General features: G+C 43.1%; 1 protein-coding gene across 5 annotated transcripts; it reads left to right on the top strand.

Annotated features, from left to right (window-relative positions):
* The first annotated feature begins 92,535 nt into the window (after positions 1-92,535).
* SYT6 (synaptotagmin 6) lies at positions 92,536-230,418 on the top strand. Of its 5 annotated transcripts, none has more exons than XM_083617481.1 (8): positions 92,536-93,166; positions 152,965-153,301; positions 159,426-159,984; positions 206,466-206,586; positions 213,655-213,826; positions 214,368-214,518; positions 220,240-220,344; positions 226,960-229,102. In XM_083617481.1, exons 1-8 carry the CDS (start codon positions 93,022-93,024, stop codon positions 227,029-227,031), a joined length of 1,662 nt encoding a protein of 553 aa, XP_083473607.1. In that variant the 5' UTR covers positions 92,536-93,021; the 3' UTR covers positions 227,032-229,102. The 5 variants fall into 5 exon arrangements, with proteins under 5 accessions (XP_083473607.1, XP_083473609.1, XP_083473611.1 ...); XM_083617485.1 differs by lacking the exon at positions 92,536-93,166 and adding an exon at positions 112,495-112,726 and having other exon boundaries at positions 153,048-153,301; XM_083617484.1 differs by lacking the exon at positions 92,536-93,166 and adding an exon at positions 112,495-112,726.
* The last annotated feature ends 11,134 nt before the right edge of the window (positions 230,419-241,552 follow it).

Below are 241,552 nucleotides of genomic sequence, written 5' to 3'. Positions count from 1 at the left end.
GGGATTGAGAACACACTTTTGTATCTGGTTTGAAATGAATAGTGGAGCTTCACTTGCATGCGATATGGATTTACCTGTGCTGCATAATTACAATATAACTTAACTGTGTTATGGTTCCAAATGGTCCCAAGATACTCTTGTCACTTAATTTGACTCTTGCGCTCTGATTTTAAATGTTCCTGTAAAATAATAATAATAATTCAAATCTCTCCTGTTGGTTGTATATGTTCTGAAAGTTTAAGTTAATCCAAAGAAGAAAAAAGGCAGTTTGCTTTGAAACAGGAAGGACGACAAGTATGCAGCGTGCTGACTGTGGACTTCTCAATTACCTCAGCAGGTCCCCTGCCATGTAATTACTAGTAATTAGTGTTAGTTTAACCAGCTAAGTATGTTCAGGTCTTACTTAACTGTGCCCTGGAATTAAGTGTCCTACCATATACTATTAAGGCTGAATTACTATCCAAAAAAGGGTGTTTCCCCGCGCTAGCTTTTAAAAGTAGAAATGCTGTTAAATGTAGATAGCCTTTTTTTTCATGTGAAAAGATTCCCATTAATACTACTTGATGTGGCATTGACTGTCGGCATACTGAGCACTGGATAGATAAGTGGAATGTTTTATAAACATTTCTGCAAGCCACTGCAACCAACCAATATTTTTTAATGAATCACCCCAATTTGCCGTTCTGTTGTATAACTTAGTTTCCTTCGCCAGTCCTATTGAAGTGTAGGTAATGGCAACAGTATGTTGAAGTTGAGTATGTAATGTACTGGTTGTAGGCTTTTTCTTTTTTCCTTTTTCCCCTCCTTTTCCTAGGAAAAAGCAATAAGACTGCTTTGTCTGTTGCCTCTTTAGCATGGCAGGAATCCTTTTCCTTTGGGTAGTGGTTTTATAGGAGAGTTTGTATGTGTATCACCCAAGTCTAGCTTTTAAAAAAATAATAAAGTGTGCAGTTAATAGTGTGGCATTTTATTTTAAAAATTGGGGAAAAGTTAACATATTTTTTTAAAAAGTAGGTGTTTGAGTAAATAACGGAGGTACTTTTTTAAAAACTTTATATGCCACAATTTAAATAGACATATTTCAGACTAATGCATAAGACTTGTGATGTCAGATATGGCCATCACTTTTCCTTTCCAAAGTTGCACGTGCAGTAACTCCATCCATTGTAGCTTTTGTGGTTTTTGCCTATTTGTCCCTCTCTCTTCTTTTAAAACGTGTCTGAATCAAAATAGCTTTGATAAAACGCTGTTTTGGTTCTTAACTTAGTAACTGATTTACAATTTAAAAATGCAGTTTGCCCCTTTCTATTTGAGTACCTTTAAAGCTGAGGAGCTGGTGCTTTCTTTTGACATGATTTGTGACTTTGTACAAAGAAATGCAAACATAGACCTCTCATTCCCCTTAGTGTGAACATAAATTTCAAAATGGAAGGTGATGCATGTTTGTAAAAGGCCTGCAGATGTGGGCATTTCTTCAGTTCAAAATACCATTAAAGATGTATATAACAGGTCTATAAAGATTTGTGCAATTGAAAGCCTGTTTTAATTTTATATGTAAACCTGCAAATCAAAGGGTTCCATTCCCAATATTATTTCTGGTAATTAAAACTGGTACTTTTTGCACATAGTTAACTTTACTGATTCTTCAAAAAAGTGCTGTTTCTGTGGTAATGTATTCTCTGAATAATATTTAATTTTTTAAAAACAAGTTAACGTTTCTAATTGTTCAGTTCCTGTGTTTTTTGGCTGGTGTGTAATAAAGGCATTTTTCCCCTTTACATGATTATTTAATACATTTAGCAGCCTGTAAATATTTCTTGTTAAATGCTCTGGAATGTGGTGTAGCAGTTGTACTTAGAACAGTTTTAAAAAGAATTGTTTTGAAAACCACTTGTTTTGGTTATTTCTATTAAATTAGAAAAGGAAGAATCTTTCAAATGGAGTATTCTTTTGTAAACTGAAAAGCCTTCCTGAAAATATGGACTATTGTTTTAGAGGGTCAGTTACAACGCAATTATTGGTATGGAACAGTAAACAAAAATGGGAGTATCTTCAACATTCCTTCAGAAATAATGCTTCCAGTTAAACTATATTCAGAAGACATCTGAGCCTTTTGATGGATGTAAAATGAAGTATCTTGAAAGTGCTGTATAAGAGTAAAATCTTTAAAGTAGACAATTCCCCTTTGTGCTTTGATTGCAAATGGGACTGAAGAGAGCTCTTCTATTTATGAACACATGTTGTGTTCCTCTGCACAAGTGCCCTCCGCCTACATTTCACTCGCTGTTTTGCAACTGAGTATAAATATGTGGGCCTTGTGTTACAACACAGACTAAAAGCGTGTCATGCACAATTCAGATTATGTACAGTCATTGGCAAAGTCTTGAGAGTATAAGAATGGAAAGCAGTTAGAGAAACTAATCTATGTTGTCTCATAATGAAATGCCAAGAACTTGATATGAAAGGTTGTCTGGTTTCTTCCCATAATGCCTCACGGCATCAATAGTACTATTTCCTGCTGTGGAGGAGGGGATCTTCAGATGGCTTGTCTCTCTCGCTCCAGAAGGCACCATCATGCAATTTAGTGACATCCTAAATTGAAGTTCACCCTTAATTTCTTCCTGCCTAGTTCCCAGAGCAGATCTTGGGTGTCCTTCTCTCATTCAGAGCCACCTTGGGCATTGGCCCTCTGTATTTCCTTCCTCTACCCTCTGGGGCAATGCAGGGAGAGATGAATGTCACTGTTGCTTTTGCTTCTGTTGTGAAGGTTGAATGAACAGTCAGCTACCTCAGCAATGCCTGATTTACAGGAATTGAAGTCAGCGCTCTATTTTTGCCACTTGTGAAAGAGTGAGCAGTCCCATTCTGCCAATTGAGTCTTCCATGGAGGCAAGGGGAGCCCAGACTGCCTCAGCGTTCGGGGTTTCTGCTTGGTGCAGGCAGACCTGTTGAAAGTGGTAGGTGAGCTGCCGAGGGTCAGTAAGGCCCATCAGGTTCCAGACCACCCAGAGGGATCTGCTGGGAATCCAGGATGCAGGGAGTAAAGTGCACCCACAGCAGTATGACTTCCTTCCCAGAGCCTACTAAATATGAAGGGTCCTCTCATCCCTAATATGAGCCACCTTTCTGCAATGCCAGTACTTCAACGTGGTTGAGAAACTCAGCTCTGTCTGGTTGCTAAGAGGGGCTTAGCTCCCTGGATTGATCTAGCAAGGGAGAAGTCCTTGGAAGTTAACTCTGTCAGATCATCCTCTCTACACCCTGAAACAGATGAGATGTGAAAAACGAAAAGAGTCCGAGGGCTACTACTGTGGAGAAGTTACACGCCCTCTTCAGCAACTGATAAGGGCAGTGAGCCTTAGGGTAGAGACAAATGACTTTGAAAACTTTTTTAAAAAATTAAACTTTAGCTCTGTGGAACTAATTGAATTAGAATTATCTGATGAATCCATGAGGAGTTAGAATGGTTTCCTTCTAGATGGTAGCCATATAGCCATATGAGCTTGTTCTTTCTCAAGTCTCATGAGCCTTAGCCATAACCATCAAAACATTATGATTGCCTCTGTTTTTTAAATCAAGGTTTCATTCAGTTCATTGACCTAATAAACACCTGGAACCTGCATTCCAGTTCTCTATAATTTCTATGTTGGCTAAGGCTTTTCCATGACGGTAGATAAAAACTTCAATGCTGTTTTCTTTTTCCTGCCTGAATCTTTAGTTCAATAATAAGGAAAGGGTATACAGTAGTATCTTGGTTCTCAAACAGCTTAGTTGACGAACAAATTGGCTCCCGAACGCTGAAAACCCGGAAGTAAGTGTTCCGGTTTTTGAATGTTTTTCGGAAGCTCAACGTCTGACGTTGCTTCTGCTTGAGCGCAGGAAGCTCCTGCAGCCAATTGGAAGCCGTGCCTTGGTTTTCGAATGGTTTTGGGAGTTGAACGGACTTCCAGAACGGATTAAGTTCGAGAACCAAGGTTCCACTGTAGTTAAAATAAAAGGTAAATTTGCTTCTTTCTTTGACAGGAAATCCTTTGAGAAGCCTTGGAATATGTATTTAATAGAATCAAGGACAAGAAGATGCTTCTTTATTCCTCAATCTGTTCCCTCTATGCCTTCTATTAGTCCCCTCCTGACCCTGAAAAAGAAAAAGAAAGAAGCTTAAATGTGGGGATTACTGCACAAATTCTGTTGAGACCGCGATATCTTGCTGTGGCATGGAAGTTTCAGCTAGCAGTAGACGCTTCTGCCATAGTTAACTGGCTGATTTCAAAGCTTTCAGGAAAGTTGTCTAACCCCACCGATTACCATTAGGTACATGCTTTATCCTTGGATCTTGGGACACTGAGCAGGTTGTGGATCCGAAACTTAGCCGGAAAACATTATTGGGTATTGACTTCATTTTCTTTGACTTAAAGTAAGCAAACACATGGAAAACCTCAAGACAATAGTGAAGACACTCCAGCACGGCAAATTCCTAGATTCTATGGATTTCATGGAAGTGTATGGTCGTTGTTTCCTGACTCCAGGAGCTTCACAGAGAACTCAGATGGGCTTCTAAAGGCAATAACCATTAACACAAGCTTTTCATTTCTAGTGTTCATTTGTCCTGAGAGTTTCTGCCAAAGTGGGTTGCTTATCTTGTTGATTCACCTGCATTTGCGGGTGATTTGCAATCACCATTGCAACAGTTTTGCTTTCAACACTGGCTCAAAAGTATCCAGGGGTCCCTGTAATGTAGTGTCTGTGGGTTTTTAAGTAGTAAAATAATTTTCAGGTTCACGTTGATTGTGGGAGAGTAGATCTTGTACAATTGGTACAATCACAATCATCATGTGCAGCTAAGGGAGTGGTTTGACTTTACCTCCAGAAGCACACTCCATTGTCTCTTGAGACATACACCTGCCAGGAACAACGGACCGTGGGACTGTTTTTACTCCCCCCCACTATGCTTTTGTTCTTATTTCTACTCTAGTCTATTTTGATGGGTGCCTTGCTGTTCTTGAGTAGTATTCTGTTAGCTATGGCACTTGTGAACTGAGTGTTGGCTACTGTCTTAACTCAGGGTGCCACCCCATCCATCCCTTTGCATAATCTTCCCTAGTGGAGTGAGTGGCAGGGACAACCCATCCAAGGCTTCATCCCTTGCAGAAAATGACTTCCTGTGGTAAGTCAAGCATTCACTTTGTGTGTGCGTGCTTTGACTATTAAGCTAGTTTATTCAAAATAAATGGATGCACATTTTATCTGCTGTAAAAGCAACACAACGCTGGCCATTGAATACAGTTTGCGGTTGCCTATTACCCATACAGAGTTATACAAACTCGCCTCTTGCAGCTGACCGCCATGCTGAACTGCTTGCTGCTGAAGGTGGCTCTGGGCCAGCTGGGCAGTGCCGTGAGTTGCTCAAGTAGCAAGCACAAGGCATTCTTCTCTTTGCAATTGAAGGGCAAGGCTTAGTCTTGCCAGTCCATCTGCTCCTGCTGCTTCCAACCCATCTGCTCCATCACATAATGCCCTGTTCAGCCTGGCTACCTTTGTGGCCAGGCTTGTGAGCTTTCACCATTCTGTTGTGTTGTCTCAATTTGGTCCCCTGGGAAAGGCCAGGCACCTCTTGTCTTGCTGCTTTACTAGGTACTTTTGGTAGGGAAAATTCTGAATTTTCAGCTTTTGAGTTTACATGTACAGATCTTTTTCCTCCTTTTATTACACATACATGTACAGATCTCTCCCTTCCTTTTGGCTGCTAGTGTAGTGTAAAATATTACAGGCAATGACAGAACTGGACACACCAGTATGCAAGAGACTTCTCCAGGCAGGTGCTAGCATTATCAGGGCTGTGTATATTCTCTGCCTCTTGCCATGGCGGAAAGAGGGCCTGGATGAACTTTTCTGACTTTCACCTTTACCCATTCCCATCCAGGTGTAGATACGATGGATGATAAATCTCCATGTAGAGAGGCCGTAATGCCTCCTAATAATGCCAGTTGATTGGGGATGAGCTGGTCCTATTATGTCCTGTTAGGCTAACCAAAGAGGTCTGGTTGCCCACGGCACACTGGTTGCAGCAATAGACTGGAATAGCCATTCCACGAATACCTGACTAAACAGGAAGGTTTAAACCTGGCAATGAAATGTCAGTTGACTTCCAAGCACATTCCATCATTGAGGTACCAACCCTGAGAGTTTGAGAGCTGTCTTCGCAAACTTTCAGCTACATAGTGGAGGATTTCTGGAAGAAGCACCACTAGAACATAGAAGGGAAATTTTGAAATCTTTTATTGGTTCTTGTTGGATTTTTGTTCTTAAAGTAATCTTCCTTTATATTTGGCAAAAATGAAGTCTTGTGACACCTTAAAGACCAGTTTAATGTGGCATGAACTAGAGTCATGGACTAGAGTGAGTTTCATCAGATGCATGAGGTAAAAGATTAGTATATTTGGGTTGCACCAGAGTGGTAGCATCTATTTTTGTGGACTTGTAGTTTAAAAGATACTGTTTGTTTTGCAGGAATGTGGCTCTCCTGAAACAACTGCTTCTTGGCAGCCTTGAGAATTTTGTATAGTTTTTTTCATTCTCATTTTTATTGTGTGCATTTTGTTGATTAGTTTTTCAACTCTGAAGTGGAAGCTTGGCTCAGAATATTTAGAAACTATTTCAAGTATTATCTGGGAACTAAATTCTCAGATTAAGCTCTCAGATTAAGACTGGGAGGTGTGTGTATTTGTGTGTACACGGATGTTTGTGTGATGGTTGGAGTACAACATATGTAGACAGCTAAGATTAACTGTTTTTGAGCAAAACCAACGAAGCCTTGTGGCACCTTTAAATCTAATATGTTTATTATGGCATAAGTTTTCATGGAGATACCCTTTAGGATGAAACAACATACAGAGATGCATTTTCTTCCTGGTGCCAGCAGAGAGCACTCCAGGCATTCTGGACTTTGTTAAATCCAGAACTTCCTGAGAAAGAAAATTCCTCTCTGAAAGCATAGACTCATTATTCCTGGATCAATTGTTTCTACTGGAGCATGAATTTCTGTACAGGGTTTGTTGGTTTTTAAATAAAATATTTGATAGCCCACCTGTCAGTTTTGAAACTCCTGTTTTGTTTTAAAAACAAGCTCACAAATAAAGCAATAAAAATATATTAATAAAAGTGGCAGGCAGACAAAAGAAGCAAATAGTATGAACTAAAAGAGCTCACAGCCATGCCTAATCATATAAATCTCTACCATGTATCCCCTTAGCTGCCTTTTTTCGTAAACCAAAAAGGCCCAAATGTTATAATATTTCCTCATAGGGGAGATGCTCCAACCCCTTTGAATTGCTACTTAACAAACGATCATAACTCTTTCGGGGATTACAACAATAAATTCATGTGCAGGAAGAGATGTGATAATAATGACTCTGCCTGCCAGAGGATTGTGAACCTCTTATCCACCCCAGCCCCCTACAGGCCCACTCCATGCTTGTGAGAACCACTTGCCTGAACACACTACAGCACTTAACTGCTTCTTCAGTCCTCGGAAAGAGTCCTCTGAGAAGAGACATATTAATCGTTGCCTTCATCTCTACTGGGCCTTAGTTGTGTGGCTCACTCTGCTTATTTCTCCCTTCTCTTCAAACCTATAAAAGAGCAAAATGCTAGAACCTCTTTGCAGTGGAAGGTTATGGCGTTGCACAAATGTGTATACACCCATGTGCAAAGGTAAAAAGGACCCCTGGACGGTTAAGTCCAGCCAAAGGTGACTATGGGGTTGAGGCTCTCATCTCACTTTCAGACCGAGGGAACTGGCGTTTGTCCGCAGACAGTTTTCCGGGTCATGTGGCCAGCATGACTGAACCGCTCCTGGTGCAACGGGACACCGCGACGGAAACCAGAGCGCACGGAAACACTGTTTACCTTCCCACTGCAGCAGTACCTATTTATCTACTTGCACTGGCGTGCTTTTGAACTGCTAGATTGGCAGGAGCTGGGAAGGAGCAATGGGACCTCACCCCATTGTGGGGATTTGAACTGCTGAGCTTCTGATCGGCAAGCCCAAGAGTCTCAGTGGTTTAGACCACAGCGCCACCCATGTGTGTACACCCAATGCTTGCGGATTTGGTGGGGAGCAGAAAATCTCAGTAATCAAGAAAGCGGAACAAAATCCCCCCCCTTCCAAAAATATAAATGACACACGTAATTATTGCAATGTGTCTTCAATCTATTGTCAAGATTATAAAGATGATGGTATGGGAGGATGTTTGTAACATAGGTGGACTGCTTTTGGAAGTAATTCCTGCTGAGCATGCTGGCAAACTATCAAAGCAGGTCTGTGAAAGATCTGCGAAAAGAAGCCACTGGGAATCAAATACCTTGCTCATTTGCATGTTCCTAAAAATTCCATATTGATGATCCCTCCTGACATGATGAGAGAGATGCTTAAAGCTGAATATTGCCATGTACCCAGCACTTTCCCACAACATTCCAAAGCTTTATACCCTTTGAGAAAAGTGAATGTTGGGTCCTTGACATTTTAATGACAAGTCTCGTGATTTCTGGCTTCTCTAGGGGCTTTTATGTACCATCAGGGAAATTTGAGTCACTACTCTCATTTTAACTTGAGTGCAATACACTGCAAGTCTCTTTAAAAGATACAACAGTGCTAAATCTCGTCTCTATGGAATTGGATAGAAGGGGAGAGGAACAGGCTTGCATATGAGCTGTGGCTTTCACAGAATCACAGACTTGTAGAGTTGCAAGGGGCACAAGGGTCATCTAGTCCACCCCTCTGCAATGCAAGAATCTTTAACTCAACATGGGGCTCAAACTCATAACCTTGAGATTAAGAGTCTCGTGCTCTACTGAAGTGAGCTGTCACTTGTTTCTTAATAGTGTAGATACTGAAAAGAACGAGTGACCTGCAAAGAAGTGAACCTGAAATAATAAGCAATGGCTACAAAACCTCAATGCATTGCGTTCTCTGGTAGCCTGTTTTCCCGCTCCCCAGTATTGTTCCAGTTGGGTGACACTGATTGGGGGTGCCCAGTTCTTTTTTACTTGATAGGCAAGGTGACCACGTGTCCTACATTGCAGAGGACAGGGTTGTTTTTGAAGGCCTGCCAGATCCAAGTCTGGTTTAAAGGTAGAAGTAGGAAGAGCAGGATTCTTGAAGTTAGCACCTGGACAGCAGGATGAGCAGGCACCCAGGCACCTGACCAAGGTCTTCCTCACAAGGACAGGGTCCCATCAGGGGAAATGGTGGGGTATATATTAATAGTAATAGTAATAGTTGCAAGATGCATTTTTATTTAAATTGTAATAATTTAGAAAATTGCATCTATACATATATACTTGCAATCAAGCAGCTTATCCAAATTAGTGTCCTCTCCTGTCCTCTTTTTCAGTGACGTGTAAATGCCCATCCCTAGACTATGCCTGTGGTAGGTTGTGAGTACTGTGTGGAACTAAAACAGACATACTATGACAGGGGTGGAGAACCTGTGTCTGCAGCTAGCTGGGGAAGATGGAAGCAGGGGTCCAACGACATTGGCTGCCCCCGCACTACATACCTTTGCAGGCAACATGTGTTGAAACTGTTTGGGGCTGGGTACACACAATGCATTTGAAGCACACTCCCCACCCCTGATTGTAGGAGCTGTAGTTTGTTAAGAGTGCTGGGAATTGCAGTTATGTGAAGGGTAAACTACAGTTCGCATGATTTTTGGGTCGGGAGTGGGGTGCGTGCTTTAAATTAGGGTTGCCATATTTCAAAAAAGCCCCCCAAAAACCCCACCCCACAATTTCTTGTCTAAGATCCAGGACAAAGTGCCACCTTTTGGAAATTCCTCCTGGACATCAATTCCGCCTTTGAAATCCCGGGAATGTTTGGGGAAATCCGGATGTATGGCAGCCCTGTTTAAATGTGGGCTTTGTCCATAGCCATGGGGTCAAGTATATCCCTACAAAGGAGTCTTGCATGACAACCTGAACTTGGTTGGAAGTTCCCACTGCTCTGGTTCCCATGACTACTCCCTTGCAATTGCCCCCCAACTGCTTTGCAGTGAGGAAGCAGGCAGCTGAGATTTCATTTCACATGTTCGCATGCAATGCATAATTAACTCCAAACTGTTAAACTGCAAGACTTCAACTGTGAGAGTTTGTAGTATACTGAAGACACGCTGCATACTAATATCTTCACTTAATGATCTCTCTTTAGCAGCTCTCTGCTTCTAATTTGACAAGCTGCTTGTGTGGCAGGGCAAGCAACATAACTTGGTTTCTTTTCGGCCTCAGGGTGCGTTCGGTCATGGATATCCTTCTGAGGGACCAGAGACAAAAGTGCAGGAGGCAATAGAGGTGGTTTTGGTACAGTACGCTACATTCCAGGCACACAAAAACCAGGGGCTCCTTCGCCCCCACTTCCACTTCTTCATTTGGGCAAGCAAGAGGCATTATCACAGGTCAAGGCTTTCGGCCAAGCAAAAAACACCTGAGGGGGCAGAGCAGGTCCAGGGAGGGATGAGACTTGAGGGGGAAAGTCCTGAGGGCCAGATAAAGAAGACTGAAGGACTGCAGAGTTGGCCCCCAGCATTGAAGTAGAGTCTCTCATGGTCACCTCAGTCACACACATTCTTCAGATGAAAATAGGGACATATTCTATATCAGTCTCCTTCCGTCCCTGCTGCCACTGCTGTGCCACCACCTCAGAGGCTGGGACCCAGGGACCCAGATGCAGTGGTGCAATGAAGCAAGCTGGAGCCAAATGAGCTTCTCTTCAGCGCCCATGACCCCTCAGTGCTCTTTGAAGCCATGGGTGGACAGGCCACTCCCCCTTCGCTCTCCCACTCTCCACTTTCTTTTTGGGAGACAGACTGACCAAGGAGTGGGGGAACAGTGGAAAACTTTTTTTAGGGGCATTCAAGTGACCTGGAGCTTGCATATGTAAAACAGGAAGTGACGCCATTTTGAGTGGGGGAAGGGAGCGAGGGGATATAGATCTAAGAAATGTGTTAAAGGGACACATACTGAATTTCCAGAAACACGTTGAAACGCTGTACTGAACAACAACAACAACAACAACAACAATTTATATCCCACCGATCTGGCTGGGTTTCCCCAGCCACTCTGGGTGACTTACAGCATATATAAAAACACAACAAACATTAAAAAAAACAAAATATCCCATACAAGCAAACCAATAAATCAGTAGAAACCAATAATAGCAACAAACAGGAAGAGAAGGCCCCTTGGCAATTCAGGACACTGTTTGAAAAAGTGAGAAGCTGTTTTCCTGACGATCCCGGCATTTGCAGGGTAGTTGGAGCATATACAACAAAGCCCCTAAAGTGCACAAAAAAAACAACACCTGGCCTGCAAATTAGCCTCTCTAAAGCAGAACATCTAGTAACCCAGTTTCTGCCCTGCAACACAGTCTGAGTCCTCCCTAGAGTCTTCCTCTGGGAGAGGAAGGCAACTTCCTAAAATCTACAACAAAAGGGAAAAAACCCTTTCTTAATCTGGAGTGTTATTTCCTCTAAGCGCTAGAGAGAGATTTGGGCCTGGATCAATGCAGGCCTGAGAGGTTTGTCAACGCTACATTGATTCTCCTTTCACAGTGAGTTGCTCAGCTCAAAGATTTTTTTTGTGGAGGTTTTTTTCCTTGCCAGTCCTGCTTTATTATCCATGAAATGGTTTTCTTTTCATACATTATTGAAAAGTCTCAGTATAACAAAGCACTGGGTTTTAAAGGATCAGAAATGTGTGTGTTTGCCTGTTTTTGATACACTCAGAGAAGGATGATCTCCTTTAACTGAGTTGGAATGGCGGACTCTTGGGAAACAGGCAGAGGCTATAACAGGCGGTTTAACAGTTCGGGTGATCAAAGTATTTCACTCTGGTTCAATGAAGCACTGAAGAAAATTATGTGCATTCTCTGAAAATTGATTGCCATTCACTTATTTTATTTTACTAGATTTCCCCCCTGCCCTTCAATATGCACATATCAGGGAAGCTCACTAAAGTTAAATATAGAATGGAAATCCAATAAAAAACCATTTGGTCACTGTTCATAGCTGCTAAAATCACAAAACGTGTTTAGGAGATGGAGGAACTTCACTATAATTTTTCTGTCTTCTGCTGTAACTTTTGGATACTATTTTCTGATTCCCAGTCTTTCTACCTTCCCTTTCCTCAATTCAGTTTCTACCATGCCATCTGCCACCCTAGTCCTTGTAAATAAAAACATCAAGAAAAGTTACAAATCTAAATGATTTAATCACTTTAAATTCTTAAAATGATTCACGTTACCCTCTTTTACATGGAGTGCATATGATCAAGCCTCCCTCTGCCTGTAGTGACTTCCTCCTTATTCACCCACTAAAAATAGTGATGGTTGGATTTCCCTGTCCTGCTTGTCCCTGTCTGTTGAGTGCACCATTGTCACTCATCAGAGAAAAGCTTTGCCATCAGAGAGAGCAAGAGAGCATGCAAAAGGTGAAGAAGGGCAAAGTGTCTGCTGTAAGGGAGATCTCTAGCAACTAATGTCTATACTACCTACTAGGGACAGCAGGCTTCCATGTTTACCTATGTAAGTACCAGTACAGAAATGAGGAGAACTTGACTTACATCATGGATGGGGACACTGTGCCTATCATCCCTGATCATTGGCCATGCTGCTTGGGGCTGCTGGAAGAACATCTGGAGAACCACAGGCCCTCCTCCCCCACAGGACTTAAGTCTCAAGATGGTGAGTCTCAAGAAATTCATAAAACCATGTTAAAACTTAAAAATCAGAATAAAAAATAAAATGCAGCTGATAAACCAAGTAGGGTTCAAAATTAACATAATTTACTGGAATTAAGCACCAATACAAGCCTCGGCGCATAAGTGCACTTTTAATAAGCATGAAAATGTCACCAATGTTGGTGCCAGTGGTGAGGTGGTTCCATAATAAGGATGCCACAACAGAAAATGTTCTCCTGGTTGCCATTTTACATAAAGCAATGTTAAATTTAGAGTACAGAATGCTAAAGCAGAGATGAGTGTTTCCCTAAAATTCCCAGCTCTAGCAGGGCTATTTTATGACAGCAGTAGTCTTCCAGGTACAACTTTCCACAGGGTTGGCTCAGCAGCTGGCAAAGGCTTGGATACAATCAATCAATCAAGTCTTAGAGGAGGAGGAGAAACTCCCCCAAGGGAATCTGGGACCAAATGCCATTTGTAGACAATGTGGAAGAAAAGCTCACTGAAAGTGGGATTGCCCAAGCAAAAGGAAGATGCATCAGGAAAACTAGAAGCTTCTGAAGCAGAAGAACCCACCCATAAGAAGGGTCCAAGTGAAAAGCTCTCCAGGTATCTGCTATTATATGGATGGAAACACTGGTGACTGGGAGACCTCAGTGGCATTTGACTTGGCTTCTGAAACAAGCCTCACCCACTTTGAGCATTCAGCTTTGAAGGGAAAGACAATGGCTGTAGCTAGGGTTAAATGGGAGACCAGCAACTGGAGCAACTGAGCTCTCCGTGAATTCTAGAAGCAGCTGCTGCACATTGTGTCGGTTCCAGATTTGTTAAAAGCAACAGACCCCCTCTCTGGGGCAGCAGCTGGCAGCCCTCTTTCCCCATCTGTAATAACTCCACTTTCACGAGTGTCTATTAGGTAATTACAGCAGACGGCAAATAAGCAACCAGTGACAACCTATGAGATAATTACAGCTATAGGAAGGCAATTGAATGACTGCTATGGAATGTCAATTTGCAGCTGAATAACTTCACAATACAAGGAAAGCAGTTAGGGAGTCCTTGCATTTACTAACGTTGGAGTGCCTGGTGCTTGTTGGAAAGAATGTGGTTGGATGTGTTTCCGTAGAATCAAGTGGGATAAAAAGCCATTCAAGCTAATTTGCCCCTGATTTTAAGAATACTTGAATTGCAAGTGTTTCACATGTATCAGCCAAAAATCTCAGAAACTAGAAGACCAGCCTTAGTTAGACCTTAGTATTCTGCAACATACAGAAATGACCACACTGGTGTATGGTGAGCTTGGGATAGTTGGGTTATCCCAAGCAGAAAGATTACAAGCCCTGAACAGATGAGTTAACATACACCAGGGGGAAGAGTGAAGGAAAAACTGAGACTGCAATCCTATATCCATTCACGCAGTAGTTAGTAGGTAAAGGGACCCCTGACCATTAGGTCCAGTTGTGACCGACTCTGGGGTTGTGGCGCTCATCTCGCTTTAGTGGCCGAGGGAGCCGGCGTACAGCTTCCGGGTCATGTGGCCAGCATGACTAAGCTGCTTCTGGCAAACCAGAGCAGCACACGGAAACGCCGTTTACCTTCCCCCCGGAGCGGTACCTATTTATCTACTTGCACTTTGACGTGCTTTCGAAGTTAGTAGACCCATTGAAAATAGGACCTAGTTCTGAGCAGACAGACACATGTGTTGTCAGTCGGTCTTTAATTCTGGAAATTGGCTGCCACCACTAGCCCTATTCATGTGTTACCCTAAGGGTAGAGCAAGGATGCAAGAATCCTTAACACAGTTCAAAAGGACATACTAGCCAGGCAAAAGCACAGTATGAATCCTAGGGCCAGACATAGAGGCTTGGAGGGCCACTGGTTTCCCCTTCTTGGTGAGCAGTGTGGAGAGGGGAGGCATAAAAGTGGTTTGTGAAGCCTATCTCAGTTAACATCATTTTGCCAGTGTTTTATTTTGCTGGAGCACCTGGGTTCATCCAGTCTAGCATCCATTTCGCTTCAGCAGGCTAGACAAATAAAATGAATCAAGTGGTACTCAGGCCTAATTAAAGATGCTTCTTTGCAAAATAAACTGCTGGAGGCATCACTCCCATAAACACAGGATTTTCACTTGTGGCCATGTCGGTAATTAGCAGCTTGACATACACAGAGTGCCAACATTATTTTAAAAGAGTGCTTTCCACTTCACAAAAAAAAAGGATCTAATTTCTCAGCTTTATTGCCTTATTCAAAAGAAACATAATAATTCCAGGGTAGCTGATACTAATGGATGCTAGAATCTGGTGATTTTCCCTGATGGAGGGCTTAATGTCTAGAGTCTGTAACACTTGACAAGGAGCACCCATCCCTGTATTTGTGTTTTATTGTCTTCTTTGTGCCAAATTTAAACCCGGCGGCCATTAAAAATCCATTTTAATATGTTGACTGAGCTGTAGTTTCTTCCAATATTCTCTCTTGAACAACTGTTTATTATCCCACTGCTGCATTGAGGGGCTTTCAAATGCTTGTTGGAAAAAGACAAACAGGGGCCTTAAGCCAGAAGTCGGCACGCTTTCCTAAAAAGTGAGTTTGAATGGATTCAGCAGGAACATTCCTTGAACTGTCCAAACTCAAAGTAGCAACGGGACAGTAAGCAATGTCCAGAAAGCACCGACATGAACTGCAGACCAGTTTGCATATTTATATGGTTTTAAATAGGCTCTGGGTTTAAATGTGGTACAAAGAAGCCAGATTCCAGCAAGGGCTTATCCACACTTACATTTTGCCCCACTCTTTCCAGGCAGAGGTCCATGCTCTAAAGCTCTGTGTCCAAGCATCATCCTCCTGGCTCTGGAGCTTTCCCTATGAAAACCTGCTTTTTAAAGCTGAATTGGAGCAAATGGCAATTCAGGTTTTCTGCAGATTGCTGTTTTCTCCAATTCAGTTTTAAGGAGCAGGTTTTCACAAGGAAAGCTCTGAAGTGGGGGGTGCTCAAACACAGAGTTTTAAAGTGCGGACTGCACCTGGAAAGTACGGAGGAAAGATAAGTGTGGATAATCCCTCTATTACAGGAATATGCACTCTTTTTTAAGCATTAGAGAAACCAGACTTTTCAGCACTCTCTTTTGAAAAATGCCTGAATCTAACATTGCTTTGTGTTTGCTACTTAGTGATGTTTGTGAATGAGGTCTGACATATACAGCTATCTACACTATGAAAATACCCTATTTTGGAGGATCACTTCTGTGATGGCACAAAATGTTTCCCATGTGATAAGCCTCATCTTAAGAGAACATCTGCTTCAAAAGCTGCCTCACCTACACAGGCATATGCTTGCACATATGCCCCGCAGAATGTGTTAGGACTGTTAAACCCAACAGCTGTGGTGCACCACACCAAAAACTTTATCTCTCTGGGCTAGTATTATTTCAATATTAGAGTCAGTTGTAGTGCAGATAGACAAGTTGACTTCATTGCTCCCCCAAAGTGGCATACTATAAACCTTTGTTGCTTTGTTCACAAGGTCAGGGTTTGGGATTTCAGCCCCTATTCTCTCGTGGTCTTGACTTGTCTAGAGAAAAGCTGCAAGAAAATGATGAAAAGCAGCAAAGAGAAGGTACTATATTCAACTATATTAAATCTGAGTTTGCATACCAATCAGCTTCATTACCAATGTAAATATTTCAATAGTCCTGACATGTCCTGAACATATCCAATACATTTGAATAAGGCTTCAGTCAGGAATAACCGCACTTTGATAATGGCTCAACAAGCAAACACTTCTATTAAATTGGTTTTAGTTTAACATACTTAGGAGTTTGGGTTTGAAGGCAGGATTTTAAAGTCTTCTGAGGTCCATCAATGAGGTTTCCTCATAGGTGATGAGCTGTTCATACACACAGAACTTATTGGCTGACTTTGCACATAATGCTTAGCCAGGGGCCTGCAACCCAGTACCCATGAAGGCTTCTAGTGGTGCCCCATGGCACGTTCTCCAGGCACTGAGCTTATTATCAAGTAAGTCTCTAGTCCTCCTAGAAAGGAAGCAATGACACAAAATGTGCAGGTACCTTCTAAGCAGCTTCTGTGAAATGAGAGTGGTGTGTCTAGTATATTTTCCTGGTTCTGAGGAATGTTCCCTGTTATTAGACAGCAGCAGCAACAATGTCAGTGTTGTGTGATCTCCATAACCATGACATACAGGACATAGCTGACTTCTCATGATAAATTTAAGGTTGTAAAGGATGGTTGTTTCTCTCATTTTGTGTTACGTCATGCGTAGAAAGCAAAGGACAAACGGAAGAAGACAAAGGACAAGGGATGAGCCTATTGTCAGTTACAGCATATTTTTAGGTCTACACCACATCACCATTTGTCCATGTGGTCGATTGCATTCATACCATGTGTTCTGATCAGCTACTGTAGCTTCCACATACTCTGGTTTGTGCTGGGAGCACTGTGCCTGCTGCTCTGCCTCCCAAAGTGAACAGGCCAGGTAGGACAAGCCCAGGGAGTTTGTGATGCTGAGCAACTTCTGCTACAATCAGCTTATCAGTGCTATTTCTTTACATCACCCCACATCCTTGCACTTTTCCCCTTTGGTTGTTACACCGTTCCCTGCTGAGTGCAAGTTAGTTGCTTTGAGATTTCAGAAGCTGTGGGTTGCTATGGCTCATGGTTGCTCATTCCGGTTTCAAAGCCAATGCGAGACATATTGTTTTTCAACCCAAATGAAATGCAGTTTGAGAGATCAATACTCTGCTCGGTTTGGCAGATGCACTCCTTCTGTCACATTCTGCATTGTTTCCAAACATTCAGTAATTAAATCAGTCACCCTGTGGCTCTTCTGGCACCTACACAGCCAGCAGCCCTGGGCGTGCATTCCACCCTATCCATATTTTCTGCCATGACCACCATCCCAGTATCCTCAAGCCTGATTATCTCCTCCCCAGAGAGAAGGGGAATGCAGTTAGAGACAGATGGTGGATATATAAAGAAAGGTGGTACCAAATGAAATACACAGAGCTGAGACAAAACAGCAACTTTTTTTTTGTTTCAATGCTTTGTTTTTAGTTGAAAGCTCACTGATTCCCCCGCTCAACTTCCCAGTAATCTTTCAACTCCTCCTGCTCAACATTTTGTCTATCTGCTTTGTCTTAGTGTTTGTCAAACCTGTGCCAAAGATCTGCTGCCCCTATGAATGGTTTTTAAGGCTCTAGGAAGAGATATGTTGTTCAAAAAAAAGGTTCTCTCCATGCATGTTTTGACATAGAAATCAAAACTCAAGAAAATTTGGCTAGAAAGAAGCAGCAGTCCTCACATTTTCTTCAAGACAGCCTTTCCAGATTTAAGGGGGGGGGATCTGTTACAATTTCTCAAGAAAGGTATTAAATGCTGGGATTTCATAGTATTGCATACTCATGCCATAACCTCCAACATTTCTCCAATGAAAAAAAGGGACATCCCATTCCATAAGGATAATTTTACTATTTATACCCCACACATCTTACTGGGTCGCCCCAGCCACTCTGGACAGCTTCCAACATATATGAAAACAAACGGCCTCAGTCCAGTATACCTGAAGGAGCATCTCCACCCCCATCGTTCTGCCCGGACACTGAGGTCCAGCGCCGAGGGCCTTCTGGCGGTTCCTTCACTGCGAGAAGCCAAGTTAAAGGGAACCAGGCAGAGGGCCTTCTTGGTAGTGGTGCCCACCCTGTGGAATGTCATCCTACCAGATGTCAAAGAGAAGAACAACTACCAGACTTTTAGAAGACATCAGAAGGCAGCCCTCTTTAGGGAAGCTTTTAATGTTTAACAGACTACTGTATTTTAATACTTTGTTGGAAGCCACCCAGAGTGGCTGGGGAGACCCAGCCAGATGGGCAGGGTATAAAGAATAATAAATAAATTATTATTATTATTATTATTATTATTATTATTATTATTATTAAACATTAAACATAATAAAACCTTCCCAATATAGGATTGACTTCAGATGGCTTGGGGCTCGGAAAAATCCATGCCCTCCAACATTTCTCCAGTGAAAATAGGGAAAGTGGGACATTCCAGGATCAAATCAGAAACCAGGACGGCTTCTCTAAATCAGGGATGTCCCTAGAAAATAGGGACTCATGGAGGATCTATCATGCCAGATGTGGAGCAATAAGAGAAAAACAAAGGGGGGGGGGAGAAGAGGAAAATAAAGGGAAAGCTGATAAAAAGCAAATGTAGCCCAGTTGGTACATGAGGAAGAACTCCTTGGTTTATGTGCTGAAAAAATGTTCCCCACTGTTCAATCCCTCCAAGGCAACTTGCAACAATTTTAAAAAGATGATACAGAATTCTTGGTGCCACTGCTAAAAAGGCCTTGTCATAGCCAGCTGAGCATCTGAAGGAAGGAAGAGGTAAGTAAGCCTAGGCCAGGGAGATCATGTCATCGGCTTTTGCTGTACTGTTTTGATGATCTGCAAATGCATGGGAATCACAAAGGTATTTCCAGAAGAAAGCTAATGCATTGCCTGATTCATAACTTAAGCTATAGTCCTAAATATTTTACCTCAAAATACTGGCGCAGTATGTCTTAAAGTAATTTTGGGAAACTGTTAAGCCTGAAGCTGAATGATGACCTTTTTACAGACATCAAGGCAAAAAGAGAAATATTGAACTGTACCAGAAGAATCAGTTTCCGTCTTGGGGTCTTTTTGAGTCTTACCTTTTTGTTCTTCAGTGAAACAGATGGCTTGTCCTGTGATACTTTGGTCTATGGTACGCTGATAACAGCTGCTGAGTTATGTTTCTTCTTCAAAGATTTCTTCCCCCCTGCAGCTATATTTTATTTATTGGAAAACCAACCAAAGTGTTTATGAGTTGGGAGGAATGAAGACATTGCTTCAAGATGACTGATCTCCACTCTCCTGCACAATGCTCTGGAGGTAATTCGAAGGGGAGGCATGCGCAGGAGGCAATGGGTGAGGAAATGTGCAGCAAGCCATAAGGGGTGCTTTTTCAAGCAGTCATTATTTCGGGGTGGGATTCATTCACATACCAGGAAATTTAGGTTTGCACAATTAAAGTCGATTTTCAGCTTTTGTACAAACCTGCCCCCCCCCACCAAACAGAAAAGAGACAGGAAAACGCTTTGGAAAGTTTATCATCTAACATCCTCACCAACAAATCAGAATGAATACTTGATAAATAGCTGGTGTTGTCTGATCTCCCCACAGACAAAGAGGTTGTCTGGAAGCAACCACAGTTTCCTGATGAGAAAAGGGGGAAAGGCAGGTTAAAAACAGTGTTGCTGGGCTGCTTTTTCTTCGGCACCTGCTCATTGCCTTCCTATCCTGAGCACAGTTTGCGGTGCATCCCCAACAAGTCCAGTGATTTTTGCAGTTATGAAGAAGATTAAGAGTCACTTACTGTAGCATAATAGCAAACAAACGCACAATCTTCCCTTCTTTCCAAGGCAAACTTCACATATTGATTGATATTGTTTGGCTTTTTAAAAGTCTGTCTGTTATTTTCTTTTGAAGAGAAGTGTTTTCATTTGCGGGGAAACTGTGTTGTAACCTGGTCTGAGCACACAGGGCTGACTAGAATATATATAGAGAGATATATAGATATATACAGTGGTACCTTGGGTTAAGTACTTAATTCGTTCCGGAGGTCTGTTCTTAACCTGAAACTGTTCTTAACCTGAAGCACCACTTTAGCTAATGGGGCCTCCCGCTGCTGCCGCTGCGCCGCCGGAGCCCGATTTCTGTTCTTATCCTGAAGCAAAGTTCTTAACCTGAAGCACTATTTCTGGGTTAGCGGAGTATGTAACCTGAGGTACCACTGTATATATATAGATATAGTGTGTGTGTGTGTGTGTGTAACATACCAGTGAGATGATGGGCTCAAATGCCCCCATGTTTTTGACAAGGTTTGTCTTACTTGTTGAAGCCACAGACTGAAAAGGAAAAACACAATAATCTCAATGATCTTGCGCAGGATAGGAGTGGTCATTGATAAATCCAAAGAGTCTTCAGTCCTAATACTATTTATTAGAATCAGAATGCAACAAAATGTACTACATAAATGCTATATTTACACAAAATGGTGCTTTATTCCAATTGGATGGCAATGAAATGACTATGTTAATAACAGTGTTCTGGTCTATTCGTAGCAGCCTCTGTGAGGCAGGCAGGCAGAATCCCAATCCTCAGATAGAGCAGAAGTGCCCTACTTATGTTCTGTCCCTTGTAACCTTGGGTGTTTATTGACATGCTAGAGTAGTCCAGGCATCAATAAACCTCTATTCTCTGCTTTCTTTTATGGGAAGGATCAATCGTCCTTTTCATTCATTTGAAACTTCTCCAGACCCGTCTGCATAAAAAAACAGAATTCTGAATCTATTGAAATTTGGGTGCGAGTTTTTATATGCGTTGCTCATGCTGTAAGACTACATTAAAACAAAACTTATGTCCACATGGACAGTAGTCTAGATATTATAGTGCTGCCTACTCCTTAGCAAGCAGAGCTATAAAGGGCTGATGTGCATTGAAATCACCAGCTTTCCCATTCTGCCTCACTGTCACATCTATTAATAGTAGTGGGCTAAATGGTCAATTAGATGGATTTGTTCTTGCCATCCCTTAGGTTTCTTTGTCCTTATTTGCTCCCTTTTCTGCACTTGATTGTCTTTAAACTGGCGGAAGAAGCAGCTTTTTGCAACTTATTGAATCTGTACAGTTTTGGAAACTTTGCTTTCCAATGTCCATAGGATCTGCCTGATGAAATTAGCTCAGCAACTGTACAGGAAGCTGCTGGGATTTAGAGAAGCAATACAGAATATATATATATTTTCAATAATGAAAGTTATGGAATGTAAAGCCCAAGCAGAGCACAGTAATGAGTTTCCACCACCAGGGATTTTCTCCTGATAAATATGTGCACAAAGTAAAGGGGGGAAATCTCATTTTTTCCTTTAGTGAAAGTGACACACACAAAAAACATGGCTTGAGAGAGGAGGGTACTGTCTGTACTGACCTAGGCAGTTGTTTTGGGTCACTTTATGTGAAAAAGCAAATAATAAATGCAACAATCGTTCCAATACATGCCTCCCATTGCCCATTTAGGCTTTTGTGTGGTGTCTGCATGCACTCCATGGGGAATAATAGAATTATACAATTGGAAGGTACCACAAGGGTCATCTACTCCAACCCCCTGCAATGCAGGAGTCTTTTGCCCAAAGTGGGGCTGGAACCCATAACCCTGAGGTTAAGAGTCTCATGCTCTACCAACCGAGCTATCCCAGGTCAGGGAGAGCAGCAGGCCAGGGCTCCATTGTGTTATATATGACAACCCATCCAACTTGCTGGATGATGACATTTTTCATTTTATAGCAGCCATGTAGATTCTGAAAGAAGAAAAATGGATTGCACTGCATGCAGTGTATCAATGTATGTAGATCTATGCAAGTGAGTTCATATTGTTGCAAGTCGGAATGGAAGGATCTGTCATTTTTCCAGTCTTAAACTCAATTCTCCCCATTCTGCAGCAATTTGATTTTTTTTACAAAATCGTAAAAAATTTTTACAAAATTCTCCAGCATTTCTCCTAAAAAACACATGTTTTGTGTGCAGTTGTGGCTGGGGAAGCGGGGGGCAGAGATTCCATACCTGTGTTTGGAGCACTTGCTTTTTAGGTTAGAGAAAGTCAGATCCAGAACACCTGTGATGATTCATTCTTAGTAAGAGCCATTTCCTTTAAGACCTATTGATGCTAATTTCCTGCAATGACTGATAGACAACACTGCATCAGCAGAAGAGGCCTTAAACCCTCAAGAATGAAAACTTTGGCAAACCACACTAACAAAATGTTAACTGCAAAAGGGAAACTGGTTTAACAGTGACCAGGGGATTAGACTCACTGAGGTTTAGGATGAAGGTTTTCTTGAGCTGTCAGGTATGTTCTGAAGGTGCAGATCAGTGAAGCTGGTGCAGGAGTTGGCTGAACTGCTCATTAGGTGGAGTTGGTGGGGCTGCGAACAATGCTCATGGCCAATTTGGAAGGTCATTTCCATCCTCTAGGAATGAAAGTTTCTTTCTCTTTCTTTCTTTCTTTCTTTCTTTCTTTCTTTCTTTCTTTCTGCCTGCTTGTTTCCATACTCTCCGCAATGTGGTGGGGAATGCAGAGAAACTTCTACGAGTCCCCTTCTACTTTTTATTGTGATCACTCTAATTTGTGCCACACAAGGCTGCAGCAGAGCCAAATGCTTACCTGCAGTTGCTTGATGTCCCGAGGAGCTGAGCACTGATTAGTGTTGGAAATAATATCCGGCAGTTTGGTTTTTGCTGATCATTGAAGCATTTGCTTGTTGCAAATATTAATTGCACAGCCATCATTTCCTGTGTCTCAGCAATTCTTTGCAAGAGTTAGACACCCGGAGGCCTCTCAGCAGCAGGATGCGATTTCAATTTGAACAGGCTGAATAATTGTGGCGAGTATTTCAGAATAAGTGAATTAAACGCTGGCAAGAAAAGTGGCAAATGGGTTTTGCTTTGTTCAGACAGATGGTGGATGTGGATGACCATTTACCAAGTGGTCCATCTTGATAAAGGCTGCTTATAATTGCTGGGTAAGGCAGTCAACAGCATTATCATGGCAGGTGGTCTGGAGAACTTCACTCCTCCGCACCTGGTCAGAAATTTGGGGAAGCCTAAGTGTGGTGCAAAACTCCATTTCCCCCCGGTTTTTAATAAACTTTAGATCTTTATTTTCAAAAACTTGGAAGCCTATGCTACCTTGGGAGAGCCCAGGAAGGTAAGTGGAAACCTGGTAAACAACAAATTTCTTACCTAGTGACTGTGAGTACCTCAAATGGGGGAAGGGAAGGTACAAGAGAGGGGTGCATGCTGTTGTGGTCAGGCCTCTCTCTCTCTCTCTCTCTCTCTTTCTCTGTGTGTGTGTGTAAAATCTGGAAGCTCTTGTTAATGTAGTCACGATTCATTATACTGAGATAACAGCCCTGCAGCATTTTGTGCCCATTTTGCATTTCTACTCCCAAAAGAACCACTGAAGCATCTGATAAGACCTGTGAGATAAAGAACCTGAGGAACTTGACTGGGTAAACATGTTTCAAGAGCTTGCTGGCCACAACTGTTGCTGTAGCTTTGGGAAGATAGTGTGGCCCTTCATCCTTGTTCAGAGAGCCAAGTACATCTTTTGGCAAATGGCTGCTGCTGTAGGGTGAATTATGTCCCCAGATAAATCTCTGTTCCTATGTAGGTTAGTGATGGATGAGACCAAATTGCTTTGGTCTGATATTATTTTCCCTCTGCCCGTCACCGTTTGATGGATGGCACTGCAACTCTCTTTTCCTTAACAGTATCTATGCCTTGCAAAGCAATTGACTCCAGGAGAGTTCGTGTTTGGGGGATGTCACACGGGGATCACAGATATTAATGTGACTCTTGCTAGCTTCTGTTCCATTCAGCCCTTTATGAAACTTTGGCTAGATGGTACATCTCTTGGTCCTGACAAATGATCTGATTAAGGGAACTTCCACTGGTTTTATTTAAAAGAGAAGCATTTCAGCCAACAATTGGCTCCAGATACTGCCAGACCCCTCTTCATTTAGTTCAGGAAGTTGGTGTCCTCCTACAGAAGGGGCCCCAAAGCCACATTCCCTTCTGGGCGATCTTTCAGGACCACATGACTGTGGTGGGCGGGGGCAGAGGCAAAACTGTATGAAGCAAGAAATCTAATTTTTACCTATGTACATTTGGCTACTTTCCATACACCCACACTCTATCCACCATCCAGACATGGAATAATCGTTATCGGACACATTCCAGCCTTGCAAAAACACTCATGGAGGGTGCGAATGCCAGCGAGGCGTGTCGTCTGGGGAAAGAGGGTGTGACTGGGAGGGGGCATTGCCTAGGGAGAATCCCAAGGCCCAGACAGAGAAGGCTAGAGGGTTACAACTGGCCTCTGGGCCTGAGGTTCTCCACCCTGTCTTAAGACAAACCACTACGAGTAAAGCTATGACTGAAGCTTGTTTATTTGGAAAAAAGTGCCTTCTTCTTCCCACCCTCCAACATTCCTCATGAAAAATAGGGACATTCCATTCTAAAACATATAGAATGTCCCTGTTTTCATGCAGTAGTGTTTCAGTACAACATACAGTCCAATTGTATGCAGTGCATATAAACTTACTCAGTAGTAAGTCTGAACTCCTTACCTCTGAGTAACTACATATTGCATCCTTATTTCAGCAAGTATTCTTAAGATTGCAGCCCCAGCCTTCCTCTAAAGCCACATATCACACATTTAGGGGTTATCCACAGTTTCCTTCTCCCCCATGATTTCAAGGCATGATCCATGCTTTCAAGCAAATGGCAATTCATGGAAAACTTGAATTGCCATTTGTTGTACTTCAGCTTTAAAGAGTGGGATTTTATAGGGAAACCTCCAGGGGGCAGGGCGTCGGAGTAAGTGTGAACAAGCCCTTAAACAAGTTAATGGTCATTTTATCTCTCTTTGTTAGCAATATCAAGCTTCCTGTGCAAAACTACGATACCCAGAATACCCTGGAAAGAGAAGATGGTTATTTAATGATTTGATTTTGTACGGATGTGCCCTGTTTGGCTACTGAATTAGAAAGATACTGGAGATGCATATCCATACATGAGCATGGTATGGACAAGCTAAGATACAAAAGTAATAATTTTAAAATTACATGGAGCCGGCTTTTGAGTTGTTAATTCTTTGAGACTTGGGGGCTCTGGAGTGAGTATCTGGTTGATAGAATAGAATACAGACTGTATTGGTGACAACACACACCAGATGGTGCTATTTGCTTCAGTTTGCAATTTGTGTGGGCATGTATATATAATATATACATATTTAATGTGGTGACAATTACTAGAATTTCTAGACTGATTTAGTCCCTGGAACCACCATGGGCAGCGTGAAACCCCTCTGTGCTGCTGGCCTTATAAAATACCTTGACCAAGACCAGGACGATCAAGAGCCCGTACAGCCAGCAAGTTCAGGAGGCAGAGCCCAAAGAAAATGCTCTGTTCATTGAAGCTGAGCACAGCTGTTGCCTACAAGTTGCCTCCCACCCCTGAAACCAACAACATACATAGGCTATAAGTGATTTCAAGCCAGTACAGATCAACCTCACACACCAAGGATGGGGAACCAGTGGCCATGTGGGTGTCATTGGAATAGAACAGCTCTCACCATCCCTGACTATTGGCCATGCTGACGGGCACTGATGGGAACTGGAGGGCCACACAGGTTGCTCACTGTTGTAATACACAACCCATGACAGTATGTCACAAACACAAAGCAAGAACTAAAAGTGCATAACTCACTTTTCTCATTGCGTTGTCTCTAATTGATACATACTTTCAAGGGACAAAGGAAATTGCCTAATTCTGATGTAAGTCATCATGGTGCCTTTCAGACATTGTTGGACAACAACTTCCATCAGCCACCAGCTAAAGAATGAAAGGAGTTTTAGTCCAATATTGTTCCAAGCATTTAGAAAGAGCAGTGTTTCTAGAGGAACTGAGGGCAAAGCACTGAGGAGAGATAAAAGCAGCTGAAGGGGTGTAATCTTCAGCAGGGAAATGGTGCCAGGGGAAAGGGTTAAGCATCTATCTTCCTGCGTCAATTTCCTTCTTCAAACTGAGTGTATTAAGAATGAAACAGCAAGTCACAGAGCTACAGAGTTCTGCCACAAGGGTGGCCCAAACCAGGTACTATGGGAAATTTCTTCCCAGAAGAGGTAGAAACTGAGGCAGATTCTAAGCATTCTGACTAGATGACCTAACTCTACTATTCTAGGATCGTGGAATGATGATTTTTCCAGTGATTATTTCTGCAAAGTGAAACAGGAAATAGCTCTAGCTATTTGGGATTGCCTTTGCAGGTTTCATACAATGGTTGCTGTCATCCCCTATACACATCTGCTGGTATATCTGGGAATAAGAAAAGCTGAAATCAAGGTTGTAAGTGTCTGACATGTCAGCATGCTAGTCACCCACAAAAACACTTCAGAAAACCAATGTCTGAAGGCAACATCCCTAGTCCTCTGGTTCTAAGCCTCGAAATGCAATATTCTTAGAGTTAACATTGTGTCTGTGCTTCATTCCCAATCCACCCTGTTATATACCCCATTCATGACTTCTTACTGTTGAACTATTGGATCATGGAGGTGGCCTGACCATCTGGTTTGCGGCTTCCTACCTCTTTCCATTCCTGCACAGCAACTAGGCTTCTTATTGAGGTATTTTGAGGGGGCAGGTGTATCCTAACTCACTGCATCTGCTATTGAGGATTTAAGAATGATATCCACAATAAACAGATGCAATGATTTAGGGCATATGGCTAGGTGTGAGTGCAATTGCCTTTTCCGTTTAATCCTGTCAGTCTCATTAAACACTCTCTGTATAGTAGCAGGAAAGAGCTCTTGCAAAGTGTTTCTTGGGCATTGCTGAAATCCTGGATTAAGGATAGTACATGAATAATGGATTTGGATGATATGTGTGCCTGCTCATTGCTAGCACATTAGCAGATGCTTGGCATTTACTTGTGTATTGCTTCGCTCACCCCTTCTGAAATGAATATTTTACAAAAACTTTTGATCATTTGTTAAATGTGCTGGTTGCAGCTTTGCTTATACAGATTTCTAGCTGGATTCCAGTGGGAGAAGCTGCTTGATTCCTTGGCTGTTCTAACCTAATAGCCAGCTACAGGTCATCACCTCTTCTGCCCTGCTCAGCCACCTTTCAGTAAATGCACTGGCCTTGTATACAAAGTATGATTGGTTACTTGTTCCAAGAATGACAGTGGACATGACTGCATGGGGATTTTGCAGGTAGAATTGTCAGCGTTTTCCTAACAGAGGTGCTTTGCATTTAACAGGTACATGAACGGCAGAAACTCAATAGGTGTGGTTTTTCCTGCTAGAAAGATTGATTTTCTGTCTGCTGTACAAGTGTTAAAGGCAGTGCACACCTGCTACTTCTACTTCCTATCTCCCTCACCTCTCTCTAAAAAAATAATTTTAAAAAAATTGCTGGCAAACCTAGCAAGCGAGTAATTAGAATTGGTGGCTATGTCCATTTCCCCCTGAATTTTCTGTGTTAGTTTTTACCATGAGGGTAAAAAGGTAAAGGGACCCCTGACCATTAGGTCCAGTCGTGGCCGACCTTGGGGTTGCGGCGCTCATCTCGCTTTATTGGCCAAGGGAGCCGGCGTACAGCTTCCGGGTCATGTGGCCAGCATGACTAAGCTGCTTCTGGCGAACCAGAGCAGTGCACGGAAATACCGTTTACCTTCCCGCCGGAGCGGTACCTATTTATCTACTTGCACTTTGACGTGCAAGCTTTCAAACTGCTAGGTTGGCAGGAGCAGGGACTGAGCAACGGGAGCTCACCCCGTCGTGGGGATTCGAACCGCCGACCTTCTGATCGGCAAGTCCTAGGCTCTGTGGTTTAACCCACAGCACCCACCATGAGGGTAGCTAGGGCTTAATTTGAGAAACTGCACACAAAGTAAAACTAAGGAAACTGCACAAAAATACAGCCATGAATAAAACAACTCATGTTTTAAAGCAAACTTCATGTTGGAAATAGGCATAAGCAGTTGTGACAAAGAGGCTGCCAAGTGGCAAGCTAGCAAAGTTTCCGAGCATGTTTCCCAGTACGTTTCCAAGCAGAATTCAAAGTGTTGGTGCTGACCTTTAAAGCCCTAAATGGCCTCGGCCCAGTATACCTGAAGGAGCGTCTCCACCCCCATCATTCGGCCCAGACACTGAGGTCCAGCGCTGAGGGCCTTCTGGCAGTTTCCTCACTGTGAGAAGTAAAATTACAGGAAACCAGGCTGAGCGCCTTCTCAGTAGTGGCACCCACCCTGTGGAATGCCCTCCCATCAGATGCCAAGGAAATAAACAACTATCTGACTTTTAGAGGACATCTGAAGGCAGCCCTGTATAGGGAAGCTTTTCAATGTTTAATGTTATGTTTTTATATATGTTGAAAGCTGCCCAAAGTGGCTCGGGCAAGCCAGTCAGATGGGCGAGATATGAACTAATAATAATAATAATAATAATAATAATAATAATAATAATAGAAAAGGGGTCTGTACCTTTAAGCACTACAATCAATGATCATTTCTGGTTGATGTATCCCATCAACACCTTTGTCATGCTTAACAACTTCCATCCCTATAATACCCTGAAATGCAACCTTTGCCTGCATTTTTACACCATTAAGCTGTCTCTCACCCAGGGGAATATTCCCAGCATTTAGTAACATTTAGCATTCAGTAATTTCTAACATTCACTAATTCTTAGAATTATGTATGCTTTTGCACCCCCCAACTCTGGTACCCCAAATCGTTAACAATAGTGCTAGGAATGCTAGTGATTGTTTGTGAGTGTCTCAACTCATTTAAATGGTGAATAATATTCCTGCTCATCATTTTGATGCAGTGTTACCACTGAGCAGTACGGAAGTGATCAAATTATGTGTGTTTATTATTTTATCTTCGCCTTTAGTTATGAGTTTAATAAAGGTTTCTGTTGTTGCTGAAGCAGATCTTACCCTTTTCCTGAATCATGGGCCCATATTCTAGCTAAATTGAAGCATGTATCAACAACAAGGCAAGAGGGGAAGTGTTTGAGGAGGACTGGGCTGAACCTACGAGAACAGCAGGACCAGACCCTTGTCAAGAATTATCAGTAGGCGAGACAGCCTTGTGGACTTCAAGCCAAAAGGGCAGCACCAGAACTGCATGTATCTGCTTTTAAGTGGGACCAGGCTGTGATGGATGACCTTGCAGAGCTGGTGGGTGCATAGTGGCTTCATTTTTTAAGACCTCCTCTTTCTTTCTCTAACATTTATACTTAAGAATTTTAGGACACTTTTCAAAATATAAAAATTATAGGTTTCATTCTTTGTGCTACATTCACAGTAGTACTTGTAGTATGGCAGCCTGGTGCTGCATCGAATGTAGTGGATTAAAGGCATCTTGCTACAGGACATTTTTCTTCTTCTGCTTGTTCTAAGAAGAAATCAAGGTTGATGTGAAATAGAGAGGGGTATATTGGAAGGGGCAGTGTGTGGCTTCAAATAAAAATCAATAAATGATGGAGTGTTGCTTCAGCGGGAGGTGTTGCTTTTGTGCTCTTTAATAAAAGGCCTAACTGTGCAAACCTATGTTTGTCTTCTCAGAAGTAAGTCCCATTGAGTTCTGGGTGGCTTACTCATAGGTAGGTGGATTACAGCCTAGATAAGCACTCAAACACTGAAGTGGTACGGTGGAGGAGAGCATACACAGACCTGAATTAGTGTAAATATTAAAAAACCACACTAAAAGTAGAAAACGAAAACTTAACAAAATCTGCAATAGTGAGCATGTGTACATTGGGGGAGGGGAGAGAGAGAGAGATAGGAATTCTAGTAACGTCACAGACACCATCCAATGACACTTTCACCACCCTATTTCACTCAGCACTTGCTATAACAAAAGGCATCCTCATAGAAAAATAGACACATTTTTTCCTGCACTGGAAAATAGTGTGTGTGCAGCATCACTGCAGCAAAAGCATTTATTCAAGGAAAGTGCCACCACTTCACATTTGCTGCAGAAAAAGCCATAATGGTGGTGGTTTCTGGAAACCATACGGTTCATCGGAAGTCTTGCAGTTTTCTTATTGAGAAGATCATCAAAGGGGAACCAACTTTCCTGACACACAGCTTGCCCACTGCTACTGAAGTGCTGCAAGCATGCTCTCTCTTCACATCAGCGATGCCCAACAGGCCCTGGCCAAGCCTCTGCTTGAGCAGAGCGTGTGCCCCAGAATCCTCTACAACATGCAGTAATTCCATGGCAGAAAAAGCCTTGCTCCCAGATCACCTTCCTTGCCTCTGAGCCCCACCATTCCTGCCAGGTCTTGGCTTCTTTCATCACACTCTTGGGGTTGCACTTGGTGAAATTCAGTATCAAAAAAGGTACACACTCCTTTCTTTGCTTAATTTTTGTCCCTTGGTTCAAACCAAACACTTCAAATAATCCCAGTTAGCAAGCAGCCCATGTCCATTAGTCTCTGAGAGGTGTATTTAAAGGCTGGCTGGCTAATGTGGTGAAATTCATTCTGTTAAAATATGAAACAGTGGCTATGAGTGAGAATTGTTTTTTTCTAATCTCTTCCGCTTTGTTTGAACAGCCGAGGCAGCGGCTCCTGGAAATTGAGCTCTTTGAGCTGCTGGAACTTTGATTAATGGAAAGCAATTTTCGGATATCTTTGCTAAACAGCCTAAACACCATACATGTGGGATATTCATGGAGGGCTTGAATGCAAAAGAATTTGCCACCTGGTCCCTCTTGGTCCAATATCTATGACATCCCCTTAGTTATGGGTTTCAGTGTTTAATTGTAGACCTCCTGCTCCCAAGGTTTTCTATTTTGTGAAGCAGTGTAGTTGCTCAGCTAGGCTAAGGTCAAGTCTTTTATGTGGGTGTGAAAAACCAGGTAAATCTTATGTGTTGAATGAATTGTGCATTATGCAGGCAACTGGAGTATTAATATTACTATTACTTCAAGCAGGAGAGGGCTTGAAGTTGGGTTAGCATCTGGTTAGAGGTCCCATTCACAATACAGTCATATCTTGGTTCTCGAACGCCTTGGTACTCATATGTTTTGGCTGCCGAAGGCTGAAAACCCAGAAGTCAGTGTTCCAGTTTTCAAACGTTTTTTGGAAGCCGAACATCTGACACGGCTTCTGATTGAGTGCAGGAAGCTCCTGCAGCCAATCAGAAGCCACACCTTGATTTTCGAACGGTTCCGGGAGGCAAACGGACTCCTGGAGTGGATTAAGTTCGACAACCAAGGTACAACTGTACCATGATAACAGTTATGGCTTCCCCCAAAGAATCCTGGGAACCACAGTATTTTAAGGGTGCTGGGAACTAGCTCTGTGAGGGGTCTCCTAACAACTCCTAGTATATATGTATGGTTTGAATTTGCTAACAAATCCACTATAGTAAGATGTATTGTTGTTCTACTTAAATTATAGCAATCATGTCTAAATTTACTTCTATTCAAATTAGCATATGCAATCCTTATGCAAATCAGCGTCATATTTCTCTCTCTCTCTCTTTTAAGAAAACACTTGTGAAGCAAAGTGTTCATTTCTTAGACCTAGTTTGTCACAGCTAGGTTGCCAGGTCCAATTGCCTGGTCAGTTCCTCCCACATCCCCAAAGAGAAATCCATGCTTCATTCCATGAGGAAAATAGAACTGTCAGGCTACAAACTGTACCTCTTCTGAAGACCCGGTGAGCCCTGGAGCACTAATTGAAATCAGAAAGGTTGAGCATCTATCATTCATGAGATATCCCTCCAGATAATCCCAGGGCTGCCGAGGACTTGATGCTTAGAGGAAGCAGATTGCATATACCTGTGGTGTGCAGGAGATTTCTTCTCCAGAGCGCCTTTGTGTTTTTTACTAGGACTAACACTAAATGTCACTCAAGGCCCCGTACTCACTTCAGTTAAGCAGCATGGGAGGGAAGCAAGGCAAATGGCTGTTCCACGTGGGGCCCCCGTGAACCGGATGGATTAACATCTAAGTTGGTAAGAAACCTGGCTTCATGGAACAAGACACATATCTATAATTTCCAGATTTCTAGCTATAACTTTTAATGGTTTCATCTAAGGGGGACACAAAGTTCTCTCACCTGCTGTGGTGGGCAGGTCTCCAAGTGACCTGCCATAATAGCAACTCAATACCAGGCCTACCATTAGGCAGGCTGAGACAGCTTACCTCAGGCAGGCATAGGTAGTCCTGTCTTGGCAATCCACAGGTGGAGAACCTACGGCCCTCCAGAAGCTGTTGGACTATAATTCGTAGCATCACAGTTTATTTGCCATCAATGGGAGTTGGAATCCAACATCATCTAGAGAGCCTCTATTTCTCTAGCCTTGCTAAAGAGTAATGCCGTAAGTCTTTACTGAACCTTGAATATCATGGCTCAAAAAGCTCAAATTATTGCCACATATTGTGAGAAACAGCTATAGTTAATAGATGGCTTCAACTTCCAGAATAAACCATGGGAATTGTGGGATACGGTTTGGGATTCATATTATGATAACTGCTGGGGCAACTCTTTCACTCCGGCTAAACCATTTGCTTCTTTGCTTGAAATCTAACCGCTCCGAAAAGTCTTTTTCCTGCAGCAGCCAACTCTTGTTTCAGGAAACAATGGATAAATTTTGCTGCAGAAGGATTTGTGTTCATGAAATAGTGCTTCAGTTTATGCTAAAAGGTTATTTACTCATAGTACACAACTCAAGCAACTTTGCTAGAGGGCTGCTTGTGATTTAAATGTCATGACTAAAGCAATACCCTGACTCACAGATACTATGAGCGGGAAGCAACGTTTGCTAGATGTGTTCTTTTTGAAGTGTTTATTAAAAGTAACTGAGAGAACTCAGGAAAGGGAGTCTACTCCTCTCCTGTTGTTGCGGTGGGATTATGGTTGCCAGGTTGCAACCCAGAGGATCTGCACTGTAAAATTCCCCAATGAGGCAAAAGTCAAGGCATCTATAGCTGCTCCCACCCTTCATTCCCCACGTCCGTCTGCTGTCTGCCATCTCCCACCTGACGTCCAGCACATCTAGAGTTCTGCTCATTACAGTAAACAGGAGAGGGCAGGTAACAAGTACCTGGGGAGGTGGGAAAAGCCATGAATGTCTCATCTTCTGCCACACTGAAGAATTTAAATAATGTGTTGCTCTGGGTTGTAACTAGGGAAGTCTTGCCCAGTTTGGAAGGCTGGATCACAGTGAGACACTTGTATGCTCCATTCAGATAGTTAGCAACAGATATTCACAAATATTTGGAAATCTGGTGAATATTCAAGTGTCACAATTCAGTTGTTGTTGTTTGTTTTAATGAAAATGTTCCAGGCAAAATTTGAACTTGCATTTTGAATGGGAAGATTTTATTCTCAAAATTCAAGTGCTTTAGAATTATTCGTGACTTTTAGTTATTCTGATCTGAGAAGGTCTCAACTGTGCATCTCATTCATCTCATAAGAATGGTAATGTGTCCTTGACAGGTTGACCAGGGGAGGAGCTGTAGCTCAGAGACAGAGTGTCTGCTTTGGTTGCTTGGTGGTGGGTCTAACTTCCCTGGTTCAACTCCCGACACCTCCAGCTGAAAATGAGATAGCAGGTGATGTGACAGACCTCTGACTGAGAAGCCTGATAGGACCGACCCTATTATTAGGCAAAGTGAGGTGTTTGCCTCAGATAGCTGGTTGGGAGGGTCATGAACAGGCAGCAAACTGTTAATTCTTTTATTTATTGTTGTTGTATTTTTGTTGCCGGGCATGGGAGAAGTGCTTGTGGGATTTTATATTATTTCTTTTCATTTCAGTTTTTATAAATGGGTCTACATTCAAAGAATTATGTGAGTGTAGTGTACAAAAACAGGATATGAAACATAATCACAAAAATGTTAAGAACATGTGTCAACAAGAATTACTCTAAAAGCTGCGGAAATAAAATGGACTAATTTGGCAAGGCTTTAGGAAAAACAGAAGTTTTCAACGAAGGCCAAAGACGTAACAATATTGGGACTTGCTGCACTTCTAGGGGAAGGAATTCCATAGAACTAGTGTCATGATGGGATTCTCCAGGTGCTAAAACATGACTGGTGTCGGGTCGGTTCTATGCACTTTTACTGGCAGCAATGCAGCATCTGCAGGTCTGTCTCAGACAGCAAAAGGAGACAATACCAGACTGGGTGGAGGAATAGTCTTATCTGGTGTAAGGCAACTTTATATGTTGCATTGCACGTTTTCTTTCAAATGCAGCCAGAAATGAAATACATTGCATATTATCAATCAAATGTAATTGGATAAAACATCTCTACATTTGAGCTATCAAATACTATCTTATGTTAACTAAAGTGCTTCAAAATGATTCTTCTGGTAGTCCTTTGTTCTTTTGAAGTTTATCGTTCTTCAGCAAAAACAATAACTACGATACCATTTGCCTATTGCCACTGGTTTTTCTCTGCAATGCACAGCCAACCTCAGGTTGCAGTAGTGAGCAGTGGCGTAGCGTGGGGGGTGCAGGGGGTGCCGGCCGCACCAGGCGCAACATCTGGGGGTTAGGGTTAGGGGGCGCAAATCCACGGGTTAGGGGGTGCAAATCCACAGGTTAGGGGGCGCAAATTACTTGCCTTGCCCCGGGTGCTGACAACCCATGCTACGCCACTGGTAGTGAGGTTTAACATTACCTAACAGGGAGTGATGTGCATTCTGGAACCTGCCCCGGAATCCTGGGCAATGTGCAGAGGGCAAGTGGCAGCAGCTCAGCGGTAGAGTGCATGTTTTGCATACAAAATTTCCCATGTTCAATCCTTGGTTTTGTTGTTGTTTAGTCGTTTAGTCGTGTCCGACTCTTCGTGACCCCATGGACCAGAGCACGCCAGGCACTCCTGTCTTCCACTGCCTCCCGCAGTTTGGACAAACTCATGCTGGTAGCTTCGAGAACACTGTCCAACCATCTTGTCCTCTGTCGTCCCCTTCTTCTTGTGCCCTCCATCTTTCCCAACATCAGGGAGTCTTCTCTTCTCATGAGGTGGCCAAAGTATTGGAGTCTCAGCTTCACGATCTGTCCTTCCAGTGAGCACTCAGGGCTGATTTCCTTAAGAATGGATACGTTTGATCTTCTTGCAGTCCATGGGACTCTCAAGAGTCTCCTCCAGCACCACAGTTCAAAAGCATCAATTCTTCGGCAATCAGCCTTCTTTACGGTCCAGCTCTCACTTCCATACATCACTACCGGGAAAACCATGGCTTTAACTATACGGACCTTTGTTGGCAAGGTGATGTCTCTGCTTTTTAAGACGCTGTCTAGGTTTGCCATCGCCTTTCTCCCAAGGAGAAGGCGTCTTTTAATTTCGTGACTGCTGTCACCATCTGCAGTGATCATGGAGCCCAAGAAAGTAAAATCTCTCACTGCCTCAATTTCCTCCCCTTCTATTTGCCAGGAGGTGGTGGGCCCAGGGGCCATGATCTTAGTTTTTTTGATGTTGAGCTTCAGACCATATTTTGCGCTCTTCTCTTTCACCCTTATTAAAAGGTTCTTTAATTCCTCCTCACTTTCTACCATCAAGGTTGTGTCATCTGCATATCTGAGGTTGTTGATATTTCTTCCGGTGATCTTAATTCCAGCTAGGGATTCATCCAGCCCAGCCTTTGCATGATGAATTCTGCATATAAGTTAAATAAGCAGGGAGACAATATACAGCCTTGTCGTACTCCTTTCCCAATTTTGAATCTCCAGGTAGATCAGAGAAAGATCAATGTGAGTGGTACTAAGCTAGATGGACCAATGCTTAGATTTGGTCTAGAGCAGCTTCCTATCTGCAGGGGGTCTGTGTGGCAGACATACAAGTTATTTGTCAGCCATTGGTGTGGAAAGTGTTCCTTGACGGTAGAGAGTTTGAAAGGCCCTGTTTATAGGCAATAGTATATCAGCAATCCCTTCTGTCAAGTACTAAACACTATTGCTTGTCAGCTAACAAATGCTGCAATATATCTAGATCATTAAGGCCAGCACCATTTGCAACTAGTTGCACCGTGTACATATCTGAAATTTCACACACAACTTTTGTTTTAGGCCCATTATGTAATCTTCCCAACCCACCCTTGAGTGTTGTCTTGTCTCTAGTTCCATTATAAATGCGGAGGTGGTAGAATTAAATAAATGAGAGGTGACGGCAATCAAAAGGAGTAGGAACATGGAGGATTTTATAGCCATTAAATAATATTTTATTACTATGTTCTCCTAAGAAGATAGCCTTCTGAGAACACTGAATAAAAATGAGAATGCTGAAAACAGAATAATTGAATGAGCGGATGCAAAATATCAAAGACAAATGCTTATGAGAAAAAGCCTTGATTAACAAATCGGTTGCACAGCATACCTCTCTGGGAAGTATAAATTTTCCTCTTGGCTGTAAAGGTTTGATTGTATGCTAGGGAGGACATGAAGACAGAATGTGTTTTTGCAATAAAAGTCTGAGGGTTGAAAATTGTCTGAAGAAGAACTTCCATCCAGGACTTGTAAATACAAAGAAGCACTGGCTGTGTACACATTAACCTGTTTATAGCACAAAAATGTAGTTTTTCCTCAATCCAGATTTGTTCATGTTCAGCCTCAACATGCTACTTTCAATCTAGATTAATTCTAGCTCCTGCCATCAGAAGGGTAGATGTGGTTTGCTGATACACGTTTGAAAGTCCAGCTCATGATTAGGCTGTTCATGTCATTTGGCCCTATTGAAATTCTTCTTCTTCTTTTAGTTTTGGCCCAGTCCTCCATTCTTTCAAGGCCACCTTGAATCCTGATTCTGTCTTCTGCGGCATTGGCTACCCCTCCCAGGTTGGTGTCATTGGCAAATTGGATGAGCACCCCCTTTATTCAAGTCATTTATAAAGTTGTTGTACAACGGGCCCAGGACAGAACCCACGACAGCACCCCACTTGTCATTTCCCCCCAAGATGACAAGGAACCATTAGTGAGCACTCTTTGGGTTTGAAAGAGCCTCAACTAGGCGGTTGGTTGGCTGTTATAATTTATGTAATGTTGTTAGCCTGATTTTTTCTTTATACCATTTCCCTCTAAGTCACACATTTCTCCACCTGTGAGGTCTGCAGCTACCCACACTTTCACAACATGGCAGCAGAAAATGTATACTAGACTAAAATGTCATTTATATGAGGTCTAGAGATCTAGAGTATTTCTTCAAAGTCATCAATACCATATCCAAAATGGACTCCACTAGAAAGAAACTTGGACAATCTGCTCTCTCGGGATAACAGGAAGAAAGAAACCAAATGCACACACAGATATTTTGTATCCTTATTGACTTTCAAATGTACTTAAAAGTATCTGCTGAGCCTACCCTCCCACTATCAATACTCAACAAAATGTGTGAAGTCCTTATTTCTTCCTAGTTTAATGAATCCTCAATACTGGTGGGAGGCAGCTTTTATAATGCCACAGTTCTTTTTAGCACTATCCCAGCACTCCTGATAAAAATATATTGCTTCTTTTTACTACTTGAGCCTTAGGATTAGTTTGCAAAGAATGTTTGAAGAGTGGGAGAGAAAGAGGTAATTGTGTAGTTTTTGCATAGTAAAGATTGTGTATTACTTTAACTCTGGACTGCAAAGGTGGGCCTGGAGAAGGAAGATCTGTATTTAAGGCAGCGATATGGGCCACTTGCACTAATGGAATAAGCTCCCTTGAGCTGTCAACTCATCTACTCTGTTTTCCCCTTACCCTCTTTTGATATAGCTACAAGGAGGAGATTGGAACCATCTGCTTCTTAGTTCAAGCTAACCACAGTTTGCTGTTATGTCTGAGCCAGGCCATACTGGTTAGTTTAAACCAGGAATCATCAAATATTTTGGACCTTTGACTGCATTTTCAAACAAGAGAAACTATAAAGAGCACCATGCATAGGCTGCAACAACACACTTGCAACACACTCTCCCTCACGAGAAACTAGGCTTGAAAGAAGTGCTTTAACTTTTTTTCAAACCTGATATTGAGGGGGGAGGGTGATCTTCCTGGATAGTGTGGAGGCAAGAATTAACCTTCTAATTTAGTCAACAGAAGGCTCTTCAAAGCTAACTTCAGCAGATGGAAGGAACCCTGCAAGCACCTATACCTGCCATCATCAAGTTGGTGACCATGGTTTAAACAAGCCATTATCATCCTGTGGTTTCCAATCCTTCTTTCAAGAAATCACAATGTTGCAACTAACCACAGTTCTCAGTTTGGCTATAATGACAAACTGTAGTTAGCTTAAACCAGGAAGTGGATGTTTTCCATCTCTTTCCGTTTGACCACACTAGAGGAAAAGGAGAGATGAACCCAAGACTCAAGGAAACTTGTTCCCAGAAAGCTAAACAATTGCTTATTGTTCTGTCTGAACAAGGCTACTGAGTTGTGCTTTGAATTTTTGTTTGGGCTAAAGAACAGAAACTGTGGTTTGGTGGACTGTAAGTAGAAGCAAGGAGAAGTTAAATCTGATTTATGCTTTGCTTGAAGGGAGCTGCTGCTGCTGACAGAGCTTGATAATTTTTGCTATCACTTTGTCCTATCCTGTTTTTATTCTCCTTGCTTTGTGTAATGATCTCTTGCTTCAAAAGAAGCTGGAAATAATTTGGAGAAGATGAATATTTAATGATCCAAGCTAACTTTGTGGGGAAATATTGCCAGCTTTGTATTATATGATCATTTATTGATTTTCTAGTGCTAGCAATGTACATGGCGCGTCAGTGCAAGGGGCCAGGACCCTGCCGGAGGTCCTTACAATTCATATGGGTAAATCGGGGTAAACATTCCCAGCTTTGTATTGCCTTGTCATTTCTTCTCCCCGCCTCCACCCCCTGATTTCTTTTAACTTTCCAGCACTCATTAAAAGTCATAGCTTTTTACTTTGGAATATATTTCCCCCATGTCAATGCAGCTTTATCTTCACTTGTGCTACTCAAGCATGTTGCGATGCCACATATATCAAGGAGCAGCAAACACCTTTGTTATTTATGGTTGGCTTTAATTTTCATTTGCTTTTTCCTCTTATACTTTGGCATAATTATGTATCATTTTTATGAGGCAGTATAAAATGTATAAGCCTCTCCGGACAGTTTTATTGCCCAGTCTCTTAAATCAAAGTGCTTGGCTATGATCCCTTATGGGAACTATGTAAGTAAGAAATTAAGCCAAAGTGACCCAGAAGGGCATTGTAAATTATAATGCCTAATGTAAGGCCACTTTAACATGTCACAGAGCTGTCCCAGATTCATCTTACCTAGTTAGGTTCTGAGCAGCTCTGGGCTAATGATGTCGCCCTGTCCTTCAGGTGCCCCATTTTCAGCCAGGACTGCCACATGTACATCTCAGATTAGTGCTCTCCAACTAATGATGTCTCCTAATCAATCCTTTCTAATGCTGCTTCATTGAGTCCTAATTTAGACTTCTGCCATCTTGTTGCTTGCATGTGGCACACAAGTGTCAGGATGAGAACACAGTGGCCCTGAAAACTCATCCAGGCAGTAATCTAAGAAAATTTGGCAGCTCACATATCCTTCAAACGCTGAATGGGGCCCCCTCCATGTCTTTGATATATGCCTCTAAATGAAGGAATAAGAGCCTCTTAAATGAAGACAAACTGTCTCCCAATTGAAGATCTAATTAGTTCACTGGAACAGGAAGAGTGTGTATAATTTAGTAAGCTACAGCATCTGTCATCTGGTTCTTGCAGAATCCTCTCCTTGGGCCATATTGCCCTTAATAACCCACTGTAGGAGTCCAAGTACTTGCTGCTTGAGCTCCACTTATTTTGGGAAGCAACCTTGCCACTGTTTACACAGGTTACCAGCGCAGGAATGCCAAAGCACATAATAGCACTCCTTGGGAAAACCTGATTCCATCATAAATGGTACAGTCAGCTGATGAGTCCATCATTAAGCCAATGCCTGTAGCCCCATGGTCCATGCATGGTCCCTCAGGGTCTGAGGTCCACCTGGAGCCAAGACAACCTTAGCTAGAAAGCGGATTCTTGTTTTGAACGTTGATATTTTTTCTCCCAAGTTTCATGAGAAATATCAAACACTTTCTGGATCATGATTTCAAAAGTTTTTAAAGCTTCATTAGTAATCTCCAATAAGTAATAGCTTGCATATAACTTGGCTTCAATACATTGATATTAACAACTTCTTATAATATATTATGCTACAATTTTTTGTACACAGCCTTGTGTTTTCAATTTGCAAGTGAGTAAGAACTGCTGCGTCAAGCCAGTGGTCCATCTAGTCCACAATCCTTTCCTTACAGTCGCCAAACAGATGTCTATGGGAAGCCTGCAATGAGGACATGAGCACAACAAGACTCTCCCCCCTTGTGACTTCCAGCAATAACAGAGGTAGAATTTAGCCGTCATGGCTAGTATTTATTGGTAGCCTCCATTAATTTGTCTAATGCTCTTTTAAAACTGTTTGAAAACCAAAGTGGTGGCCATCATTACATCCTGAGGAAGTGAATGCGGTACTTTAATGATGCACTGTGTGAGGAAGCTTTTTCTTTTGTCTGTGATGAATTGTCCATTCATTGATGGTTCCCCCATTGCCTTTTTTCTAAACTGAAAGCCCCCTAATGCTAAAACCCCACAAAACAAATAACTAAGTAGATGTGTGCGTCTGTGTGTCATTTCATTTTCCCTTCTTTTTCCTTTCCTATTGTGGAATTGTTCTTATACTGAATTTTACCTGGGTCCCAGGAGGAGAGCAGTGGCTGAGGAATGAACACCAGACAGACGAGAAGAGGTTTTGACATTGTGAGTGGACTACAATGAAATGCTAATACAATTGTTCCATTATCATAAGCATTTCTGCTTGCTGGACGGAACCATCTCCCTTGTCTTCCCCATGAGCTGTTTTGGGGGTTCTCCTAACCCTCCAGAGTGGAACTGGGGGAAGGCATGGGGGGGTGAAGAGAGGAAGAATCTTTATTGTGCCAGAGAGATTCCTTGTGCTGTCTTCTGCTAGTGCACTGGGTTATGCAATTTCCAGCCTCATGCAATTCTCCCCCTTGTCTCCCACATTTCTCTTAGCTGTTCCACCACAAAAGTTCTATATTAAACTAGTGTGGTGTAGTGGTTAGAGTGTTGGACAAGGACCTGAGAGTTCAAATCCCCACTCCACCATGAAGCTCACTGTGTGTCGTTGGGCCAGTCACTCAATCTTGGCCTAACCAACCTCACAGGGTTGTTGTGAGGATAAAATGGGGAGGGCGGGGAGGAGAACTATGTATGGCACCTTGAGCTCCTTGAAGGAAAGATGGGATATAAAGGTAATAAATATAAAATAAATCAAATAAAACTACTGTAAGTCACTGGACAAGGAATCTTCTAGACCAGGCACCCCCAAACTCGGCCCTCCAGATGTTTTGGGACTACAATTCCCATCATCCCTGACTACTGGTCCTGTTAGCTAGGGATGATGGGAGTTGTAGTCCCAAAACATCTGGAGGGCTGAGTTTGGGGGTGCCTGCTCTAGACCAAAAAGTCAGTTATAAATAAAAACAACAACAAAGTTATATAATTTTAAACAAATAAATGGGAGTAGTTGTTATAATCAATCATTTGTTGGGTTTCTATACTAGATAAGGCCTTACAAAACCATTCAGACTTTTAAAACAAACCCATCAATACAATCACCCCTTCCTCCTACAGAGCTGGTAAACCCTCTGATAGCTTCACAAGGTTAGATCCTTATGGTGCTCACTTAATGGAAATTCTGTCTGTGCCTGTGAAATAGTCATTTGTGCCAAGCCTGTTTGACCACTAGATGCTGCTTGTGTTCTCCTTGCAATCTATTGCCTTTTTCTTTTGTTACCTACTACACACTGCCTACAATACAATCTCTGACTTTGTTAAAATAAAAATTGCCATTGTGATCTTTACTTGAGGCTGTCCACCACAAAAAACCTGTGCGTTTAGCTTAAGGCTACAGACAAATCTAGAGAAATGCTGGATTTTATTTTTTCAAAAATGGGGAACTGGCCATAGTGTTTTTCTTCGTCTCAGCATCCTTAGATGCAGTCTGAAATCTGCATAGAACTAAGAAGAGTCTAACTCATGATGAATCTGTTTCCTCTTCCTGCACTCCATTTTAGGATTGAGACCAATGCAGTCTTACTATCTTATAACACCAAGCCAATTTACTTTTCCTCACTTAACATCCCGCCTGATGAAGAGCTCTGCAAAACTCAAAAGCTTGCTCACTATGTCGGTGACATTTTTGTTAGTGTAATAAAAATAAATGATTTGCAAGTTTTTGCAGTTATATTGCATATTGATATTATTTTATATTTTATATTATACATACTGCTTGCTGCAAAAAGGAAGCTCATGTTAACTGTACATATCCAAAGGAGGTGAAGATCCCTGTGAAGGAACTTGCTTTCATTAAAGGTCAGAGAGAGAATGACCACATCAGACTGGCTTGCCAGATGTGCCTGAGCATAACAGACAAGTCAAAAAGCCAAAGTGTCAAGAAGACGAGAGATGACTTGCTGAATATAAGCAGAGAAGTAAGCAGGATGCTTCAACACTATCAAACGAAATAATTTTCTCTGCTGAAGAAAATGAAGAACCAATAGCTGTTGCCCAAGATGGAAACAATAGAAGTTATGAATTGACATTAGGAAAACCAAGCACACTTTCCACTTCTAATAAAAAGATAGAGTACAACACATTAGAAGTACAAAATAGTTGACCTGCATGCCATCACTGCCATCACCACTGCTGTCTTTATGGATGGTGGCTGGATCACTGAAGAACACAAGACTTGTAGTTGATCATAATAAAGTCAAGATGGCCCAAGAAAGTTATGAAATCCCTGGATCAGGAATTTGATTATCTTTGTCAGAAGGGTGAGGTTGACTGCATCTTCTTTGACGGCCATGAAGATACGACTAAAGCTATGCTGAAAGCAGACAATTCAAATCAGCAGTTCCCCAGCATCATCACAGAACAGCATTATTATGTGTGCAGGGAGCCAGGTGGAATATATCTCTACCACTTCACTCCAGAGAAAGGCTCAAAGAGAGAAAAACCAGCTGAAGTTATTGCTAATAATCCTGTAGATTTCATGAAGAAGAAGGACATTGAAAATATCCTGCAAGTCACTGGAAGCGAATCTACAAATGTTAACACTGGCTGGGAGGGTGGCGCCATGCATTGGGGTAGAGATTAAGCTTGGTTGCAAGCTGGTCTGGTTGGTTTGTGCCCTCCACATCAATGAATTACCCCTGTAACACTTGATCGCAGCACTCAATGGGAAGACACAAGTGGACAGGTAACATTTGTTGGGAAACTGTGTATGTGCAGCTACTCACACAGAGTCAATTAAGGTTTGGCAGACAGCCAGAAGGTCATGTGAAGGAGTAAGTCTGCCTGGTGATAACAGAGGCATGGAGACAGCTCCCTGACTGGTCAAGCTCTCTCAAGGGAGTGATAATTAATGGCCTACTAACTGGTTGTTCAGAGGTTCAGAGTTCAGAGTTCAGTGTGTCAGTGTAGGTGTTGTGAGTCGTGTCAGAGAGAGCTAGCATAAGATCCGTGTTCTGTTCTTGTAAATAGTCCACTGTATATAATAAACACCTAACTACAAGTTCCTGGTTCCTGCTTCGTCTATCCTGTCTGCAGCCAAGTTGCCAATTGCTTCTGTGGATTCTGCGTTTACTCTGCTAGGTCTGGCTAAGGTCCTGCAACTAGTCAGAAAGTTGCGAAACACCAAACAGGTTTTGCCAATAACATTGACAAGATGCTAGACTCTGCTACAGAACTCGAAACTGATCCTTCATTCACCAGACTCTCAGCTGGAGAGCCTGTTACTTCACTGACAGTGTCATAAATGATCTTCCTAATGATCAAGCTCAGGGGTCAGCAACCCTTTTCAGCTGTGGGCCGGTCCACTGTCCCTCAGACCATGTGGTGGGCAGGACTATATTTTGGAGGGGAAAAAAGAACGAATTCCTGTGCCCCACAAATAACCCAGAGATGCATTTTAAATAAAAGGACACATTCTACTCATGTAAAAACACGCTGATTCCCGGACTGTCCGCAGGCCAGATTGAGAAGGCGATTGGGCCACATCCAGCCCATGGGCCTTAGGTTGCCTACCCCTGATCAAGCTTATAGGTATCTGATCACACAGGCCACAAGGTCAGGAAAACTTCCCACACTTCTGGCCCTTCTTGAAATTGGTCCAGTGAGCCATTCAAGGTGGTGAACAACAAAAAGCAGGTTTTGTCGCATATGGGTTTCAAAACATGACCTTAAATATAAATCCCTCAGCAGCTTAAGACTGATAGTGGAATACATTTTTATGTGTACTATACCTGAAGGAGCATCTCCACCTCCATCATTCAGCCTGGACACTGAGGCCCAGCTCCGAGGGCCTTCTGGAGGTTCCCTCACTTCGAGAAGTGAGGTTACAGGAAACCAGGCAGAAGGCCTTCTCAGTAGGGGCTCCCACTCTGTGGAACGTCCTCCCATCAGATGTCAAGGAAATAAACAACTATCTGACTTTTAGAAGGCGTCTGAAGGCAGCCCTGTTTAGGGAAGTTTTTAATGTCTGATGTTTTATCGTGTTTTTAATATTCTGTTGTGAGCCGCCCAGAGTGGCTGGGGAAATCCAGCCAGATGGGCGGGGTATAAATAATAAATTATTATTATTATTATTATTATTATTATTATTATTATTATATTACTACTCCTGCTGGTTCAACATCAAAGTACAGTGGCACCTCTGGTTAAGAACTTAATTCGTTCTGGAGGTCCGTTCTTAACCTGAAACTGTTCTTAACCTGAGGTACCACTTTAGCTAATGGGGCCACCGTGTTCTCATCCTGAAGTAAAGTTCTTAACCCGAGGTACTACTTCCAGGTTAGTGGAGTCTGTAACCTGAAGCGTTTGTAACCTGAGGAACCACTGTAAAACACTTTTGGGTGGAAGGCCCATGCCACATCTTGTTCCTGCTGCAGTGAGTTAGCCTGTAAAAGAAGGCTGTAGTGGGTGCTATTTTACCAAATCAGCATAGTAAACATTCAGCAAAATGATAACTCGGACACTCTTGTGCTCAGATGATGGTGAGGAGGAGAGAGCTGGTGTCCAAAAGACTATTGACTTGAGGGGTGGAGATTATGGCACACTGGGATATCTTTCTATATGTCCGAGGAAGACACCTCCCACCAGCCCCAGTGCTTTGTCCCTGTTGGAGCTACTAGACTGATCTGATGGGGTGTATAAGCCTCATTTGAGGCTTATTACTACATACTTACTACAGCAGAAGTAAAGAAATTCACATGAGAAACAGCTACATAAGAGGCCAAGAAGCAAGATGGCAGCTGATGTCAAAGCAAGATTTGATGGAACCTGTTGTTTAAATATCTTATCAACTGAAGCCATTACTTTCTAATATTGTTTTACGATTACAGTACAATTTTGTATGCTTAGCATATGTTTTATGCAGAGAAACTGTTTTTTTAAAATAAATTCTGAAATCCCAATTCTCTGAAATCACCCTGAAATATCAATTCTAATGAAGGAAAGTATATGGACATTTTAAGTAAAATGGGTATACAAATATTTAAATGCATTTACATGCTGATATTTCTGATCTTTATTTGTATTTGCCAATTAAAGTAAAAATGATACAAACAGGCTGATGAGTGATCCTATGCCAAAGCGACTGAAAACAGACTGATTTGTCTTTCCCTTCATGCCAAATAACAAAACCAAAACTTCCAGAGGTCCTAATTGTGACTCTCCCTACATTATGTTTGGTTTACCCTCAAAAGTGATGGGTTTAAAACTTGCCAAGTTTGTGCAAGCCTGAAATACTCGTGTGCTTCCTTACAAGATTTCTCTGTCTTTCTTTAAGCTGCTCATACAACGTGCTATTGCTGCACTTCCGGACATAACTGTTGTATATGCATATATGTGCTGGGATTTCTACGCCTGACATTCACACTTTGCAGTGCCCCCCAGTTGCTGAGTGAGCTGCTGTTGCAATGTGTGGCCTTCTATCACTCTGACACACAGGCCGCTGGAGGTAGCCTTCTACATTAATCGGGCATCCTTCCTGCCGCGCTGGGCAGCTGCTTTGCCTTCGAGTGTTTTGCAGTTCCACTGAAATCAGCAATTAAGACTTCAGAGCCCAGATGGGGCCTTTCCAGCTTCGCCATTGTAATTAATGTTGGCACTTTAGCCACTTACCTCTTCATCGGGGAAACGGCAAAAAGCCTCAGCAGCCAGGCAGCCAAAGCTCTTTGAGCGTCCTCAGAAAGCAGAGCCATCGCCTGGGCTGTAGACAAAGGCAATATGCAATGATGATAAACCTAGGTGTCAGGAACCCTTTGGGTTGCAACAGTGCCTTTGACATCCACATTCCCCGTGGCTCTTAGTGAGAACAAAGGCCAAATATAGATGGTAAGTTAACCTGTTGCATCCAAGTCCAGGAAGCACATATAAGAGATAATCATTTTATAGAGAGATGATCCACATTTATAATATTCTGCGATAACACATTTCACGATGGTACCAGTCTCTATGTCAGGAATGGCTGACTTGTGGCCCTCTAGATGTTATTGGATGACATCTTCCATTCTCCTTGACTGTTGGCCATGGAAGTTGGGAGGGCTATAGGCTAGTTATCCTTGCTCCATGCTTTAGTTATGTCGACTCTGACTGAAAGAAGTACATTGGGGTGCTTATTGCTTTCCCTTATGACCCACTTTTTCCAGAGAGGCTGCACAGATAGGTTAGAACACAAATAATAACGACATCGCAACCGTATTAAAGTACATTATATAAAAAAACAAAACAACTGCAAAAGAAGAAGCATTGAGGTTAAATGGTAAAACGAATACATAAAACCTCGGCGCGTGTGCGCATACGCATCATTAAAAGCTGGCAGTGGAGGGGAGGTCTGGGTCTGATGCCTGGAACTCTTCAGGCAAGGCAGTGGATGGACATCCTTCAAAAGAGTTTTACATAAGAACATTAGAAGAGCTGTGCTGGATCAGACCAAAAGCTTTGTCTAGCACAGCATCTTGTTTCCCACACTGGAAGCCACAAGCAGGACATGAGGCAATAGCTCTCTCCCATTGTTGTTCCCTAGCAACTGGTATTGAGAGTTTGGGCTGTGTCAATTCAGTTCAGACCATGGCTTGGAAAACAGTCCAGTTTGGTCCTGGACTTGGAAGTGCTTTGAAGGTTGTTTGACTTACTTCAGGTCCAAAATCCGTTTCAGAAAGCAAAGCTTCCTGCCTACTTCATTCAATGTTATTTCTTTATTTAGAGTATTTATATACCACTTTTCAGGCAGACCTCACAAAGTAGTTTACACAATAACCATTGCTTTAAAATAATAAAATAAAATAAAAAGCTACTACTCTTTGCCTCTCCCCTTTTGACAGAATTCAGTGAAATTTGCAATTATTCCTGAGTGGAAGAAGTCTAACAAAGGACAGACAAACAGACCCATTAAACAAGAAAGAAAATGGTCAATTACTGCTTCTTAATTTGTGGGGAGGAATAGGATGGAATTTCCTAAGAGAGTAAGCTGTGAGGCAGGAAGAATCTTACTTCAGTCCTGATCTTGCAAGGTGGGCTTAGACAATCCTTCAGGTCCTCCATATGCAATATTGAAATGATAATACTGGTCTGCCTTGCGGGATTACTGAAATAATGTATGTAAATTGGTTTGAGGCATCAAAGAGCTGATAAATATTTAGGAAGGAACATGGAGTTTGAGTCAGTATATTCCAACAGTATTTTCTACGGTGAGCCTTAGAATCCTTTTTACCTGGATTTCGTTTTTCTTGCCTCATCTGGTGCCCTAGGCATCAGATATACTTTCCTACTGGGCCCTAGGACCTACTGCCACCCGCTTTCTGCATCAAATCAGACTCTCTTCATCATGCTGCCTCCTGATCATGTTCCTGTCAAATCAACTTAATCTTCTCCGGCCCAATTATAATCAATCTAACTCTCCTCTGGATACCCACCGAGTTGGCATCCTTTCAGGCCCAGCCAGTGCGGTGAATGTGTAATAGCATCAGCTTTTTCATGGTCAGTCAGGGAGGGGTGGGAAGATGAAGTCTACAGATATGACAACTCAATTCCACAGTAGCTGGCTGTCACAGAGCTGTTCCTGGGACTCTAATCTAAGGGGAAAGTGGCTTCCAAGCGACATTTTGTGCTCTGAGAGCTAGTGGTTACCTTTTTAAAAAGAAATGTAAATGTTGCTCCAAAGAACTGGACACGTGTTTATTTATTTCACAAGATTTATATGTCCCTTGATTGTAATAAAAGCTCAAAGTAGGTTTGCAAAAAAAGAATAAAGAAAAGAAAAGTATCAGTGGAAACCTGTTAAAAACAACTATTTAAAACATTCAGAAATAATAAAAATCAGTAATCACAACCCCCCCCGAAATACACGTCAAAATTCTACATGCCTGTCAATAGGCAGGCAGTTCCAAAGTTTGGGTGAGGCAGACTGATGTCTTACAAGTATGGATTGCATGTTATATGGCACCTGTAACAGTGCCAGTTCTGCAGACTGAAGCAGTCGAGTGGGCGGATATGGGACTAAGGTGATCTCACAACTTAGAATCTTAGAATTGTAGAGTTGGAAGGGACCCTGAGGGTCATCTAGTCCAACCCCCTGCAGTGCAGGAATATGCATGTGTCCCATATGTGGATCAAGCCTCCAACCTTGGCATTAACAGCACCATACTCAAACCAACTGAGCTATCCTGTCACTGATGTGGTTCCAAAACCGTTAAGGGCTTTATATACAAATAGTAACACCTTAAAATTGGCCCTGTAGTAAATTTGCTACTAGTGCAGGCCTCCGAGGAGGAGTTATATGCTGACAGGGTCTCACTTCTATTGCATAAGGAATTTTGAATGAAATAAAGAAATTGAAACTTGCAGTAAAAGCCTACACACACACACTCAATGGGGCAATATAGAATTGCAACCTCCGTTTCCGGCTCTGGCATATATATGGCTCCAGTAAATTATATTTTGAATGATCACGTAAGCCCTGAGAGCAATCTCCTTTCTATTCGTAGCCTCCGCCTCTTCCTTTTGTGCACAGAAGACAGGTGAGGTTCAGAACGTTAAAAAATGAACATTTCACAATAAATAGCTTCATACACAGAGAGCTGCTCTATTACTTTTTTATTGATGATTTCATTTAAGTCTGGCTCATGTTAGTACCGATATAAAAATAAATATTTAAATCGTGAGTTTTTAGAAAATGCAGTCGTGCTGTTAAGCGTTTCTGTTGCTCGGTTTCTGATTTACAATTATAAGGGAATGAGAACTCTGAGCTGGGCAAGATCTTTCCCCCCAACCTGCTAGCCTCACATGGCCCTGCTGGGCTGCAGCCAGGTCACTGAAAGCCCTGAGAAAGCAAACATGCCAATTGCCCAGGTCTGATTAAATTAATCCATCATTGTACAGAATCATTGAATGCTATAGACTGCATTCAAGGCATCAGACCTTTAACAGCTGAGCTTGCAGCTGAAATTTAGCAGCAAGCATTTTAGCTGGCTTCTTGCCAGGCAACACAGTGATGGTCTATTGGGGAGCGCTATAGATAGATGATAGATAGATGATAGATAGATAGATAGATAGATAGATGATAAACAGGCACCCTTTCAAGTTGTAATCAATCCTATGCTACATCCATTTCTATGGAAACTGGAATCTGAAGCCAGCAAAAAGCACATTCAGATCATGTTGTAGGCAATACTTGGGCCAAGATGCTAGTGTAATATTTCTTGCAAGCTACAGGATTTCAGTCTGGGATGTGGATGACATGCACAGCTTAACTATGGTGTGTGTGTGTGTGTGTGTGTGTGTGTGTGTGTGTGTGTGTGTGTGTTTTCTCCTAGTGGCTTGCATACAAAGTTCTGAACTGTACGATGGCTTGGAAAGGCAGTTTGGCCAATGTATAGAATACAGGTGTATCAATGGCTTTATCATTATACACAAATTGGGCCCAGAGGGTAAATCAAACAAATGGGCATCAGTTACACTGGCAGCAGTGGCAACGAAGGGCTGGTCCATTCAGGGAGGGAGGCCCACATAGAAAGCATTTGACCTAAAGTCCCCACTTCAGACTTGGAACTATCACTGAACCAGCATAACCCCCTGAATTCTGAACTTTCTGTATTTGCTCAAGGGTCTCTGTATTTGCTCAAGGTGAGGTTTTATTCCAGTGTGGGGGAGCCTTGTATAGCCCAAGGGCCACATTCCTTTCTAGGCAACCTTCCAGGGCCACATGCCAGTGTTCAGCAGTGAAAAAAATATTAATATCCCCTTTATACATACACACATTGCATCCTCCATCCACACTAGCAAAAAGCAGTATTTGTCCTGAAACTCTGGAGAGCCACTTCAGTAAGTGTAGCCCAGTGATGGATAACATGTGTCCTTCCAGATGTTCCTGGACTCTGATTCTCAGCAGCCCCAGGCATCATAGCCAATGGTCAAGGATGATGGGATTTGTAATCCAAAAAAAGTTTCTGTCTGTCTCCTTTGGGACTCTGTTGGTGGTGCATGACAGCCGATTACCTTTAAAAGATGTGCTGCTTACCATGCTTTTCACCTATGTTTTGATTGCTTTGGACCCTCCATTTTGAGGAAAGAACCTTTCCCCCTTGTGTATAAATGCTCAGAAGACAAGAAAGCTTTCTTTTCATCTTCCTGCCCTGCTCCCATTCAATAAGCTATGTGCTGGTCTCCATAGTCTTCTTTTTTACCAGCAAAGCAGAAATAATCTAATTGTGGTGTGGAATATTGGTTGATTGCTGGCTGAGTGAATACAGCTGGGGTGTGGTCTGGTCCAGGGCCTGCTTTAATATAACAACAGTCCCTGCCTCACTTTCTCCCCTTGAGAGCAGACCTACAGAGACACAGGGAGGCTTTGGCAGTGCACCATCCTGGCCCTGGTCCAACTATTATTACTATTACTACCACCTCTGCTACTGAAAGCCTTTTATTCTGCTACGTCTGGTAGGCATAAATGGGTGACACCTGGCTTGAGAGCAGTACATGTGAAAAGGATCTAGGAGTCTTGGTTGACCACAAACTTGACATGAGCCAACAGTGTGACGCGGCAGCTAAAAAAGCCAATGCAATTCTGGGCTGCATCAATAGGAGTATAGCATCTAGATCAAGGGAAGTAATAGTGCCACTATATTCTGCTCTGGTCAGACCTCACCTGGAGTACTGTGTCCAGTTCTGGGCACCACAGTTCAAGGAGGACACTGACAAACTGGAACGTGTCCAGAGGAGGGCAACCAAAATGGTCAAAGGCCTGGAAACGATGCCTTATGAGGAACGGCTAAGGGAGCTGGGCATGTTTAGCCTGGAGAAGAGGAGGTTAAGGGGTGATATGATAGCCATGTTCAAATATATAAAAGGATGTCACAGAGGAGGGAGAAAGGTTGTTTTCTGCTGCTCCAGAGAAGCGGACACGGAGCAATGGTTCCAAACTACAAGAAAGAAGATTCCACCTAAACATTAGGAAGAACTTCCTGACAGTAAGAGCTGTTCGACAGTGGAATTTGCTGCCAAGGAGTGTGGTGGAGTCTCCTTCTTTGGAGGTCTTTAAGCAGAGGCTTGACAACCATATGTCAGGAGTGCTCTGATGGTGTTTCCTGCTTGGCAGGGGGTTGGATTCGATGGCCCTTGTGGTCTCTTCCAACTCTATGATTCTATGATTCTATGATTCTTATTTTAAGAATGTTCTATCTTGCAATTAATCTGAAAAGAGCTGCCTAGCCTTACAACATAGTAGCTGGTGCTGAAATGTAGAATTTGAGGTGTGACATGAAAGAAGGTGGACATGCTCATGGGAAAAGTGCTGTGCCTGGGAATTTAGAGGAAGCTTCGGTGGGCCCAGCCTACCTGGTTATTTGAGTAGGCCCAGCTGTCAATTACCCGAGGGCTGTCTTCCCCCAAGAAGTCAGTCTAGGTTAAACTGGGTTGGCAGGCAAGCCCTTTAATTTCTGTCTTGTGTATGGTTATCTGCTGCCCAGGTTCAGAGTATCATTTTTTAAAAAAAAATAAAATTCCAGCACAATGGTTTGGGTTTTGGATTTGAAATAGTTTTTATATAAGGCAGTGTGTGTGTGTGTGTGTGTGTGTGTGTGTGTTTGTACAGTGGTGCCCCGCAAGACGAATGCCTCGCAAGACGAAAAACTCGCTAGACGAAAGGGTTTTCCATTTTTCGAGCTGCTTCGCAAGACGAATTTCCCTATGGGCTTGCTTCGCAAGACGAAAACGTCTTGCAAGTTTGTTTCCTTTTTCTTAAAACCGTTAATACTGTACAGTTGCGACTTGACTTCAAGGAGCAACTCATAGCAAGCGGTGTGGTAGCCTTTTTTGAGGTTTTTGAAGACTTTGGTGATTTTTGAAGCTTTTCCAAAACTTCTTTTGCAGCCATTTGGTAAGTTAAACTTTTAAAACTTTTTTTGGGGTTTTTGGATTTTGGGTTGGGGTGTTTGGAATTCAAGGACTTGGTGTTGGGGAGGGGTTTGCAAGAATCTGGAAGCTTGTGTGGTTTTTTTCTGCATTTTTATGATTTTCTGTGACCATTGGGCCACTCTGCTGTTTTTTTAAAAAAATTCTGGGTTTGAATTTCTGTGTGCTGGGTGACTGGGGGAACAGTTGGGGAGGGGTTTGCAAGAATCTGGAAGCTTGTGTGGTTTTTTTCTGCATTTTTTTGATTTTCTGTGACCATTGGGCCACTCTGCTGTTTTTTTAAAAAAATTCTGGGTTTGAATTTTGAAATGCTCTTTACAGTATGTGTGACTTTAAAGAGCACTTAATAAACTCTTGTTGTACCAAATTTGGCTTTGTTTGGACTTTTTTTGACCATAGGAACGCATTAATTGAATTTCAATGCATTCCTATGGGATTTCGTGCTTCGCAAGACGAAAAATTCGCTAGACGAAACAACTCGCCGAACGAATTAATTTTGTCTTGCGAGGCACCACTGTAATTGTAATTGTGACAATGCTTCTAGAAGTTTCATGGGAAGTAATTTTTATTTATTCCAGATTTTATTGGTTTACAAAAGTATGTGCATTGTCTCTCTTTTCAGGTTGTGTTTTCTACAGATCAGTTACATTTGTTGTGAGACATTAGTGTTGTATGCAGTATAAAGTTGGGAAGAAAAGAGCTGGGAGAGGTGGTGGGTGGGGTAGTAAAGCTTATATTCTTCCACTTAGTGTATATGTGGGGTTTTATGTCAGTGTCCCTTGGGTAGGTTCTCTTTCCATTCACTTGTTATATTTCCTTAGTAGTCTGAGAGGTTGAGGGTGGCCTACTGCATGGTTCGTCATCCTTGGTTGTCTGCAGTGAGATTTGTTTGTGGGGGGTGTTGTTGTTGAGTCAAGTTAGCCATATTGATTCATATGCTGCAGTGGATTCTTTTTGTTGTCTTGTTGGCCTGTGTATGTGATAAAGGGGAGCCATACCAGGGTGAAGGCGTCATCTTCTATTTGTCCTTGTGTCAGTTTCAGTTTATTGGTAAGGCCGTTTCCCATACAATTTGATACCATTGGTCCATGTTTACTCCTGACAGGTCTCTCCAGTGTCTGGCTATGAGGGTTCTGGCTGCTGAGAGCAGGTGGGTTATAAACGCTTTATAATGTGAGTAGTCATTATGATCTTGGAAAATGTTCAGTAGGGCCAGTTCTGGAGTGAGTTCTAATACCTGTTTAATTATTTTGCATGTCTCTTGTAGGACTATTGTCCAGAAAGGTTGAATGGGGGGGCATTCCCACCATATGTGGAGGTAAGTGCCTGTGGAGGTGCAAATTTTCCAGCATTTCGGTGCGCTTCCTGGGCATATCAGCACCAGTTTCCATGGTGTTAGGTAACACCTGTAGGTGAGTTTTAGAATGAGTTCCCTTCTTTTGGCTGAGGTGGATTTAAAGGGAGGTTTAGACCACATTCTAGTCCATTGGGTGGGGTTAATTTCATAGCTTATGTCATGCTCCCATTGTTCTTTGATTCCATCAAAGGGGTTTGTGGGATTTTGAAGCAGCCTTTTGTATATTGCGGATACCATTCCTTTGCTGTGCCTCGCTGCTGTTAGGAGAAGGTTTTCGAAGGTGGTCAAGGGCCTAGTGGCTGCTGATGTTACTGCTGGATTGTTTAAGAAGGCGTGTAGTTGGTGGTGCTATTCAGGGTATTTGGGTGTCCTCTTGTTTGTCTTGTATTTCTTGTGTCAATATGGCTTTGATATTTTTGTAGAGGTGGTGTAGGCCTTTGGCCTGCCAGGTTTTTATCTGGAGGTTTTGTGCTGCGTGATGGAATAGTGGGTGGTGAGCCAGGGGGATTAGTGGGGCTGGGGCTGGGGCTGTGGACAGTTTGCCTACTTTTCCATGCTTTAAACATGGATTCAAAGTAATTTATAACTGAAATAAATAATAAACTGGTCATAGACAGAATTTAAATAGATCCATTAAACCTTTTAGTCAGGAGAAATTCCTAGCATCATCAAAACAGGAGTCTGATCAGTTAGTGCAATACTACTCACTACGCTGCTGCTATTCTGCTGTTGGTTCTGAGCTGAAGTCCCAAAGGACAGCTAAGAGCTTTTGGTGAGTGCCTTTATGACGGATGCTCTTTACTGGAATACCAACACTGATAACTTATTGAAAAACGGATAGAAAAGCAAGTGGACTGCAAGACATATTTTACATTCTCAAGAACCAGAATAAAATTGGTAGGTGCTGAGACAACCAGCACTTCTGATTTTTTGAATTTTTTTTATAATTTTCATTTCACAGCAAACACAAAACACATAAATTTGAATTATTCCACATCATATTTCGACTCTCCTGCCTGCCCCCGCTTTCTTCTGTTTCTTACACTTATACTGGTTTCCCCCCCTGCATTTCCAAATTGTCCCTAACTATTATTTATCCCAGATAATCTATGTTATCTGTCACTGCACATTTTTACTTTAATCCTGTTAATGTCTTAATTTGTTTTCAATAGTTTTGTAAATATTCAATAAGCGGTTTCCATTCTGCATTAAAGAGCTTATCATCTTGTTTTCTTATTCTTCCAGTATTTTTCACCATTTCTGAGTACTCTAATAACTTCTGTTGCCATCCTTCTTTCGTTGGGACATTTTCTTCTTTCCAACTTTGGGCAAAAGTCACTCGGGCAGCAGTGGTTGTGTACATAAATAATTTTTTAAATTGTCTAGGTACGGTAACTCTAATCCCATAATTCCCAAAAGAAAGGCCTCTGGTTTCTTAATAAAGGTTATCCTAAACATTTCCCCCCAATTTATTATATATCATCTCCCAGTAGGCTTTTACCTTCTTGCAAGTTCACCACATAAGGAAAAAGATACCTTCCTTATCTTTACATTTCTAACATATGTTTGATTCTGATTTATGTATTTTTGCCAGTCTATTGGGTGTCAAATACCATCTATACACCATTTTCATATAGTTTTCCCTCAAGCCATAACTTGCTGTAAACTTTCTTTTTCACCACTATGTTTTCTAATGGTGAATATAATATAATTCCACCGCTATAATACACTACAAAGAAAACTTGATTTATTTTTCTGCTCAGGTATCTTCACAGATTCACTCTTCTTATAAGATGCATTATTTGTTTTGAAGCACTGACTCCTTCTTTGGCAATGAGAATAAGGTGGAGGACATATTTTCTACTGATGACAATGACATCTTTAAGAGGGTCTGTCATCTGGGATTAGCTCTCTTGCATTCTGTGACATACGGAAAGAGATGATTAATGATGACTAATCATGTTATTATCAATATCGTGTAAATTGTCTCACTAGGTAAGATTACTATGAAAAGCCAGAGCAATGGTAAACACATTCTCCATTTTGGTAAGGATTAGCAATCTGCCTCTCAGAGACCCAAGCTCTGCCTTTACTAGCAACAGTGGAAGAAAACAATGCACAAAGGCAACACATAATTTCATCAGTATTATGTGGTAGAAAATGATTTGCCCCTTGCTGAGGACACTGATGAAATACATTCCATTTGTCTTCTGCTTGACTGAAACAGACGATAATTTGAAGTCCAAACTAGTCGCACAGGGATGTAGCATCTTCATCTTCTAACCTTTTCTGCCTGGTGCTGTTTCCTGTAAGGATGTATTAAACATGCCATGCACAGATGGAGAAGCTTTGCCTGGCTGCCCCATGTACAAGGAGACATCTGGCATCTTTAAAAATGGCCAGGTTTCTGGCATGGCAAGTCCCAGGTTGGACAAAGTGTTTTTAAGAAGGATTCAGCACCACGGACAGAGCACATGGCAGGAAGAATAGGCACTAGTAGTCACAACCTGAGAAAGATGGATTCCTTTTTCTTGCTATTCAAAAACACCAGAGAAGAGGAGCCAATGGAATGGATTTCTATTGTGGTGTCTATATGTATGTTTGTATGTGTGAAGGAGGCTTATGGCACAGTACATTTGTTAACCTTTATGGTCCCACAGGATCTTTTGTTCCCCTCCTGTACAACAAATCAATTAGGATACCCTTTTGGAATGTTTTAATAAGTGTGTAAGAGAGAGCATGTGGTCAGCAGTTCAATTTAAAATTGGCAATGAGCTCCTAGACTGAAAAACACCCTCTTCATTTTTGTTTTAGTGACCTCCCACTTTTTCAAAGACGATGAGGAATGGTAAAAGTGGTTTACACCATAATTCTTGGCACACTTTCTCTGAATTCACCTATGCAGAGTACACAGAGCTAGATGGTCTGTTGATAATAGCTTTCTGTTATATGCATGTAGTTATCTCATCCTATTCTTTTATGACATAACCAGTGAAGATCTTGTTTATTTGTCTACTGCAGAGCTTTCATTGATGAGAGCTTTGCATGAGATAGCTTACAGTTCTGAAGATTGAACAAAGCACATGCATATGAGTGTACCCCAATAAGAAGGAAGGAAGGAAGTCAAGTCAATAGTGTGAAACTTAAGGATTGAGCTTTTTGATGGATTTCTGGAAGTACAGGAGGATCTCTGCATTGGTATTTGACATGGCATGGTGAAAAGTTTTTCTCTCCCTCTCATAACACTAGAACTCATGGCCATCCAATGAAGGCGAGTGTTGGAAGATTCATGACAGATTTTTAAAAAATCACTTCTTCACATGGCACATAGTTGAACTACGGATCTCTCTCCCACAGGCTCTTCTTATGGACTTATAAATGTTCTATGCTCTTTTCTTGCTGGGCAATACTGAATAAGGAAAGCTTAAAAGCAGTTTTTACCAGTAAACGTTTAAAAATTCTACTCAGTAAGAAAACCTACAATCCATCTTCCATGCTCTGACACCAGCATTTGTCAGCTTTAGGGAAAATGTTACCTTGTTTAAACAAATGATGCCATAATGCTAGAACATTGTGTGGTGTATGCAGGATGGAGAATTGGAGTGAGCTTGTAAAGTTGTGTTTATTTGTTTATTTAGGAAGGGATCCATTTACATCTTGGGGTGTGTGGGGGGGGTGTGGGTGTGGGTGTGTATGTGTGTATGCTAAACTTTGCTCAAGGTAACCATCAACCTGCAGCCACATTTCAAACTTTTTTGTCATAAAAAAGCATGCTGTTGACAAGCAAGGAATGACAGCAATTAATTTCATTAATTCAGTTCACGATACAAAATAGCTCTCAGCTAACAGTAATTTCAGCATGATTTTTACAATGATAAACGATGTAGTGGGAAGAAGTACAGTTTAATTTTCTCATACCTTCTTGTATTCACTGACCCTAGCTGGTATATGTTAGATCTAGTGAAATTATAATATTTGATAGGATTATTTCCAAATAATCTGCCTTTGTTACATGCCTTGCATGTGTCAGATGCTATATTCAAATCAATGGTGGCCAACCCCCCAGCCCAGGGGCTGCTGGATCTCCCATGCAAATTCTGATCAGCTTAGGAAGGGGGCTATGTGTGAGTATGTGAGAATGTGCCCACTGTGTACCCAACCCCCTGCATACAGCTTCCGGAGGGTTGGCCAAGGATGAATATGGTCTTTGAGCCAAAAAGGCTAGCCACCCTGAACTAGCCACACAAAGACCAAACTAAGATCACACAGTCAGGCCAAGTGCACAACATGTGATTCAGGAAGCAAATGGAATGCAACCCACCTAAGTGCAGTGGCCCACCAGGATCTCAGTTAACCTCCTGCTTTTGCTACCTTCCTGGGATTGCAGAAAACCAGTATGGGCTGCCAAGACATCCAAAAAACTGTATTTGTCTTAGCTGGTCAAAAGCTAGTCAGGCATCCAGCAGACATTCACTTCTGTCCCAGGTACCAGAAGCAGGTATGCTGGTGTAAAAGTCAGTGAATATACAGCAGCATGCTTTATGGTCCCCAACAGATGGGACCCATTGCAGCAAAATAGTGTGATGCTTCTACCAAAACAAACAAACAATCAAACCAACCAACCAATCAACCAACCAACCACTGAATGAAGCTTAGAAGAAGTTGCTACTGGAAAGCCATACCGCTCTCAGCAGTTGTGTGTACTTCTAAACAGAGGTCTATCTCATATAGTGAACATTAGAAGTGTAGGAGGATATTCTTTATTGTCCCATTAAAGGAGTCTGGCAGCTAAAGCAGGTCACTGAGCAATTCTTGGAAAGGGAGGTAGCAAATGATCTGTGCCAGTGTGCGTGACAAAGAGAATGAGACTCAAACAGCTTCCTGAATCAAGCAACATTTTCTCAGGGTTCTCAAGGCAGACAGCCAGCAAACTTCCTTTTGCCTCACCATCTTCCTTTCTACTATATTCTCCCATTAGTAAAATGTACACACATCTATGTGGATTATGATGCCATTTCAACTGTAGGATCCTGCATTCTTGGTTCCTAGGCTAAGCAGGTACCAACAAACTAATGATGGGATCCAACAAACTCAAGCTTAATCCAGACAAGATGGAGGTCCTGTTGGCAAGTGGTTCATCTACCTGGGTGATGGAACCCACCCTGTTTCGATGTGGTTCCACTCACCCAGGTAGATGAAGCACATCTACATTGCACAAACGACGTCCCGATCTTGTGCGTGTGATGTCAGGATGTCGGAGGAGCCAGGGGCAGAGCCAAACATGGCAGCATGTTGGCAGTGTGGCTTCAATAACCACAGCTGCTCCTCCTCCTGCTGCTGCTGCTGCTGGCGGCAGTGGCCAGGGACTGCTTAACTTCCTCCTTCTCATCTGCAGCAGCAGCAGGAGGAGAAGGAGCCAGCCACTGAAACTGCACCATGCTTGGCTCTGCACTTGCCTCCTCCACTGCTTTTGAACATTGGGGGCCCCCAGCCCTCTCCCAAAAATATATGGGGGGGAGGCAAAAGGGCTCGGCTCCTAGGAGATGGTGCCCCTGCTGTACATAGTTTTATAGACTTCTGTTATACACCAAATTGGGTAACCTTTATGCAATGGGGACATGCTCCTGGCCCTGGAAAATTTTGATTGCCTTTTCTATACTTTTTCCAGCTCTATGAAATATTTAAGGTGCCTCACACAGACTGCATACAATCTTCCAAATGTGAATGCACAATTGATGTGTATAAAGGCAATATAATATTGTTCATTTTATTTTCTGTCATCAACGCTGCTGAGAAACAGTTCTGTGGAAATATGATTGCGCGTATATTAACGGTTGTCATCTTCAGTTGTCATAATCATACTTCTGTGAGGTCATGGCTGATAATCTTTTAGAAATCCTGTTAACGATAGGCTTGTCACAATTATTGGTTCATTGACTCCAGATGAAGACTGTAATGAAGTTGAACTTGCACAAGCTGCCAGGCTTGGGACATAGTTTTGCAAAAACTGTGGCTGGCACCTGATTCCAGTACAGATGGGTAAGGGTCAAGTGGGTCATGAATGGGCTGGACGTCAGGTCCCAGATTGGCAGGTAAGATTATGTAGAGCTGGACCAGAGAAACTGAGTTTCTACTTAGTCACTCAGCCTGAGGCATTGACTTAGAAAAAGAGGCTCTGTGGGACTGGTGTCTCCATTTGCTTTTGAGGTCAGCTAACCATCTCCAGACAGCACTGTAGCTTAGTGGGTAACCCTAGATTGATACAGCCTAGCTGGCTGGTGGAGGGATCTGAGTGCTTTGGGATGTAGGAGATAAGATGTTGGTGGAGGTTTCCCACTAAGTACCCTGGTTGAACATTGCATAGTTAAACTATGGAATGTACAAGGTGTGACTGGAAAGTTCAGTGAATGGTCACAGAAATTGGACAGCGAGAAATATTTGAACATACAATCGGCATCAGAAACGCATGAAATAATCACAATTGTGCACAGAAATGAAGCTGTAACTCGAAAGTGTTACGCATTTCCGTGAAGGGTGGCAAACCATTGAAGATGACCCTTGGTCTGGTAGATGAGCAGAATGGCGGTAAATGTTGACAGAGTTTGTGAGTTATTGATGTGGGATTGATGTTTGTCCATCTGAATGATGGAGGAAGAATGGCATATTCCATGTGAAATCCTTACTCGGGTTACTGAGTTGTCCCACTCTCCATATTCTCCTGATCTAGCCCCATTGGATTTCTTTCTTTTTCCAAAACTGAAATCTGCACTGAAAGGGCACAGATTTTCCAACATTTCACATGTCCAAGCCGCTGTGACAAAGGAACTGAAAGCAGTACAAAAAGAGGACTTATCCAGTCCCACGAACATTGTCAACAATACATTGTATCAGAGGAGGGCTACTTTGAAGGCCTGTAAGGTACCGGTATGTATGTTTCAATATTTTTTGCTGTCTGATTTCTATCACTATTCACCAAATTTTCTGGTCACATCTTGTAGTTTCCACAGGAGCCAGTGCTGGCCACCAGCCTGGATGGCTTTAAAAGAGAATGGATAAATTCATGGAGGATAAGGCTATCCATGCTACTAGTCATGATGGCTTTCTCCTACCTCCACAATCAAAGAGGCAGGATGGTTCTGAATGCCAGCTGCTGGAAACCACAAGAAAGGGAGGGTGCTTTTGTGCTTGGGTCCTGCTTGTGCATTTCCCCCAGGCATTTGGATGGCTTCAGTGAGGACATGTTGCTGGACTAGATGGGCCATTGGCCTCATCCAGCAGGCTCTTCTTATGTTCTCATCTTCTTAACACACCTCTGGCACACCATGCCACCACTTATTTGGAGGCAGGGAGAAGAGCACCAAGGCCTCCTGATTTTGCATTGCTCCAGCAGAAGCAGACCTTGCCCATGCTGTCTGAGGATGTGTGGGTGCCAATTTTGCTCTTACAGATAGGGGTGAGCATTATAATATCCAGGACCAACCCTTTAGTTTATGAAAGCTCTTTCCCGTGCCAGAAAGCTTATAATCTCCCTGAGACACTGCAGTTGGATGGAACAATCCGATAAGGCAGGATGGCAGCGCAGGAAAATGAGCACTTTAGGCACAGCAAGCAGTCATCTTGGCTCACATCCTAACTTGTCTGCCACAACCGCAGGGTCTGTGCAATGTACTGTAGCGAAGGGTGAGAAAAATCACAATCAAATTTGTTTGTTTTCCTTGCTTGATGCTAGATGTATTTAAAGAGGCAGTGAAACTCAAGCTTACCTTGGATCCCTCTTTCCTGATCATGCATGCATGCATGAGGGCATACCTCTTGTGATAAAATTATATTCTGCAGGTCCTCAGAGGTACTCTCATCTTACTATTTCATTGAGTTCTGGCACCTGGAACAAGTTCATGGGTTGAGTCCAGATTAAGCCCTGCATAAGGATTATGTGATCTAAGTAAAACAATGGCAAATGACCACTGGCAAGTGTGGGAAGATGTGAAGGGATATGTTTGACAGTTCTGCAAAGCAGGAAGTGGGATACAGTGGTGCCTCGCAAGACGAAATTAATCCGTTCCGCGAGTCTCTTTGTCTTGCGAAGCACGGCTATTAGCGGCTTAGCGGCTATTAGCGGCTTAGCGGCTTAGCAGCTTTAAGAAAAAGGAAACAAACTCGCAAGAACTCGCAAGTTGTTTCATCTTGCGAAGCAAGCCCATAGGGAAATTCGTCTTGCGGAACGACTCAAAAAACGGAAAACTCTTTCGTCTTGCGCGTTTTTCGTCTTGCGAGGCATTCGTCTTGCGAGGTACCACTGTATGAACCCTTTTTTAAAAAAGGAGCACTGCCACCACCTTCCTGTCTATTTTGGCTTTGAGTAGGCAGGAAGACAGAAAGCTGTGAGTTTAGTTGGCAGGGGGATCTGCTGCCAGCTAAACATTAACATCTCTGAGCAAGTTTCAGCCTGATTACCTCCCCTTAGACCAGTGTGCATTTCTTGCTGATCAAAATGTTGCAGCTAGATCCTGAATTCCAAATTTAAAACTTTATTAAGACAACAGGTGGAGCTAAATTCTGGTCAACCTTCATTCATGTGAAACCTTAGTTCTTTCTTGTTATCACCCCCAGTTTCTATTTATGGTTCATAAATGAAAGCCGTAGCAATTCTTTCCCATTGATGTTAAAGGCAAATCTCTGCGGTAAGGACTCCATGTTGCTAGCTCATAATCCTGGCCTTTATGTCTGCAGCAGGGTTCCCTTGTGCTATGCCAAGGAGATGAATGATATATTTATCTATAAATTTCACATCCAACAGTTTGCTCCCAGCATACTCCAGATGCTGTAGCTTCAGGGTACAGCTTTCATGAAAATCCCCTTTTTGTCACTGTTTATTTCAATGCCAGGCCAAGCCATTGTGTTTCGACAGTTGCATATAGGGTGGAATTGGCTCTAAATAAAGTCACCAAAGAGAAAATGGCTGGATTCGGAAAGTGGGCAATTTCTTCCCCTTCACCCCACCAAAGGATGTGGAGCATGGTGGACTGAGCTGTCACTGGAAGGTTGAGGAAAAGAGAGAAGCTGTTGCATGTCACTTTCTACTCATCATAACAGTACCTCCCTCTTTTTCTGCCTGCTTGTGGGGATGTGAATGTACATCTCCCTGATGTGTGTAGATCTGACCACAAATGAGCGAGGGAGCCCTATGTCAAGGGATGCCAACACCAACAGATTTATTTATAACCAAAACTCATGGGATCTAATTCAGAGAGTAAGGAAATTTGGGCGCTTCTATATAGCCTGTATTCCCTAGCCTATACCTCCAAATCAGTACAGGTCAAGAAACCCAATGGCACAAGTGGAGCCAAGTCACATAAGTGGTTTCCCAGAAAATTTGGAATCTTGGTGGCAATTGTGCAAATCAGGCCATTTGTGATGACCTGGGGGCTAGACCTTCAGGTTGGATTGGGAAAGGCTAGAAATAGGAGAAAGATTGCACACAGGAATTACCTGCAAAAGATGCCACTCTCCCAGAATCTTCAGTACAGGAAGAACAAAAGGAGGCAGTGCTGCTACCATCTATACAGCCCTTAGACTCCCCAAAGCCTCAGCAGATCTCCCCCAAAGCACCACCTGAAGGATCAAACATGGACCCTTTAAAACATGGTGGGCACCCTAAGTGGGTGTGGGCTTGGGAACTCTCACTTGTCTCTGTACTGTTGAAAACATTACTTGGTTCCAAATCTTCACTGGAGCCACAAACTGGTCTGCTGCCCTTCAGTACCTGCATCCAGACTGAAATCTGTTTACGGCAGAGCTGTCCATGGTATTTTCCTTGCCTGAATTCCTAGCCCAGCCTATGGTCTGTGCAGAAAGGCAACTGTTGTTGTTGTTTAGTCGTTTAGTCGTGTCCGACTCTTCGTGACCCCATGGACCAGAGCACGCCAGGCACTCCTGTCTTCCACTGCCTCCCACAGTTTGGTCAGACTCATGTTTGTGGCTTTGAGAACACTGTCCAACCATCTCGTCCTCTGTCGTCCCCTTCTCCTTGTGCCCTCAATCTTTCCCAACATCAGGGTCTTTTCCAGGGAGTCTTCTCTTCTCATGAGGTGGCCAAAGTATTGGAGCCTCAGCTTCACGATCTGTCCTTCCAGTGACCACTCAGGGCTGATTTCCTTAAGAATGGAGAGGTTTGATCTTCTTGCAGTCCATGGGACTCTCAAGAGTCTCCTCCAGCACCATAATTAAAAAGCATCAATTCTTCGGCAATCAGCCTTCTTTATGGTCCAGCTCTCACTTCCATACATCACTACTGGGAAAACCATGGCTTTAACTATACAGACCTTTGTTGGCAAGGTGATGTCTCTGCTTTTTAATATGCTGTCTAGGTTTGCCATCGCCTTTCTCCCAAGGAGCAGGCGTCTTTTAATTTCATGACTGCTGTCACCATCTGCATTGATCATGGAGCCCAAGAAAGTAAAATCTCTCACTGCCTCCATTTCTTCCCCTTCTATTTGCCGGGAGGTGATGGGCCCAGTGGCCATGATTTTCGTTTTTTTGATGTTGAGCTTCAGACCATATTTTGCACTCTCCTCTTTCACCCTCATTAAAAGGTTCTTTAATTCGTCTTCACTTACTGCCATCAAGGTTGTATCATCTGCATATCTGTGGTTGTTTATATTTTTTCCGGCGATCTTAATTCCGGCTTGGGATTCATCCAGCCCAGCCTTTCGCATGATGAATTCTGCATATAAGTTAAATAACCAGGGAGACAATATACAGCCTTGCCGTACTCCTTTCCCAATTTTGAACCAATCAGTTGTTTCATATCCAGTTCTAACTGTAGCTTCTTGTCCCACATAGAGATTTCTCAGGAGACAGATGAGGTGATCAGGCACTCCCATTTCTTTAAGAACTTGCCATAGTTTGCTGTGGTCGACACAGTCAAAGGCTTTTGCATAGTCAATGAAGCAGAAGTATGTCTTTCTGGAACTCTCTAGCTTTCTCCATAATCCAGCGCATGTTTGCAATTTGGTCTCTGGTTCCTCTGCCCCTTCGAAATCCAGCTTGCACTTCTGGGAGTTCTCAGTCCACATACTGCTTAAGCCTGCCTTGTAGAATTTTAAGCATAACCTTGCTAGCGTGTGAAATGAGTGCAATTGTGCGGTAGTTAGAGCATTATTTGACACTGCTCTTCTTGGGGATTGGGATGTAGACTGATCTTTTCCAATCCTCTGGCCACTGCTGAGTTTTCCAAATTTGCTGGCATATTGAGTGTAGCACCTTAACAGCATCATCTTTTAAAATTTTAAATAGTTCAGCTGGAATATCATCACTTCCACTGGCCTTGTTATTAGCAGTGCTTTCTAAGGCCCATTTGACTTCACTCTCCAGGATGTCTGGCTCAAGGTCAGCAACCACACTACCTGGGGTATACGAGACATCCATTTCTTTCTGGTATAGTTCCTCTGTGTATTCTTGCCACCTCTTCTTGATGTCTTCTGCTTCTGTTAGGTCCTTTCCACTTTTGTCTTTTATTATGGTAATCTTTGTACAAAATGTTCCTTTCATATCTCCAATTTTCTTGAACAGATCTCTGGTTTTTCCCATTCTATTTCTTTGCATTGCTCGTTTAAGAAGGCAGTGATCCATGAAGGTGACTATCAGTGATCCATGTATCAGTTACAGATAGGTAGCCGTGTTGGTCTGCCATAGTCAAAACAAAAATTTTTTTTTCCTTCCAGTAGCACCTTAAAGACCAACTAAGTTAGTAGTGATCCATGTAGTGACTATCAACTACTAACTAAGTTAGTAGTGATCCATGTAGTGACTATCAAACAGGTAAATGAGAGGAATACACCCACATAATAGATTGTTGATAATTTCCCTCATCCTAAACAGTGTAGGAGGTGTTAACCAAATAAGTATAAATCCATTGGCCCAAAGGATCCAGGAGATCAAACTATTTCTTCCACATTGTGGAGGAGATATAGTGAGGACCTCATAGACCTGGACTTCATAGACCTGGATCCCTTGCATTCAAGGAAGCATATAGACTCATAGAACTGGAAGTCACTTAGATGTCAGAGTCCACGTTGCCAAGTTCTGGAAGTCTCTGATGAAAGAGGTGTTTACTATCTGCTCTATCTGGTGTTAGAAAATAGGTAAAGGAAATTTTCTTTCTGAAAGTCTTTGCCTACAGAGGGATACTTAATGAATTACTATTAAGACATTACTGAAATGCTGATACTATGTATTAAAGGTTTTCTTGCAGGCAGTGTTATTTAAATGCTTATTTATTATTTTTATGTACTACCATTATTGCATGATATCCAGCCAAGACATTCTCAGGTAGGGCCATTGGTATCACGGGCCTACTCTGAGTAGGACTAACAATGGATCTCACCCACTGTGATGGGATGGTGAGCTGCTTGTGCGTAAAATCCTGATCCCTCAGAGTTTGGCTAAGTTCCCAAACCTCTGTCTGTGATGGAGCTCCTTAAGCATGGCTCCATCAATCGCTCGTTGAATCGGACAGTGGGCGTTTACGGAACTTCTTCCAGCATAAAAGCTCCTTGACGGAAACGCGTCTTCTGGACTCTCGGCGCGACAGTTTCCGCCGAGGAGTGGGTGTGCCTACGGGAGGTCCTGAAACCTCTCCACTGTTCCCGCTTGAAGTATCTCTGAGCTCTCCCTCCGACTCACTTTCCCTTGTAACTCCACTTCTCCCCCTGCTGGTCCCCTCCTCCGCTGAGTGGTCTCTCTCACCCTCCATGAGCCCTTTCACCTCCTTCGTCTCAGATGACAGTTCCCTGACATCCACCTCCCCTCTAGGGCCCCCTTCACCCCCTTCCCTCCCCTCCTCTGCGGGAGGCGAGGGAGCAAAACCCCTGAAGGAACCTCCCTCATCTTCCGAAGTTTCGAACACTTCCCTCCACCTTTTGCTGTTCCCGGTTTCCAAGTACTCCTCCTCCTCGGAGTCTGTACCCTCTTCCAACTCCGATTCCCTGAATCCCTCCAGTTCCTCCTCATCGTCGGTGGTGCCAAAGTACTCCCTCCGGAACCTCGCTACTGGTTGAGGTTTCCTGGGGAACCTTTGGTGGAACGTTTCGATCAAGACCTCGTCATGGACCTCCTCTGCCTTCACCCAGGTGTTTTCCGACTCCGGTTCCCCTTCCCACGCGACCAAATACTCCACCTGATTACCCTTCCACCTGGAGTCGATGATTTCCGCCACATAGTTGCGGCTTTCCCTTTCTTCTATGGCTGGCCCCCGTGTGGATACCCCTTCACCTTCCCCCCTGTATGGTGACAGTAATGACCTGTGGAATACTGGGTGCAGTTTCATGTGGTTCGGTAACCGGAGTCTGAAAGCCACTGGTTTGACCTGTTGGATGACCTCAAATGGTCCCAATCTTTTGGGTCTCAATTTCTTGCAACTACCCTTGAACGGCAACCCTTGGGTTGATAGCCAGACCCGACTCCCCACCCTAATTGTTTCACCTTCCCTTCTGCTCTTGTCTGCCTGCCTCTTATATTCTTCTTTGGCCCTTTCTAAGTTGTGTTGGAGTTGACGATGGATCGCTTCCATTTCTTCTACAAACAGTTCAGCGGCCGGAACACTCCATCTCTCTCCTCCTTCCCCTGGAAACGCCCTGGGGTGGCACCCATAATTAGCCAAAAAGGGGCTCATCCCGGTGGACACATTCTCTGCATTATTGTAAGCAAATTCCGCTAGTGCCAACTTTTCGACCCAATCGTTTTCTCTGTCATTGACATAACACCTCAGGTATTGTTGAAGGATACCGTTTGCCCTCTCCGCCTGCCCATTGGTCTCAGGGTGCCTGGCAGTCGAAAAGTTGACCTCTACGTGCAACAAGCTCATAAGCTTCCTCCAGAATCTGGACGTGAACTGTTTCCCTCTGTCGGAAACCAGCCTCAAGGGGGCGCCATGCAGCCTAAAAATATGTTCTACAAACAATTTTGCTGTCTCTTCCGCCGTGACTGCATGTGAGCAAGCTACAAAGTGACCCATCTTAGTTAACTGGTCTACTACGACTAGTATGGCGGTTTTCCCCTGGGATTTGGGCAGATCAGTCATAAAATCTATCGACACCGCCTCCCACGGTCGTTCTGGTGTGGGTAACGGTTCTAAATACCCCGCTGGTGCCCGCCTTTCTCCTTTGGCTCTCTGGCATTGGTCACACCTTCTCACATACTCCCGTACATCCTCCCTCACCTTGGGCCACCAAAACTCCCTGGTCACCAACCACATGGTCTTGTGTTGCCCAAAATGCCCCGCTGTGGGATTGTCGTGCAGCTGTTTGAGTACTCTCCCCCTCAATTCCCCTTCGGGTATATATAGCGCCCCTTTGTAATACAATGCCCCGTTTCTTTCTTCAAAACCTCCGGGGTCTTCTCCCTCTCCCCTTAAACCTCTGAGCTTATCCTGGGCGTACTCATCATTTACCGTTCCCTCTACCAGTTCTCTTTGCCCCACCCAGGCCGCACCACACACCCAGTGGTCCTCTGGGATAATATGTCTCTCTTCTGGCGCTCCCTCCCCCTCCAAATATTCCGGTTTGCGAGAGAGAGCGTCCGCTCTGATGTTTTCTGGACCTGGCACATAGCAGATTTCAAAATGGAATTTGGAGAACTCCTGGGCCCATCTCACTTGGCGTTGGTTGAGCACTCGTGCCGTTCTCCAATACTCCAAATTCTTGTGGTCCGTACATACTTGTACCTTATGCTGTGCACCAATTAGTAAGTGTCTCCATCTCCGGAACGCTTCGTGAATGGCGAGTAGTTCTCGGTCATATACCGTGTAGTTCCTCTCGGATTTGTTCAGCTTACGCGAAAAGAAGGCACACGGTCTCCATTCCGACTTATTGCTCCCTGGCTGAAGTAGCACCGCCCCCACCGCGCGGTCTGAGGCATCAGTTTCCACTCTCATGGGTTTTTGCAAATCCACATGCAGGAGCTGTTCTTCCGAAGCGAATGCCTTTTTCAATTCCTCAAAAGCGTGCTCCGCCTCCGCCGTCCAAACGAATTTCTTCTTGCTGCTCAGACAGTCCGTGATGGGAGCCGTTAAGTGGGCAAAGTTCTTGATGAATTTACGGTAAAAGTTCCCAAACCCTAAGAACCTTTGCACATCTTTTTTCGTTTTCGGTGTCTTCCATTCCAGCACCGCCTGTACCTTGCCTGGATCCATGGCTAATCCCTTGTCTGATAGGCGGTACCCCAGGAATTCCACCTCCTTGGCGTGGAACTGACACTTCTCCAATTTCACCCACAACTGGTTTGCTTGCAGCTGGCTCAGCACTTCCCTGACATCCTTTACATGCTGCTCCTCATTCTCTGAATATATCAGCACGTCATCGAGAAAGGCCACGCAATTCTTGTAGAGCAAAGGTCCCAGTACATGGTTCATGAGCGATTGAAAACAGGCGGAGCCTGCTTGTAATCCAAAGGGCATAACGAGATATTCGAAAGCCCCTAGGGGGGTGAACATCGTTGTCTTCCATTCATCCCCCTTCTTTATTCGTATCAGGTTGTACGCTCCTCTCAGGTCCAGTTTCGTGAATATCTTTCCCTTCCTCACCCTGGTCAAAATGTCATCAATTCTGGGCATGGGGAAAGTCACTGGTTCTGACACGGCATTCAGCCGCCGGTAGTCCACGATCAATCTCGGTTTATCCGTGTTTTTTTTGTCCACAAAAAACACTGGGCTGCCCCCCACCGCTCTGGACTCTCTGATGAAACCTCTCTTCAGGTTTTTGTCAATAAACTCCCTCAACTCCTGCATTTCCCTGTCTGACATGGCGTACAGCTTGCCCACGGGGAGCTGGGCCCCAGGGACCAGGTTAATTTGGCAGTCAAAGTCTCTATGCGGTGGTAGTTTATCTGCTTCCCTTTCGCTGAAGACCTTGCTCAGGTCAGCGTATTGTTTGGGCACCTTCCCTTTGTCCGCCACTTCCATCCCTGCTAGGGAGGCTTTTGCCCCTTCTGGCACCTTTCCCTCTTTGCAGTGTTCCAAGCAATGTGCTGACCCAAAGGAGACCACTCTCTGATGCCAGCCCACTAGCGGGTCATGCAACGCTAGCCAGCTCATTCCCAAAATGACTGGCGCCCCTCCCAGGGTGGCTACATTGAACGCTATCCTTTCAGTGTGCCTTGCCACCCTCATAACCATTGGGACGGTCTGTAGGCTAACTTCTCCCCCCAACAGCTCCCTCCCATCGATAGTGGTGACCTGCAGGGGGTTGCTTAAAGGGAGTGTCTGTATCTGGTGTTCAGCTGCAAACTCCTTGCTCATAAAATTACAGGAGCTGCCTGAGTCCAACAGCGCCTTGGTCTTTAGTGGGTATCCGTTTGCCAGCTCTAGCAGCACCTCTATTACTAGAGCTGGTCTTGGAGGTTCCGGAGTGGGCACTTTTACTGCTCCTTGGCCTGTCTGCAGTGCCCTGACAGCGGCAGACAGGCGGTGGCTTTTACTGGCTCCTGGACTTCCTCCTCCTTCCCCCCAACAGCTCCCGCCATCCCTTGCCATTCCTTTCTTTGTGGGCAGACTCTGGCAAAGTGACCTGGCTGCTGGCAGAGGTAACATTTCTTGGCGCTCTTTCCCTCCTTCTTCCTCCCTTCACTGGGATTTGAAACTGCGCGCGCGCGCGCTGTTCCAACTTCCATCGGCTCTCCGGGCGGGAAACTGGGTTCTGGAATCTCTGGAATGCGGAAATCCCTCCAACGCTCTCCTTTCCCCTCCCGCTTCTCCAAGGCTCTTGCCTCCTGGCGCGCTCCAATGGTCAGCGCTGATTTGGTCAGCTGGTCCATAGACTCCGCCCTGGGCGCCCGGGAAAGTTCGTCTTTCACCGCCGAAGAAAGCCCCTCTTCAAAGAGCATTTGAATGGGTTCCGCCGATAGGTCCCACCCCAATTTATGTATCAACATTGTAAACTCAGTCCAGTACTCACGAACCGATCGGCTCCCCTGTTTGCAAGCCATCAATTGTCTGCGCACCAGTCCCTGTTCAATCTCGCTGGAAAACATCAAATCCATGGCGCGAAAAAACTTCCTCGCGTCCTTCAGCATGTCACTATTCCCTGCCATCAGGGGCCGGACCCAGTCTCTCGCCCCCCCTTCGAGATGGCCAATCACAAACGCCACTCGCGATGCCTCATCGGGAAAGTCGTTAAACTGCAGTTCAAGAGCATACTGCATCTCTGTCCTAAAGGCTTGGTAGTTCCTGGGGTCCCCCCCAAACTTCTGCACCATTCCTGGCATCTTTCTTGCTAGTGTTGCGCCTTTTGCCTTTTCTGCATCCTGCGCCCTCCTTTCTTCTAGCCTCGCCGTTTGCATTGCTAGCTGGAGTTCCAAAACTCTGCACCTTTCTTCCAGAGTTGGACCTTCTCCAGCTCCTGCTGCTCCTCCGGCTCCAGCTGGGTTGCTCATGATGCCTCTCTGCACAAGCTGCTTTCAGGGACTGTCCGATTGCTGTGATGGGATGGTGAGCTGCTTGTGCGTAAAATCCTGATCCCTCAGAGTTTGGCTAAGTTCCCAAACCTCTGTCTGTGATGGAGCTCCTTAAGCATGGCTCCATCAATCGCTCGTTGAATCGGACAGTGGGCGTTTACGGAACTTCTTCCAGCATAAAAGCTCCTTGACGGAAACGCGTCTTCTGGACTCTCGGCGCGACAGTTTCCGCCGAGGAGTGGGTGTGCCTACGGGAGGTCCTGATACCTCTCCACTGTTCCCGCTTGAAGTATCTCTGAGCTCTCCCTCCGACTCACTTTCCCTTGTAACTCCACTTCTCCCCCTGCTGGTCCCCTCCTCCGCTGAGTGGTCTCTCTCACCCTCCATGAGCCCTTTCACCTCCTTCGTCTCAGATGACAGTTCCCTGACACCCACAGTTTAATTTCTTTGTATATTTTAGCTAGTTGGAACACAATTTCCTTTGTGGAAAGGCAGCATATAAATTAAAGTCTAATGTAAAATAATTTAATCTAAATCCCACCAAAGAAGACAGGAAAAGGGTGAATATTCATACAACTAAATTGTTTTTTCAGGACATATTTGTACCTCACCACTATATTTGGCTTGAAAATCAGAAATTGAAGCTATTTAGAGCAACTGTAATAAAATATAGGTAGATTTACAATGCAAATCTAGTTTTGCATCACAAATGGGGCATAGTTTTTGCAGAGATATCCAGGATGGTATGGTTATAATGAGGATCTAATAGATAATACAAACCTAGGAATGAAGATACTTTTCTGCTGTCTTTCTGCATGGTCAGTGTCCATCAAAGGACATTTGCACATCAAAGTAGTATCTGCAGGTGCACAAAATTTCATATTAAATATATACACAGCTGCCACATTGATGTTGCCAAAAACCCCAGATCATAGTGATTTTTCCTCCACAAGAAGCTATGAATAATTTGAGCCATTTCCAATTACCATATTAATTGAGGGAATAAACAATGTGATACTTCTTTTTTGAATAGGCATAAACAAATTCTGCCAGCCCCTCTTCAGACATTAAGTATGGAGTATCAAAGAGACCTCCTCTCCGAACCATACAAAATAGAGTGTTTTTCTTAAAAGGTTAGGCTTTCACCAGATGGGTAATACAATTATACGTGACCAAAAGTGTTACAGCGAAAACATACCTGGTTATGCATTCATAAGCAGCTCAGCAGCAAATGTGAATGTGTAAAAATATGCCACACAGCATCAGTTGTCATTTAGCTGTGCAATCCTATGGCCAGGATGGCGTGGGGGCAAATCTCAAGGTGGTTATGCAGCCTGTTGCCTCCAGGATGGGTGTGAGAGTGGAGGAATGCTCTTGTAGCCAGTCATCCTTTTCAAGCAGGGATTGATTTATGCCATCCCTTGACTTGGTGCAAATTTCTCCTGGTGTTGGGGGCATGTTGGAGGATGAGAAAGCAATGAGTTAAGCTGGAATTTGGTTGGTTTGTTCGCTCATCTAGTCAAAGTTACTATTATGCAAGGCTAGCAACGCAGTGCACTTGCAATGTTTGGAATCCAATTCCCATCAGCCCTAGGAAGCATAACCAAGGTCAGGGATGATGGAAGTTCTAGTCTAAAGCATCTGGGTTGCATCCTTGCTCAAATGCTTTTTCTTTTCTTTTTTGCTTATATCATATTTAATTGTTGCTATTTATTTTATAGGTTTCGTTTTAATGTTTTGCTGTCATTGTGCCTATGCCTTTTATTTATTGTCATTGCATTAGCATGCTGGAAGGTACAGAAAGTTGGGATATACATTCAGTAAAAATAAAAATAAATCAACCATACTGCATTTTAATTCAAGCAATGTTGAAAAATCTACCCAGCATGGTTTTATACATATGCTGTTGCCATTTCACTGATTTTTGTGATGCAGACATGAATATGCATCTTCTGTGTGGGAGAACTGAATTCTAGTTTCAGATATGTCTTTTGAAAAGAGATGCTTCTCAGCACAGGTAAATATTCTGAGCTCAATGCAAGCATGGACAGGTGCAGTGGAGATGAGGCATTATATGTATGCTGTACTGCTTAGGAATTAATGAAAATGTGTCAGTCTGACAAGATCCTAGGGATGACTAGTTTGTCTCAGCACTGTCAAAAGTTTGAATGCCTCGTAAATCAGGACATTAGTGTGTGGGTTAGGCAGGAGTCGTGTTCCGAGGCTGAGCAAGGGGAATGTATGAAAGACCAAATAGGCATCAATGTAGACAACATTTGCAAATTCTCTAAGATTTCACATGCATGCCCCATGCTCCGGTGGCAAGACAGAGAACAGAGAGTTTGTCCACACAAGTGTGAGTCAAGCGACAGGGACCCCCACCCTGCCAGGAGCTGGCCATGATGGTTGCACACACAATACTCTGTAGTTCTTCTCCCATGTATGACAGTAGGGTTCAAGAACCTGTAAAATGTGTCTGATCTGAAATGACAGTAGGGACCTTCAGATGAACTCCCTCAGGCATATATGAGCATATATGGGTGGGTGTGGATTGCATCACATGGACATGTGCCCCGTTCTTCAGACATTTGCTTGGTTGATGGCCTCTTAATATTTACACATTGAACCAAGTAAAAGCAGCATCGCTAAGAAGCAATTTTTGACTCTTTGGTTTGTCCTTTGCCCAGTGTGGCTAATTCTCTTTCTGTGGTGTCTTCATGAGTCATTTGCCCATTACTTTGACTTGCACCTTTGACTTTCACTTTTAAGATCCACTGCCAAATGCCTATTCGAAGCCTGCGGGGAGAAAAATATATATTGTTTGCCAAAGATAATTCTTCAAGGACACAAATTTCCAGGGTTAGACAATAATGCATCATACAATGTTCTGGATAAACACCAGACATACATATCTGCCAATTAAGAGTGACAGCCGCCAAAACACAGTGGCTAAAAGTGTCCTCTGGTAATAATAATAAGGGTTACAATGGAGATGATTCAGAATTGGGAGCGGCTCCTCTTCACACATTACTTCCAAGATGGGGTAAATGCAATCGAAGGGGAGTGGGGCTGGGTGCCTGCCCTGACTTGGATGGCTTGAAAAGCTTTAAAAGCCACCCTGGATTACTTTAAATGAGAATTAGACAGATTGTTGTTGTTGTTTAGTTGTTTAGTCGTGTCCGACTCTTCGTGACCCCATGGACCAGAGCATGCCAGGCACTCCTGTCTTCCACTGCCTCCTGCAGTTTGGTCAAACTCATGCTGGTAGCTTTGAGAACACTGTCCAACCATCTCGTCCTCTATCATCCCCTTCTCCTTGTGCCCTCCATCTTTCCCAACATCAGGGTCTTTTCCAGGGAGTCTTCTCTTCTCATGAGGTGGCCAAAGTATTTGAGCATCAGCTTCAGGATCTGTCCTTCCAGTGACCAGTCAGGGCTGATTTCCTTAAGAATGGATACGTTTGATCTTCTTGCAGTCCGTGGGACTCTCAAGAGTCTCCTCCAGCACCATAATTCAAAAGCATCAATTCTTCGGCGATCAGCCTTCTTTATGGTGATATACATCACTACTGGGAAAACCATGGCTTTAACTATACAGACCTTTGTTGGCAAGGTGATGTCTCTGCTTTTTAACATGCTGAATAGGTTTGTCATTGCTTTTCTCCCAAGAAGCAGGCGTCTTTTAATTTTGTGACTGCTGTCACCATCTGCAGTGATCATGGAGCCCAAGGAAGTAAAATCTCTCACTGCCTCCATTTCTTCCCCTTCTATTTGCCAGGAGGTGATGGGCCCAGTGGCCTTGATCTTCATTTTTTTGATGTTGAGCTTCAGACCATATTTTGCGCTCTCCTCTTTCACCCTCATTAAAAGGTTCTTTAATTCCTCCTCACTTTCTTGTGAGGAGAACCTGAGATTACAGGGTTAAACAGCTCAGAGTGTACGCCCTGCCTACTAATGGGAGGGGGGAGATTCGTCATATTCAAGAGTCTCCAGCCTTTGTTCTTTCTCTCTACTTTCGCTTTTGAGGAGAGAGGACGTGTTTTCACGATGCTGTTCGCTGTGATAGACAATGGATAGTCTGCTGTAAATAAAAACTGCTTCTAGCTGCTAAGATCCTGAGTGGATTTTATTTAAGCACACTGAAGCATTTAAGCATTGGAGCTTGCAGCTTTCTCTGACCGCTGCGTTAAACTCTGTGTTTGCTCAGAGCCTTTGGAATGTGGCCTTTGAAGTCCGGAGGCCTAGCAGAACTGCGCAGCCGAAGCGGGCTGGACGCCAAGGCTTATCTGAGCAATTAACATTCTTCATTTCTGCCATCAAGGTTGTGTCATCTGCATATCTGAGGTTGTTGATATTTCTTCTGGCAATCTTAATTCCGGTTTGGGATTCATAGACAGATTAGTGGAGGATAAAGTCTATCAGTGGCCACCAGCCACAATAGCTATACTCTACACTCACTGTTGGAAGCAGTAAGCCTGGGAATCACAAATTGAGAGAGTGCTGTAGCTCCAGTTTCTGCTTACTGGCTTCTCATAGCCATTGTGAGAACTATGTGATTCCCATAAGCACACAGGCATATGCAGTTTTTGCAAAACACCACCATCACCTGTTGTACTGATGTTTTCTATATACAGTATGGCTGAATGTCAGTGTATGTTTAATGCGTCTTGTCTTTCCTTTCAAAACCAGGGCTGAAACAGCACTGTGTGGGAAGGTGCTTTTTTAAAAATACCTCCCCCCTCCCTGTACAGTGGTCTTGATAAAAATCCTTTTCCCCCCTCCAACACACACACACACACACACACACACACACACACACAATATTTGCCCTGAGAGGGAGGCTGCAATTTGTGCCAATACAATGGAACTTCACTCCTGAGAAACAGCAACTCCAGGGGAGTCATTTTCACTGGGACCGTATTGCAGAGAGATCAGGGTTTACCCCCTCCCCAGGCACTGCTGTCTTAATCCTGATCATTCCCCCTGCCCCCTGCCTTGAATTTTAAAAGTCAAAACAAAGTACTGTATACATATCTTTGGCACTGAGAAAGGCAGATGGTTTAGCTGCATTATATAAATGTTGATCTGTGTTTTAAGTTCTTTTTTTTATATCAGGACATAGCACAGGTACTAAGTCAAGAGAAGAGTAACTTCCCTATCTCTTCCCCCACCCTCTTTTTCTCTTTGTAGCCAAAGAAATAAATCCTGGTGCCTAATAATTCTTATGCTACTATCTCCTTCTTCTTGTGACCTGAAAAGCTCTGAAGCTTCTGTGATATGGAAATGAAGGGGACTAATTAACCCAAGGTGACTTTTTGAATTCTTGATATCACCCTTGATGAAGTCAAATTACCTTCTCAAATTTCCCAAAGAACAAACTTGGCTGTTGATCTTTCTTCAGTTACAGGCTAGGTCAGCTTTTTGCAAGGCTTTTCATTGGACTCGCTTTGAAGATACATTGGTTCTTGCTGGTTCTTAGGACAGAAGCAGTTGAGCTGAGACATTTATTTAGACAAACTCAGATACCTTATTGCAGCTTTTTGTTAGGGCTTTCATGGTCCTGCAACCCTTAACACACTTACTAGGGAGTAAGTCCCTTGCCATCAAGTAAAATATTATCTAGACCAGGGATGGGAGGACTGTAAACCCAGTGGCGTAGCGTGGGGGGTGCAGGGGGGGCGGGCCGCACCGGGCGCAACATCTGGGGTTAGGGCAAATCCATGGGTTAGGGGGCGCAAATCCACGCGTTAGGGGGCGCAAATTACTTGCCTTGCCCCGGGTGCTGACAACCGACGCTACGCCACTGTGTAAACCTCCAGATGTTGCTGGACTCCCATGAGTCCCAGCCAGCATGGCCAATGGTCAGAGATGACAAGAGTTGTAGTCCTTCAGCATCTGAAGGGCCACAGGTTCCCCATCCCTGATCTAGACTGTACATTTTGTGTCATCCTGTTGAACGGCATGTGGCCACCACCACCTGTTTGGCAGCTCCCAGCAATATGGCTCCACTGAGAGACTGCAAGATGCAAACAACATGTGTATGAGTTGTGAGTGCCTTAGGATGTGGAGATGTCCTGTTCAGGTCCTGGAAGTGTACAGTAAACCATTAAAACAACTAAAATGTGTTGTTATCCCAAATGATTTACATTTCTGTTCCTTCTGTGCCTTCTAGGGAAAGGGAGGCAATTGGAAACCACTGAGCTTATCTTTTCCAGTTCCTAAACCGGTGTCTTAAAACAATAGACAGATTGAAGATCTTTCACAAGCAACCTAATTACTATTGGATTTTAAAAATGCATATGAATGTAAGAGGCTGTGCTATATAGCACAAGACCATTTTTCCTCCTAGGCCAGCACTGCCCACTCTAACTAACAGCAACTCTCTAGTGTCTTTAGTGGTCATTTCCAGTGATGGTCCATTATTTTTATCTGGAGATGTTGCGGATTAATTTAGGGACCTTGTGTATACAAAGTATTGTTTTACCATTGATCTGTGGCCTCTTATGAGTTTATAAGATGGCATTTAACTGTTTGTGTGGATAAAATGCTGGTTGTAGTTTTATAAGGCCTCCCTGTGGCGTACACAGAACCATTTGTAGCTTAAGCCCTACCATTCCGGTAGCATCGTACATGAGACACAAATTGCTTTTGTTTAAATTAACCTTGGGATGGAAATGTCTGATTTTCATTGATGTGTAAACCTGTCATAATGGATGTTGAAACAACAATGCTTGATTGATATATTCTTCCTTGCATGCTGTCATTATCTGAGCTGACTCTGGAGACTTTCTGGGTCCTAGAATATGCATGAGGAAGACAAAGAGCACAGGAAATTATTGTATAATTGTATGACAAGTTGACAAGAAGGTACATACATATAGCTACAGCTGCCATACCAACAAATTGCCCAGCACTTGTTATGAGAAGTTGGGTGAACATTTATTTCTCTGTTATAGTAGCTCATCCCAGTCAGTTTATATTGGCTTCACCACATCAGATTTAATATACTGTCCCAACATCCCATTACAGCTTGCCAGGTGGAATGGTCTCCCTTTTGTGCTGTTCTGGAGTTTCTCCTGGCCCCCAGAGTCAATTTCAGGGGGCATGTGGGGGGAGGGGGAGTAGAGGGGATGGAAAGCCTTGTTGTCCCAGCAGAAGTCATTGTACATGGCTTCCACTGGCAGATCTTGTTCAGTGAATCCTGCTCTTCTTCTTTTTCTTTCAATACTGCCACTTCCCAAAGATTGGGATTGGAGAACAAGCATCTTTTACCTGATACCAGTGCTTTTTTTTCCCCTGGGGGGACGCAGGTGTACGCAAACCACTAAACATTTTGTGAATCTAAGTTTGGCCTCACTAAGGGGCAGTATTTCAATATGAGTAGGAAAATGAGAGCACCCCTAAACATTTTTAAGGGAAAAAAGCACTGCCTGATAGTAATGCATAATCAGTTCTTAAAAGTGACTTGTAAACTCAGCAAAGAAAAAGTTTGTTAATGATGTTGAAAAGCAGAGAGATACTGGTGAATGGGCAGAAAGGAGTTCTGTAGGCAATTAAGATTTCTGTGCTGAATTTCAGATTAAATCTGATTCATTCTACTGCAAGCCTTTTATCATGCCCAGCATTTCTATAAACTGAATCTAATACAATGGAGTTGGAGACATAGGCAGCCAAATAAAACATGGGTCACTTTATATTTTTTTTACCTGTCCAATGGTCTTGAATGCCTAAAAGGAGCTAGAACAGCAGCCTAAATCTGAATCTGGCCACATTATTAATTCGTATTTTTGCAAACTTGATCATAAATTATTTGCTTGCAGTTTTCTTGATGAAACAGCTGGTGCTGCAGCACTAGAAGGCCAAACAATCCCCAAAGATGGAACAGTTGGTAGAAGACCTCCTGGAAAGCATTTCACTTAAATAGGAGAGGAGAGGCATTTTGCTGAAGGGAGGCACAGCATCCCTTTGAGCAGATTTAAACTTTGGTAAAAGATGAAGTGTAGACTCTGGCATTGGGAGATTCAATAGGACAGCCTTCCACATCCTGGTTCCCTCCAGATGCTACTAGTACAACACCCATCAGTCCCAGCCAGAATAGCCAATGGCCAGGGATGATGGGAGTTGTAGTCTAACAGTATCAAAATGATACCAGGTCAGTGGCACCCCTGACTATTGGCCATCCTGGATTTAGGGGATGTGCAACAGAGACAGCTAAATCTATTACATGACCAGGGTCTTATTACTAGTATTTAGTCATGTGTTGAATGTCCATAAATTGTTGTGGCCTCTCACATTGTGAAATTTGACTTTTTCACTTGCTGTAGCTGCATAGCCTTTTGGGCTGTACCCTAGCAGGCTGTCAAGGCCAATAATATTACTTTTGTGCCTGGCGAACTATTACTGCTCTGATCCCAAACTTATCCTTAAGCATTTGCAACGGTGGCTTATATTGCATGGGCTATGGGGTCTACAGCTAATTAAAAAGTAGAGTTGCTGGGACCTAATCACAGAGCATTTCCTTCTTTAAAAAAGAATTCAATCATGTTGTCATGACAACTGAAATTTTGGAAAGTGAAATGCTTAGTAAGGCATTTGCGCCATACTACTGCAAATTTGCTGGGTAGCTCTTTTACAACCTTATTATGGTGGCATGCATGAAGAGAAGAATTTGAGGAAATAGTTCTGCTGCCTCTGGTTTCAATTTGTAGCCTATCAGAAAGGCAACATCTCAACATAGCAGTGCACCATAAGTTCTATGCTGCCCAGAGGACATTGTGCGTGGACTTTAATTTTGGAAGAAATGGGGTGGTGATTTTGATTTATAGTGCAGAGTGGTGAGTGTTATCAAAAGGTAATCCTTCTTGCTTATTTTGAAGTACACTGATGCACCTTTTGCATCAAAACTCAATATGGGAATTAACTGATAGAAAATCTGTATAGAAAACCTGTAAGAGAGAAAAAAAGGAGCTTTAGATCTACATGCCCAAATCCCAGGTGGTGCAAAACTTAACAGAACCTTGTGAAACTATCTTTAAAACTAAGAAGTAGCTTACTGGCTGTGAATTCTGGCACATGGGAAAATTTTTAGTGAGAAATTCTAGTAAAATACCTTGTTAAACCAATGAAGGTGTATAAGAATGAAATATGGAATGAAGTGTACCAAGACATATATAATATATTTAAGTGTATTGTGCAGCCTTCTCCACATTTTAATTTATGGGATGATCAAATGAATTATTTTTCATTCCAAGGGGCTTTTGACTTGGGTGTTGGCAGCAGCCAGGATCTCTGTGGCTCGGAAGTTGAAAATATTACAATCTCCAGACACCTTCTGATAAAAGATCTGTAGACTCTGTCCATTTCTGAATAAATTTATTCTGAATGAATAAATTGAAGAGAGAAACCAGAAAAATGATATGCCACTTGGTGGGGTTTTATTTCTTTTACATCGGAAACAGGTGCACATGACTCGTTCCCAGCAAACCACCATAAGAAACTACAGTTCCCAAGATTCTTTGGGGGAAGTTGCATGCTTTAAATGTATGCATCATCAGAGAATTGAACTAGAGAAATCACTCAGTCACTAGAATTGTTGGCTCTAATACAAGATCTAAAATGAGTTTTGGTTTGGTCATGTGTAAATATATACACATTAGAGCAGGCATAGGCAAACTTGGCCCTCCAGATGTTTTGGGACAACAACTCCCATGATCCCTAGCTAACGGGACCAGTGGTCAGGGATGATGGGAATTGTAGTCCCAAAACATCCAGAGGGCTAAGTTTGCCTATGCCTGCATTAGAGGTCTTCTACAAAAGAAACACCAGAAACATAAGACCCATACACATATAAAAACAAGAATACCTTCAAATATAATAAAACAATATACAATACAATAACAAAACATATAGGTAATGTCAGGGAATTGGAGGCAGAGAAGGAGGAGAGGGGGGAGAGAATGGGCAATTACAGAGATCCTGTGCCTTTAATTAGCAGTTGCTCTTCTTCGGACGAGGAAGAAAACAAAGGGCTGTTGGGAGAGAATGAATCTGAGAGGGGAGGGCCATTTCCAGGACCCAGCCACTCTCAGAGCAGAGGTAGAAGGGGGGCTGGGCTTAGGAAATGGATTTGCTGGGGGAAGAAGCGGAAAGAGCCATTCGAGGCAACTGACTGATCATGATGGTGTCGTTCTTTGAACTCTTGTAAATACTTTGAAGCTACCAATAAATCACTGTAAATATGGCTGGTTTCCTGGATTGCTTATCTCAGCTAGCATTCACAGCACATCTCTAACAGGTAACTACATATAGTGTACCAAACATATGCAATGCATATGTGACCATGCCTTATGTTTCTAGTTCTTGGAGGCTATGTGTAGACTAACATGGAGGGACCTTCACCAGGGCCACTGAATGCAGCTGTATGATAAAGGCACATTTTGCCTGGTGTGGCTGCCTCTTCCACTAGGCAGAACTTTCTCCCTGTGCTCTGAAGCGATTCATTAAGTTGACATTCTGGGATATTATTGTGCATTTTATTCTAGTCTTGGTTATGTTTTGTGGCTGATTGAATTTTTTTCTTCCTTTATAACCTTTCACTCAGAATGACAAGTTGATTCCTCGATGTCATTTCTGATGTTCAATCCAGATGAATTATTTTTTCCTGTACCCTGCTTTCTAAACTGATCTTCAGACCAAGAGAAATGGTGAGAAGCAATGGGCATCGCATAGGCTTGCAGACTCTGCAATTGAAACAAATTTTTAAGAAACATCTTCTTACTTTTATAGCCCACCTTTCCTTCCATCATGAAACCTAGGGTGCTGTACATGGGGTTCCCATTCAGGCACTGACTAGACCCAGAACTGCTCAGCTTCAACAAGGTGATGGCCTCAAGTTGATGGCTTTGGATGCTGTTCTTTTTTCAGAGTAACAAGGAAACCGTGTTGTTATAGTGCAGTCATTGTCAACAGTCACATCTGTGATAGGCAATTATAGTATACCCTTATGCATGATTTCTCAGAAGGAAGGCTCATTGTGTTCAATAGGGCTTGCTCCTTCACAAATGTGTTTAGGACTGAAGCCCTAGACTGATTTCTTAAGGTAGGTGCAATACTGGCGTATCTCATCTTGCCATTCCTGTCTCACACTCTGATGAATGCATAGAGTGGTTTGCATCAATATAGCTATAGTGGCATCTAACGTTCGGAAAGTAGTGTTAATTGATTTATTACATCGTTTGTCAGTTGCAACTTTGCAATCTTACTGCTTAAAGCTGATGCGCAGAGGCCTTCCACCTCCATATTCTGCAATGCCTTTGAGACACATGTGAAAAGTGGGGTATAAAAGTTTTCAATATAATAAAATAAACAATACCATTTTGTGGTGGTAGGTGATGGTGTGGTTGCATTTATCTCTCTTTGAACTTGGTTTAAATAAATAAAAAGCAGCAACATAGTGGCAAGGTAATTTACATAATTTCATACTTAATTACATAAATTATGTAAATTACACAATTTCACCACAGCAAACAGTGAGTCAATGTAGAGGGAAGAAGAATTGCAGCAGAAGAGAAACAGTACTGCATGCAAGGGACATAGGGTGGAATGGAAAAAGTTGTCGCTTTACTTTCTAACCTGTAATGGGGTATATGCCGTGGTGTGAGTCATCCTTTATTCTGGGAAGTGTGAGCTGTTCTCAGTGTGAAGAGGATGCTTTAAGTGGTCAGTGATTTGTCTCCAAACTATCTTCCTCCACTTAGTTTCTGCAGCTATAAACATTGTAAGCTTCTAACCACACAGCATTTAGTCACCCATACCCAAGTAATCAGATACCATATATATTGTCATTAAAAAGCTACCCATCATTAATTTTTCCTGTAAATCCCAGAGCAGCTGTACAATATTCAGAAATCAGAGACACTTGGAGAAAACCAAACAAGCAATGGGAGGAAAAAACGAAACATATTTGGGCTTAGTGTGTAATGGGTGGAAGATTTGTACAAGGGGATTGCTTCTGGTGTGTGAATGGAGACTTAATTTGTGCCAGGACTGACTTGGCACTCCTCTTTTCCGTGGATATATGGTTTAGTAAGGCAGGATAGGAACACAGAATATTTGCCAATATTGCCTTCCCCCTCAAAACCGAATAACATGAGCCAATCCCCATGCATAGCTCACATCTTTGTTTTCTTTTAATATTTTCTTATTGTGTTCAGCATATCTGAGGCTGAAACCATAGGACTGCCCACTGAAATTAAGGAGCAACCTGTGTTTGGCATTGTGTGTCAGAAAAAGCACATGTAGACTTCTCCATGGGTTTTTACTCCTTCGAAGTCCTACCATCATCAGGTAGGGTTGGGAAAAGACTCCTTCTTAATCCCAGGAGAGAGCTAGACAATACTGAACTAGATGAAACAAATGGGTTAACTCTGCATAAGTCAACTTCCTATGTTCTGAACAGTGTGAGAAATCTTCAGCCAATCAATTTAATCGGGTGGTCCTGAGTTCTAATATATTGGAGGCAGGAAAAGAAAAGAAAAAACTTCCTCCATGCATAAGTTTATATGCCTCTAGCAAGTCCTGCCTTACGGTCATCTTTATTCTGAACTGAAAAAGCAGAAATGCTGCTCCATTTCCTCACAGGAAAAATATGCTTTCTCCTCGGCCATTCTCGTTCCAATTTTCTGCACCTTCTACAGCTTTATGAGGCAAACTGACGAGGCAACCAGAACAGTATGAATAAATTAATCTAGGAACAACACAACTGAAAAATTTTGGTCCATCGGGACTTCCGGCGGATCGCGAAGTGGAAGCAAGCGGGATCTTTTGCTCGCAAGAGTATCCAGCTATCGGGAGGAAAAAGGGGGGTTTGCAAGGGCGCCGCAGCCCCCCAAACACTCTTGGAAGGGAATCCAAGAGGCAGGGGTCCCAGCTCTGCCGTTTAAATTCTCCCCCGGCCACCAAGTAGTCCCTTTTGGGGGCGACGAGTGTGGCGGGGTTGAGACGTCGGCAGCGGGAAGCCATTTCTATCTCTCCATAGCGAAGCCCCGAGCTTGCGCACAAAGCGATCCGTTCTCAAACAAGAAGAAAACGAATTGGGATTTTATAACGGCGAATTCTATGATTGATTCGGACAAATTTGGACTAATTCGTGGAGGCAGGGTGCTAAAAAGGAGGTCAGCCTTGCCGGGAATTGGATTTGGGCACAGAAGAATTCACGGAGCGGAAAGACTGTAAGTTTTGACAAGCGGTAAAGTTTTCTTTAAAGATATATCGGAGAGACTGTAAGAGGAAAGTCTCCTATAATACTGACTGTGTAATAAGCGAAAAGAGAAAGGAACTGTGGTGGAGCATTTAAAAACAGACGCTCGGAGAACTCTTTGTGAGCGGGGGGAAGGAGAAAAGGAGACTGTGAGATTACTTTCACTTTTAAAAAAACTGCGTAGTAAAAGTTGCGGACTCTGAGACATTGATTTGAAACTATTTAAATATATGTAATTCAAGTAAATGAGGATGGACACCTGCCCCTTTTCTTTTGAAATTCTCTGTTGGGATATTTAAAGAACCTGCGGGACAGTAAAGCTATTATTTTTGTTACTGCTGAGTCTCCCCCCCCCGTCTCTTTGAAGCTACAAGCAAGAGATACAAAACGCCATTTTGTTGCCAAGAGAGAACACCCTGGTGGCTATTTAGTTACCAAAGGAAGTTACTTCTTCTACTCCTCTGCAATGGATTTTTGTGGATATGCCCTTCTTCGTCTGTTTTTTCCCTATATAAGGAATATCAGTGTGTTTGCTCTCTGGGTCTTTTTTGGTTTTTCTTGGGAATTACGTCACTCATTTTGTTTGGAACCTGGGCCATTGGAATTAAAGATTTTTGTAAGAGACTCTTGGGAAAGATAGAAGAATTGTTATTGTTCTAAACTACGCAACCAACTCCTGGGATTTAGCCAAGCAAGTGGCAAGAAGTTACAGAAGGGTCTTTTGATTTATTCGACTGTTGCTTACACATTAATTAACTCTTTCCCCTACCAGAATTGAAAATATTTGGACTTGGTGTATGATATAGATGTATAAGATACGGAAACTGTTTAAATGATATTGAGTTTAGGGATTTTATTCCGGTTGTATACTGAACAAAAAATAGTTTGCTGATAGCTAATAAGGTCGGGTAAAACAAAAGTATTGGTTTTGCTGTTTATATTATTAATTATTTGTGTAAAAGATAAAAAGGGAAGGGGAAGGTAAAATGTCGCATACCCAGAAAAAGATAGAAGGAGGAACACCAGGAGAGAGAAAGGGTTCAAAACAAGAATCGGAATGGAAGGCAGATATTGTAAAGATGTTTTCAGAACTTAAATCAGACATAAAAAGCAGTGAGAAAAATCTTGAGAGTAAACTGGGCAATATGGAAACTAAATTAGAACAAATGGACAATAAAATTGACTTAACAGTGAATGAATTGAAAGACCAAATGAAGGAAATTGCAAAGAAAAACACCGAGATTGTCAAAAGAACACAAAACCTGGAAGAAGGAATGAAAAGGACAAAATTAGAAGTGAGAGAGGTGCGAAAGGAAGAGGAAAAAATAAGAGCAGAAATGTCTGAAGTGAACAGGACGCAGGAAGAGCTCTGGGACGCGGTTGCGATGAATGAACTTCGGCAACGGGAGTCTAATCTGAGATTAAGATCGGTGCCAGAAACTCAGGGAGAAAAGATCAAAGAAAAATTGACGACAGAAATTGCCCAATGGCTGGATATGAAAATTGAAGATGTGCAGAAAACGATACAAAATGCATTTAGGATAAAAATAAGAACGACCAAAGCCAAAAAATTCCCTGGTGATTGCCTGATCATCTTTAGGGACAAAGAAATGAGAGACCTGATTCTGCAAAGAAATAGAGAGAAGCGTCTAAATATTGATGGAAATTATATAATTATTTTTAAAGACGTGCCGGTGAGACTATTGAAAAAAAGGGATCGATACAGACAATTAGTACAAACATTGAAGAAAAATGGAATAGAATTTAAGTGGGAATTTCCAGAAGGAGTGACATTTGCATATAAAGGGAAGAGGCACAGACTGACTAAACCAGAAGATGTGGGAAAATTTTTTAGAAGATACAGAGAGCTGACCAGAGTTGGAGAAGAGGCAGAAGTGTTGGGAGCTAGAGGTGGTGAAGGAGATTCGGCAGAGTTGGAGGAGGAAGAGGAGCGAGACAGTAAAGAGAAAAGAAAAGGAAGAGGAGAAGAAGAGGACGAAGAAGAGGAAAGCGAAGAAGATAAGGAAGAGGAAGAGAAGTAAAAAGAGGAAAAAGAATTTATTTAATTGTTAGACATCATGGCTTTAAAATTATGGACATGGAATACAAATGGCTTGAATGAAAGGAAAAAAAGGAATAAAGTGACACAATACCTAAAACAGAAGAATTTGGACATTATTTGTTTACAAGAGACTCATGTTAAAAAAGCACATAGGAAAATTTTGGTTAATAAAAAATTGGGAAATGAATTTGTTTCATCGGATAAAAGCAAGAAGAGAGGGGTGGTTTTGTATATAAAAAGCAAATTAGAGGCACAGCAACTATTCAAAGACGAGGAAGGGAGGATTATAGCAGTACAAGTCAATTGGCTAGGCGAAAAATTAATCATTATTGGAGTTTATGCACCAAATGGATGCAAAGCAGACTTTTTTAAAGGATTGGAGGAAAAACTATTTGAATATTTGGATCAGAAAATAATAATAATGGGAGACTTTAACGGGGTGGTCTCAATGGAAATGGACAGACTTCGGGCTAAAGGTAAATCGAAAGAGGGGAAACTACCAAAAACCTTTTTTGATATGGCGGAAAACTGCAATTTGGTGGATATCTGGAGATTGAGACACCCGTTAGAAAAACAATTTACATTTTATTCAGAAGTTAATCAAGCAATGTCTCGAATTGATCAGATTTGGGTTTCTGGTGAGCTAACTACAAGAATATTAAAGATTGAGATCCAACCCAAAGTATTATCAGACCATAATGCGGTGAAAGCCATTCTAAAAGGGAGTGAAGAAAAGTCCTTCAGGTGGAGGTTAAACGAAAACCTTCTAGATGACCAAAAAATTGTGGATATGGCGAAGAAATGCTTGACGGATTATTTTGTAAACAATTCTAATAAAGGAACGAAAACGAGTGTGGTCTGGGACGCCAGCAAAGCCGTAATGAGAGGATTTTTCATTCAACAAAATTCAATTAAAAATAGAATGAGAGAAAAAGGGAAAAAGGAAATTTTAAAACAAATAATGGAAAAAGAAAAGAAATTAACGATAAGGCCAGGCGATGAGAAAGTAAAGCAGAGTATAAAAATGTTACAGACACAATTCGCAATGATAATTAACAAAGAAGTGGAATGGAACATAAGAAGAATGAAGCAAAAGAATTTTGAATATGCAAACAAATCTGGAAAGTGGCTTGCGTGGCAAATTAAAAAGAGGAAGGAACAAAGTACAATTAAGAAAATCAAAATAGAAGATCAAGAGATAGAGAACCCGAAGGGAATAAGGAAAGGTTTTGTGGACTTTTACAAAGACTTATACAAAAGAAAAGAGAAACTTAACATTAAAGCAATAGAAGAATATTTAAATAAGAAAAAGGTGCAAAAAGTATCAGACAGCAATAAAATTAAATTGAATGAACCAATAGAACTGGAAGAGGTCTCAAGAGCAATAAAGGATTTAAAAAATGGGAAGGCGCCAGGGCCGGATGGATTCAGTGCAAGATATTACAAAGAGATGAAGCACACTTTACTTGTACCACTGAAAGATGTAATGAATAAGATATTGGAAAAAGGAGAATTACCTGAAACTTGGAAGGAAGCATACATAACGTTAATACCCAAACAAGACTCGGATTTAATGCAGGTTAAAAACTATAGGCCAATTTCGTTACTGAATAACGATTATAAAATGTTTGCAAATATTTTGGCAAATAGGATGAAAAAGGTATTGAATGAAATGATACATAAGGACCAAGCGGGTTTCCTTCCCGGGAGACAAATGAAAGATAACATAAGAAATGTGATTAACATAATTGAATACTTGTCAAGCGGGAAGGATAAACAAGCGATGTTGATTTTTGTGGATGCGGAAAAGGCCTTCGATAACATCTATTGGGAGTTTATGTTAAAGAACTTAGAATATATGGATGTAGGTCAATCTTTCTTAAGTGGTATAAAGGCAATATACTCAGAACAGAGAGCAAAGTTAATTGTGAACAACGTTATAACAGAAGATATTGCCATAATGAAAGGTACAAGACAAGGGTGTCCGTTGTCTCCGTTGTTATTCATCTCGGTCCTGGAGGTCTTCCTAAGAACTATAAGAAACAATGAAAATATAAAAGGAGTAACTGTGGGTAGTAATCAATATAAGGTCAAGGCCTTTGCCGATGACTTGGTTATAACTATTGAGGATCCTATACAGAGTGTTAAAGAAGTGATAGAAGAAATTGAACATTTCGGTCAGGTGTCAGGTTTCAAATTAAATAGGAAAAAAACCAAAATAATGGTTAAAAATTTGGATCAAGAAGTTATAGAAGAAATACAGCAGCAAACAGAAATGAATGTAGTAAAAAAAGTAAAATACTTAGGAATTACGTTAACTCCTAGAAATATTGACTTGTTTCAAAATAATTATGTACCAGTTTGGAATAAGATTAAACGGGACTTAGACGTATGGGCAAGAATGAGATTATCGTTTTGGGGAAGAATTGCAACAATAAAAATGAGCGTGCTACCGAAAATGTTGTTTTTGTTCCAGATGATACCAATAATTAAAGGAGTGACTATTTTTAAAGAATGGCAAAGAACAATGTCAAAATATATCTGGCAGGGCAAAAAGCCGAGAATTAAATTTAAGATATTAACAGATGCAAAAGAAAGAGGAGGCTTTGCCCTGCCAGACTTGAAGTTATATTATGAGGCTTCGTGTCTTTGCTGGTTGAAAGAATGGATAAAAATGGAGAATACGGAATTGTTGGACTTAGAGGGACATGACAACAGATTTGGGTGGCACGCTTATCTATGGTGTGACAAAAATAGAGTACACAGAGGTTTTGAAAGTCATATTTTTAGAGGTACGTTAATCAAAGTATGGAATAGGTACAAAAATCTATTAGAGCCGAAAACACCAATGTGGTTATCCCCACTGGAGATAATGAGCACGAAAAAAGTCAATATGACAGGAGATTGGATTACATATGAAAATTTAATAATCAAAGAAGGTGATAAATGGAATTTGAAACCATATGAAGAGGTTAAAGAAAAAGTGTATGATTGGCTGCATTATTTTCAATTGAATGCAATGTTTAAAAAAGAGATGCGGGAGAAAGGTTACTCAGGAAAAAAATCAAAGTTTCAGCAAGAAATTTTGAATAGTGATGTAAAAGTATTGTCAAAAATGTACAAACTATTACTTGAATGGCATACAAAAGACGAGGAAGTTAAAACGGCAATGATTCAATGGGCTAAAGATTTTGGTTACAATATACAATTTGATGATTGGATAAGGTTATGGAAAGAGGGAATGAAATTCACCGCATGTACCACGATAAAAGAGAATGTGATGAAAATGTTATATAGATGGTATATAACTCCAGTGAAATTAGGTAAGATGTTTAAAGTTAGTAATAAATGTTGGAAATGTCAAGAGAAAGAAGGAACATTTTATCACATGTGGTGGGAATGCAAGAAAGTGAAAAGCTTCTGGGAAATGATTTATAACGAGATGAAAAAAATGATGAGATACACGTTTGTAAAGAAACCAGAAGCATTGTTACTAGGCATACTAGGTAATGATGTTGAAAAGAAAGATGTGAAACTATTTAGATATGCAGTTACAGCTGCCAGAATCTTGATGGCCCAAAAATGGAAACAGGAAGAAATGCCAACGAGGGAGGAATGGAGAATGAAACTGATGGAATACGCAGAGATGGATAAATTAACATGTAAAATTAGAGACCAACGCGATCAGAGGTTCACCGAGGACTGGAACAAATTTACAGAGTATATCAAAACTGTGTGTGATCAGGAAATAACGCTTGTTGGATTTCAGGAAGCTTTGTGAAGAGAATAGTAAGGAATGTTGTTTAAAAGGAAAGATAAAATAAGGACTGTTAAAGTGCAACACAATTTAAGGAATGTGAAATGTTGTGAAAAATATGGAAATTGTCAGATAGGTTGATGGAAGTCTATAAGATGTATAAGTTAAATTGGATGTTGAATTGTAATTGGATTGGTTATTATAAATTTGAATAAAAATTAATTATAAAAAAGAAAAAAGAAAAATTTTGGTCCATCATTTTATGATGCAATTGTATACATACCTTATCAGAAGTAAGTCCTTTTCAGTTCAATGGGATTTACTCTCAATTAAATGGTAGTATTGCCACCTATATGAGCTAGGTGAAACAAATGGAAAACAATATGGCAAGGGTGAGAATCTGTGGCTCTCCAGCTATTGGATGGCAAATCTCTTCAAGCTAGTCAGTGTGGCCAGTGGTCAGAGGTGATGGGAGTAGTCATCTAGCAACATCTGGAGGGCCACCTCTGTTATTGGATGCAACAAGAGCATCAGAAGGCATGGGCTGGTTTGCAGCGAGCCGTAGTGTGCCAAAAGTGACCTCAAGTGGCCAAGTGGCCTTGACCTCAGCCTGTGGTGCACAGTTGTATATGGACAGAGAGGAACTGCAATGGCATGCAGGCACTACTGGAGTCCTGGTGTGTACTGGTGTGTGGCACTGGGACTGGGACTCTGCCCTCCTACTTTGATCTTTCCACGGGTTCCCCATGTCTTTAATACAGACGGCACATCAATCACCATCATTCAGTCCTTTTGGACCTGGAAGAGGGTAGAATGGGGGCGGGGCATAACACATATATACATGCTCTGCTGATGTGCATGGGGACCAAGAACGGAAGCCCCATACGAAATGGTTGCCACCTGTATGGGACAGCTGCCATATTTCTCCTTACCAAGGCATTCTCATCAGAAGCAGGCAAATGAGGCGAGAGGTGAAAGCAGGAGAAGTTAAATCATAGTGGAATTCTATATAAACAACATATCCTAGCAATGATTTTACAATGGCTGTAGAATTGTAATATTAATGCCAGGAGTAGAAAACAGCACACCCACATGCAACTGAAACCCCCAACTGAACTCTCTTCCTTTATACACGACTCTTCTTTGGCATCGTGGAGACTTGATTCCCACCTACCTGGAATTAGAGAGGACTATGTTTTGAGGGCATAGCATGCCAAACCTCCATAATCATTTGTAGAGATTTGTCTCGCAGCTATACAAAGTTGTGTTAACAGGTAATTATCTGACACTGTAAGTGCAGTGGAATTGTTCCAGACACCCACTTTCTTAGGATCCATGAGACTGGGGCTGCAAACTCCTTGGCACATCTTTTGTGCGTGGTTTTTTTCTTTTCTTTTGTTAGAGTCTCTTCCTCCTCCTCTTCCACTCCTGAGTTCGTTTCTACAGGGTATTGTATTAATTGCCCATTATGCGATCGTTGCTCATGCCTGACAATTGGCGCTTTCTCTATGTGCGGATTGGTTGCACAGCCTGGTCTGACAGTGGGAACCCAGAAGTGGTACTGTAAATTAAAACAGTGATCTAATTACCGTACACAAAACAGGGCTGGCCCCCTATTAGCAATTTGCAGCTTAGCATCTTAGGGCTGGGCTAAGCCAATAAATAAAACCTGTTCCCTCCCTTGTGCTGGAAGCTGCGTGTGTAGCAACCAATGGTGCTGCTCAGCTTCAGCTCTGTGTTGTGACAAGCTGTTCCGTGCTGTAAGATCTCAGCGCTCCTGTTCTCTCCTTTGTACGTGTAGCTGCAATGTCTCCTCCACCACCTGATACAGAAGGTACACCCACCGAGGGGTTAAATAGCTTCTCTGGAAGGAGGCTTTGAAAGTGTGCAAGGAGGGAATCAAACTGAACTGGGGAGGAGGAGGAGAAGGAGGATCCCTGTGCAGAACACGCCTTGGCAGTAAATGCAGCTCTCTGTTATCGAACGCAACAAGAGCATCAGAAGGCACGGGCTGGTTTGCAGCGAGCCGTGGTGTGCCAAAAGTGACCTCAAGTGGTCAAGCCTCAGCCTTGACCTCAGCCTGTGCCACACGGTTTGTCTCTGGGCAGAGAGGAACTGCGATGGCATGCAGGCGCTAGTGGAGTCCTGAGTCCCGGGGTGTGTGGCACTGGGACTGGGACTCTGCCCTCCTACTTTGATCTTTCCAAATCAGCCAGGTAGGAGGCAAAGGGAGATGCAGCTTGGGAAATGAGCGTCGCTAAGGAGGAAAGCCAGTGTCAGACGGCAGCTCGGATTGTCACCGACCTTTGCCGTAAGAAGAGCCTGCCCCAGTTGGACTTGGACACCTGCAAGGAGTTCCTCCTCTTTCAAGACCTGAGCAGCCCTGAGCCAGGTACAGTGACCTCTGTTCCCCTGTTAACTGCTCCTTGACTCCTATTCACATGATGCTATGGGAGAAGAAGGTCACCCACTTTATGCCAGGCATTTCCCTCTATCTCATTTTAAATCCTCTGCAGATGTGTGTTGTTGGGGGAGTCCGAAGAAACCTGTTGAAACAGCAAGTTCTTGTAATGTTTGCTAAGTGAAAGAATACTCAAAGTGAAAGAATATTCAAAATAACTGGAAGGAAGCAGGGAAAATGTGTAGAAACACCTCCTCCCTGTTCAAAGAGTGTAAGGGCAGGGTGCATCCATTTTTAGGAAGTCTTTTAGCGAAATCAAGCTCAGTCTGTGTACCTGTGTACTTTGAGTTCTCAGAGTTTCACCTGTTAGCACAAGGTGTTGGATACCCTTGCATTTTGACAGCTCTGTGGTTAGCAGTAAAAGAGGGGGGGAAATACATTTTACTCATTAACTGAGTGCAGCTTCTATCAAAGAAGTAAATAGGGTGCAGTACTACATTGAAAAGCTCAGAGACTTGAGTTAAACTTGACTTTCCAGTGGCAGTAAAAACCATCAAGGAATCTCATTTTAACCCCATGATAGATAGTAGGAGTATTCTTAGGGTTGATATTATGCTCCCCCCCCCCCACCCGGGGTCAAAACCTGTTTAAAATATTGCTTTAAATCCTGCAGTAGCAGACATAGGAGGATGAGTCTCTTAACAGCTATTAGCTGTGATACCTGAATGGACATTCAGACTAGAAGCAATATTGCCAGGGCTGTCCTACCCATAGGCGCTAGGGGTGCGGGGCGTCTGGGCGCCAGGCTCTCAGGGGCACCAGGCTGAGAGTCCGGGGCCCGAGAGTTGAGTCCGGGGAAGAGCCCACCCATTGGTTGGAGCGCTGTGGTAGGCTCTTCTGCTGCGGGTGGCTCTGCGCCGCGCGTTTGGGGGTGAATGAGCCAGCTCCACCCTCCTGCATGCCTGGGACTGGGCAACTGGGGGGGGATGCCAGGCGGATCTTTGCACCCCGGCACCGCATATGCTTAAGGCAGCCCTGAATATTGCCCTTTATTGAATGCCATGGGCAAACCACAACAGAGGGCAATTACTTCTATGGCCTGTCTGTGAGTTTCTCAGAGGAATCTGACCTGTCTGATCCAGCAGGTCTCGTGCAATAGGTCTGCTTTTGTGTTCTTAACACAGACTTCCTTATATTGCCTTGCCATTTTTATATTAAGATGCACAGCAACACCCATGTGCCTCACAGGACCAGGGAGAGTTCTGTGCCATCTCTAGCCACAAGTAGAGGCAATTTATGCCTGTTGAAACATTCGTCACCACAGGGCTTGAACACTGGTCTGAATCATAGCTGCTTCCTAGAATTGCCTTTGACATGCCCTTAGGGAAGGTTTGCTTTAAAATCAACTATCCTAGGCCAGACTTTCCTGACTGTGGAAAGCCAACAGGACACCTTCATGAACAGGAAGTCTTTGCTTGTTGCCTGATGGAATCCTTTGCCAACCTGGTGCCCTCCAGATGTTTTGGACGACAACTCCCATCAGCCCCAGCCAGCATGCTGGAGGGCACCTGGTTGGCAAAACATCTGGAGGGCAGCAGGTTGGATATTTGTTGCAGCTTTCCTTGTGTGACAACAAATAAGCTCCAAATGGAAAGTTGAGTCCTTGCAATTTCATGAGTGCAGATGAGTTTCTAAAGCAAGAGAGAGATAGCTGGACTCACATCTGCCACAGACTGGTAGCCCTGTCCCTGGTCCCAGGTGTGTGTGTGTGTTTTCTTCTGACTATTTCTCCTTGCTATGGGATTTGCACTTTACTTGCCTGGCATTCTTTTCTTTGGAATGTGGAAGAATAACTGAACAGACGTTTGGCATTCAAATCAGGACCCAGAGCTGAACCCTGGCACAAAATAAACCCTGTTCACGAGGCACCAAGAGGGGTCCTGGCAAGCAACATTTCTGAAATAATAAACTGCTTCTCTGAAGCAGTTCACAAAAACTTTACATTTCAGAGTTGCTCACCTGAACCCATCTCTGGTTGATTGCTCTATATCCCTGCAAACGGCTGACTATTGGGATGGATGCTGTGATTTCAGCGGGGATTACCTGATTGCTGAGGTAGCTTCGCTATTGCTTTAAAGCAGCCCATCGACCTGCTGTTCGCAGCAGAGTGCAAACAATGCCCTGATTTCGACAAGCAACCTCGTGTCGTTTACTAGAGATGGTGCTGAAATTCATAACTGCCTGTATTGGAATATCTCGCTTAGAAGATATGGTGGCATTATGAAGCAAGTGCCGTTTTCTTTAAAAGTTCTTCTCCGGCTTGGGTCTTAATCCAAGTTGGCACATCTCCATCCAGCCCCGATGCTTTGAATGCTGCCATAACAGTTTCCCAGGCACTAGTGCAGATATTCAGGGTGCCTGAGTCCATACTGTGCTTCCCTGACAAATCAGAAGTATTTGCTGCTTGCTAGAATTCAGATGATCTCTCAAGACTTGCAGTGGATTGCAAGACATGATCTGCTTTGCATGCAGAACACCCCAGGTTCAATTCCCTACATTTCCAGATGGGACTGGAAACATTCCCTGCCTGAAACCCTGGAGACCCACTTCCAGTTCAGTGTAGGCAATGATGAGTTAGATGCACCAATGACCTGACTCACTGTAAGGCATCTTTCTATGCTCCCATGGATTGACCCTAGATCCCAGTAGACATAAGATTGAGTCTTTGTGTTAGAGAGCTATCAGGTCTGCCATGAAAAGAACTGTATAGAAGAATGGCAGGTGAAGTTGATGGACTATGCTGAAATGGCTAAAATGACCGGAAGACTCAGAAATCAGGAAGACCAAAATTTTAATAAGGCATGGGGAAAATTTACCGTATAACATCTTAAAGACCATGGTAAACAGTTAAAATCTTGAGTAGGCTTGGAATATCACTTGTAGTTTAAGGGTGAATTCTGGACACAATGGAGATGTAAAAGATTTGGACCATCATAAAAGACGCAGGAGGAAATGTTTAATAATAGGACCAGCAAAGGGAAGGATGGAAGTCCAGGAGATTCCTTGGAATCTTGTTTTTATGTTTTATGTTTGATATATCTCTGTAAAATTTTAATTTGAAAAACCAAATGAATCAATTAAAAAGAAAAGAAAAAAGATGGGAAACATGGAACTTGTGGAGGATGACTGATGTAGAGATTTGCGCTGAGCTTTTCTTGGTAGTAATGGATGGACTCCCTTTGGCTCAGGGCTCATCCAGACTTCCTTTTGCGCTGTGTTTGTAGCCCAAGTCTGTACTTTAAAGCTCTGTGTCTGAGTGGTGTTTTTTGTTTTGCTTGCCTCCGAGCCTTCCCTGCAAAAACCCACTCTTTACTACTGACAACAAGTCTGTGGGAAAAAACCAAATTGCTATTTGTTCCAGTTCAGCATTAAGTGGGTTTTCCTTGGAAAGTGGCAAGGCACAAAAAGAGAAGGCACTCGGACACAGACTGGGAAAGCACAGACCTCTGTCTAGAAAGCACAGGGCAAAAGGTAAGGGTGTCTGGAATTTGGCTCAGCAAATGACTCGTATGTTCTGAGCCCAGTTCAGAAATCCTACTGCACATATTGGCAGTATGATATGGCCCAAATGCCTCTCCCACCCTCACAAGCCTGAAGACCTCACCCTCATGAGTTGTGCCCTCTTCTCTTCCCATCACATTTCTCAGGAGGTCAGTGGCAGTAGCTGTTACCAGAAGTACACTTCAAAAGAACTCCATTTCCCCCTGGTGCCCAGTATATGCATGTGTCCAGAAGCTTAATTTACAATGTGAGCTATATAAGTATTTCTTAGGGGAATAGTGCTTAATGTATAATGCAATCAAGCATTACAATCTGGAAATATTCATATACTGAAACAGTGAAATTTGTACTTTGATAACATCATTGCTCCTATTTTATCAGTGAATAACCCAACCTAGCCTCTGAATATTGGTGTTTTTTCTCTCTTGTAAGTAAGAAGAGTATAATATTGTGCATAGTGAGGAGGACAGATAATTTCCCCCTCCCTCATATTACCAGAACTCAGGGACATTCTAGGAAGCTGAAATAGTAGTAGTAGTAGTAGTAGTAGTAGTAATAATAATAATAATAATAATAATAATAATAATAATAATAATTTCTTATTTATAACCTGCCTATCTGGCTGGGTTTCCCCAGCCACTCTGGGCTGCTCCCAACAGAATTAAAAGCACAATAGAACATCAAACATTAAAAACTTCCCTAAACAGGACTGCCTTCAGATGTCTTCTAAAAGTCAGACAGTTGCTTATATCCTTGACATCTGATGGGAGGGCATTCCACGGGGCAGGTGCCACTACCGAGAACGCCCTCTGTTAGATGATTCAAAACAGCACAGTTGAAAGAAAGATGCTTAGATAGTTGAGGTAATTTTAATCTGTTTTGGTTTTTTGTAAACTGCTTTAAGGTGTGGTTTTTTTACAATGAAGTGGTGTATAATTTTTTTTTATGAAAAGGCAGCTTCGGTGCCAAAACCAGGCCTAAACACTGATTGAAATGGATCTAGAAAATCATAAAAAGAAGCAAATCCAAAATTAACTCCAGCCAGCATGGTCAACAGTCAGATACGATTGGAAGACATCAGGTTAGAGAAGGCTGGGCTAGTAGCTTCAAACTCCATGACTTATGAATGACTTTAGATGACTCCATGACTTATGAATGACTTTAGATGACCATTCTTTGTTTCGTCACCCAATACTGCCTCCCACTCCGCAGTGTGCATTGAGAATAGGCCATTCATACATGTTCTATATGAGCACATACATGAATTTGTATGTTGTCAAACAATCTAGGCTTGTGATGACCTGAAAAATCAAGTTTTTATACTTTACACATAATTCTTATGTCCATATATTGTATAAAACACAAGCTGATGATAGGACAAATTGGGAGGATGAAAGAGGAAAACATGGCTTTCTAGTACACAGAGTTACAAAACCCTCCCGCCGCTTTGAACAGCAGTGAAATTCTCTTGGAACTGTTGGAGAGCTCCATGCCATGCTAGCCTACTTTCTTCTCTGTGGTCCCTGATAATCAGTCCTGAGGCAATGCTCACAGGAAAGACTCCCATAGGCCAATATTGATGACTCCAGAATGCCTGACTGCACAACTGAGGCAGGAGGGCAGAATGAGAACATTTGTATAATGGGCTGAGTGCAACCAGCCAACATATGCCTGGCACTTTTGCTATGATAATCAGAGGTTTCCTTCCGGGATGCCTTAATGTCTCCCTGTGTTATCTGAGCCTGCATGCAGCATATTTCCGCACTGGTAATTTCCCATGTGTTACAACCTGCAGGCAATCACTTGTAAATTTGTATTTTTTGCCAATCAGACAGAGCAGAAGGTGAAGTGGACCACAGTAGAGGAAACCAAGGAATTCTGAGGTCTGGAAAAATATTCTGTATAACTCAAGCAAGAACCAAAAGTTAGTCTACACTCAAAGTTTCAGAGGTTGCCAAGCAGAAGTTGGTTATCCCATCACTGGCCAATAGCAATTAGACTTGGAATCTCAGAGTTGGCTTAGGACTATTGGAAAGGGCCATAACTCAATGATGAAGCATCTGCTTTGCATACAGAAGATCCCAGGTTCAATTCCTAAAATCTCCTTGTATGGCAGTACCTTGTCTGAAACCTTGGGATGCTGCTGCTAAACAGTATAAGAATCTGCACTGCACTAGATAGATCAACAGTCTGACCTGGTGTAATACAAGTTCCTATGTTCTTAAACTGTGGGTTGGAGCCAGAGGTCTCCCCATGGAAGTGCACTCACAGTGTGGCATTCCCACCCTGTCCTCCCCACTGCAGCCTCCTGCAAACACTGAGAAGCTGCTCTGAAGAGTCAAGGGATGCTCTGGAATGCTTCAGATTGTGGCACCAGGACTGTACTGGAAGGGGGTGAATTTCAGCAGAAATAGGCCACTATGTCAGTAGGAAAATTGAGGGGGGAGTCAGGAAGGAAGAGGCAGAAAAAATGTCAGATTGTCCAACTGGTCTTTCACTCACATAGCTCTGGATCCAAGCCTGTGCTTGAAATGGAGTAGTCATATCTTTTTTTTTTAAAGGTGCAAGTTTCCCCCACTATAATACAAAATGGTTAGAGACGCAAACTATTTACTCATTTTCACTGACTTCAATTAAACACGTTTGATGTGGCTTGATAGTGAAAACACATGATATTCGATTGTATAATCTCATGATGCCTGCAGGTTTACTGGCTTGCTGTTTTGGCCTACACTGATTTTAAACACCCACACCCACCCACCCATAACATAACAACGTGGTACATCCGCAGATAACCTCATGAAATCAACTCAGTGCAGCACAAAACAGTACACTGAGAACAACTTCTGAGTGAACTCCATGCATCTGTTAGTTTCTGGTCCATGCCACTTTCACTTGTCTTTACCCACAATTCTGTATTTAATCCACAATTTTTAAAATAAAAAAGTGTATTTGATGCATTCATACTGCCTAGAACTGGGTCACAATATCCGGAGAAGTGCAAAATTGGGAGGTAGCGAAGTTCCAATTTGTAAATTAGTCTGAGGCGTGTGGAACAGGTAATTTCATATAGGAATTTGAAAAGATTAAATTCCTCAAACATCCCTACTCTGTGGCAGCTGCTGTCACACTGCCTTTCCCACATCTCCCTTTATCCATTAGTTGTGAGGTTTTTTTTTAAAAAAAGTAACAGCCTATTCAGTTGTGCCTGTTTTCTTAGTGGTTCACTTTCTGTCATTAATTTGGGGTATCTGGTAGCATGGGTTTTGCACACTTTCTACATTTACATCTTTCTGCATAATGAAGTGCATTTTAAAAGACATAGCAATTGCAAGAAGAGAACACCACTGAGACAGACTATTTGGCACTTGATAACCCACAGATATGCCTAATTAAGGGTTTGTTTTTGATACAAACATGAAGAACTAGATAATCAAATACAAAGTTGGTGCTAGCCTAGAAAACCAACTCTAGGCAAGTTTAAGCTTTGATGAACTGATGAACTGCACCATAGGCAACCCTTGAAAATGCTGCTATCAGGGAGTGCCGCTGGATATAACTGGCATAGGTGGCGTTATGCCTGGGAAGAACTGTGATCATGCAAACATAGGCAGGGAATAGGAAGAAAGACTGAATAGCCTTCAAGGGGAAAAAGAGGCTTGGGAAAGGAGTTCACTGGAAGCTGAACTTGCCCAAGGCAAAGGGAAGGAGAAGGTGGGGGAGTGGTGGGAGAGACAGGCTAATTATGGGGTGCATGGACAGGAAGCGGCAGAACCAAGAACGTCCAAACACAAGCTTTTGAACAGCCTTAACAGCCCTTTAGTGTTTCCTTCTCCAGGTCTTCTGAGAGATGGGAGTCAATGAAATCAGGAAAGAGCAAGTGATCATGCGTTGCAGGCTAGGGTGGAGTTGAGCAGAAGGAAATTCAGAGAGCTTGAGCCACTTTTCAGGGAAAAGATGAAAGGAAAACCGAGGTATGTTAAAATAGCAGTTGGTGCAATGCAGGCAAAGTGAACACTCAGTCTGCTCTTTGTCAAAACACAAAAGCAAACGACACCCGGTGAAATGGCGAGGTAACAGGTTTTGAGCAAAATACATGCTGTTTGCTTGTGACACTCACTGCCAGAACATCAGGGAGGCCAAGAATGTTGGGTGGGATTGAATATGGACTTGTCACATCCAAACTGCTTATTGCAGCAAGAATAAGATGCGTCTGATAACAGGCTGCAAGAAAGACAAACACGGGGGGGTGGGGGCGAGGTTTACATCAGTGGTCTGTTATCAGATGTGTGCTATCAGTGATGCAACTGGATGTGCACATCAATGCGCTTTGGGCTGGAAGGTGCTTTCTAATGCATATTGTGGAACAAAGGGAAAGAAAACACAGCTTGGTCATCAGTGCAAGTTCCAATTCACCTGTAGCAGATTTTTGAAATATAATATGATGTATAACACAGGATGCTTTTTAAAACAGAAGCAGCAGCAATGTGAAAGCTGGCCTTATCAGGGTAAGCACTGGCTGATCAGTGGGCATATTCTTCTCATATTAATGTGAAACGCTGTTGCCGCTGTTATTTTTATATGTTAAATGTGTATCTTTCCATTAAAAAGAAAGGGCAAAATGGTCTAAAATATACAGCACCAAACCAGATAAGCACAACTGAGGGATCATCATCATCATCATTATACTTTCAATTTGTACACCACCTTTCTATATTACTATACACAAGGCGGCTTACAAACTGAAGAAACAACAAAGATCACAACCTTATAACAATCTGGTCCAATACAAAAATGTCATAATAAAAACATAAACAACTTATATCAAATAAAGTAATATTCAATAATCCATTCAAATACACAATAAAATTAAATATACACACTTACCTTTCCTCCACTCTTCCCAGGCACAATCTGTGATTTTTATTTGTCTTTTTGCTTAGAGCAAACATCAATCCGCATAAAACCCAAATTGATGTTTGCTCCGGTTCAGCTTTAAAGAGTGGGTTTTCACAGAGAAAGCTCGGAGTAAAAAACACAAAAAAGCCTGGAAAATGCAGAGGAAAAGTAATTGTGCATAAGCCCTGAAGACAAAAAGCATCAGCATTTAAAGAACTTTGGAGAACAGAACTGGCATCAAAAGCTTAAGTACCTTTATCCTCCCAGACCTCATGTAAAGTAGCTGACATCATTCCCATTTTACAGATGGGCAAGTGACTTACCAAAGGTTAATCACTAAGCCCATAGCTAGAAATTCCAGGAGCCTTGAGTGTATGTGGGGGTGTGCCTTTGTCTTTATAAGCCGCCTATTCTATTAATAAGGGCTCTCTTATTTACACCTTCAGTGGAAACCTGTGGCACTGGCCAGGATTTCAGACTAACCTCTCTTGCTTGCAGCATTTTGCATCAGCTTGTTATATACGTTGTTGCCTTATTGAATGGCTGTGCAGCATACCATTTGCTATGGAAATAGTAGCCCCTGCTGCTTACTTAAGCCCATGCATAGCAATTTGTCATTGATTCTCTGAAGCAGGCAACCGAGCGAGAGGCAACTCTGTGTGTAAAGTGAGTCAGACCTCACTGCTGCATGAAAGGTTGCAGAACACACAGCAAAGATGATAAACTCCAGACTGTAATTAAAAAAATGGTTGGTGCCATAATGGAGCAACAGCAGCTGGCAGGTCTATGTCTAATGGGCTACCTGTTGTTGTGGAGATAAGATTGACTGTGTCTCTAATAACAATAGGTATTGAGCCATTTCACTCAGTGGAGTTTGATATATTTGGGGCAAATCTATTAACCAAGGAATAAATCAAAAGGTGTTTTCAGTTTCTGAATTTATTGATCTGTTTTAGAAGCTTACAAGCCTCACCAGACTCATCACTGCAATTTTAAGTGCTGAACTGGCAGTCCTGTATGAAGACTAAATTGAGCATAAGGTACCAAAATTAGGGTAGCTTGGATGCAGCATTTGCTAATACCTTTGGATTGCCCTGAAGCAGTGGTATGGGTTCATGCCCAGTCTAAATAAATTACTTGGGCATCAGTCCCACTGATATTGTGAAATAGGACTCAGTTCCATGTGATACGTTTAGGACTGGGTTGTGCAAATTATCAAAATAAAGTGGAATATGTTACCAATGGTATCGCTACAAATCTGGATGTTGTGACCATGTATACTTCTTGATACTGCAATTGGAGGAGAGGACTTTGCTGTGGATGGATACTTCCAAACAACCCTGAAAGGAAAAGATTGAGGAATCCTACAGAAAAATTAAAACAGGAATGAATATTACAAAGACACGAATACTTATCTGGTAGCTGGCAAGATTGTGGGGGGGGGAGGGGTGCTATGATTATGTTTAGTTGACTACTAAACATAGTTGTTATGCATCTATGACAACCAATAAAAATATTTAGAGAAGAATATTAAGCAGACAGTGGTCCAGCAGTCCTGATCTTATGACGGTACTTCTGCTTACACATGAAATTTGGGGTGTGAAACTAATTTGAAAAACCACTGTGTGGACTATGGGGCAAAAATTCACAGTTATAAGAACCTTAGTTCTTTGTAAGGCTCACACTTCATCATGAGTCTTCTTAGCATAGAACAACAACAACCAGAAGAAAAAAGGCCAAAAGGAATTTACAATATTATGGAAAGTGCTACTGCAGATTCTAGCTTTGTTGCCTATGACACCTTAATTTTGCTGCGCTATTTTTCTAGTGGATTCTACAGCAGCGATGTTTAGATTAGGTAAGTGTCAAGCTGTTGCTAGTTACTCTAAACAGATAATTAAGTCAATTAGCAAAATAAGGCACTTAATGGGAGAAAGTTATTGATATAAACATTTCGGCAAGCATGTTGCAGAGGGAATTAACTAATGCTAAAGCTGTATTTCACGAACCACTTAATATAATGTGGCCCCAATTACTAGCTTGGAACTAGGGTCAATTATTCCTGTGTTAAATTTGTAGGCTTGCACGCTGATTCAGCGATTCCTTATGTTGTAGTATCATACACAAATCAATGGATCAGAGTCATGGAATAATGTTCTTTGCAGTAATAAAAAAGGTATCTGTTTCAGTTACAGCTGTGAGAGCTTGTAAATTCCTGACATGACTCTACAGACACCATTTTTATAGCCTTATGGGGGCTGCTGTGTGTGTATTTTGACTAGATCCCCAAGATCCACCAAGTACAGCCAAGTGTTTGGCATGATGGCCTAGTGGAGAAGACCTACACTTAGAATTAAAGAAAAGGGCACTTGGCCCAGGAATTTGTTTTCATCACCAGTACTTTTTCAAGCACAAACCCACTTCTTGTTTCTGTCTATTAGTATTCATTTCAGAAAGAAAGACAGAGACTTTTAATTGCTGTTCTTGTTAAACTACTCTACTGTCAGCTAATGTTTTTGTTATTACTATTATAAATGGGATGCAGGTGGTGCTGTGGTCTAAACCACTGAGCCTCTTGGGCTTGCCGATCAGAAGGTTGGCGGTTTGAATCCCCATGATGGGATGAGCTCCCGTTGTTCTGTCCCCAGCTCCTGCCAACCTAGCAGTTTGAAAACACGCCAGTGCAAGTAGATAAGTAGGTACTGCTCCAGCGGGAAGGTAAACGGCATTTCCATGCACTCTGGTTTCCGTCACGGTGTCCCGTTGCGCCAGAAGCAGTTTAGTCATGCTGACCACCCAGAAAGCTGTCTGTGGACAAACGCTGGCTCCCTCAACCTGAAAGCGAGATGAGCACCCCAACCCCATAGTCACCTTTGACTGGATTTAACCGTCCAGGGGTCCTTTACCTACTATTATTAAGTTGCTTGAATCATGAAAATGACTTGAATCAAATTACAGACACCATAAAAATATTAAAAACAAATATAGTCAATAAAAACCTTAGAAACCCCACATCTTTACAAAATAAAATTCTTTCAGATCTTGCCCTACAAAAGAGGCCACAAATATTTAAAAATTGAGGTAACTTTCTTTTTTTCTTTTTTGCCTAGCGTCTAACAATGGATGAAGATGGTGCCAGATGGGCTTACCTGAGAGGCAGCATTCCACAAGTGGAAAGGCATCACCAAGAAGGCCCATTCTCATGTTGTCACCCTCTGGACCTCCCATGGAGGAGGCACACAGAGAAGGGCCTCAGATGATGATTGCAGGGTCTGGGTTTGTTCATGTTGAAAGAGATGGTCCTTGAAGTATTGAGCTTCTGAACCTCAGAAAGCTTTGGAGGTCAAAACCTGAATTGAGCCCTGAAACTAATTGGTAGCCAGTGCAGTCGTGCCAGAATTAGAGTTATACAATCAGGCAAAGAATGTTGTTTCTGCTACTTTTCTGGTGGCTGCCCCAATGCCTTGCGTTACCTCCCCCCTCTTCCTTAGGGCCTCTGTCATTCCCCTTGCTGACCACCTTTTCTTTTTCAAATGCTTCAGTTTTTGTTTTGTGTGGACACATCTGCTGTGTGATGTCTGGATAGAAAGCCTCAAGATTGCTTACAGGAAAATCTCCCCAATTTGACCTTCATATCCTCCTTTATGTCCCATTTCACTTCTTATAATGTCACTATTTCATCTATGACAATGGTGGCTCTGCTTAGACCAGGAATGGTGCCCCACCCTGCTTTATAGCACAGTGTATTATTCTATTGTCAACACACAATGCCTGCAGAACATCAACATTTACAGCACACTGCAAAACAGGAATAGCTGCTCTGGCGCTGTGGGTTAAAGCCTCAGTGCCTAGGACTTGCCGATCATCAGGTCGGCAGTTCGAATCCCCACGGCGGGGTGCGCTCCCGCTGCTCGGTCCCAGCGCCTGCCAACCTAGCAGTTCGAAAGCACCCCTGGGTGCAAGTAGATAAATAGGGACCGCTTACCAGCGGGAAGGTAAACGGCATTTCCGTGTGCTGCGCTGGCTCGCCAGATGCAGCTTGTCACGCTGGCCACGTGACCCGGAAGTGTCTGCGGACAGCGCTGGCTCCCGGCCTATAGAGTGAGATGAGCGCACAACCCTAGAGTCTGGCAAGACTGGCCCGAACGGGCAGGGGTACCTTTACCTTTACCATCTTGACCACACAATGCTTCCTGGTTAAAGTTGTGCCTCCTCTAGTGCTGTCTTCTCTAACTTGCATGAACCTTGAATACAAGTAGCCTAGTAGTGAGCTGTCTAGTTGAGTCATGCCATGTGGACCTAAAGACATAATGCCAGAGGGTAGCTCAGAAGACTGGCTCTTCCAAATGTCTAGATGGTGTAATTTATGCCAGAGGCAGAAATTAATTTCACTTTCATGCAGCTTTCTTCCATCCATCTTCGGGGGGTAAAGCTGGTTGTTGTTTTTTAAAATAAAAAGCACGAGTAGATTAAATTTCTTTTCTGAAAAGTCCAGGTGATCAAGGTTGACTGAAGGCCACTATAACTTAATGATCAGCAAAGGCCAAGTGAGCAGTCTTTTCTCAGCCTAGATTGCAGACTGCTGGTGGCAAGGATCCATCCATAATTTCCCATTACAGGCATACAATTGCAAACCTTCCGAAAGTGTGATGTAAAATAACATATCAAACAAGAATCTGAGCCCTCAACCCCCTCCCCACAGCCCCATATACTACTTTCTCTGTAGTATTACAGTCTTATGTCTAGCCAGATTTAACCATATCCTGTAGGGCCAGATGTACTGGCACAGCGTATGATATGCCCTATCTTTGGGGATTTAGTTTTGACAAGCGAAGCAGCAGGCCTGGGATGAATGGCATTAGACCATCAAAGTGAATCATTCTGATTCATTTTAGCCTTAGGCTCAGCATTTCAAGAGGAGATGATGTTCCCCAGGCAAAAAACTGTGATGGAGTTATATTGTGTGATGGAATCCAGACTGCCTGTTCCACAAATGGAAAAGCTTCTTCCCTTCACTGAGATCCAGTGGACCTTTCTGTTGGAGATAAGGTGGTGGGGGTGAACTTCTCAGATTCCTGCTTCCCACACTGTATCACTTCATGCTGCTCTGGAAGGTCCCTCAACTATCTAGAGCAGACCTTCAGGAGACGTGAGAGAAAGGATTGCTTCCCTGCCCTCTTCACCCAGCACCAGTGAAAGAGCACTGAGCGCAGCTCTGGGTCCAAGCCAAAGGATCTTGTGGCACCCTAAAGACTGGCAAGTTTATTACAGCAGAAGCTCTTGACATGGACTATAGTATAGTAATTTGGATACCATCCCTTGACTATAGTGTAGCCATACTGTGTGCGTTGCAGAGTACATTTTGGCTGACCACGCTGAAGAGAGACAAGGCTGTAAATGTTAAACTGAATCTTCTACTTAATAGCACCAGGCGTTTCTGATTACAACTCAAACCAGTGAGGAAAATGAAAGAGAAACTATGATAAACAACTCAGGATTGTTATACAGAAAGTGTGGGGGGGGGGAAACTACTTAGAGGGAGTTTTTCTCTCTGCACAGTCGGTGTTCTTACTTATTCCAACAGTGTGTAGTGACAAATCATGTCCCCAGAGCCTTCTAAAACAGTAGCTGGGGCATCACAAAGTATAGGTGGCTGGACCTCCCGCTCTCTAACTCAAGCACTGGTGGGTGGGACCCATGCAGTTGGTCCTGCGCTCATGGGTCCCAATTCCAAACACTACTGTTTGCATGGGACAAAGTTGTAGAAATGAGGCTTCCCTAAGAAGAGCCCTTCTGTCCCCATGGTGTCCAATCAAATGATTAGGTGGGGATGCTGCTTCCCAGAGTGGCCATCACATGCCACCAGGGAACCCACAAGCAGGGCACGAAGGCAATAATGCTCTCCTTTGTTGCTAGCTAGCAACTGATATATTCAGCATCCTGCTTTTGAACATTGAGGTTGCATATCTTGCCTGATTGCCATTGCTAGACTTACCCTCCATGAACCCCCTTTCACAAACATCTAAATTACCATGCCCTTAGCACATCTTGCACCAGCAAGTTCCATAAATTACTTACGTTTCATGCAAAAAAGTACACCCTTTTGTCACTCCTGAATCTTCTGCCATTCAGTTTCACTGGGTGACCCTGAGTTCTAGTATTATTTGAGGGGTGTGTGTGTGAGAGAACTTCTCTTTATTCTTTTTCTTCACTGCATTCATAATTTTATAAACCTCCACTGTAGGCATACTGTGGATGTGATGTGTGTGTCCTTAAATCTAATATCAGAAGCATCCAAAACATAGCAGGTAACATGAATGGATAATCGTGGCTGCAGAGTATACTTACAAATTACCTCCAGAAAAATGTAAAGGGAAATTCATTCTGATATTTCAAACATGGAAATGTACTTGGTATGTAAAGGAGACCTCGGGGATGCTTGTTCCTTGCCCTGTCTCCATTCCACGATGTCTCTGAAGGATGGTTCAAAAAGCCAGCCTGTTTCCTTTGTCATCAGTCACACATGTAGCATTTGGTATGTAGCTGCCACGGTGTGTGAGGCCCATTTCCTGAGGCTTTGCCAAGAGCACTGATGGGAAATGCTGATTGATCTGAGCACCAGCTTTTACATTCTGATTAGGTACCTGCTTCCATTCCAGATAACGAGCTACTCTCTGGGGGTCTGATATGTGCAGACGTGGTCCTGCTATAAAACTACCCAGAATGGAGCTGTTCTGTGGTCATTTAAGTTTCTTTTACACTCCTATTGCTCTCTTCAGTGGCCAAAGTGATGCTCTGGATTGATAGGCGGCTTCTGTACCGACAATAATTGTCTATTGATTTCACACTTTATTGCTGCATCTCCTGTTGCAGTTTGGATGCCTCGTGCAATGCTAGGCACACTGCTAGACTCAGAGCTTTACCTTACAAGAAAGGCTCTACAACAGGGGCTGGCAACATTTGTTCTGTCAAGGATTGCATTCCCTGGTGTGTGTGTGTGTGTGTGTGTGTGTGTGTGTGTGTGTGTGTGAAAGAGAGAGAGAGAGAGGGAGAGATCTGCCAGGGGCTGCATTTTGGCTGTGAACAGAGCTCCAACCAGGAGTAGGAGGGCTCAGAGCAAACAGTGGGAGGTCCACCCCCTCCTTTCTCTTAAAATCTCTTCTGTCTCTCTTTTCCTGACCACCAGTGGGCTGCTAGGAAAGGGACAGAACAGTACTGCCAAAGGTCCAGACTGCTCACTTGCAGAGGGCCAAAGTAGGCCGAGAGTTAGGATGTGGGGGAAATTCAATTCAGTTTGTATTCAAAAGTGAAACTATCCAAATCACACTTTCTGAAACAGTACACAAACTGAAACAGCCATTTTCCGAAATTCACACTTTTCTGAATTTTGCAATGCAGCTCTCTCACCAGGTAAGAAGTACAAAATGCATATACTTGGGTAAAGAGTGCATATACTAGTGAAAATAACGTATTTAGGAAACATTGCTTTGCAAATATATGTATACTTAAGACGCATTACAAACAAACTTATATTTGGAGAAATTTGCACTAAAATGCTGAAGTTTCACAAGGACTTAAAAAAAAGAAAGTTTGCAAAGTGATGTGAACATATGGACCAGACTGGAAAAGTGAGAAACTGAGAGAAAGTGAAATTGACAGAATTACCCATCTCAAGCCAAAAGCCTCATAAAATTAGACAAAGGGATGAAGGATTCCCAGCTATGCTCTAAAAGGTGCCCAGTGCCCAGCCAAAAATGTCCTCAGGTGAAATTGGCTTGCATGATTACTGAAGCTACAAAAAGCTCTTCACCCCCTCCATAGGTCTTCAATGTGTAAAAAGCAGTGCTTTTTTTGGTAAGCCCTTTCCCAGGGATTTGTGGCTGTGTTGTTGCAAGAGAAAGAAGGGGAGAAATTTGCTTTGGCTTGCATTTTAATGTGAACCTGCTTAATTTTTGTGGGGTAACCAGCCACATGTAACAAACATGCTTAAGTTTACTGTCAGGGAATCAGGAGCAGGAGCACTGGGGAGAGAGGAATTGGAGAGCGAAGGGGAAGAATCCGAGGGAAGCGTAGGGGACTATGACAGTGGCCCGAGAGATTCCATGAGCTTCTCCAGCGAATCAGAAGATTCCCAGAAGGGGGCTCCGATGGTCAGGGCAAGGGGGGTCCCAGGGGGGACGCACCAGAAACAAGGAGCCAGAGGGGAACCCCAAAGCAGCAGTGGAGGATCGGGACCAGTTTCCCCACCAGAGCGTAGTGGGGGGGAAGAGTCACATGTGTCAGGGCCAGCGTCTCCTCCGGAGGGGAGGGAGAGTAAGTCAGGGCTGACCACGCCTCCATCGGAGAGTGGGGGAATGGAGGGGAGGTCAGTTGCAGCTAGCCCACCCGAAGGGGGAAGCAGTGACAGCAGCAGTGAAACGGTTAGGAGGAAGACTGCTGGCTGGGCGCGCGCGCCAAGTTCAAATGTACAGGCGCGCGGGACAGCAGGAGACCCGGATGGGGAACCAGCTCCTAAAGCCCGCCGGAGGGAGGGAGAAGGCTCAGGGGAATCAGCGGCAGAAGAGGCTAGGAAGGGCGAGACCCCGGCGGGCAGGCGGACCCAGAGGAGGAAGGAGCAGCGGAAAAGGTGGAGCAAGGCTAGGGTCTTAAATTGGTGTACAGGGGGAGGAGATTCAGAAGGGTCATCAGCGGTCTGACAGTTGAGACGTGGGGCTGCGCGCTGCGGCTCTGGAAGTGAAACTGAACTTCAATAAAGACTTTTGTATTTAATTAGAAAGCAGCGTTGGTCCTTTGTGAGCTGGGACCTTGGGCAGCCTTGACATTTACACACACCAAATGTTGCATGGATTGTCCCATAATCTCAACGTGATAGTTTGGTCTTGTGAGTTGCTCCCCCAAAGCACCGGGATGCCCAAAGATGTTGCCTCATTACCATTCACTCTACTTATGGCGTGTTTCCGTTTCACTCTTCCAGGACCGAATGCTGGAATTTCCTTTTAGGGATCACCCTGAAATGCCAGCTAGGCGCTATTTTCAAGAGCTATATTAAGGTTTGTTCTGACCAGTGGAGGGAAGTTGGTTTTTGCAGTATTAAAAGTGAATCAGCTTGTTTGCAGAACAAGACAGTCATTTCTGGGTGGAGTGAGCTGAGTTAATGACTTTCTGTTAATATCCTCTGCAAGCACATTCCTTATGCCCTGTGGCATTGCAGCTGCAAGGTTCATAAAGGCTCCCAAAAGTCTTTTTTCTGAACATTGCACTTTCCCACTTGAGGTTTAAATTGACACCCATGATTATTGGTCTGCAATCATATATAGGACCCAATGCTGTGGTTTCATCAGTTGAACACACTCTACAGTGGTTAGACTAGGATTTGAGAAGCCAGGGTTCAAATTCCCACTGGAATAGCACAGTAATCACAGTCTGAACATAAAAGCTAAAATAGTGAATTTTAGCACAACTAACTTACACTGGGAGGTGGGGCAAGGGAGGGGAATTGGAGATGGCTGGAACGTGGCCAATGGAATGGATAGTGTGGATGCAATAATGTGAGAGCCTTGGGGGCAACACCATAGAACTACTGATAAAGTCCAATATAAATACAAATATAAATAGAGATTCACTATTAATGAGTCAACAACATGTTGCTACATACACCTGTAATGGAACAGCAGCTGTGAACAGCTACTCAGAAGTCAGCCTCACTAGGTTTGTTGGGGTTTCTGTCAAGTAAATGTATGGAGGTTCATTTTAGTACAAAAGACCAATACAGCTACTGCTCAGGAAAACATGTGACAAGAATTCCTTTCTGAGTTTACACACACCCTCCCCCAAGGCCAACAATTTTCTCTCAGACAGCTTCTTTTCTAGAAATCTTACAATGGGGCGGGGAACCCTTCAATTTCTGATACTACATAGAAGGAAGGCACACTTTTAAAAGCCAGGAGAAATAAGGAGGAAATGGATGGGATAGGAAAAGGAGGGAGCTTTGGCAGCCCTCACAAGTCGCATAAAATTGAGGTCAGGGGATGCAATAGAGCCAAAAAATGATTTGGCTAATATACATGACTTTCCTTTTTGCTGTTCAGGTTCAAATTTTGTGGACTGTCTTGGATGGAAATTAGTTACGTACTTGCAAGTCATACCATTAAAAGAACTTATTTGTAAGACCACAAAAGGAGTACAGTGGTTCCTAGGTTTAAGAACTTTCCTGTTTAAGAATGATTTGGTTTACGAACTCCTCAAAACCCGAAATAGTGTCCCGGTTTGAGAACTTTACCTCAGTCTAAGAATGGAATCCAAACGGTGGAAGGGCACTGGCAGCGGGAGGCCTCATTAGGGAAAGCACGCCTTGGTTTAAGAATGGTTTCGGTTTAAGAACGGACTTCCGGAACGGATTAAGTTCATAAACTGAGGTACCACTGTAATACGTTAGTAGAATGAAGCCTGTAGGGTTAGTTGTAGGGAATTATATTTTTAGAAATAAGTGTATAAAATGATGACTTATGACAAGTGAGTAACCATGTTAAAAGTGTTAAACAATATTTAGAGACAATAATGCGGCTTCTGATATAATCAGCACGTGTCTGAAGGTGTCTTCGAAAACTGGCTGTGTGTAAAAGCTATCAATCAAGTCCTCTCAAAGAATGGTATAAATGCACAATTCCAGTGCCCAACATTATGCTTCTAAATGCAGCAGTTCTTTTATTGCCTAACTTACAGAAATATCTGTGTGGGTATCAAGGCAAAATAGAAGTACTGGGCTGAAAACAGGTAGTGAGCTTGTGTAAATGATTTGCACACACAGAAATGTGTGTGCATGCGCGTTTATGCCCAGATGTGAGCTGAAAGCTGGCTGGCTGCATCACTCCCTAGGCAGTGTACAGAGAGGCTGATCAGATTTGTAGACTTTTTGTGCATGTGGACCTCTGAGCCGACTCCAGTGTAGCTGCAGTCACCTCATGCCTAGTCGAGGAACAGAATCTCAAACTCCATAGAAACACACAGTCCCTATCTCTGCTGCTAATTGCATATGTGGAGCAGACTGAGGAAGGTGCCAGAGAGCTGGGCTCGGGAACAGAAGCCTGCCTGGTAAGTGAAAGCTCACAAAGTTGCTTTCTTTATTTCTGTTTCCCTTTCATGCTGATAAGAATCCTCTCCTTCCCTTTGCTGACTGTGCCTCAGAAGCTGGTGCAGCTTTGGGGCTGAGACGTGGATTTTTGCTTTCAGATATTTTTCGCCGAGGCAGAGACACCCAGCATGTGCTTATGCCTACTTCGAACCAGAGCAAAGGCTTTCTCCATTGTTTTGCAGAATGCAACTGACAAGCTGCTGATTTCCCCTCTTTGCAGATGTTTGCTCTTTAGCATCTTTTTTTTGCTTCGCAAAACTACTGCTGGAGCAGCGTGTGTGTAATTCTCGTCACAGATAGATTGATGTGCACATGTGAGCCTGTTAATCTCATTTCCCCATATGATTGCTCATTTAACTTTCTGTTTGAGTCCATGCTTCCTTTAATATACCCCCCTCCGCTTTAATGTTTTCACTGTTTACATTTCTGGGTGTTATCCTGTACTACTTCTCTTTTTGCCTTCTTTGTGTGCCTTCTCGCACTGCCAAGCGCTGATGTTTCTGCTCCTCCCACCCCCGCCGCAATTCCATATCAGACCCTGAGATCAGTGTAATTTCTATCTGGGAATTGTGGAAGCCCCCAACTTGCTTATTTAAGAGATCTAATCCTTTTGCTTTGTTGAACTCATGGATACAATCGCCAACAATAATAATCGTAATCTGGGTTGGGGAAAGATAGGGCTTTGTCTGTTGCACGCTCTCTGCTTAATTATACTTAAACACTGCAAAATCATATCCTGTTGGGACTGAGAAGCGGGGAGGAAGGGGGGAGCTATTGTGGAAGAGATTTCACATGGGCTGGAGATAACTCTCTCGGGAGTGGTAAGCGCATGGAAGCCAGCGGATGCTAATTGGTGCTACCTTGAAATTGAGTTCCATTTGTTATGCTACAGCATGTTAGTGTTTGACAACATTGTAGAAAACTGAGCAGCCAGCACGGCAGGCTGGGTGCCAGGAGCCCAGCTCTTAGCACAAGCGGTCTTCAGGATATTGCTCTGGACGGAATCCAGGGTGTTTGTTCCCCCAGGTGAAGTGCAAAAATTCTACGCTGTTCTAAGTGCTTAGGAATCTGACCATGTAAACCCCCCCCACCTATTCTTCGTAAACTTGGAAGGAGATGCAGATCTGCACTTTAAATTGAATCAATAGACCAGTCCATCAATTGCTTTCTTAAATTTCCTCCCCCCTCCTCCTCCCCCATCAAGTGGTGCAGCTCTTCTGTCAGATGCATGACCCAGAATTACCTGACCCGAGCGTTGAACCTGATCACTGTAGCTGTTTGGTTTAATGGGATTTTATGGTGCATGGCATTCTGTGACTTGGGTCACTGGTGGAGAGGCAGCGGGGGGTGGGGTGGGGGAGAAGGTGCTTGCCATTTGCCTGCAAAATCTCTGGGATCAGAGACTTATGCATGCCTGTGAAAATGGTTGCTGTGCATTACATTCTAAGGGTGAGACCTCTCCTTTTTTTGCAAGCTAATGGAGACAAAAGGCATAACAAACAACACAGGAACAGAGCCTCCTCCTCGCTCATCCAGCTGAGCTCAAGTGACAGCTCCAGCTCTGCTTCACAGACAAAGAGCATTACCAGGGCACGCAATGATGATTCTTCACTTAAGGGCTTGAGATGCAGCAAGGGATTAAGGAAAGTGCCACCCCCAGTTCCCATGGAGGGTGGAGCCTTTCCCCCATCAATGGATGGCAAAAAGCCAGTTTAAATAATGATGATGCTGTTCCCTAGAGAGAACAGTAGCAGAGGAGGGCAAGGCTCCTGCACCTTTTATTAGTTGTGCAGAAGATGGGATTTTAACAGTCAGTGGTAAGAAAAACTTCACTTGCTGGCACGTCTTCTTCTGCACTCTTTCTAAAGGAACTGATGTGCTGTTTTTCTCTAGACACCTGATCACTCTACTGACCCAGTAAGTACTTTTCACGGTGCTGGCCCTACAGTTAGGCAAAGGGAGGAAGTCACCTCAGATAGCTGATTATGGGAGACATGAAAAGACAGCAAATGGACAAGTTGTCAGTAGTGTTATTACAAAACACTTGTAGAATTTTCTGTCTCAGGTGACAAAACAATTTAGCTGATGTTACACCTTACTTTGGAGAGGCGGACACCATTTGCTGCTCCACCTCAAACACCAAAATGTCTTGGGCCAACCCTGACTTCTTAGGACCTTGGAGATTCTTGAATTTGACAGACAGGATGAAGGATCAGTTAAATCTGATGAAGACATACTCTGAATGCCTTACCCCTAGGATGCCTTATCACTATGGGCATTGTACTGGGCTGCTCAACATGGCCTGGTTGGTTGACCTTTTCTCCCACACTGCAGTCATACTGATAGGTCTTCAGTTAGGCCATTTAAAAAAAACCCCAGTGTGTTTTAAAAAAGGTTTCTTCAATACAGTACCAAAAGAAAAATCAGTGTAAGAGCTATAGCAATGCTAGCAATGCAGGATAAATGGGTACTCTCTGTTTAGAAACAACAGGAACTTATGCATTTGGCATACACCCCGAAGGCATTTATTATAATAGTCAGAGTTTTGAACCAGAAAGACAAGTGCTCTTGAGGAGTAATCACAGGTGGTGTGAGGGCTGCCCCCTGTCTTTCCTAAATTACACCTTTGAGGCTCATAATCTTTCCTGTCTCTTCTTTCTTAGCAATGGTTTGGTGCCTTTCATAGCAACGTGACAGCTTTCCACATAATTCACCTCCTTGCCAGGCCAGGAAAAGCTTTACTCGGGATTTCAACCTGCCACACACCTGTTAAAGGCACAAAAAAGCCCTTCAAGGACAAATAACTCTGGACAACCAAAAGTTCTTTCCAGCTTTCAGATAACTCTGGGGTGTAGGATTGGGGTTAGGTTCCCAGGCTTGGTGCTGGGAATGTAAGAAAGAAAGAAAGAAAGAAAGAAAGAAAGAAAGAGTGAGCTTTGGTGGCTAAACCCCATTAGATCTTGTATTGAGGTACGGTACTGGAAAGAACTGAAATCATTGATCCTGAGTCACAAATTGTATAGTACTGAGGCATTAATGAATTCATAGTAATAATTCCCTCTAATTGCAAAGACAGTAAATCTGTACAGACCAGCAATAGGGCTGTATCCTAGCTTTGGCCCAAACCTGGATCCCAGACTGAAATAGGCCGCTTCAGGCTCAGGCTGGATTGAGTTGACTGCCCCGGATCAACCCAGGTCAGCTCAGCTCAGCTCAGCTCAGCTCATCCAAAGTGACGTGGAGCTGTCAGGAGGTGGGGCAGTCAGGCAGCTGCAGGGGTCAGGAAGGAGAAGGAGAAACAGGCAGCCCCCACAAGGTTTAGGGCACTGAAACAAAGCCACTCATCGACAAGATAAGGGTGTCTTTATAGATGGCTTCTTTAAGAGCCTAAAACCTCCCCCAACAAGACTAGTGCATGTATGAAGTCCACCTGTTGGAGCAGAACTGGTTAGAATCAGTGACAAAAGAGAGAAATGGTGTCAACGCAGTGGGTAGAGTGCTGGATTAGGGTCTGGAAAACATGAGTTCAAATCTTCACTCAGCCATGAAGCTCTTGGGTCAGTCAGCTTCTCTCAGCCTAACATACCTCACAGGTTGGGAGGATGAAATGGGCAGGAGGAGAACCATGTAGACCACCTCAGGCTCCTTCGGAAAGGAAAGGTGGGATAGAAATGTAACAATAAATAAATTACAGCAAGTGGAGGGGAAAATAAGAACTCTACCCAATAGCACTGGAAGGAGGTGGCCACCCTGCATAGCTGTACTGTGCAGGTTTGCAGGGATCCTGGCATCCTGCCTGATGCATGGCGCTTGAGTGCCCAGATTCAGGGCTGGCTACACAACTAGCTGCACCTCTTTGTTAAGGCACAAGGCAGGGAGATGAAAACCTCCACTGGTGCTGCACCAGTTGGGAACCACTGCAATTGTCCTCATTCAATGCCATAAGAACAGCCATTCTGGATCAGACCAAAAGTTTTTCTAATCCAGCATCCTGTTACTCACTACCACCAACCAGATGGCAATGGGAATCCCCCAATGGGGGGACATGCGGGCAACACTGCTGTTCTCCAATTTGCACTCAGCTCTTTTGAGTCCTTTCCTGAAATGAAACCTTAGACAGATCAGCACAAGAAATGGGAAATCTCTCTTTGCTTCCATCAGCCTGGGTCGCTTTCTTCTGAATGCTCTTGATGTCAGCCTGGTCCCAGAGGACGCAGCTACATGCAGGCCTGTTTGCCATGAAGAGGCAGGTGGGAGGGGGAGTCGGAGTTAAACATCCGCATTCAAAGTTAGTCAGCCTCTTAGAAGTTTACCAGACTAAGCTGGCTAGGTGCTGGCAATCTGTGGACAATTTGGAAGCAGCTGTCTAACTCCGGCAGGGATTGAGCCATGTGTATTCATCATTATTGAGTCATTTACAGATGTTGCTACAATGCATTATGGCAAAATGTCGGGAGGTTAGCACACAGCCACGAACTATAATTATGCTCAGCATGGCTTATAATAGCTTATTAGATTGTCATCTGTTAAGCGTAAAGCATTGACAACTGTTACTACCACATTTATAATGCCCCAGAGAGCTACTGATTAAGGCACAAAGCATCCTGATTATCATGAAGGGAATTTGGGTTCTCATGGGGGAAACTGATTTCTGCCATCCCGCTTTTTATAGAGAGCTTGTTGTTTGGTGTGCGGCAAAAGGCAAATACCCTTTTGCCCAGGGCAGGGAATGGTCAGAGGCTATAGAGGCCTGGCTCAAGAATGGGAAGCAAATGTCTTTGATCCAAGTTCATTGCACCCTAGCACTGATCATCTCTCTCTCTCTCTCTCTCTCTCTCTCTGTGTGTGTGTGTGTGAGAGAGAGAGAGAGAGAGAGAGAGAGAGAGAGAGAGAGAGAGAAACACTCAAAATAGTAGCATACCAACGAAAACAGTCGTTCACAAACACAATGTGACATAGCCAAGGCACTGGATCAGATCTTTGCCTCATCAAAAAATCAAGTGAAAATTGGCCTTCAGCCTTGCCATAATGAGATTGATTTTTTTAGCTACACTATATATTATTTATTAGTAGCAAAATGCCCTTCATTACTATGGGTGGAATGGGAGCATATAAGTGTGCATGAAAGAAAGACTTGTGGCCTTCAGTCTACCAGTATCTAGGTGCACAGAGACACATTGCGCCCTGTGGAGGGATCTCTGTGAGGGAGAGTCAGACCTTGCAGGATCAGGAATGAAAGGTAGGCTTTGCCTTCACCGTCACATGGTCCCCAAGTGCTAAACTTTACTTTTCTTGTAAGTGTGAATGGCAAATGGGACAACACTGGGGAGAGGGAACAAAGCTCTTTTCTACCCAGGTGACCTCAGCTTCCACCTCCTTCCGTCTGCACAGTCCCATCCTGGGTTCTGTAAAGTCAGACAAAATGTTAGATGAATGGGATGGAACCAGTGGCGTAGCGTGGGTTGTCAGCACCCGGGGCAAGGCAAGTAATTTGCGCCCCCTAACCCGTGGATTTGCGCCCCCTAACCCGTGGATTTGCGCCCCCTAACCTGTGGATTTGCCCTAACCCCAGATGTTGCGCCCGGTGCGGCCGGCCCCCCCTGCACCCCCCACGCTACGCCACTGGATGGAACTATCTATAGATAGATAGATAGATAGATAGATAGATAGATAGATAGATAGATATAGATAGATAGATAGATAGATGATACTGTTCTTCTATAGAGCATGATGCTTCCATTCTCTGAGAAGGAAGGTCTCCACCAAATTTTGAACAATGCTCAGAGAAGCGCCAAGTGTTTGTGGTGCTATTCACTGTGTTATAGCATGGCTGTTGACTTGCTTAAATTTAAATTTCTAGCTCAATATCCATATCTGCATGTGGAAAGTAATTGCTTTCCAGTCCTTACAGAATCTATAGGTATATGAACAGAGCCAAAAGGCTAAGGAAAAAGCTGAGAACCATCATATTTCCTATCTCTCATACCAAGAACAACGTTAGATCTCATTGGGATTTAATTGGATGCAAAGTACAATAATAGGCTTATGAATCTTGACTATTTCCCATTTCTAACCCCCACCCCCCTACAAATGTATATTCTGCTGAGTTGATAAATGGTTTATTTTGCATCCTGCTGCCTGTTTTTGCACTTTGTATTTGGATAGGAGGATTTTATTTTTTTTAGCCTGGGGTTTCTTTCTCCAGTAAATCTGAGAGTATTTTCTTCTTTCTTTTTCTTTCCACCTCACCCATGATGTGATATAGAATTTATATGAACACATTAAGATGTGCTGCCTACCGGTCATAGTGTAGTGATCTATAGAAAGAGAACAAAGCACAACACTGCCTTTTACTAGGCACAACAATGAGCGAGACTATCAGTCAACTATATCTATTGGGATGATGATCTCTGGAACCTGAGCACACTTGAGCTCTTTCCTGACAAAAATCCCTATGATGGGAACTTCTGTGTGACAGAGAGCAATTCAACAACTGTGCCATATGGACAATATAAGGCAAAACATCCTTTAGGAATGGATTGCATTCCTAAACACCCTTCCTACCATACACATACAGTATATATTAAAAGAGTTTCAAATTGGTTAGTGAAGATCCTTGAGAATAAAGGCAGAGTTATTTTATCTTTTTTTTAAAAAAAAAAGGTAACTGTTTACTCTACATTATGTTTAAAACAGGAGTCCCACACTATTTTTTTGTAAACATGAAAGCAATATTGGCCATGCCTTATGAAAATGGTTGCTTGTTGAATAAGAGCAAGGGCAACTGATGGTAATTTAACTGAATAAGCCTTTTTCAGTACAATCACTGACACTGACACTTGCTCTTGCTTTTACTTGCCCTCATTTGACCTCACTGACATGCAAAATCTGATTGGCTGTGATCTCAGGGGGAGTTCATCACATGTTCCAAGAATAGGTAGGGGAGTTGAGGGCCAATGTGAGCTATCCCTGCCCACCGCTGCTGCAACAGGGGTTGGGGTGGACTGGGCAGTGGCTAATGACTTGAACACGTGACCTGTTTTGAATATCTGGGCCCCCTTTTATTCAGCAGCAGCATCACATCAGGCACATGATATGGTCCCCTTAACTCACACGACTGGACTGAGTCACCCTTATGACTAATTTAGGGATCTGAAGCAGCAGCCAAGAGAAACAATGTTGCTGAACATGATTGGGGAAAAATGAATACAATATGCTTACAATCTAAGGTTAATTAGAGTGCCCATTCCATTCATGGAAGGGACTGAGATCCACCAGAGGCTGCTGATGGAGGAAGTTACAGGTAAGGTGTATGTGGGAGGGGAATAAATGACTTTTTTGCAGCCACCTCCCATGTAGAAAGTCCCCTGTAAGATATCATCTTTAGTTAAAATACATTCAATCAGTCTGTGGTCAGTGCTGATCCTAAAGCCAAGACAAAGGAAGACGCCCTGTGCTTGAAGGAAACACCCACATCTGCACAGGGCTATCTACATCAGGAACCACAGATGTCATAAAACCAACCCCAATATTGTTTCTTACAGACGCAGGGGTCCAATTAAAGAGTTAGTCAGAGACAGTCAGAGTTGTCTCCCCCTGGGAGTAATGTAGGCATATGATTAAGTACATCACACTTATCACTGGGAAGATAGAGGACAATCAATGTTACCTCCTGTCTGTGGGAGATTCCTAAGTGAAAGTGGAGAGAATAAGGAATTTATCAAGGGTCTTCTTGCTTCCCACTTCAAGGATGAAATGTGTAACGACATTAATGATTTGCCTTGGAAGGGAAGAGTTCAGATTGACTCTCATGGTGGCTGTTAAAAGCCAAATTGGATGAGCCCTCCTGGGGAGGAAAAGCCTAATTTTCTAATGCCATTTTTCTCAGCTGTCAGCCACATCCAGTCTGAAGGTTCTGTGAGAGACGAGGAGCACAAAAATACAAAACTGTACAGAATAATCCATTACCTCATGCATCTTAACTCTGCTGCATAATTACAGTGGCAACTCTGAGCTAATATTGCTTTGCTGGATCCCTGATTAGGCATTCAGGATTCTTCAGCTGTGGTTTGCCTGTGGGGAACCCTTTAAGGAAACGGCAGTTCTCTTCAGGCATTCCAGATGTGTGCAAGAGGAACTTCAAGCCTTCCATGAGTTGCAGAGTGAATTTCTGAAGCAGGGAACCTCCTGGACTCATGGAAGCTCCTTTGCAGTTAAGATGAGGATTCTAAATTGTAATGGGCAAATCTGTCGATTTCTGTTTCTCCCAGTTTATCATTTCCCCAATCTTGAGTTCAGTTCTCCATGGAACTGAACTCTACATAAATTCAGTTTTCCATATTTCCACATCAGTGTGCAACTTTTTTTTTTTAAGTCCTCATATGTGCTTCCCCCCATATACACATTCTAGTATGCAGTTTTTACTAATGCATACATTTTTTGCAAGCCATTTTCCCTAACATAATGCATTTTTTGTATGCCATTTTCACTAATACGTGCATTTATCTGCACACTTCATCCCAGCATGTGCATTTTTGTACACATTGCTTGACTGGAGAACTACACTGTAATGTTTGGAGAACTGTGAATTTCAAAGGATGGCAGTGTTCCAACTCGCATATAGTTTTGGAAAGTATGAATTAGGTAGGTTTGCCTGTAGATGTGAACTGACTTGAATTTATCTCCCATCCTAGTTGTAAATCAGATGGGGGCCTCTGCACAAATACAAGAGGGTCCCCACTTCAGAAGTTCACCATCCAACTCATGGAGGGCGACAGGGACAACAATGGGAGCAGAGCTCAGCCTGCTGTTTTTGCACACAAGCAGAATGTCTGAGCAGGAGTTGGGTTCCAAACATGTTACAGGTGCCTTGAAAGAGGCCACCTTGCAGTAAAATACTTTCTGCTAGGGCCAGACTCCAGGTTGCCTCTAGGAGGAATTCAAGCACAAATCAGAAATTTAGGTTTTTGCAATTAAATTGGATTAAAGGGCAACAAATCCTTTTTAAAATGACTTTTTGCAGTTGGGGGAATGATGGGAAAGGCACTGAAAAGTATGGGATGAAAAATGATTAATGGGAAGACATATAAGCAATCAGGATGAATGGTCTTTGCCTCAAACAAATCAGAACAAATGGTCGATGTGGACTAGCCTTTGTCTAAGTTTTGTCCACGCAAATCAGGATGAATGCTCCGTAAACAGCTCGCCTGCAGAAGGTGCCAGAGTGGATACTTCTTCTTGACTATCCTGTCCCTTAGTTCAGTTCTTTATTAATCTTAGTGAGTTAGTCAACCACTGTCCCTACAGTATCTTCAAGCTTTCTTGAGGTGTTTCCTTTTCAACTGTCCTATAGAGAATTTGTTATTTGCTACTGCTGCTGCTTCTTTTAAAAAAAGCTTCGATACAAAAGGCTGGTTGGCAAGAAGCCCCCTCAGGTGCTGGTGTGTTTATGGTGTCTAAATAGGAGCAGGCAGACAGTTTAGCGGGCTTGCTGCTCTATTCTTCTCCTTACAATAGTAGAAATCCAGACTGAAAAGAAAGCAGGTGTGTGCTACACAGGGGGGGAAAGACCCTTTTTTCTTTTGCTCTGGAGGTGGGGAGGGAGCAACTAAGCAGGGACATTCATAAAGCAGGAATGAGATGGGAAGAACACTGGAAGGAGGCATTGGCCCAGTGTGGTGATTGGAAAGGTGTTGTGGTTCAGGTCTTTAGCTAGAATAATGCGAAGACTAGAGGGGAATATTATTGAGCAGGGAAGTTTGTGTGAAAGGCTGTAGCGGTAGCACACTGAATCTATTGAAGAAATAATCTAATTGCCCCTTTTTTCAAATTGCTTTGTTGCCTTCCATAATTCCCCTCTTCCCACTTCACATTTATTGGTGTTTGGCATATAACTGAGCTGCAGTTTTTTTATTTCCCAGGGCAAATTACTTGCTTAATTCGAAGCTGTATAACTAAAACATTTGAGAGTGTGTTCCTTCCAATAGGCTGTGAAACTCTTACCCCTCTACTTACCAGGAGAATCATGCAGAGATTTTCACATACACAGAGAGATATTCTTTTGGATGCTGTCCCTAACTTACTCACACGCATACTCATCTTCTGTTGCATAACAGTTGCATAAGGTCATATGACACATAAGAACAGCTTTACTGGGTTAGATCAATAAGCACATCTAGTGCACTTTTCAGACAGATGCAATTAACAGGGGCTCCTGCCTCTGACTAAGACTGTTCTTATTTTATTTCTTTCCATTATTTATTTAAAATGCTTTTGTGCCACCTTGCAAGACAAACAACCCCTTCAATCCACATTTTTCATCTGTAGCTATATACTTATATCTATCTGCGTATATCTACACACATGCAAGTACACACACGGCTGCCACCCCTGCTCATGTTGCTCAACAAGCCTGCCAAACCTCCCACATTATTGCCAACCCCTAAACCACTTGCAAACCCTTTATATCTCATCTAAACCTCCACATCCCTTCCCAGCTCCTTCAACCCCTGCTACCCCCACCCCATTGCCAACCTTCATCCCCCACAGTTTGCTCCAAACTCCCTCACCCACAACCCTCACAGATCAGTCCTAAGTTTGCACAGCCACTGCCACTCATTTTCTCTCCTCTCCATGCTGCTAACAGAAGGAAATGGGCAGTGGCAGGGGGCAAAGGAAAAACACTTGCTCCTCATCAGTCCCCTCTCCTCCACGAGTGGGATATTGTGATCGGGATGAATTGAGAGTGTGTGTGGGGGGGGGAGTTTGTGGCACACTGTGGGCAGCAGTGACAATGATAGTCACGGGGAGTAAATGAAAGCCTGCAGGCCACCAAACTGCTAGGACACCTGCCCATTTGGACTCTGGGGTTCCCTTGCCCTTTTGTGTCTGCATGCAGGTGTGTGTGTGGGGGTGTGACATGGGGAAAAGGGTAAGGCTTGCTCATTGGCACTGCTAGTCTGCCTGCTTAGTAGCTCCACCTGCTGTGTCACGCTGCAGTTCCTGTGGCTTTGTAGCAAAGGTCATGCAAACTTGTTTCCTTATAACAATATTATATAGTAAGATATCTATCTATCTATCTATCATCTATCTATCTATCTATCTATCTATCATCTATCTATCTATCTATCATCATCTATCTATCATCTATCTATCTATCACCTATCATCTATCATCTATCTATCTATCATCTATCTATCTATCTATCTATATCTATCTATCTATCTATCATCTATATCTATCTATCTATCTATCTATCTATCTATCAATCTATCATCTCTTAGGGCCCAAGGAGGTAGTTGCAGGTAGTCTTTGAAATATCCTGTTTAGGGCTTCAAAAGGTAATCACCAACCACACAGAATTGTCGTTATGTACTCTGGTCACTTAGACTCCACAAGCAATGAAGCAGCTGCAGTTTGCACCAACCAGAGGTTCAAACCATCTTGGAAGGCAGCCTTGCGTATAACATATTATGGTAGTCCAGTCTGGATGTGCCCAGGGGATGAATACCTGTAGCAGGGTCTTTCCGCCGCTACTTAGGGAAGCACCTAATGAATTAGCAGAAGCTAATAAAAGGCAGTCCTGGCAATGAAGCTGATAAAAGGCACCTTCTTAAAGCCAGAAGCAGCCCCCAAGCTGTGCTCTTACGTTTTTTGGGGGGAGGGAGTGCATCCAGTTATGGATGATGCAAGAGGAAAATCTATAAGAGAATGTCACAATGATAGAGTATGCATTTTTTTAAAAAATACTGGCTGTGTCATAATCATGATAATGTATATGTTTTCCTGCTTGTTTGGTCAAAAGTCACCGTTGTTCCCATTCTCCATGAATTTTGAACCAAAATATATTAATGCTGCATAGATCCTGCCTTCAGTTTCTTGAATGTTTCCATCCCTGGTAAAAATGGCCTCCATTTTTCTACTTCATTATCAAGGTGCTTCAGGATTTCTTTATTGTTTCAGTGTGTGTGGAGTTTTGAGCTTGCCTTACAGTAGTTGTGAGATGGCTCAGGGTAGCCTGCATGTTTTCCTTTCCATTAAACATTTTTCCTGCACTCTGTAGCCTCCCTGGATGTCTGCACCTCCTGATCTGAAAAAGAGCCCATGAGAAGACTTAAGATGTCTTCCCCTGGGCTTTAACTGAAGTGTGGATACCCACAAAAGCTGTGGAGCACAGATCAGCAGAGAGACAATGTGTCTACAATGAAAGAACAGTGACGAAAACCCCTCAGCCACCTTGAAAGTAAGGTGTACACACACACACACACACACACACACACACACACCTCTTCATTTCATCCATAAGAATTTCACCCCCAAAATCCTTCTTTTTTGATAATTTCAAATGAAATTTCTTACTTATTAATTGATGGAGAATGGTAAAATAAAAATGATGACGATGATGATGATAGGAGAAATGTTTGGCACAGCAGTAGAATACATTAAATGCCACCATCTTGTGACATTGAGTTTCACGGATGTGCTGCATTATAATCCCTTTTGTTTGCTTTGCTCCCTGAGTTTATTACATTTCTTCAGTGACCTAATTCTTGTATTAGAATGATACCAAATAAAAGAAGCACTATTAGAAACTAGATTGGTTCCGCTGCTGCACCTGTGCAACTCTGACCTTGCTGCCCTCCCATCCCTCCTTGTCCAAGTATGTGGCAGTGATGCTCCTGCTGGGAGACCATTGGTTGGTCTGGTTCTGCCTCACCTGCCATACTGGATGAGTTGTTCCGGGTGCTGCCTTCCCAGTTCCAACTCCCTAGCAATTCCTTTCTTTATTCTTTCAATGATGATGGTAATGATACTCTGTATAATGCTGTGAATTCCAAAAAGGGAATTAAAAGTACATTTTAAGTCTCCTATTTAAAAGCCACCCAGGACTTCTTAAGAATATGTTGGAACCTGGTGCAGGGCTTTCTGGGGGGATTCTGCCAGCCTTTGCTAGGCAGAAAGCTAGACTAATGAAATTTTCTAAATGCCCTGACCTTAATACTCATTAAGCTATGAATTTGCAAACTGTGGCTTTTCCAGTGGTTCACACACTTTCTCCTCAGTGCTTTAGGCATGTGACTCACATGCTAAATTCAAGATTCTCCACCTACAGACTTCAGGAGTAAAGCCATATTCAGTCTTTCATAAAATGTATTCCAGTCCCAGAGGCATAGATTCTTTGCAGAGCATAGCAGCATGGCTGTGTTGACATACATGGATGGAGATATTTAGGTGGGCTTTTGTACATGATGCTTTCCAATAAAGGCATTAATCTCAAAATAAGATGGAAGTGTGACGTGGTCTTGGGATAAAATAAGTCAGCAAATCATGAGAACGAAAGAAACTGTTCAGAAATAGTCCACAGCCACAAAGTTCACAGCCAGTGGAGCTTTTAAAAGCACACAGATCATGCTAGTATGTATCTTTTAAAAAATAAAATAAGAATTGTTTCCCTAGGTAGCTACTCCTTCTCCTCCCACCTCAAGCTACTCAAGCCTGAGGTAGCAAAGCACAAAACGGTATCCCTGCTGCCAGTTGAGATGAGAGAGGTGAATGAAGATCAGCATCAGTATGAAAGGGGAAAGTGAAGATCAGAGTCTGGAAATCAAAGGGGAGAGTGAAGATCAGCCTAGGAACAAAAGGGGAAAGTGGAGATCAGCTTTGGAATGAGAGGAGATGGCGGCAGTATAGGAGGAAGGGACAGCAGAGGCAGCAGGTAGCAGATTTGCCGCCCCCCCCTTAGGTGTCCTGATCTGCTGCCTGATGAGGCTTCCTCACCCAGCTTCATAGGTGAACTGGCCCTGATGGTACCCCACCACAGTCCTATATAGTCAGATTTGGCCATGTGATAGCATCCCAAGCAAACAATGCCAAGTGAAAGCAATTGAAGGTAATGGCAAGTGAGAGAAATATAAACAAGGAAATGTTTTTTCAATGAGTGCTGTAAAGGGGAGGTATTTTTCAGCACCACTAAAAAGAGCAATGAAAAACTTAGTATTTTTGGCTCAGCTCTTAGATAATGTTTAATCACATACTTGAATAAACCACCATGAAAGTTAAGTAGGAATATATTGATCCCGGTTCTCGACATTTCCCAGAGCTGTATAACAAGTCAGTGCTAGTGGTTCTACGAAGTTGCCACCATGTCAGATTTGCCATGCCAGATGGCCTTCTGCTGGACTTACATAAAGTTTAAAGTTGAAACATTTGTAGCCTGGATGGCCTTGTGAACAGAACTGACATGCTTCCTATCATAATTTTGGGGAGGAGCTATCAGGAGGGGAGAAAAGAAAGTTCATAACAACCTCTATGCTTGTGCAAAGGCAGGTTAGAGATGTATGGATCTTTCAATTCAGGCTTCTCATTTTTCTGATCTTATGTTCAGTTTACCTCATTTCTGCATCGGTTTGAATTTTTTTTATTCAAGTAATCATTAAAATTGGGTCAGTTTTAGTGCACAGTACTCCCAATATAAACATTTTGTGTTGATATGAGTTTGGGGGAGGTTGGGGAACTGGTCAGGTAAGTTCCTTTGAAGATGAAAACCAGATGGCCACTTTAGTGCTCTGCTGAGTGCTTCGCAGGGATGAGCTGGTTGCAATAGCTGCATCTAGGTGAGAAAGAATGAAAAGGGCAGCAAGCAGGGCTAGGCTTGGGAGTTGCTTTGTGAGTTGGAACCTCACTCTTTCTTTTGAAAGCTGTACAGTGGTACATCGAGTTACAAACGCCTCAGGTTACAAACGCTTCAGGTTACAAACTCCACTAACCTGGAAGAGTTACCTCGAGATGAGAACGGAAATTGTGTGCTAGCAGCGCAGCGGCAACAAGAGGCCCCATCAGCGAAAGTGCGCCTCTAGTTAATAACAGTTTCAGGTTAAGAATTAAGTTCGTAACTAGAGGTACCACTGTATTTTGAAAGCTTTCTATTATCTTGTAATTTTATTCTTCCTGCTTTTATGACTACTTCTGTTATTACTTTAAGCTTGATGCTTTGTTTGAGTCTTTCTTTTTTGTAAAGTTTGTTAGGAATAAAAATCTGTGCTCCATTTTCTTGAAGTTCCCTTTGCATGCATGGCTTGTGCTTGTGGCAAATGTCCTCAATAAAGGTGACTGTGGTAATAATGTGACCAGGTTTTGGATGCTTAACACCCAACCTGACTTAAGAGGTCCGAGCTCTCTGTTTGTGGTACTGTTTACTCATGTTAATTGTGACTGCTTATCCCTTTAAAAACAAAGTAAAAATAAGGCACATTGGATTGGAAACAAAAACAAAGTTTTAGTAATACACACTCAAAGAGGGTTAAAGCTTACTGGTTACTCCGATAAGTCACAACACTTTGTTGCAATCAAAATAGCTTCTACAAAAGTAATTAAGAACTTTATTTATCACTTTCGCTTTAAACCTCTTTCTAAATACTGTAAATTGTTTCCTCCAAGAATGGCTATTTGTGCTAAGAAGCCAGTAGAAGACTTCCACCCCAATTCCAGGATCTTTTCCTTCCCCTGAAGGAAATAATCTGGTTTGCCCTTTCTAACAACTCCCTAACCACACAGCTAATCCCCTTTCCAAGCCCTTTCCAAGCCCAGACTGTCAGGTTCCTTATTTAACTCTCTGTTCCCTCTGGGTTACTTGACATTCCGCCCAGTCCTGATTGGCTGCAGGGTCTCCAGGGGGATGACCCAAGGTCTGTCCATCACAGTGCTGCCTAGGATGTGCCAGGAGATGTCTCTTGGATCTTTGCTGATCTATGGATGATGTTGGCTGGGATGCTAATAGACTGTGATAGTCTCCATATGTTGGACTAGAAGAGTCCTCCAAATGCCACCTGTTTGCTAATTTCCCCAGTGCACATCTTTTCTCCAACAATCCAGAATTTCCATCTGTTCCTCCAAATCTCTCTCTTGCCAAGAGTTACTTGAGTGAAGAGAAGACAGATGCTTCACCGCATCTACTCCAGCTGCTAAGTGTCTGTATGCATCTTCATGTTCCACACATGTTGCCTCCTTTTGACTCCTCCCTGAATGTACAACTCTTAATTTCATGTATAGGCAAGCAATAGTCCCATCCTTTTTAGAGACACAGAGCAGGAATCAATAGCTGTTTGCCCATGGGCCAAATCTGTCCCCTCCCCAACTCAGAGAACAATTTGGTCCCTTAGTTATCAGCTCAGAAACCAGAGAGATGTGAATGCAGCAGCATTTGTGATTATGGAACAAGTCGATGTGACACTTCTGCAAGGTGCTGGGCCAAAGGCCTAACACTATATGAGGCAGGTGAATTTGTCCTCATAGTAAATCTAGTCACCAGAGGAGGGCATAGAATCACAGTCATTGAAGGGAACGAGAAGGCCTCTAACCCTGTCCAGCCCCTTGCTGTGAATCTGTCCCATCCCCACACAGATCCTACCATGCAGCCCCAATTGTCACACCAGCAATAGGCAGGTACATGGCAGAAAATGGAGATTGTAGGGGACTCAAGCAAGCCAAAAACCACTTGACTGGTTTAGGACAGGGCCACTGCTCATCAGCTTGCAGATGGTCCCAAGCTCAACCCCTAGGATCTACATGTAGGGCTGTTGCCCTGACTGAAACTCTGGAAAGGGTATGCAAAATCAGGGTATGCAAAACTGAGCCAGAGGTGCCAATGTCTGACTCCATATAAGAAGTCTTTGTTTCTGCCTCCTCTCATTTGAAAACTATTATTATTATTATTATTATTATTATTATTATTATTAGGTAAAGGTAAAGGGGCCCCTGACTGTTAGGTCCGGTCGCGGATGACTCTGGGGTTGCAGCGCTCATCTCGCTTTATTGGCCAAGGGAGCCGGCATACAGCTTCCAGGTCATGTGGCCAGCATGACTAAGCTGCTTCTGGTGAATCAGAGCAGCGCACAGAAATGCCGTTTACCTTCCTGCCGGAGTGGTACCTATTTATCTACTTGCACTTTGATGTGCTTTCAAACTGCTAGGTTGGCAGGAGCAGGGACTAAGCAATGGGAGTTCACCCCGTTGCGGGGATTCAAACCGCCGACCTTCTGATCGGCAAGCCCTAGGCTCTGTGGTTTAACCCACAGCACCACCTGAGTCCCTTGTTATTATTAATTTGTATACTGCCCTTAATCTGAAGATCCCAGGACGGTTTACAACAGAAAAATCCAAAATGAGAATACAAGATACATCATAAAGCAAAAGTAAACCAATAATGCCCCCTCCCGCCAACACATTAAAAAAAGCCATAGAATGTTAATTAGCCAGACTATGTTTCAAAAGAGTGAGACTGCTGGTCTCAAAACTGCATTTGTTCTATGTTTAAGCAGATGACAAAGAAGAAGAAAAAGCCCTTTGCAGATACAGTCTTGTAGTGCAGATGATACTGATTCAAGAACAGTGTCTTCCTTAAGGGCATCACAAAGATACCCACATACTTTGCTTCTGTAATTTAGAGGCAGACACACAGACTCGTAAATCCATCATGCGCCGTGTCTTAATGACACGAGGGGCTTTATGAGAAGAAGGTCCTAGCTCGGACAAATTGTGCCCCATGGATGGGCCAGACAAAAGCAGTGCTGCAGAAAAATAAAATAAAAGTGCCTCATCCATCTCCTTGCATTGCCCTTTTTGTCTTGCTTGCTGCATTAAGAGTACAGGGTGTGCCTTTAATTGTGTGTCTTCAAGGATGACATCAGCATGTGTTGGGATGAAGCAGCAGCTATGATAAAAACCTGAGCTTTCAGAAGCGGCTTTACAAACAGAGCTGCTGTTAGGCATTTGGGCACTTTAAAATCCTCCTGAACCTGACAGCCCATCATGCACCACAGCTTGTCTCACTCAGTTTGGCCATTCCCCTCTGCATCAGCTGGCTGCCCTTCCCCTTCCAATCCACCAGTGACCAGGTCCCCAAATTCTGACTAGTTCCTCATTCTAGTGGTCACATTTGGCCTCATGCCCACCAGATTCCTCTCTGATTTCCAGCCCTTTGAATCCATGGTATCGCTTTCCCCAACCTGGTGCCCTCCAGATATTTCAGACCACGCTGATGGGAGCTGTATTCTGGAACAACTGGAGGGCACCCAGGCTGGGGGGAAGACTGTGGGTCCATCATTCTTCTCTCCACCTGATGAAGCTGCTGAATTGTTACCCGATGCAAGCCGTTTCCTTAGGCTTGGTCACTGTTAAAGGCATGACAAATGTTTGCTTTCTCCGTTACTGCATTTCCTTTGTGTGGGAACGCGGTTATATAAACCCATCCATCCATATACATATATGAATTTATCCAGGCTCCAAGGATTTTCCTAAGAACAGCACTGTTTATTGCTTTTTAATTCACTCTATTAGTAATGCACTATTAGGAAAGCTGCATTAACCTTTCCGAGTACAGCCATTTTTGGAAACAACACAGCACAATAGCGAGGGTTGGTTGGGTGACAGGAGACAATTTCAAAAGCTCCTTATAGCTACGCTTTAGTGACTAACACATTGCGGAGAATCTGCGCTCTCTTTCCTATTATGAGGGACTTTTTGAGTACTTTAGAGGGCCAAACTAGAAACGACATTATAAATGCATCTTTGCATTTACAGTGTAGTGTTGTTGTTTTAAATGTAAACACTATAGTTGGTATGTGTGTATTGTGGGGGTGGGGAATAATAATTACTGGAATCACAGAAGATATGGAATGGAGATGTAACTCTTTCCTCCTCTACCGCGGTCCTCAGGGAAAATGCTGGTATTTGGGGGGGGTGAGGAATCCTGAATTGCTGCCAACTGGAATTTCACCCCCAGGAAAAGGAGCACCTTCAGAGGAGAGATTTTTTTCAGAACTGAAGTTAAATTCCCCCTTCCACACCTGCTATGATCTTAATAATTATTGTCAGCTTCCCCTGCTGATGCTATTTGGATTTTTTAAAAGCAAAAAAAACCAAAACAAACCCATGCACATTCAATGAAATGATGGAGATAATGTAATGCCTAGTTTAAGAACATAAGAAGAGTCTGCTGGATCAGGCCAGTGACTCATCTGGTCCAGCATCCTGTTCTCAGAATGGTCAACAATATGTCAATGGGAAGCCAGCAAACAGAACCTGAGGGCAACAGCACTCTTCCCTCCTGCAGTTTCCAGAAATAGGTACAGTTGTACTTTGGAAGTCAAATGGAATCCATTCTGGAAGTCTGTTCAACTTCCAAAACATTTGGAAACCAAAGCGTGGCTTCTGATTGGATGCAGGAAGCTCTTGCAGCCAATCAGAAGCTGCAGACGCCCCATCAGACGTTTGGCTTCCAAAATTAGTTCGCAAACCGGAGCCAAAACGTACAAGAATTGAGCTGTTCAGAAACCAAGGTACGACTGTATTAGTACCATACTACCACCGATAGTGGAGGTAGAACAGTGGAATCTAGCCCTCAGTTTGTCTGCTAAATCTCTCCTGGCAGGGCTCTCTATATTTTGGGAATGTGGTAATCAGTATGTTTAGGTGTGGCAGTTATTTTATTGCTGGTTCTTTGCAAATGGAGGTTGCATAAAACACAGCAGGATATACCTCTAAGCTGGGTGCATTCTCCATCTTTGATACCCATGTGATGTTTTGCATGTGATGGTTTTCTGGCATATTCCCTAAATCTGCCGTCACTAAACTCATGCCATCCAGATGTTGTTGGACTACAACTCCCATCAGCCAGCTGGCCTTTGATTATAGGAGTTGTAGTCCAACAACATCAGGAGGCCACCAGGATGGCGAAGGCTGCCCTTGATATACCTTAAGATTGTGCATATATGACAGCAACATTTCTGTCCCACTCTTCCTTGAGAAAGCTTGAAGCTGCTTACACAAGCTCCTCATGTTCTGCCATCTGAGAGGTTGCAGCTTCTCAACTTTGTGGTGTGTCCAACTTTCCTGGGAACACACAGAGAGCTCATGTTAGCTATCCTTGTCTTCAAACTCTGGGTTTTACCAGGACTGACAAGGTGCTTTTATTGCCACAGTTTATTGCTCAATGTAAACAAATGGGAGTCTCCATTCATTCTGTGTTTACATCCTTAACTGTACAAATATGCCAGTTTTGCTTCTTGGCTTGTATTTAGTATAAAGTAATGAATTGCTGTACTGCTTGCAAGTGACTGGGGACAAGTGCCATATGGCAAAGCTAAGTTACAATGTTCAGCTTAATTTCCTACAAAGGACCAGCGTTGGCCAGTTCACTGCCAGAACAGGAATGGAGACAATGTATATCCTGTAATTCTGTTAGGCAATGGCAAATCTTTCCCAGCCCTGTTATTTGAGACAAGCCTTTGGAACAGGGAACCTGTGACACTTCAGTTGCTGTTGCTTTCCAACTCCCATCAAGCCCAGCCAGCATGGCCAATGGTCAGAGATGACCATTCACCAGAGATGAACATGGAGCCTTCCTAATAAACACAGAACTGTCACTAAGACATTAGCCTTCCCTGCCTCTCTGATGCCATCAGCAAAGAAAAGGTGGACCACTGGTATTTCTTGCTCATAATTGTTGTGTGTGCTTTAAAGCATTGTGTTTTTGGTTTTTTGCTGATTTTATGTATTTTTTAATCTATTTGCTTTTGTTGAAAATCACCCAGTGACATAGGGGAGTAGCTAATAAATAATGTTTAGCATTTTAGGACTGTCCCAACACAGAAAGGCAAAGGGATATATGGTGTGATATATGGAGAGAGGAGTCTCCCCTTCTTCCCCAATCTATTTAAGGCCCAGAGACACCACCTTCTGAAGAACATTGAGGAGGCCCAACACAACGTCCTGACATTGCACACACAATGTTGCATAATGTCCTAGCTATGCTCCACACTTGGCTCCATGTTTGGCCTCAACAATTAGGGGAGTGGCCTCCTAAACAAAATAAATGATTGAGGGGGCCCAAATGGCTCAGCTCCCTGGAGTCAGTGCCTGTTGTAAGGCAGGAGAGAGGAACCACAGGCCTGCACATGAAGCTCTTCAGGTGTCTCTATCCAGCCTTCAGGATTAGCTTTAGATTCTGCCCCTCACCAGACGATGCCATCTCCTCAGACCACCCCCTTCACCCACCCACCTCTGGATACTCCTCAAGTGCTTTTGCCTGTCTAGAATGTGTCTTTCAACTGTGTGGTCATGCCTCTTTCTTGCTTGGATGGAGGAAAGAGAGACGTGGGGTGGGGTGTAGAAACCTCTCAGTTTTGCATGGGTGGAACACAATCTGCTGTGCAAAGGGAAGAGTTGTATCCATACCTCTGCCTAATTTTGACGCAAATTGCACCTGCTGCTGGCAGGAGGTCCCTGGAAGGTTGTACATGAGGCAATGCAGACCTCAGGCTGAGAAAGTCCCTGCCCCCGATACAAGGGACTGTTCACTTTTATGGATTGTGTGGCATGTATATACATACGCATACCCTATTGCTGGTACAATGATGTGGTGCTTGCACTAAAGCTTTTGATCACGGGTCTTTTTTCTCTTCTGTTTTTAATGAGGAGTGTTTACTTTCACTATTTGCTTTTTTGTGGGGTGCCAGTTCAATTGGGTTACAAGATGTATGCCTGGAGATTGGAAGAATGGAGTTAATTAAGTAGAATAATTGCAAATAATAAATTGTGCACCTGGACAAATAGCCAGTAGAATGAATCAATTAACATTCAGCCTTAGCTGGGAGCAATGAATAATGGATACCCTTTTGTACACCAAAGGAAAGTTCTGAAACTTCTCGTGAAGTTTATTTCAGTGCTGCCATATGTGGAGGACTTCAAGAGAGATTCCATGAATCATGCATCATATGAAAGCATCCCTTGTAATGACAGAGCTGGGGGCTAATTTGCATTTATGGGTGAACTTTCCCATGCTTCTGGGCAGTGGGACAAGGCTGGGGAGAGCCTGCTGCTGACTCCCATGGAGTTCTTTGTAGCAAGCAGCCAGCCTTCCCTGCTCAGACTGCAATAATGAGATGTTTTTGATTCCCTAATCTTATATAATTACTCTCGAAAAATATCCTCCAATTCATCCCTGCCTTTGAAGTAGAAGCTTTGTATTCTGGGAAACACTGCCATCGATGGATTCCTGCTTTACCGGCAAATTAAACTTTTAAGAGGTGGCTTTTTAATTAAGCCCTTGGCCTGGCAATTTCGGGTTCATTACTGCACCCAGTGAGGCTGATAGTAATGCCTCTGGAAATAGGGGAAACCTTTCCCTAACTACATCAAGACATCATAAATGGCACATCCACATACACAAAAAACGTCTGGAATGGAACTGATATGTTGCATTCTGATTTTGTGCTGTGTATCTTGAGTAACCAACCATGCAGTAAAATGATGTTGTTGTTGCCGCTGCTATGTACTAATACCAGGTCCCATAGAACCCTGTCATAAATGTTTCCAGAAGTAGAAAGAGTGATGTTCAAATAAGCACTACACATCAGATTTTCCTTACCTATTCCACAACTGAAAATTTTGTTGTTGTTATCTACAATTTGTCTACTAAGAGCTGAGTCGCAATACAAGCAGTTCTTGAAGTTATTTTCTATTAGTCACTGTGGCCAGGTTCAGTACAATCAGTACTAAACCATAGTATAGATTACAGTGGTACCTCAGTTTTCGAACATAATCCATTCCGGAAGTCCGTTCGAGTTCCAAAACATTCGAAAACCAAAAACCAAAAGCAGAAGCCTCAGAACGCAAGCCTCAAAACGGAAGCCGTGTTTCCTGTTTGACTTTCAAGGTGCGTTTGAAACCCGAGGCACTTACTTCTGGGTTTTTGACGTTTGAGTTCAACTACGGAGGCATTCAAAAACCGAGGTACCACTGTATTGTGACTGGATCACAGCATGTAAGCTTCTACACTTAGGCAGGAATAACCAGCTGCATAAATACTGGCTTACCAGTAGCACATGTAAAAAGGATCTAGCTATCTAGCTTAACATGAGTTGATAGTATGATGCTAAAGCAAAGAAAGAAAGAAACCCTAATGCTATTCTAGGCTTCATCATCAGAAGTATAGTGTCTCAGGTAGTAATAGTACCACTGTCTTTCTGCCTTGGTCAGACCCCATCTGGAGTAATGTGTTCAGTTCTGAGTGCCACAATTTACTGACATGCTGGAACGTGTGCAGAGGAGGGCAACCAAGATGACCAAGGGTCTGGAAACCATACCTTATGAGGAATGGTTGAGGGAACTGGGCTTGTTTAGTCTGGAAAAGAGGAAAATGAGAGGAGATATTATAGCCATCTTCAAATATCTCAAGTGCTGTCACATGGAAGATAGAGCAAGCTTGTTTTCCCCTGCTCCAGAGGGTAGGACCTGAATCAACGGCTTCAAGTTACAAGACAGGAGATTCCTACTAAACATGAGGAAGAACTTTTTGCTGGTAAGAGCTGTTTGACAGTAGAATGGATTCCCCTTGAAGGTGGTGGAGTCTCCTTTGTTGGAGGTTTTTAAGCAGAGGTTGGATGGTCATCTGTCATGGATGCTTTAGCTGAGATTCCTGCATTGCAGGGGGTTGGAATATATGGCCCTACAATTCTATGAGTCTATGATTCTATGATATGCTTCCACTTTTCTTCCTTGACATGGAAGAGGAGAAGAATGAAAGCCATGTAACAATTTGCATTTTAGGGCACGTTATTTTGTAAACAGCTATCATGGGAAACCTCAGAAGTCTCTGAACCATAGGGCTGAAGAGAAGGGAAAACTGGACTCTCTGCAGTTACATCTCAAAGTTTCTATTGGTATCAATGGGAGTTTCCCGTGAAATGCAAATAGCAGCTTCAGGGAGGTGTTTACTATGGTGGTGGTGGGGGGGAGAGTTAAACTCCCTACCACCCACTATTACTAGGCTGCTATTTGCATAATTTTTTAAAATGTGCATGTTTACTGCATGCATGGAATTTATGTCATATCTAGTTTGACCCATAAGAATGAAATATATGCATGTTGGGCAAATTTATGCTGCACAGTAGCTACAAAAAGCTGAGCTGCTATTCTGTATTCCTCCATTAGTGCACACAAAATGACATAATGTCTCACTGAGGAAGCGAGAGCCCTTTCCCAATTTGCTTCCTGACCTATTTCCTTTTTAAAAATTGCCAGGAACTGTGAGTGAAATATATATGCCTTTTCGCTGTCTGCAACCTCTGTCCACATCTGACATTATTATTTTTCTAAAGTGGTTCAGGCTCTCTGCTAAATGAAACAAAGAACTCTGGAGTTTGGTATACCATGCAAAATGGCCACATTGAAGCAACAACATTAGGGTTGCCATACGTCCAGAATTTCCTGGACATACCCAGGATTTGAAACAGTGTCTGGGCAAAAATTGCTGAAATGTCCGGGAAAATCCAGATGCATGGCAGCCCATGTTGGAAATGTAGATTTTGGTGAATTTCATTTTAAATTAATATATATTAATATATATTTTTTGAGATTTCATATAAAATTCCACCTCAACAACTTTTGTGTCTGGAATTTCACTTTCTGAAATATGGCAACCCTAGCATATATGAAACTGCATTTTATCAAGTCTAGCCCAGTATTGTCTCCTATGGCCAGGACAGGAAGCATACACATTTACTGCACCTCTGAGCTGTGATCTCTTCCAAGAAGTGGCTTTTATATTTTAGGCTTCTCTGAGAAAGCCACTGAAAAAACTAGACAATGTTATTAGAATCAGAGGCAACACTGAAGTTTTAGACATCACTGAAATGAGCAGCAAGAAGGCTTTTTGTCTGTAAAAAAAGAGAGAGACAACAAGAAGAAAAGAATGTCAGCCACCTCCTGTTAAAGGTGATATAAAAGATCTTGTAATTTACACCTCCCTGAAGAAGAATCTAATCATTAGGGGCCATTTCCCAACTGTTTTGTGTTTTTTAACACAAATTGCTGGATCAAATACTTTGGCCCAGTGCTAAAATCAACCTGTCAAGTTTGCAGTTGATCAGCAAGTTTTGGGATGTTTCAGATTTGCTAACAGATACTGGGATTTTTAAAGCAAATGTCTGTCATGTTCCTTGGGCTTTTTTTTTTTTGCAATAAAAAGGGCAAAATCTATTGGTCTCCCCCTTGATCTAAAGCGGTTTTGATCTGTTTCTCCACATGAATGTGGATGTTAAATGAAGCTGCCAAGTACATCTGGTGTGGCCACTTATGCACACACACCCCTCCCAAAGAAGGCACCAATTTGCATAAAATCTGCATATGCTGATACATATGTATAGACACAAATTTAGAAATAATTACTTAAGACTGAAATACAATACATATCATCTATCTGCAGAGTGACTGCCAGGAAATATCATTGGGGTCTTCTGCTTGGCCCCATGACACTTCTGCTGTGTGGTCCTGCTGGGTTCCATCTTGTTCCTATGACATCAATATTAAAACGTTGGGAGGTGCCATGCAGAGATTTGGAGAATGGTGTCATCAATATGCTGGTACACTCAGTTGTACCAGTCTATCTGAATCCGAAGAGGCTGCATTGGTGCTGGACTGGTGCCTGGATCCAATGATGGGCTGCATGAGAGAAAATGAAGGGAAAATAAATCCCAATAAGGTTGAAGTACCATTGAGTTGTGGTTCTTTGGTCCAGTAATTAGGGAGACAGCCTGTTCTGGAAAGAATGGCTCTCCCTCTGAAGGAACAGACATATAGTTTCGGGGTAGCACTCCATTTAAAGCTGACACTGGAAACTCGGGTCCCTTCAGTGGCGAGGAGTGCCTCAATCAGCTGCCCAAATGCTAACCATTCGTGTGCAACTTCAATGACCCTGGTCTCACTTCTTATGGTTCTTTACCTTTAATATGGACTTGTCCTGGACAGTATTTCATACAGAGGACTTTCCTCTGCAAAGTAGGCTCCATGGCCACCCTAATGGTAGGAACGAAGGAAGCTGCCTTATGGGTCAGAACATTGGTTCATCCAACTCAATATTGTCTACACCAACTTAACAGCAACTCTCTGGGCTTTCAGAGTGAGATCATTGCCAATCCTTCCTGGAGATGCTGGGGATTAAACCAAGGACCTTCTGTAGGCAAAAACACTGGGCTATGGCCCCTCCCCAGGTATTGCCTTGTTGTTGTTTCCGTTGTTCATTAGGCCACTTGCAAGACAAGTAAGCATCTTAAAAAGTAGAGACATCACTTTGCCAACAAAGGTACGTATAGTAAAAGCTATGGTTTTCCCAGTATGGAAGTGAAAGCTGGACCATAAAGAAGGCTGATCGCCGAAGAATTGATGCTTTTGAATTATGGTGCTGGAGGAGACTCTTGAGAGTCCCATGGACTGCAAGAAGATCAAACCTCTCCATTCTTAAGGAAATCAGCCCTGAGTGCTCACTGGAAGGACAGATCGTGAAGCTGAGGCTCCAATACTTTGGCCACCTCATGAGAAGAGAAGACTCCCTGGAAAAGACCCTGATGTTGGGAAAGATGGAGGGCACAAGGAGAAGGGGACAACAGAGGACGAGATGGTTGGATAGTGTTCTCGAAGCTACCAGCCTGAGTATGACCAAACTGCGGGAGGCAGTGGAAGACAGAAGTGCCTGGTGTGCTCTGGTCCATGGGGTCACGAAGAGTCGGACACAACTAAACGACTAAACAACAACAAGACAAGTAATGATTTCCTTGATCTAAAAGATCCCCCCTTCCATTCTCTCTCTCTCCTTTCTGCAGAACAAGTCAGAAAAACAGGGTGTAGACTTTTGCTTTCTGCCTATTTCCTTGAAGGGCTCACTGTGTCCTTGCTTTAAATCCAATATATGACTGGAGTGACCTCCAGTTACTACAATATTGTAAGAACTGCCCAATTTATCTCTGGAGGGAAAGAACCTTTTGATATATTAAAACAGAACTGTCCACAGTGGGGTCAGAGTTATCCATGAATCTCCTTAATGGCTGAGAACACTGCTACTGAGTAATAAAAGTCAATGTTGCCATAATTAGCATGGTATTGTCTAGTGGCAAATAGCCCATCAAAAATACAGCTTTGTCCATGGCATTTATTCGTTCTGTGTTTGGGTTCTGCTAATTATCTCTATTGGTAACTCAGATTCGGATAGCTGCCTCAAATCGCCAAGGGAGGGAGAAACTGAATTTTAATTACACCATATTCTCCTCATGCATTTCCATCCAAGATGAAACAAAATGGAGCCTTTCATTAATGAGCTGCTCTCACAAACCTTGGAACACTCCATGATAAGAGAGGACATCTTGACAGACCGAACAAAGGCGGTTCTTTTCCCTGAGCACAGTATCAAATTGCTTCTTGTTTTAGAGCACTACGCCTCCAAACTGTTCTTTGTCCCCCTCCTTTTGCTTTGTGTGTGTGTGTCTTTTGCTTCAGTAGTTTCACTGCAGAGCTTTCAGAGAAAAATCCCTTGCAATTTAAATGTGAAGGGAACAGACTTTTGTAGTAACTATTAGACCCAAACACTGTCTTAGGAGCTTCATTTTGTAGACTGTCACTCAGGGCAAAACCATACATAGGGTTGTACCCAATGTTCCACAAGAAGAACACCACTTGCCCAACAGTACATTTCCTCCTCCACCACCACCCCAATCTGCTCTAGAGGGTCCTCCACCCCACCCCACCCAGCTGATTTGGAGGGTGTGCAGAGGGCTGCAGGAGAGAGAAGGAAGTTTTTTTTTCTGTAAGCAGAAGTCTCTTTTGCTAGAGCAGCCTTTCTCAATCTTGAGTCCTCATAAGTTGTTGGACTACAACTCCCATCATTACTAGCTGGCAGGATCAGTGGTCAAGGATGATAGGAGTTTTGGTCCAACCAGGGCTTTTTTCTGCCAGAACTTACTGGAACTCAGTTGACCTCTCTGGTGGGCACCATTGCCATTATGAGAACAAGGGAGGCCTTCATGGTGAGTTCCGGCACCTCTTTTTCTAGAAAAATAGCACTGGATCCAACAATATCTCAGGATCCAAGACTGATAAAAGCTATGTTAGAGGGACAGGAACACTAGATACCACCTTAACAATTTTAAATGGCCGCAATGGATTCTTCACTTGTAACATGATCCCAGCTTCTCAGACCTGTTAAAAATGTGAAAACACACTAGTAATGTCAAGAGGGTCCTTCAAGGTCCCTTCAATTGCCAGGTTTCCCCTGCTTAGAACTGAACCACACTGAAAACTTATGAACTGCTTTAGAAACAGTTTGAGGCTGTTCTGTCTGTGCAAATGAGGCTCTGCCCCAACAACCTCAGTCTGCCCTTAGAGAGCCTCCACCTGCCTGACTTCATTCATACAAGTGGTCCAGATGATGGCGCTGCCTGTCAGCTTCCTCCTCATTGTTTTGATAACAATATAACTCAACTTCCTGCTGCACAAGAGTGCAGAACACTCATTTAGCAGAAGCCTCGGGATGTTACCTGACTCTGCCAAGGGCTTGGATTCTCTCTCCTCCTTTCTGTCTGCATAAAGGCACGGGGGGCGGGGGGTGGCAGTGCAGAGAAGTAACAGAAACCCCCCTCTCCCTCATTTTGTATGCTGTTGTTATTTCTTGCCGGTTTCTGGATTTCTGTAGTTCTCATGTAACTTTTATAAACTCTGGTTGCACAATCGACAGGAGAGGATTAAAACTTGAAGCTTTCACATTTTAATTACCTCACAGCGAACTTCTGCTGCATAAGCTAAATGGCCCATCTCAAAAGCAGGGGAATAAATCTAATTCTAAACAGGGGCTGCCAGTCATCTAGGGAGTTGCTTCACATGAACTGACTGTGCACTGTTGTTGTTGTTGGCATAATATTTATAATGAGGTTTGCATCCTCCTCCCCTCCCGAGAGCTCAGGACAGCATACCTGAGTTCATCTCATTATTCTCCTTACCATGTCCTGTGAGGGATGCTACGTTGCCTACTTGCTCAAAGGTATTTGGTGAAGACCAAACCAACTGTGCTGGGGGTGGCCCAAGACATTTTACTACCTGAGGTGAAGAACAGCTCAAGTTAACTCACCTCCAAAAGGATATTGTGGAGTTGAATCAGGTTATGAAACGCATAACTGAAATGATCAAGGGGTTGCAACATTTGGAGGTTATTTAGCATCCAACTTCTCCAATCTGTTAAGGTCACATTGAATTCTGATTCTATCTGCTGCAGCATCAGTTACCCCTCCCAGCTTGGTGTCTGCAAATGCTCTTAACACTTGCGTTACAAGACAAGCATCATTTCACATTAAGTTATTTGCAAACCCCATTATGTGGCTGCTGTTCCCCATCTAGAGCTAAAGCCTTCTATCATTGTTGGGTCTGTTTTGGGTGTGAGAATCAAAACTTCTTCCCAGGAAACTCTGGAAATTGCAGCTCTATGAGGGAAACGGGGTATCCCAACAACTCTCAGCACCTTTCACATACTACAGTTCCCTGGATTTTGTGGGGAAGCCTTTAAAGTGGTGTTATACTGCTTTAAATATATTGTACAGATGGGTACCAGGAAGTCCTCATAGTCCCGGAGAGTTTACATGTGTCGTATTCTAAATGCATGCGACAGTCATTCTAAATAAAACACTAATTAATTAATATCTCCTCAGTTTTCTCCCACACTTGCATAGTCATGCAGATGGCTCTAAATCAGAGTCTAGTTCGTTCTGTGTCCATTTTAGGATAATTGCATGAAGCGGGGTGGGGTGGGGGTGGACAAACTGTAAGGTACTTTCAGTATGCTTAGTCAAGAAGGAATAACCACACTGTCAGAAGATACTTTCCATGGAAGGGAAACCTAAAACAAATCTGTTGTATATAGTGGAGAAGCAAAATAAATGCAAACGTGGAGTCCTGGGATCAGGTAAGGAATGGGGAATGTTCCAGATATCAGGATTGTGTAACTTATTTGTGTTCCCCACCCCCAAGCCTTTTCTTAACAATTCAGCTATAAGGGACAGCAAATTGTGTTTGTTGTGTTTGTGTATATATACATACAGGATTTCTTGAGAATCCTTGGGTTCCTGGTGCATTGTATTGTGTTGTGTTTTGCCTACATAGGAACATTAGAATGCTGTATCTTTACATTTGCATTTACAGCTTCTGTCTTTTCACTGTTTATCTTTTTTTTTAATTGAGAGTTGGTAAAATAATTTTCTCTATTTATAAAATAGGTGCATTGTTTTCCCTCCTCCCAGCTGCCTGAAGAAAGACATAGTGCTAACCAAATGAGATAAGCTTCTGATGATGAATTGCTGAGACAACCCTGGAGTTTGCACATTCCTGCTTCCTTGGTTATTAAATGCCAATGAGGCAGATAAGACATTTGCTTTTAATTAATAATTTACTGTCATTGCAAAGAGGGGGGGGGGGGAATATGAAGGAAGCTGTGAATTTTCATGTAGAAATACTCCCACCTGTCTCCTCCCCAGGAAGTGATGACATAAGGGAGCTTGCTGAGAATCAGGAAGCGATAGATTCAGATCACATTGCTTGAATGGTTTCTGCATCTCCATAATTAGCATATGCTCTGCCAGGAGGAGTCTTGCCTCATTAGTGCCAATTTTTAATTGCATTATCCTGCAGTTCAGTTTCTGAAAGCGCTTGTGAGTTGCATTAGACTACAACTCTACACTCCCAGCAAGGTCAATGAAACCAGCTTAGCTTGGGGTGTTTGCAAATTGCCACTCTGTAAGCTGATCTACCAGGCACTGCTTCCTAGCCATGCGCAGGTCCCACTTAATGGAAGTTCTGTAACATCAATGCACTGTCATGATCCTGGTCATGTCCTTCTTGTGCGCTGAGCACACAGCCCTGAAACAGCATGTGACTTGAACAAATGTGGGCTGAGCTTCAAAGCAATGATCCAGTTGTATCAATCGTACTGAATAGCCAGCTCAGGTGGCAAGTGCTGACAGGGATTAGAGTCAAAACGAAGCCACGGAGGAGGAAGAGGGGAGTATCTGGAAGGTTGGGAGAACCCCAGGGTTTGCAGATGTATGAAAATCCACCCCCCACCCCAGCCCAATGAGGACTGAATAAGGATTGAAGCAGGGCAGCTGGGAAAGAAAAATGGGAACTCTGTATGTGTGTGTACAATTTGTGGGCTGATATTTTACCATTTTCAACTCCCGGAAACTTTTGCAGTAGTCTGGTAATGTGACAAACTGGATGGAGCAAGATATTTTGGTGCATGGTGATTGCTTCACCATGTATTCAGCCATTCGTTCAATATCATTGTGCTTTCTGGATTTTAAGAATTAAACCATTGGCACATCTCTCTGTGCTCTTTGAGGGACAAAAACGTAGAACCAGCTAGTTTAATAATAGAGAGACGCTTGTGAGTGTGATCCAAAGCAGGCAGTGAACATCCTTGCTGTAGAGCAGAGGTCTTCTTTGCCATGGCTTGCACAGGAATGGTGCAATAAGCAGTGGCGTAGCGTGGGGGGTGCAGGGGGGGCCGGCCGCACCAGGCGCAACATCTGGGGTTAGGGCAAATCCACGGGTTAGGGGGCGCAAATCCATGGGTTAGGGGGCACAAATTACTTGCCTTGCCCCGGTGCTGACAACCCACGCTACGCCACTGGCAATAAGTCAAACCAGTGAAAATGAACCGTAACCCTAACAGTTAGCATTTTGTCTGCTACTGCTCATGGTTTATATTGTTCTAGAAATGTTTTTTTTTTTTTTAAATAGTTATTTGCTTAGGGAGGGACCATAGCTCAGTGCTAGAGCGTTTCCTGTGCATGTCGAAGGTTCCCTGCATCTTCAAGTAGGACTGGTCAAGAACCCTGCCTGAAATCTTGGACTGCCGCTGCCAGTCAGTGTAGGGAATACTGAGCTAGATGGACCAATGATATGAGTATGTATAAGACAAGAATCCCGTGTTTCACTAATTTGGCTGCAATAAATGTGGGGAAGGGGACGTCTGAAATTCAGTTTTAGCCTGATTTGTGTGTTCACACAATTAAGACTTGCTATTGGGGGTTCTGCAGTAAGGGGGCGGAGGAACCTATGTATGTACAGCAAGCTCCCCTCTGCAGACATTCACCCTGAATGTAGGGACAGGAGTGAGTAATAGAAACAGAGAATTATAGAATTGGAAGGGACCTAAAGGGTCATCTGATCCAACCATAGCTGTCAACATTTCCATTTTTTAAGGGAAATTCCCTTATTCCGAATAGGATTCCTCGCAAGAAAAGGGAAAATTGACAGCTATGGATCCAACCCTTTGCAATGTAGGAATCACAGCTCATGTCTAACAGTGGGGGCAGTGGGAACAGTCCTGCTCTACTGCTCCATGTGATTCTTAACTCACTTAGAACTATTCTTAAAGTATGATCCTATATGTGTTTACTCAGATGCATTTTAGCCACTTTCAGGCATGCGGTTTGTGAATCAACAGGTGTCAGTGGCTGGGCAGGGATGAGAACTCTGAACTCCCAAGGTGGGACAAGGGGAAACCTGTGAAGCAGGGAAACTCCTTCACACCTATGATTTTTTTTCAGGATTCTAAAATGTGCAGGGAGTCTCTATGACTGCAGAAATCATCCCATGGCAGAAGATCTCCTTCCAGCATTTGGAGGGTAATCAGAACAGAACAGGGTATAAAGTTCAGCATGCTTGCCTTCACTGTCCCCCTACCATGTGCCTACTCACATACAGATGTGCCTAAAGATGAGAAATAACTCTACAAGCTTAATATTAAAATGTATGTATTGAACGACTTCTAGTTTTTATTTAGGTGTTTAATGATTATGCATGCATGTACTGCATTTTTTATTTTTTTATTTTTACCCCTCTCATTTGTCAAGAAGACTCCCAGAGTGCCTTACAGGATCACTAGTAAGTCACTCTCTGATCTCAGGCTTACAATCAAGCTAAAATGGATGGGGGAGGAGGATTTATTAATAATGACGATAATACTTCCATTTCAATATGGAAACCTTAGATAATTTGTTTGCTCTAAGTCTGCTATAAGGACTCCTACTTGGAGAAAGTGAAAGAGATAGCTTTCCTCAACATGTAGAGTATCGGGCAGGACGCTGGGTCTTCTACATCGGGTTGCCTCCTTCTTTATGAGGACATTTGAAAGCAGCCATAAGTTTGAAAAGACAAGTTAAGTGCCAGATAATTTAATATCATCTTGTTATAAATGAGCGTTCTTCTGAGACAGGCACTTTTTCTGTTAGCTCCTGATCTTCTCATGTTTTATGAGGAGTGCCAGACGGAAATCAGGAGTTCATGCATAAGAGGGCCCCTAAATCCTGTCCAGACTGCTGCCAATGCTGGTACATAAATGGGCAGCAGAGGCTGAGATCCATCTCTTATCAGCACCACGGTTCGCTGAGGCCTCAATGGATCATTTCTGAAGGTTTTTCATTAAAGGTATAATGTGCAAGCTAGCACCTTTCGACATGCTACGTAATTCTATGGCATAAATAGAAAAGGCTTAGCAAAATGTTTCATGCAGCGCAGCAACTTCTTTTGGAGTGATGTATTCTGAGCGAGTGCTCAGAACGTCTACTTTCCATTTTCTGCAATGGAAACAATCTGTACCTTGTTCCTCATTCTGAAACTGCAGAGTATTTGGAAACTCACTTATCTATGACTCCCCCCCCCACTAGTTAGGGCCAAAATGCCTATTACATGCCAGGAACAAACTAAATGATATAATGAACATCTGTGAGCAAATAATCAGTTTCTTGTCTTTTGACAAACAGCAATTTTAGAACTTGATGTGGACTAGGACTGCAGTGCTGGGGTGGGAGATTAATCCTTTAACATCCCGTCCCCCCAGATTTCTTAGTACAGTAAACGCCCTCCCATTTGCCATGTGTTCCATTAAAGAAAACTTACATGCACAACTATGTACATTACACATATATTTCCTATAATGGAGCAAATAGCAATTTAAAGAGGAGAGGTGATTTTCACTGAGAAAACGGGGGGGGGGGGGGGACGGTTACCCAACTCCCAACACCATAGTCTGATCCAAATCTTCTCCCAGGAAGCTCTATCTACCAAACTTTATAAAGGCTGGAGATCCAATGGACAACTAGAGTAATCTGCATTCCAAAAGGTGGTGACTAATCTAGGAGAAAAAGAAGTCGAAACAAGGAAAGGAAGAGGCATTTAAGGAAATGTTACATAATGTCTGCAAGCAAATTAGCGTGTTAATATAAGCACAAGTGGGTACAGTATCTCTTTGTGTCAAATCCTCATAGACCTAGAGAATCCCTATTTCACATATTTTGTAGGGGCCCTCAGATCAGTTGCACTTCAGGTTTAATTGACCAAAGAGAGAAGAGGCACATTAAATCATTTGTTATGAATTGCTTGTAGTTTGATGCTATAGAACATTGGCCAAGACCATGAATTCAGCAAGATCAAGAATGTATAGCTAGATAGAATGATTGCAGCTAGAATGGGTAATGTGATCAAATTACTATTAATTATTCAAATAGCATCATCAGTGTCTATGTCATTTTATGAGATTGCATTAAAACAGAAGATCCCCGCTGAAAACATGTGATGCAGTGCAAAAGCTAAACAAATGAAAGGGACTGGTAGTAAAGAGAGAGCATGAATGTGATCAAGTGCAATTACTGTGTGTACAAATTTAAAACTCACAGAACTGCAGCCTGCAGTCATCTAAAATTATAGTGTGCTGCCAGGAGAGAATGGGGGCCATGAACATCAGTACGTCTAGGGGACAAGAAGGGTGTTTGGTGAGATGCATCAAGGTGATTCAGGAAAGGGGGCTGTTCCACATGCTGCAGGAAAAGACAAACAAGCCTCTAGAGCAGGGGTTTGTGAGGATTTTGCACACTCAGAGGCTGATGTGACGCCTCCATGGATGGTCCAGCTCTGTAATAAAGTCGGCACCATCTAGCTTTAAAGCAGGGGCACTTGGATGGGGTGAAGCATTGATTGGTTGCTGAGAAAGTAACATGCTTGAGAGGTGCAGAAAGAGTGGTGCAGTTTTCATGATGGGGTCCTCTGGGCACACCAGCACATGGTTTGTTTGGGGGGGTTGGCAGCTATGAAACAGTGTCCATCTGTGCAAGTGGTAGCCTCTCTCCCTTACTACATGGTGGATGGGGACAATTGTGGAAGGTGCACCAGCATATGAGTCCAGGGGCTACCATCGGTGTTCATGTGGAAGAAGGCTCATAGACTTGCCTGCTTTTGCCCTAGTTCCTAATCTGAGAGCTGATCTGTAACATGAGTGCCCCCTCTGCAGACACACGTCTACGGTATCGCGGCAGATTCCCATATGTTGCAAGGCAGATAATCTGTTCCACATTAGATTGCACATAAGGGAGTGCTAACCAGCGCTGACCTGTGTTAGTAATCATCTCTTGCACAACAAATGCCATTAAGATGGCCATTTTTCGCTTTCAGTTAACTTGCCAATTTGATGCAGTGCTGTCTGGCTTGCTCCTGGCCTATTGAGTTTTGTGTAAATGATGGAAAGAGAACTCCTGTCAGGAATCCAGCCCATAGGGATGAGCCTTGGGAAGACACAGTCAGTAAACCCTACATGTTCCCTTATAGGCTGAAATAGTTGCTCAGCCCCAGGTGCTGATGTCTGCATCAGCAGCAAATGCCTAGCATTGTTTACCCCTTCAGACTTCTGGGGTTGTTTTTGTGTGTCACTATTTACATGACTAATTGTAATAAGAATATAGATGCTTTCTGGGGACACACATTGAGGGGATGGGGAGAGGGAAAACTCCTTGGTTGACACTAATATTAATGTGCATATGTATAATTTTTTCCTCTGGCATTAGATCTCAGAGCCATAGACTTCTGGCAGAGGAAAACATTTCCCCCTTCCCAGTAACTTTTTTGCAGAGCAAAACACAGGGAGGATCAGGCTGCTCTTTCAAGTCATCCAAGTTCTACTGAAGCTGTATTTGATAACTGAGAACATTGGGAACCCTTCCAGGGCTTAGCTCTCCATGCAGCAGAAAGTGGTGCCTGTGCTATGCCGAGAATGCAATTAGCCAAGTCTCTTGGGGAACCTCCACTGTTTATCTTATGCAGTCTTATTCATTATTAAGTGAGGCAACAAAAAGACATCCTCTCATTGAGGTGGCCCCAGGCTGTGGTGCAGATGAAGGGACTTGTATTCGAATAGGGGCATTTATATGGGTCTAACGGAAGAAAGCAACAGCTGGTGCAAGTCTTCAGCCACAAAAGTACCCATCAACTTCCATCTTTTCATTTCTAGCTAGTCATGAAAATACTCAGAAAACAGCTGGCACCCTGGGTGTTTGACTGAACAATGGGGATACATGTTCTTCTCCAGTAGATGAACCAAAAGGACTGGTGCAAAGCGTAATCTGACATTTCTCTATCTAGCTTCTGCTAATGGTAAATTGTTCATAAAACTGGATTATGCCAAGACTGTGCTCTGAGCCAGAACTGAAAAACAAGCCCTCTCCAAGCTGGCTTGTAACACATGGATTGTGTTACTGATCCTGCCAGATCTCAGATCAAAACCAAGCAATCCAACCAGATCTATTGTCACTTCTTTACGGTAATGAAGAAATTTGGCTTTTATGTTCATTAAGATGACAATTTAAGTTCATGTCATGTCTTCTATTGCTTTCTTCAATACTCAGTGCTAATATTTTAATTATAGCTCGTTCCTAAATGAAACCTGTGATCAAATGGAGCAGTCCTGGTAGGGAATACTTGCACTGAAAAGAAAAGCATATTTCAAGGGTTATTTTCATAACAGCTCTAATGAAGAACAGATGTGAGCTGCCTAGAGAGTCTGATACAGGCTCAGCTATCTAATAAGGATAGATTTGGAGTGGTTCCTTTTTAAATTGCTGTTCTGAGGAGGATGGAGCACTTTTCAGTGCACAAGGAAGTTGTTTAAAAGAATAAGACCCATGCACCTTGCAAACAGATGTAAGATCATCCATATTTATAGTTTGAGACATAAGTAAATTAAGGAAAAATATCTTCCTCATACAGCAGATCATTATAGTCCTAAAAGTGCTTCTTTACTACCCTTACCATATGGCTATGTGTGAACAGATAGCTCAGAGTCCTTCGGGAGAATCTGCCTAGAGTCATAAATTGATTAACCCTGGGTGTAGAGGGTTTGTAAGGGTCGCACTGTGCATTGGCTTCTAGTTAATGAATCAATTTCTGAAATGGGTATCTTACCCTTCATTGGGTAATCAGCCTCCCCAGGGTGGTTTATAAATATCCCAAAACAAATAAAACATAGGTGTGGTAAGATTCATGCTGGTTGACTGAGTATCCTGCAGAAGGAAGGTTGGTAATTAATTAAAAGCCACATTTACCAGGAACCAAGCATCAGGAGTAGGTTAGAAAATAGCTGTGGTATTGCACTCAGCTGACAAGAGAAGGTTGTGATTTTTCGACAGTTATGGTTAGAATACCTTCCGAAATAAAGAAAGAAGGTGGAAAATTCTGAGCAAATGGCTCAGGACCTTTTTCCCTGGTGTGGTAGTTTTATCTATTTGCAGAGAGCTTTTGTTTAAAAAATGAAAACTCCATGGGGGAATATTCCTCCATGTCTTGTTTTAAAGAAGTGGTGTTCCCCACCTGCCATCTGAATTTACCTATGGATGGAGCGGGAATTCAATTCCATCCACAATTCCATTTGTGCTTCATTCTGTGGCATGTGTGGCCCAGACCTCAGAACTGGCCCAAGATATTTTGGCTCATCCAGTGGAAATGCAAAATGGTGCCTCCTGAGAGGAAAAGTATCATAACTTAAATAACTGACATTTGCCTACCCTTAATGATACCAAAAAAATTCCATTTGAAACAACTGCTTTGCATTGTCCAGTAGTGGGATTGGCCTGGAGAACTGGCTTTTGCGGGTGGCGCTGTGGGTAAAACCTCAGTGCCTAGGACCTGCCGATCGTATGGTCGGCGGTTTGAATCCCCACAGCGGGGTGAGCTCCTGTCGTTCGGTCCCAGCTCCTGCCCACCTAGCAGTTCGAAAGCACTCTTAAGTGTAAGTAGATAAATAGGGACCGCTTTATAGCGGGAAGGTAAACGCGTTTCCGTGTGCTGTGCTGGTGCAGGCTCGCCAGCTGCAGCTTCGTCACGCTGGCCACGTGACCCGGAAGTGTCTTCGGACGGCACCGGCTCACGGCCTCTAGAGCAAGATGAGCACGCAACCCTAGAGTCAGACACGACTGGCCCGTACGGGCAGGGGTACCTTTACCTTTATGGCTGTATTTCCCTGTATTATTGCCCCAATCCATTTCCTTGATGTTGCTGCATGCCAGGTAACTTCAGATTGCATAGGAATTTAGGAAGCATGTGTACAGAGGAACCTGACCTACACTTTGGATCTAACTTAGAATCGTTTACACTGTCTTGAAAGCTGTGCACTGGGGCTTCAGACCGGAGCTTTTTCAGCCCTACCTAGAGATGCCAGGGATTGGACCTGGGACCTGGCACCTGGGACCTGGGACCTGGAACCTGGGACCTGCAAACCATGTGCTCTCCTGGGAGGAAGCCAGCCACTTCCAACAGTATATTTGGGTTTTTGCATAGAGGAATGGTTTTTTTCCAGATTGCACCAACATTTTCTAACACAGAAAAATCCACTTTACTTCGGTTTTATCATCATCATCATCACTACTTTTTAGAAGATAGAAAACACTATTTGATGTCAAAGTGCTAATCTTTCAATGACAACCTTCCCCTCGTTATTTCTTTTCCAAGAGGTGCTTCAGCAATTAATTTTTTTAAAAAAAAAAATCCGTATGGAGGCATCTTGTTTCCAGGATCTATTTGACATGTTGATTTTGTTGTTTCCCAGTTCAGAATTCTACGACTAAAATTTTCATCCTGCCCTTTCTTATAGGATCAAGGTGGATTACAAGAGACAGCTAAGATATAGAGACCTAAACTCTACTTACCCCCTCTGTTTCAGTTATGTTAGCGTAAGCACAATGGCTGTGTGTTTTCCAAAGATTCCCTAACAGTGTTATACTCTTTGTACCTGACAGAGCTGTACAGAAATGTATTAATATTTGCTTTTGCAATATTACAAGCCTTCCCTGTTTCAGAGCAGTACAAAGGCATCTGCTTACAGGCTGTGTCAAGCGACATGTTTTCTAGGATTAAGAAGTTTCGGGTGCTATTTTTAATCAGCTATGGCCAAGTGAATGCTATGATTCCTCAGAAGCTGAAGACTGTAGTGGTGGCTACTGAAATCAGCTTTCTAGGAATCTTGGTATTTTTCTCTAATGTCAAGTAGCAGACTGCACTGATCTAATTGGTCTGGTCTAACTTGCCTCATGTGTCAGATGTTTCCTTCCCCTCATATGGACCCAACTCGGGGGGGGGGGGCATAATCCTTGACATGACCCTGAAATTGTTCCAGCCCTCTGGAAGAAGCGTGGAATGCATTTACACCCAATGCCTGAGCCGAAGTTCCACCTGTATCTGTAATCAATAAAGCTGTGGCCATTTTTAATCCAGATGGTTGTTTGCCGGAATCCATCTTACCACCCCTTATTTAACCACGGCCTGGGGGAGGGCAGCACTGTGACTGGGACCACAATAAGTAGAGTTGGGATCTGTTCCTTTCCCAGCCACCCAACCAAACAGCTAGCCAACTACTTCTGCCAACAAACTCCCAGTGCAGTCAGCAATGGACATGAATCCTTTCCAGGGCACCAACTCACATTATCAGACCCTGACTGGGAATGAATAGTCAATAGGTCTGTGAGGAAGCATCCTTTCCCAATAGGGTGCCCCACTGGCACCAGACATTTTGAAAACCTAATCATTAGTGCTGTCTGTCCTGTAGTCAGATCTCTTAACATTTTAAGAATTGCCAGAAGTTGTTGATCAGAGGAGAAACGATGTTGGTGTGTGATTTGGGTGGCCATTTCAGTTGAGCTTCCCAAAATTATAATGCTTATATCAAACAAGACCATCACAAGAACTGTAATGAAATAGTTTTAGGAAAACACAACATTCCAACAGAAACAGAAGGGTTTGGGGTGTGTGGATAGGTAAGAATGTCTATTCTGGAGAAGTGTTTCACTGAGGTACCTTGTTACACTTTCTTTTCATGAGCAGAGCACATGAAAGGGAACAGACACTATTTCAGAATGTATCTGTCCTTGTTCTTTCAGGTGTCTCACAGACTTTTCTTTTCTCTTCTCCCTTACCTCCCTCCTTTCCTGCTTTCCCACCCATTCTTCCACATCTCTTCTCCGATCCTTTCTGCCCCTGTTTGTCACTGTTGCCTCTTCTCAACCTCTAGAGCTCTCCATCAGCCTCCTTGCCGTGATAGTTATTGTATGTGGACTGGCCCTGGTGGCAGTTTTTCTCTTTCTCTTTTGGAAGCTGTGCTGGGTGCCCTGGAGGAACAAGGCCATTTCGACTAACACCCCCGCCTCCCAGAACTCAGTGGAACACGACAAAGAGAACATGGCTGACAAGCTAAAGGACACAGGGACTCTGGGCTTCTTGGAGGCAGCTGTGAAAATCAGTCACACGTCACCAGATATTCCCGCAGAAGTCCAGATGTCCATGAAGGATCACCTTATGAGACGCACACGGATGCAGAGGCAGACAACAGAGCCTGCATCATCCACCAGGTGAGTGCAGAGCATCCCTTGAATTGCCATCTGTTGGATCAGACAATATGGGTCATTTTACAGAGGTGCTGAAGATGGGAAAACTCTCCATGAGGAGAAGGGAGCGCTGATGAAGGTCACTGCATGCCACGCCCAGTTTTCTCTTGCTATTACTTGTCCATTCAAATAAGTTCCCACAGCCTCAAACCAGAGGTGTATCCCCTGCAATGAAGTGAAGAGCTTCTTCATTGCTCACTGCATATGCTCAAAAGAAAGTTTATGCTTTTGGTTTGTTTGTTAAGTTCTCTCCCCCCCCCCATCCTTTTTTGTTTTCATCAAGGAGTGTATATTGATCAAGGTGTTCTAGAGTAATTAGATTTGTTTGAGTAATTGTCATGTCATGGCTTAGAGGACACAATGGTGTGCAGACTGGAGACAAACTTTATTGTCTCTGTTAAACAAGAACAGAAGAGCAACAAAAATCTGGGGCACCAATCAGATACAATCCAGAGGCAGAATAACTCTGAATACCACTTGCACAGGATTATGAACGATAGAGTGCTATTGCACTCATATCTTTCTTCCCATAGGTAACATCTCTGCCTACCCCTGAATTTCTTCCTTTTTGTTGCCGTTCGCAAAATTGGTGCACTTGAGGAGAAGCAGAAATATTTTGGGAGGTGGGGCAACATTGCTTCAGGCCCTTGGACTGGGGACTAGTGAGTAGGAAGATTTGAAGACGGATTCGAAATGCTGTCAGAATCCTCCTCATGACCAGGACCCCTATTACATGTGGTTAAACTTGATTACATGAAGATTTGTGGGGCAGGGCTTGCATGCACATCCTGACCCCTCCTCTCTTTAAGCCCACCCACATCTGAAGATGGCTCTCGTTTATGTTTGATGCAATGGGCCATCACTCCTCAAGACGTCGGCAGCAATTCTCTTCTTTCTAAATATGTTCTTGACACTTGTACATCATTGAGCAATTGCACTAAAGGGATATTACGCTAAACCTTTGGCTGGCATATACCTCCTGGAGCTGCAGGATACTCCCTCGACTACATGCTGGTCTCTGCCGAAGGTTGAGTTGAAAGTGAACCAGCTGACATATTTCCCCAGTCTCCCTGTGGGCCCTTGATCTTAGCCAAAAGATTCAAACCCTGTTACGGTGACTTGACCTCATTGTGTCAAGCTGTCAATATGCTTGTGGCCACTTTAATTTTGTTAGGACTCAGGGAGGCAGGGAGACATATCAGTGACATGGCGCACTGTCAGATAGAATTACAGCCTTTTCCTCTCTTTCTTGCTTATGTGGCTCAAAGCAGGAATAATTAGATAAACGGAATTGACATATCACTCACTGCACTGGCTTCGAGGGAGCTGCATCTCAGTGTTCAAGATCAGCCGCTGCCTCAGGGCCACTGTAGCCTCAGATGGATGGCTGACCGTGCATGGGGATCCATGACAAAGGAAGGCAAGGTCTGCAAGGATCTGGAGGTGGAAGACAGCCTGGTAACCCATGGGCCACTGACCTGAATGTCTTCTAATACAGGCAGTCTTTTCAGCTAAGATGTGGGTGACTTTATCCATGTTTTACCATGCATCATGGTTGATTAGAACAAGGTCTACCATGCCGTAGAGGGCAGGAGTTGCTCAATTTTGCTCAGTTCCTTTGCTTTCAGGCACAGGAGCATAAGAGCCTTCTAGATTCAGAGCAAGAGTCTGTCTAGTCCTATAATAGCGTGATGGTGCATTTTATTTACTTATTTATAACATTTATACACTGCTGGATTGCAAAAACCTTCAAAGTGGGTTACAAAAGATAAAAGCAGTAAAATCAAGAAAATTCACAACTATACAAAAGTGTAGGAACTCATTGTGGCAGCCCCCATTGCTAAAGGAGTAAAAAATGCAAGTAGCTCTTTTGATCCACTGAAACACACACACACACACACACACACACACACACACGCGGAGCAGGAGCAGCAGCACATAGCATATTGTCCGATTTATTAGGACCAGCATGTTACAAATACTTAACATATGTTCCAAATGCCTGAATATCTCACTGTGGGGACCCTGTTACCCACCATCCCAAAATGTACCGTCCCAAAGGTATATCTTTGGCATAATAGGATATGGATATACGTATCTGGGAGTAAGCTCCATTGAACTTACTGGTGCTTATGACTGCATAGATTTGTAAACACACTGAGCTTTCACAAGATTTTCAGTCAGCTGAAATGCAACATTTAAGCTTTTAATTAGTTCAAGCAATCTTGTGAAGAAGTGTTACCATTTAAACTGCTGGTGTGAAGTAGGAATGCCTTCCAAAAAAAGGGAAAGAAGCACCCATCCTCTGCTTATTTTTCTCTCTCTTTGACTGGGATAGCTCAGCATGAGATTCTTAATCTCAGGATCATGAGTTTGAGACCCATGTTGAGCAAAAGATCCCTGCATTGCAGGGGGTTGGACTAGATGACCCTCGTGGTCCCTTCCAACTCTATAGTTCTAGGATTCTGTTTCTAATGTGTCACAAACAAATTTAGTTTCTCCTGATCATACCATCTCAGATGATACCATTCCTCCTGCTCTATAAAAGGTCCCAGAACTGTGCTCCCCTGCCTTCTCCTTCCACAAGACCACTGCTAGTCCAGCATTTAGCTTCTGGGAAGCCTATATAGAAGTGTGAAGGCAACAGTCCTTTTCTTCTGCCAGTCTTCTAACAAATGGGCTTTGGAGATACATTGCCTCTGAATACGAAAGTTCTGTTTTGCCATCATGATAGAACAACCTGATCTCATGGTTGTAAAAGGCATAGTTAATTATGTATTGTATGAAACAAATGTTTCATTTGTCTGTTCTGAAACTATGGCCAACCAATGTTACTGGATAATGTCCAGTTTATAACATTATGAGAGAAAGAGAAAAATCAGTCCATTTACTCTTTCCTGATCATTCGTAATTTTTAAATGTATCTCTTGTTCCCCTCCCCTTAAAAATATTTATTCTGAAGAAGGATGCCACAAACTCGTCTGCCAAATCCAAAATCCACATTAGGCAATATCAGTATTAGTCCAACTAAAATGTTACAAATACCTGAATCACTACAGCAAGGCCCCAGAGGATATAGATGCATCTTTCAGGAGATGGGTCTTTCCAAGTAACTGTGTTCTAATTGCCTTGGTATGATGCCCTCCTGCCAGAAGACCTTTACTTGCTGTCATAAGAGCTGGAGATCTCTGCAGTGTCTTCTGCCTTTCGCAGTCTCTCCAGGTCAACCACCTTAGTCTCAAGAGTTTGCTTCCTGGGTGCTCATTGCACTTAAACTAATTGTGTGCCTTAGCTGTGTTAATGAGTGTTTTAATGAAGTGTTTCCCCACTGAATATGAACCATTAACTACACAGTGACAAATGGGTAGCCATTTTCACTCACTGCAATGGAGTTCTGATAGTAAGAATATATGCAATGTAAATTGAGTACCTTGCATATCCTCTAGCCTGCTGAGTACAGTGGTATTATAGTGGCTAGAGTGTGTGAGGACTGACTTTTGGGGAATTCCAGCTCAAATCCTTGCTCAGCTTTAAAGCTCGCCAGATGTCCTTGGTCAAGCTGCTGCCTCTCAGCTGAGTCATGAGAAGGCTGTTTTACCCCTGGACTCTACATCCATCTCCTTCTTCTCTTCTTCCTTCTGTGTTGAGTGTTAGATCGTAAGCTCCTTGAGGCAGGGACCTTTCCTCTTGCACTGATGGTGAGATAGCGGTAGGACGGCAATGATCACGATGATGCTCTGATCTCCTTGGGCCAAGAGAGAGATAAATGCAACAGCAAACGAATTGCAACCTGCTACAAAAGTATCTGGTACAACTTGCCAAAGAAAGCAGGGTGGCTTTAATGAAGATGGGCATTACTCCCAGCCCAAGTAGCCATGAGAAAGATATGGTCCGGTGGTCATACAAAGACCCCAAAATACCTTTATGAGAAGTATAAGGATGTCACTGAGCTCAGGCTGGCCCATGCCCTGTTCTCAGTTTCTGCTCATGCATAGCCATGAAGGCTGCAAATCATGTCTAAAACTGTCCTGTTATAAAAGTTGTGAGAGAGACTGAGCAATCGAGTTGATGTTTTGTGCCATTGGCAGATGTATGCCTGCCACTCTTTGTTTCAAACCTCCTTAGTCATTCATATCCATTAAGCTCACTCACAGAAGACATTATGAAGGAGGGAAAGAAGATAAGCGTAATTTGGGCAAACTCAATTAGAAAAGTTCAGCTGGAACATATGAATTATAGAAAAGAAGTCCTGCTGTTACGAGAACTATGCAGAGGTGTGATCAAAATACATCCTCCCTCAGATAGCTATATCTTGGGAAAGCAAAATAAGTATGTGGTTGACTTTGTGTCATTGCCTTTTCTTTTCTTTTCTTTCTTCTCTGATATGGGGGATATAAAAGCACTCCCCTTCCCGCAGCTGAGAAGGGTTCTTGGTCTAGGGATGGGAGAGAATTTTTGCTCCATTCACATATAAAGGCGTACCTATCTAATTTGGACTTTTCAAAACAACGTGTGAACTAAAAGCCCAGCCATCCTTCAAAATTGGCACTTCTCTAAATTTTGCAATGCAGTTCTCCAGCCAAGAAATGGGTACAAAAAAATTGAAGTGTCATGGTAAACTGTGCATAAAAATGCATATATTAGTGGAAGCAACATACAAAACTGCATTATATTTAGGGGAATTGCTTTGCAAAAATGTGTTCAGTTGTTGTTGAAAATTGAAGTGGAAATGTGAAGAACTGAATTTGAAATTGGAAAAATGAGGGAAACTTAAATTGAGTTGAGTCTTAGACGGTGTGTGCAAACCTTGTGTGCCCCCCTCTCTCTTTTCTTGTCTTTCTATTTTCCTTTCCTTTCCCTTTTCTACTTATTTCAATGTAAACGTATCAGCAACAGGAAAAAGCAATCCAGTAGAGAGGAAGCTTTCAGCAATAGCAGGGATTCTTTGGTAACTGTTTCTAAGGGCTCATAGCACAAAAAATGTAGCTTACAACAGGCGCCCAAACTCCTATTGACCCATAGTCCTTAAACACAGTATTTCCCCAAGGCAGTAATGCTTTATGGTTTTGGAATATGTGGCAATCCCAGCTGGCAGCATATAACTCTGGATCACTGGTCAGCAGTTCCTTTCTCCTCTCCTGTAAGTCATAAACAGCAAGCCGTGGGGCTTATTAAACAGACCTCAGAACTCTCAGGGGTGCTGCTATTCCTTTCTGGCTAGTATAACCAGCCCCTTGTAGCTGTGTTTCCTATTCCCACAAACTATAATTACATTCTTTTATGTTGTCTCCAAGGCCAAAGATACCACTTGTTCCAAATATTTTGCTTCTGAACGGCTCCTTGCGTTCTGTTTGGTATGGATCTTAATTCCTAGAACTGGAAGACCATAACATTGTTCTTTTCAAAGTTTTTCACAGATCAGCATGAGATGCACTTCTTTATTTTCCATTGCATGATAGCTATTGAGAAACCAGTTTCCCTTGCGCTTACACAGTTCATTTATGACAAAGCCTTCAGAAGCTCTACAAGGGTCAGCACTATAGTCGTAGAGTAATTATATAATTGTTGAGTTGGAAGAGACCACAAGGGTTATCTACTCCAACCCCCTGCAATGTGGGGACTCTGAAGTTAGGAGTCTCGTGTTTCACCCACTTAGTCAGGGGTGCCTACTGCCTGTAACATCACTGTTGTGAAAACTTCCTACTCCCTCTCAACTGGCTGCTTTAAAAAATACTGTGTGAAAGTTGTGAGACCCTTTTCCCCCTCAGAAAGCTACAATTCCCAATCACACCCTCTTCTCAGGGAACTCTGGGAATTATACCTTTACAAGGGGAATGGGGGTCTCCTAATACCTCTTGGCACCCTTAACAAACTACAGTTCCCAGGATTCTTTGCATGAAATCATGGCCATGACTGTTTAAAGTGGTATGATGGAACTTTATAGTGTAGTTGGGCACAGGAGGGTACTATATTTCCTACGCTCTCCCTGCCTGTCCCCATTTTGCATCCTATCTCTTAAGTGGGGCCAGATACCCAGGACAATTTTCTCCCAACATACAACACACTAGCCTTTTCTTATCTCTTGCAGGCACATTTCCTTCAAGAGGCACCTGCCCAGGCAGATGCATGTTTCCAGTGTGGACTATGGTACAGAACTACCACTTGCGGCGGAGCAGCCAACTTGCATTGGCCGGATCAAGCCAGAGCTGTACAAGCAGAAATCCGTGGACTCTGAGGACCCTAAAAAAGAGGCAGAAAAAAACTGTGGAAAAATAAATTTCGCTTTGAAATATGACTATGAGAACGAGACCCTGATTGTGCGGATTCTCAAGGCCTTTGACTTGCCTGCCAAGGACCTCTGTGGCAGTTCCGACCCCTACGTCAAGATCTACCTCTTGCCTGACAGGAAGTGCAAGTTCCAAACCCGTGTGCACAGGAAAACGCTCAACCCCACCTTTGACGAGAGCTTTCAGTTTCCTGTGCCCTATGAGGAGCTGACCAATAGGAAGCTTCATCTTAGCGTCTTTGACTTTGACAGGTTTTCTCGGCATGACATGATTGGTGAGGTGATCTTGGAGAACCTCTTTGAGGCTTCGGATCTTTCTCGGGAGACCTCCATCTGGAAGGATATTCAGTATGCCACAACGGTGAGTAGGCGGCTTTTGCCATTAGTGTGGAGAGACAATAGCACACCAGTGCTTGGATGAGTTTGCTGTAGCTCCGTAGGCCAAGTTGCACTTTAAAATGAGAGCTTTGGCACAGAAATGCCATCAAGTGTTCTTCTTTTGAAGGTGTGGATGATACAGTGTCAGTTTCAGGTATTAAATGGTCCTTGGGCCCTCATGGGTCCCTTCTTCTCCTGGCTTCTCCTTCCTTCTGCCCCCTCATGCTGCTCTTTGGAATGCTGCTCCTCACTGTGTTCATTGTGCATGCATTCACAGAGAAGAAGTCGAGCAGGAAGGGAAGGAGCAGAAGAGCCAGGAGGACCTAGAAGTGGACAATGGGTTTCATGCAGCAAAGTCCTGGTTACTTGAGATAGCCATCAATAGCTGCACACAGTTTAAGCAGAGCTAACATCCATTCAAACATCCAGTCATTCATCTAGGTTATGGGTGATTACATTAAAAATAGTAATATTGTGAAGGTACCACAGTTCACACCAACAGAGATTCATTTTGCAAAATCTTGGTCTGATTTACATGACAATACTCCCACTTCCTTTATAGGTCTTTCTAGGCCAATGTTGATAATCCTGGGTGAGATGTACTTACACCCAGGTTTTGTCAAATTGTGGCAAGGAAGGAAGATGATGGCATAGGGCTGGGCCAAGACATTTTGCTACTCAAGGCAAAGGAAAATATGGTGCCCCCCTCCCCCCACAACGCCACATACAGATGCTGGTAGATTACTTTCACACCGGCGATGGCACAGCTTTCCCCACCACACCTGAGGGCAATAGGCTGTGTTAGAGTGTGTGGGGCAGGTTGTGTAGCTGGAGATAGCTCCATCTCATGCAATCTAATGGTAGGGCTGGCCATATCAGGGTAGATTTATGTCTGTTTCAGGGAATCAAAACATGAGAACTTCCTTGTTGTTCAAAAACTAGGCAAGGTCAAGGGCAGGCCTCTCCATGAGCCACAGTTTGGAAGTAGTGCACTGGTTCCTGGTTGTAGGATCTGTTCTGTGCTTTAAATTCTGACAGCTTTGGCGGTAAGAGGTGGGGGACTGCTCACAATACATCACCATTGCAATTTGCATAGTCTATAAATTGTTTTTAAGTGTCTTTCTTTGTCCTTGGGATATTGCACTTTAATTATACGGGAGGGGCTGGAAATACAGGGGAAGTTGTACGTGGAAGAGAATATTGCCGCAAGGACTGGGGTCCACCCTCAGGCTTTCACTGACTTGCATTTTAAGCAAAACTGCCAACTCATATTCAGTATTACAATCCGTGAAATCTAGACATTTGCTTTATTTTAAAAAATGCTGAAGCTGCCAAACTATATTATTACATGCCATATTTTGAGCTTTTCATTACTATTTGAATTCTCAGTTGTTAATAAGGGTTAGTGAGTGGCAACTGAAGCAGACAAATCTTAACAGAGAATGTTCCTCCCATACATTTTAAGTCTGATTTGCTGAATCAGTTTCTTTGTCTCTCCTTTTAAGCATCTCCCCCCCCACCCCCTCATAACAGTGCATTACTCTATATCCACATTCTGCACTGAGACCAGCTAGGGTCCAAAATTAATGATCTCCATCAGACCATGGATGCATCATTCCCATTTTAACGCCATACCAGGTCAGAGCTCCTTGTTGAGAAGGAGTCTATACCCATATGCTCCCATGTCTCTCTGCCAGTTGAATAAGATGGAAGAAAAGATAACCAGAACAGATGGTAGTTTCTAGGTATTTGAGGACAGTACTAAGCATATCCATGATTAAAGCCTGAGGACTGATTTTGCTGGGGGGCAAATGTGGCCACCCAGAGCTCTCTGTTTGGTCTGAAGGACTCTCCCAATACCACATCCCATTTCCTAAGGCTCTGCTCCATGTTTTCCTTGAGTGCTTTTTTCCTGGCTGGAATGTGTCCCTGAACTATGATAATTCCTCTTGTTTGCCTGGATACAGCACAGGCAGAGGAGCACAGGTGGGAATAGAAACCCCTGGCGTTTGTGTGACTGAAATTCAGCCTACTGTACAAAAGGTAAGAGGCACATATGTTCCTCTGCCTACTTTTGCCTCTGGTCCCACCCACCACTGGAATGATTGCCCTGAGAGGTTGCTAAGGAGCGACTTTGATCCCCCTACCACTGTTATAGAGGTAGGTCATTCAACACTTCAACAGGGAGGGTGAAAGTCTGTGTCCTTGTAAAATGGGATGAAAAATTATGACAAGTACTTGGGTACAGCCAGCTTGCTGAAGCCAGCAAGTTGAAGGTGGTGCCAAAACATTGTCCTTTCATTGTTCCAACTCTTGCAGATTTAATATTTAGATAAGGCGACTTAGTCTTGAACACCCAGACAAAGATGATAGGATAGAGCTTTTGGGGACTTCTTCTGCATGGAAATACCTCTGGCAAGCCAAGAGCTCCTGCCGATTACCAAGAGGGACTTGGCAAAGCTTTTCCTCCTGGCAACTTGTTTTGAAAACCAGAAGCGTGAACAAAAAAGGTCTTGTAGTTCTGTGCAGGTTTCAGGAACCTCCCAAAATGGTGTCCCAAGTTGGAGGAACAGGGGAGGCCAGGGGAGGCCAACAACAGCAAAAGGAAAATACTGAGGACAGCAATGATGGCAAGTCCCAGCCCCCTGGCACTTCCAGCTGCTGGTGCAGGTCTTATTGCACTTATTTTGAAGGAGCAGCTACTGTCAGTTAAAATTAATGTCAAATCAAAGGATATGTCCAGGGTCATCTCTAGTTTAGCTCTTGTATTGGCCAGCAATAGCTTTGCATCGATAGAAGGTAGCTGATTTAGAGACCTATATGGACTGGTTGAGTTGAAAGGTTTGTTTGAGGAACTCTAGTGCATTGGCTCAGACTAGCATGGTTACTGTGCTCTGGTCTTGGGACAATCAAATGTTCTCCTGTTCCTTTCATGTTTCCTACCTTTCTATTACTCCAAGGAATTACTCTCTGCTCCAAAATTATGTTCTTACTGTGAAATAGATTGCTTTCCAGACCTTAATACAGCTGTTTGATTTCCCCATGCCCTCACCTAGATTTTTCTATCTAATCTGTCCAAGGAAGGAAGTTGATCAGCTTGCTTTATATAGCCCAACTTTGAGAATCATCTCTATAGATTTTCCTTTTTTTCCTTTTTAATAGATCTTTCCAATCAAATCTTCTTCAGAAGAGTTTGAACAAATTTGCTTTAAATGAGAAGTTACAGAATCCGACAAATTGATTTTTCCTCTCGGAAGTGCCGAACCTGGGGAATTGAGCATGGGACTGGAGCTTTAAGGCTGCTAGCTGCCTGGGGAAAGTTTTAATATTTTGGGCAGGAGGAAATGATGATGGTGCAGTGGGGTATATGGCCTGGTACTGAGCATGTAATTAGTCCCAGAAGTGCCATTGCCTGAAGGCCTTTCTTGCATCCTTGCCCTCTAAGCCCTCGGTGCTGTACTTACCCCAGAAGCAGCACTGTTGTTGCTATGCGTCAGGAGCGCAGTCTCATTATTCCCATGCAAAGCTCCCCATTTATCATTCTAATAGCGTAACTGTCTCACAGGTTTGCAAACACTTCTGCAATGTTGTTGTGATTGCCAACAGCCCAGGAAAACAGTAAGATCCTTAGCAGATGCTGCTAATTTGTTTCAAGCAGTAGCCCTCCTAATCGGCGTCATAAATATGCATTAAGGCTTAGCCAGACCTCACCCAAGGATGCTAATGCTTGGCCCTAATGAAGTTCTTAATCATGCCTCCTCGGAATGCTGCAGACAAGAAAGTCAAACCTAGTTTTTCTTCCAAAATCTACATTAGGGCAATGCCTTGATTAGACCAGCCAAAATGTCCCCAAATAGTGTGTGAGCATTTGAGTCCTCCATGACTATTCATTGGACTAGATGAGGTGGTAAACAAAATCGGGCCTGGGGGGAAGTTGGAGCCATGGAATCTGCCCATACTCAGGAGAAGGAATGTGGGAAGAATTAGCAGGCACTGAAATATGGGTCTGTTAGGTTTCGGGTGGCATTTGGTATGGCAGGGAAAGTACTGTCGCATGTAACACAGTCTCAAAGTGGTGAGAGACTACAGTGGTTCCAAATGCTTTTCCTAGGGTTTGGTTTCCTTGAAATGAAAGTCAACGGAGACTGTGGGGTCTTTAACATATAAGGTTTTATTCACACATATACACAACCTGAGCAAAAGATGGAGGGGTTCACAGCATTAACACTCCACAGGTCTTGCTTCCTTATGAGGCTTTCAAGGAAGCCCCCAAACCACAGCTCTTGGGACCAGCACAGAGCAAGACATGCCTCTGTATCACCAGCTTCCAGCATCAACCAAAACTCTCACACACAAAAGAGAAAGTTGGGGTCCAAGAGGGACCACTAACTGTGATGTGTCTGCTCAACCTCTCTCCTCCTCTGAGAAACAGGTGGGGTTTTTTTGGGGGGGTTGCATTGTTTCAAAAGCCTTCAAAACCTGTTTGAGCTAAGGTGAAAGAGGAACCAAAGAATTACGTATATACACCATGGGAAATCAAATGTCTCTCAAGCAGCTTTCAGTTCTCTTAGAAGATATTAGGCAATTTCTTCATGCTTGGCATGGGGCTCCCCATAGGGTGTTTCAACTCCTTGATTACTGTAGTGTGTATGCAGATTAAAGTGTGCTCACATCATCTTTATGTATATGGATTACGTAATGACATGGGCTGCTGGGTTAATTGAAAAAACAGGAAAACTGAAACGCTTCTGTAAAAAGAAAGAACTAGCCGCTTGTGGTACCTGTGGCCTTGAATAAGGATCCTCCAAGTGAAACCATAGCACAACACAACACAGGGAATCTCTGTCGTTCTCTGGAAGTTTTAGAGATAATTTTTTTAAGTATTCCACATAGTTTTATCCGCTTCAGATATGTACAGTGAAGTGACTGGTGCTTTTACACTGTACAAAACTTCACCTCTCAATTGGCTGCATGGAGTTATGTTGCACAAAAGCTGCCGGCATCCATCTGTCTTGGGAAACAATGGAGGAGTGCGCCTTTGTGGGTGAAGTCAAACTGTTGGAAGGTTGCAGAGCCTGCTGTGGAAACTGATGTAGGAGAGATATGTTTCGTTGCAGCTGGGGCAGACAACGGCATGCAGTTGTTCTGCTGCAGATGCGCCATGGTGTTTCTTCTCTCTGTGCTCCTCCCAGCAGTCATTCTTTCTCTGGTCACTGCTATGGATGCATGACCTGACTGTCCCCAGGCACTGCAGTCATCTGCAAGGGATTCCCACATGGCAGGATTGATGTTGGCAGCCTTCATGTTGCGTTTGCAGACATCTTTGTAACACAGAGTTGGTCTGCCAACTGGCCTGGTGCTGGAAGAGCATGTCCTTGGGAATCCTGCGATCTTTCATTCTGTGAACATGGCCAAGCCAGTGTAGACGTCACTGAGACAGGAGTGCAAACATGCTGGAACTTTTGGCATGGGAGAACACATCTTTGTTTAGAATTCTGTCCTACCATTTGATACCCAGAATCCTCATCATGTGGAAGGCATTGAGGCATCACTCCTAATGGTTGTGAAGTTGCCCACAACTCACTTCCATAAAGCAGCATGCTCAACACACAATCCTGGTAGACCTTCATCTTGGTATTGGACATTAGCATTACACTCTTCCAAATTCTCTACCACTGAACTGCAGTTCTTTCTAAATGTTTATGCTAAGGTATACATTTTTTGCACATTTTACACATTGTGCATGTTTTACTCTCAGAAGTGCATCATAATATCTGCAGAAATATGAAAACTGAAGGGTTACTGCATCCTGATCCACGTCTTAGTCTGGGAAATGCAAACGTGGTCGGTTTACCTGCAGAGGCAGACCGGACAAAATCCCTGAGCATCCTTAGTCTTTGTTCCATAGCAAAGAAACAACCTGAAAGACTGCCAGATTTCACACCTGAACATTTTTTTCAGAAGCAAAACCTTCCACTCGTATTGTTAGTGATGTCTTGTCCAGGACAAGAAAAGAAAAGATAAAATAAATGAGAAAAAAAGAATGAATGCCTGTTATTAATTTAGCACCTAATGAAGCAGAACAAAGAAGTATAAATAAACCTTTCTTTGTTGGTCTTCTATCTGGCTGGTGATGAACATTTACATTTTAGACTGTTTTCTCTGTCACAGTATAATACTGCTGCTATTGGATAACCAGCTGCTGTGCTCAAGCTTTCTCTTTTGAAATAAGTAGTTATGCCTTTACATACTATCATAAGTCCATAGGGATAGGCAAATTTACCAGTTTGGGGTTCTCATTTTTCCAGTCTCCAGTGCTCCACATCAGGTTGTGATTTTTTTTTTTTAAGTCCTTGTGAAAAATTCATCAGCATTTTAAGGTAACTTTCTTCTAATATGCACATTTTTGTTTACATATTTGCCCAACATACATGGTTCTGCAGGCAGTTTTCACTAATATACTGCATTTTTGGTATATTATTTTATATTGACATGTGCAGAATTTACGTAGTGCAGGGGTGAAGAACCCCTTTTAGCCTGAGGGTCGTGTTCCCATTTGGGCAACCTCCCAAGGGCCATAATCCAGGGGTTGGCACGGCCTGAGGCAAAAGAGGATGGAGCAACAATGTAAATTTTACCTCTGTACAGTAGGTTTGTTTCTTATAAACACTCCTCTCTATCCTTCATCCAGACAAGCATGAGGCATTATCAGAGTTCAAAGACCCATTCCAGCCACGCATACATTCCAACTTTCCTCAGAAAATAGGGATATTCAGCAAAAGCACTTGCTGTGAGAAGCGGGAGCAGTGAGGGGGTGTCTTGAAAAGAGTTCTGAGGGTCAGGTAGAGGGGCTGAATTTGGTCTCTGTGCCTGAAGTTCCCCACCTCTGCCCTAGCATATGCATTTTAGTACACATTACTTGCTTGGAGAGCTGCACTGCAAAATTTGGAGAGCTGTGAATTAGTATAATGGTTCTGTTTGATTTACACATTGTTTTGGGGAGTGTGAATTAGGTAGGTTCACTTTTAAATGCAGGCTGAACTGAATTTCTTCCCCATCCCTAATAAGTTCTCACAGATTTTGTCAAACAGGGCCTTCCCTGAAGCCTGCCCAGCATGGTGGCCAATTTAATAAGACACATTTTCATGTTTCTTCATAGTCAACCGCGCTGTGACATGGTGAGTCACTTAGATAACTTGGGATTAATTGATGGTGGTATGAATACTGTGTAAAAAAAGAGTAAATTGCAGCAGAGGGCCTCTTCACTGCCCTCAGCATGGGACGCTGCACAGAATATATTACACATCTTGCTTAAGAACTAATTCCATTGCCAGCCAGATTCTGGTGGGTTTTGATTCCCAGCAGTTTTTTCTCCCACACGTTGGGCTTACATTTTGAGAATGGACAGCTGCCCTTTAGTTGCAAGACTGGCAATATGTTTCCTATTTCTGCAGGCAAGAGAGTTTTAGCCGCATGTATTTATGATCATCTTCAGTTCTAGATATTGTGGGGTCATCTACCCCACCCCCTTTTTTAGTGAGGCACCAAATGGTTCACTTCATCTCCAATCTCAAAGGCAAAGGCAAAAAAGGGCCTTGGCTCTGCTAGTCATGGCAAAATTTCATTGATTTGTTGTCCATATTTCCAGAAGGGATTGTCTGTGAACAGAATCCAAAATAGCCTCTGTGGTCACGTCCATGTGATCTGTTATACAGAATCATAGAATTGTAGAGTTGGAAGGGACCCCAAGAGACATTGTGGTGTAGTGGTTAAGAGCGGTAGTCTTGTAATCTGGTGAGCCAGGTTCAATTCCCCGGTCCTCCACATGCAGCTGCTGGGTGACCTTGGGCTAGTCACACTTCTCTGAAGTCTCTCAGCCTCACTCACCTCACAGAGTGTTTCTTGTGGGGGAGGAAGGGAAAGGAGATTGTTAGCCGCTTTGAGCAGTGGCGTAGCGTGGGGGGTGCAGGGGGGCGGGCCGCACCGGGCGCAACATCTGGGGTTAGGGCAAATCCATGGGTTAGGGGGCGCAAATCCACGGGTTAGGGGGCGCAAATTACTTGCCTTGCCCCGGGTGCTGACAACCCACGCTACGCCACTGGCTTTGAGACTCCTTAGGGTAGTGATAAAGCGGGATATCCAAATCCAAACATTAGTCCAACCCTTTCCAATGCAGGAATCCTGCCCGGGGCCATCCCTGGGTGGGCTCGAGCCACCAGCCTTCTGAATGTTTTTGAGCATTCATCCTGATTTGTTTGCAGAAAGTTTGCAGGGAGTTTAGACAACATTGACTTTTAGTGGACATTTATGATGGCTTACAGAGAAGTTCTGTGACATTGTGTCTGGGATATAAATAAATTTAATAGGAATACCCTGCATTTCCCTGTCACTTTCCTTATTGCAAGAAGTTCAGTTCTGGAGGGAAGAAGATTCATTGCCCAAGAACACTAATCAATTTAACTGCACAACTGAAATTTGCCAGTATGTGATTGAATCCTATAAGAATAGAATAAGAATCTGCTGGATCTGACCTTTGAACCTTCTAAATCCAGCATCCTGTTCTCACAGTGACCAACCAGATGTGTGTGAGAAACCCACAAACAGGAAGTGCTTCAGAGTAAAGAGAATTGTTTCAGCTTTTTGTAACCATCTGTGAACACCAGGATACATATGTTAATAAATGAAAATTGCTACTTGGCTGGTAATTTAAACTGGCATATTTTGGGCTGATTAGGGAAGGAGATGTTGAAAAAGCAGGAGTGGGATTTTTTTGTGGGAGAAAAAGAACGTGTTTAAAAAGATTCCACTGGTACGTATGGAGACTGCAGCTATTCAATGGTGAGGGAAAGACACTCTGTTCATGCTCAGAGGTACTTTTCCCATATTATAGGACTTAGTATTGAAAACAGACTTTTCGGCAGAAACCTTGCATTAATTAAGTAACGGGGATGAAGAGACAAAGAGACCTTCTTGCCCACAACAAGGCTGCAAGGGTGAATTATAAGAAACAAACAATAATTAGTTTTGTTCTTTAAATGAAGGTGGATGAAAAATGAGGAGACAATTATATGGAGGGGAACACATTTTTGAGTTACCTGTGTGGAGGATGAAATTGCTCAGGGATGAGAGAGCAACACTTTGTATATGCTCAGAGGCACGTGTCTGATTGTGCCTCCCCTCCAAAGCAATAAAGTGAATTGTTAAGGCACTACCAGTTCTGAAAGCAGAATTCAGTTTGGATATTCAGCAGTTACTTCTGATCTGCAAATTCTGGCAGACGTTCCTAAACTTGTCATTGCTTTTGTTTAATGTGCTTATGAGTCATGCTTGTGAGAATATGTGATGCTCATTTATGTAATCTCTGCATACTTTCCATTTTAACTTTTCTGTAAAACATTCAGTATTGAACGTTTTAATATCATATTGAAGCTGGCAGAAATCAAAGCATTTATAGTCTCACAACGTAAGTAAAACACTCCTGCATAAGAGGAGCAGTGCAAGCATGAAGCAAATCACACATGTTCATTTCGGGCCTTGCATGGAAATGAGAAATTGATCACATCTGAAGGAATGGCAACACAAATGGAATTGGCTGGGATTCAGAGATGCAGATGAATGTTCTACAGAAATCCACAGCTCGAGGCTGGGAAAACAGAATTTTATCTCTGCATTTTTGACAAGCCTAGTAAAAAGAGGAATGTGGTTTGTGGACCATACACCCAAGGAAGAGTTATTGGGGGCTGTAAAAACTAAGAGGATTACTCTGACAACTCTTACCCTGGCAGCTCATAGTCAGGGTACTATTCTGTAATGGCTTTAGGGGTTGCTTGTGCGTAAGTTGCCGCCGCTCTGGGCTAGGTTGGCTGGTTAAACCATTTCTCGCTGGACAGCCACCCACTCCGTGGCTGTTCAGTCGCTGGCAGAATCCGTCAGTGGGCGTTTCTTAAACCTTTTCCAACATAAAAGTTGTTTGACGCCCAGTCTCCTCCTACTCTCCCTGCACGGAAGTCTTCTGCGCAGGGAGGGCGTGGGTAGCGGAGGACCTGTGCTCTCCCCGCTGGTGTCCAGTGAAGAGTCCCGGAGCCTGCTCTCTGCTTCCCCCATTGGCCCCCCTCTATCCCTGGTGTTGCGCTGATTTTCTTCCCCAACAGGAGACCTGCCTCTCTCCCTGCTTGGCCCCTCTCCTCGCCTCCTCCTCTAGTTCCGATGGCAGTTCCCTGACATATTCTAATGCCAACTTTTATGTTTTCCAAAAGATTCTGGTATCTAGCTTTAGTTAATCTTACTAGTAGCAAGTGAACATCCAGGCATCTTTACAGTCTCTCTTTAGTGTGTTAATGACTTGTTTCTTTACAAAGTAGCATCACTTTCTGTTGTTCAGTGGTGTGTTTATTACAATCTTGACTTTTATAGGGAGCAGCTGCCTTCATGGAAGCAAATATTTAAATGGGGAGTAAGATTTCTGCAGTGCCAGGCAATGCCAGGCAAACAGAGCCACTCATATTTTTATTTTATTTTTTATCTACCAGAGCAAAAATGAAAGTTGGGCATTATTAGTCAAAGAGATGGAACACCATATCCATCTTGCTTAAATCATCCTGTCATTGCAGCTCTCTACAGAACTTTAAAGCATCAGTGCCATAGGTTTCCTCTTCTGTGAGTTCCTATTATCGTTTATCACTCGCAAAAGAATTTATCATTCTGATGAGTGGTGGTTAGTGAAGAGAGAACAGGTGTACTGATGGGACCCACAAAGAAGTGAAATAATCTCTGCATGCAAATATACACTGTATTCTCCTGCATGAGCTCTGTCCGTGTGAACCAAGTCTATCCACCCAGTCATGGGAGGTAGAAAACAAGTTTTGCCCTCTCCTGAATGTTACCTCTGGGACGCGGGTAGTCCTGTGGGTTAAACCACAGAGCCTAGGACTTGCCGATCAGAAGGTCGGTGGTTCGAATCCCCACGACGGGGTGACCTCCCATTGCTCAGTCCCTGCTCCTGCCAACCTAGCAGTTTGAAAGCACGTCAAAGTGCAAGTAGATAAATAGGTACTGCTCCGGCGGGAAGGTAAACAGCGTTTCCGTGCGCTGCTCTGGTTCGCCAGAAGCGGCTTAGTCATGCTGGCCACATGACCCGGAAGCTGTACGCCGGCTCCCTCGGCCAATAAAGTGAGATGAGCGCCGCAACCCCAGAGTCAGCCATAACTGGACCTAATGGTCAGGGGTCCCTTTACCTTTAAATGTTACCTCTAGATAGTGTGCTCTCTCTCTCTCTCTCTCTCTCTCTCTTTCTTTCCTCGTTGCCTCTCATTTCTTGGTGACCGATTACATGTAGAAAACCTCAGGAGCAGGCTTTATGTTTTAAATAGTTCTAAGTGTTTTGCAGTGTTTAACTCACTTCTCAACATTTAACATGATGAAATAATATTTAGTTAGTTAGTTAGTTAGTTAGTTAGTTAGTTAGTTAGTTAGTTATTTCCAGTGCTTTTTTTTCTTTAAAAAAATGTTTAGGGGTGCTCTCATTTTGACTCAAGAAAATACCATTTTATAGTTCAAATCGGGGGAAATAAATACACAAAATGGACAAAAGTACAAAGATTCACAAAATATTTAGGGTGTGCGTACCCCCAGAAAAAAGCACTGGTTGTTTCAATGATTGTATACTGCTTAATCACAGTCATCTCTAAGTGGTGTCTGGGAAACACGGTACAATAAGAGTAAAAATGAGTTCAAACTAGGAAATCAATTACTTTGGCAACCTAGTAAGTTGTGGACTTGGTTGAAATATAAAACTATAACCATTCTTTTCAGAACATCACACTGACTTCAAAATTGTTGCTCTGAAAGTTTAAACCTCAGCAGGCCTTGTTTAAAGAATTCAAGAAGAATTTCTCTGGTGTGGAAGTTAACATAGGATATTCATCATGCAAGCACAAATATGCTTGCTGAATAGAGAAGAAGTCTTGCAGATGAAGGCTTATGTTTATTTAATATTAAATTTCTCTCCTACCAATCCTCCAAGCAGCTCAAGGCGTGGTAGGCATGGTAGGAAGGCTGAGAGACAGTGATTGGCCCCAGGTCACCCAGTGAGCTTCATGGCTGAGTAGAAATTTGAACCCTGGTCTCCCAAGTCTCATTCCAACAGCCTATGCACAGCACCACATTGGCTCACTATCAGCTTCTTGGAAGAAAAATGTCTTGGGGCAATGTTGGAGCTGCTGCAGCTCCATAGCTTTTTTCTTACCCTCTTTCCAATAATGTGTTGCACAGCACAACAACTACTGTGGCATCATTGCACCATGTGTTTTCCTTTCCTAGCCTAACAAGGGCAGAGAAACACTGGGCACAACTGGAATGCTGCGTCTGTAGATGTTAACAGGAAGAGCAAAGAAGCAGTCACAGGACAACATTTGTTGTAGTGTCCAGTTCTGCCCTGGGACTCCACTTTATGCCTGTTAAGTAAAGGATGAGACTGGCACTGGCTTCCCTTTGCCCCATCTGGTCAGAGACCACACAGTGCCCTGTAGTTCCGTTATGCATCAGTTTACTTGCAAATAAAGTGCGGCAGTGTGTCATCTGCACAAAGGGTTAAGAATGCACCTCCCCTCTTGCTACATTTTTTGCTCTGAGGCTCTGGGCAAAGGGCCCCGAGGAAAGCCAGCATCAGTATTCTGATTTGCTTCCAAAGTTTCTGCATCTAGTTAATAATGAAAAAGAAACAACAAAATAAATTGTGGAGCAATCATCAGATTTTTTATCTCCTTGTGAATCTGGGGATGTTACAGTAATGAGTGATTCTTCCAAAGTATGACTAATGCACAAGTGTAACCACAGATCAGCCTAGCTAGTAGAATGCAGCCCGGGGCCATTATATGGTAATGATATAAACACTGACTGAATGGAAGGAAGAGGAGAGCTTAAGTCAAATGCCGCCCCAGCTGCTTGAATGCAGATGATTCCATCGCACAAAGTATCTGGAATGGGAATGATCGACATGCCTTTGCGTTCCTAAGCGCTTATGCTGCAATATTGTTCATTCAAATTTGATCTCTGGGACCAGCAGCCCGACTCAAAAGCAACTATTATTTCTAAGCTATCTGACGGCTTCATCTCGCCAAATAGGATTAGCTGGAATTCACCCAGGACTCAGAAACGGCAAAGGCTCTGTATGGTACGCACAGAGTTTTTCAGATACTTTAATGTGGTCTCTCATTAATATTCATTGGAGCTAGGCAGCATAGTTCCTCAGAGACTCATCAGTGTGTACTTGGGATGGGGCACTGAAAAATACTGAGTAACGGTAACACTGCTGTTTTCACCTATCTCATCACAAAACATTGGCAGGGAGATTGCGGCTGTTAGGCCAAGGTGTCCTAGATCCACGTGGGGTGGGGGGGAGTTTATTATGATCTGGAATGTAATTCATGAGGACGGGGAATTTACAGTTGTCTGGTGAACTCTTTTACAGTGATTTCTGTAAATATGTCTCTTTAGACTTAGGGTGGTGCTACTACGAATTTTCACAATGTCCGAGTTTCAAGGCAAAAGGCAGACTTTTTGTGGGATGCAAATAAGGCTGTTTTGAAGGTGCAAAGACTAGGACAAATGTGCCACTCAGGGCCCCCAGAATGACATTGAAGCCTGCTGTGGGAACTGGTTGAACTCTTTTCATTGGGTCCTCAATGTCACCCAGGAAGGCTGGCAGGCTCCTGCTGGTGGAGGACTGGGAGATGGGGCAAGCCCCCCCCCCAGTCCATGTCCTGCTGGAAGTCCCCATGGCCAGGTGATGCAACCCCAGGAGCAACTTCTGGAGCATGGGGTTGTTTGGGGTGAGAGCCAGTGTGGTGTAGTGGTTAAGAGCAGTAGTCTCGTAATCAGGGGAACCGGGTTTGCGTCTCCGCTCCTCCACATGCAGCTGCTGGGTGACCTTGGGCCAGTCACACTTCTTTGAAGTCTCTCAGCCCCACTCACCTCACAGAGTGTTTGTTGTGGGGGAGGAAGGGAAAGGAGAATGTTAGCCGCTTTGAGACTCCTTAAAGGGAGTGAAAGGTGGGATATCAAATCCAAACTCTTCTTCTTCTTCTCAGAGGTAGGATGACAAGTGGCAACATGGTGTGACCTGTGCCATGCCTGTTGGACAAGGAGGTATGGCAGCAGCATGACATCAGGAGCCGCAGCTACAGGTGTGGCCTGAGCCCTTCACAGGCCAGACTGCAGAAAGAGTGGCAACATGAGTGGCAGACATGGGCTCCTCACACCACCCTGCTGTTGCTGCTAGCCTGGGTGCCATCACACTAAATGGGAAGCTGTCTGACAGCAGGACATCTGCTTCCACAGACACAAAGCAGTATCATGGGGTGCCCCCCCAAACCTCATCCTTGTCTCCCCCAGCCAGACATACTGCAAGGGAGGCATCCTGGTCGCCACCATTGTGGTCTGCTGCCTGAGGAAGGGAAGTTACATTCCTTGGCACACCTTATCAGTGCTGTAGCTCAGTGGTAGAGCAACTGTTTAGCATACAGAAGGTCTCAGGTTCAACCCCCCAGGAACTCCAGATAGGGCTGGAAAAGACCCCTGTCTGAAAGACAGCACCGCTGCTGGTATGTGTAGACAATAAGCTAGATAGGCCAGTGGTCTGACTCTGTATAAGGCAGCTTCCTATATTCTGATGTTGCATCAAGATGCACATCCAAATACATGTGCAGGTGAAAGTACTGCAGTTCAGAGGGGGTAGATTTTCATCCCTGTTCAGAAAGTTGCTGAAAACGGGGCAATTTTCATGAGAGCAAGTAAGTTACACACACACACACACTTATGAGTTTTGACTCAGCACTGATTGATTCATGCTATGTCATCCACTGCTTCATTCCCTGTCTCTTTGGAAAGCCTTCTGAATTTATTTGCCAGCAAGTGAAGTTTCTGTATGGAAGCACACCTTTAATACCTTTCGCATTAGTATTCTGGACAACTCTGTGGTATAAATGTGTAATGCTTTGTTTTACTGAGGGCTGAATAGGAGATCATTGGGCAAAATTCTCATGCATCAACAAGATCTATGCTAGTGATGCTTTAAACTCCCTTAATGTCTCTACGTGTCTTGCTGGCTCCACTGCTTGATTACTAACAGCTACATTTACTCTTCAAGGAAGTGTTTCATCTCACTTGAAGGAATCAAAGAGCCTTTCTCCATATGGATTGCTAAGCTGTGGAAATGAGTCTCTGACATTAAATAAGCAAACTTCAATTTAGGTTTCTCTTCATTCTGGATTGTGATCACACATTCATACCATTTAGAGTTAATTAATCTCAAATCAACACCATCTGCAGGGCCTGCCCAGGTCATTTTGCTACCCATTTCCACATATAGAAACCGATTGGACTGGCAATGTATCTTATTTCAGCACTGGCAATGGGATAATGTTCTCCCGAGGGGCAACACGCTAGCTTGGTCAGTGCAAGGCAGGCCACATGACCCACACACCTTTGTTCTCCTACAGCTCCCTGCCACTTCCCAGCATTGGTGTCATGATTTAGCTGTCCCACTCTCCCCAACTGTAGGGCTGGCAGTGACCATCTTCTTCTTTTTTTCTCACATGAAGGGCCAAACTAGGTGTGATGCCAAATGTGTCACTGAGAAGCATGGTGTTTTTTTTAATGTTTGACTGTGTTTGAGGCATGAGAGTTTAAGGTATGGGAGTTTTTATAAGTGTCTCTTTCTGTGTAGTTTCAGAAAAACTGGAAAAGGCTGTACCTTATTGAAAAAATATAAACTGATAAGGTTGGACTGTTGTTTTTAAATTCCTGGTTGTGTTGATGACTGTCTATGGACAAACTGTGGGGTTTCTGATATGTCACACTTTTACTTGCATTCCAGAACGGTACCTGTGTGGGGTGTATGTGTGTGTGTGTGTGCACAGAATACAGTGGTACCTTGGGTTACATACGTTTTAGGTTACATACGCTTCAGGTTACAGACTCCGCTAACCCAGAAATAGTGCTTCAGGTTAAGAACTTTGCTTCAGGATGAGAACAGAAATCGGGCTCCGGCGGCATGGCGACAGCAGGAGGCCCCATTAGCTAAAGTGGTGCTTCGGGTTAAGAACAGTTTCAGGTTAAGTACGGACCTCCAGAACGAATTAAGTACTTAACCAGAGGTACCACTGTATATAAATCCTCTGTAAATACCTTAGGGCCCAGCACTCTATCTCCACCATATGCACTTCTTGCCAGTATTGCTTGGGAATGTGAGACCCTTGGTGGCAAGGATGCTTGTCCTCCCGGGGTATCCAACCTGAAGACTGGCACTTTCCTCCTGTGGTGGAATGAGCAGTAGGGGCCCAGGTCCTGTGCAGTCCACCACTGGACCCCTTTCACCTGGCTTGCTCCTCTTGCTCTGTCACCAAGTTGCCATCCATGGTTGAGGGAATGACATCAAGACATTTCTGTCCTGCCATGTTTTTAATGGTTTAAAATATTTCTAGTTATTCTTTAACTTTGAAGCTGCTTCATTTTATTTTTAAGGATATTTTTAGTGGGTTGAGTGGGTTGTCAAATGGTTCCTGCTGCTTATACTGTATATTTTTTATATTGTAGTATTTTCCTTCTGTTTTAAAAGTACAGTTTTGTTTTATTTGCTTTACAATTGCATGTTGTTCTTGTAAGCTGCAATTGGGGGAGATATGTGTGTGTGTGTGTGTGTGTGTGTTTGTGTGTGTGTGTGACAATGTATATATAGAGAAAGATAGGATAAAGTTTATGATGATTACAATAATAATACAAGATGACTAGCTTGGAATGAAAGGGAAAGGGTGGGTGGGTGGTGATAACATGTGGGGAGGAACTGTGGGAAACTGGCCCTCAATATCACATTCCTAGAATACAAGCCTCCACAACCACAGAAAAGACTGGTGCTGACAGCAGCCAGCTGGGTACCACTGTGCCTTCAGGCAACAACACACACAACCTTTCCCCTTACCTCAAGAAGAGTGGTCAGTTGGGTACCACTGCTTGGAGGAACCCAACAACCTTCCAACAATGGGAGGCAACAGAGTGATTGGTTGGATGCTGCTGCCTGAAGATGCTTGGAGTCACTTCAGGCAGCAGCTTCCAACCTTCCTTAGCCTGCTCTCCATTCCTGATCCAAAGCAGGATAGGCTGGTGAGGTAGTCCAAGACTCTCCAGGAAACCTGAACAAACAGCCTTTGTTCTCACTTTGGAGCTGGGAGGTGGGCAGGTGTTGCTGCCCAATTTCTTGGTCTTAATAAATGTTTGCTGCAGCTGAAAATTGGAAATGTGAGTGACTTTGATTTTTGCATTCATTGGTGTTGACTCACATATGTTCAGTTTCTTGGGCTTTCTCTCTATGGAATTGTGTTGCTGCCATTGGCAGTGTCTGTACTTTCACAGCAAACGGAATAAAAAGTGGGTGCAAGAAGAGGAAAAGCCCTGAATTTTAAGTAGATATTTGATGTGCACAAAGGTGGGGCCCAGGGAATATGTGATTCACAATATTAAGACCCAGAGAAATAGAGTGAGGAGGGAAAGTTCCTTTGCTTGAGGCTTTTGCAAATGCCAGAATGGTACATAATCACTTTGTGAATGCATTGAACTCCTAATTCAAAAAGAAAAATTGAGGATGCTACCAGTAAGTCTGTGCTGATGATATAACAATGCGTAGAGTGAGAGGAGAGAGGAATGTGACTGTGAACAATTTCCTCATTCCCCCAGTGTAGGGTAGATAAAGTCTGATATATATGGTTAGCAGTGCATCTTTTATTTTAATCTAAAACAATACTGAGGACACTCAGCTTCCTAGCTAACCCATCCTGGGCTGGGATGTGCTGGAAAATAAAAATGACAGAATGTGCTTCTTATAGGAACATTAGCAACATTTCACACATGCCATTTAAAGTGCTTTTAGGCTTCTCTCCCACTGTTGATCTGAATGTGTGGAAGATGGAAATGTAGCTTTTAATGCACTTCACTTGGGGTTTTTTAATCAATTGTTAGCCACCAAGGAATTTACAATATCATTTCATACTTTCTGGTTGGGGTTTTTTCTGCCACAACTATGAACAGATAGATGTTTCCTGCTTGAAGGCTATTTTCTAGTCCTCCAGTGCCACTGTTTTATATCTAGAGTGAGAGAGAGCTGCACATATCTGAGAATAGCTTTTCCTCATATTTCAACCTTTCATACCTGGAAGGAAACAGGGGTGGGGAGAGCCTTGTTGTCTTCACCAATACAGATTTCCCTCAACACTGTACTTTGCTTCTGGTCAGGGGAGAAAGCCTTGTCAGTTTCAACTATCTACATATTTCCCCAAATCCTCCTGCTGCTGCTTTGAAGAAGGGATGGGGGAGCTTGATGGGTTATTTCAAAAGCGAAGGTTTTTCTGGGATGAACAAAGCTAGTTTAATTTAGAGTAGGAATAATAAGGGACATTTAGAATTTACAAGTGCATGTATATATAGATAGGAGTAAAAATAGAAGCAGACTATGCTTGGGTAGACATGGCGATGTACTGATGTTTTGGTCATTAATTAAGATTCATTGGATTTAAATGTGCTGTTTGATGTGTTTTATTATTGTTGATTATAATTTAAAAATGTGTTCTGCTTAAAAGGGGTTTTCAATTTAAAAACACAAGATGAAATGTATGTCAGCCAATATTGGAATGCACAGAATTAACTTTAATTAAAAAGAACTGGAATGGGCCTTTGTGAAACACGTCAAGGTTTTAAGCTACTGGTTTCACTGGAGAGTAGAGGCATGGGCCCCCAACGAAAGCTTGTTATAGGGAAGTCCAAGCGAAGCAAAAAAGGGGGGAGTTTTCTCCTACAAAGGAGGCTTGGGGGAGGAATTATATTCAGTTTGAAGGTGAACCTACCCAATCTGTATTTTCCAAAGCAATATGCAACTGAATCAATATTCAAACCAAAACAAGCCATCCTTTGAAATTTGCATTTGTCTAGATTTTACAGTTCTCCAACCACATAATGTGTACAAAAATGCATATACTAATGTGTGTCTAAGAATGCATATATTAGTGACAATAAGATACAGAATGCATTATATATGCACACACACAAATTTGTACAAATTTGTACAATATTAGGAGCAATTCACACTAAAAAGCTGGTGGGTGTTCATGAAGACTTTTTTTTTTCCAAATTGTAAACTGGTGTAGAACTGAAGAGAGCTGAACTTAAATTTGAGAAGAGAAACCAAATTTGACAAATCCACCCATTCCTTAGGTGGGGGATCTGTGGCCTTTCAGATGTTGTTGGATTACAGCTTCCATCAACCCTGATCATTGACCTATCTGGGACTGGTAGGAATTGGAATCCAACAGGATCAGACCTTCCAAGTGTCCCTATTTTCCAGGGACAGTCCCAGATTTACAGAAGCCATCCTGGTTTCTGATCTGATCCTGGAACGTCCCTCTTTTCCTTAAGACGTCCTTATTTTCTTCAGAGAGATGTTGGAGGGTATGGAGTTATCCGACCACTGAGCCAAGGAGAAAAGTAACTATAAAACCTTTAGAAGACATTTGAAGGCAACCCTGTAGAGGGAAGTTTTTTATTGTTTAATGTTTTATTATGTTGGAAGCCATCCAGAGTGGCTGGGACAACCCAGTCAGATGAGTGGAGTACTATTTTTTTTTTTTTTTTTTTTTTATTATTATTATTATTATTATTATTATTTAGGACATCCCTATTTTCATCAGAGAAATGTTGGAGGGTATGCATCTAGAAGCCCAGAGGTGCCCGCCCTACCTCCCGTGTAGAGGATGTGTTGACATTTAAAGCTGGAAACTTTTGAATAGTAATAATAATACACATTAACTGAAGTGGAGGAAGTTCATTCAAGCACTTTAAAATGCACGTGTGATTTCATTCTTATTCTTGTCACTGTTGTACTGGTGCTGTGTTATGCTCTAGAAGTGCACACATTTCATTAGCAGCTGATTAACTTCCCTGTCTTGCGGATCCTTGCTAGCGTTTTCTCAGCACCTTTATGAAGTACCTTGTGGAACAGATAGCTGCTATTTCTGAACTGTGTAATTACTAGTGTTGCAGAGAAGGAGCCATCAGCTGGGTGGCTGATCTCTGTACTTCTGCCTTCTGTTGTGACAAATGAAATTGCTTGATTTCATTTGTAACTAGGGGAAAACAATGTGAGGGAAGTAGCACTGGGAGCTGTTTTCAGAGGATTAAAATGCCTGGAGGGGGTTCACCTGAATTGCAAGGAAGACATCGTTCACATGTATCATTAAGTTTCGCTGAAGAAACCTGTGGCCATACTGTACTTGGCTTTGTATACTGAAAATTATATTCTAAAATGGGGTGCACCATGTATGTTCCCCTTAGACTACCAGCTCTCCAGCATTTTAAGACTTACTTTGTTATGATTTGTGATACTGTTTCTTCCATACACACCCCACTCTCTTTAATTCCTTCCCTTCATCACAGAACACTAAGCTGAATTGTTCATCATCCTTTCTGCTATTTTAAAGGAGTGGTTCAAACATACTTTAGGTTTGTGCAATTAAAGTGGATTAAAGTGCTCTGTCACCCTAGCGCAACAACCCTAACACACACACAATTTACTTTTTGCAGTTAGGAAAGTGATGGGGAAAAACACTGAAGCGTGAAGGGTGCACAAATGATGTATAAACACTATGCAAACAAATCAGGATGAATGCTCAATAAATACGTTTAATCTCTGTGAATGCAAATTGTGATGAATACTCAACAGGTCATCTGGATGAACCCTATATATCTAGATACAGTTATATATATACATATACAGTGATTAACAAAACACAAAGATTAAAATTTGAGTTTCCTCCTCCTTCAGCTGCTCTAATGTTGATAGAATGATTCTGTAGCCCAGGTGGCATTTCTAGAGCGCTGAGGATGGTATATTCAGAAGTGTTGCATTTGCTGATGTTGAGTGATATCGGATATTATCTTCCAGACTGAGGCTATTTGGTGTTATGGTATCCAGAACTTTTCTTGCGTTTCCAAAGTTCTTCAGTCAGATGGCATCCCTATTGCAATAATAGATCGCGTTGGAGAGGCTGTGACTACCTGAACTGAAGTGCTTTGTGATTGGCTGTTCCACTTTTAAAATTAAAGATTGCAGGTTTAGGATTTATGGTTCTTAAAATGTGTGCATAGGTCAGTTGTTTTATTCAGATACTGTATGTGGCATCCTGGGTGTTTTCACTCAGTTACATGAACTGTACTGCAGGATCTGAAACTGATGCTTTGTTTGCTATAGTAAATTCTGCTAGTCATGGTGCTCTTGAATGTAACTGTCTCCCTGAGATAAAACCCGAGAGAGAGAGAGAGAGAGAGAGAGAGAGAGAGAGAGAGAGAGAGAGAGAGAGAGAGAGATTCATTGCAGTTTTTCATAGCAACCCTTCAGGCAAACTCTTTCTTGAAGGCGGGTTCCCTTAGGTTCCTTTCCCATTTCATAAGATGTAGGCAGCTTTCTTCCAGGCATCAGAGACTGCCTTTACAGCGTGGACAGAAGCAAGGCGCAAGGCCCTCAAGCCTCCAACCGGGCAGAGCATGCTTTCTGCCACTTTAATCTATGTTCTGCTGTCATTTTGAGAGCCATTCCTTATTTAGATTGCCACAAGTATTCCTAGGCTCCCACCCTCTTCTCTATTCCCCTGCTGAACTGTATTAAGAACTAAAAAGTTGATTGAATTCAATGCTGTAACCAGAGGGGAAATCTGGATGTTTACTATTCCTAGGTAAACAGGCAGTTTCATTTCTATTAAGGGCTTTGTCTATTGACTTTCTGTTGCCTGCTTACAAAGGCAGCTGCCTGCTGTCGCGCCGGCTGGCTTCACTGCTTGGCCTCGAGAATGCACAAAGAGAGGTGTGCCAGCAGGGACCAGGTGAGGTCCAGCTCTCCAAAAAAGCCATAGCTACATATTAGAGACTCTTTGTGACTAATTCATTCACTGCAGTGAATTTGTTAAATTAATATTTTGCACAAGGAGTCGTGCATTTTGATTTTCTTTTCCAGTTGGGCAAGTCATTAAAAAAAAAAGCCACCATTTCTCTCTCGCTTTTGAGCTTTGCAAAAAATATTCAGGTAAAGCCACATGAGATCAGAGTGGATGAAAGTGTTGCTCCTGTTTGGAGCAGATGTCAGTTGCCCAAGAGGTCAGATCAGAAAGAGTTTGGGGGTACCTGCCAGATTGGATGCCGATGGCTCATGTCCCTTGAGCCTATCACTGTGGAATTTGAACAGGTGAATCTTTATCTTTCTCAACTAGTGTGCGATCAACAGTTCAGATTTGCAAATTTAAGCAGCCGATGCACAATGTTTTCAAACTATGCAAGTTCTAACCTATTCCCATGAGGGTTGTTTTTTTTTAAAAAAATCATAAGGTGTTTTTCATTATTAGGACTTATTGATGTTTACCATCTACTGTCTTTCTTTTTGGTTTTCTTTCTAAAGTTTATCTCTAGCTTTGTCACTGCAGTTTTTCTGCTCTGTCTTAACAAGGAGTCTGTGTAGCTCAGTGCTAGAGAGATATCCCCCGCTGCTGCTGCTTTGTGCAGCATATTTTTGTGAAGCCTGATGTTAAACACAAAGCACAGCTCCAGCTGCCTGCAACAGTTTCATCCCTTAAAGTATTAACAGCCAACAAGGGCTGAATACTTTGTGAGTCCTGTTCCTTAATCCTAAGCATTTGGAGAGAGGCTAGAGTGGCTCGGTGTATGAAGGAAAGCACATTGCACATGCTCAGAGGCACTTTTCTTTATTACTTCACGTATACCATAACTCAATCCCAGTATTGAAAACAGTACACAAATTTAAGCTTGTCCCTAGGGTCATTTATATCGCTAAAGGAATTTGAAAACACATTAATCGTCTTAACAAAATAAGTGAACAACTTTTGCACCTGTCCGAAGCTTGTTTACTTTCCACGATTCAAAGAGGTTTTTTAATTAAGAAAATCTGCAAATTGCCCAGAAGTTATATGATTTATGGGACACAATTCCCACATGAACTGCATAACATCCTGTTCCTTGTGGTATATTGCATTTCTCCCTGTGCTCCATTCTTGGCGTAAAGTGGATAATGCATTTTGGCATGCGCTTAGCAAAGGAAGCTAACTGCCCCCTGCATAGGCGGGCAGTGTATAATTTCCATAATCACTTTCATTTAGCATTTGCCGTTACTTCCATTCATTCCTGAGAAAGCAGCAGAGTGGAAAAAAGACAAGTGCATGAGTTGAAAAGAATACATGGGGTGGGGGGAGAAAATTGAAAAGGGAAGCTACTGGTACTTGCAGTGCTTGGTTGCTGTGAGAACAGAATACTAGACTAGCTGGGCCTTTGGCCTGATCCAGTAAGGGTCTTCTTATATCTTTAATGTAACCATAATAAGTGAGTGTTTTGCCCACCAGGGATTCTCATTCAGTTGGAGTCTCAGGATGATTTATTCCTTAGCTAGAGCTCTATACCTTTGTTGTTGTTTTCCTTTTGGTCTTTGTCTTTCAGAGGCATCGCTGTCCAGACTCATGCACTATGGAAGTAATGTGGTTTTTGCAATATTAATCGAAAAAATCACATGGTTCAGGTGGTTCGCCTGAGAAGTAACTGCAATAGCACTGCAGTTCCCTGCAGTTACTTTTCAGGCACTGTTTCCTCTGACTGGTAGCAGCTCACAGAGGCATTTCCCCATCACCTGCTGGTTCTTTTTACTGGAGAAACATGGGATTGTACTTGGGACTCTAGTCTTGCATGCAAAGCTTTTGCTTCTACCACTGAACTGCTGCTCCTCTCCCTCTGCTGTGTGCTATGCAGTGGCAGCAGTGCTCCTATAGTCCTATAGGAGTGGCTGCTGGGCTTGGAAGGGGCTGGTGGCAACCACCACAGCAGCAGAAAAATGGTAGTGGGTGGCAGGCAATGCTGCATTGCGTGAGGGCTATAGGCTCGAAAGAGTGGTGGGCGGGCTGGGGGACCAGCACTGATCTGCCACCTGTCTCAATCGGCTGCCTGAAGCAAGATGCTCACCTTGCCTGATTGGTAGGCTCGCCTTGATGGCAAGTGACAATTCTCACTGCCCTCTCTACCTAAGTAATGAATTGGACAGGCTGATTTAAAAAAAATAAATAAATCTTATTTCTGCCCCTACAAGAAAAACTGAAGACTAGATGGTATTTCCTACAGTAAATGCAGGGCTTTACAATTCCAGTGTTTTAAGGAATACTGGGCATGAGAAAGCAAAATTGTATTCTGCTGCCGTTCCTTCCAAAGATCCTGCAGGGGTGCCAGGTTTTATTGAACAATTTAGCACATGGCAATGCTCTCTGAGCTTTGCAAAGAATGGCACATTGGGGGCAGCATTCTGGTGTCAGGCATTCAGAATAAATGGCAAAGTGATGCTTTCACAATCTGGCAGAATCAATTTGTCTCATTTCAAGTTTCTTCGCTGAACAAGGTTTTCTTCTTCAGTGATATGAAAGGCCTTAATATGAAATCCCATGCTGAAGTGTCTTATATTCTCAGGCATAAAGGTAGCCTTAATGGCAATTCACGTTTACTATATTGAATTGAATGGAAGACAACTGCTCAGGTTAATGTGAATTAGCTAATGAACAGTGTGGTCTGATGCATGTATATCTCATTGCATTCAATGGGGCTGACACCCATATAAGTGTTCATAGGGTTGCAACCTATGGAGTTAGACTCTTAAGAACAGTTTGTTTTTTAGCAATTTTCTTCTTCATTCAGATTGTGTCCGATATAGTGATAATTTGTCATGCATGTGGAGGAAAAAACTTAAACATGTAGCAGAGATTCAAAGAAAAATAAATAGACCAGAGGCAATTGCACTTCATCCAGCAGAGCTTTACATGCTACTGAAGGCAAAAAACATAATTGTCAAAAATCTAGTACATTCAGGATTGGCACAGTCCATAAAAAATCCTGTTGCAGCACTTACAAAACTTATACCGTATTTTTCGCTCTATAGGACGCACTTTTCCCCCTCCAAAAATGAAGGGGAAATGTGTGTGCGTCCTATAGGGCGAATGCAGGCTTTCGCTGAAGCCTGCAGAGTGAGAGGGGAGAGCCCCAGCGCCAGCCCCACAAGGTCGGGGGACAGAGGGAGGCGGAACGCCGCCATCTCGCTGTCTCCCGAAGTGGTTTGGAGGCTGACGGCGGGGAGACCCCGCCGCCAGCCCCGCAAGCTCCGGGGACAGTGGGGAGGCACAGCGCGTCTCCCCGCTGTCCCCGGACCTGGTCTGAGGGCGGGCGGCAGGGAGAAGAGCGCTTCTCCCCGCTGCCTGCCCCGCAAGCTCCGGGGACAGTGGGGAGGCACAGCGCGTCTCCCCGCTGTCCCCGGACCTGGTCTGAGGGCGGGCGGCAGGGAGAAGAGCGCTTCTCCCCGCTGCCTGCCCCGCAAGCTCCGGGGACAGCTGGGAGGCGCAGCGCGTCTTCCCACTGTCCCCGGACCTGGTCTGAAGGCGGGCTGTGGGGAGAAGAGCGCTTCTCCCCGCTGCCGGCACCACAAGCGCCTGGGGGGGAAATAAATTTTTTTTCCTTTATTTCCCCCCCAAAAAACTTGATGCGTCCTATGGGCCGGTGCGTCCTATGGGGCGAAAAATATGGTACATATCACAAGACTACACCTTAACACTAAACATACTATGTACAGAACACTACACCAAAAGGAAGAGAGATAGAAGAAGAAACTAAAACCTGAACCATCCTGAGATAAGAGAACCAGTTCAAACCAGCTTCCTAGAAGGTATAACCCAAACAATCACGAAGCTTCTTTCATACAGAGAAGCTTCCAATAGCTTCCAAAATCCTCATGTATTAATCAGGATAGGAACGATGTCTACATATCAGATCCATACTTTCTGCACTAAGAAATGCAAACTGACAAAATTAACATAGTTAGCGGTATACTTGTTCCTCTGGTAGAATGTTTTGCACCAGTGGAACATACTTGTGCAAAAGAATGCAGTAGCAAGTTGCTGCTAACTTTGCTGCACAGTAGATTGCGCAATCTGTGGCCCAACAAGTTGCCATTAGCACAACTTGCTGTCCAGCCTTAAAACTCAGCTGTCTGCTGGCGCAAGAGCCCTTGTGCTAGCAGACAGAGAACACTGTATTCATCCCTTCAGCTGTACCTGTTCATTCCCTGGATGGGGCTAGGGTGAGGCATAGTGGTGGTAATTTTGGCCGGCAAAGATGCACCGGCGGGAGCATCAGATTGACTCTGCTAGTGCATCTGTGCAGCTCTCAGCTTACCGTTACCCTACCCCAGCCCAGTCCTGGTAAGTTGTGTTGGGAGGATAACCCTGTGTCTCTACCCCAGCACATCACTGCTGCTGTGGACAAATATCTGAAGGAAAAGCATTCCATGTATGATGAGTTGTGAGAGCAAAAGCACATTGATGAGAACCAAGCACAAGGGTGTGCCTTACTAAAAGGCAATTAACAGCAGGACCAAAGAGAACAGAGAGAAGCTATGAAGACAGATAAGAACAGAAAATATGATGAAGATGAGACATAAAGGTTAGAAGAAGCTGCTATATAATATTAAATACTAGAGGAAAGCAGTGAAGGGGAAGATATCAGATAACATAACAGTGAAGAATTATAAGATAATTAAAGTGGGAAGAAAAAAGTTAAGCAAGCAGGAGAGTTGAGAGCAGAGATAATAGGTTTAAGGTGAAATACATTTTAATAATGTGGTGTAGAAAATATAGCATGAGGGTCTGAATAAGGGTTTTAGTGCAATCAGTAGACAAGACAGAACTCAGATTGCAATTTTGTACACATTTCCCTGGGACAGGCAGAGCAATCCTACCTTGGCAGAGTGGAGTGCTGCATCCCCAAACCCTGTCAGCTCCCTTGGGCCAGAATGCAGGAAGATGCAGGGTGTGGGTGTCTTTTTTCTGATGTTTTGCTACTCCAGCTCAGGTGGTTTAATGGTAAAACAATAAGCAAAGGTGGTGCCTCTACTGCAATGCAGCCTACACCCCACCCAGTAGGTGGCATGCCTCTCTACCAAGAGAGGCCAGCAGAGAGGGGACTAAGCAGCATCCTAACCCCACAACCATCCAAATGAGGAATGGCTGGAATTGCACTGTAAACCCCACTGAACTTTAAGGGGACTTATTTCTGAGGAGGCATGCATACGATTGCACTGTAAGTTTAAAAATATTAAAGAGAGAACTCACAAAAAGCGATCAGAGATCATGCCCACTTGCTAAGACTGGGGAGTGATGTTGAGAAAGGAAAAGAAGGCAAAGGTAGTGGAAGACATACAGCAAATTCTGTCTGCTTGCGACATGTTGAGTTTCGATAATGATCTGATATCCAAGCAGAAAAAGCTGTATTTGGTAAAGAATGAGAGGGGAGATGATCTGCAGAGAGGTGCCATTTTGTGATCACGATCAGTCATCTCTCTGCAGTCAATATATTAGTGGTACCTTGAGGGGCAGCTACCAAGCTGAGCTTGTATTATCATAAACAATTCAGGAATACTAGGCTAAGGAACTGGTTGGCTTCCAGATCGTGTTGGCCTTCAACTCCCATCCATCCCAAACAGTTTGCTGAGTGATATGGGATGATGGGTGTTGTAGTCCAGCAACATCTGGAGGGCACCACATTGTCTACCCCATTCTAGATGTTTGTTAGATTTCAACTCCTATTATGCCTGACACAATGACTGGGACTGATGGGAGTTACAGTCCAACAATATCTGAGGTGGGCCAGAGGCTCCCCAGCACTGCAGTAATGGAAATACATGCATAACAGTGTAAAATGCGCTGCCAGTCTTTCTGTTTTCTTCATCTCTTCCATAAAATATCAGATTTGCATAAAGCATATCCAGCTGTACTGAAAACATATGCCTTAACTGAGGTGATAAATTCTCATTAAATTAAATTAAATTAAATGAATTTGGGGGGACCATAAATATGGATGTGCAGCAGGGAAAGAAGGTTGCCTGAAAACTACAATGAAACATATGCTCTTTGCTGAGCTAGCCTGAATGAGACTGGGAAGATTGAATCTCTGATGGCTGCTTACAAAAAATTCTGTTGCCAGCTGCCTTGCATATCAATACTCTTCCCATTGTATGCTCTGTTCAAAAAACACAAATATATATTTTCCCCTCCAGTCTATAAAGACTCAATTTCATGTGCAATCACTGCTTTGAGAATCGTGAAAGAACAGATATTTAGGAGGCCTGAAACCTCATCAAGCAGAAAACATATTTCAAAATATGTTTTCTATGGAAATCGCACCTCACCTTCCTACTTCTGTGCAAACATTTAAAGGGAACAAATGAGGCAGTATGATAACATGACCTGATGCTGGTGCTCATTTGTGATAGGTAATCAATCTCACAGTGTATGTGAGATTGCCTACAGTGTATGTGTGTTAGGTCAGACAAAAGGAGCTACTACATATATTGTAAAGGTTGAGTATTTTATTTATTTATTTACATAGTAGCTTGTCATTAACCTGCTTTGGATAGTGAATATTCAAGCTTTCAGGTATTGCAAAACTGTTGTACTGAGAATGGCCAACACTAGCTTTTGCAGAAGAGATTTGAGTGGCTGACTTGGTGACACTGTTAGGTTCAGGGCACACCTTGCTGCCAACCCTAACATAGTTGAATAGGGGGTGTGGCCAGATTTTCTTCCCACTCCAGTAGTATAACTGAATTCAGATCTTTACCTTATTCCATAGAAGTGATAAGATTCTCCTTATGCACCAGCAATTCATGTACATGGAAAAAAGCAGCAGTGTGCATCTGCCACCTAAAGGAGAGGAGGGCACACCTCATTAGAAGAACTATGTGATTGAAGTTCTTCTTCTTCTTCTTCTTCTTCTTCTTCTTCTTCTTCTTCTTCTGCGATCACTCATAGCAGAACACAGTCTTAACAGTGAGTCTATAAATGATTGTGGAGACCAATTATGGATCCACACGTCCTTCCACGGTGGGGACATAGGTTTCTGGGCAGGAGTTGATCATGGTGAGAGTTTGTCAAATGTGCCTTTCTCTTAGCACGTTTCTCCCTTTCGTCCTGAGTGTCTTCAAAGTCCATGACACCTTTGGTAAAGGCTGTTCTCCAACTGGAGCGCTCACAGACCAGTGTTTCCCAATTGTCAGTGTTTCTACTACATTTTGTTAGAAAGAGTCTTTAAACCTCTTTTGTTGACCGCCAGCATTACGCTTACCATTTTAAAGTTCGGAGTAGAGTAGTTGCTTTGGAAGACAATAATCAGGCATCCACACAACATGACCAGTCCAACAAAGTTGATGTTGAAGAATCGTTGCTTCAACACTGGTGATCTTTGCTTCTTCCAGTACACTGGAATTAGTTCACATGTCTACCCAAGTGATATGTAAAATTTTTCAGAGACACCATTAATGGAATCTTTCGAGGAGTTGGATATGGTGTTTATAAGTGGTCCATGTTTCACAAGCATACAGTAAGGTTGGTAGTACAATAGCTTTGTAAACAAGCATTTTGGTTTCCCTGCGAATGTCCCGATCCTCAAACACTCTGCACTTCAATCAGGAGAAAGCTGCACTCTCAGAGCTCAGGCAATGCTGGATTTTGGCACCAATGTCGGCCCTTGTGGAAAGATAACTACCCAGGCAGGAGAAGTGATTGACACTTTCAAGTGTGTGGTGTCTAGAAAGCATTGCTCATCTTCCCATCCAAAGACTTTTGGCTGTGCCCATTAGATTGAGCTTCTAAGATTCATATATTCACAAATCAGAAGGTCAAAAAGTGATCCTAGGAAATAATGTATTCTATTCTTCCCCTTATAGTCCAGATCACCGAATTCTATCTAGGTATTATTAGATTACACTTTTCAGAATGCATTTGATTCAATTTGTCTTTTTATCCCCTTTTCTGGTGACAGCGTGGTTCTCTTTTTCCTTTCTAATTCATGTTGCTGGGATGCACTTTCAGAATAAATAAAGCCAATCTGTATCTTTGAAAAGTATTGCAATTTCCAAATAAATGGACATGAGCATTGCCAGTGCACATTCTGCCTATGGAGACAGTTTTGCTTTCTGGAGCAAGAAAGGCACTCCTCAGCCAGGCTGAAAATGACACTGCTGTGGGCAAGTTTACGCAATATACAAAGATGCATGTAATATCTTAGTCCTTTCATGTATGCTTGTGATGACTGAGCTTAGGGAAGCAGCACATAACACCTAGTTTGGTCCTGAGTTTCTCCAATTATATGAGCAAACATGTATGTATGTAAAATATTTGCATATCACTGTTTCATAAAAAGGTTAAAGAAGTTTACAACATCCATACATATATACAGTACATTAAAAACCACATCAAAATGTAAAATCAGAGATCATCAACTATTATAGAAGGATGTTTTCTTAATTGCTTAGCAGCATGGAAATATATATATAATAGAGTGCAACTTAACATTGATTTTGGAGTGTTTAGGTACTTGCTAGATATAGCAGGTCACGGTTGCCAAAAGGTTCAGAAAGAGTGGTGTTATATGTTCATTTCATAAACTACTTCTAGCTTGTTAGGGATTGAACCCAGGACCTTCTGCATGCAACAGCCCTTCCCAAGTCAGTGTGGAATTGTACTGAGCTAGATGAACTGATGGTCTGACTCTGTATAAGGCAGTCTCTTATGTTTCTATGTCTGTATATTCAGTCTCTTCAGAAATAACATCTGCACAGTCCTAATGATTTCCCCAATGCTGCAGAATGGATTAATTGCAAGGGTGGGGCTTGACACAAGGTCTTCCAGAATATCAGGATCCACGGAGATCTATGGGGCGATAGTCGAAGCAATGGGTGGTCAATTGTTCCTTGTTCCACAAACAGGCAGTGCAGCAAGGTGGTAAGGCAGGGCAATCCAAAAGTTGGCACCCTGGAGATCAAGGTGCATGTTCAGCACCATGGATAGTGCTCCAAATATGAGCTAAACATCCAAGTTGTCTCAGCAAGGAGCAATGACTGAATTTTATAGCAGGGCTATGTAGCTATTGACTAGAATCCCCACCTCCAGAAGGCCAATGACTCCTTCTGCAGCTGTTGACTCCTTCAAAGTAATGGGTTTCAACTGTGAGGATCTCTCCTCAGGGTTCTCAAGATTATCAGATTCTGGCAGCAGAGGTGTCTCCTTGGGCCAAAGCTTTTCAAACTTTTCACGTTGGCGGCACACTTTTTAGACGTGCATCATTTCGCGATACAGTAATTCAGTTTTACTAGCAAACTGGAGTTTAAGCTAGCTCCTTTCCAGCCCCAGGAAGAGCTCAGGGAGTGTCCATGTGACACACCTACACACTGCAGCCGACACACTAACATGTCACTACACACAGTTTGGAAAGCTCTGCCTTAGGCTCTAGGAAGGGGGTCCACATGGGATGGACCAGGGTATGTATCCATCTCTTCTGTAGAGCTGCAGTTGCCAAAGCACTTTGCCTCCATGGAGTTCTGATTAGTGGCCATAACACAAATTAAGTTCAATTCTCTACCTATTGGACCACTCCAGCTCTCCAAGTGCCCCAGGTATTCCCTCCCTAGAGACATCTCATGCCAGGCAGTCTAAAGGACCTGGCTGTCAAGGTAAACATTGAGTCAGTGGACCAAATGTGACCCTCTAGGCATCTCTGTCTGGTCCTCAAGATTCTCTCAAGGCCATACACCTTCTCCCGTAATTGCATCCTTCACCAGCTCTACTTTGCGCACACTGACACCTCAAGTGTTTTCGCCTGGCTGAAAATGCTTCTTAAAGGTAAAGGTAAAGGTACCCCTGACTGTTAGGTCCAGTCGCAGACAACTCTGGGGTTGCACGCTCATCTTGCTCTATAGGCTGAGGGAGCCGGCATTTGTCCACAGACAGCTTCCGGGTCATGACTAATCCGCTTCTGGTGAACCAGAACTGGAGCGGTACCTATTTATCTACTTGCACTTTTTGGCGTGTGTCAGAGCTGCCCGAGGTCCCAGCTCACAAAGGACCAACGCCGCTTAGTTGTTAAGTACGGAAGTCTTTATTGAAGTTCAGTTTCACTTCCAGAGCCGCAGCGTGCAGCTCTACGTCTCAAACTTCAGACCGCTGAAGCTCCGTCTGAGTCTCCTCCCCCCAGACACCAGTTTAAGACTCTAGCCTTACTCCACCTCTTCCTCTGCTCTTTCCGCCTCTGGTTCCGCCTGTCCGTCGGGGTCTCGCCCTTTCTAGACTCTTCTGACGCTGAATCCCCTGAGCCTTCCCCCTCCCTCCGGCGGGCTTTAGGAGCTGGTTCCCAATCCGGGTCTCCTGCTGTCCCTCGCGCCTGTACATTTGAACTTGGCGCGCGCGCCCAGCCAGCAACTTTCCTCCTGACCGTTTCACTGCTGCTGTCACTGCTTCCCCCTTCGGGGAGGCTAGCTGCAACTGACCTTCCCTCCGTTCCCCCACTCTCCGATGGAGGTGTGGTCAGCCCTGACTCATCTTCTCTCCCCGCTGGAGGAGACGCTGGTCCTGACACATGTGACTCTTCCCCCCCACTACGCTCTGGTGGGGAAACTGGTCCTGATCCCCCGCTGCTGCTTTGGGGTTCCCCGCTGGCTCCTTGTTTCTGGTGCGTCCCCCCTGGGACCCCCCTTGCCCTGACCATCGGCGCCCCCTTCTGGGAATCTTCTGATTCGCTGGAGAAGCTCATGGAATCTCTCGGGTCACTGTCATACTCCCCTACGCTACCCTCGGATTCTTCCCCTTCGCTCTCCATTTCCTCTCTCCCCTGTGCTCCTGCTCCCGAGCCCCTGACAGCGTGCTTTCGAACTGCTAGGTTGGCAGGAGCTGTGACCGAGCAACGGGAGGTCACCCCGTTGTGGGGATTCTTCTTACTTGCTTCTTAAAGGTAAAGGTAAAGGGACCCCTGACCGTAAGGTCCAGTCACGGACGTCTCTGGGGTTGCGGTGCTCATCTCGCTTTACTGGCTGAGGGAGCTGGCGTACAGCTTCCGGGTCATGTGGCCAGCATGACTAAGCCACTTCTGGCAAACCAGAGCAGCACACGGAAATGCTGTTTACCTTCCCGCCAGAGCGGTACCTACTGCTAGGTTGGCAGGAGCAGGGACCGAGCAACGGGAGCTCACCCCGTCACGGGGATTCAAACCGCCGACCTTCTGATCGGCAAGCCCTAGGCTCTGTGGTTTAACCCACAGCGCCACCCGCTTCTTACTTGCCTGCAAATATGTGCAGAAACTAGCCTACTGTGTAAATGGAAAATTGATATTCATTGCTTAGCCCTTGGCCCTGCCACCACTGACATGTGACCCCCCCAGAAGGTTACCCAGAACGGAATGCAGTCCTTGGGCTGAAAAAGATTTCCCACCTCTGCTTGAAGAAACTGCAACAAATGACGCAGGCCCATTTCAGGAAAACTGAATAGAATCCAACCCTGCAAAACATTTAATCATAACTTTCTGTTAGAGATTCCCAAATGCCTCACCATTTCACACATATTTTATAGCATTTCAAAGCATTCTGCAAAGAGTAGCCAATCACTCTCCACAATCTTTTGAGGTGGGCAGTATTATGTGCTTCTAAAAGCTGGAGACAAACAAGAGGCCTGACGAGAGAAACGGTGAAAAAGTAAGGAGTAACTTCCTGTGCTGACTAGTCTTGTGAGGGGGAAAATGGATGACACTTGCCCATTTGGGAATGGGTCTGGGTGAGTGTGGGATTTGCCCCTACGGGCCTTTAAAGGGCATTCTGATAATTCTGTGATTTACTGATCACGTTTCTTTAAAAGTTCATGTATAAATCTTGTCCAGGTTTCTGCAATTCTTCTTAATACCAATTTGAAAGCCCCTGGGAGCCAGATGGTCACTGAGAAGGAATATTACTCACAGCAGTCCTCTTCTTAGCCTGTTTTCTCAATTATTATTCTTAGGGAAACGGCAAAGAGATTTATCTGGTGGAGCTGCAAATAACACAGGTTTGGCAACAGCTCCCAACAGCTCGATTTGCAGCCAGCTGCCTTATAAACACAGGTCCTTTTTCTACACTGAGCAGGTTTATTAGAAGCAAAACAAGGATATTTGCTGCATGTATTAATCCTGCCTACTTTGGCTATGATTGCATTTGCAGCATATATTGCACTACTCTGGTTTAAACTATGCAGCCATTGCACCCTCAGGCCTATAAATGTCTACTTACAGAAAGGAATGGATGGAGCCATTAAAATCTGGTCTACATGTGGGGTATGAAGTTAAGTCTGTCATAGCATGTTTACAGGCAGATTTCAAAGGGGAAAGTGTGTGTGTGTGAAGACAGAGTGAGAGAGTTGGTCCAAGGGCTTCAGTGCTGCCTTTGTCCCAATTTTGGAGCCAACTGAAAGTTCAATTGTTTCCCCACCCTCCCCTGCACCACTGTGTCCCAGAACATAGAACTGAAGCAGGAAGAGCAGAAGCAGCTTCCATGCAAGCCTAGACTCTGGCTACATGCGCAGCTCATTGAGGGAAGGTACATAAACTGGTGGAGGGAGGGTTGTCTCCCAGTTGCTGCAGCTGCTCCATAGAACACAGACCTGGGAACAGCTGCCTAGACACTAGATTGGTTTGCGTAGTTCTCCAGAGCTGTGTTCTCTTTGACAATAAAGAGTTGACTCCCTGCTGTGTGCATTCCTTGGCTGGGATGCAGTCTTGACACTGTCAAGAGTTAGACTTATGTGATTTGCCCTTTCTCTCTCCACATGCAGAATCCTGGATGTTCCATTCCTGTACATTCGTTCATTTAAAATAGCCACCATTTTTTTTCTCACAAAAAATGTTATTTCACTCATATCCTGTTTGTGGACTTCCAATAGGCACCTGGATGGCCACTCTGAGAGCAGAATGCTGGAATAGATACTCCTTTCCTCTGATCCAGCAGGATTCCTCTTGTGTTCCTAACAAACATACAAAAACCACTCAGAGGCAACTGTTTAAATCAGTAACTTTCAAACTATATCCCTGGGACATCTGGGGCTGCAAATACCAGTTGATGGAAACTACAGGAGAGGAAAGTCATCTCGTTCGCGAATCCTGCTTTTGTCGGTTTCCCACAGGAATCTGGTTGGCCACTGTGAGAACAGGATGCTGGACTAGATGGGCCGTTGGCCTAATCCAGCAGGCTCTTCCTATGTTCTTATGTTCCTTGGAAGCTTTTCAGGGGTTCCTCAAGGACAGGATCAATAATGTACAGTCATACCTCGGGTTGAATGTGCTTCGGGATGAGCGCATTCGAGTTGCGCTCCGCGGCAACCCGGAAGTAACGGAGCGCGTTACTTCCAGGTTTCACTGCTTGCGCATGCGCAGATGCTCAAAATGACGTCACGTGCATGCACAGAAGCAGCAAAAAGCGACGTGCGCGTGCGCAGACGTGCCGCCGCTAATTACGTTTGCTTCTAGATGCAAATGGGGCTCCGGAACAGATCCCGTTTGCATCTAGAGGTACCACTGTACTCTTGATCAATGCTCATCACTACTGAGGTTCTCCTTCAATCTGCAGCTGCAGGACAGTGCTGTATGTACTCTAGAGTGTGTCCTTATATCATATGGAACCACTGCATTGTGCACCCTAGAATGCATGTGCACATCCAATTTGCTGTAATACAAGAGTTCTTCAAGGCCAAATGACACAGTATATGGAATTTTGTGTGTGTGTGTGTGTGTGTGTGTGTGTGTGTGTGTGTATTAAAAAAACCTCAGCCCATCAACAATCCTGTTGGCCTATTCTTTCAGTGAAAAGCAGAACCAGATTTTCAGAGCTGATGCAATCACTTGCCCTTCCCAATGTGCTGCTGTCCAACTGCAACCACCAAAAACTGCTTCCCTGCCACCACATGGTTCCAGAGGCATAGCTACTATAAGAATAAACAATGTGGAAATGGTTCCTTGGCGGTAGGAAGATTGAAAATCATTGGTCTAAATAATAGAAGACTCCAAGTGGCAACCCACATACAGAGAAATCCATACAGGAGAGATTTAACTATGTATTTTTGATGCATGATGACTCTGGGAATTGTTCTGAAATGAACTGCACTGAACTTAGGTCAGCAGTGTTTCCTATTCTTTTTCATGATAAGGGTAATAAGGGGCAGGATCTAACCTGAGTTAATAATTTCTAAGGTTGACATTTTCAAGTTGAAAGGAATTCCAATTGGGCTTCACTAGACTTCTGATTGTCCATGATCAGGTTATAAAATTTTGCTTTGAGAGTTAAGCACATGCTTAGCTCTCTTTCCTGTTTGTATCAGGGTGACTTCAAAGCAATTAACCTTGGCTAGGTCAGGCCCATATCTGCTACAATTCATATCCTAGTTCAGCTTTTCCTCTGGTAATGCTGTGTTCCTTATATGCTGTAGCTGAGTCTCGAGAGCAAAAAGGGTCTTCATTCTTCAGCACACTTCTCCTGAGCAGTAGAGGCAGCTCTGTTAACCAGTAGCTGAGGCTGCATACAGATGAACATATCTTCTTCATTAGTGCCCTGGCTGTAGAGAGACACTCACCATAGCAAGACATTCTCATGCCTGTCGTGGAACAGCAAATTGTACTCCTTCCACAGCCAAGTCAAGCTCCATGGTGCCCCAAGGCTGCTCACATTATTCTTGCACTCCAGCAGACATTACATGCGCTCTTCACCCTAGAAGTAAAAATACTGCCATAAACAAGTGAGACCCTGCATCAAAATGTTGCAGTGTGCAGTGCTTCCATTCAGGGTTCCAACCACTCCATCACATTCCCCCTCCCCCAGTTTTTATCTTCCCTGTTACAGGGGCTATTGAAAGTGAAAGAGACAGGAGAGAAGCACAGGCAACTCCCCATTTACACGTGACTAGCATGTATACGTCCGCTGTTGCGCACATGGTTTTTGGCACCACGAGGGCAGGCTTGCACAGGTCCTACTGACCTGTGCAGAGCCTTGGAATGCAACCCCTGTGTAAATGGGGAGTTGCCTGTATGGATTACACCACCCTTATTGTGCTGGCAGTTTTCTTTTGCTTTGATCCCCCACCCTACCAGTCTGTTGATGGGGGGGAGGGGGGGAGGGAGGGAGGGAGGGAGGGAGGGAGAGAGAGAGAGAGAGAGAGAGAGAGAGAGACCCAATTGACCAGACACCCAAAAAGTTGGACTGGCTTGTTAAATGACCTCAGTAGTCCCATTTGCTGGCTAAATTACTTGGGGGGAGTCATGTTCATTTATTGTTTCATAAAATTTATACACCACTTGATTGTAAACAAGCAAACATCAAACTTATTTGCAGGAGATGCAATAAGTGAAGGTCAAATGATAAGGGGGAGATTGGAAGGGAGAGAGACTTATGACAGAAAGCCCTTTTGGATAGGGGAGGACCCTGAAGAATCTGAATCACAAAGCAGTCTCAGCTAAGTGGCCACCTGATGGACTAATGTGTGGGTCAGATGTAGGCTTGCTTTGGAATTCCTGCCAGTTCTGGAGTTCCAAGGTCTGGCTTTCTTTTCTTCCCCCCACCGTCCACTGCTGCCAACCTGGCCACTGCAGCCATGAGGGTGGTGCAGAGGTCATCTCACATGCCACAACTGGCTTATATAGCAGGGGTGGGAAACATGGCTGCCTCCATGGACCCTTGTGGTCAGCCAAGTTTCTTTCCTATACGGTATCCCCAGTAAGACATTGTACAGGCAAAACTATGGCTGCATGTTTTTGCAGGGCTATTCTTTTTACCCTCCAATGCCAAGTAAAAACAGCTAAATGATGCCCAACGGAACTTGGTGCCAGGACTCAGCGCCAGGGTCTCTATCCAGGGTCTGTATCCCAGGCTACGTGGAGAAATCATAACAAAAAGTGTTTCTTGAGCATGTGTGGAACTCGCTTCCTGCATCACGAGATGACCGCTGCCCGACCCTCTAGACTCAAGATTACAGTAAAGGTCTTCAAGAGGCAGATGACGTGGCTGCCAAGCAGACTTCTAATTCCTGGATCTTCTCATCTTAGAATTAAACGCTGGTGCCAAATAAGCAAACTGCTTTCCAACACTGTCCTGGAACCGGTTTTCTTCTCATCATTAGAAAGGAGCGACAGTTTTTAAAAAGGGAATTATCTTCTGGAAGCTGCAAATAGGCAGTTCTTCAGAAGTCTTGTCAAAAACGTTGAACTGCTGGTGGAGCATGTGTTTCTTTTTGTTACCATATGAACCTCCCTCTGTGTCACGTACCCCAGTTTATTGGCTATCAGTGCAGATAAATAAAGGCCTGTGGATATTGCTTTATTGCCACTATGCAAACTCTCTAAGCAGATGCTTCCATCCCATTCATAAAAGCCAACTCCTAGGGGCCAAGGTCCATTAGCACACACCCCATTAAATATTTGAGGGGGCCAGCCCCCTCCCCCAAGTTAATAAGCATTGCCATCCAAATGATATGCATGTACTACGTCTTATGATGAATTATGTTGGGCAGGGTTTACTCCCCCCCTCCGCCCCCGATCCCACTGAAAATAAGAAATTAAGGTTTGTGTACTTCAGAAACAGCAAGAAACCAAGGTAATTATACTAACAAGTGATGGCCAGGATTGCCATTCTGGAATTTCTATAGTACAGGAAGCCAATGGCTTAAACGACAAACAGAAGCTATTGATGCAAGGTGTGTTATGCAGGTGTGGATTGATAACAAGTGTTGAAAAGTGTGAGCTATCTGCAATATGCTGTTCATGCAGCATGGTTCCAGCTCATATAACTCTGGAATGTGGTGATAATTCCATCTATGCTTATCACTAAATCTCAATTATTGTTGAATGTTGCCGTTTCATCACTTCCATACACTGATCTGAAAACCCAGGCAGCCCTTTCAAAATTTGTTTTCAATGAACCAGCATCCAGCTTATGCTTGTATGAATGGGAACTGTGTACTCCTGCTGTATATGGATTTTTGCAATATTTCATCCTTTGTGAGCTAAACCTCAGCTTCCCTATATTTGGAAACATCGGGGGAATGATTCCCACCCCCATAGTACAAATACATCTGAATAGATTATAACTCAGAAACTCAACAGAAAACTCTGTTTTTGAATTTTTGCTATTTGAATCCCTGCATGTACTGTATATGCTACTATAACTGAAAAATTAAATAGTTCTCCCCTCCCCCTTCTCAAACTTATTATCCTCTATATATGTACTGTATTTTTCACTCTATAAGACGCACCAGACCACAAGACGCACCTAGTTTTTGGAGGAGGAAAACAAGAAAAAAAAAATTCTGAATCTCAGAAGCCAGAACAGCCAGAGGGATCGCTGTGCAGCGAAAGCAGCAATCCCTCTTGCTGTTCTGGCTTCTGGGATAGCTGCGCAGCCTGCATTTGCTCCATAAGACGCACACACATTTCCCCTTACTTTTTAGGAGGGAAAAAGTGAGTCTTATAGAGCAAAAAATATGGTAACTCCCAGGGCAGCATAAATGAAACTGAACTACAATAGGTATTTTAAGACTTGAGGCATCTTTTGATTTCTTTCCCACCATATCTCAGGGGCCACTCAGAACAGGTTATAGTACATCTTAAAGACATTTCAGCCTCATAACAAACTTGGTAAGTTCAGTAGAGAAACTGTGGCTTGTCCAAGGCCACACTATAGCTGCATTTGGGTGTAATGCTAAACTATGGTTTAAAGGTAAAGGACACCTGACAGTTAAGTCCAGTTGCAAATGACTCTTGTGTTGCGGCGCTCATCTCGCTTTACAGGCCAAGGGAGCCGGCATTTGTCCGCGCTGCAGACAGTTTTTCCGGGTCAGGTGGCCTGCATGACTAAGTTGCTTCTGGCACAACGGAACACTGAAACCAGAGCAGCGCACGGAAACACCGTTTACCTTCCCACCAGAGTGGTACCTATTTATCTACTTGCACTTTTTGGGGTGCTTTCGAACTGCTAGGTTGGCAGGAGCTGGGACCAAGCAATGGGAGCTCACCCCATTGCGGGGATTCGAACCGCTGACCTCCCAATCAGCAAGCCCGAGAGGCTTTGTGGTTTAGACCACAGTGCCACCCATGTCCCCTGCTATAGTTTAGCAGTATGTAAACAAGCCTTGGGTTAATCTGCTCTGCTCTGTCATCAGGTACAGCTGCAGGGAGGAAATTGGAAGATTTCACTTCTATTTTTGATATAATGACAGTTTATCATTGTGTCAAAACCTGGAAAAACTTTGCTTACTCTTAATTATGGCTTAGGGAAACAATCCAACTTCAGATGGTGGTTTGTGAAGTTGGCTCATTTCCCAAAACCATTGTTAAGATTAGGGCTCCCATGTATTGATAAACTGTGGTTAACTGAACACAGAAGCAAAAAGCTTCCAATCTTCATCTTAACAGCCACACCAGGGAGTGCAGGCGCATGAATCCATGCACATAACACTAAACCATCATTCAGCATTATGTCCAAACCAGACCAATGCAATTTTGTGGTTGGGCAAAGATATGAATCTTGGTCTCCCACTTCCAAATCCAGTCTTCTTCTGTTTCATGTTCACATGGCCTATAACAAGCAAGTGGTTTGGATTAAAGTGGCTAGATGTTTGTCACACAGTTGAATGGCAAAGCAACTGCAATTTATATGAAAGCTGGTAAAATAACACCACCTCCTAATTGGCTGAGTGTTTGAAAAGACTATATAGAAATGACTAGGGCCTAGGCATCGAAATAAAGCGAGTGCTAGCAGTGTGCTCCCTTTGCAATTCTCTACTTGGTATATGCTTTCCTAGGTCTCTGGTTAAATTAGTCGAGACCCTCCTGGCCTTAGTTCTGGGAGGAAATGTAGCATACAATAAATGAAGGAGAAGGCAGGGGTGAACGTTGCTCAAATTATGCTTATGCCATGTTGGCAGCACTTCCAAAGGGTTATCTGGAAATAACCAGGCATTAATAATACAGCCTGATTGCAGCAGTGATTAGGTATGAACTGCTCTGGCAGCTATCACCACTGGGCTATGAGATGCGTTTCAGGAATGCTATCTCTTAGACAGAACCTTTAACATGCTCATCCCAATTAAGCTCAAGTATTTCTCATCAGGATTTGATGGAATTCTGTAGTGGATGGCTCTGCCCAGCAGCACACACCGAGAAGCCTAGCTATTACATTCTGTCCCCTAAATTTGAACCATCTGGGTATGCGCTAACAAATACTGTATACCAGAGCAATCCAGTTATCCTGTAAAGAAATTAGAATTTTCAGCCTCCAGTCTGAGGGGTGTGCATCAGATTTCGATGTCTCCCAAATCAAGAACAAAGCTGGACCACTTTGCACAGATTTGGGGGCTTGTCCAAGCCACAGGGGGGCCTCTCCAAAGTGCCCTGAAATGATTTGGAGCAATACAGGGTTTTTTTTTAAAAAAAAAAGTTGTGCAGTGTGTCTGCAAAAATTGAAACACAAGGGTGGGAAGAGGGGGGGAGGGAGAGCTCTTTTGTGACTGACAGGTTTAACTTCCTATCAAAGAGAATGATTTCATAGAATTGTAGACTTGGAAGGGACCACAAGGGTCATTGCATTTCAGTCACAATGTTTTGCAAATACTGAATACTGAGAAATCAGGGTTCAGGTCAGGGGTTCCCTGCCACTGATGCATCACCCCAGTCTGTTTTCTTTCCCCTTTCTATGTGTATTTCATGAAATTTTAAGCTGCTTGTGGAAAACTTTGCCTCTTACCTTATTCACATAGTACAGATTGCAGTCTGAACATGATCATACATAATGCAAGTAAATAATGTTGTTGTTGTTTGTCTGCACATTCATACACCCACTCTTGCATCCCAGAAAAGTTGGATAACCAAAGCCCCAGAGTTGATGAAGTCCAATGGCTACTGCTTGGGATAATTTTTATGATCAAAACGCTTCAGGTCTGCCATTATAGAGTGTGTGTTTTTGGAACTCTAACTTGGTTTCAACACCATGCTTAGAAGACTGAAAATAATGAATGTGTCCAAAGCTCCATTTTCTTTATCCCTGAATTTTCAAAACTTGCCTCCATAAACCAGGGAAGGGTTCCAAGGTTAGAGACAAGGGGTGGGGAAGATCTGAGATCTAACACGTCTCATTCTGGCAGCCAAGCACAGTAAACAGCACTCTTCTCAATAAGTTATCACACATGGAAGTTAGATGTGCCTTTGAGTCTCTCTTGCATTTTGTGTGTTACATGTGCATCTGGTTAATATGGTATAGCACACAGAAGAGAAATAAAATGTACATTAGCCCCAGCATAGGTTGTCCATTTGCATTACAAAACCCATTTAGGCCAAAGGCAATTTTGAGTCACACATGCAGAAACATTTAAGGAGTTGTGAAGTTAATGAGATGAGTGTGAAGAGTCTGGACAATAAAGCTGCTGTATCAGTTTCCATGTTCCTTTTACTAGACATTTGCTCCTAATATTCACCCCCAAGAGGAGATGGGAAAATGTCTATGGAATCGCTATTTTATTCTTGATTGGTCATCTTCAAGGTTTGTTTATCACGCTGGTGTGATAGTAGCATCTGGTTGAAATTTCTGAATCGATGACTTATGAGAAATCTTGTTTGTGAAGCAATCTTTATGAGGAATAGTGGTGGTAAAGATGATGCTTTAATATCTCATGAGATAGCCATCCAGGAGGTCCCAGTCTCACTCTTGAATTTGCAGGAGAAAGAGACAGCGCATATGAGAAAAGTTCTATGGTGCCACCTAGAGGTATAGAGAAGACCTCACTTAAATGGTTCTCTACAGCAGTCATAGCGTAACCTATCATACTATTGTAAGGGCACAATGAACCATCCCATTCCAATTATGAAGAAAACAAAAATGGGAAAGCTTTTAGAGATAGAGGAAGCTTAGAAGAACACAATCTTGTCCAGATCTCTTCCTCAGCATTCCAAAGGGATGCCCAATGCCTTTTCTTATTCCTGAAATACATCTTTATCATCATCATCATCATTTATTGAGTTTATATACCAACCTATACCTGGAGGTCTCAGGGCAGTTCACAGAAAAGATCACAACGTATGTAATCAAAATAAAAACAACAACCCAGTAACACCCACACCCACCCAAAAAAGAGCCATATTTTAAAAGGGTATAGGATATCAAACAGATTGACCAAAGGCCTGGTTAAAAAGGAACATTTTTGCCTGGTGCCTAAGTGTGAGTAATGAAGACGCCAGGCAAACATCCCTGGAGAGAGCATTCCACAGACGGGGAACCACTGCAGAGAAGGCCCGTTCTTGTGTTGCCACCCTCTGCACCTCTCAAGGAGGAGGCATAATATCTTATGTGGAAACATTGAATAAAGTTCCATTTTCAAAGTACTCTTTAAAGGTATAACACAGGTAGCTTTTGCAGGAAGTTGCAGCAAAACCCAGTTTCTGTCATCTCAGGGAGAGTTTGTGAACGTAGGTCACTCATCACTTAGCAATTCTGACCTTGTCAGTAATCTGCAAAAGGTTTCCTTGGGAAGCAAAGGCTAAATATTGACCTGCTTCCACGAGGGCACACATGCAGATATGATGAAACCCCCTAATTAATCCTAGTTATTTTAAGCCACGTTTGACATGCATCAGGCATTCTCTGGTGTTTAGCAGAGGTACAATGATGGGTTGAGGGTGCCAGAACACCTGCAAAGGTCATTTTTACAGCACATTCCTACTTGCTAGAGGTGTGACAAGTAAATAGATAGGTGAGCAAGGAGAGGACAAAGGAGATTATTTTAGAACTGAAATTGCCCATTGTGGGTTGGAAAATATACCTCTAATCATATATTTCATGGTGCCACCTTGTAGAAGGAGCAACAATGATACGGCAAGGTGGGGTGGTTTGTTGGCTTAAGTTTGCATTTTCTATGATAGTTCAGTTTTTTTGAGATAAGAACATAGAAGAAGAGGCCTTCTGGATCCAGTCTAGCATCCTGTTCTCACAGTGGCCAATCAGATGTCAATGAAGCCCGCAAAGAGGACATGAGCCAGAATCGGCCCAGCCATTAGGCAGGGTGAGGCCACTGCTTCAGGTGGCAGAAGCCCTGCAGGCAGCACACTTACAGATGCCCTGCTGCCTCCACCAGTGGTGGAGAAGCACCAAAATGGACTGTGTCCATTTTGGGTGAGAGCTCACCTGAAATTGGGTACAAGATCTCAAATTTATTTGAGGCAAGATCTCACCCAAAATCAGCACGATGTTGCCCAAAATCAGTGCTGATGATAGCACTGGGATCTGGCTTGCTGGGCCAAAAATATCCTCCACCCTTGCCCTAGCCGGTGATGGAACCCTGGGAGCTGTCCTTTTTATAAACAGATTATTTGTGTAATGTTTCTTAATAGGGCTGCATCATTTAGTGTTTTAATTGAATTAAATCACTCTTAAAACTTTTTGACAGACCAAAAATGTTTCTCCTCCAGTTAATTGGGCAGCAGAAGTTTAAATGTGTGTTTTTTTTAATTTAATCATTTATAAATGTTTGTAAAAGCTGCAGATGTCTAGTCCCATTTTAAAAGAAACATTCCTTGTTGCGTGTAGAGAGGAGAGCTAAAAGCACCCTGGAGGCCAGTCCATTAGGGCGAATGTAGCACTGCCTCCATCAAGTGCCCACCTACCCAACTTTTTAAAACCAGGGCAGCGGGTGGCACGGCCTGTCAGCTTCCTCCCCCTTAGACTCAGCATTGCTTTTGTAGAACTGTAGAAGGGAAAGGGGCTCCACACGCCATTTGCTATGACTCCACATACTGTTCACCTTCCTGCTTTCTGCCCTACCAACACCAGTACAGACCAGCCCCTGCTCTGAAAGCCCCACATCAGATGATGCCGGTTACAACACATGTGCATCTCGTGAAAATGAATAAAGTATTGTTTGCTTTTTAGAACAATTATTTTTCTCCTGTAATTATTTATCTGGAGGATTTTTACCCCAGTAAAGAACCTCCCCCCCCTTAAAAAAAGGTGGCTTACCAAGTTTAGTGATAAGCCTGCCTTCAGGCTTAAAAGACATCACACAAAAGATAAGGGGATGGGAAGGGATGATGGGGAGAATTCTATGGCACTAGTTACGAAGTTTTTATACCAGCCAGTTGAAATGGAAAGACCATTCCAGGAGAAGAGGAGACAAAAGTTGCTGGTCTTTCAGCAGGGCCTATAGCAGGGGTACCCAAACTTTTTTCAAAGAGGGCCAGATTTGATGAAGTGAACATGCGTAAGGGCCAACCAAAGTTGTTGAGCTCTTTTTACAATTTTACCCCAGGACATATACTGTCTTGGGGACCGGATTAAATCGACCAGTGGGCCAGATAAAGCCCCCGAAATGGACTTTCGACATGCCTGGCCTATAGCATGGTCCTACTTCCCTTCTCTTCCTCCTCCTGTTTCAGAATAGTTTAAGATGAACACCTAAGTTAGTTGTTCTAAGTTAATGAGAAGATTCATAGAATTGTAGGGCTAGTAGCTAGGGGGTGGTGAGGAAGGCCCCCGCCAGGGGTGCAGGCAAGGGGGTGCACAAAATCGGTTTATATGTCCATAAATATGTCTATAAATAAAAATACTGATTAGTGTGTGAGGAATTGAATGGGTGGAGGGGGGGTTGGAGGAGAGGTGGAAAGAAGAGCTAAGGGGTGCAATCTGGACGGTTCTGCCAGGGGTGCAAAATCACCTAGCTACAGATCTGGCCAGGGGTCATCTAGTCCAACCCTCTGCAATTCAGGAATCAGAGCTAAAGAATTCCTGACAGATGGCCATCCAGCCTACACTGCAGATATCAGAACTTACTTCCAGAAGATGATTTAAATATAGTCAAAATTATGACTACATGTCTGCCAACAGTGACTTGGCATCCACTCCATTCACACCACATTTTTTTCCGCAGTTACAGAAGCCTAATGCATAGTTTCTCAACCTGTCACCATTTTCAGAGTTGTATTAGTGATGAGCTCTTTGCTTCCTCTTGCCTTGCCTTGCCTTGCCTTGCCTTGGGGGAGGTGGGAGTTAAAAGGATCTGGAAAAGATAGAGAGAAAATGCAAAGGAGAAAAATATTGGTCTACCAGACTTTTAGAAGACATCTGAAGGCAGCCCTGTTTAGGGAAGCTTTTAATGTTTAACAGACTATTGTATTTTAATATTTTGTTGGAAGCCGCCCAGAGTGGCTGGGGAAACCTAGCCAGATGGGCAGGGTAGAAATAATAAATTATTATTATTATTATTGTGTTCAGGGCCGGCCCAACATTTTGGCACCTGAGGCAAACCACAAAATGGAACTCCCCTCCCCACTAGGGAATAAGGGGTGAGTGAGGATCTATTTCCAGAACAAGGGGAGGGGAAAATAAAGACCTACATCAGGATCAGCTGCTGCTGTGGATCCTGCAGCCTGAGGTGGTTACTTCAGCTTGCCTCATGGATGGGCCGGCCCTGGCTACGTTTACTTCTTACCCATTTCTAATGCTCTGTGTTTTCTCTTTCATTAAAGGAAAGTGTGGACCTGGGGGAGATCATGTTTTCCCTTTGTTATCTGCCAACTGCAGGTCGCCTCACTTTAACAGTCATTAAATGCAGGAATCTCAAAGCGATGGACATAACTGGTTACTCAGGTGAGTGTTCCCTCGCTCAGAGCAAGGAATTTCTATATGTGATCTTGCTCCTGGGATGATACATTTATTTCATTTATTTCACAAGAGTGTAACAAAACCTCAAAGTGTGTAACAAAAAGTTGTTGTTGTTTGCCTCCATCTGTCTCAAGTGACAATGGAGTGCACCTCTGGGGGTGAAGTGAAACTGCTGGAGAATCACAGTGGCTGCAGAGACCAGTAACTCATAACTGCTGCCTCCCACATTGTTTTTTGCTGAATTAGCACCAAAGTGACCTCCCTAGGGTGCAAGCCTGGGCTGTGTGTATGGAGGTCCTGCACTGCCCAGATGACAAGACCCACCCCATCTCGGCCACCCTGATGTGGTAAGGAAAGGAAAGCAATACATTAGGCACCAGCTTAGCTGCAGGTGTTGCCAGAAGGAGCCATACAAGGCACCATCCAACTGTCTTAGGGACTCTTCTCTGGATTTGTTTAGGATTCACTTCTTGGTTTTTTCTTCTCCTGAAGATATCCCGCAAGGCAGCAGAGGTTTGGGATCAGTGTTTTCCCTTTCCTAGATGGGCTACTTTCCCAGGTTGTCAGGCTCCATTTACCTGTCATTTTCCCTCTACAGTATGTGCAGTAACCACCTTGGTGACTGTTGGGTGCATTATTGGTCCTGTCTGCTCAATCTGCCAGAGCCTGTCTTCACATGCAGGGAAAGTCAAAGTCCCTAACTCACCAAGGGTTTGAGTCTACTGGCTACCCTCACCTGGTTCAACCTGCCAGTCGAAGCCCTTTCCCTGGCTGTGGCTGCTGTTGTATGCTGACAGCCTCTAGGAGCCACAGGTGGAGCTGAGCACAGGGTGGGGACCAAAGGTGGGCAAACTACCCTAGAAGGAGCACAACGTGTCCCCCATCTAACACCCCAATTTACAAAAGGCATAAAACCATAAAATCATCAGTAAGCTGAAAACCAAATTAAAACACAGGTCAACATTCTGCCGAAACAAAAATGCTTTTAGCAGGCACAGAAAAGAGCACAGTCAATAGGCAGGGAGTTCCAAGGTATGAATGGTGCCACTGTCTTGCTTTAATAATCAGACAATGAGTTTCTTTGTTATATGGATACCATTCATTCAAACTAGCCATCAACAAAACAGAAGTATTTCCTTCCCATCCATACACAAACAATAGTATGATGCACTGAAGAATTTGGCTGGAGCAGGTCAGAGGAAGTTCTTGAAAGCAGTGTTGCTCTGGCAAGCCTGAGACTGCATCACTAGAGCTAGGTCAGAATCCAAGACCTAAGTAGAGAAAGAGGGAGCATTAGGCAGGCTTTAAAGATGGGGCTGATGGGACTCCAAAACATGGGGAAAGCATCAGGTTGGCGATGGCTGCTCTACTGTAACCAGACCTAACGATGTGTAACTGAAATATCTTATTCTTCCCCTTCACTCCACCTCTCTCCCTATTTCTTGTTGTTTCCACAGTATCAGATTTTAGCCAGAAAGCCCTCGGGGCAGAGCCCTGCCTTGTGTATGCTGGTAGCACAGCAACGATTACAACAAAAAGGATAAAACAATAATTTCACACTGATTTCCATAGAATTAAGGTGTGGCTAATTTTTGCAGGATCGCACCGTGTATTTCTATATGCTCCACCACTTTCCCAGTCAGCTGTGGAGCAAACCAATAGGAAAACTGAGCCAATGGTCAATCCAATTTATCTGATTGCAGATCTGATTGAAGCTCAGCTAACCCCAAACTGAGATTGCATCAGTTGGGTTTACTAATCACATCTTCTAATTCCTAAGATTTCATGGGCTTAATCTTTCAAGTGCTACAAGACTCTTTTGTTCTGTTTTGTTTTTTGCTGTTTTGGATTAACACTGCAACTTCTCCACAAATTCTGTTCCCTGTAGATTTGCCACATGGATTGTTTGGGAAATGATAGAGCTGATATAAACACACACACATATATAATTCTTTTTGAGAACTTTCATTGTGCAGATAGTTGAGTTTCTGCCATAACAACTATTTTTAATGGCCCAGATTTCCACATATCAGTGTCTTGAGTATTGCTGGCAAACATTTTAATCTACAGCAGCAACAGCAGAGACTGTTTGGGCAGACAAACATTTCTGCTCAGATGGCATTTGATGCAGGTTGAATCACTGCAAATCCATGGTTCAGAGGGAAAACAGCTCAGTAGCTCAGCAGTGATGCCCTATATAGTTACTGGAACTTCTAAATACGCAGCGATTTTCTCCAGCAGCCTACATAGAATTCAAACTATGTTGGAAACTCAGAAGCAATTTGCCGAAGTCAATCTCCAGGGCAGCTAGGGAGGTATTGCTGCCTTATTTTCCCTTCTCTTTCCCCTCTGTTTCCATTGACAAAAAAGCTGCTAAAACCCCTTACATGAATTCATTTATTGAAAATAGTTCAAAGACATATAACTTACCAGACACGGTGCACAAGGAAAGTGTGCAACCAAAGAGCTGGAGGGATGCTCATGCATGAAGAACACCTGTCTCATATTAAAGAATAGTAAATGGACTGGTGGACAAATTTATCAATGAGCACAGGAAACAGGTCCAGAAGACTCTGTTAGAAAAGGAGTGATCTGTGGGAGAGCTGCATAATTACAAAAGCACTACCTCCCTACAGAAAAGCAGGCCCACATATACATACATGGCATGGTATTTAATTAAGTTTTACTCAAGAGCAGACCCGCCGAAGTTAATGGACACCTCTGTTAGATCTATCAGTTTGAATAGGTCTACTCTGAGTACAACTTATTTGAATACCACCAATGGTCTCTGGATTGACAGCTGATTTAATGTCTCAAAAGTTTTTTTTTTAAAAAAAAAGTTTGTTCTAAGCCATACTTTTCTAGTCTTCCATGTAATTCAATGAGCTCCATTGAATTTTGTAGAAAGAAGACTTTGACCAAAAAAACACAACCCCACTCCGTAAATACTTCCCTGCTGCAAAGCATGGGAGCAATAGTTATGACATCCCTAAAACTGACAAATTAAGAAATCTGGCACACCTGAGGAAGTGTTCATCACTAGACTGTTACATGTTGGACCTGTAGCAAAGTGCTGCGGTTTGGAGTCCTCAGCTTCCAGGTTCCACCCAGCCAACCAGCTGTGTCCTTTCCACAAATATTCTATGCCATTCCCCTCACATCCCCTCCAATGGCCACTCAGCATTCTGTCGCCACTGAGCATGCTTGGCCCCTCATTGGGGTATTTTGGTGAGCCCCTCTTCTCCCCTGCAAAATATCTGTACATTTCCCCAAGCCTAATATTGTGCATGGATAGTGCTGCTTTGTCTCGATGTGGGTCCACACTCAGAAAATGAGCTTGCTGTTTATAGGATATTAGTTTAAAATATGACATAAAGGTAATGTTATGTTCTGACTCCCCTTTTTTGTGCACAATTTTCTTTTTCTTTCTTTCTTTTTTTGGGCTCCTTTACTTTTTTGTTTGCTTCGTTGTTGTTGTTTTTTGTTTTGTTTTTTAAATTTTCCAACATACATTTATAGTATCCAATCTAAATTTATCACATATTTTCTCTTTTAGACTTCCTTCAACCTCTCTGACAATCATCCATTATTCAAATTTTTAAATACGCATTTCCTAATTTTATATTGCATTTTATAAACCTTCACACACTTAGTTTTCATCAATACAATAGTCCTCTATCATTTACAGAACTTCTTGAAATCCCACTAGCGTTATTTGCTCATCACATACACATTTCAGATAGTCTGAAAATTTTCCCCAGTCTTCAATGAACTTTTGATCTCGTATATATCTGATCTTTCCTGTTAGTTTGTCCAGTTCAGCATACTCCATCAGTTTCATTCTCCATTCTTCAAGCGTCGGCAGTTGTTCCTGTTTCCATCTTTGGGCCAATAATATTCTCGCTGCTGTTACTGCATATTGGAAAAGTTTACAGTCCATTCTATTTATTTCTAAAAGAATTCCTAAAAGAAAAGCCTCTGGTTTCTTAACAAACGTATATTTCAACATCTTTTTCATCTCATTATATATCATTTCCCAGAAGCCCTTCACCTTCTTACAATCCCACCACATATGATAAAATGTTCCTTCTTTTTCTTTACATTTCCAACACTTATTACATGTTTTATATATTTTTGCCAGTTTCACAGGTGTGATGTACCATCTATAAATCATTTTCATAACATTTTCCTTTAATGCAGTACATGCCGTAAATTTTATACTTTCATTCCACAGTTTTATCCAATCATTAAACTGTATATTATAACCCAAATCTCTGGCCCAGTGTATCATAACCGATTTAACTTCCTCATCTTTTGTATACCATTCTAGCAAGATTTTATACATCTTGGACGAAATTTTATTTTCATTGTTTATTATTTCTATTTGAAATTTTGATTCTTTTTCCTCATAACCCTTTTTAAACATTTCATTAACCTGATAATAATGCAACCAATCATACACATACTCTTTCACTTCTTCATAGGATTTCATTTTCCATTTTCCTCCTTCCTTTATAATCAATTCTTTATATGTAATCCAGTTCCCCCTCATATTGACTTTCTTAAGACTCATAACTTCTAACGGAGATAGCCAGTGGGGAGTTCTTGATTCTAATAAACTTCTATATCTCTCCCATATTTCTATGAGAGATCTTCTAAAGATGTGGTTTTCGAAACCTTTATGAATCTTTCTTTTCTCACACCATAGATATGCGTGCCCCCCAAATCTGTTATCAAAACCTTCTAAGTCCAATAACTCAGTATTTTTTAACTTTATCCATTCTTTCAACCAGCAGAGACATGAAGCTTCATAATATAATTTCAAGTCTGGCAGGGCGAAGCCGCCTCTTTCTTTCGCATCCGTTAGTAACTTATACATAATTCTTGGCTTCTTACCCTGCCAGATATATCTTGAAATTGCTCTTTGCCACTCTTTAAATATCACTGTCCCCTTAATTATTGGAATTGTCTGAAATAAGAATAACATCTTTGGCAGCACACTCATCTTAATTGTTGAAATTCTCCCCCAAAAGGATAACTTCATTCGGCCCCACACCTCTAGATCTTTCTTTATTCCCTTCCACACTGGCACATAATTATTCTGAAACAAATCAATACTCTTGGGGGTTAACCAGATTCCCAGGTATTTAACTTTTTTCACCACTTCTATCCCTGTTTGTTGTTGCATTGTTTCTATCATACCTTGATCCATATTTTTTGCTAACATTTTAGTTTTTTTCTTATTCAATATAAACCCTGCCACTTGACCAAATTGTTCAACTTCCTCCAAAACAACTTTTGAACTTTCCGGCGGTTCTTCCACTGTTATTACCAGATCATCAGCAAAGGCTTTTACTTTATATTCATTATGGCCTACTGACACACCTTTTATTGCTTCATTTCTCCTTATTGAATTTAGGAAAATCTCCAGAACCATTATGAATAACAATGGTGAAAGAGGGCATCCTTGTCTCGTACCTTTTGATATTTTTAATTCTTCCGTAGTCATATTGTTTACAATCAGCTTAGCTCTTTGTTCAGTGTATATCGCTTTTATTCCATTAAAAAATTCGTTCCCCACCTCCATGTGTTCTAAATTTTTTAACATAAAGTCCCAAGATATATTATCAAAGGCCTTTTCTGCATCCACAAATATTAACACTGCTTGTTTCTCATTCCTGGCTGTCAGATATTCTAGCAGATTGACTATATTCCTTATATTGTCCTTCATCTGTCTGCCAGGAAGGAAACCCGCTTGATCTTTATAACTTCTTGCAACACCTTTTTCAACCTCTTTGCTAAGATACTTGCAAAGATTTTATAGTCCGTATTTAACAATGAAATAGGCCTATAATTTTTAACGTGAGTCAAATCCAAGTCTTGTTTTGGAATAAGTGTAATAAAAGCTTCTTTCCACGTCTCCGGCATTTCTCTGTCCTTAAGAATATTATTCATAACTTCTCTCGATGGTGTAGACAGGATGTGTCTCATTTCCTTATAATAACTTGCTGTAAATCCATCTGGTCCTGGAGCTTTCCCTTTTTTTCAACTCTTTTATGACTTCTTTAACCTCCTCCATTTCTATAGGGGCGTTCAGCCTTTCTTTCTTTTCTGTCGGGATCTTCTGCACCTTTTTTTCTTTTAAGAATCTTTCTGTTTTCCTCATATTATTTTTCTCTTTGTTATTGTATAAATGACTGTAAAAGTCCAAGAATCCTTTCCTAATACCCTTTGGATTGACTATCTCTTCACCTTCCATGATGATTTTATTTATTGTATTCTGCTTCTTTCTTTTCTTAATTTGCCACGCCAGCCATTTTCCTGATTTGTTTGCAAACTCGAAGTTTCTTTGTCGCAGCTTTTTTATATTCCATTCCACCTCTTTGTTTATTATCATCGCAAATTGTGTTTGCAGAGCTTTTATGGTCTGTTTTATTTTTAAATTATCTGGTTTCTTGATTAATTTTTGTTCATTGTCCATTATTTGTTTTAAGATTTCCTTCTTGCCTTTTTCTCTGCTTTTATTTTTAATTGAGTTCTGTTGTATAAAAAATCCTCTCATCATCGCCTTGCTGGCGTCCCACACTACATTCATTTTTGTACCCTTATTACAATTGTTCGAAAAGTACTCCACCAACTTCTTTCGTGCTTCCTCTAAAATTTTTTGATCATCTAGAAGGTAATCGTTAATTCACCACCTGAAAGTTCTTTCTTCATAACCTCTTATTTCACATTTGATTGGATTGTGATCTGAAATTTTGTGCACAATTTTCATTGTTAACTAACCATAGTTGGGTTTGAATGATCAAACATGATACTACTGAAGATGTGGACGAAGGAGTGAGATTGTGATGGCAATCCATGATCCCATGTGATTTTTTTGCCCAGAGCCTAGGTGCATGCAAACCAAGAGACTTTCTTCTCTTCCACTCCTGCTTCCACATGTTCCATATCCCATTTGGTTATGTGAGCAGCAGGGATCCCATGGATACTGGGAGGAGGAGAAAATGCCTTTCATCAATGCTGTCATTTTCCCTTTCTCCTGCTCTCCAGATCCTTACGTCAAGGTGTCCTTGCTCTGTGATGGAAGGAGGTTAAAGAAGAAGAAAACCACCATTAAAAGAAACACACTTAATCCTAACTACAATGAGGCAATAATCTTTGATATCCCTCCAGAGAACATGGACCAAGTCAGCCTGCTTATCTCTGTTATGGATTATGACCGGTAGGAGGGAATCTCTGTAATGCTTAAATCCCATTCGAGCCATTTCCTCGTTCTTGAGTTTCCATGGTGTGACTCACTTGATTACGTGACTGGGTTGTGCAAGAGACAAGTCATGTTATTAGAAATATCAAGCTGCACTTTTTGCTTCTCAAGTATTTCCCCTTTGGGTCAGCAGGGCATGTTCCTAGGATTTAATTGGCTCTGGAAAGAGCATGACTCTGAAGTCATGAAGTCCATTGGTGATGGGGACAGGAGCATAAATTACGTGCTCAGCTTCATGCTTGAAGATCACATGTGAAGATTCACATGGAGATCAGTCTTGATAATGACAGCATACACTCCCTATTTACCAGGGACAGTCCTTAGCCCATTTGCAGACATGTGTCTGATTTGCCTATGAGGCATGCTGTATTAAAATTCTGTTCTCATTTGCAGCTTCAGCAAGAAGGGTGGAAAAAGCAGGAGGGACGGGTTTACATGTGTCACTGTGGCAAAAGAAAGCATGTCTAAAACATGTTCCATGTGTGGTTACCCCTTTCAGAGTCGGCCATAATGAGATTATTGGGGTTTGCCGTGTAGCAAACAATGCTGAGGGACTAGGCCGAGACCACTGGAATGAAATGCTGGCTTACCCACGGAAACCAATTGCACACTGGCACCCACTAGTAGAGGTGAAGAAATCCTTCAAGGAGGTATGTAAAGTATTTAATAACTTCATTTGAATGTATGTTTTGTAGGCCAAAATTATTTTTGGAGAAGCTTGCACTTGTATCTTGTGAATTTTGAAGAACACCTTACCCAATGATAGGCTTTGGAGCTATACTATAAAAGTAAGAGTTAAGTTTACAGATACTGTTGGTATGGTTGTGTTGTTGCACACCTCCCTACCCAAGTTTTGGCTCTGGAAACCTGCAGCAGTCCTTAAGCATTTTGGCCCGGCTTCAACTTGCACAGAACCTTGTTAATAGACCAATTTATTTTAACCAGCTCAAATGTGCAGCTTTAATCCTTTTTAATTTCAGAGCAATGCACAAAACGTGCCTACTTCCATGGACTTTGAAGCTGGGAATAAAGCAGAGAACTGAGTAAAATGGAAGGAGTTAATGGAGCTGATCTTTGCTGAAGCAGAAGTACATAAGTCATCTGCAGCCTCCAGAACTGTTCAAAATCTAATATGATATCTACAGTAACATCTGCAGAACACGATGCTCTAGTGGCCAGCTTCTAGGAGAAATACCCTACTATTATTACTTAATCACTTTTTTCAGAAAGGTGAACTCAAAGCGACTTACAAAATGAACATTAAAAGCAAGTGTAACGGAACCTAAAATGCACCTATACTGTGTATAAAACAGAGCCAATTCAACCTCACCTTCTAAAAGATAAATAGAAATTAAGATCCAAAGGCAGGATGAATGAGAACAGTTTTGCTTGGTGCCTAAAAACAGACAGAGATGGCACCAGGCATGCCTCTCTGGGGAGAGCATTCCACTGAGCAGGCCTTTTCTTATGGCACCACCCTCCTATCCTAATTGATTAGTACCCAGTGCAGTTGTGCCGGGAGTGGTGGTGTGTGTTCAGACCATCTCTTGACCCAGTTAGCAACCTGGCCCCTGAATTCTGCACCAGCTACAGTTTCCATACCATCTTCAAAGGCTTCCATCAACAGATTAAGCAACAAAGCAAACCAATAATTGTGCTGCCCCAAATGCGGAAAGAAGCAAAGGAAGCAGGAGGTACACCTCCAACTGACAGTATTTTGTGGGAGGGATTCAGGTGCATACCAGGAAATGTAGCTTTGCAAAATTAAAGCACCAGTGCAACAAATCTGCTTTAAACACACACACACACACACACACACACACACACACACACAAAAGCCCACCCTGGCATTTTGTGGTTTGAAAAGTGATGAGGAAATGCACTGAAAAGTGTGACATAAAGAACTGGTTAATAAAAAGTCATATAACCACCAAGCAAGCAAATCAGAATGAATTATTATGTTTATTATAATGTTTATTTGTACCCCGCCTTTTTTCCTGACAGGACTCAAGGTGGTTTACATATAAAAATGAGAGCTGCTAAAACGTTTTTAAAACAATCATAAAAAGCAAGCAGACATTGTTAGAAGTAAAACTATATGCATATATTAAAATGAAGATTCAGTAAAGACTGGATACAATCTAACCTCCATGTAAGTTTTGTGTCAGCAAACTAGGGTGAATGTTCAATAGATAGGACATCTGGGGTTGCTCAGTCAGTTGCAGGATGCATGCACAAAAAAGTCCACAATTATGACTCAGTAACGTTCCTAGCTGCAATGCAAGGGAATACAGGAAGAGCAATGAAGCCTGGGTTACCATCCATCTAGGACCCAATGAAATCCCAGATTGACACTGAACCCCCTGTAAACTGTCTCCTTGAGGAAAATTCACGGCACTTGGCTAACTTCACCTGTAATCAGCTAGACTACTGCGATATGGGGTCATTGTGTTTGGTAGTCGTAAAGTACAGCCAGATACAGATGCAAATAAGGATGCCAATGTCTAGATGTCTATTTGGTTGATACACTAGCTCTGCCACTATCAATTTAATGTTAACTCTTTTAAAAAAAAAAGATTCAGCAGAGAACACACCAATGTTCCTCCTCATCTCCCTCCCACACGCTCTCTTTCCCCTTGTTATTTGTTGATCTGAAGTGGAGCAATCCCATCAGGGACAAGAAGCTGCTGTGATCCTAGAACAAGTACTTCCAAGTACAAGTATGCTATGCATCCACCAATAAGTTTTGTTCCCTGTTGTTTTGTTTTGGTAGGAGAGTAAACAAAGCAAACAAGAAACTGCTTGGAACATATTCTGAAGGGGAAAGGAAACCCTTAACTGAAGCAGAAGGTTATTTAGAACAAGAGCAAAAACTCCCATTAAACAAGATACACAGATACCAAGTTACCTTGTTGTCCCAGAGAACCAAATATTTTCTCCAGATGAGTGTGAGTGTGTGGGGAGACACACACACACACACACACAGAGAGAGAGAGAGAGAGAGAGAGAGAGAGAGTATTTTGCATCTGTTTCCACAGATTGTTATTTGCTTTTAAGCTCAGATCTCTTTGAGCTTCTCAGTAGACTGTAAACAACATTTCCAAAGCTTCAACCATGGTTCTCTAGTGCAACACATGCCACCCAGATGTCCTGTGAGTTCTTTGGGATAGGAGCATGTGGTCACCAGCAGGTACTTATTTCAATAGCCACAGCACATCTTGGTGCAAGCTTAGGCAGTGGCACATTCCAAGGTACTGTTGTGTGCAGCCAGTCTATCAGCGGGTCCCAACGCATGAAGGTTAATGGAGACTTTTCTTTAAGATGTATGGTTTTATTTACACATATATGCAACCTGTGCACCAGATGGAAAGACTCACGCCATTAGCACTCCCAACAAATCTTGCTTCTCCATTAGGGGTCTAGTGGGGTCCCCAAAGCCATAGCCTTGGATTCCACTCGGAGGCTAAAAATAGACAGAATGTATGAATTACAGAAATTTCTAATGTTTGCTCAGGAAAAGTTTGTTAACTGGAAGACTGAGCCCATGAAAAGCAAGTATAGACATGGCCAGGCAAAGGTAGAGAGTGTGCTCTGGAACTGATAATTTGTTACAGTGAAGATCAGGGGGCGTTGTTCGATAAGAGAGGTGGATAATTCATGGCATCCGATAGCCTTCACTCCTCTGATGCTACTAAATAATTTTTATGTGATCTCTAATCCACTTTTGTAAGGATGCATTAAATCAGTAGGCTCTGCAACGCTGACAGGATTATTCAGTACAACCAAAAACCGCTCTAGAATATTACACACACACCCTTTCACAGCACCCTGCTCTGGCATCTTCTGTAAATATAATCTATGGCTGTCTGGGTCTGTGTATTGTACTGCTATTAGCAAGACTCCAAGGGAAAGAGGTAGGCAGGTTTCCCCCCTACCCCTACTCAACACATTTCCAGCTCCAATATGCTTCCCCAGTTTTCAATCTCAGCACATTAAGGTTCCATGTAGTATGGGTGGATTTAGTTATTACAAAGCATATTCATAAACCAGTTAATGTTCTCAAAATCTCTAAGCAGTGTGAAATATCTTTAAAACGAAATTATAAGCAAAAAGCAAAGAAAAAGACAAACCCATAAAAGCCTATAAAAACAGGAATTCAGGCGACTCAAGTACATAAAACTGGGTCCAGTCTTATGGTCAGGGAGGGCCAAGTCAAAGTGATCAGTTTTTAGAATATGTCTGAAGCAGCTTGTGGCTGCTGCTTCACATATAGGAGAGGGAAGGATATCCCAGAATCTAAACCATTTTTTAAAAGTATGGTTTGGGAACCAGAACCAGGGAGTCCTCTTTCACCAGGCTGCCCATGATGCAGCGAGACCACCTGGAGAGGAGCAACAACCATCATAGAGCCTAGTCAGGCTCAAAGCAGGGTCTGACTTCATTTAAATGTGAGCTTTCACAGGTGTTAATAACCATCACAAGCCTCCACCTTTAGGTTCAAGTACAAAATGTACTTCTTTGATCTGCTTTTGCTAAGGCAAACTCTGGGCGTCATGCTGGGTGAGGAAGCATTCGTGAATAAATGAATAAGTGAAAGCCTTGAACCACTAAACCAAACACTGCAGAGCTTACAGATCCTTTGAGAATATGAAGAAGAATACGAACCAGATGTTACAGACGTTGGCCATTACACCCTCATGCACAATTGGTGGTTGCTCAGTTACAGCACTGATGGGCACCAATTATGAATCTCTAGAAAACAGCGTTCCCTTGAGTTCAGCATATGTCATTATTTTGTTCAGAAAACGGCAGCTCCAATTTTGCCGAAAATAAAACTATACATGCATCTGACACGTGCGGCATTGCTAAACATCTGGCCACTTATATGAGCATGTACGAGGCAGCTGTTGTTAAATCTCACCATTATTTTCAGTAAGTGGTGCAGAAAGAGAATTCTGGATTTCTGAAAGCCTAGTTTCTTTTACTCGTTAGAGGTAGTTCAATCCTTGCCTAATCAAGAAGATCAGACAAATTCATGGAGAATAAAGCTAGCAGGGGTTACTAGCCATTATGTCTATGTTTTTCTTCCACTCTCAGAGGCAGTATGCTATTGAATACCAGTTGCTTGCAAGTATGTTTGGGGAAAGTGCTGTTGCATTCAGGTCCTCCTTATATGCTCCCATAGACATCTGAGAGCAGGATGCTGGACTAGATGGGCTTGTTAGTCTGATCCAGCAGGGATTTTCTTATGTTCTTATGATTGGCAGGAAAAGCTCTGAGTGTCTTCCTTCTGTGGTCTTTCACCTGCCCTTTATCTGCAGAAGCTACTTTATCCCACGTCAGACCACTGGTCCATCTATTGCGTACACCAGTGATGGGAAATCTCCAGCCCATAATCCCAATTAGCCTCCTCGGGCCTCCCCATCTGACCTGCCAGGCTATTTGTACAATCTACAACTTACCTGCCCTACACCTGATATCAGTTGATCATCACAGGAACAAAGGAAGTTGTGTTGCACCTTTGGTCCATCTAGCTCAATACTGGCAGCAGTTCTCCAAGGTTCCAGGCAGGCGAAATTCCCAACCTTACCTGGAGATACTGGGAACTGAACCTGGGACCTTTTGCATGCCAACCAGATGCTCTTCCACTGAGCTACAGCTGTTCCCCCTGCTTGCAGAGGGCAGTGAATGGTGCTTTGAAGCCCCATCAATCACCACATGGGTCACCTGACATCATTGTGACATCAGGCAATTGAAAGCTAGATGGCCTCACCCACCTGCCAAACATGACGGTGGTCTCCATGTTGAGTGGCAGCAGCTTTCCGGGTTTTCAAAGAACAATCTCTTTCAGCCCTACCTAGAGGTGCTGGGGACTAAACCTAGGACCTTTTGCATGCAAAGCATGTCCTGTAACACTGAGCCACAACCTTTGCCAAATTGCACTCCTTACCCAGGAGAGAAACCAAAATATAATTCCTCAGGCAATATTTGGGTTGCAACTGCTTGTGCTGTCTATTTGTCATGCATGTGGTGTTAAGCGCGGAAAATATGCATGCATCAGTAACTTGGGTGGTGGGCTGCATGACCCTGCACTGGTCTCACCATCATTTTGCGTCGTAATAATAATAATTTATTATTTGTACCCCGCCCATCTGGCTGGGTTTCCCCAGCGTAGAGCTGGTGAGAGAGCTACTGCTGGTTTATGTGGGCTGGATGTACAATGACTTCGTGTCTGACACTCTTCAAGACTGATATTTAGGTATGCCCTTTAAATACGCAAACTGAAACAGCCCCTTAGTGCTAATTTGTTTTAGCACAAACGTACCCTATAATTCATCCACCAATGACCCTTTATCTATTTCTGCCAACAGCAAAATCCAGCACCTGGATTGAGCGCTCCCAAGGCAGTGATCCCTGTAGCAGAGTCATCCCACTCCTTTTCTCCTGTGATGCTGTCTCACTCCAAATATTCCAAGGTATCCATCAGACAAGGATGATTTTACAAGAGAATATTAAACAAAGAGATAAAAACAACAACAACAGCGGCCTGTTCTTTGTTTTTTTGTTTTTGCAGACACTGATGGGGAAAGGGCTTAGCAGAGATTTCCGGAGGATGAGTTTGGTTGTATCTGGTATTGCAAACTCATATTATCATCAGCTCGTTACAATAAAATAGATCTAAAATTTAATAAGGCCATTTCAGTCTTTGGGGACCGTGACATTTATTTGTTTAAAATAATACATCAGGTACTTAATGAGTGTAGGTGACACCCTAGAGGGCTTGTTCAAAAGCAATTCCATCTGTGTATTTAGAGCAATGAAACTTCTCTGGAGAATCTGTCACAGTTGGAATCAATATTTTGTCAGCGTCTCAAGCTCCCTTTAAACACAAAGAGCTTAAAATTGGTTTTTAGATGTTTTTAAAGGGCTTTATTTGTTCTATAATCTGCCAGCATCGAGGTATCAGATGTTCAGGTTCCATATTTGCAGTTTTGCCCTGTCTTGGAAAATTGATTCTGCATGGCAAGAGTTGGGGAACTTTGTCAGCCCAAGGAGACTTTCCAGGGGCCAGCTGCCAGTGGGGCCAGAAACAAAAGCATGTGGAGCGAATGGCTGTAACTTAGACATTTATACACACATCTTTCTCCATCCAGGCAAGGAAGAGGCATCATCAGAATTCAAGGACACATTCCAGCCAGGCAAAAGACCCTGAGAAGAGCGTGGAACATGATTGCCCTAGGAAGGGTCATGGCTTAGGAAGAGTCCCAGGGGTGACATAGAGAGGCCCAGAGGCCCATATTTGGTCCCTAGGGCCTGAGGTTGCCCACCCTTTATCTATGATTTGGAAGCTAACCACATGGCTCTATGATGTTATCAGAATGCACTCTGGATTTATTTATGCAGGCCTAGGGTTATTTGGTGGTGCTGTGGGTTAAACCACAGAGCCTAGGACTTGCCGATCAGAAGGTCGGCAGTTTGAATCCCTGCGACGGGGTGAGCTCCCGTTGCTCGGTCCCTGCTCCTGCCAACCTAGCAGTTCAAAAACATGTCAAGTGCAAGTAGATAAATAGGTACCACTCTGGTGGGAAGGTAAACGCCGTTTCCGTGCGCTGCTCTGGTTTGCCAGAAGTGGCTTAGTCATGCTGGCCACATGACCTGGAAGCTGTCTGCGGACAAATGCCGGCTCTCTCGGCCTATAGAACAAGATGAGTCCCGCAACCCCAGAGTCAGTCACGACCGGACCTAATGGTCAGGGGTCCCTTTACCTTTACCTTTAGGGTTATTTGGGCCTTCTTGAAAGCCAGGTCTAAGGAAGATGATTAGAGACCAATGTTTCTCTTTAGTCTTGCAACTTGGTGAGAAAAACTGAATCGCTGTTTAAAAACAGGCCCAATTCAAATACCTGTTTCAGTGATGAATAATAGATAGAGAGGTTGATTTTGTTACTGGAGGGTTTTTTTGGGAGGGGGGAGTTTAGAAATGTCCTTTGGAAATTCATGTTCCTTTATGTAGCCGTCTGCCATTAATAGAGACAGAGATACAAAACAGAGGGCTGTGATGCAAGTGCCTTTTTTTACAGTCTATTTTACACATTGTGCTTGTAGGGGAACATATGCTTTAGGAAATATAGTGTGGGTGCAAGAACCAGGTTTTGCTGCCACATAATGTATGAAGTAAACTTTAAGCCCCAGAAAGGCAAGGAGTACTGTATCCAGTTCTGGGCACTACAGTTTAAGAAGGATATTGACAAGCTGAAATGTGTGCACCGGAGAGTGACCAAGATGATCAAAGGTCTGGAAACCAAGCCTTAGGGGGAAAGATTGAAAGAGTTATATATGTTTAGCCTGGAGAAGAGAAGACTGAGAGGTGATATATCATCATATTCAAATATCTGAAGGGTTGTCACATGGATGACAGAGCAAGCTTGTTTTCTCCTAGTCCAGAGTGTAGAACCCAAACCCATGGATTCAAGTTAGAAGAAATCGGATCCTCTTCAAGGCGGGTACGCGTTGCGCTTGGGCCCCCAGGCATCTCCCACTTCCTGGGTGTGGGCAGAGCTACGTCCTGCTCCACTCCAGTTGGTCGTTTCGCAATCACTTGGTCCCTAAAGCCAATGGCTTGGCTTGGGGGGTGGGTGGCTGCGAAATATTATTTAACCCCTGCACGATGTTTGCTGGACCTCTTTGCCTTCACGCAGCGGATCACCCGCCCACCCACCCTTTATCTGGTGTGTTGGCCTTGCTATGGACGCTGTTAGTCGTCTGTTTTGCCTGGTAGGAATTTTTTCCATCTGGCAGACTGGCAGAGCCATTTGGTTTTTGCCTACCACATAGCAATTGTCACAACTTTGTAAGGTTTGGCAGTTAGGCATTGGATCAGCAATGTGTGGGGAGGGGAGGTGCGGCCATCACCTGCCCCTCCAAGCTCAAGGGTATTCTGTTAAAGGAATCAGGGGTTGGCTTGGGTCTTGTCCGAAGCCCCACGGTATGGGCTAGGGCCATACCAGGACCCCACAGGGGCACCGGGGGTGAGCTCGAGTCGGTTTGCATCGGCAGGGCTTCCTCTAGCGGTGTTTCACCCTTTTATCAGATTCCCCACAATGCGGGTGGGAGTCTGATATAGTTTGGATGATTCCAGTGCCTAAGCCAATACCACTCACATTCTGAATTCAATGAAGTTGTGGCCTAAAATTTGTCCAGTAACTTAAACTAAAATCCCATGTCACTGTGTCTTCATTTTTGGGGGGTGGTTGGGGGTCTCAAAGCACAAAGAAGATTCTGACTCAACATTAGGAAGAACCTTCTGGTGGTAAGAGTTGTTCAACAGTGGAACAGACTTCATCAGAAGGTGATGGACTCACCTTCATTGGAGGTTGTTAAGCAGAGGCTCTATGGCCATCTGTCAGGGATTCTTTAGCTGTCATTCCTGCATTGCGGGGGATTAAACTAGATGACCCCTGGACTCCCTTCTAACTCTACAGTTCTAGGATTCTTTCATGGGTTTGCATGAAATGTGGGAGAACAGTGCTGTTAATGCATTCAAACACAGAGCTTCGGATAGTATACCAAAGACATCTTTGAAGTACCTAGTTCTACATCAAGAACAAGCCGTGTGTTCATAGAACAAGCTTGACACTTGCCTGAATGCTAACACAACACCAGAGGTCAGAAGGCAAGAATTTAGAACTGAGAATAGCATGCTTAAAATTGCACTTCATAGCCTGAAGACACATTGCCAATAATTTATAATCTAAAGTGCCTAAAAATGTGCTTATCCTGCACGCTGGGCCTTTCATTTACTTCCAGCTTGTTCTGGTCTTCCAATTTGAACAATGACCTCATGACTAGGAAGTGGATCCTGCTAAACTTCATTAGCTAAATTTTGACAGAATTATTGGATTAAGTTTTGAAGTCGTTTGAGGGGTTCTTTATTTGTTTGTTTTTTAATAGTTGCATGATATAAAGCGAAGCAACACTGAAGCCAAAGTAAGAGCAGCCTTTTATCATAGATAAGATAAGGAACTTGACTGTGGCTGGCTGTACTTATTTTTCATGATGCGTTTGGTGATCAAAGGCTTGACAGCAGAGTGCTGGTTTACAAAACAAACAAAAATTGCATTAGCAATCATGATTAATATGAGGAAGACATAACAGTATCTAAGCAATCTATGCTATGGCAGGGTGCGGTGACTCGTGGCCATTGGAAGTGGTAGGGTGGAACACGGGGAGGTCAACAGTAGGTGGAGCCAGAGTCAATCACAGGCAGAGTTTTACTCTTTGTAAGAAAGAAGGCAGGCAGGTGGGGTCTGGCTGAGGGCAAACTGAGGTTGGTGGGGCATTTCCCCATTCACCCTCATAGGCCAGCCTTTACTGATGCCAGGGCTGTTATTTCCCCCCCCCCCCTCATATTATTTAAATAAATGACATGATGAGTGCAATCCTTCTAATCTTTACCTAAAAGCGCATTGTACTTTTAAAAATTAAATGCAATTAAAACTATTTTAAAAACTAGCGCCTGCGTAGCAAATGTCCTTATCATTATTGCTATTGTTACATCCAGCATTCCCTTCAAGGAGCTTAGCAAGGTGAACACGGGTCTCCCTGTCCCCATTTGATCCTCACAAAAACCCTGTGACGTATGTTAGTTTAAGATACAGTGACTGGCCCAGGGTCACCCAGTGCACTTCCTGACTGAGTAGGGATTCGAATCCTGGTCCAGCACTCTGCCACTACACCACATTTCAAGGCAAAGGCCTCCTAAAGCAGCTTATAAACACAAACTTAAAAAAAACAAAAACAGGCCAATACTGTAAGTGTTCTACAAACACTATCTTAGTAATTCCTACGATAACCCTTTGTGGTAGGCCAGCATTATTTATTATCCCCATATCATAGGTCAGAAGAGATGATTACCGAGGCTCAGAGATGATGACTTGCCTAAGGCCATCCAGTGAGTTCATGGCTCTGCTGAGATTTGAACCAAAAAGACCACAGCACGTAGTTTATGGTTTTAACTGCCACACTACAATTAACCCATATGCTGGCTTTGGGAATGTTAGAAAGATGTCTGGACTTATGGGATTAGCTAACCCAGCCTTTCCCTGGTAGAGGCACTGCCCAGGGAGAGCCTCAAGAGCTGAACAGAGAGACCTGGAGGGCTACATTTAGCCCCCTGGCCTGAGGTATCCTACCCCGCCTTAAATCATGCCCCTTCAAATTCTTCACAAAACTATCTTCTATTGCTATTCATCCTCAGTATCTGACACCCAGTGCTATTTATTTAATGTCAGTATTTCATATTTCTGATTGATAACTGGCAGGTATGCAATTGTATTTAGCATTTGGTATGTGATATGCAGTGTTAATGGCCTTTCATGTTTGACAATGAATAGTGGAAGAAAATGGTAACATAATGAATTTAAAACATTTGTTGGAACGCTGTCAATATTTGAGATTGGTATTTGGCATTTAACATCTGACAGACTTTCTTCTTCTAGGCTCAATTTACGTTACTTTTCCACTTATGAGGTGAACATTCAGAGTAAAAAATTCATTTTGGCATATTTTGAAACTGTTTACAATTACTTTTTATCCTTTTCTGCCTTTGACTTGAATCCTTCCCAATGCACCAACACCCCTTTGAATTGCAGTGTTCAAAAAATGGATAGGTTATTATTCTTGATTTCTTTCTATTGGCCTCCTTTTGTCCTTTGTTCTTCTAATACTAACTTAAGCTGGAATCTGAGACCCAGTTACCTAGATGGTAGAAATAGGAATTAGGGAAGAATTCAATTCAGTTTGCTGAATTGAATCAAATTGAAAGCTGAATTGATCAAATCTGCACTTTCTGAAACAATGTAAGAACCAAAACATAGACATCCTTTGAAATTTACACTTATCTGAATTTTGCAGTGCTTACAGTGTTTACAAATATGCATTATATTAGGTCACAGTGAGCCTAATGATGAATATATTAGTGAAAATAACATACAAAGCTGCATTATATTAGGACAAATTGCTTGGGGGGAAAAGTATACGTTAGCCAAAGCTGCATACAAAAATATGTTTATTAGGAGAAATTTGCATTAAAGGGTTGAAGAATTTTCAGGAGGGTTTTTGAAAAGAATTTTCTGCAAATCGCTGTAGAAATGTTGAGAATCAAATTTAAGATTGGAAAAATGAGAAAGTGAGAGAACCAAAATTGAAAGGTCCTTTCATCTCTAGGAGGAGTTAGCCACATTGAACTCAATGGCATTTACTTCTGACTAGACATGTTTAACCTCCTAATTCATGTGCTCATCCTCTCAACAGCTAATGTCCTTTCTCGATTGCCGCAACATAACTATGGGACTCTTTTCCCTTAGATATTTGGTTGGTCTGTTTTCTTCTTTTGAATGTTTTCTCTCTCTTTGCAGTATGATTGATTTCCAATAGTTTTGTGCATTTCAGCTTCTGTTTCTTTCTGTTTGTCTTCTTCTTTCCATTAACATAGACCCCCCCCCCCGATTCCTCTTGCCTCTTGCTGTTCCTTTTGTCTTCATCCATCTCACTAGATTTCAAGCAGATGGCAGGAATACTTCTAGATGTGCGTAATCATTGTAAACATGATGAACAACCACGATGAACGTGGTATCACGTAGAGTGGTACTAAAATCCAAAATTGCCCTTTTGATTGCTCAAACTCAGTTTGTTATCTATTCCATTTTGTTACCCCGTCTGAGTGCCTTGGAAGTCTTCCCCTTCCATTTTGTAATCAATGCTTGAGTTTTTCAAAGGACACTGATTTATATCTCATGGTGCTGAGGACAAAGCTGATGGTGATGAAGAGATTTGCTCGCATGCACAGTTGGCCCAGCTCTAAGACTCTTTTGTGAAAGCTCATGTGTGCACGTGAAGGACATATTCATTCAACTAAATGGAGAGCACAATTGTGCATCCCTCCATTTAAATGAATGGGACATCCCACTAGTGTTGGAGTTCCATCTTTGCCTGAGCTGACATAGACCTCTGGATTAGTGGTGCTAGTACATTTTTATGCCCTGCTTGTTTATGACTTCGTTCACTAACTTGCTGCCTTTTTCTTTTCCTCAGTGGCATGGCCGAGCAGCCAGCTTTGACAGCCAGGGCTCCTGTCCCTCCCCCAAACCGCCTCCAACACCATGATGCATCGAGTGGTGAATTCAATGGGACTCAACCAAGTTCTTTTTCGATTCATTTCCGTTTGATTCTTTGCCACTTGTCTGGAATTCCACAGCAATTCTATGGCTGAATGGAAGAAGAAGTGGACGTTAGACAGTGAGGGCACTTGTTCCCACAATGACAAAGGCAGCAAAACTGTTCTGTGGTCATATTTGTCTTAGTTATTTATGTCTCCCAAGGTGATGTTCTGTGTGGTTTTCACTTTTTGGACATGGCTGCCTGGGATGGGGGAAAAGTTGGAGGAGTGTGACATAGGCCGGAACACTGGCCTGTAAAATAACCTGTAAAATAGATATTTGTGCGTGTCTGGAGGTGGACAAATAGTAGAGAAGCACTGACATTCTGCAGATAACCATGCAGATTTAAGAAAACAAATTGGAGGGGGATGAGACTGACAAGTGAAAAGGCCTTGATTAGACTCCTCGTGACATGTGAACAACCCTTGTTATTGTGATCAGCGATACATTACAAAAAATTCTTACTCATACTGTGATGTTCATGGAGTCTGTGCTGTGTGTAACCCAGCCTGCCCTTTGATGTGTTTTACAGAGTTACAAATTCCTCAGGGAAAAAAATAACACTTTTTCTGTATTTATGTTCTCTGGAGAACCTTTTGCATGAGCTCAGTTGCTTAAGGTGCAGCTCATTCTTGCTGCAGTTTAGAGCTGGTCCCAGCTTTGCAATTTTTAACAAAATCTCTATCTCTTCCCCTCTCTCTTTGTTTTAAAGATCTATTTAGATCTATTTCACACCCATATTTCTTCTTCTTGAGAGTAGTGAAAACAGCTATATTTGTTGAGAGTCTGTGATTTGCAAAACTATTTTGTCTAGCAGGTTTTTCTAGAAGCATTTTGATTTTGTCTGTCATATACAGTACTTAAAAAAGATGATTCATTTGCCAAAATTACTGAAAGCTGCAACATTTTGAGTATTTTTAAAATTAACTTATTGCTTGAATTTGGGGGGGGGATCCCCTGTTGGGGGGAAATGTTGAAAGTTGTATTTTCTGACAATGTTTCAAAAATAAATAGTTCCTTCCAGTGCTAATTCCTTTATTTGTAAAATCACAAGATTGTGTCATGTGGCACTAATCTTGGGCTGATGTGGAGGGTGCTAATAATGGCATGTCTACATTGCAGGCAATCTCAATCCAGTGCCATTTTGACTTGCATAGCTTATAAAGTGTTCACCTTTGACAGTTTTCTCCTCTTCTGCTACTTCCTCTAGTTCTTGCATTCTTATTTCTTATTGTCCACCTGCAGTATCCATATGGATTATTCAAGACTAACATGGGCATCTCTGGGAACTTCCTTGTCCTCCTCCTCAATTGCCTTTTTATATTCTGGGGCCATAGCTCAGAGGTAGAGCATCTCTCTTGCATGCAGAAGGTCCCAGACTCAATCGCAGGCATCTCCAGATAAGGCGGGGAATGTCCCTGGAGAGCCAGTGCCAGTCAGCTGCCAGTTCTGAACTAGAAGAACTATTGGTCTGATTCAGTATAAGTCAGCTTCCTATGTTTCCATTTCTCAGGAAACCTGCAGACCTGCATAGTCCTTCCCATAGTCTTACAGCATGATTGCAAGAAGTGTTAGCAAGTGCTTTTTTCAGCGCAAATACTGAAAGTCGGATGATATTCAATCTACTTCAGCAAAAGACTGGCACATTCATTACCTTCAACCTCTGCAGCATAACAGTCACAGCCATTGCTGGTAACATCAGAAAAGCATTAATAATCAAATAGGCAGGGTAGTGGTGACAATATTCCCAAACCTAGCATTATCAGTCTGCAGGTAACATATTCTGCAGCACTGGCCAATGACAAACAGCCAATGTGGACAACAACAGGGTTGAAAGAGCATGAGAGGATCTGGCTTAGATGTAGCCTTTTTGTTCTGTTGGTGGGGAAAATAACAACTAAGGGTGAAATTCAACTTTGCACTCTTCCAGTTATTCGAACTGCACAAGCATTTCAGCTTGGCAGGTAGAATGGCTCCTATGTGCTGTAGTGGGGGTTCTCCTAACCCCCACAGAGCCAATTTTGTGGGGGAAATCCCCCAATTGTGGGGGAAATCCCCAAAGTGCAAACAAAAGTCCTTACACAGGGCTTTGGCTGACGGGGCTGGTTAGGTGAATCCCACCCTAATTTTTTCAAATATTCCAATACAGCTGATTCCAAATAAAAGGTTTACAATTTCTCATCAGTTTTTCATTGCACAGAATAAATATCCAGGTCAATAGCAATTTTTTAAGACGGGAACACTAGCTAGAGAAAGTTGGGTGCACTTAGCGTTAATTGCAATCAGTGGAACTGAGTGGCCCTGCTAAACTTTACTATCCCACTGATTTCAACAGGAACTAAGGTGTGCGTGCTTTCTCTGAATTTCCATACACTGATATAATCGAGCAAAGGTGATCCATGCTTGGAAGCAAAGTTCTATGCAAGAATCACCATTTTGGATCTGATCCATCAAAGACAAGAAAGGTACTGGCCCTCACATTAGGTTTTAGTTGCCTCAGGCAGCTGGCATTAGGTGTCACAGAAGGGCAGCAAATTCTTTGTTATTTAATGTATGGTTATTGTAATTTTACTTTGTGGGATTTTCTGCCTCAGGTAGCAGATTAAGCTGGCTACCCTTGGGTACTGTGTACCTTGACTGAGGTATAATGGAGGCACCATTTGCTGTTCCACCAGGCAGCAAAATGTCTTGGGCCAGCCCTTGTGCTTCCGTGGTGGGGGGAGGGTGTCTGCTTGGTATCCAGCACTCAGTTGCTCATGCATGAGTAGATGATCAAAGACTTGAAAACACTGATTACTTGTCTAGTGGTTACTGGCCAAATTCAGTTGCCATCAAAGTGAGTGTATTGGGATCAAGAAAATCAACCACATTGTCATCCATGTTTATGCTTATTGATTTCAATGGGACCTAACTATTACATAGATTGCAGCTAAGCTTCTTGCTTAAAGGATTTTTTAAAATGCTTTTCACCTCACATTTAGCACCTCAAACAATGCTGTTTCTTTCAAGTAATAATTTGGATTCGTTTTGCTTTTTGACTTGAAACAATATTGTCTCAAGTGGCCGAAGTGTCCATAAATTGCCATTGTACATTTTTGTTCAGCTAGACTGAGAACAAAGCTCAGCAACTGAACAACAATAACGCCCTTTACTTCAACCTTAATGTTCTGATTCACTGATCTAAACTTTCCAAGCGTGTATATAACTTTGCAGGGAAATTTTGTTCAGTGATAGACTAATTTGTTCTTGCTCCTCACCACACCTTGTGTCTTAATTTTCTCTGTATGTGCCACATGCAACAGGAGCATCAATCTAATAAAATGACTTTTTTGAATCGCTTGTCTTCAGCAGTTGTGTATATTTTTTATAGAATCAGTGATATAGCCATCTGTTGCCAAAGGAAGCACTATGCCTGCTGAATAAAGGCCAGGCTGAAAGCAAGATGAAAGCTACAGTTGAGATTGCACCATGTATGCTATGTATAATCAGGAGCTGTCAGCAGTGATGTGGTGTTGCTCCTCTGTAGCGGTCTGGACTGTCACGAAGAGAAAAGGAAACACCACTATATTTTAAGAAGTGTCTCAAAAGCATTTCTGAACCACTTCCCAACTCCATTTTTATTTTTAATTTAAAAATATTTAAATACCACCCTTCATTCAAAACAAAAGTCCACAGAGGTTTCTCATATTAATATAAGAACAATAAAATAAGACTACATTAAAAGGATACACAATGTACAAAATACAGTCAGCAGAGAAATAGCTGTGACTGAGTAACAGAGGCCAGAAAATGCCTGAAAGGCTGATCATTCGTGTAATGAATGATCTTGGCATTTCAATTCAATCCTACTTGAGTGCAGTTCAGGCATAGGCAAACTCGGCCCTTCAGATGTTTTGGGACTACAATTCCCATCATCCCTGACCACTAGTCCTGTTAGCTAGGGATGATGGGAGTTGTAGTCCCAAAACATCAGGAGGGCCGAGTTTGCCTATGCATGGTGTAGATCTTAGGAAAACGTAAAGGGGAAATTTGAGATATTGCTTTCAACGGTTCCTTCATCCTACACATCTATATTTTCTAACAGATCAGAGCTCCTATGCCTTTTAAAGCTGCATGAAATGCATAAATTTATGCTCCACAGTAACTCAAAACAGGGCTTTCATTGTGGCTGCACCTGTTCTGTAGAACAGCATGCCTGTTGAGGTACAACAGGTGCCCACTACCTGTGCTTTCCATAAACAATTGAATATATATACCTATCTCAGCTGGAACGATAGGTCTCTTCCATAGGTGTCATTTTGTACTCTTTCAAAACTTATCCTTTGTTATTTTTGTCCTGTTTTGTAACAGGTTTTTAGTTGCTTTTATTATATTTTGTACATTACCTTGGGACAAATGTGGGAGGTGGTTAATTTATCAATCAATTAATTTAGGAAGGGTGGCATCTCCTGGAATTGAGATAAACTGGTGGGGAAAGTTTCCCTTGCTAAAGGTCTGGTTGAGATCAATGCAAGGGACACCTCAAAGAACTGGATACTCTGGTTCCAGGACAGTAGAGCAGATGGATCTTGCCACAGGGCGTGGTGGAAGAAGCATCATTAATAGTAAAAGTTTTTGTCATCCATGTGGGAGCCTGTGACTTGCTAGTATGCCTGCAGTGAAGATACAAACACTGAATTTGGCTGGGCCATGAATAACTGCAGCGGTCAGCAAACTTTTTCCACAGGGGGCCAGTCCACAGTCCCTCAGACCTTGTGGAGGGCCAAACTATTTATATATATATATATATATATATTAATGAATTCCTATGCACACGCCGAGGGGGGTGAGTAGTCCTCCCCCACCCACCCAGCCCCAGCCACCTTTCGGTTTGTCGCCTGCCTCATTCACCAAAGAGCTGGCAGTGGTGGTGTGAAACGGACTTCCTCTCCGCCTAAAGAAGGCACTGTGCTTACCTTCCCAGGGGCTGCCGCCACCACCACCACCTCCGCTGCCGCTGCTTCTCGTGAAGCGGGTAGGCAGAGCAAGCTCATCCACTCTGCTCTCTGGCCCACAGGAGCACCAGGGCAGTGGCAGGAGGCCGAGGCCAAATGGTGGCGGCATCTCTGCCAATCAAACGCCATGCCTGGTTTTCCTCAGAGTGGCGTGATGACATCTCTGCCAATCAAACACCGCTGAGGTAAACCAGGCACAGCATTTGATTGGCAGAGATGTCCCCACACTGCACTGAGGTAAATCAGGTGCAGCGTTTGATTGGCAGAGCCGCCGCCACTGCTCAGTCTCTTCCGTTGCCATTGCTGGGAGTCTTGGCTTCGTGGCAGGTTCTGGCTTCATGGCGCGGACCAGATTTAGGACCCACGTGAGCCTGATCTGGCCCGGGGGCCATAGTTTGCCAACCCCTGAATAACAGGTACGTCCCAGGCGATGGTCATGCATCTGGAGGCAGTGTGTCCTGCTCGTTGCCTGAAACAAAATGGGAAGGTACCACCTTGCCCTTCCCCCCCTCACCCCGCTGCCCCCCGCTGAGACTTCTCTTACCTGGGTTGTGCAGTGGCACCTGCAAAGCAACGATGACGACAATGGGTTCTGGTGAGATTTTGACAAGTTTTCATGAGATCTCAGGAAGCTAGCACCGCTGCCGCATCTCTGCCGGCAGCAGAGGTGCCAGGGTGGGCTGGACACCCACATGGGTGCTGCCTCTTCTTGGGCTTTCACCAGCCGAAGTGGCTGATGCACACATCCCAGTTCCTCTGAAGAGTTTCCTGAAAGGCATCATGTCCTTGGATGGCTCTCCCACCCAAGGCATCAAAGAGTCCAAGATCGACTGATCTAACATCTCTGATTATTTAGTAAAAGCAAAGTGCTTGGCAGATGAGGCCGCTCAGGGTGTTCCAGCCCCCACAGAAGCTTCATGTCTAATCTTAGCAGTCTGTCTAGATGCTGCCAGCTAAAATGATTAATTATATCATTTTATATCCTCCCCTTTTCTTGATGGGCTGCAAGGTTACTGGATCTGTTCTCTGCGAAATCTCTGCCTTTTTGCCATTTCTCTTGTAATCTGGGATTTAGTTGAAACAAACATGGCATTCAGTAGAAAGCTTCAGTTTTTAATCTCCACTTCACAGGAATGAACTTCCTCTCAGCAGACAGCTATAAACATCTTCTTCCCAGTTCCACATGAAAGTTCGCACCAAGGCCCTGTTATTCTCTCTCTTAGAAACTACAAGCAGAGTCCATATATTGGTTTCTGCCTTTTCCTCCTATGGTAGGGCATCTTTGCTGTGAGTCCAGGAAGACCTGCTCCCTGCCTTGGAAACCTCTTTCTACCTGGCCTGGGAAAGCAGGTCCCTGACTGATTCCAGCTGCAAAAGATGAGGCTGTGAACAGAATATTAAGCTAGGGTATTGTTTGGGGGGTTTTGTTGGTGGGGTGTTGTTGTTGTTGCTGTTGTTGCTGCTAATTTTTTACATCTTTATTTCGGATCTTATGATTTATGTGGAAATTGTTCAACTAGGTTGTGTACTTTTTGATGTTTTGTTTATTGTTTATGCCTACTTTTTATGTTTGTAGGTATGCCATTTTGTATATGTTGTAAGCTGTTTTGAGCATAGTTTTAGCTTTGGTCCTTGTTTGGGGGGGCAGCCATGGAGCAAATTTCAGATGGAACAAGAAGAGAGATGTTTGCAGCTGAACTGTAACAGTTATACATTAATTATTTGTTGAAATATTTGCACCTGGCTTTTTGATGCACTGAATCTCTAAGGCACCAACAATTAACAACAAAAAGCAACAATACATCCAAGAAATAAACTAAGAAAGGAAGTGGATTTGTTGTGCAAGAACTTCCATTTGACTATAACTGTGCAATCTGAATTTTCCGGTTTGTGCTTGAATCCCACCTAAAAATAGTGACCTAGTAGAAGCACCCTTGCCTCTCATTGGTGAAATGCTATCTGCTCTATTAAATCCATGTGCCAGCTACTTTTTAGCTCATGGTATCCATAATAGGGTGATATTTTTTTATATATGACTTGGTTAATTAACTATATGTACCAATACTGACTATCAAATGACAACTAAAGAAATAAAGAAATCAATTCAGAATTAGGACTAGAAAAATTCATGGAATATTAACAGCCATACTAAGGGTTGAGCTAATATAGTACTAACTTGATGCTGGCATGCAGTGGTATTCAACTAAGTTTTACTCAGAGAAAACCTGTTGAAATTAATGTACCTAACTTAGTCATGTTCACTAATTGCAATGGGTCTGCTCTGAGGAAACCTCCGCTGAAAAGCACCCATGCTCTATAGCAGCCAATTCTGTGGTTCTAAATGAAGTGGGAAGAATAAGAGTGTTGAAGTGAATTCTATTCAGCCATTACTACAATGTCTAACACCATTGTAGTGCCTTGTCAGGATGCATTTTAATCCCAAAAGCAGAAATTAGAAATTCCAGAGTGGCTTTCATCTCACATCAGCAAGAACAAACAGTGCTGTAAGACATTCGAAGGACATGCTTCAGGTCACCTCCAAGACGCGCTAAATATACTAATGACCACAAAAAGAGCGGAAAGCTTCATAATGCAGGAGAATTAAACACAAAGAGACAGAAACAACTCTCCACAAGCATCACAAGGGACCACATATAGGTCAGCACTTAGCTGCCAAAGACATAAGAAGAGACTAATCTCATTTCTGCTGTATAATCTCTCCTGCGTAATATATACTCTGATGTTTGTTTCACTCTTCTTCACCACTCAAGGTCTATTTAAATGGGTCCTAGGTAGTGGAGATAGGTACCCTCTGTTCAGCTCTGTGGAAGAGCCTTAAGGGTGTCAGCCCATGTCCCAGGTAGGGATGGATAAACCCACTGAAATGCTCAGAGGGGATGGGACTGAGTCCACCCCATCCCATTTCCAGACAGATTTTTAAGGGGACAGGCGTACAAATCCACCAAGGAACACACATTGCAAAAATACATTTAAAAACAGCTTATGGTGTTCTCTGAAGGCTGAATAGGTGCCAATTCTCTGGAGCCCTGGGTGCCCAAGTACCCACTAAATTCCCCATGAAGGAGCTGGGCATCCACAAATTTTGGTGCCAATGCCATGCACGCTGCATGGCGCCCACAGCCCCGGGCACCCATAGTCACAGGGCCAAGCTGGCCTCCATTCCACTCCAAAACTTTTTTCCCCTTAAGTCATCTGATATTATGTATACAGCTGCCTGCAGCCAGGGCCAGCCTAGCCAAGATGCATGATGAGGCCATTGCCTCAGACGGCAGATACAGAATCCGAGGAGCATACTGCTTGCCATCTTCTGTGCTTGTTGGCCACCAGTGCCACCTGCCACTGCCTGTTCCTGACTGGTCTTCTTTTATTCCCCAGCCACCTTCAATGCACTGGGGCTTCCCCAGGCAACGTCCAGTCACCTCAGGTGGCAGCAGCTGCAGAGGAGGAGGAAGAGGAGGCAGAGCTGTAGAGATGAAGATGAAGGTGGCATTCTCTGTTTTCCCTCAACTCGTGAAACATCCTGGGCCAGCCCTGCCTGCAGCCTCAGCAATAACTTATCCAACATTTTGTTGACATTATTATAACAGCAGCAAACCCTGCGGTTTCTACAGACCAGATATGGAAAACAATCTTTTTGTTTCAAATCTGCTGCATGTCACAACTTTCATACACAATTGAGCTGCCACAGCTTATGATCACAACTGTGTCTGTGTGCTTTCTTGGCAGCTGCTGTCTAGGCATAAATCCAACAGGTTCAGCTTTCTTGGATCTGTTACATTATTGCTTGCCTTGCAGACATTAAAGGCACAGGATTTCTGTCAGGAGAAAGATGTTAACCCCACTGCCCTCTTAAAAGGCATTTCACATGGATACTCTTAAGCTAATCTAATGGCTGGCACAGCTTCTACAAGAAGCCTTGTTATCAAAGAAGCAAATATTTAAGCAGCAGTTAGGATGAAGCAGTTGAAATCTCTGCTGATTCAGTTCCTACAAGGGCAGCTATAAGCAGGACTATTCTGTTTAATTGGGGATCTAAAGTTGATTATTAAAGCCAGAGCAGGAAGCCTTTTCGTCGTGTTAATGAGGTGGATGGGAGACCTTTCTGGGTAAGGCAAAGAGAACTGGGTTAAGAAGCAAATGGTATCCACTCATACGAAACAGTCCGCTAGACTTTGGAAAGCTGAATAAAACCACCCAGAGGGGAAGGACAGCCTCTGCTGTGTTCTGAGAAATTGGAGGAAGAGGAAAGGGTAGATCTCTTTGGGGAATGCAAATGACCCATAAGGAGTTATACTTTGTATAGTAAGCCTAAAAAAGAGTGCTAACAGTATTGCAAGACTCTACCTTGAAAACTGTGGCAACATTCATAGTACTATTCAGATGTTCTGGGGCGGAAACAAGGCCAACATCTTGGCAGCTGAGCATCTGCACATTCATTGTGTGCATGAATAGGTTCTGTACATGCAATATGGTGTTCACAGTGGTGTAGCATGGGGGAAGGCCACAGGGGTGGTTGCCCTGGGAGCAAAATTGTTAGGGACACAAAATTTCAACACCAGGGGTGCCCCAATATAGTTGCACTCTTCCATCACTGGGATCCTTTGAAAACAGCTTCTCCATGCGAACCAGGAAGTGATCTCTCCAGACAATGGAACGGCTCTTCTTTACTTTTATCTGCAGCTGAGATCTCCTGGGTGACATGGACAACATTAGGCAGCTGAATACACATGTGTACTCCATCCATCCCCGTCCCCGTCCCCCGGCATGGCCTCAGACACTGGTGACCCACACTACACCACTGGGTACTCACACTAAGTTCCAGCTGGTATACTGTACTGTAGTACCTCGGGTCACAAACGCTTCGGGTTACAAACGCTTCAGGTTACGAACTCCGCTAACCCAGAAGTAGTTGCTCTGGGTTGCGATCTTTGCCCCATGATGAGAACAGAAATCGCACGGCGGTAGTGTGGCGGCAGCAGGAGGCCCCATTAGCGAAAGTGCGCCTCAGGTTAAGTATGGTTTCAGGTTAAGAACAGACCTCTGGAACGAATTAAATTCGTAACCCGAGGTACCACTGTATGCAGAACCAATCAAATATGGAGGTTAGACTTGAGGGATGGATCTGCTGCTGGAGTCCTAATCTCTACTCCACACATTTATTTACTCTGCCACTCACATTTAGACCTTTTTTAATAGGGCTTGTGTGGGGAATACAAGTTGCATACATCTGCTTCTACCAGGCAAGAGAAATTTCAGATAGGTTGAAATCCTGATATCCATGAGAAGGATTTTCCTTGGTTTCCCTTTCGGTTGCTTTTTCCTCACAACTAACAAAAGCCACCAGCAGAGAAAGATAAATGTTAAATGATTCTGCACCTTTAACCTCCCCCTTATGAAACTATGACAGCTTTAGTACCCCTAATAAATTTTTATACTTTTCAAACAAAAAAACCACACCAGTTAGATTGTTTTTATTACTTTAAAATAATAGGGTTTTTTTTTTTTAATTAAGAACATGAATATGTTAAGAGCCAAAAATATAATTAAGGGAAATTTACATTTAGTATTGTTGATATTGTTTGCTAACATGGAATGAACATATAACGGAAATATTTTCTGGATCATCTAAACAGTTATATTGAGAGTCACAGGTAGGGAACTCAAACATGATTTGAAGTCAAGTATTTAGTTATTACAGGGTGAGTCCTTTAAAAGAGGCCCCGTGGATACAAAGTACACATGTTCCATGTGGCCTCTTTTAAAAGATTCACCCTGTAGAAACTTTTTGTCTGGAAATGTTGGTGTGTGGTTATGTGAACTTCAGAGAGTTTGTTGTTTAACAGTAACTTCGAGAAATAAAAACTGAAATATTTCTGAAATTCAAGCAGGTTAACATAATCAGGGAAGAGACATGAAAATGAAGCAAATATACCATATTTTTCGCCCTATAGGGCACACTGGCCCATAGGGTGCACCTCATATTTTGGGGGGAGAAATAAAAAAAATTATTCCCCCCCCAGCCCCCAGAACAGGCTGCTATCCACAAGCCTTGCGAGCCCACGGGAACTTCCGCTGGGCGTGCAAGGCTTGCGGACATCTGCCCAAAGCACGGGGCGAGCTCTGGAGCACGCCCCATGCTTCGGACTGCAGGCTGCTGCCTGCAAGCCTTGCGAGCCCGGGGGGAACTCCCCCGGGCGCGCAAGGCTTGTGGACAGCTTCCTGAAGCCTGGAGACCGAGAGGGGTCTGTGCGCACCGACGCCTCTCGCTCTCCAGGCTTCAGCGAAAGCCTGCATTCGCCCCATAGGACGCACACACATTTCCCCTTCATTTTTGGAGGGGGGAAAGTGCGTCCTATAGGGTGAAAAATACGTTAATTTAATAACATGTATTAAATAATTGCATGTTAAAGATGCTTATCATATACCTTTTCAAGATGGATGTTACAAGCAAAGCTCATGCGTTTTAAGTATATATCTATTAGAGCCCAGTTCAGAGAAAATTTCAGGAGGCTTTTGATGTCTTAATTCCTTATAGCTTTCTCTCTTCTCCCAGAGAGATCACTGAAGTTACTTCTTTTAATGAAAGGCTGGATATGTCAGAATTCTTAGAAAGCTGTTGAAATGTAGTTTTGTTTATTACAGTCACCAATTTTGTGCTTGTTTCTGTATGCATGTTCTACGCTTTCATGCCATATCTTGCTAGCCTGTAAATATTGTTTGTTATTTTGATGACCTTTTCTCAAGTCCCTTTTCCTTAAATATTTTTGTCAATGTAACATCTGCTAAAAACTATAATAAAAATAAAATAGGTATGCTTCTTTTACTGCAGATTTTAAATTGCCTAGTTAGCAGGTAGCCTACTGTTTTCTAAATACCAATGGTATGAAACTCTCCTATAAGGGCAGAAAAGTATAGGGTTGCCATGTTTTGAAGAGGACGCTGTGATGCTATGACAGCCGTTCAAAGCAAATAAATGCAATTTGTCTCAAATTTTAACCCTGAAAAAGAGGATGTGTCCTGGAAAGAGAGGACACATGGCAACCCTACAATTGAAGCTTCCCTTTACAAAATCCAGCTTGCAAAATCCACAGTAATATTTGAGTGGTCTGCCCAGGTCTGCAAATTGTACAGGGCAATAATTCTTGGGATCACTCTTGGCAACTTTCTAAAGAATGGGTGCAATAATAATACTAGATTCCCAATCAGATATGATCTTACGAAAATCATTAATAAAAGTAAAAAACTTTGCAAGTAGTGGAGCCCACCAGTTAATATTTTGTTTATAGATTTATCAGGGCATCCTATGTTCACCTGAGGCCTGAATAAACTTTCTGAGACTAGAGACCATGTGGTTGTATCCTCAATATCAGGAAAGGTTGCTGGTAAAAACCTATACATTAAGATCTTTCCAGAACTGAGTATATGTCAGGCTTTGGGGAATTCTATCTCTCCCCCGGTGGCAGCAAGAAACAGAGGGAGGGGAGAGAAGAGTTCTTACTAATGAGTTTATTCAACCATCACAGCGAGAAACAAAGGAATGAAGTCTGTCTCCCGTTAAGGGCATTGCTCCAACTGAGCTCCTCCCCCTCCCTTTCTAGCAAAAGCACTTCCCCTTACAGTGGCTGCCAGGGGCTAATTGTCTCTGAGTCCTTTGCTCTTGCACTCACAATGAACGCTGGGTTGTGGGAGAAAGGGGGTCAGAAATACTCTCCAGTGATAACGTGTCAGCTGGCTGCTCTGTCGCTGTCTCCCAACTCTTCTGTTCGCCTTTCTCTGAGGTGTGACCTTCCTCAAACCACTGCCTTCCTCTTCTCTGGAAGCTTCAGGAGAAGGGGGGGATGATCATTACCATTCCTCCTAAATCTCGTCCCCTTCAGTCCAGTCCCTGACAGTATATGATTAAAGGAGATGTGTGCAGAAACATGACTATTGAGCATGCTCAGCCTTCCTTTGTATTCATGGAGGCTTCCATACTCATAAGATTTCCCCCATACCTCTATTTTGTGAATGAATGGTTCCATTTTGACTAGATAAGGAGGACCCCACAGAGAGAATGAGCTCACTATTAATATATAGGATAATCTCTGGCAACACTGTATTATAAAATATATATATTGTTTGCCTTGAATGGAAAAGTAGGGTCCAACCTTGTCTGTAAAAAGACCCCTAAAATTAAGTTTCTGGTCAGAACAGAAAAGGCATCAAATATCAAGAGAAAAACAAAACTGTAAAGAAATTAGGAAGCACAAATAATTCATCATCAATCTTTATTACGGTTCAGAGACCCAACAAATCATTACAAAGCAATACACAATTCATACAGCCTACCTCCAGGTTAAACAAGCATTTTGTTCAGAATATAGGGATCATTTGTTCTTGCAACCACTGAGAAAAACTTTGCCACTGCTAATGTTCTAGCATTTGTCCGGTCTTCCAATAGGAACCTGACATAGTGAGCCTCTGATTTTCCCGGGAAAGGTACCAGCAAGGGTAGTATCAGTTCAGCCCTGGCTTGCTCATATTTTGCACAATGCAACAAAATATGTTTTATGGAATCAATGTCTTGAGCACACAAGCAAAGTCTTTCCTGGTAGGGAACTCCTCTCAACCTGCTATCCAACACAAATAATTTGTGTTTTGGTGGTTGGTAAAAAATTAAATATTATTTTTTTAAAAAAATGAATGTACACTGTGTTTTATGAATGGACTCTGTATTTTGTGAATTACCTAAGAGCCACCAATAGGGAGCTCTAGAATCTGGCAGCTAACCAATTGGATACTACTATAAAATGGCGACCCCTATTGCTGAAAGCAGATAACCAGCAGGGAATGCTTCAACTCAACCTTTGCACTGTTGACTGAACACCCCCTGCTATGCAGATAATGGAGAAAGCTCATAAATTGTATCCCTTCTGGCATCCTGGCGAACTTTATTACGCTGGTGTAAACCCTGGTGCACCAGAAGCACAGAATAGCAGCAAATAAAATCCGCTCATATGTCAGCAACTGATAAGACTTGTCAACCAGTTCTTCCAAAGTCTTCCTAAATTATAAAGCTCCAAAATACAGGCCAAAAGAGAGCAGGTCTGGAAAGAGCGAGGCATACAAAGAGCACCACCAGTGAAAACGCCCTGCTCCATGTAATTCCTGCCCTGTCATTTGATAGAGTGCCCACTTGCCCTCCTTCTTGACATGGAATGCTCTCTATTGGAGTCTCCAGGTCCAGTACAAAGACCATAATAAGGGAGAGCCGGGACCTTGAAGTTCCCAACAGCTGTTAATCAAGCAAGCAACCTTTGTCACAGTCAGGACACCTATGTCCTGGCCAGGCCTGCACCCAATCTTGTTTTTGTACAATCTTGTTTGTCCTCAGTAACCAAAATTATATTATCAACATATACAAGCAGAAAAGTTGTTTTCCTTCATTTGCAAGGAATCATACAAAACAAAGTG

This window comes from Podarcis filfolensis (assembly GCF_964270895.1).
Source record: "Podarcis filfolensis genome assembly, chromosome: 6".
Lineage (NCBI taxonomy): Eukaryota > Metazoa > Chordata > Lepidosauria > Squamata > Lacertidae > Podarcis > Podarcis filfolensis.
The sequence above is the reverse complement of the archived record's forward strand: the minus strand, read 5'-3'. Positions and strand labels throughout refer to the sequence as shown.

Excerpts from the sequence above, each read along its gene's own strand:
- SYT6 (XM_083617481.1), top strand. The coding sequence starts at position 93,022 with ATGAGCGTCGCTAAGGAGGAAAGCCAGTGTCAGACGGCAGCTCGGATT. Across the intron at positions 206,587-213,654 it reads GGACATAACTGGTTACTCAG|ATCCTTACGTCAAGGTGTCC; the intron begins GTGAGTGTTCCC and ends CCTGCTCTCCAG. Across the intron at positions 214,519-220,239 it reads TGAAGAAATCCTTCAAGGAG|CAAAATCCAGCACCTGGATT; the intron begins GTATGTAAAGTA and ends TTCTGCCAACAG.